Consider the following 243,793-nt stretch of genomic DNA (forward strand, 5'->3'; position numbering starts at 1 on the left):
AAAACAGTTGTCTTTGGAGTAAAATATAGATGAAGGTCTGCTGACATTTGAATGAAAAGTGACTGGATAAAAGCAACATATACAAATACTTGGGTGTCTGACTTGAAAATCGAGGGAGCCACTTACTGCATTTGAACTCAGTTCAACAGAGGACCACCTCTTTACTTTTTGCCTGCCTAACTTTTCAGTGAGGGACTAACAACCCTGCCAATCCCCGAAGTGGCAACATCAAAGCTTATCCCAACTGCTGTATACGGCACGAAGTGGTACAACAGGGGGTGGTGATGGACGGAGCATCTGAACCAATCAAACACTAACACCCAGTCAACAGATCTGGGTTTAATCCATCACCGTTCTTTAGCCCACTCTGCCACCCCAGTTCAGACATGGCCATATGCAAATCAGTCTGACCCTGTGCCTCATGGGAACAGTCCAGCCCAAACTACCAAGCCATGCCTTCCCTGGACCGGAAACAAGCTTCCGAGGACCGGTTTCTGGCATTTCAGCCGTCTTCAGCCCGGCTTGCTTGAATCCAGTGGCAAAGTGAGCAAGGGACTCACGTCTGAGTATACCCTGCCAACTTATGGCGATCAAAGTGGTACAACAGGGGGTGGTGATGGACGGAGCATCTGAACCAATCAAACACTCACACCCAGTCAACAGATCTGGGTTTAATCCATCACCGTTCTTTACCCCACTCTGCCACCCCAATTCAGACATTTTCTCAGACGTCTGTCCATCAACTGTTGTTTTTGCATTTGTCACCCCGAGTGGGAAGGGTATGCTCAGACGTGAGTCCCGTGCTCTCCACACCACTGGAGTCAAGCTATCCTGGCTGATGACGGCTGATAGCCAGAAACCGGTCCTAGGATGCTTGATTCCGGTCCAGGGAAGACATGGCTTGGCAGTTCGGGCTGGACTGTTCCCATGAGGCACAGGGTCAAGGCTGATTTGCATATGGCCATGTCTGAACTGGGGTGGTGTGGAGTGCAAAAAAACGATGGATTTAGGCCCAGACCTCTGTACTGGGGTGAATGTATGACATTGTTCTGCATTCTGTCCATCAACTGTTGTTTTTGCATTTGTCACCCCAAGTGGGAAGGGTATGCTCAGACGTGAGTCCCGTGCTCTCCACACCACTGGAGTCAAGCTATCCTGGCTGATGACGGCTGATAGCCAGAAACCGGTCCTAGGATGCTTGATTCCGGTCCAGGGAAGACATGGCTTGGCAGTTCGGGCTGGACTGTTCCCATGAGGCACAGGGTCAAGGCTGATTTGCATATGGCCATGTCTGAACTGGGGTGGTGTGGAGTGCAAGAAAACGATGGATTTAGGCCAAGATCTCTGTACTGGGGTGAATGTATGACATTGTTCTGCATTCTGTCCATCAACTGTTGTTTTTGCATTTGTCACCCCGAGTGGGAAGGGTATGCTCGGACGTGAGTCCCGTGCTCTCCACACCACTGGAGTCAAGCTATCCTGGCTGATGACGGCTGATAGCCAGAAACCGGTCCTAGAATGCTTGATTCCGGTCCAGGGAAGACATGGCTTGGCAGTTCGGGCTGGACTGTTCCCATGAGGCACAGGGTCAAGGCTGATTTGCATATGGCCATGTCTGAACTGGGGTGGTGTGGAGTGCAAAAAAACGATGGATTTAGGCCCAGACCTCTGTACTGGGGTGAATGTATGACATTGTTCTGCATTCTGTCCATCAACTGTTGTTTTTGCATTTGTCACCCCAAGTGGGAAGGGTATGCTCAGACGTGAGTCCCGTGCTCTCCACACCACTGGAGTCAAGCTATCCTGGCTGATGACGGCTGATAGCCAGAAACCGGTCCTAGGATGCTTGATTCCGGTCCAGGGAAGACATGGCTTGGCAGTTCGGGCTGGACTGTTCCCATGAGGCACAGGGTCAAGGCTGATTTGCATATGGCCATGTCTGAACTGGGGTGGTGTGGAGTGCAAGAAAACGATGGATTTAGGCCAAGATCTCTGTACTGGGGTGAATGTATGACATTGTTCTGCATTCTGTCCATCAACTGTTGTTTTTGCATTTGTCACCCCGAGTGGGAAGGGTATGCTCGGACGTGAGTCCCGTGCTCTCCACACCACTGGAGTCAAGCTATCCTGGCTGATGACGGCTGATAGCCAGAAACCGGTCCTAGAATGCTTGATTCCGGTCCAGGGAAGACATGGCTTGGCAGTTCGGGCTGGACTGTTCCCATGAGGCACAGGGTCAAGGCTGATTTGCATATGGCCATGTCTGAACTGGCGTGGTGTGGAGTGCAAAAAAACGATGGATTTAGGCCCAGATCTCTGTACTGGGGTGAATGTATGACATTGTTCTGCATTCTGTCCATCAACTGTTGTTTTTGTATACGGCACGAAGGCATTTCACAATAAATTTGGGCCTTTTCTAAACATCATTAAAAATTAAATATTACACAGGCACTTTTCTAAGTTCCCTCAACACTTGTCAGAGGCACTGATAAGATTAGAACTTGACTTAATGGCTCAACAAATGGTCTGGAAATCAACATTTATAAACTACATGTACATATTAAAACATGCCCATAGCTCAACGCTGAAATACCCTAACTGGGAGGAAACTTTATCAGGTCTAGAGACCAAGAAGAACACATGGCTCAAACTTAACTGGGAGCAAATGCCCTGTGGGATCAAGATCTCCTGTGTGCCCTTTTAAGAAACTAGTGAACAAACTGGTTAAGCAATATCTTTAGCAGTCAACAAATCAAATTTTAGCAAAAGAATCCAAGCATGGCTTGTAATAAACATTCACAAAGCACTCCGACCAAATAATTACCTGGCAAAAACATTTAGGGTCATATATATGACTTGCTTTGAGTTGCTCGTTCACCATGCAGTGTGGTGCAGGAGCGACGCAAACCTTAATTCATATTTTTATAAGTCACACAAAGCCACTTTGCATGGCTTTGACTATCTCCAAAAATATGGAGTAACACACCGCAGCACAAATTGCTTCATTGAGTTACTCTGCCCTGCAAAGGCATTCCATGAGTGTTGCATGTGTGTTCCAAAGCAGTTCCCATGGTTTTGACGCATTCCCAGATTCACAAGACCATGTAAACATGGGAATGCACCCAAAAGATAGGCCTCCCAAGAGGAGGTGTAAAAAGGAGAAATGTGTTTATTTCTACTCGTTTTTTGGTTGAGCTTGTGCAGTGCATGTGCTGCTCTGCCAGGCATGCTGTATTCAGGAAGGGACTTGAAGCTCCGCCCATATTTTTCTTGGCTTGTCTCATGGTTCACTGTAAACAGTGGCTGTTCATTGGTCAATAGGCTTAGTGGTCCCTCCTTAGTATTGCCTGGTCTCATTTCGTAACCTCCCATGGTGACACCCCCTGTTATGTGTGTTGTTACTCAGTTGGCTTAAATTACAGCCGCTGAGCACTATCTTCTCAAATAGCTTTGTCCTGCCTGCAGCACATTTGCAATGTAATAGGTCTCACATTTGCGAGAGTTTAAGCTATTGGCATTGTAAATGACAATGCGTTTTACTTATCTGTGTTAAAAACAACACATAAATGAAAGGCATTGCCGTTTACAATACCAATAGCTCAAACTCTTGTAAATGCGAGACCTATTGCATTGTAAATGCATGTTTCTTCAGCACACACAGAAAGAGGAAAAACCCTCTCAGGATTATTATTGTGGAGGAAGGTGCCCCTTACTGCACAAAAACAATCCTGCCTCCAACACAGGCACCCTTGCACCTGCGTTGGCGCTAGACTGCCAAAACAATTCAAAGTAAAAAAGTGTCTACAAGGGATTTCACTTGTACTATATACTAACAAATATAGTACAAGTGAAATCCCTTGAAGACACTTTTTACTTTGAATTGTTTATTGCCCAAGCCTACAAGGGTACATTGGGTTTTCCATTTTTTGTAAACGAAGACTGCCAAAACGGCGCCTGCGCAAGAGAAAAAGACCATAAGGCGCGTATTGGATAAATGCAGCACATTCCTGTACTTTCCCAGTGACACAGGACAGTGCAGCAAGGTGACTAAAGTCGTAAATATGGCCCTTAAAGTCTATTTAAAAAACAGACTCGTGCAGTTTCACTTTGGGTTTCTGCCACAGCTGGACTTTATGCCGAAATGGATGGAAAAACCACCCACGCAGGAATGCCAGCTCGGTAATAAACCAAAGGAGTCTCTGGCACACCTGCCGAGCACTTGCACGAGCTTGCTTAACGAGCGCAGACTGCGGCCACGAAACTTTTTTCCCCAGTTCGGCATCCGTACATGTCGTCATGCTATCATCGTTTGCTTGCTGAGAGCCCACCTGCACGCATGACTCGCCTCATTAAATATATCACGCAAGGAGGCAGCTGGCTCGACCCCTGACTTTTTGGTATGCCACGGGGAAAACTAAAGAACTGCTCTGCTCACAAGTAAAAGAGTAGAAGTGCGTTTCGACCCGCTATCCTGTCATTCCCTCTTTCTAATACCATCTTGTGGAAGTTAGCTTCTTTTATGTGCATGACAAAGGATTTTAATCCACTGCTACTTTTTCTAGACTATTTGTGTTATGCGAAATGGTTTTAATTAACCGAAATGAACTAATTACTTATGAACTAAATTGCTTACACGTTTGAATCCCGGCCTCGGAAAAGTCAAAATCGTGTGACTCTGGACAAATCCCTTAACCTAAATATGTGTAAAATGTACTTGCGTATTCGCTCCGTTGATTCGCAGCTAGGCTCGTGCTATATTTGTGCCCTCATGTAACGGAACTGGTGCTATGTACAGCGTGCTGATACCCGATACCGGGTCAAGTTCGCGCTATATAAAACTCCGTAAAAAAAAATAAGAAAAAAAATAAAAAATAAAAAATATATATATATATATATATATATATATATATATATATATATATATATATATGTATGTGTATATATATATATATATATATATATATATGTATGTGTATATATATATATATATATATATATATATACAGATATACCAGTAGATACATATATCTATTAAAAATGTGAATCTAGCTGTGAAGCAATCAAGCACTGTTGATTACAAACATTTTCTCCTGTTTTTGATGGTGGAAAATTGTATGCATGGAATGAGTTCCTCGATTGCTCATTATCTTTTGCAGAGAGGTCCACCCAGAAACGCTTACAAACCACCCCCAGTCTCAACGTGTTGGATTTGGAAATGCAACGAAACTGGCAACATTTCTGAATTCACAAATGCACTTATGTGGGCAAAATTTCGCCAATCCGTATTCTGTGATTCAGAATTGGGAATATACTCTACGCGTATTTTGCACCGAAATTCACTCTCTAAACATGCACTGGGAAAATAAACAGCGGCAAAATCATACAAGTCAGTCAAGACATTCTGATGTAAAAGTGCACCTGCCCAGTTCAGCACTGCAGCCACACGTTCGAGCTTCATGAACCGATGTTACACCGCGAGTGCATTACAGATTCACAGTTCAGAACCCTGGCATTGCCTCTGCAGTCACGCTGTAATCACGGCTTCTGTTTCGCTTCCTTCTAATAACCTGTGTGACTTTGGGCGGCGCTTTATTCTCTCTAGTTCAATAACACACTCTCCACTCCCAGAAGCCCCTGGGAGGCGCGCTCTCTGTTCTGTCCCTTAATGTATTCACGTCTCTATCAGAAACGGAAGCAGGTCAGAGCGGGGCACTCTTTGCCGAGCGTTTCATACACATCGGTATTGGAAAGCCTGCGTTCAGCAGAATAAACATATAGCGTGGCATCTACGGCGATGCTAAATAATGCATAGATCAGAATTCAGCAGAGCATCTACGGGGGATTTAAAGCATAGATATTCAATGAACAGTGATGGTGCGGCGTGCATACATTAAAAAAGTGCAGCGTGGAGCGAAATATGGAATATCGACTGCAAATCATAGCCAAGAATAGAGCATCATGTTCCACGGGGAACAGAAGTGCACCTTCTAGGACCTTGACATATGAGCACATATGATCCGAGCAAATACCAAAATGCATGGACTACACAAGAACCGTGCGATCAGACAAACCCTTACAACTAGTTGTAGAGTGTTCAAGGCCTAATGCAGGTGAGGCTGAGCTGTGTACATACATTCATACTCACTGCACTACTAAACATCAACACAGAATAGTAGTGTACTCCTAAGTGTACCTGCAGAGGACTGCATTAGGCCTGTATATATTGCACGGTGCATCTACAAAGGCCTGTACTCTACATACTCTGAACTCTTCAATACAGCATGTGTATGTATATATCGTAAAACATAAAGGCGAATGGTGGAAAGCTTCGATTGATTTCAGCCATTGGTAATTGCTCTGAGCCATATTCCAATCCATCTAGGGTGACCATATTTTGAAAACAAAAAAACTGTGTGTTTCGCAACAATAGAAGGACTACACTTTTACATCAACCCGGGTGTACAGAATGACAGCGCTCATCAACATAGAAACGCAGACACCTTGGTAATATGGGAACAAAATGCAACTTTTAAACCCAGTTTCAAATATGGCGATTCATTTGCTTTCTGATAAGAGCTACTGACAAGTCCTGCCTTAGAACAAATAGAAATGTGCCTTTCAAAACCAGGAGTGTCCCGGCATATCCTGGGCATCTGGTCACCATAAATACATCATATTTTTTTTAGCACTGTACCAATACAAAAAGAGACACATTCCAGCCCCCAGCACACGCTCCATTCAATGTAACATTACGTAAAATGATGTACAAAATCACAATCTGTATTATAGTGATCTTTTTACTTGGCCTGCCAGTCTTTTCTTTCTATTTTAGCCAATTCGTGTTTCATCATTTAGGGGGCGTACCCCACCCCATGACTTGCTCAGGTAAAAAAAAAACAGAAAACAATCTCAATTGTATTTCTACATATTCATGCACCATCTTTTTCATATATCCAACCCGGTAATATCAGTGTCTAGATTCATATCTTTTGAAATTCTGATTGGTAACAATCCGTGAAAAACCCATGCACAAGAAACACATTCATTTCTTTAAATGTTCTTATATAGCAACATATATATATATATATATATATATATATATATATATATATATATATATATATATATATATATATATATATCTTCTCCAAGTGCTCGGAGAGCATGCAGTAGGGGTGTGTCTATGAGAAGCGCTTTCCTCATGGGGCATCTGATGAGAAGCACAAGGGGTTCGAAACGCGTAAGGCCGGAGATTTAAGCAACGGAGTGGGAAACTGCAAGTCTGGGAAACGAAGAGGTTTAGTAAACCAACTTACAGTGGAGTGCGGCTTCGAATCCGAGCACTTGGAGAAGATTTAAATATCACGGCGGCTTCGGCCGTGGGAGCGACGCACCGCCTGTGGAGCAACTAAAGGTCTGGGAGAGAGGCACCATCCTCTTGAAATCGCCGCTGAAGGTAGTAAAAAACAGCAGACTTGCAGGGGTTCACTCTGGACCCAATGTGGGGGAAAAACAATCTTGTATGTAACATGGAGGAAAGATACCAAATGGGTGGTGAACAGCATTAAAAAACTACACACCCCAGCATGCACTAACAATTTGAAAAAACGGACTGGGGTTCGAAGGCACACCGGAGGCCAATGACAATTAATAAAAGCATGCAGTAGGGGTGTGTCTATGAGAAGCGCTTTCCTCATGGGGCCTCTGATGAGAAGCACAAGGGCTTCGAAACACGTAAGGCCGGAGATTTAGGCAACGGAGTGGGAAACTGCAAGTCTGGGAAACGAAGAGGTTTAGTAAACCAACCTACAGTGGAGTGCGGCTACGAATCCGAGCACTTGGAGAAGATTTAAATATCACGGCGGCTTCGGCCGTGGGAGCGACGCACCGCCTGTGGAGCAACTAAAGGTCTGGGAGAGAGGCAACATCCTCTTGAAATCAGCGCTGAAGGTAGTAAAAAACAGCAGACTTGCAGGGGTTCACTCTGGACCCAATGTGGGGGAATAACAATCTTGTATGTAACATGGAGGATAGATACCAAATGGGTGGTGAAAAGCCTTAAAAAACTACACACCCCAGCATGCACTAACAATTTGAAAAAACGGACTGGGGTTCGAAGGCACACCGGAGGCCAATGACAATTAATAAAAGCATGCAGTAGGGGTGTGTCTATGAGAAGCGCTTTCCTCATGGGGCCTCTGATGAGAAGCACAAGGACTTCGAAACGCGTAAGACCGGAGATTTAAGCAACGGAGTGGGAAACTGCAAGTCTGGGAAACAAAGAGGTTTAGTAAACCAACCTACAGTGGAGTGCAGCTTCGAATCCGAGCACTTGGAGAAGATTTAAATATCACGGCGGCTTCGGCCATGGGAGCGACGCACCGCCTGTGGAGCAACTAAAGGTCTGGGAGAGAGGCAACATTCTCTTGAAATCGGCGCTGAAGGTAGTAAAAAACAGCAAACTTGCAGGGGTTCACTCTGGACCCAAAATGGGGGAAAAACAATCCTGTATGTAACATGGAGGAAAGATAGCAAATGGGTGGTGAAAAGCATTAAAAAACTACACACCCCAGCATGCACTAACAATTTGAAAAAACGGACTGGGGTTCGAAGGCACACCGGAGGCCAATGAAAATTAATAAAAGCATGCAGTAGGGGTGTGTCTATGAGAAGCGCTTTCCTCATCGGGCCTCTGATGAGAAGCACAAGGGCTTCGAAACGCGTAAGGCCGGAGATTTAAGCAACGGAGTGGGAAACTGCAAGTCTGGGAAACGAAGAGGTTTAGTAAACCAACCTACAGTGGAGTGCGGCTTTGAATCCGAGCACTTGGAGAAGATTTAAATATCACGGCGGCTTCGGCCGTGGGAGCGACGCACCGCCTGTGGAGCAACTAAAGGTCTGGGAGAGAGGCAACATCCTCTTGAAATCGGCGCTGAAGGTAGTAAAAAACAGCTGACTTGCAGGGGTTCACTCTGGACCCAATGTGGGGGAAAAACAATCTTGTGTGTAACATGGAGGAAAGATACCAAATGGGTGGTGAAAAGCATTAAAAAACTACACACCCCAGCATGCACTAACAATTTGAAAAAACGGACTGGGGTTCGAAGGCACACCGGAGGCCAATGACAATTAATAAAAGCATGCAGTAGGGGTGTGTCTATGAGAAGCGCTTTCCTCATGGGGCCTCTGATGAGAAGCACAAGGGCTTCGAAACACGTAAGGCCGGAGATTTAGGCAACGGAGTGGGAAACTGCAAGTCTGGGAAACGAAGAGGTTTAGTAAACCAACCTACAGTGGAGTGCGGCTACGAATCCGAGCACTTGGAGAAGATTTAAATATCACGGCGGCTTCGGCCGTGGGAGCGACGCACCGCCTGTGGAGCAACTAAAGGTCTGGGAGAGAGGCAACATCCTCTTGAAATCAGGGCTGAAGGTAGTAAAAAACAGCAGACTTGCAGGGGTTCACTCTGGACCCAATGTGGGGGAATAACAATCTTGTATGTAACATGGAGGATAGATACCAAATGGGTGGTGAAAAGCCTTAAAAAACTACACACCCCAGCATGCACTAACAATTTGAAAAAACGGACTGGGGTTCGAAGGCACACCGGAGGCCAATGACAATTAATAAAAGCATGCAGTAGGGGTGTGTCTATGAGAAGCGCTTTCCTCATGGGGCCTCTGATGAGAAGCACAAGGGCTTCGAAACACGTAAGGCCGGAGATTTAGGCAACGGAGTGGGAAACTGCAAGTCTGGGAAACGAAGAGGTTTAGTAAACCAACCTACAGTGGAGTGCGGCTACGAATCCGAGCACTTGGAGAAGATTTAAATATCACGGCGGCTTCGGCCGTGGGAGCGACGCACCGCCTGTGGAGCAACTAAAGGTCTGGGAGAGAGGCAACATCCTCTTGAAATCAGCGCTGAAGGTAGTAAAAAACAGCAGACTTGCAGGGGTTCACTCTGGACCCAATGTGGGGGAATAACAATCTTGTATGTAACATGGAGGATAGATACCAAATGGGTGGTGAAAAGCCTTAAAAAACTACACACCCCAGCATGCACTAACAATTTGAAAAAACGGACTGGGGTTCGACGGCACACCGGAGGCCAATGACAATTAATAAAAGCATGCAGTAGGGGTGTGTCTATGAGAAGCGCTTTCCTCATGGGGCCTCTGATGAGAAGCACAAGGACTTCGAAACGCGTAAGGCCGGAGATTTAAGCAACGGAGTGGGAAACTGCAAGTCTGGGAAACAAAGAGGTTTAGTAAACCAACCTACAGTGGAGTGCAGCTTCGAATCCGAGCACTTGGAGAAGATTTAAATATCACGGCGGCTTCGGCCATGGGAGCGACGCACCGCCTGTGGAGCAACTAAAGGTCTGGGAGAGAGGCAACATTCTCTTGAAATCGGCGCTGAAGGTAGTAAAAAACAGCAAACTTGCAGGGGTTCACTCTGGACCCAAAATGGGGGAAAAACAATCCTGTATGTAACATGGAGGAAAGATAGCAAATGGGTGGTGAAAAGCATTAAAAAACTACACACCCCAGCATGCACTAACAATTTGAAAAAACGGACTGGGGTTCGAAGGCACACCGGAGGCCAATGAAAATTAATAAAAGCATGCAGTAGGGGTGTGTCTATGAGAAGCGCTTTCCTCATCGGGCCTCTGATGAGAAGCACAAGGGCTTCGAAACGCGTAAGGCCGGAGATTTAAGCAACGGAGTGGGAAACTGCAAGTCTGGGAAACGAAGAGGTTTAGTAAACCAACCTACAGTGGAGTGCGGCTTTGAATCCGAGCACTTGGAGAAGATTTAAATATCACGGCGGCTTCGGCCGTGGGAGCGACGCACCGCCTGTGGAGCAACTAAAGGTCTGGGAGAGAGGCAACATCCTCTTGAAATCGGCGCTGAAGGTAGTAAAAAACAGCTGACTTGCAGGGGTTCACTCTGGACCCAATGTGGGGGAAAAACAATCTTGTGTGTAACATGGAGGAAAGATACCAAATGGGTGGTGAAAAGCATTAAAAAACTACACACCCCAGCATGCACTAACAATTTGAAAAAACGGACTGGGGTTCGAAGGCACACCGGAGGCCAATGACAATTAATAAAAGCATGCAGTAGGGGTGTGTCTATGAGAAGCGCTTTCCTCATGGGGCCTCTGATGAGAAGCACAAGGGCTTCGAAACACGTAAGGCCGGAGATTTAAGCAACGGAGTGGGAAACTGCAAGTCTGGGAAACGAAGAGGTTTAGTAAACCAACCTACAGTGGAGTGCGGCTTCGAATCCGAGCACTTGGAGAAGATTTAAATTTCACGGCGGCTTCGGCCGTGGGAGCGACGCACCGCCTGTGGAGCAACTAAAGGTCTGGGAGAGAGGCAACATCCTCTTGAAATCGGCGCTGACGGTAGTAAAAAACAGCAGACTTGCAGGGGTTCACTCTGGACCCAATGTGGGGGAAAAACAATCTTGTATGTAACATGGAGGAAAGATACCAAATGGGTGGTGAAAAGCATTAAAAAACTACACACCCCAGCATGCACTAACAATTTGAAAAAACGGACTGGGGTTCGAAAGCACACCGGAGGCCAATGACAATTAATAAAAGCATGCAGTAGGGGTGTGTCTATGAGAAGCGCTTTCCTCATGGGGCCTCTGATGAGAAGCACAAGGGCTTCGAAACGCGTAAGGCCGGAGATTTAAGCAACGGAGTGGGAAACTGCAAGTCTGGGAAACGAAGAGGTTTAGTAAACCAACCTACAGTGGAGTGCAGCTTCGAATCCGAGCACTTGGAGAAGATTTAAATATCACGGCGGCTTCGGCCGTGGGAGCGACGCACCGCCTGTGGAGCAACTAAAGGTCTGGGAGAGAGGCAACATCCTCTTGAAATCGGCGCAGAAGGTAGTAAAAAACAGCAGACTTGCAGGGGTTCACTCTGGACCCAATGTGGGGGAAAAACAATCTTGTATGTAACATGGAGGAAAGATACCAAATGGGTGGTGAAAAGCATTACAAAACTACACACCCCAGCATGCACTAACAATTTGAAAAAACGGACTGGGGTTCGAAGGCACACCGGAGGCCAATGACAATTAATAAAAGCATGCAGTAGGGGTGTGTCTATGAGAAGCGCTTTCCTCATGGGGCCTCTGATGAGAAGCACAAGGGCTTCGAAACGCGTAAGGCCGGAGATTTAAGCAACGGAGTGGGAAACTGCAAGTCTGGGAAACGAAGAGGTTTAGTAAACCAACCTACAGTGGAGTGCGGCTTCGAATCCGAGCACTTGGAGAAGATATATATATATATATTTTTTTTTTCATATCATGAACATAAAAGTTCTAAGGTTCTATTGACACACCAATTACTGTGTGCTGCCATTCTTGATGTCATTAGATCGTGATTAATGCCAATCCTCAACCAATGTGAGTCTGTCATAGTGCTCCTCAACATCTCACTCTACCACCAGTTTCCAAGACCATATAAATGAGGTGCCTGTACGAAACAGTGTAAGTCCTACGCTTGCGCCTGCAATGAGAACAGAAACTATCATGAGCAACTAAACATCTCAAGAGGTAGTTTACGGTAGTTCCTATATTCCCAATAGGCTCTGCGCATTGGAATAATATATCCTATAGATCAACTAGGTCTCTATCGAATATACTAAACTTAATTGTGTGTGTGCCAGCTAACTCAGCGGTCACTAGAAACTTTCTCGAATTCACATGAAGGGATTCGTTTATGACAACCGCATAAACACGACAACTTTGTTTCCCAAGAATAAGAATATATCTCTCAGAGTCGTTGAAACAATAGATAAGTATTTTACTCAGTCAATCGTGCATGCTTCGTTTCAACAGAGTTGCAGAGAAATAGAGAGACGGGCGTTTTCAATAAAAAGGGTTTATTAAACAGTCTTCTTTCTCATGCAAGAGAAGTGAACTGCTACAATCGTTATGCAGAATGCAAAGTATAATGCGTACAGCGTAAACAGTAATATGAAATAATACTGTAAGAGCATTGTATGGTTCTAAGCCATATAAAAATACATACATAAATAACATAGACTAAAATACTCAACTGGTGCTTGTAAAATACGGCTACCCCAATGTACCTAACCTAAGTCTAGTACGAGGGAAGAAGTAAGTGTTGTTTAGCATAGGTTTAGTTTTGCCAAGAATCTACCAAAGGTTTCTTCAGGTTGTAATCAGCTCCATATCTTGTTAGAATGAAGGAGGTCTGGTATCTCTGTCTCGGGGACTCGATTTCCCAAACACTGGAGCTCGATTCTTGGCAGGAGAAAGGCAGCTTCCTGAGCAGTGCGTCAGCTGGAGAGTCGGCTTCCTTTGGCACTTGCAGTAGCGAGCTGCGTCAGCCAAGTAGGTCTTCTAACTGCTCCGAACCACCCTATCTTGCTGTAGCAAGTGAAGGTATATTTATACCTTGAAGGTGTTTAGGAATGCCATAGTTTGACGTAAAGTTGGGCATATGAACGTCATAAATGAACCCCTGGGGAATAGTTGTTCATTGTAAAGTAACTGAGTTCTTGGAGAAATCAGTATTCAAGCAAGGAGAATTCCCTTCTGCTTAAGAGTCTGGTTTTCCAAGAAATCGTTGTGACGTTTGGTGAACGGATGGAAGTAGCCATGCCTGTATTTGGTTAGCATGGCCTATGCCTAAATAAGGGCTTGATTTCTATGCCTATATAAGGGCAACGAGAACTGTACCTATATAAGGGCATGAATCGGGAAAATGCAATCAGAGCCTAAAATGCCACGCAACACCCACTCCACTTTCTTATGTATGGCAGTACTAAGTTCTAAACAGGTTAAAACATATCTAAACATGATGTGTTAAAGCATATAGTTTGACATTTGAAAATGCTATCCGAATGAATCATGTAAATACATTTATAAGATAAATGCAGAAGAAAAAAGTCGAGACCATTTCACGGCAGATTATTTAAACTGTTTGAATGTGGACAAGGTCAAATATTGTCTCTGGAAGTTTTCAAAGAATTCTAGTACTCTTAGAATAGTTCTACTTTAAGCAGATTACTTTGTGCCAAAAAATGAAAAAATACAAATTTAGAAAAACAAAAGTTCAATCATAGAAAAAAAGAAAAAGTCTCAAAGTTAGAACTTTGTTTTGAAAAAATGAAGGTCGATTTCAGAGTTTCTCAGAACACTGTGTGCCAAATTCAAAAGTCAGTGTTATTGTTCGGAGAAAACATCAAATCTTCTAAGTCTGTAAAGAATTTGTCTACCATTATAGGTGATAGTTGGATTACCTCGTTAAGAAGATCAATCGCACATAGATGTGAAGCATCGCCGTCAGCGTTGTTCGCATTAGCAATGTTCGAATTAGAAAGTACCAGTGTGCCTGTTTCCTCTCGTACCTCACCGTCAGCATGTTGCGTCTGTGAGATTTCAATGAATGCAGTCATCAGAATTGGTAGCCGCTGGGGACAACACAGTGCATGGGCCGTTACTGGTTCACGCAAAGTATCAACATCCGTTGCCATGACTGATGGGAGTGTGAGACAGATGTCTAACATGCATTCTTGTCTGCATAGCAGGCATCGTAGAACAGGTAAGATACAATCTTGCCAAATTGGTCTGAATGATAGAAACCATGTGGTATTCAATTCTCTTAAACAAGTTAATCCCAAAATTTGGACGATGCGCTCATGACACTACATCGCCAGTAGAGTGGTCTCCACGGTGATCTGGGTTTCGGCTGTGGATTGGCTTGCCATATCAAAGCAGTAGGAGCAAAAATGGTATCCCTACAGCGAGTTCCAAAATGAGAGGCAATCCACCAAACATAGACTGCAGGAAGTTTGGAAATATTCCTAGGACTGCTTCAAAAGGTGCTAACAGTCCCGAAAAAATGGTCTTAAATACATGTACAATACCACTCGTATCAGACATGTATAAGATACGACTTAACATTTCTGAGAAATGTATAGGGCAATTTGTAGTTAATAGGGTGTGTATCTCTGCAGAAGTCCTTGTGACTTGCAGATCATAGGTCTCTTTGGCCGAGGTCAGTGGCACAGTTTTATGTAAAATGGCTTTCATTCTGCTTAAAGTATCAATTTGTGTAAAAGAGATGTTCAGTGAAGGACATAATGGCGACTCCCGTCTGTCTTGGTTTCTGGAAACAATACTTGCATACAGCAAGTGACCCTGGCTGACATAGGTACGAGATAGGGTAAACCTGGCAACATGCCACAGCAGCTGTGATCGTTCAACATAATGTAACTTCCATTTTAAAGTTGTCCAAAAAGTGGATCAATCACTGCAGCCGGTGAACCATGCAGGTGGCAGGATAAGTTGTTAGAGGAACCATCGCAGGCCCCATGTAAATTAATACCCTAACAAAGGAGAGAACCGCTTAGTGCGTTTTCACAATTGTTATCACTAAGAAACGCTTCTTTCCCCCCACTCCAACATCTGGTAATTCCCAGTATGTCTTGATGTATTCTTTACCCAACCTTTCATATGTGCCTGCTGGTATATGTTTTAAGCAATACTGAAAATGGAAAATTGTAACAGGCAGAGTGATTGTTCCGTGTAATATCCATTCAATGGCTGGCTTTTCAGCTACCGTAAATGGCAACCTTTCCAGTTTTTCAATGCTCAGCACCGTATAGTCTGCTCCCCTCTGTGCCAGTTTGATCTGTTTATCAGTGAGATTGAATTCTGAAAACAGTGACGTAGAATTGATTAAACGCCAAAGCACATACCCTGAATGAAGGTTTTGTAATGTCCAGCCTAATAGCATGATAGAACGTAATTGTGACTGACCCTGTTGCAGCATGACCAAATCCTGTTCCATTATGTCTATGGCAGAGGATACTATGCTGTCCAAAGAATATATCTTGGATGACAGAGTCGTTAACCCATTGTCAACTACAGAGAGAGATTTCTCTAAGTTAATACAATCAATTTCCTGTATTCTTTCTGCAGTCTCTGCTTGCGTAATCTTCCATGCTTCATTATACAATGCATAGATACCGGCATATATAAAACGTTTATGTTGCGGTTTAGTAGGTCCTTGTAAGAAGTCCCTCAGATCAGCTCCATCTTTAAGTAAAGATAAGTCTTATTTTACATCCTTTAGTGTAGATTTGTGTAGCCACTCAAGGCAAAGTTTCCCTACACTGTATGTTGTTACTATTCCTGGATGCTGTCTCTGAACATATCTTGGGTCAGGCCTGGTGAATGTGAACCCTTGTGTCTTATTCAGGAATCTATCTTGACAGTTGTTTGTGTCTGTGGGCCAGATTAACCATTTTTTCCATCTGTTCTGTTGTGAAGCAAAATAGTATGTACGTCAACCTCCCCCTCTGAAGTGTTACTACTATCAGGTGTAGGTGTAGATGGTTTGTTTAACTCTTTGATCTTGGCTAACCCAAGACAAGATGTCTGTTGGACAGTGTCATTCAAAAACATTCTCTGCTCTGGGATGATGCAGGCTCTAAATAAAGCTTCTAATCTCTGCACTTGCCAGTCTTTTGTGCCCCAGACAGTTTTTGTCTCAATGTTGTCTTTCCAAAAGTTGTAACCTAACAAAGACAGCTGAGCATAAAAGGCCGCAGAATACATTTGCTTGGTATTTGTCAACATACTTTTCATTCCTGTCCTATTAACTTTTTTAAGTAAAATGATTCTGGATTTGAAACATTAAAACCTGAAAAGTATGGAAATTTGCCATAAAATGTTTTTGAGCTACCGTTTGGTGTCGTTGTACAATGTTCCCATTGGTTATATTTCAGTACATTTCTAGGATTTGCAGATTTGTGCATGAAATGATGACCGTAGTGATTATAACAATACATTTGTTCATAATCTGACGAACCTTCTAAGTATTCATGATTTGTAAACTTTGCAGACATTTTTAAGTCTGACATCATATTATTAACAGTCTCAAAGTCCCAATCATTAGAAACGGTACTAGATGATACAAAGTCATTCAAGGATATCTTGAACTGGTGTGGAATCATCAACAGCTCCGCCGGACCAAAAATGTCATAATCAGTTCTGTCCTAAGCTATACCACCAGGTATAGGAACAGCTGTGATGTTCACTGATGACAAGTCTCTTTGTTCACAATGTTAATGTTAATGTTAATTGCATTTGTAAAACGCAGCTGCTACCCGAAGGTGTCTTGGCGCTGAAGTAAAGTCCTACCGAAGATTTGTGAAAATGTGTGTATTACCAGCTAGTTGGTAAAGAGCCAGGTTTTTAACGCTTTCCTAAAGGCCATAGCATTGGTCAAGATGAGATGATTTGTGTGGCTTGAGGAGTAAGTTGATGTTCTTACTTGCTGTGTCCTTTTTAACATATCTTCCATTTATCAGCATTCCCAAAGTTATTGCAAGAGTCAACCAAAGTAGAAGAAAAGGTACAACCAACACAATCCAAAATTAAATCCATGGTGAAACCAGATAAGTCTTTTCCAGGTGATGAAAAAGGTCTGTAGCTTGTTCTTTAAAAGCTCTTTTTACTGGCGTTGTTTCAGGCTCCCTGGGATCCTCGGAAAACGTATCAAGGTTAATGAAATAGCCAGAGGCAGTTCTGTCAATTGTAGGGATTGCATCAGCATTCGTTAAAATCGCTGGTACCACTTGATCACTTGTTATATTTGTATAGTTGGATGCTATATTGTTGTAGACAGGTGTTTCTTGACGTACTGTTATTTGGGTTTCAAGAGGTACAAGTTCCATAGCTTTGTTGCATAGTCCTTCTTTTCGCACTGCAGATTCTTCAACGGTGATGAGTCTCTCAGTTTGAACCTCTTGGATAGTAGTCAGATAAGGGCGTCTGCTACTTGGTCGGAGTCCACTTGGCCTACTGCTTATGATCGGCCACATGATGTGGTTTGACCAGGTCGATGGACACAAACCTGTTCTCCTTTTTACCAGCAAGGGGTGGCAGTAATACTATTCTTGATCCGTGGATGGCTAGGACAGGTACTGGTTGTCTGTAAGAAGGCCCAAATTCCTTCTTGTCCACGATCTTTTCTCTGACTAGATCCCCAATCTTTGGAATCCAGACAGGCCTTGCTGGGATGGTTGGTTTCTCTTCAGTGGTTGTTGCCTTCAGGAACATGTTACTTTGTTTCATTCTTATTTCATTTAAGTCCTGTAAAACAGCAAAACGATCTTTGATATCAAAGGGTTTTTGTTCTACCACTGAAGTCTGACAATCATGATCCGAAATGATCATTCTTGTTCCAAAAAGGACTTCATATGGAGTGATACCCCCTAGAGAACTTCTTGGCAGATTGTTAAGACTACGTTGGACACTTATTAGATGTTTGACCCACGTGTCACCCGAGCCTAATACCCTAGCTGTTATAGATTGCTTTTTGTCCCGTTTTCTTCTCTCCACTACCGAATTTTCATTAGGATGAAATGGACTAGAGTACCGCAATGCAACACCCAATTTTGCCATGGCCTCCTTGTAAGCTCGAGAGCTAAACGCTGGACCCTGGTCAGAGTGTAGCGTGCCCACTGCGTATGTGCAGATAAAGACTCCCAAATCTTTTATAACAGTTTGAGTGTCAGCTGAGCGCTGAGGCCACATCCAAATGAATCTTGTCCTAATATTTGGGAGACCACATTTGTCCACAGGGACGTCTGCGTGTAGATAGTCTAATGCTGTCTAACAATGGTGTCTGTACTGGGCTGGCTATACTGTAGTCAGGTATCTGGTGGCGTTCTCTGCTGCGATCTCTGTTTCAGTCATGGCAGTTAGTTGCAAATGTGTGAATGTGACCATTCATCCCTAGCCACCAGTACATCTCATTTAATTCTAGCATAGATTTAGAGATCCCCTGATGTATCAGACCCTCTCCTAAACGTGCTTCGTGTATCTAAGCTACTCTATGTTTCCTGTTTGGAATTACTCTATCCCCCACTCCAGGGATTCGAGCAAAAGGAACGGAGATTGCATCAATTATATATGAGTATTTGAGTGGGTAGCCTTTTCGTAATGTTTTCACTGTCTTTGCTTGAAGCATTGACGGCTTGCATTATTTTGCGTTCTTTTTGAACGAATGAATGCAGCTACGGAAGCCATTTGCACAGCTGCGTTCGCGGGTTCATCAGCCAATGAATTCCCTTCAACATGAACGCCATCACGTTGATGACTAAGTGTATGTATCACGTGAGCCTTTTGTAGTTCTTGTCGTAACTGAACTACTTGTTCCCAAAGCAACTTATGCTTGATTGTGTCACCTTTTGCATCTTTGTAAACATTTTGAATCCAGTTCTGCAAGAATTTATTGAAAGATTGAACACAATAATACGAATCGCACACTATGAGTGTGGGGAATTCGCGATCTGTATTTTCAAGCGCCATCTTGAATGCTTGTAATTCAGCTCGCTGAGCTGTACAATCTCCTAGAAATTGCGTTTTAGTGACCATTGGTCGGAATTTATCATCGCGCCAGTGACCTTTAACGATTACGCACGCAGCACTATAAGATTGTTTACCCCCGTAGCGGGTTGGGTCTGATCAGTATAAATTATACATTCAAATTTTTCTAGAGGCAAAATATCAGTAGGCAGAGGACATTCTTGTTCATATTGTAGAAATGCTTGTGTTTTCAAATAAGGGTCAAAAACGTATTCAACGTCTGTTGCAGCAAGAGAATTAACCCATTGTATCCATCTCGGATATAAAGCTTTAGCATTCAGAATGCTCGCTTTTGTTACTGCCTCTAAGGCAGGTACAGGAGTTATGACCATAATGCGTTTCCCCTGTGCGAGGGCTCTCTCTTTTGCTACTGCAGTTTGAACCACTGTCAGAATTTTTTCTGTTGAAGTGAATTTCATTACTGCTTGTGTGTACAAGTGTGATTTGTAAGCTATTGGAACTTTTTCTCCTTCATTAAAGGTTAAGTATGTGAATCCGCATTGTCCTGGAATGATTCGGATCACTAAGTTGCGTACCTTTACGCGTGTTTGTAACTGTTTTGTTGCTAACATGTCTGTTTGCAATGAAAGCAAAATTTCTGTGTGTTTTTGTGTCCAATTAACTGTTTTGAAATCAGGTTTGATTAATTCATAGAGAGGTTTAACCCTTTCTGCGTAATTTAGAATGTAAGTTCTTCCGAAATTTAGGAAACCTATTATCGACTGTAAGTTTTTCAGCGTTTTTGGAGGATGGAGCAGCGCACATTTCCCTAGAAAGTTTGCTGCCATGCTTTTGCCTTCACTTGCTAATTCATATCCTAGGAAAAGGATGTTTAAATGGGCAATTCTTGATTTTTTTAAATTGAACTTGTACCCTTCTGAGGCGAATCCAAGTAAGATGGTGTTCACCCTGCTCAAGTGCCTATCCAAGTCATCGTCTGTTAGATAGATTTCATCCACATATGATAATGCTTCATCATCATAGGTTTGTAGTAACGCTGTTACTCTAGCTGAAAATAACCCAGGACTGGTTTTGAATCCTGTGGGAGACGACAGAAGTGACGCTGTGTCCCTATAATTGAGAAAGCGGTCAAATACCTACTTTCAGGTGCAATGTTTTGACCGAAGGAACCATTAGAAATATCTAATGTGGTTTTATACTTTTTACGCACAATGTTATTCATTAGTGCTGCACTGTGTGCATTTTGTACTGCAAATGTTTTGCAACAAGAGTTTAGATGTCTGTAATCCAAAACTAGACAATATGTATTGTCTGGTTTGGAGACAGGAAACAAAGGATTGTTCATTGATGAGGTGCATGTTTCAATCACCCCCTGGTATTCAAGTTGATCTAATATCTCCCTGAACAGTTTTTTAGCTTCTTGCTTAACTGGGTACTGCCTTTGTGCAGTTGGTTGATTTTGTAACTGGATTTTATGTTGAGGAGAATCCTTATCCCATCCTACATGATTTTTATATAATGCAGGAGCCTGGGCCACTGGCCATTTTCTGTCATAAGTATATTTTAAATGAATTGGAATGTGGTTGGAGAAAGCTGGCATAATGATTTCTTCGCTACGTGGGCACTTCCTGACAAATTCAGGTGGCCAGTCTTGTTCAGCTAGAAGAATGTCATAACCCTTAGAAAGTCGCTCCCAAAAGAGTGCTCTTATTTTTCTTGTTATGTCGCCCTCCATCCGGAGTGTTACTTCATCTAACTTATGTGAGACACTAACCCTGGTAGCTGCAGTTCCAACTTGAATGAATTCATTCAAGTCCACTGTCTCCAAATGATCCTTCAAGTTCTTGCAAGCTTTGGTGACTTCTGCTGCGCTGACCAACATCGTTTTACAAAAGGGGGTGGTGATGGACGGAGCATCTGAACCAATCAAACACACACACCCAGTCAACAGATCTGGGTTTAATCCATCACCGTTCTTTAGCCCACTCTGCCACCCCAGTTCAGCCATGGCCATATGCAAATCAGTCTGACCCTGTGCCTCATGGGAACAGTCCAGCCCGAACTGCCAAGCCATGCCTTCCTGGGACCGGAAACAAGCTTCCAAGGACCGGTTTCTGGCATTTCAGCAGTCTTCAGCCCGGCTTGCTTGAATCCAGTGGCAAAGTGAGCAAGGGACTCACGTCTGAGCATACCCTGCCAACTTATGGCGAACGAAGTGGTACAAAAGGGGGTGGTGATGGACGGAGCATCTGTACCAATCAAACACTCACACCCAGTCAACAGATCTGGGTTTAATCCATCACCGTTCTTTAGCCCACTCTGCCACCCCAGTTCAGACATGGCCATATGCAAATCAGTCTGACCCTGCGCCTCATGGGAACAGTCCAGCCCGAATTGCCAAGCCATGCCTTTCCTGGACCGGAAACAAGCTTCGAGGACCGGTTTCTGGCATATCAGCCGTCTTCAGCCCGGCTTTCTTGAATCCAGTGGCAAAGTGAGCAAGGGACTCACGTCTGAGCATACCCTGCCAACTTATGGCGTACAAAGTGGTACAAAATGGGGTGGTGATGGACGGAGCATCTGAACCAATAAAACACTCACTCCCAGTCAACAGATCTAAGTTTAATCCAACATCGTTTGAGCCCAATCCCCGTTCTTGAGTTGTGTCCTCAAGATCCTCGGCATGTCTGATTTTTAGACCTGCTACTTTCTTTTTGGTGAATTGAGTTTTCTTATTTTTCTGAACGTGTTGATTGTCTTTGAACTTCACGCGATCTTCCTTGTGTTCTGACCGTCCTCTTCTTTTGGATTTCTGTGAGGAAGTCTGAAAGGTACGAGAAGAACGTGTATCAGTATCTTGATATCTATCAAGTTTTCTTAAATGTTCCCTATTCCTGAGGTTATACCTCCTTTCAGAGGGCTCCTTTTGAGGAGACCTACCTCGGGATTGAGAACGCTTCTCTTTAGAAGTTTGTTTATTGTTCTCCCACTTCTTTTTAGGAGGAGTGGGAGTGTTTTTAATAAAGACCTTTAACTGTGTAATTCTACTAAATTCTATATATTACTTATTAATTCATCATCTGACATTGCTTCAATGTCAGGGTCAAGTCTGTAGTTGGCTAAAGCTAGCCATGTTGTTCCTGGTCTACCTAGTGGACCGAGCCCGGTAATGTAATTCATGTGTTTTAGGGCGCCTTTAAACCAGAGCGCATGCTCCTGGTATGTTAGTGGAATTTCTATATCCTCGAAAGGAATGTATTCCTCTGGTGGTTCATCTTTGTAGAAGTGAAACATTTTTGTTCTTGGATCTGCTTCAGGGAAGATTATCCATGAATAGAATACCTCTGTCTTATGATATTCATGTGCCTCTATCACAAAAACTACCCTACCACCTCTTGCTGATAGGCCATTTCGTATGAGTTTTACAGTAATGGCTTTCCTTACATTGTCAGGAATGCTTATAGTATCCTCGTCAGTCTCTTGGAGACCTGTAAAGTTGAAAGTTTCTACGGCGTTGTCGCCTGTAGCTCCACTGGCCTCGATATTATTATCGAAGGACATTTTGCTGACTGAAAGTTTGCAAAGCAAGTTTCAAGGAAACAAAGATAAGGTGCACAATATTTTGGAACACTGTATCCTTCAACGTTGAAAAAAACAAAAACGAATTCATAGGATTTTCGTCCTACTCAGCTATGGCGGATATTATCCCTTTACCAACTCCAGACGTCTATTGGAGTATTACGGAAAAAGGGGTCTCTGAGAAAAGCACGACTGAGTTACTTTAGTATCTAGCGTTAAATTAGTGCCTTACCAAATGTTGGGCGCCATGTAGTGTAGTTCCTATATTCCCAATAGGCTCTGCGCATTGGAAAAATATATCCTATAGATTTGACGTAGGACTTAGGTCAACTAGATCTCTATCAAATATACTAAACTTAATTGTCTGTTTGCCAGCTAACTCAAAGGGCACTAGAAGCTTTCTCGAATACACAAGAAGGGATTTGTTTCTGACAACCGAATAAACATGACAACTTTGTTTCCAAAGAAAAGAAAATCTCTCTCAGAGTCGTGGAAACAATAGATAAGTATTTTACTCAATAGTGCATGCTTCGTTTCAACAGAGTTGCAGAGAAATACAGAGATGGGCGTTTTCAATAAAAAGGGCTTATTGAACAGTCTTCTTTCTCATGCAAGAGTAGTGAACTGCTACAATTGTTATGCAGAATGCAAAGTATAATGCGTACAGTGTAAACAGTAATATGAAATAATAATGGAAGAGCATTGTATCTTTTCTAAGCCATAGAAAATAAATACATAAATAACATAGACTAAAATACTCAACTGTGCTTCTAAAATACGTTGACCCAAATGTACCTAGCCTAAGTCTAGTACGAGGGAAGAAGTGTTGTTTAGCATAGGTTTAGTTTTGCCAAGAATCTACCAAAGGTTTCTCTAGGTTCTAATCAGCTCCATATCTTGTTAGAATGAAGCAGGTCTGGTATCTCTGTCTCGGGGACTCGATTTCCCAACACCCCGCAAGGGGATCCGGAAACACTGGAGCTTGATTCTCGGCAGGAGAAAGGCAGCTTCCTGATCAGTGCGTCAGCTGGAGAGTCGGCTTCCTTCGGCACTTGCTGTAGAGAGCTGCGTTGGGCAAGTAGGTATTCGAACAGCTCCGAACCACAGTATCTTGCTATAGCAAGTGAAGGTATATTTATACCTTGAAGGTGTTTAGGAATGCCATAGTTTGACATAAAGTCAGGCATATGAACGTAATAAATGAACCCCTGGGGATTAGTTGTTCATTGTAAAGTTACTGAGTTCTTGGAGAAATCAATATTCAAGCAAGGGAAAGTCCGAAACCGGTCATAGGATGCTTGTTTCCAGTCCAGGGAGGACCTGGCTTGGCAGTTCGGGATGGACTGTTCCCATGGGGCACAGGGTCAAGACTAATTTGCATATGACTGGAATGGCATGGTGAGCAAAAAAACGATGGATCTAGGCCCAGATCGCTGTACTGGGGTGAATGTATGACATTGTTCTGTAGTCTGTCCATCAACTGTTGTTTTTGCATTTGTCACCCTGAGTGGGACGGGTATGCTCAGACTTGAGCCCCGTGCTCTCGATGCCACTGGAATCAAGCTATCCTGTCTGATGAGAGCTGAAAGCCCGAAACTGGTCCAAGGATGCTTGTTTCCAGTCCAGGGAGGACCTGGCTTGGCAGTTCGGGCTGGACTGTTCCCATAGGGCACAGGGACAAGACTGATTCGCATATGGCTGGGTTCAAACTGGAATGCCATGGTTAGCAAAAAAACGATGGATTTAGGCCCAGATCGCTGCACTGGGGTGGATGTAGGACATTGTTCTGCATTCTGTCCATCAACTGTTGTTTTTGCATTTGTCACCCTGAGTGGGACGGGGATGCTCAGACCTGAGTCCCATGCTCTCCATGCCACTGGAATCAAGCTATCCTGGCTGATGAGGGATAAAAGACAGAACCCGGTCCTAGGATTCTTGTTTCCAGTCCGGGGAGTACCTGGCTTGGCAGTTCAGGCTGTACTGCTCCCATGGCGCACAGGGTCAAGACTGATTTGCATATGGCTGGGTTCAAACTGGAATGGCATGGTGAGCAAAAAAAGATGGATTTAGGCCTAGATCTCTGTACTGGGGTGGATGTATGACATTGTTCTGCATTCTGTCCATCAACTGTTGTTTTTGCATTTGTCACCCTGAGTGGGACGGGTATGCTCAGACATGAGTCCCGCGCTCTCCATGCCACTGGAATCAAGCTGAAAGCCCAAACCGGTCCTAGGGTGCTTGTTTCCAGTCCAGGGAGGACCTGGCTTGGCAGTTCGGGCTGGACTGTTCCCATAGGGCACAGGGTCAAGACTGATTTGCATATGGCTGGGTTCAAACTGGAATGGCATGGTGAGCAAAACAACAATGGATTTAGGACCAGATCTCTGTACTGGGGTGAATGTATGACATTGTTCTGCAGTCTGTCCATCAACTGTTGTTTTTGCATTTGTCACCCTGAGTGGGACGGGTATGCTCAGACATGAGTCTCCTGCTCTCCATGCCACTGGAATCAAGCTATCCTGGCTCATGAGGGCTGAAAGCCCGAAACCAGTCCTAGGATGCTTGTTTCCAGTCCAGGGAGGACCTGGCTTGGTAGTTCTGGCTGGACTGTTGCCATGGGGCACAGGGTCAAGACTGATTTGCATATGGCTGGATTCAAACTGGAATGGCATGGTGAGCAAAAAAACAATGGAGTTAGGCCCAGATCTCTGTACTGGGGTGAAAGTATGACATTGTTCTGCATTCTGTCCATCAACTGTTGTTTTTGCATTTGTCACCCTGAGTGGGACGGGTATGCTCAGACGTGAGTCCCGTGCTCTCCATGCCACTGGAATCAAGCTATCCTAGCTGATAAGGACTGAAAGCCCGAAACCGGTCCTAGGATGCTTGTTTTCAGTCCAGGGAGGACCTGGCTTGGCAGTTCGGACAGGACTGTTCCCATGGGGCACAGGGTCAAGACTGATTTGCATATGGTTGGATTCAAACTGGAAGGGCATGGTGAGCAAAAAACCGATGGATCTAGGCCCAGATCGCTGTACTGGGGTGAATGTATGACATTGTTCTGCAGTCTGTCCATCAACGGTTGTTTTTGCATTTGTCACCCTGAGTGGGACGGGTATGCTCAGACGTGAGCCCCGTGCTCTCCATGCCACTGGAATCAAGCTATCCTGTCTGATGAGAGCTGAAAGCCCGAAACTGGTCCAAGGATGCTTGTTTCCAGTCCAGGGAGGACCTGGCTTGGCAGTTCGGGCTGGACTGTTCCCATGGGGCACAGGGTCAAGATTGATTTGCATGTGGCTGGGTTCTAACTGGAATGGCATGGTGAGCAAAAAAACGATGGATTTAGGCCCAGATCTCTGTACTGGGGTGAATGTATGACATTGTTCTGCATTCTGTCCATCAACTGTTGTTTTTGCATTTGTCACCCTAAGTGGGACGGGGATGCTCAGACGTGAGTCCCGTGCTCTCTATGCCACTGGAATCAAGCTATCCTGGTTGATGAGGGCTGAAAGCCCAAACCGGTCCTAGGGTGCTTGTTTCCAGTCCAGGGAGGACCTGGCTTGGCAGTTCGGGCTGGCCTGCTCCCATAGGGCACAGGGTCAAGACTGATTCGCATATGGCTGGGTTCAAACCGGAATGCCATGGTTAGCAAAAAAACGATGGATTTAGGCCCAGATTGCTGCACTGGGGTGAATGTATGACATTGTTCTGCATTCTGTCCATCAACTGTTGTTTTTGCATTTGTCACCCTGAGTGGGACGGGTATGCTCAGACGTGAGTCCCTTGCTCTCCATGCCACTCGAATCAGGCTATCCTGGCTGATGAGGGATAAAAGACAGAACCCGGTCCTAGGATTCTTGTTTCCAGTCCGGGGAGTACCTGGCTTGGCAGTTCGGGCTGGACTGTTCCCATGGGGCAGAGGGTCAAGACTGATTTGCATATGGCTGGATTCAAACTGGAATGGCATGGTGAGCAAAAAATCGATGGATTTAGGCCCAGATCTCTGTACTGGGGTGAATGTATGACATTTTTCTGCATTCTGTCCATCAACTGTTGTTTTTGAATACTACTAACAGCAAAATCTTTCCCTTGTAAACATAGCAACGCAGTACCTCCCAAGGTGGTGGGTCTGTAGAATGGCTCAAGCCAGAAAATCCAGCAGGACCGAATGGAAAATGTGGCCAACCTGTCTCACTTGGATATCAAGCCAGTAGTGCTTTGTGAACATATGGAGTGATGCCAACAACACATCCTAACAGCTTTCCAGAACAGGCACGCTGCGTGCTAATGCAGTGGAAGTAGCCTTAGCTCTGGTCAAATAAGCTCTCAGACCCAACAGGGACTGTGTGTTGGCTAACTAAAAGTAGATTTTTATGTGGAGGTCTATCCATCTTGATATGACCCTTTTCGAACTGTCTTAACATTCTTTACCCCAGCAAACCCCACAGAGAGCGGATCGTTCTTCCTATGGTCTTTTGAATGATAGATTTAAAAGCTCAAAGCTCTTTTGGAGTCCAAGCAATGGAACATCTCCCCCTCTTTCAAGGGGTGGGGTGGAGCAAAAAATGCTTCAAGGGTAATGGATTGTCTGACATAAGAGGTCATCACAACCTTTGGGGGCAAAAATGCCACCGTAGTCCACAACACCAGTTTGTCTGGGGAAAAGGTGGTATACTGTGGATGAACAGACAACTTCTATCACACTCACACAAGAAACTGAGGTTATCGCTATGAGGAACAGTGCTTTGAGAGTCAAAGATGCACCTGTGCATCAGCTCAAATGGGATACACATCAAGAAAGTGAGAGCCAAATGTAGGAGCCACTACGGCATCACAAAAGTTTGGTTGGAAAGATATGGACAAGGCCTTTAAGAAAACACACCACAACAGGTGATTTGATTAGGGTCGGTTTTCCTGGTAAACACAAAAAGACCAAAAGGGCCAGCAAATTACCTTTAATGGTGCTCACAGCAAGTGCTTGCTCAGTTAAAGTCAGTACCAAAATCACATCCAACAACTTTGCCTGTAAAGGATATAAATGGCAGGAATTACACCAGGCCACAAACTTATCCAAGCATCCACCATAAAAAAGGTTTTGTATATGGATGCCTGGCTGCTAGTTTGGCATGCACTTCGGGAAGGAGATCAAAGGCAGTCAATTGTTGCTGCTCAATCTTAACGCATAGAGATGTGTGTTGTGCAGGCCCTAGCGCAGTACCCTGTCTGTTGCTGCAACAGCAGCTCCTTCGGAATCAACAGTCTGATCAGAAGACAGATGGTCGCGCTCAGCAGTTCCTGGTATCAATTTCTCCTGGTTAAAGACGGAACCACTAAATGACTTGGGCCCAGTCATTTGTGATCTTCATCAGAACTCAGGGTAGGAGAGGTACCCCCAGGAAGGCATACATGAGGCTTCTGCTCCACTCCAGGTGAAATGCATCCCAGAGAGTCTTCTTGTGGACTCCAGCATGCAGAACTGATGAAGCTGTTCATTCTCAGCAGTGGTGAACAACTCCAGCCAGGGCACTCCCGAATGCTGGAAGATGCCCCTTCCCAACCTCCATATGTAGCTGCCATTTGCGATCCACTAGGCATTGCTGTCTGAGTTTGCCTACCGTGGCATCAAAGAATCACAGCAGGTGGTTCACAATGAGAGAGATGTACTATTGACTCAGCGAGTTCCAAGACACAGAGCCTTCTGACACAGGAACAGGACCAACCTCCACCCTGTTTGATGCAGTACCACATTGTGGTGGTGTCTGAGAGACTTGGAGCTAGCTTCTCTTTGATGAATGCTAGGAGCACCTTCAACTCCAAGCTAATGGTCCACAACTGCAACGGGTTGATGTGGAGTCAAATCTCTGCCAGAGACCAGAGTCCTATGATCTCCACCTTTCCCAGATGATCTCCCCAACCCAAAAATGATGCATCTTTCACCACCGTCAGCTCTGGGAAGGGGCCCTGCAACTGGCTTAACTGTGGGGGATCAGCCACCACTGCAGATCCTTTGTAGTCTCCTTTGAAACCTGAATGGATTTTGACAGTTCCCTTTGGTGCTGAGCCCACTGAGACGTCAGATTCCACTGCAAAGTCTGCATGGGCCCCTTGTGTAATCAACAAACAGGATGCAAGAGGCAAAGAATTCTGAAAGTCACTTTCACTGACACCAAGGATGGAAGTTGAAACATTTGTAGCCTGAATGCCGTAGACTCATTGAACCTGAGGGAAGGCTCGAAACTGCACCATATCTAGGATGGGTTAGATGAATGGGCGCTTCAATGAAGGAGTCAGGTGTGACACATTGATTGAGAACGCCGAAGATGTTCAGAGGCTGCCATTGACTGGAGGTGGTCTAAGGCTGGATGTGGTGAACCTGCCTTCGATAGTCAGTTGTCTACGTAAGGGAGGAAGGGTATCCACAGCTTCTGAGGGTGCGCTACAATCACAGCCATCCCTTTCGTGAACACTCGAAGGGCACTGTTGTGGCCAAAGGGTAACACAGAGACCTGAAAATGCTCTTTGCCCACCTTGAACCACAGGCAATGCCTGTGGGACTGAAGGACGGGAATGTGAAAATAGGCATCCTGCAGGTCCAGCACCACCATCCAGCCTTCTGGGTCTAAGGCAGATAGAACCTGAGCCAATGTGAGCATCCTGGTGTTGTCCTTTTTTAGGAAGCAATTGAGAGGGTGAAGGACTGAAATAGAATGACGGCCTCCATACCTCTTCAGTACCAGGAAATAACAGGAACATCAATCCCTATTTCTGATGTCCGGACCCTCTTTTGTCCAAAAGAGCTTCGACCTTTTGCCACAAAATGGGTAAATGGTCCTTGAAAAACCATCTTGATGTACATAAAATATTTGGTGGGGATAAAGGAATGGTAGGCATAATGTTGCTGGCATATTTGAAGCACCATTTGTCAGATCCTTTGGGGGACTGTCAGCAAGACCTCGCTGACCATATCCCACAATAATTCTGAGTGCCGTTCCAGGAGGCATTTGGCATTTACTGAGCAGACAGTGAAGACAGCAGAGAAGACCGTCTTTTCCCCTAATGCCTCCAGGCATTTAGATTACATATCGGGAGACATAGTAGAGAAGGAGTTGTTTTTTTTTACCCAGTTTTACATAGTGCACTCGATCCAAAGGTATTAGAGTGCTTTATAAGAGCACTAGTTGCATTACACAAGGCCACATTCATTTTTTTAGGCACAAGGAGATTACATGATTTGCCCAGAATCACAGGATGTTGAGTTGACGCTGAGGCTCGAACCTGGTTCCCCAGATCCAACGTCAGAGGCACTGGCCATCACGCCTCATCCTCAGTTAGGATTGAGCCTACTTGTGGATGCCTTGACCACCAAGCTTTCAGGCATAGGGTGGTGCATGAGGAAAGGATGATCAGTAGGGGCAGATCTCTCTATTATGGCAACCTATCTGTTAACTGGCGGGCAACAACAAACTTTGGCCCAAGTGCCTACCAGGGTGTCCATCAGGGCTTCATTGAAAGGGAAAAGTAGTTCTGTGGAAGTCTAACAAGGTTGCAGGACTTCTGTCAGAACTAGGAGTGGGCGCAACTCACGTAATTTGCTGAAGTGTAAAAATGCTAAATCACAGCAACATTATGTGAGATTAGGCAGAATTATGTGAAGAGTGTACCCAGCATTTAGCTCTGTTTTCTTGTCACCCAATGCACCTCTGTGTTAAAAATGGACTAGAAGATGCATTTTGCACTAAGAAAATGGAGCTAAATGCAACAGAACATGAACTACAGATGCCACTTTCACTTAATTTTTCCTGTGCTCCTGCCATTGGATTTTTGTGCGAAATTACTCAATTATGTGAACAGGTGTAATCACGAAACCGGTCCTAGGATGTTTGTTTCCAGTCCAGGGAGGACCTGGCTTGGCAGTTCGGGCTGGACTGTACCCATAGGGCACAGGGTCAAGACTGATTTGCATATGGCTGGATTCAAACTGGAATGGCATGGTGAGCAAAAAAACGATGGATTTAGGCCCAGATCTCTGTACTGGGGTGAATGTATGACATTTTTCTGCATTCTGTCCATCAACTGTTGTTTTTGCATACTACTAACAGCAAAATCTTCCCCTTGTAAACATAGCAACGCAGTACCTCCCAAAGTGGTGGGTCTGTAGAATGGGCCAAGCCAGCAAATCCAGCAGGGCCGAATGGAATATGTGGCCAACCTGCTCACTTGGATATCAAGTCAGTTGTGCTTTGTGAACGTATGGAGTGATGCCAACAACACATCCTGACAGCTTTCCAGAACAGGCACGCTGCCTGCTAATGCAGTGGAAGTAGCCTTAGCTCTAGTCAAATAAGCTCTCAGACCCAACAAGGACTGTGTGTTGGCTAACTAAAAGTAGATTGTCTGACATAGGAGGGAATCACAACCTTTGGGGGGGAAAATGCCACCGTAGTCCACAACACCAGTTTGTCTGCGGAAAAGGTGGTGTACTGTGGATGAACAGACAACTTGTATCACACTCACACAAGAAACTGAGGTTATCGCTATGAGGAACAGTGCTTTGAGAGTCAAAGATGCACATGTGCATCAGCTCAAATGGGATACACATCAAGAAAGTAAGAACCAAATGAAGGAGCCACTACGGCATCAAAAAAGTTTTGTTGGAAATATGTGGACAAGGCCTTCAAGAAAACACACCACAACAGGTGATTTGATTAGGGTCGGTTTTCCTGGTAAACACAAAAAGACCAAAAGGAACAGCAAATTACCTTTAATGGTGCTCACAGCAAGTCCTTGCTCAGTTAAAGTCAGTACCAAAATCACATCCAACAACTTTGCCTGTAAATGATATATATGGCAGGAATTACACCAGGCCACAAACTTATCCAAGCATCCACCATAAAAAAGGTTTTGTATATGGATGCCTGGCTGCTAGTTTGGCATGCACTTCGGGAAGGAGATCAAAGGCAGTCAATTGTTGCTGCTCAATCTTAACGCATAGAGATATGTGTTGTGAAGGCCCTAGCGCAGTACCCTGTCTGTTGCTGCAACAGCAGCTCCTTCGGAATCAACAGTCTGATCAGAAGACAGATGGTCATGCTCAGCAGTTCCTGGTATCATTTTCTCCTGGTCCAAGACAGAGCCACTAAATGACTTGGGCCCAGTCATTTGTGATCTTCATCAGAACTCAGGGTAGGAGAGGTACCCTCAGGAAGGCATACATGAGGCTTCTGCTCCACTCCAGGTGAAATGCATCCCAGAGAGTCTTCTTGTGGACTCCAGCATGCAGAACTGATGAAGCTGTTCATTCTCAGCAGTGGTGAACAACTCCAGCCAGGGCACTCCTGAATGCTGGAAGATGCCCCTTCCCAACCTCCATATGTAGCTGCCATTTGCGATCCACTAGGCATTGCTGTCTGAGCTTGCCTACCGTGGCATCAAAGAATCACAGCAGGTGGTTCACAATGAGAGAGATGTACTATTGACTCAGCGAGTTCCAAGACACAGAGCCTTCTGACACAGGAACCAGGACCAAACTCCACCCTGTTTGATGCAGTACCACATGGTGGTGGTGTCTGAGAGACTTGGAGCTAGCTTCTCTTTGATGAATGCTAGGAGCACCTTCAACTCCAAGCTAATGGTCCACAACTGCAACAGGTTGATGTGGAGTCGAATCTCTGCCAGAGACCAGAGTCCTATGATCTACACCTTTCCCAGATGATCTCCCTAATCCAAAAATGGTGCATCTTTCACCACCGTCAGCTCTGGGAAGGGGGCCTGCAACTGGCTTAACTGTGGGGGATCAGCCACCACTGCAGATTTTTTGTAGTCTCCTTTGAAACTTGAATGGATTTTGACAGTTCCCTTTGGTGCTGAGCCCACTGAGACTTCAGATTCCACTGCAAAGTCTGCATGGGGGCCACTTGTGTAATCAACAAACAGGATGCAAGAGGCAAAGAATTCTGAAAGTCACTTTCACTAACACCAAGGATGGAAGTTGAAACATTCATAGCCTGAATGCCGTAGACTCATTGAACCTGAGGGAAGGCTCGAAACTGCACCATATCTAGGATGGGTTAGATGAATGGGAGCTTCAACAAAGGAGTCAGGTGTGACACATTGATTGAGAACCCCAAAGATGTTCAGAGGCTTCCATTGACTGGAGGTGGTCTAAGACTGGATGTGGTGAGCCTGCCTTCGATAGTCAGTTGTCTATGTAAGGGAGGAAGGGTATCCACAGCTTCTGAGAGTGCGCTACAATCACAGCCATCCCTTTCGTGAACACTGTCTTTAACATGGCAGCCAAAATTGCCCTCAAATGCGCCTGGAACTGAAGCTCCGTATCCACCCTGCTCTCCAGGCTACAGAAGGGATTTCTGCAGCACCACACTCCGGAATAGAGAGCGTGCTCCAGCGCCGGAATTTGGTTGGAGGTGCATGGGCATAATATCAACGCCCTAACTTGTGTAGCTGGCCCTAAAATTGGAATTGTTGGTTGCAAACACCGGTGAGCAAGATAGCGACTCCCCCCGAACTGTCTGGTTGCGGATCACCCTAAAATTTAATTTGTGACTTTGCCAGCGGCTGGTTGCTGAACCTTTACAAGCACCCTTACAAGCAGGCATCAGGCCGGACAGGGCACTCCTATAAGACTTGGAGAATCATTTGACCATTTTGCGGCTGTTCTCGGCAGTTTTATCCCTGGTCCCCGACCCATCATCTTGTCCATTCCCTCGTCTTTTTACCCTTTTTCCTCTTTTACCCCTTGAGGATCCTCAAATGTTTCTTCCCCTCTCGGTTTTGCCTTTTCTCCATACCCTCGAATCCCTCCCACCCTCCCTTGGTGTTGTGACTACTTCCCCCCTCCTACCCCACTTAATGGAACTCTGCCTGAGGAAAAATCTACTATGTGTGTATATTTATATATATAGGGATAACTCTAATCACTAGTATAGGCAGTAGACCTTTGTACCATCTACCTTTCCCAGGTGACTCTTAGAGTATATCCATCCATATCCCTTCCCTATGTATATAGAGATAACTCTAATCACTAGTATATGCAGTAGACCTTTGTACCCTACTATTCCTATGTGACTCAGAGTATATCCAGTCATATCCCTTCCCTATGTATATAGAGATAACTCTAATCACTAGTATATGCAGTAGACCGCTGTACTCTCCACCATTCCTTTGTGACTCTTAGAGTATATCCATGTGTATCCCTTCCCTATGTATATAGAGATAACTCTTATCACTAGTATATGCAGTAGACCTTTGTACTATCTACCATTCCTATGTGACTCTTAGAGTATATCCATTTGTACCTCCTCCTTATGTGACTTTACATCTTGTACATTTGCAATTTTTTTCTGTTTGTATCCTTTATGTAACGCATGTAATCTAAAGTCCTTATGTTTCTCAACTGGTTCTTATGTAAAGCGCTCTGACACCTTCGGGTAAAGTTTGCGCTATATAAAATCAAATAAATAAATAAATAAATAAACATTGAGGCCAAAGGGGAACACAGAGACCTGAAAATGCTCTTTGCCCACCTTGAACCACAGGCAATGCCTGCGGGACTGCAGGACGGGAATGTGAAAATAGGCATCCTGCAGGTCCAGCACCACCATCCAGCCTTCTGGGTCTAAGGCAGATAGAACCTGAGCCAATGTGAGCATCCTGATGTTGTCCTTTTTTAGGAAGCAATTGAGAGGGTGAAGGACTGAAATAGAATGACGGCCTCCATACCTCTTCAGTACCAGGAAATAACAGGAACATCAATCCCTATTGCTGCTGTCCGGACCCTCTTTTGCCCAAAAGAGCTTCGACCTTTTGCCACAAAATGGGTAAATGGTCTTTGAAGAGCCATCTTGATGTACATAAAATATTTGGTGGGTCTAAAGGAATGGTAGGCATAATGTTGCTGGCATATTTGAAGCACCATTTGTCAGATCCTTTGGGGGACTGTCAGCAAGACCTCGCTGACCATATCCCACAATAATTCTGAGTGCCGTTCCAGGAGGCATTTGGCATTTACTGAGCAGACAGTGAAGACAGCAGAGAAGACCGTCCTTTTCCCTAATGCCTCCAGGCATTTAGATTACATATCGGGAGACATAGTAGAGAATGAGGTCGTTTTTTTTACCCAGTTTTACATAGTGCACTCGATCCAAATCTATTAGAGTGCTTTACAAGAGCACTAGTTACATTACATAAGGCCACATTCATTTTTTTAGGCACTAGGAGATTACATGATTTGCCCAGAATCACAGGATATTGAGTTGACGCTGAGGCTCGAACCTGGTTCCCCAGATCCAAAATCAGAGGCGCTGGCCATCACGCCACATCCTCAGTTAGGGTTGAGCCTACTTGTGGATGCCTTGACCATCAAGCTTTCAGGCATAGGGTGGTGCATGAGGAATGGATGATCAATAGGGGCAGATCTCTCTCCTATGGCAACCTATCTGTTAACTGGCGGGCAACAACAAAGTTTGGCCCAGGTGCCTACCAGGGTGTCCGTCAGGGCTTTATTGAAAGGGAAAAGTAGTTCTGTGGAAGTCTACCCAGATTGCAGGACTTCTGTCAGAACTAGGAGTGGGCGCAACTCACGTAATTTGCTGAAGTGTAAAAATGCTAAATCACAGCAACATTATGTGAGATTAGGCAGAATTATGTGAAGAGTGTACCCAGCATTTAGCTCTGTTTTCTTGTCCCCCAATGCACCTCTGTGTTAAAAATGGACTAGAGGATGCATTTTGCAGTAAGAAAATGGACCTAAATGCAACAGAACATAAACTACAGCTGCCACCTTCACTTAATTTGTCCTGTGCTCCTGCCATTGGATTTTTGTGCGAAATTACTCAATTATGTGAACAGGTGTTATCACGAAACCGGTCCTAGGATGTTTGTTTCCAGTCCAGGGAGGACCTGACTTGGCAGTTCGGGCTGGACTGTACCCATAGGGCACAGGGTCAAGACTGATTTGCATATGGCTGGATTCAAACTGGAATGGCATGTTGAGCAAAAAAAACGATGGATTTAGGCCCAGATCTCTGTACTGGGGTGAATGTATGACATTTTTTTGCATTCTGTCCATCAACTGTTGTTTGTGCATACTACTAACAGCAAAATCTTCCCCTTGTAAACATAGCAACGCAGTACCTCCCAAAGTGGTGGGTCTGTAGAATGGCTCAAGCCAGAAAATTCAGCAGGACCGAATGGAAAATGTGGCCAACCTGTCTCACTTGGATATCAAGCCAGTTGTGCTTTGTGAACGTAATGAGTGATGCCAACAACTTATCCTGACAGCTTTCCAGAACAGGCGTGCTAATGCAGTGGAAGTAGCCTTAGCTATGGTCAAATAGGCTCTCAGACCCAACAGGGACTGTGTGTTGGCTAAATAAAAGTACATTTTTATGTGGAGGTCTATCCATCTTGATATGACCCTTTTCGGGACTGTCTTAACATTCTTTACCCCAGCAAAGCCCACAGAGAGCTGATCGTTCTTCCTATGGTCTTTGGAATGATAGATTTAAAAGCTCAAAGCTCTTTTGGGGTCCAAGCAATGGAACATCTCCTTCTCTTTCAAGGGGTGGGGTGGAGCAAAAAGTGCTACAAGGGTAATGGATTGTCTGACATAAGAGGGCATCACAACTTTTATGGGGGGAAATGCCACCGTAGTCCACAACACCAGTTTGTCTGGGGAAAAGGTGGTGTACTGTGGATGAACAGACAACTTGTATCACACTCACACAAGAAACTGAGGTTATCGCTATGAGGAACAGTGCTTTGAGAGTCAAAGATGCACCTGTGCATCAGCTCAAATGGGATACACATCAAGAAAGTGAGAGCCAAATGAAGGAGCCACTGCGGCATCACAAAAGTTTGGTTGGAAATATATGGACAAGGCCTTTAAGAAAACACATCACAACAGGTGATTTGATTTGGGTTGGTTTTCCTGGTAAACACAAAAAGACCAAAAGGGCCAGCAAATGACCTTTAATGGTGCTCACAGCAAGTTTTCCTGTCACCCAATGCACCTCTGTGTTAAAAATGGACTAGAGGATGCATTTTGTACTAGGAAAATGGAGCTAAATGCAACAGAACATGAACTACAGCTGCCACTTTCACTTAATTTTTCCTGTGCTCCTGCCATTGGATTTTTGAGCGAAATTACTCAATTATGTGAACGGGTGTAATCACGAAATTTTCACTAATTTCGTGTCAAAAAAGAAACACCAAGTTACCTAAATTGCTCAGATTACTCATGCGTAATGAGCATTTTGCTTGGGCCTAGTCAGGACAATAGTCTTTACTTTAACAGACAGGAAATGTAGTTCTAGAACTTCAGTAGTCCATCTGCTCACCAGAGCTAAAGGAGACAATCCTCAGAGGATTGGTTTTGGGGAAGAGTTCAATCCAGTATCTGGGGAAGTGCCTAGCCAACTGCCATCTGATGGCTCTTGAAAGATGTATCCCATTATTATGATGATAATCATCCCTATAATATCCCACATCAGTGTCAATGCACAAGGAACTGCCAATGATTCTGGAGCCAAATTTGAAGGCTGGTTGGACTTTGGCACTGGAATTGTGTGGCACGTAGTGGAGTCGAGAGGCACAGATGGTGTTAAGCATGGACTAGCAGATGGTAGCCTATCTAGAGGCATCCTTGGATGCATGGGGCCCAACGTTGCTCCATGGGAATAGCAAGAGAGCCAAAGGAGCGCAACATAAGACTCAGCCAGTTTCGGCATCGCCGATGGACCCAGAAATTTGAGTTGTATCGGTAGGAACTGTGGAATTGGTTCTTCTGTAAGAGATCAAGACCTGGAGGAACCTTGACTTCCTTGGAACTTCTCCTGGCAAGAGTGGTGGGATGTGGGAGAGTCACACTTTGACTTCTTCTGCTTTTTTCTTTAGTTTTACTTACCTGCCAACTTGGTGTGTGAAAACTTAAAGGACCTTTCGTGGGATTGGCCTAAAGAACGGGAAGGGGCGCGTCCTTGACTTCGAATGGGATGGGACTAGCCCTTACGTGCCCTCCTAAGGTGTTCTGTGAGGTAGAGCTTGGCTTCCTGGTCAGGAATTGCCTTGGAATTCATTAGGGAGCAGCCCCTACCTCGTGTGAAAATCCCTAGGAACAAGAGATATACCTGGTGGGATCTGTCACACACATCTGCTTGTGACAGAACCTACAAGGCTTAAATCCTGCAAAAAGTTGAGGGTGTGAGTCCTGGATCCACGTCTGAAGGCATGGGAAGAAAGGAACAGATTTGAGCCTGCCGGGTGGCATATATATGTAGGTCTGTCGTCACTTCCAGGGTGGGACAAAGTCAATATAAAGTCACATGATGCCACCTTCTGGGGTACAGGAGCAATGCTGAAAAAAATCCCTGCATCCAGTCTGACACTTGGTGGGGTATTCTCACAAAATGAAGAAACTGCAGTTAGAAGTATCCATCAGAAATCACAATATGCGAGGTGCATCTACAAACTAATGTCCTTTTCTGTAAGGAGCAGCTTATCTAAGTATAGAGACCTGTTCTGTAGTTGCAAAAACTGGGACAATATTGTCATAGCTGCAGATATGATGCTAAGCTTCTAAATAATTGACAGTGTCAGTGTACCTTGCAGAGGCATGTACTCTATTTCGGAGTATGAGATGTGAATCTGCATTAGCATGTTAATTGCTCATAAATAGTAGACTACATCTACAATGGAATGTACCCATCTGTATATATAAATAAATACCACCATTTGCATATGCTGGGTGGAGGTGGGTTCTATGCTGGTAAAGACTAACCCTTACAGGTAAATGAGTGAACCCTACTTGTAAATACTGCACTAGGTTGGCAGAGAAATGTGCTGTTCTTCTAAATACTGGATTTTGTGTTTGCGGAAGGACGTGCTGGACTTAAAAATAGTACACTGTATTTACAGAAGAATGTGCAAGAATTATAGCTAAATTACTACATTTGAAAAGAAATTAGCTGTACTTGTTAATACTAGGGGTGTGATAAATTTGCTTAATAAGATTTCGTATAATTACGAAAAATGAGGGTAGAATCACACAAAATACCAATTTGTCATTCTGTGTTATAGTTTAGAGAGAAATGCACCCTCACATCAATTGTTGATGTAAGGACTCATGTGAAAAAGAGGACCGCAAACAACAGCCACTCAAGTTTGTTATTTCTGTGTGTTTGCTGTAAATTTGTACTGCAAATTATATTGAATTGTAGTTTTTGCAGGAAATGTTTGACCACAAATGACATTGTAGTATCCTGCATTTGTGAATGTAATCATGCAAAGTGGCATATTATCACGAATTTTGCTTAAGGCAGAATACAAACTTCCTGAAACTACGCAAATTATACTGGGATTATTTAAGTCTAGCACCTCGGGATATTGTCACAAGGTGAGGAATCTGCGCTTTGAAGTATCCATCAGAAATCAAAATACATGATGTGCATCTACGGACACATGTCGTTTACTGTATAGACAGTGTATCTAAATTGAGAGGCCTGGACTGCAATTGCAAATACTGGGCAAATACTGTAAGAACTCCAGATATAACGCTGTCCTTCTAAATAATTGCCAATGTAGCTGTCGAGACATGCACTCTATTCTATTCTACTCTACATGTATATCTGCATTGGCATGTAAATTACTCATAAGAAGTGGACTGTATAACTACAATTGATTATACTCTCCTGTACTTATAAATAACGGTATTTGCATATGCAGGGTGGGGCTAGGTTCTATACTGATTAACACTATACTTTGTCTGCAAATGAGTGAACTGTACCTGTAAATACTGTACTGTATGGCAGAGAAATATTCCTGATCCCGGCCGAATTGATGAAAAAGGCCTGCTTCTTTGTTTTGTTTTTTGAAACGTATTCTGCAGTTTGCTGGTGTCCTTGCTGCTGGTATGCTGAGATCCACCAGAGATGGCAAGCTTGTCTGCAAGATAAGAGGGTTTCTGGTCCCGATGGCTTTGAAAATAATGCAACTGGTTTTGAAGATGGGACTTGGCATTGAATGAGAGTTGGGGTTTGAAGCAGTCAATGATCATGTATTTGAGACAGATTTGTTCTGTTTATTTCTGTTGTTCTTGCCACATAACAGGAAGTCTGTCTTTCTTTGGGCTGAGGTTCAGGCAAATCAGCGGCGCAACAAAGGCCGCTGCAGCCCCCGCAGTGAAGGATTTAGTGCCGGTGGTGCCCGGTGAGAAAATGTTTATTGGCGCCCCTCCACCCGTGGTGGAGGTTGTAACCACCCCCACCACGGATTCCCTAACCACCACCTTTTAACAGTGCCCCTCAAGTCTCCATAACCACTCTCTTTCAGGTGCATTTAATTAGTTATATAGTGCCACTCATACCAGTATAGGGTGTCACAGCACTTTGCCTCACACACACGCAATACATTGAGACATACAATCATACATATGTAAATCAGAGTATAGGAAATGTTACATAACCCAAGGACTACACAGTGTAGGAGTGACATGCCGTCCATACTGGAATGCAGGACAGTTTAAGAGTGCTTGGTCTGGAGAAGCGCAAACTCAGAATTGAAAAATGACACCATAGCTGTGGAATCCCTTTAATAATAAGAATCAATTTCTACCCAAATGAACCCTTTTTACAACATGAATCTATGCTCTAATTTATACTTTGCAGTGTGCAAGTAGTTCCTTGGTGGGAGTTAATAATTCACCATTCTATATTAGGATATGAACTTATAAATTGAAAGTAACAAAAGGATGTCTCAGAAAAGCAGTAACTCACTGACCTATCTACGTTATATACACTTTATGAACTGCATGGTACACATTTTTTGCAGCAGACATTTTAATCCTCTGTGCTATTTTATGATCAGTCAAAACATCAGCCAGACAAAACTCCGATCTCTCTCCAGGAAGAATATAATCACCAGAGTTATCTTGACATTTTAATTGCTGCCTGGAAATTGCTAGAGGCAGAGAATGTGGTAGCAGGTGCTTTTAAAACTGAAATAAGCTGTCAAACACAACACCCCCTGAAGTCAGCACCCGGAGCGGTGGCACCTGCTGCACCACCCTAGAGTATGCCCTGGGTCCCCGAATGACCGGAGACATTATGGAACCCTTGGGGGCACCACAGGTGATAGGGATCTTTTGGGGCCTGGATTTGCTCACGTGAACAAACTGGAGGCGGTTTGAAAGATAGAAGGAGAACTGGTAAATCCCATTCGAGACTCCAAGATGTGTAGGAGAGTGGGATGGTCGGCAGTGTCAAAGGCAACAGAGATGTCCAGCAATATCAGGAGGCAGAGGTTATCATCATTTATAGGCAGGAAGGCATCATCTACAGTGTGCGAGGTGGTTTCTGGGCTGCAGTGTGATCTGAAACCAGACTGCTAGCCATGATGGAAATGGTTATATTTCATGTGATCTAGAACACAGACATATTTTTTAAAGATCTTGCCCATGAATGCTAGTGAGTAAAGGAGCCAACAGTTGACAAAGTCATCAACGACTAGTGTAGGTTTCTTTAGGTGTGGGAAGATCTGGCGGGTCTTGAGAGCTTCTAGGAAGATGCCTGGGTGAGAGTGGCATTGACAATGGTGAGTAGGGGGTAATCGAGCATCACCAGATTGAGCTTTGAAAATGGACAAAGATAAGACTTCATCTTCATAACAACTGGATTTGAGGGAGTTGAGTATGTCAGTGAGATCTATGAAAGATGGGGGCTTTGAAGGCTGACCATTGCAGGATTCTATGGGAAGGGATGGGTATAGGAGTTGAAGCAGGCTTGGTGTTGCCAATGTGCTGTTGGATGTTCAGTCTTTATTCACCGAAGAAGAGGTTGATGACATTGCACTTTTCTGGGGACTGAGAAATAAGAGGATTTGGCACAGGGCTGATGCAGTGCTTGATTGTCTTGAAACACAGTATGCGGTTGGTGGCTTCATTAATGAAATTGGTACCATACTTTGCTTTTATTGATGTGTTGAGCTGTCTGCTTGTTGCATGGAAGGACTTCAGTTTCATGAGGTCATCATTTCTGTTTTGCTTTAATTTTCATTTGTGTCTGCAGATGGACCATTTATTGTCAGCAAGGTCTTTAGAGTACCAGGCTGCTGAAAGTGTTGTCTTGCAGTTCTGCGTTTTAATTGTGATGTGGATGTTCACATCTTTTTCTAAAAGGTGTTAAAGCTGTTAAGAAGGGAGCTGGAGATTTGGAGATAATAGGGTAAGAGATGAGTTTAAGCATTAAGCTGTCTATGGAGCAGTCTTTGAAGGAAATAAAGGTTTGATATTCTCTTTTGGGTTAACCTTAGTTTGTTGGTAGCATAATCAGCAGGGAGATAGTAATGGCAAAGTGTTCGGAATGTGCTTGTAAAACATTACATTGCCTCAAGAGTAATACAATGCACTGGTAAATCCTGAACTATATGTCAGCTGTGGAAAGGTATGTACTTGTAAATACTGGACTTCTCTACAGCAGGGCATGTGCGGTAGTATAGCTGTAAACATGTCACTGTGTTTGCAGAGGAATGTGCTAAATTTGAGAGCACTGGACTATCTGTCTCAAGTGGAATGTACTGTACTTATAAATACAGTTGCAATTAACAAAGATCACTGGGGTCCTTGGGTAAGTACATGTACAAGAAACACTGGTCCCACAGTTGAAAACAATACAATCATTAAAGAGAAGCCCAAAACAAGGAGAACGAGGGCTGAAAGAAAGAATAATAAACATAGTTCAGAAAGGACCGGGTTACATTGTGAGGTGTAAATCTTTAATATTGGGGGCCATCTTTTCTAACCTTTCACGCAACGCAGTGTAGCAAGGCAACTTGCTGTGCTGCGTTGCGTGAAAGGGAGAGAGCAGAAATGCACCATATCTACTAAGGTATCTAGCACTTCTGCTCTCTCATAGCACCGGGGCACTTCAGGCACCCTTGCATCATAGTGCAAGAGCGCCTGCATTCCAAGGAGAATTGTTTTTGTACAGGAAGGAATACCTTCCTGCACAAAACCAATCTCTTGAGACATTTTCCTCTTTCTATGTGTTCAGCAGATTGCAGCACACAGAGGAAATAACAAGCAGAAAAATAGATTTTCTCCTCGTTATGCCATCCTGTGGGAGGTGTAGAGATTTCACACAATATCAGGTTTACAAACATATGTAAATCTGTGATTGCGTGAAATCCATGGGGGGATGTATGGGAACACCCATGTTCCACCCATGGAACACCTCCCAGAATAAAAGCAAGCCACTGCACTGCGTTGCATTGTTTTTTTTACGGAGCCACGCAAGGCGGCGCAAATAGTCCCTTGCGTGGCTTTGTAAATTTCTACTAGCATTTTGCGTAATGGATGCTATTCAAAAGGGGTGCAACCATGACGTAAAATGTTAGTAAATATGGCACAGAGTATATATTCACAGAGCTAAGATTGAAAGCTTCTAAGGGAAAGAAAGGCAGCTGTCCCTAAAAACAGAGAACAGTTTTAAAAATATAGCCGCTAGGGGAGAAGTGCAGAGAAAAAGCTCTACCTGAATCTTGGTAAGCCAAATGAACAGAAAATAATATTGTAACTGTGATGTCTGTCCCACTGGAGTATGGCTGAAAAAGACAATTATGAAAAGGAGGGAAAAGATCTTCAAGTACCCTCACTTTTGAGAAACTTGTCAGAAAAGAAATTCACGACCTTCAACAAAGAAAGCTCTTCACACCAGTCAGCATTTCCCTAGATGAATGTAAGACTATATGATCTCAAAAACAATTTATCTCGATCATCAAACAAGCTGACAAAGGGGAGGATACAGTATTACATTATAGAGATACCTACAAGTTGGAGGTACATCGCCAATTTTCTAATAAGGGTCATTTTGTAAGGCTAAATAAGGAACCCTGCAGTGATATGCAGGCGAAACTTCGTTAACTCACGACAGTTGTTAAAGAAGAGGAGTTCCGCAGCCAAAATGAATTTCTTTTCCTAAATATAAAGAATTCTTGTACCCCGGTGATTTTCACTTTGTCCTAAGTGCACAAAACCCATCAAATTCCCTGGGCAAGCCAATTGTATCCAGGCATGGATGCCCTGAGTGTTCAGCCACTTATAGATATGTAGAGCCTCCTGGCAGAGGACCCACAACCCAACATCACCCTGTTTATTGCAGTACAATATGGTGGCTGTGTTGTCTGTGAGAACGTGCACCAATTCCCCCTTTATGGACAGGAGGAATGCCTTCAACGCTAAGCGAATAACTTGCAACTCCAGCAAGTTGATGTGGAGGCGAGTCTCCGCCATACACCAGAGTTCCCTGATCTCCTCTGCTCCAAAAGGTTCCCTTTGTGCTGAGTCCACAGGGACTTCAGAACCCACTACATAGCCTGGGTGTGCCATACAGTGTGGTCCACAAGCAGGATACTAGAAGCCAAGAAGCCTTAGAGCCCATCTCACCGAAAACCATGTCAAGGGATCATAGCCCAAATGTCCTGAACTCGTTGAGGTGGAAGAAAGGCCTGGAAAAGCACTGTATCTAGGATGGCTGCGATGTTGCGGAATGGTGTGAAAGAATCAGATGTTACTCCAGCATTTTGATGGACAAACCCAACCTAATGTCAATGGGTCGTCCGTCATCTAGAGATGATATACGACTCTTTGTGGTGAACTGTCCTTCTTTAAACAATCATCATGGTAGTGGAAGACGGGTATTCCCAGCCTCCACAGATGAGCTGCAACCATCACCTTTGTGAACACCTGAGGTGCATTGGCCAAAGGGAAGCAGTTAAAACTGAAAGCGATCCTGGTCTACCTGAAACTGCAGGTAAGTCTGTGGGATTGTTGGACGGGATGTGAAAATAAGTATCCTGCAAATCCAGTGCCACTCTCCAATCTTTTGGATTCAGGGCAGACAGAACTTGGGCCATGGTGAGCATCTTGAACTTTTCCTTTCGGAGGAAAAAGTTCAGAGGGTGAATATAGAGTATGAAGCAAAGGCCTCCGCCATTCTTCAGCGTCAGGAAATAACAGCCAGTCCTGATCTCTGATGCCGTCATCCTCTTTAAGCAAAAGACGCACAAGTGATGGACGGAATGCGGAAAATATACAAACATTCACCCCCAGTCAACAGATCTGAGTTAAATTCATCGTTCTTTTGCTCACTGCGCCACTCCAGTTTAGATCCAGCCATATGCAAATCAGTCTTGACCCCGTTTCTCATGGGAACAGTCCATCCCGAACTGTCAAGACAAGTCCTCCCTGGACCGTAAACCAGCATCCTAGGACAGGTTTCGTGGTTTCACCCCTCATCAGCCAGGCTAGCTTGACGCCAGTGGCACAGTACGCCCTCTTTATGTACAGGTGGACTTCCAGAAGATGATGTGTTACGGGTGGCACAGCTGGTGGAGAGACAAGTAGGGAAGGGAGTACATAATTTGAAGCACCCGTTGGTTGGATGTGATGCTCCTCTACCTCTGGAGGTGAAAGGTGATGCACCCTCATACGGAGTAATTGTGTACTGCCGAGATGGCCAAACGTGGTTTTGTGGCAGCTGTAGCAGGGGGGTGGTGCTTGGGTAGATTGTTGTCCTTTGGGGTCTGGATGCTGTCGGCTCGATTTCCTGCCTCTACCTCGAAAGGATTGAGAGACCAATTGTTGCAGGGGTGCATCCTCTCCTGAAGCCTCGAAATGGATGAGTTAATTGGGGGTACTGCCAAATGGGTGGAGCTTCGCCCATAGATCAGGTAGTAGCCTTCATCTTTTTAAACCTCTCTAAAGACCAAGTCTGCTTTTGCTCCAAAGAGCCTACAGCCATCAAAGGGCATGTCAAGTAGAGTTTGCTGGACGTCATTTGAGAAGCCAGGGCAGCATATCCAGGCTTGGTGCCTAGGCTTCATAATAGTCAGGCTGCCCTACCCATACAGGTGGTAGTGCCCAGGTCTAGAGTATGGAGGGCATCTTGACCAGCCCGTAAAAATGCTTGTTAGGTTGGCCGAATGCCCTTAGGGATAGATGGCAAGTTGTCTGCCACTCTATCTCACAATGCATGCAAGTACCTTTACAGGAGGTAGCCAGTGTAGACTGACCAAAGGGCAAGACTGTTAGAGGAAAACATGCGTTTGGCAAATGTTTCAATGCATTTTGATTCTCGGCGAGGCGGTTGGAAAAGCATTAAGTACATGATCCTGTTCTGGATGTCGGCACTACCAAGCTTTCCAGGAAATCTGGGTCTTGGGGACAGGTTTATGTTGCTTCGCTATGTCTGTTGACTGCCAGGCATGATCCTGGTTTTGTCCAGGTACCCATCAGCTAATCAGAGAGAGAGCCTCATTAAAAGGTAGAAAGGGGTTCTCAGCTCGTTTATCCTGAGTTAAGGACCTCTACGGGAGCTATGTTTTTACTTCTGTAATGTGAGAGCTGAGGTTTAAAACGTATGTTGCTCTCCTATTTACGGTTGAAAATGAGGCAGACTCCTCTCTAACCACTGCAGGATTAGGAAAAGGCCACTGTCCAGATGGGTACCAAAAATCTGGTCCATGACCAAACTCAGGTTACAGAGCTGCTGTGGCCACGCTTATGGCCTGGGATAATCAGAATGCATCAGGAGTAGGGTTTAAATTGGTTCTGAAGTAGAGGAATGTATCTGCATCCTAGAGGTATCTTGGGCATCATGCAATTCAGAACAGTGGAGGTGGAGGTAAAAGGGTGAGCCGTTTTTGAACTTCTTTTGTTTTTTGTATTTTTTTTTTACTTAATTGAACCTCGTGATTTCGAAGACAATTGACCACAAGACCCGCCTTGGAAGCGTACGGACATCTGTGCCCTCTGCTTCGACTGGGACCAGATCTTATTTTACTTCCTTTAGAGTTCCCATTAGAATGTTTGGCTTTGCAGTTGAGGAGGGCCTTACACTTCATCTTTGCACAGCACTTACACAATGGTAGCTGTGCTTGGATCTGAGACACCAGACGCACGCAGACATTGAGGGTGTCTGCCAAAGACATCTGATGAGGACAGTCCCTGCGTGGTCTAAAACCAGTGGTTTTAAAAGGGGATATTCCTTGCACATTGAGAAATAATTTGAAGGAAAGGAATTCTGTTAAAGCGGCCAGGGTAGTTCCAGATATGCATCGGAAGGCATAGAACAAAAGGAACTGATGTCCGACGCAGAGGTGCTTCAGATATAGTGGTCCAACATCACATCTTGTGCGGGATGGATCTGACACGCAGGGTCACCATATCACCTACTGAAATGCGAGGGAATCGCTATTTAAACACTTCGAGATCCAGTCTGGTACGGGGGGATATTTACAAGGTGAGGAATCTGAGGTTAGAAGTCTCTATCAGGATTGTAAATACTACACTGTCAGCAGAGGAACCAAAGTATCAATTAGCTGCAAGGGTTAGTGCATAAATAAGCAGTTCACAGTACTTTTCAGTATCCCCCCACAAACAAGAATAAACTAAACAGTGTCTCTGCGAGGCATGCACAGAGAAGTGAGAGATAACCCTCTGAAGTGATTTTTTCATAGCTCACTATGCCACACAGGGATGTATTCACACAGAAAAATGTACACATGTAGCATTACTCAAATGTAAATCTACCCCTGCACCTAGCTTTAAAATCTACACATTCTCGCTATTGGAAAATTTTAAATGTAAACTTACATGTTTCCACGTTCTCATTCCAGTGGGTGGAGCCATCAAAGACTGAATTTAAGAGTGTAAAGTTACCACTAATATTATTTCACATGTAGGCCGAGATCTCCGGCAGGAGGACAAACATTTGACTGTGGCTAAGTGTAGGGAAAAATAATAACGTTCATGATTTTTTTTTAAAATACTAATATTTTTATGTAAAATAAAAAATGGACATTCATTTAAAATAATCGCTATTATTCCAGAACTAATGAAATAAAATGTTACTGAACATTCACTCCGCAAACTACAGGTTTATCAAATAATTACATGAATAAAATATATTAATTTAACAGACATTTTTAAATCAAAATGCAAAAAACACCCAGCCAACATTTTAATATTTAATTAATATTTGGCCAATTGAATTAAAAGTTACGTTTTTTGTATTCATTTAAAATTGTACATTTGAATTACGTTTCAAACTTTCTTTTTTAAAGATTAACTAAATTATTACTTTTGAAATCATAAAATATTTAACTGTTAATTTAATCTAACTTTTAACTCTAAAACAATTCCATATACATAATTAGTTTAAAACCTGAAATGATTTAATATTATTTATTATGGGGCGTTTTTTTAAGTCCAGGTCTCTAATATTTTCTACAGGAGTGGGTTGCATTACCACCCAATGGTCATGTGTGGTGTAAGACTTACTCCAAAGCTGGGCTGGAGTAGATTTACTACACTTTTGTGATGTTTAGGGCTAAACTAACTTTGAAAGTGTAGTTTGAGAATAGCAATGGTCTCACTCTTTTGAGTGGATGACTAGAATATCCTGCTTAAAAGCCCTCCTTATCCCTACCTAAACCTTTATTTATTCCTCCCCAAATTGCTCCCACATAGTAGTAAGTATTAACCATTTTCTAGCCACTCCTTCCCCTTCACAGTTACACCTAAATCCTAGGCTTACATGTGTGGAGATCGCTTCCATTTTGGCAGAGACCTCCTCAAAGAAAAGATAGGGAAGGCAGAAGAACGTAAGTAGTACTGCTTTAGTACTACTTTATGTATTATAAAATTCACTTTATAAACAGGCCAGACTATGTTCAGAGGTCACAGACAACAAGTGCAAGTGAAGACAATCCAGAGTATGGATTGGCCTTTTCTGCTGATGATCATTGCAGAGATATGAACACGTCAGCGGAGGTATGCGCTATGCATGTGAATATGGAATAATGTGATATTTGTTGTATAAATACAGGCTGAGCATGCATAACTGAGTAACTACAGCTAATAACTGAACATACTATGAGAGAGCAATTTATAAAGTTAGGATTTCTTTTGGAAACAACTTGTCGAGGTACCATCAATTTCCAGCTGTAGTAGCACTGTGACAAACAGTAAGTGCCGGATTAGCATAGGCTTTAGTGAAATCCCACAAACAATGATGTTAGCGAGTTGCAAAATCAGAAGCTTTGAAACATATGTATTATTATTATTATTATACAAATTATAGAGCGCTTGGTTACTCCAACGGAGTGTCCCCGCGCTAGAACACCAGTTAGTCCCCAACAGCTGGACCAGAACCACCCCACCCCACCCCACCCTACAGCCAGAGCCCCCTAGGAACAGCTACTAAAGACCTATTTCCGGCCACCAGGGGGATAGTGGAATAGCCACGTCTTAAGTTTTTTCCGAAACAGAGTCTCCGACGGGCACGTCCTTAAGTCAGCAGGGAGGTCATTCCAGGTCTTTGCCACAAGAGAGCCGAAGGAACTCCCACCAGCCCGTACCTTCCGAACCTTAGGCACAATCATCATTGCCGTGCCCAATGACCTTAGGCAACGCACAGGTCTATGGGAGGTAAGTATTGGGTGCAAAAAGCTAGGACCTTTCTTATTGAACATCCTGTGGCTGAAACACAGGGCCTTAAAGGTGACTCTGGCCTGTATGGGAAGCCAATGTAATTTCCTCACGCCCTCCCCCCCCCGGAAGCCCGTCTGGGAATGTTCAGAATTAGGCGAGCTGCAGCATTCTGAACCTTCTGCAGGATGTTCAGATTTTTTTGGGTCACCCCTAGGTACAAGATGTTGCAGTAGTCTAGACAGGACGTAACAAGGGCCTGTATAATGGTACGTCTCGCATCTAATGGGAGAAGATCCAGGATTTTTTGCAGCATCCTACGAATGCCAAAACAGGCATAGATGTATATGTGGCAATGTATCGATTTAAAATCGCCAAATTCTGTCTTAACCCCAAACCCGGACGCCCTACAATTTCAACCTTGGCTGATTTAGGTGAGAATTTTTCTACATTCTTCGAGGACAAAATATTTGAATATCCAAGCTGGCTTTCTACATCTATCAGAACAGGCCTGTAGTGGCAATCGGAACTTCAATTGCAGCCATACCTGCTTGCTCCTTAAATAAGGTTGCTCCTATTTCTATAGAAGAAATTCAGCAGCCCTTTCCACAGTGCAAATCATGGTCACCTAGTGACCGGTGTCCCGCTGCCATGCTTCTTAACTCTTCAGAGGCCATAGTCCCACTTCTCCACCAGCCTTAACAACTCGCAGGAGTAGTACCATCTTGTTGGAAAAGGGCCAAAGTGATCCCCCTTATGAAGAAATAGACAGCCAATCCATCAGTCCTCTCAAATTATCAACATCTCTCCACTCCCCTCAGCCTCCAAATTGCCAAAAAGGTTTGTTAATATCTAGCTATCAGCTTGCTAGAAAGACAACAATCTCCTTCACTACACTCAGTCGGGATTTCACCTCTGTCTCAGCATGGAGATGACTCATTTATAGGTTATTGAGGTAATTAAGAGTGCTTAGGACGAAGGTAAGGGCACTGCCCTGATCCTGCTGGGGCTGTCGGCGGCATTCAAAACTGTGTCTCACTCTATTCGGCAACAGCGCCTGACGGAGATATGTATTAGAGGCACCACATGCAGATGGCTAAAGTAATTCTTGGAAAAGCAAGAACTCTGGGTTGCCCCTTATGTTTCAACCAGCAAGCAGTTTGCTTTTGGAGTCTAGCAGGACTCTTTGTTGAGCACTAAATTATTTAACATGCTTAGCTAAACTGTCTTAGGGTTTTGAAACCATTTCATATGCCAATAAAACCCAATTACTTCTCATGTTTGACCCTACATCTACAGACCAACCTACTACTCTTACATCCCGTCTGAATGATGCTCTGCTTTGGCTGCATGAGAAACACCTGCAATGCAATGTCATTAAAACAGAGATTCTTCTTTTTGAGCTAGCGAGAGAGCACTGGCTAAATAACTGCTGGCCTAATGACCTCATTGCAAAGAACTTACAATAATGGCTAAGAAACTAGGGGTTACGTTAGAAGATAAACTCTGTTTCCAGCCCTAGATACAGTCTATAGTTGGGACCGGTTTTACCGCGTTCCCTTCTAAGAGAAGGTTTCTTGATCTCCACCAGTATGCAAGATGTAAGGTGTTGTCCAAGCATAGATAAAGCTCCAGGTTAGACTACTCGAACATTCTGTACTTTGGTCTTCCAGAAATATGGATTACTAAACTCCAAGTGGTACAAAATGCTGCCGCCCATTTGATCTTGAACATACCCAAGCGTGATACAATTTCATATGATCTCCGTGATCTGCACTGGCTCTTGATTAAGGAAAAGATCCTATTTACGGCCTTCGTCAAGCGTGGTCGAGCATGGTCTTAAGTATCTTATTGATAGGGTGGTGCCTTACCAGCCGCCTAGAACTCTGAAGTCTGCATCTGCCATATTAGTCAATGTTCCCAGGTGCAATTGGGTTAGACAGGGAGGACGTTCCTTTACGGTCCTTGCAATGCCTCTGGTTGTATCAGCCACGGCACAGATCTATCTGTCCGGTAGAAAGCAGTAAAAAAAATTGTCTCCTCTCTTTCGAATGACAGGAAAGCTCATTCCCTTGAGCCCAAGCAAAGTCGAATCAATCTTTTACCATTCTTGGTCAATTAAATGAGTCCAGTTGAATTTGGAAACAAGAAAAAATGTACCTTTATGGTGACTGTTGGAAATACAAGCACTAGGAAAGCCAATAGGACTGGCATTGGATCCCAGCCATTGGACTTTGGCAATGCTGGTTTTGTTTTGGCATGGGCTTTCCACAACATTGTTGGGGGAAGCTGCTGGGACATTGTAAATCACCAATGGCAAAAATATTGCCTATTTCAAAAAGTGTACACTGCTATAGTAGCCCCTTGTAATGAAGGGAACTACATTGTGCGTGCATGTGCTCCTTGTAAAAGGGAAACACTTCGTTTCTCAGCAGTGAATTTAGCCATTGACAGTAGTGGCGTGGCCCACTGCACCATGCTGTTTGTGTATGCTGTAGTGAGTTGAAGAAAAATATCTCTGACACAAAAACAAGGGATGAAGAAGGCTGGCTGAAAGCTCCTAAAAGTAAGCATATTATATGTATAATTTTAGTAAAATCAAACTGTTTGGACAGCTCTAGACCTAAACAAGCATTGGCAAAGCCAACAGGTCTCGCCTATGCGGGATATAGTAGCTTTAACATGGCCTAAAGTAAAAAATAAAAAATAAAACACTATGACGCTGCTGACTAAGCCATGTTACACAACAGCGTGCACTGCTTTGCAATACGTTAAAAAAAAGCAAGAGGGGTAGAAGCAACATGAGGAGGGAGCAGCAATAACAGACATTGGAAGAAGATGAGGTATGGGGAAAGCAAAATGAGGGAGTTGTGGGGGAGGAGAGAGGGAGTAGATGAGGGAGGGTTGAGTGGAAGAAGAAATAGTGCTTCAATCACAGCACGAACAGTGGACGGGTACTCATTTAGTTGAATCAATCTGTGCTTGATCCGTGCTCCACAAAAAGGAACGGAAGTGATTCATGGCCTGCCCTGGCCAATAAGAGTGACACTGAAGCCAACAGATGGTAAATAATGGGCTGGCTCCAAACCCCTTATTGTAAACAATAGTGTCTTGAAAGTGAGGGCGCCTTTGCTGTTGCAGGCTCAACCTAAAAAGGAGGAGTGCAGCATGAGGAAGCTAACGATTTATACTAACAGTTTTTTCAGCACTCTTTTTTTAACAAAGCACCATTCTCATATGAAGAGAGTAGTACTTGCAGAATGCATCCAAGGTGAACCGGTAGACGTTCTGCATATACATTTGTTTGGTGAATGCCACAACCACCAGATTCAGCCTGGTGGAATATCCTTGGCCATTGAAAGCAAGGGATTTCCCCCTGCAAGAAATAACATCAGCATATACAGGAGATATTCCACCAGATGGTTATCGCACAGCTATGTCTGCTATCATATGTGACAAATGCTATAAAATGTGAGAAACAGCTGACCAAAAAATACCAACATCCATGACTGTCACACAAAGAACATAAAAGTATATTTGGTATTGATGTATTGTAACACCGCCGCAGCTCAGGAAACGTTCAGCAAAAATACTTGATACAAGACAATGTTCTCTTATATGCAACAAGACCACGGTTTACGGTTAACAGGTTACTCCAGATTTTCAAGCTTTTCGAAGGGTACTGAGGATACCAGATCAACTTTGATAAATCCCCCCTATATATGTTATTGGATGGGCCACCCCCAGAGCTGACTGCAGACTCCGAACTCCAGATTAAAGATAGTTTTAAGTACCTGGGTATACAGATAGAAAAAAACGGAATCAGCGTTCTTGACAGGGAATCTAAGGCCACAGCTGGAACGCTTGAAGAGAGATGTTGCCCACTGGAGGACACTACCGATCTCACTGATGGGAAGAGCGGTCCTTTTCAAAATGATGTCTTTACCGCGCATATTGTATATTATAAAAAACACTCCATGTCTGGTCCCAGACAAATTTATCAGGGATGTCGACAGTGACCTGCGAATGTTGCTGTGGGACAGGGGGGGGGGGTGGGGGGAGGGGTTGGGGGGGTGCATGGGTTGCACGGGCCAAATTACAGAAGGGATTGTACGAGGGAGACTTAGCTATACCAGATCTTCAAAAGTACTACTGGGCATAGCACCTATTGGTCATTAATGACTGGGCATTAACAGATAGGATCTAGACCTGATGGCTGTCTGGGGCCATTGTTTGGCCGGGAGACGCAGAGCAATATGCCCCAGCATACCCAGATTGTGTTGACAGTATGGGCCAAAGCTAATCGATTACTGGGTTGGGTCAACCGGGTAACGGAGCAGAGTCCTCTGTGGACCAGCGGAATGCTTAGGGCGGTGGGTAATCTGCAATGCTTCTCGAAGTGGAAACTAATAGATATTCTGCGAATAGGAGATGTGTGGAACCGATAGACAGTGAAATCGTTCTCATACATACAGATAGAATTCCAACTGGTACCTACAGAACATTATCGATATTTACAATTGAAACACGCGTTGGGTAGGCACCTCAAAGAATGGGATCAGATTCCCGAATATAGTCCACTAGAGGACAGGTTACTGTTGGACCCATTCCAGAGAAGGCACTGTCTTACACATACAAGAAAATCACCAGATCTACTTATCAAGTTGCGGGAGGCATGGGAATCCGAGATGGGATTGATGGAGGACGACGACTGGGCAGAGGCGGTACAGAGTCCCTGGGAGGTGGCGATTCGGGAAAGATTTAGACTAATCCAATTGTATTGTATTGTAATTGCATTTATATAGCGCTTACTACCCCAGACAAGTTGAGGATATTACATAGGTCCTACCACACAACATACTTATGTTCAAGCTGGGGAGAATTTTAACAGAGGAATGTCAGAGGGTGTGCACCCAGAGAGGCACATTCTTCCATATCCTATGGGATTGCCCGATGACACAAAAATATTGGAGGAAAGTAGTTAGGATTATGTCGGAAGTGATAGATCAGGTCGTCCCCCTGGACGCTAGGTGGCATGTATTATGCGTTACTGGGGAACAAAACTGGCCCAAGTACCCAAAAATCTAGCTACAGATGGCAGCAATGGTTGCTAAGAGGAACATTGCAGGAGCATGGGGGGCAACCCAGCCACCATAGGTGTCCCAATGGAAGAGAGCTATGGAGTGGTGTTGCGCCGCAGAGAAGACGATTTACAAGAGCCAGGGTTGCCATAGTGAAGTGGGAGAAAGTTTGGCGAGGGTGGGAAGAATACAGGGGGTATGGGGATGCATAACATAGCTCGTGGGGAGGGGCGGGGAGAGGTATACAATATATAGAAGGATCAGACTTGTCTGATGACTGTTGTAATATGTTTATGAGTTGCAGCCTGTGACAACCGCTGAGAAACGTGTAACTCAACCTCTAATTCTGTAACTGTATATGGATGCTGACACTTGTTTAAATGAAAAGAAATTTAAAACCAAATACTGGATATATATATATATATATCCCCATTTAAGAAAAACTCCAGTAAACACTTTCAAGACAAAAGAAGGGTGAGTTGAGAGTCCACAATGCCTTTGTGGAAAATTGTCTTCCGGGGGGACGTGGCTAGCGGCCAAGAGAAATGGCCGACGCTTAGAGGAGCTCCGGGGACCGGGACCCTCTCCCAATTATCCTGCAACTAATCCGATAGTTAAACTCTGCCAGCAAAGCGCTAGACATGGTCCGGGAGTGAAGCGCTACCCGCCGATGAAACTCCGGCGCCGGGGCATGCCATAAGTCAGGCAGACGGATCGCGGCGTAGAGGGGCCTCCTGGACAATCTGAAGCCGCGGACTCAGTTGGAGAGGACTGCCGCGTTCGGAGGCGGGCCTGCTGACCTGAGGAAGGTACCGCCACGGGGTGCTGCGGCCATGGACCGGGGAAGGTACGGAGTGCATTCTCGCCCTTCGCAGCGGTGTGCGGCACCCCCCCCACCCCCCGCATAGACATCGCAGAGAACGCGGGTGGAGCGTGTGGCGGCGGAACGGAGAGGGCCGCCGCCCCTGTATGAGGCCGCCATTTTGACACTCTAAACGGCCTGAATCCGCACACACCAAAGCAGAGGTCGGCGGCCCCTGGTTCACGGCGCTACTGTTGGCACCAACATCTGTTTACCTGCACGGCCCCTGACACCGGTTGGTGCAACTCCCAGCTCTCCTTATAGACTGTCATATAGATCCTGGATCCCAATCAAGGGGTGAAGCACTGAAACGTAGGACATTTTCTGGGGGCAGCTCCAAGTACTGCCTGGCACACCAGCTGCGGCCAGAATCTCAGACTGACAGAGGGTGCGGCACACACTATTCGATAGGTAGCAGTGATGGAGCGAGATTTAGAAATGTTTTTCATTTCAACTCGTGAAGTCACATTTCCATTAATTATGCTAACATTTTGTGCTGTGTGTGTATTAATTCAACCTAGTTTAAAGTTACATTTTCACAGAACACGCGGGAAACTAACATGTGTGCTCATAAATGTGCATTATGTTGCATTCTCATGTATGTGGAAAATAATAAATTAATCTTGTCTATTGTCATGTCATAACTAATTGCGGCTGTTTTTTAAAAAAAAAGTGGCATGTGCTTATTTTGCTTTTCTTGTCTATGTGGTGTCACTCTATTCTCTACAGGTGCATAAAGAATCCTGTTGGATTAAATGAAGAATGGTAGATATAAAATGCTGCTTTATTTGTTGGCTTCTGCTAGGTAATTTAGACTAATGGGTTAATCATTAGCAATGGAGGGTGGCAACAGAGCAAACTGTATTTCTTTCATTAATTACTCTTTTGTGTTTGTTTAAATAATAGTTTTACAAATGAAGCTTAGAGATGGCTGCAGAAAAATAGTACACTTTCAAAAGTGACGCAAACAAAAGTGGCGCAGAAAATTGACGCTTTCTGAAAAGAGGCCTGGTGATGAAAATATCACAAGAGAAAATAATTCTGAAAAGGATGGAAAAAGCCTCTGAACTTTTATTTTGAAAGGTTTTGGAAAGAACTGCTAAAAGTGACTGTGGAGAAATTTGCTAACGTGCCACGGGAGCTCTGAACGGACAGGCTCAAGGTTGGAAGGAAGAGACGTGACAGATTTTTGCATTGCTTGAACTTCTTTCGCTACAAAATGTAGCAGCCTGAGGAAGTGCTGCCAAGACTTCTTGCATGAACAATGAACAAGTGGATAAGCCCGGACATGGGGAAGGAAATGTCATAATTTACTGTGGCATGAGGTGGCTCAGCCAATGGAGAGCTCGAATTCATCTGATGGAATGTGAAAAATAGTTAGCTAAGCTAAATTTAGGGTATAAAAATGGGCTCAGACAACAGACATTTGGCTTGCGCTCGAGATTCCTGAGGGACGTGTAATGCTGATGGACAACATATGTAAGGAAAGGAGTTTTTATTATATGCTTTATTTCTAGGTGATGAGGGTAGAGACAGAGAGATAGTTAGGATTTGGAAATGCTTAATTTTACTTATTTCTGCTAATGAATAATATATCTTGAATTTTGCTCTCTTTATTAATTCTGAATAAACTTCTCTTTATGACATTTTCTAATGCTTACTTAATAAAATTCCAAAACCTGAGTTTTTCTAGTTATGTTTAAATAAACTTTCTAAATGACAAGCTGGTCTTGATTATTGTGGATAGTTTAAAACAACATATTTAGATCTTATCGCCTCATGATTCAGTCGCTCTGTTGTTGATATGGGCCTAGTGTTGTAGTGTAAGTTTGGTGGTAGTAGATAGAGTCATTTATGCAAAATTTTGGTGAGAGCGCTGGATCAGCAGCATATCCAGGTCCAACCTGTGTCCCTGGTGCTAGAGGTGTTGCGGGCCATCTCTAGAGAGGAGGAAACGCGGCCGCGCCTTTCTTGCGCTGCGTCAACAATTCTGCCCCCTGGTCGTCTTTTACTCCCTCTTACCCCACCGGACGGCTACAAACATCGACAAAATGGGTGGTAGAGGGCCACGTACTAACCAGCAGAGTAAGCTGGACCAATACGCTTATACAAAGGATTTTCCGCCGCTCCCAGACAAAACTGACCACCCAAAGAAAAACGCAGGTGTTTCTGAGGGGCCTAAAGTCACACTAGAAGACATTATGAAGGCCCTAAATAGTGTGCAGACAACGATGGGCTCGATATCCTCCGATGTCACTTTCCTACGTGCAGACTTCCACAAAATGTCAGCGAGGGTGTCGGATGTTGAACAAACAACTACAGCTCTTACTGCAGATTCTGCTATCCTGACTCAGAAAGTCAGGCGCTTGGAGGAAGAAAATAAGAAGATGGCAGCGCAGCTTGATGATCAAGAAGGATGTTCCCGCCGCAATAACGTCCGAATTACTGGAATTCCGGAGTCGAAAGGCGGCCTCGCAATGGACCTATATGTGGAAGAGTTGATCAAATCGCACCTGCAGCCGAAGGGTCTTTCTGCCAACTTCTCGGTGGAACGTGCGCATAGGGTGCCGGGTGGTCGTCCGAAAGTGGGTGCGCCTCCACGTCCGGTGCTAGCCCGTATTTTTAACTTCAGAGACAGAGATGCTATACTACAAACAGCGAGGGTGGCACCGCCAGTCAGGATCCAGAACTCGCTCATCTCATTCTTTCCAGACTACACAGCAGCAGTGACGGCACGGCGCAGAAGTTTCTTGGAAGTAAAGAAGGCGCTTCGGACCAGTGGACTGCCATACTCCATGTTATTTTCGGCTAAATTGCGAGTTGTGGCTGATGGAAAGACGTGGTTCTTTGAATCGCCGGAGGCGGCCCACGACTGGTTGGAGGGCTGGAGGGTGGTAGGCGGTACTGGCAAATCGCATAAAAATAGACAACCTCGTAGCAGACATCAGAGCCCAGAGAAGAGTGTCCATACCCAAGCCACCGACAACCACGCCCGAGAAGAACAGGAAGACGCGGTGAGCTGAACTCACGGACCCATTGAATTGTGATGTAATACTGTTAAAGAACCTATGGCTGACACTGTTTACGAAAGTGGAGAGCTGATGTCCCCCCCTGGACCTACCTCTCCCAAGCGTGCAAGTACTGTTTATGGGGTTTGGTTTCAAGCGCTCTGCTCAGTTGGGGTGGCGGGCAGTTCTGGGTCCGCGGGGCAGGGAGGCAGGGTGGGACCCGGGGAGGGGTGAATCGTTCTTGCAGTTTTTTTTCTATGCATAGTTTGTTTGGTATGCACACACTGGCACTACTATTGTAACACGGTCAATGAGGAGATATTTTTGCTCTGTCTTCAACGATGGCATCTGGAGACACTGTACAGAGACCTGACCCCTCGAGAGGAACTGCCACTGTAAGGCCCACTCTATCACTGCTAACATGGAATGTAAGAGGTCTAGGAGACAGAATTAAGCGAGGGATAGTTCTGCAAAGCATTAAGAGATCAGGTGCAGCGGTGATACTACTGCAGGAAACACATCTCACGGGTACGGCCAGTAGAGCAATGGATAGAGGAGGTTATAAAATGATTGTCCACTCCGAATTTACATCTGGCTCACGTGGGGTGGGTATACTACTGAAAAAGCAGTTTCCACTGATAGTGCTTGCTACTAACATAGATGCCCAGGGGAGATTTGCAGCGATCAGTACGCAGTGGGAGGGTCGTCCCATCACTATTGTTTCTGTCTATGTACCCCCGGCACTGCATTCGGTGGCTCTCCCAGAGCTCAGTGCCTTTCTACTCCATCTTCCCGAGGGGGAACTCCTCATAGGTGGAGACTTTAATGCAACACTAAATGACACCATGGACAGATTCCCGAGGCGGATGGGAGCTTCTGGTGGGTCCCGCCTACAGGGCTTTCTGGAAGCAGTAGGTCTATTAGATTTATGGAGACAAAGTCACCCTACGGAACGCCAATACACGTACCATTCCGGCGCTCACAATAGCCTCAGTAGAATAGACTATTTTCTAAGCTCCCCGGGATGCCTTCAGAATATTGACGCCATAGAGATCAGACCTCGAGGCATATCAGACCACTCCCCTCTCCGACTACAATACACATATCACCAGCACACACGCCACAGGTTGTATCCAATTCGCCCTGGCTATCTACATATACCTCATATTAAAAAAGAGCTTAAGATGGGGGTTCGTCAATACTTTACCGAAAACGTAGGTACAGTGGCATCTTCAGTCACTCTTTGGGAGGCCTTTAAGACAGTGCTGCGGGGGAAGAGACATTTCCTCTATTGCCACCCATAAAAAGGAAGCTCAGGCAGAACCAGACAGATTGGAGTCTGCTCTCTACACGGCAGAAGACTCCCACGCACAAAACCCTACCCCTGACTCAGCGGCTGAGCTAAGCGCCGGCAGCTCCAACATAAGGAATGTCTCACCACACTATCTACGCATCAAATACAACACTCGCGTCATAAGATATATGAAGTGGGTGACAAGGCAGGGAAGTTACTAGCCTTGCTAGATAAAAAAGAAAAAAGTGACAGATGGATAACACGGTTGGCCACTGAGACTGGAGCAGTGGAGACTGACCCACAGATGATAGTAGATATGCTGGCGCACCACTTTCAAACGGTCTACTCTTCTGATTCAGACATCTCCGAAGACGAAGCACTGACATATATTCAAGATCTAAGTATGCCTAAACTAACATCGGAAGCAACAGCCGAATTGGAAACTGATCTGACATTAGATGAATTAACAGGAGCATTGGGGGCTTTACAATCGGGCAAAGCCGTAGGCCCAAACGGAATCTCAGTGGAACTATACAAGAGTACAGCTGAACACCTAGCACCTCACATGCTAAATATGTTTCATGATAGTTTAGAACGGGGTGAACTGCCACTAGATCAACGCACAAACACAATCGTGGCAATATTAAAACCCGGTAAACCTGCGGAGCAGTGCTCCTCCTATCGACCCATCTCCCTAATGAATGTAGAAGCTAAAATCCTGGCGAAGTTGTTGGCTAGACGACTTACGCCGCATCTCACAACACTCATACATCCTGACCAGTCCGGCTTCATGCCAGGCAGGAACACGGCGATGAATTTAAGGAGGCTGCATGGGGTACTGGCGAGGGCAGAATTCTTGGAAGAACCGGCAGTGATACTCTCCCTTGACGCCCATATGGCGTTTGATATGGTCAAGTGGCCATTCTTATTTGCGGTGTTGAAGCACTTAGGCTTTGGTCCTAAATTTATTTCATGGGTAAGGCTGTTATACGCCAAACCAATGGCGCATGTGACAGCAAACGGTCACATTTCGTGCGACTTCCCCTTGGCCCGTGGCACCCGACAAGGTTGCCCACTATCGCCGTTGCTTTTTGCTTTAGTCCTGGAACCTCTGGCGGCATGGCTCCGATAGGAACCTATGATCAAAGGCATTAAATGGACGGATGACTGGGAAGACCGCGTGTCACTATACGCGGATGACCTACTGCTTTATTTAACCAACCCAAGGCGATCTATACAGTCCCTACTAGATGTATGTAGACAGTACGGAGTGGCCTCAGGATACACCATCAATTGGTCAAAATCCATACTTTATGTGCTGCATGGCCCTCCGCCCCCCCTCCCTGATGACTGCCCGCTTAAGGTAGCAGACAGCTCATTTAAATATTTGGGGATCTATGTTACGGCCGATGCCACGCTATTCTACACTAAAAACGTACAGCCCCCACTAAACAGGCTTAAAAGGGATGTGCGACACTGGGAAACGCTTCCGCTAACATTGCTAGGAAAAGCAACACTGTTTAAAATGATGGCACTGCCTCGCTTTCTTTATGTTCTCGAAAACACACCATACCAGGTACAACTGCACTATTTCAAGGCTATTAATGCGCAGGTCTCTAATCTATTATGGGGTAACAAACCACCGCGAATAGCGCAGGCCAAGCTGGTGAAGGGGTGGTATGACTGTGGAATAGCACTCCCGATATACAGCTCTACTATTGGGCAGCACAACTTAAGGTAATCACCTACTGGCTACATATCCCACACTCAGATCCTGCATATAAAGCAGACAGAACACAACTTGGCAATACCACCATGCTCTCCCCACTTTATGATAAAAAACTATCCTTAACAATGTTTGGCCCGCTACGACTCACACTGACGTTGTGGCACGCTGCACAGGCAAAACTAGGGTGGAGGGGGGTTTTGACACAACTCACTCCACTATGGGACAACAAAAAACTGGGACGACTCAGAAACAGTAAGGGATTTGTCCACTGGGATGAAATAGGAATATCAACGGTGGGTGACCTGTGGCGGGGAGGGGAGGTGATATCGTTTGACTGTCTCCAACAGTTGTACGAGATGGCACCCTCTGAACACTACAGATATATACAGGTCAGACATGCCCTCATGTCAGCGATTCCCCCTGGTTCGGATGTCCTGGAGGCATCGCCCTTAGAAGATAGACTGTTAACGGAATTTATGCACAGGAAGGCTACGTCTTTCACATATCGAAAACTAGTAAATAATTTACCCGATCCCACAGGCCCGCTTAAAACCAAATGGGTACGAGACGTAGGGGACATGGATGACTCTGCGTGGCAGGAGGCATTGGCGCCTTAGGCTCGTACAATTAAAAATCCTGCATCGCTCATACTACACTAGAACAGTTCTACATAAGATGCATCGAATAGACCACTCCTTTTGTCTTCGGCGATGCGGAAATGAAGGAACGTTTTACCATACAATGTGGGAATGGCCCAAACTACTGCCATACTGGATCCAGGTGATGCGTACTATGTCACAGTTACAAGGAGTTTCATTAATGCCTGAGCCACGTAGATGTTTGCTAAATGTGTGGGAACCCAATGATCTAACACGCCATGGACAGGCTTGGGTTACATTTGGGATCATGATTGCCAAGAGAAACATAGCACAGAAATGGGGCGCAGCGGTGTTACCCTCCCTATCAGTTTGGAGTAATAACATGAATGAGGCCTTGATAGCTGAACATGCAGTGTTTGCTAATAGGGGATGCCCCCGGAAATGGTCTAAGATCTGGGATGCCTGGATTGATTATAGAGGAGGAATCTGTGATCCACCTGCACCCAATGACACTGATGGCTCGGATGGAAGTGAGGCTTGAGGAGGGGTGGAGATGGGGGGGACCGACAGGGAAGTGTAAGACAGTCGAGGGGACAGATTCAAAATGTGTAATTGAAGAACTGTATTGTACTACTGTTACAAGTGCTATTACCATACCGTGTATACATGTGCTACGACTTACCACTGTTATGAAAACTATAAAAATGTATAAAAAATAAAAAAATTGTCTTCAAGTTGGCTTATGCACCGAAACAATGTGGTGGTGACCAGGAATACATTTTCTTTTACAGTAATCTTATGGTGCAAGATGCCACTGGTGTGAATGGCTTGCACATCAGTCAGGCAATAGGTTTGAGGTGCTACTCGGGTGCAAGTTTTCTCAAATAAACATTTGAGAACCTTATTAGGAGTCCCCGGGCAGACAATGTTACTGGGCCCAGATTTTAACATTCAGGGCCTTTAACTAATGGTGTCTTGGGGGTTTACCTTATTATTGAGACCACAACTGAACACCAAGTACACCCCATTAGCACTTAACCCTCAGGATAGAAAGTCTAACATGTCCAAGGCTTTCTCAGGAAGGTGGTGAAAGGTAGAAACTCAAAACTCAGTGAAACATATACTAGTATTTAATAAATTAAAGTTTGCACAATGTGTGTGCATTTAATAATAAGCACTTAACTAATAGACAATGTAATACTAAACACATTGGGGTCTACTCCCAAACTTCCTTTGATAGTACATTCAGTAGTACTACAATAGTGCAACAAATGTACCACAAAATACTATTCACAAATTGACGTGCGTTGGTCTCTGCTATCTTTTATGTGCAGCGATCTCCACACAAATAGGTATATGTTTTTGCAATAAATGTGGGAAGGATGGGAGGATGGTTGGAAAATGGGAAATATTTACAACTACAGGGGAACAGTTTTGAGAGGAGTAAGAAGGAGTAAAGAGGGGTAAAAGGAGGTATAGGTGAGAGACATGCACCCATCCATAAAGACTAAGCCCCTTCATAATAGCAAACTTCCCTTCTATTGTTACAACAGGCACAAAAATGCCCAAACACTGGTAAATGTGCTGCAGTGCAGAGCTGGAGTAAGTAGAGCATCACCCATGGCCACTCTCAGGTACTGCAACATCCTCCCATAGAAAATAATAAAGGAAGGGATTTAAAATAAAATCCCATTGAAAATGTTGTTAAAATAAATTATTTATTGAAGCTTTTTATCAGTATATATGCAAAATGATTTTAATGTAAAAAATAAAATATATGCTGTAAACATTTTATTTTAAAACAATTTAAAGACCATGTTTAATCAAAACATAAATGTAACTATTATTTATTTGAAAATATTTACATTTATTTAATACATAGCTTTCAGTAAGTCTTAATATATAATAAATAAATATCAACATTTAATTCAACATCTAAACTATTTAAATAAAATCTATTTACATTAACATTTAACTTACAAATATTTAAAATGCTTTTTTTAAACTATAAAACATTATTCTATACTTTACCACTGGGAGATCTTACACCCTATTATGGAGGTCTTCGTCAAGTGTGCAGAAGTAAAATATGGTTGTAAAGTCACTAGTAGAAATGTTATAGTCATACATGACGTTTTTACTGACTCCGTCCCCGGTTTCAGGGGGTGGAGACATGCAAGTTTACCCTTTTTTTAATTTTTTTTTAAAGATTTTTATTTAGGCACAAAGCAGGGTTAACATATACAAAACAATGTTCATCCTTGTCTGCAATCGCATAGAGGTCAGGGGATAGCAAATTAAGGTAACATATCCAGATATCTCTAATTCAGACCCGCACCCACAACCCAGCCCTCCCCGCCATAATATAAAGGGTTCATCACAAGGCAAAAGTATCTGCATCAAGTTCTGGTGGTTCGCAAATGTCTCCTCTGAACTTATTCCAGGCCCCCAGACCTTTTCCCACTTTTGCTGGCATCCACGGTGTATAAAGACCGCCCTTTCCGCCACCATTGCCTCGTCCATATCTAAGTTTACATTTTTGAGTAACTTTACACTCTGAAATGGGGACTAGCCAAAAGTAGTAAAGTTACTCAAACGTTTATGATGTACTCAAGTGTAAATTTACCTTTGTAAATAAGAACCATAAAATTCAGAGGGCAAACAAGTGGCATACAATGGTCAGGACAACAACTGCTGTGTGCAGGGGCAGCTAGTTTTAACTGTGACTACTCTTCAATTATGAGGTCTTGTAGTGAAACAAAGTCAATGCAGGGTATGATAAACTGTCCTTCTGGGAAGCTATGGGTATGGGTCCCTTGAGGCCATTCTGGGCTGTTGCATGCCCCTCTCCATTGTTAGTCCTGGTTAGGTTCTTGATAGCAGAGAAACAAAGTTCCCAACAATTTCTATGACTCCATGAAATAACAATTGTGCACTGTACCTTGCTGTTCTGTTTGCAGTGGGTCGGTCTGCTTCTGCTGGCTGAGTGCAGGGGCTGCGTAACTACAGGCAGTCTATGGTTTGCACACCCCTGTAGGAGCAGACGCACTTACTCAGCCCTCACCTGGCTAATGCTGCTGGTATCTCTGGCCTAGTTGGCAGCCGCGCTCTCTAGTACAGTAGGCAAGGGGGCACGCACACCGAAGAGATGGAGGCGACGCAACACTGGCATTACCAAGAAGTAGGTAGATCTTTACTATAGTTCTTCCTCGAGCCAAAACAAAGTGAAGGGCCCACCACATGTTGGTGAGCCAGCAAAGGAGGATGGAGCCCACAATTTGTGGTGTGCAATCTGATAATAGCACCAACACTCTCTAAGCTCTTTGGTTTCTTGTTAATGCGAGCGCCGAAGCCCGCTCTCAATCCTTTGAGCACCATGCAGTCACAGGCGCTTCATCTTGTTAACGGAATACTTTGGGATGTGGCTGCAATCTGTAGGAGTGCCATCCTGTTGTAGATACTTCATCCTCTATTGTGGGGTGCACAGGGTCTTAAGGCCTCACCATACTCCCTTCAGTGCAGATCCTTCCCTGCAGTGAGCAGTGTGTCACTCCTCCTGCCACAGCTCCTTGTTGAGTTTCCTTCATGCAAAGGCATCTCCAGTTCCATTTCCGAGCAGTCATTCAGCTTCTTGACTCAAAGCAGCCCCAGGGCAGCTCCTCCTGGCAGATTGCAAAGCTTCCATGTTCCTGTCCCGGAACCTAGTGAAAGGGAGTAGGCAGTCAGTGATGTCAACCCTGGAGCAAAAAACAGTTTCTGCTTTGCCAATTGGTGTGGGTCCCCGGATTATGATTGAGAAATCTAGGAAAACCGACTGGTAGTTTCTTCACCATACTTAAGTTTGCAGTCTATATATCCGACAAGTGCACTCATGCAGTTCCTGGCTTTTGCGTGCCGTGCTCGGGATGGTCCAGCCACAGTCTTTGTCCCACCATGGAAACAGGTAGGTGAGATGAGTTGTGAGTCTTCTGTCATCAGAGACCCAAACTGCTTTTGTTGTATCTGCTGAGGTGCAAAGGTCACACAATTGATGGACGGAATGCAGATCAAATCAAAACATTCACCCCCATTCAAGAGATCTAGGTTAAATCCATCATTCTTTTGCTCACCATGCCACCCCAGTTTAGACTGGCCATATGCAAATCAGTCTTGACCCTGTGTCTCATGGGAACCGTCCAGCCCGAACTGGAAACAAGCATTCTGGGACCGGTTTCTGGGTAACACCCTTCATCAACCAGGCTAGCTTGAATCTAGTGGCAAAGTGAGCAAGGGAAAAAACGATGGATTTAGGCCCAAATCTCTGTACTGGGGTGAATGTATGACATTGGTCTGCATTCTGTCCATCAATTGTTCTTTTTGCATTTGTCATCCCAAGTGGGACGGGTATGCCCAGATGTGGGTCCCATGCTCTCCATGCCACTGGAGTCAAGCTATCCTGGCTGATGAGGGCTGAAAGCCCGAAACCGGTCCTAGGATGCTTGTTTCTAGACCAGGGAGGACTGGCCTGGCAGTTCGGGCTGGACTGTTCCCATTGGGCGCAGAGTCCAGACTGATTTGCATATGGCTGGGACCAAACTGGAATGGCATAATGAGCAGAAAAACAATGGATTTAGGCCCAGATCTCTGTACTGGGGTGAATGTATGACATTGTTCTGCATTCTGTCCATCAATTGTTCTTTTTGCGAGGTGAAAATCAGAAGCCCAACATAGTCGCACCACGGGGAACTCAAATCAGGGGTGCATGCTCTCCATAGCCACAAAAGAGAACGTTCCATCTCAACATGAGGGAGCAAATGCAACCATCCACTCCGTTCCAGGGCTGGTAAATAAGTCTTACAAATACACATTTGATTGAATTGATTTACTGATCGAGATAAGCCCCTGTGAATGGCTCAGTAGCAAAATGTCAACTGATTTTGCATTGGGACCTAGTGGTCGATTTAATGGAAGACAAGATCGCACGAAGAGTGCCGGACAGACCTAGACAGGAGAAGTCTACATCCACAGGAACTGGGTGGCCAAGTTCAACAACCGTAGAGAGGTAAGGAAAAACCTCCCTCATAAATGGATAGAAGGAACTGCATTAAAGGGATGGTTTACCTGAGGAGGTAGACCCTTGGAATTGGGAAAGCTTAGAGAGAGAGAGAGATTTAAGCAGAATTTCCCAAAAGCTAGAGATTGAGGCGGATCCTTCAAAACAGATTTGATGCACCAGCCTCCCTAGAAGATCTCCTTACGAGGTCGTCCTTCTTGTAGGAGGGGGGGGCATCGACCTTTTGCTTTAAAGTTTAATCGCTGATATTGTTGTAGCACTTCATTAAGTCCAAAGGATAGTGTCTTGTACTTGAAGTTCTTGTCCCTGACAATGAGCTGAATGTCCTGTGATCTGGATGGATCACTGCATAAAAGTATGTATCCTACAGGTCAACGTGGGATACCTAGCAGTTGTTTGAAACCATTGTTAAGATGTAGGGCAGAGACAGCATCTTCAACTTGAGAAGGAGGATGAATCGATTTAAAACACCTAAATCTCTTATCAGAACTACAATAACATTAAAACATAACTTACGCAGCGTCATACTAGAGATTCACTACTTCTAGGCACTGTAAAGAACAATATTATTGTAACCAAACTTATTGGCATGCAATGTAGCTGCCTCGAGTTGGCGAAACATTGATTTGTATGCACAGCGTTCAGCTGTCCACATTTAACCCACTGACCCATCTTGCCATCTCATGGGTGGAATCGAATTTTCTTCTTAATCAGAAGTGGGCGTTAGAATCCTGCCCCTTCGCAAACGGCAATATAAGTTTCACGGCCCCTAATATGAGGAACAACGCCACCTATGAATGGAGCCAGAGGTGATCTCAAAGTTGTTGTCTATGGAAATTGTAGAGCATAGCCATTAGTGACCCCTTGAAGCATTCAGCTATCGTTGGAGAACTGGGTCAGTGCTGGTAGGGGAGAGAAAACCTCAACACCCCTCGGGATACTGTTCATCCACTGAACTGCAGCAAAGGGGCTGTCAGGTTCTCAGTGAAGTAACTGAGACTTATTGGCCTCATTTTGAAGTCTGTGGGGTGGCTTAGTGTTCTGGACTTTGAGATCAAGGCACAGAATATGAAAAGCGGACATTGCATTTCTTATACTTAAATGCATTTTTATACATTGTGAACAAGACCTTATTGGCTAATTTTTTCTCCAAATCGTTGTATTGGTTTTACAACAAAGAATGTGTTCACACACATCATTCTAAGCATGTCATTCTTGGTGCAAACCGTCTCATGCTAGATATATGTACACAACAAGTAACAGTTATTAGGTTTTCACTTATAAGTTCGTGGACTAGGACATCCATGTACCTCAAACCATGCATGTTTATGAGAGCAGCCTCTTGATTTATATATGCATTCTTCTGCCTTGACACAGTAGTCCATGCTGTTAGTCAAAATCCTCACGGGGAAGGGGTGGAGGTGGTCAGCCCTCCACTGCCAGGCTATGTCCCTGTTGGCAAAAAAGAAGCCAGTGGTCAACAGCAGCCTAGTGCATCTTCCACCCGCACTTGCCCACCCCCCACTCCACTCATCAGCCTCAACAGCAGCATTTTAGGCTCTGGTTTGACAGGACATTCCACCACCTCGGATAGTATACTGCATATCTTGGACCAATAGCTCTGTATCACCAGATATTCCCAGACAGTATGGAAAAAGGTCCCCAGTGACATCCTGCACCTGAGGCAATGTGGGTCAAGGTCCTGTTTCATTTCAATCACTCGTGATGGGCTGTAGTATACCAAATGGAGGTACATGAGCTGAATCAGCTGCAGTCGCAGAGACTGGTAGGACTTGGGGGACCATACAGGCCTCCACCCAGTCTTTCTCCTCCAAAGTGCACACACCCACCTCCCAACGTTCCCTTTATGCTGTCATGGGGCTTGGGTGCTGTTCAAAACGTTTTGTATATCTCTAAATTCCCTTTCTGCCCTGGGGGGGACATTGTGACATGGGATTCTATAGGATTGCAGACTGGGACTGCCTGTAGGGTGTCACAGTGATGTTTGAGGACAAATAGTCCTTGCAGGTAGTGGTAACATTGTGACCTATGCATTTCGTACGTGTCTTTGAGGTACTAAATTGTGGGGATTGAGTTGCCCTCCAATATATCACCAAGTTAGAAGATTTCTATGTAATCCCACGTCTGGAATCCATGCAAGGTAGCTGCGTGTTTTAGCTATGTGCCATCATTAAGACAATTCTTCAGCGGAGCAGAGGATCCAGGAGGAAATAAGATTTGAATTGATTAAATCCATTCATGACACCCGTTGACTGTCATCGAGATTAAGCCTTGAATTGTGGAATTGTCTTAATAATGATGACGTTTAGATTGTAGACACCTCTGTTGTCCCTCTCTGTTCTTCTTGGAGCTACCTTGTCCACGCCTTTCATTAACTTAAACTTTACATCCAACAGTGCCGTAATATAGGTTGCCCCTTCCATTGGTACTGAAGAAGACCCCGCAGAAGGGACTGAACAACCTCGTCCACATTGGGTCGAAACGTTGACTTTTTACATGCTAATGCGACCTGTACAATTTGTATCTGTGTCTAGTTGTGGATAAGCTAATCTTTGAATTACTCTTCCACACTCGGTTGGCCTCATTATTAATTTTTGATGTACTTTGTTAGACAGGTCATGTCTTTTAACATTGTAAATATTGTATAGTATGTTTATATGTCCATTTCTCACTATTCTTTCACTTCACGTGCACACCCATGAGCACTTTATGTCACCTTATCACTATGGAGCAATCTTTGCTAAGTTGTGTACTATAATTGGAATGATACATGTTTACCTAACTTTGCATCGATAATTAAGTTCAACCTGGTCATTTAGAGTTATTGTGTTGGGGGTTTTGTAATACAGCTGGCATGACAATCCGTTATTTTTCCCTACTCTTGCAAAAGATATGTTAAACTATGATAACTACATAGAACTGTTCGTGTGAATATATAACTAATTGGCTTTTTCATACTTGGAGAATACACATCCAAATTTTTTTATAGATAGTTACACATGGTATTTGTTTTTGGATTATATAACAACAGACCTTTTCCCATATACATAAAATGACTCCGTTGTTCCATACGAGTGCATCCTTGGACATTTAATACAATCAAATGCCTTCAATGTGGGTAATGCGTTAACATGGATTATTTATTATTGGTGGCATGAATATATGTTCGATTGTGGTATATATCTTGTGATAGTATATTGTAATAACCACTCCATCATCACGTGTTTGCTTGTCTTTAATTCAATAAAACTAAAGAAATAACTAAATGGATGTGTGTTGGAGATCTGAGCAGGTCAATGCACATTAATTGAACCCATACATTAGAACATGTATTCTAATAACCATGGAACCAGAAAAAAAACATGAGCACTGCCCGATTACGGAGTCTAACAGCATCAAATAAAATGTAATCTTTCTTTTCTCGTGATGCCACTTAATGTAATGATTACAGTGAACTGACTACGTACTATTTGCATAAATGACGGTTTTGTCAACTACTCCATGTCAGAATAAAATTGCTTCTGGGCCACACCTCGTTTTCATTGTGTGACTCTTCGATAATGTGGACTGCGCTGCCTGTAACCCACAATCTGGGTGCACTCCCATTACCTTGATAAACAGCTCATGTGCCACTTTTGCATCATTGGTGTGGTCTAGTGTTTCAGCTAGCGTCCTTGGCGTAGTGACCAGGATATGTGCACTTTTACCCCAGATGCGGAGCAGCTGATAACGTTTGCGTACTCGTGTGTTTCTTACTGATTCAGTAACTCTCCAGGTTATCCAGGTAATGCGGACTTGGGCACTTTACAGCTGATTCTCTTGGACACGAGACGGCCTTAGCACGGATTCGATTTGTCAATATGCTTGTCAACGTATTCGCTGGAAATTTCCACATGTCCATTTAAATGACCAAATTGAGTTTATGAGAACCATAATTATTACTGACAGCCACATGTTGTGTTATTTACAATACTATGAAACTCCCATTCAAACTTTTGGGTATACTCGTGCCTTATAAGCAACGGCCAGATTGGAGTTAGAACCGGTGCACAGGTTGCAATAACTGCGTAGAAGTTCCAAGTATACAACCCTGATGAAGTCATGGGGTACTTCCTCAGTGACGAAACACGTGTTGGGTGGCTAAAGAAATCAAGAGAAGAGGCCTATGGGCCAAAAACAATTAAAAAAAAAGAAGAATACAAGAATGTTTACAAAAGAAACAACTTTGATCGTTTTTCTACGATACTGGATATATAGGCATTCACTGAAACATTGCGTGTGCTAGTCTCGTTGGTCTATGTCCGATCCTTGTGGTATCGGGTACGCGGAAGTAGAGTGATTAACTTCCTACTCTGTATGCACCGGTAGCTGATACATATGCAAATCAATACATATAGTGTGGCAAACTACAAGCGCCATATACCCATAAAAATCACCCACTAAATGCTGCTTCCTTGAGTGATACGAGGACATGCGTCTTGCGGTAACCAGTTTAATGCAGTTTGTGATTTCTAAAATGTATTCCTTTTAGAGCTTGACAAACTATGTGTCCGCAGAGCTCGTGGTATTAGTTGGCTGCTTTAGTGAAGTCATATCTTATCTTTTCTATAATTCATCACTACAAGCATCATTCAATTCCACGTATTTCATTTTTGAAAATACTTTCAGCCCCTCATCTGTAGGCCTTTGTGATTTAGGTGAACATTGTGTGGTGTCCTCTGTAATCTATGGGGTACTTTTTTTTTCTGGGACACTTATGTTCATTTCATTTTTATTTTTCCGCAATATACACACTATATGTGAGCCTGTATTACTTAACGAGATGCGAAAGAGCTTTGAACTTTTAGAGCTTGTATCATGAGTGAAATAGAAGGAAAAAACAGATATAGAAGGCAGGGTAGAGTAGCTGTGAAGTCTGGCAGCTCAAGGAGGAGTGCATATGTGCCCTGTGAGGAGAGAAAGGGGTGCAGACCAGGGAGTCTGTCATTGTGGACCTTAAAGAACAATAGAGGTAAGATGTGTGTCCACGTGCTGCACAGCAAGGTAGAAAAGAAAGGAGTATGCTGCTTCTGCTCTGCGTTTCATCGTTTTTAGGTCGAGGACCGGACCGAAGGCTGCGCTAGTGCAGTCTCCGGGAGGAGATTTAATGTTTTGGAGTATGGGGGCTTGAACCCTCCTCTCTCTCCTCCATTGGCTGGCTTCCTAAACAGAGGCCAGCCATTGGAGGAGAGGGAAGTCACTCCAATAAAGCCCCGTCTCTTTCGGATTCGGGGGCGTGTTTTTGGCGTTCTTTCGCCCCGTGACGTCATCCGTCACTCAGAACGCCAAAACACGCCCCAGATTCCGAAATTTGCGGAGCTTTGCGGCCGACATTTTTTTTTTCTGGTTTTCAGCCTCTGGCTCAAGCAGGATCAAACGAGGACGTCTCCCTGCAGGGCGCTGCCAGGATGCCGAGGCAGGGAGCAGGCACACTCGGTGAGTACTGACGCCACTCATCTCACTGACGTACTCAGATTCCTCCCACCCCTCTAATATACAATTAATAGTCTGCTCTGCTTTCTACAAGAGGGAGGGGGAGGTGGGGGGGTCGGGTGGAAAGCACGTCTCAAAAGGTGGTTAGCCTGACATAAAAACATAAAAAGCTTTCGAAAACAAATCAATTGACTAAATAATCTCCTAGTGAGGAGGCCGTGCCGTTCTGCTAGTCAGTCGCGCGTTATCATTTTCCAGTTACGTTTTCCCACTTTTGTCATGTCTAGAGAAGCCGACCATCTCTCACAGAGCGGCCCCGCTTGTTCAGAACGAAAAAGCGGCCACTGTTGTGATTTTGCTGTCACAGATTGAGATTTTCAAACACCATCGAATGAGGGAGGAACAGATTCTAGGCGCATGCGCCTTATCAGCCGGTAAAGCAGCTGAGTGGGTAAAAGTCGCACCCGCAAAATCGAATGTGGTGTGAGAGCGGCTGGTTAATTCAAGCACCTGCTGTTTGTAGTGCCACGAAGTCCCAAGACTGGGGAAAAGGTGCGCTATTGGAGAAACGACATTAGGAGTATCAGTGGCTTTATCGTGCTTCTCCTTCCGAAGCACCGGGCCCAGAGCCCACAGGCCGGGCCCGTGAGTCAGCAGATGGTTTTCCCCTTCCTCTGAAGATGCCCCGGAGGTGAGTCAGGCAGGTGCGATGAACGGCACAGTTCACAGGGATGTTTATCGGCTCAGATATGGTGCCAGGGATCGGGATGGAGAAATATCCGCCCGGGCATACCAAAAAGATTACAAGACCCCACGCACAGACATACCAGATTCGCTTCTACGGCATCCGGCAGGGACCACGCGAAAGTCTGCTAAAGCCATCCGACCTCGCCATATTTGGCTAATCTGTGAAATCTGCTTGGCGAGAGGATGTGTTGGCCCTTTAGGACCTTTAAGTGCCACTCTGCGGACATTTTGGACAGTGCAGGTTTTTAGGTTTTGCCTTCGAGAGCAAGTGTGTTCTCACTTGCTAGAGATATTGTATTTAAGAAGGAACCTGCAAACCCCTGGTTGTTTATCATTCTTGGCTTCATTGTTCGTCTTCTTTAGTGCCTTCTAACTGGCCAGGTTGTGCAGGCTTCAATTCTTCTTATTTTGGCTGGAGCATGGCCCAAGAACTGAAGGCTTCAGTTTAATTGCTGTCCTTCCATTGCTCATATTTTTATTTATTTTATGTGTCTTGGTCCCTTCCCACCCCTGTGTCCTTATTGATTCTTTCCCCTCCGACCCCCTTGTCCGTTTTACTTCTCCCCCTTCCACCTATTTGTCTGTGCTGCTTCTGCCCCACACACACCCTTCTTCCCATAGTCCATTGTAGTACCGTGCAATTATAAGATTGTTACATTTTGGGCACAAGCGGTTCCTAGAGGCAGCTCGTGACATTATGATGATATACAGAATATAGTTTTTTACCACCTTAGGTAGTTGGCTACCCGTCGTTCACTCGTGTAGACGTTGCTCTGCTGCTGGGGACACTTTGTTGAATAAATATTTGTATTTAAGTTCTACTGACTCACCTCCTCTGTGTGTGGCTCTGTCTGTGTGTGTGTGTGTGGCTCGGTCTGTGTGTGTGTGTGTCTCGGTCTGTGTGTGTGTGTGGCTCGGTCTGTGTGTGCGTGGCTCTGACTGTGTGTGTGTGTGTGTGGCTCTGACTGTGTGTGTGTGTGGCTCTGACTGTGTGTGTGTGTGGCTCTGTGTGTGTGTGTGTGGCTCTGTGTGTGGCTGTGTGTGTGGCTATGTGTGTGGCTATGTGTGTGTGGCTCTGTGTGTGTGTGTCTGTCTGTCTGTGTGGCTGTGTGTGTGTGTGGCTCTGTCTGTGTGTGTGGCTGTCTGTGTGTGTGTGGCTCTGTCTGTGTGTGTGTGGCTGTGTGTGTCTCTGTGTGTGTGTCTGTGTGTGTGTGTGTCTCTGTGTGTGTGTGTGTCTCTGTGTGGCTCTGTGTGTGTGTGTGGCTCTGTGTATGTGTGTGGCTCTGTGTATGTGTGTGGCTCTGTGTATGTGTGTGGCTCTGTGTATGTGTGTGGCTCTGTGTATGTGTGTGGCTCTGTGTATGTGTGTGGCTCTGTGTGTGTGGATAGCTTTTTTTGTAGGTGGCTCTATGTGTGGGTGGCTCTGTCTGTGTGAGGGTGGCTCTGTGTAGGTGGTTCTGTGTGTGTGGGTGGCTCTATGTGAATGATCCACCATCCACCACCACCAGCAACAGGTTGCCCGAAGAAGCTGGAACAAGATCACAGCCGACCAGCTCGCCGCTTCCCTGAGCCAGCACCCTCCGGCCAGCTCAGCGAACCCCAGCCAGGCCGCCGACAACCTCTCCAAGTGGATCAGCAACTGCGCGGACGAACTCGCCCCACTGAAGACCCCGCCCAGCAGACCCGGCAGCAAGAAGGCCCCATGGTTCACCGACGAACTCAAGAGCTCCAAGAAGAACTGCCGAGCCCTCGAGAAAACCTGGAGAAAGGAACCCACGCCGCACAACAGGACCAACCTCAAGCTCGCCACCCGGAAACATCACCAATTGATCCGCACCGCCAAGAAAACTGCTTTCAAGAACCGACTGGACAACAACGCACACAACTGCAAGGAACTCTTCAACATCGTGAAAGAGCTCTCCAACCCCAACGCCGGAGACAACGACATCACCCCATCGCAAGACCTCTGCAACTCCCTCGCCTCCTACTTCCACAACAAGATCGCGGACATACACAACAGCTTCAGCACTCAACCGACGCACGCCACGACCGAACCGCCGCCCCCCACCACCACCACTCTCCGCGCCTGGACTCCGATCAGCACCGAAGACACCGTCCGCACGATGAACTCCATCCACTCCGGATCTCCGACCGACCCCTGCCCTCACCACGTCTTCAACAAAGCCGACGCTGTCATCGCACCCCACCTGCGGGACATCATCAACACCTCATTCGACACCGCCACCTTCCCCGAGAGCTGGAAACACGCCGAACTCAGCGCTCTACTCAAGAAACCTACAGCAGACCCCACCGAACTCAAGAATTACCGCCCCATCTCTCTACTCCCGTTTCCAGCCAAAGTCATCGAAAAGACGGTCAACAAACAGCTGGCCGCCTTCCTCGAGACGAATGGATCCCTCGACCCATCGCAGTCTGGATTCCGTGCCAACCACAGCACCGAGACCGCCCTCATCGCCGCCACTGACGACATTCGAGCCCTGATGGACAACGGAGAAACAGTGGCCCTCATCCTCCTAGACCTCTCCGCGGCTTTCGACACGGTCTGCCACCGCACCCTAGTGCAGCGCCTCAGCAACGTCGGAATCCAGGAGAAGGCACTGGAATGGATCGTCTCCTTCCTCGACGGAAGAACACAAAGAGTCCGCCTACCACCGTACAAGTCAGAGGCCACCGAAGTCATCTGCGGCGTCCCTCAAGGATCCTCGCTGAGCCCGACTCTCTTCAACGTCTACATGAGCCGCCTCGCGGCCATCGCACGCCAACACAACCTCAACATAATCTCCTACGCCGACGACACCCAGCTGATCCTCTCCCTGACCAACGACCCCGCCGCCGCCAGAGCCAACCTGCACGAAGGGATGAAAGAGGTTGCCGAGTGGATGACGACGAGCCGCCTGAAACTGAACTCAGAGAAGACAGAGGTCCTCATCCTGGGCTCCTCGCCCTCCGCCTGGGACGACTCCTGGTGGCCCCCCGCCCTGGGCACCGCACCCAAACCGACGGACCACGCACGCAACCTGGGTTTCATCCTGGACTCCTCCCTCTCCATGACCAGGCAAGTCAACGCCGTCTCCTCGGCGTGCTTCAACACCCTGCGCATGCTTCGGAAGATCTTCTGGTGGATCCCCACAGAGACCAGGAAAACCGTCACCCAGGCCCTCGTCACCAGCCGACTGGACTACGGCAACGCACTCTACGCCGGAACCACCGCCAAGACCCAGAAGAGACTCCAGCGCATCCAGAACGCCTCAGCCAGACTCATCCTCGACATCCCACGACACAGCCACATCTCCGGACACCTTAGAGACCTGCACTGGCTCCCGGTCAACAAGAGAATCACCTTCCGCCTCCTTACCCACGCACACAAAGCTCTCCACGATTAAGGCCCGAGCTACCTCAACAACCGCATCAACTTCTACACTCCCAAACGCCACCTCCGATCTGCCAGCCACGCCCTCGCCGCCGTCCCACGCATCCGCAGAGCCACCACAGGAGGAAGGTCCTTCTCCTACATGGCCGCCAAGACCTGGAACTCCCTCCCGGCCGACCTGCGCCTGACCCAAGACCACCTCTCCTTCAGGAAGAAGCTCAAGACCTGGCTGTTCGAGCAGTAGCGGCACCCCCCCCCCCCCCCACCCCCAAGCGCCTTGAGACCCTACGGGTAGGTAGTGCGCTCTATAAATGTCTTTGATTGATTGATTGAATGACTGTGTGGGTGGCTCTGTATGTGTGTGTGTGGCTCTGTGTGGGTGTAAATGCAATAGGTCATGCATATGCGAACGATTAAGCTATTGGCATTGTAAATGACAATGCCATTTATTGAACGATTAAGCTATTGGCAATGTAAATGACAATGCTATTTATTTATGATTTAAAAAAATAAAAATAAAAAAATGTCATGAGCAATGCCAATAGCTCTACCTTTAATAATGCCGAGACCATTGCATTGTAAATGCTTGTTAAGGCATGGTGCTGAAGAGAAAAGCCGCTAGCCTGTTTACACTCAGGATTAAAGCAGAAAGAAGATGCTGCTTCCCTGTGATTGAGCAAATATCAATGTGGGTACCATCTGCAGTACCAACAGATGCAAAGTGTGCCACCCTGAAGTGGTTTATGAGATGTCCACTCATTTGAAAGGTGCTGCTGTATTTTTTTCTGAAACGTTTGCCTAAAGTAAGGCTGAGAACACAAACATCTGGCTGTCACCAGTCCGGTTTTAAAATGAACTGTACGGTGCCTGACTGGGAAGCCATGCTCTGGATTTTTCTTAGTGCTTGTTGGTAAACTGTGTCATACATTAGCAGCACTGGAAATCTGTGGCATGTATGAGGAAAAGAGGGCAGACTTATTTGTGGAAAAAGCTGGTATTGATCAAAATCTGATGCCGGTCTGGTAGGCCAGTCACAATGTGTCATAAGGAAAAGTGAATTGCTATATACAGACCGGATAGAGGGTCTGGATAACGTTACCGTGCTAGGAACTGGCATGTGTTGCAAGTTTGTTACCAACAGCACTGTATCACGGTGCAACAAAGGGACTATAAATTAAACTTCTAATTTTTTTTAGGTAGAATTGGAGAAGATAGTACTAGAATGTATATGTATATCATTTCCTTGAAACCAATGTTACCAAGTGTAAGGACTTCATCCTTAATAATGTGCATGCCAGTCAGACTACGTGCTAGCCATTCATAGTAATATTTGCAATTTAATAATTGACATTTACATTTGCTATTTGTGGTTCGAACGGTGCATGGAGTTTTGGTTAATGTACATATGACTTTCTACAGTTAAAAGGCGTAAAGACTTTTTCATGCATACACGCTGCTGAACTGAGCAAGGATGTTTCATACATCCACAGTGTAATATGCTGTTAATTGCAGTGCTTTGTGAGTGTTTGAAGCTATTTTCAGTAATAGTACCTAGGTGTTACGCAATGAAACCGATTATGTACTTGCTGGAGGCGAATACTTCAACCACGACTGCACTTTTTCATAGTTTGACAGCAAATGTGGAAAGTGCCGTTGGCATGCAGAGTGTGGTGTATTTTTAGGTGCATAGTTTGATAATTAATCGTAGAATTGTAGTAAGTGGAAGGAAGGAGGAGTGCAGCAGTGTGCTGAATTAGGGAGGAGACTGCATTTCTGTTTGTATTGTTGAGTTAAAGGGAGGGGTGGTATCTGTATTATTCTGCCTTTGATGTCGATTCTTAGATTAGCCCCTTGCATTTATGTCTGTGTGCCAATTGCGTCATCTGGAGAACCGCTGACACGGTAGTGACTGGCCACGCAGTGGGCAGAGTTGGTGATGGTCAGGACTGGTGGGCCCTTATTAGATCTCTCCCTATCCATTTACTATTAGAAGTGTTCCCTCTATCAAATAAAGAGCCTACAGAGAACCTGCAGCATGCATATTCTTATATGGCTTGCAGCACAGTGTAAACTACATTATTTCTATCACGGTTGTATTAGATCACAGTATTAAAGTCTTAAAGTAACACCAAGCGACTTCTTTGCTGCAGAGACTACACATTGGGCATGACCATCACTGCAGTGACATCAACATGGAAGTGGCTCTTACTACAGTTAGATCACAGAGTGATGCCCTAACTCCTACTCCACAGTGAGAGTTCTCTACGTCCTTCCATACCGCAGATGCATCAATCACTCCATGACTTGGAAGTTACCACAAAGTAGACATAGGGAAAAAAAGGTTTCATAAAAATATAACTCTATAGTCTACAGGAACCATTAATGTATTTTTTTTATTTTAGGAACACTTGTCAGTTTTTTTTATTATGGAAGACATATCTGTACAAACAGCAGATCACAAAAATTACATATATTGGCTGATCACGGGGGTTACTCTGAGGAAGAATTCACCCTGCCTAAGATTAAGGGTTCAATGTTGCCTTAGCCAGAGTACCAACAGTACAGCCTAAAGCCACAGCATAGGTTTGTGAAGGCCCGTGCGGGCAGCAGCAAAAAGAAGAGCTGGCGCAAGCATGCTTTTTGGTATCTTAAGGAGAGCTGCTATAAGAACAAGTTACTTATCTTTGTTAAAGCTCTTTCTGTTGAATTATCTATCTAACCACAGATTCCATTCCTTAGAATATCTCCCAGGTAACAGACTGGATCCAGAGATTTTTTTGGAACAGTGCTCCCATGCACCCTAGCTAGCGTCATAGGTTTGCATTGGCTCAACGTGGAGGAAATAGAGATAGTAACAAACTCTGATCTTTCCAAGCCCAGTAGCCTCGCGATAGCAACCTTGGAGAGCAGCACGGTCACTTACTGTAGCAGAATGGACAGATGATCCTCTGAAATTATTTGTGGTGTGAGAGGGTAGTGGGTGGGAAGGAGTGACAAGGCAGGACATGGCTTTATGAACAATTTGTAAGACCAGTCTGTCGGACATGATGGATCGTCACCCCAGTAGGAAAAGGTGAACTCCGTCTCCCACTGGTTGGGCATGCGCCACCAAGGGCAAACTACAGCGATTTATTGGCTGTTGTAGCAGAAGAAGAATTGGAAGACTAGAACACTGGTGCCCTTGCTACCCATCATCCTGCCTGCCAGACCCAAGTCCGTGATCTCAAAAGGACAGGGTTGTCTGTTGCATCACTGGCTGGGAAGTCTCTGTTTATTTGCCAGCCCTTTGGAACCCGGTCTGAACTATCTGAACTGAAGCAGAAACTGTGTGGTAGGGGCCAACAGTTCCAAGCAAAGTGCTGTAGCTCTACGGTCTTTAAAGCCTTCCAACATGAATTTTGCATTTTTTACTAGAGATGTGATACTTATCAAAGGGCCTGTCCATTAGGGAGGCATGTACATTGCTAGAGGACCCAGTGGACCTCATCCATGTATGCTAATGAAGGGCAACACTGGTACCAACCGCCCTACTGAAGCAATCCACGTGGATAACGTACTTGGTGCCCTGCCCATCATGTATTGTCTAGGACAAACAGACCTAAAGATTTATCAAGACCACTTGCAAGATCTCACTGGCCATGTCCCAAACGGCATTTGTGTAGCGGTCCAACAGGCAGACTCGTGGAAGAAAACATTTGTTTGCCAAAAGTATCAATCCACTTAGATTTTCTATTCCCAGGAGTGGTTTGAAATTCACTTGGATTCATTGTACTGGTCTAAGCTTGCATAATAAGGCTCTTTGCAATGGTGAAAAAAAAAACATGTCTCTAGGTGTCAGTCTATCACATTAGGCCACCAGCCTATTCACAGGTGGGCAAGTACATTGTTTAGACCAAGTAGCCATCAAAGTATCTGCGAGGTCACCAGTAAATGAAAGTAGAGACTTAGATGTTGCTGGCCAAGTGGCATAATTTCTGTCAGAACGTTTGTTTTAGTCTCAACGGAGAGATGCTGTAATCCTAGTACCTCTGCTGTCCTCCAAACAACCACTACAAATAAGGCACTCTCTTCCATTGGTGGCCCATGTGGCGAGTCAAGCAAGAGATATCCAGCCCAATCGCATTCTGTAAAACAAGGTCTGCATCTCCAGTATAATGAGGGGTGGAGGGCATGTCCTTCACCATTATCAACAAACTGGGGTGCACACTGTTCTGGCACAGGGTCTGATTTAAAACCAATAGGGATAATGAAGTGCCTGCTGACAGGTGTGATGTGGTAGAGGCACATATGAATAGAGCTTATGTAATTTTGCAGGGCAGCATGAGTCGATCACAAGCTGAAGTTAGTTTTGTGTGTGACATGGGCATCGACACCTGATCATCTTCTGGTGTCAGTGGTGTTGGCACCAGTGTTGGGGTGGCAAGAACTGGCTTGGGGCAGAGTGGAAGCCTGTACCAGAGTCAATAAGGAAGGGTGCTTTAACAGATCCCAAGGGGACATACTGCTGATAAATCAGTAACCCAACTTGAGGCCCCGGTTGTTCCATGGGGCCCAAAGGCACCCCAGAGGGAGCAAGAAACACACTGAAAATTGGCAGCATGACCTCTATGGAGTCCTTGATTTGCTGCAGGGTGCATGATGGGCCAGGAAATGTGAGGCACATCTAGACAAATTGAGGAATTAGTTCCATGGCTGGTGAAATTGAAAGATTTTGACTTCCATCATGAAAGTCTTGGGTCTTCTCTTTGGAGTTACAGTGGCTGAATGGAGGCGAGTTCTACTTTGCATTCTTATGCTTGTATTTGGACTTATTGGAGGGCTTTGTGCGCAAAGTTAAACAGTCGCAGGAGAGGTCCCAGGACAGACACCAGGTCCAGAGTATTGACATGGAAAGGAAGGGGGATATACGTGAAGTCAACAACTAGTTCTTTTGTTCGCTGACATACAACTTCACCTCCAGGTCTCGTCTGCATTAGTGCATGTATACAACTTCAATTCATATCCCAAACCCAGATATCAGACACACCTCATGGGAGTCCATTACCTACATCTGCATCCTTCGTCATGGCCAGGGCTTGAAACTTGCTCTTTTCAAGGGGGATATCATATCCTAGCACACTGTAAAAACCATTTTGGAAGCTGACAAAAAACTGATAAATTAGGTAGCAGAGCTCTTAATTCAGCGTCGGAGGCATGGAAAAGCCAGTCAGCACACAGTAGTGGAGCTTATATGCAGCTCCACTACATCACTTCGAAGGTGGCATGGAGCCAACAAGGAGCTGCACAATACCACCTTGCGGTGCACAATAGCACTGTATGAAAAACAAAAATCAGGATCTAGTTTGACGTCTGGGGATATTCCAAAGTGAAGAATCTGCCTGTAGAAGTACCCATCAGAAAATGTCCTCATGAATAACTGTGCATGCCGTATCTGGCTACATTCAAAACTACTAAGTCACATGTAGCTAACAAAAATTCCCAAGCAAGTAGTGTAAAATACAAAGATGTATCCTGAATATAAAGTGCATGCACCTTTTAGTCATAAAACAAATCTACGGAAAACATAATATTAGACCCAAATGAATAGCGAGCAAAATATGTTCAGGTTCATTTTCAATAGTTTAGGAGGAAGGGAAGGGGTAAAAAGAAAAGTGCTGTGGAAGAAGGGAAACAGAGAGGTTTACAATAGCTAGTCATGAGGCACTTTGCTTCTCTTGCGATGGCATAGGTAGAGTGGCATGCATAGAGAATGTAAAGTACATGCCACTTTCTGGGTTAACAAGTGACTCCATGTTGTCAGGCACACCCAGTTCACATTTCTGCTCTTTCCTTTTTTGAAACCATTGCAATCTGGTTCTTTTATTCAAAAGGTTGAACTAAAGTGAAACAAGACTAGAACTCCCATCAAGTGCTTGGGTGCTAAATGGCAGTCACCTTGGCGCTTTAGCATACTTATGTTAAGACCTACCAGACAACGCTGCAGTCCCAAAATACAAAGTTTCTTTCACCCAGAAGGATGATGTTAGATGTGTTTCCTCCTTCACTGCACCCTGGCATTCAAGTATTCTGCAGATCCAAAGCTGGAAAGAATCACTTAATTGAACTTGTATTTCCTTCAAAACTGGTCCGTTGAGTGATAGAGGTGAGTGGAGAGCTGGATCCTCACCCTAATAGTTCAGTCCTACATACCTGCTTGGTCACCAAACATAAAGTCAACAGAAAATTAAAGCTTGAGCAACATGACTGTCATTGGTCAAGTATCCCTCAGGGACTTTCGTGGATCATGCGGCCACAGCGTCACCCGGTTTTGAGTAGCAGGTACCCTTTCTCCAACGTCAGACAAGAATAATTTCCTGATTGCTAAAATCTGAAGCAGGGTTATGCGCTTAGTACGCAATCGTTCTGTGTGACAAGCTGCAAGCACTACTACCATTAACAGACGCAAACGTATGAAAGCTTACAGCCAAAGCCCTTTTAAACAAAAAAATGTATACGCAAAACCACACACTACTGATCCCATATGATTAGTCATGCTATAAAGGTCAAGAATTCTTATAAATACTTCATTATAGAACAATAGTCCAATCACAGCAGCTGTCGGTAACAGGCACATGTCCAGCAGAGGCAGTCTAGTGGCCTAGTCAGGAATAACGGATCATTTGTGGAGAAGTGTGGCTCACTGGTTAGAGGCGGCAGACCCTGAAGCAGAGCTCAGGCCCGGGACCAGGGTTCAAGACCCGACGCGGCAGGATCTTGGGCTCAGTGTCAACGGACTCCATAATTCTCGCCTAGGTGCCTACTCTAATCATGGGTCCCACTCTGCAACTCTGGGCAATAGCTTGCTTAATCTCCACAACGGCCCCAACAACGCTGGGATGCTTGGCTTCACCTTGGGGGTGCCCAGGAGTGGGCACTTCACAGGGAAAGCCAGGATGGGTTCCACAGCGGTATGCGTACCAGCGCTTTGAGACCCCCCCTGGGGGTGATATGTGCTCTATACAAATACAAAATTATTATTATTTCTGCAAGGCAGAAGCTTCTAGCTCTTGGTATCTTAGCCACGTCATACAGAGCAACACTGGGAGTCACCCATGTCAATGGCTGGTGGACCCGAGGTGCAAATGTCAGGATACAGAATTATGTTTAACCATAATATTTTTAATGCCAAGACCAACCTTAGACTGCTATAACAAACCATACACCTCGCCCTGCAATTATATATCCACGAATCTGTCACCCATCTCAGTTTTTGTACCGTGTATCCCTTCCTCCTAAATCCCACTCTTTTAGTTCTCGCCAACTCGGAAAAAGTGCAACTTTTATAACCAGTTGGCTAAGTCGTTTGCTTCAACAACTAAACAGGTCCTACCTCTACGGCCAGGCAAAGGTCACCTAAGTGAAACAAGAGTCCAAACCAGGAGCAATGAGCTACCACAGTGTCACAAGGGATGGGTGCCGCCACCACCAGTCCTGAAGCACTGGACACCATGTTGACTATGTACCGTATGCACACGAGCCACAAAGATGACTCATTAGGCACATTGGTCCCGCTGTTCACCATGCCCAGAAGACCTAGGCATGCTTCCAAGTGTATACCTTAGTCCATCCCAGGCTGTGGATTTCGCCATAAATGAAACCAAAAAACAGCCTCAATCAAAAGACTGAAGAGATCTCATACAAAATATCAAAGGAGTGGAAGCATGAAGGGCGCACAGGGCTCGTTTCTCCAAGCAGGTCTTCAGCAACTACTAGCTTTTAGAGAATTTGCCTGCCCGGCGAGCCCGCTCATAGGGCACGCGCAGGATACCGGGGGTCTCCTCCATCACCCGTACCAGTAGATCATCAATGTAATCTTCCAGCTCCCTGATGTGTGTGTCTTTCTTTTTCAGGAGTTCCTTGTGCTTGAGCAGCTCCTTCACCACCTCCTCGTGTGTCAGGCTGCTATAGGCAGAAGCCGCTTCACTGTTGAACTGGTCCTGTAAAAAAGGAGCAAAATACTTTCAGCAATTATAATTACGCAGGGTTATCTCTACTTTTATTTAATGGTGCAGAACAAAGAAGGGGTGTCGTCTGGAAGAGTTAGTAATTATCAATAGAACACAAGAGATCAAATCAGCTTGATGGAGAGGTCAGTAACAGAAAGGTAACAGCCTTATAGGAGTCAAATTTGTTCTCACAGTGTTCACAAAGAGGGTGACTGACCATTTCTAAAAGGCGTTACAGCACTGAGGCAGCTATAGCAAGTCACCAACTACCCACCATGGAGAACCTACATTTTAGAGTGCTTTGTCTGGGCGGGTCTGCAGATATTGGTGTTTTTCCGGGAGCGAACACTGAGCTTTGATTTTCAGATGCTCTACATACTGGTCATTGTGCGTGATAAGGACTAATGTCAGAATCCTCACCATAGGGAGGGAATTATGCACCTTCCTGGTCTTGTTCTTCTACTCCCCTGATACACACTGTTTAGGGGTGAAAAAAGCTATAAAATGGGGCATCTATTAGTGGAGCATATAGAGAGGAGGAGCCGACCTTTCCACGTCCTATAGCAACATACAACTATGTCTGTGACTCAATCTTGCCAGAGCATTAACATTGATCCAACAACATCCCTTTTCGCTATGGTGTAGAGAAAAGTGATCAATATAAAGTAAATGGATATTTAGGATGCAATGGGATACAAGCCAATCTGATTCCTACACTGCAGATCATTTCAGCTGGGCAATCACAATCCAATTATTTTGATTTTCCACCCGATGTGGGCGTTGTTATAGGAGTCCTTCTAGATAAGGAAATGAATATGTGGGAAGAAGTATCCATTAGAAGAGCACATTACCGACTTTTAGTTAACACTTTTTCTTTAAATACCCCTTGTCTACACGATTGAAGTGTCTGACTGGATTAGTGTGACTGAACACTGGTGCCACTATGGTACCAACCACAGGTTCACGACTCCTGGAACTGATGTTGCTGCTCTAAAATCGTGCAGCCCGTGCCTGTGACATCAATTGCGCCTCATCTGCCTCACCCACAAAGGTCCTTATGAAAACATGCCATTTTCTAGAGATCCCCATTAAGATAATTACCAAATCATTCCTTCATCAAATGTGAGGGCAATAACGAATCTCCATAAGACTAGAGTTTTAATCAGAAACAGCATTACTGAGTAAGCTTAGAATTCTGCCCAAAACATGTTGCAATGCAGCTTGCACAAAAAATCCTCACTCCTGGAAGTCAAGGCAACAATTCTTGGTAAATGTATGAACTCATGGCCAGACTGCTGCCCAACAGAAGGTTAGGACAGGCACACCTCGAGTGCGCGAAATAAATCCCATAAATATTTCACATAAAGCATTAATACCTTCAGATAGTTCCTTGTAAGTCAATGCATAGCTGACGTGTTCCAGAGCCAACACGTTTGGAGATTGTCTCCTTCCTTTTCACGTTTTCAGTTTAAATAAAACATTAAAAAACGTGTTATGTTGTTGGCATTTCTATGACGTAACACCTGCAAACACTGTGTGCAAAGTGTGTAACGCTCTCCTGGGGTGCTTCAGTATGCAATTCTCAGGCTGAAGTCTGAGTCATCCTGTGATTATATGTTCTGGGTATGGTGGACTTTTCCATCTATGATTGCGTGGCTGTTAAATGTTCAATGAGCTATTGGTCCCCAATTTTGGGGTCTAAGCGGTCTTCTGGATGCCATTTACCAGTTATTCTTACATCTCATGGGGAATTAACATGCTCTTTGTCCAATAATTAGGGATAGTCTAATAGTCTAGGCCTGGAGTTGGTGGCTGTGTGGTTGTTTCTGCCTCATGTGTCTTGGTGGCAAGTGCTGTTGGGTGCAATGTGATAGCCTGCTTTATGGCTTATCAGCAGTGTAGTCAATGAACGTGGGTTGTGTGTCTAACCTTCCATTCTGCTGGGTGGGGTGGCAACCCTGTATTTCTTTCTATGATTAACATAAAACTATGAAGTTGTTTTTGGGTCAAGTTGATGTAGGAAAGAGTACCATGGCCATAGTCCACCTTTATCAGGCAGAAAATGTGTACACTGATACTTTAGTTAAAACTGGTAGTTGTTTAATCCTCCTTTCTAAGAGAATTGCGGTAAAAAATACCTGCAATGTGAGTAGGCACAATCGACAAGAGAGTAGACGATCATAAGGAGACCCCATTAAATAGGTGGGACGTTGATTAGGAACCCTTTAAGACAGTGACAACAATCAGTAACTGAAAATGATCCCTGTTCTGGGGAAGGAAAGATTGCAGAAATATTTCTTTATGATACCCACATTTCACTAATTGATCTAGCCACCTGGAGGATTGCATCCCAGTCTCGATAATTAAATATTTTTGGGATAATCGTTCGAGGCGGGGGCACTGAAGTTCTATGTGCTCTTTCAATTGAAACACATTTTGAAGGTCTTTTTGGTAGGAGCTTGTTCACAATGAAATAAATCTTCCAGGAGAGATCAACACTGGGGCCCTCCAGCCCCTCTGGGATCCCCACTGCTTGAATTATTTCTCCTCGCTCTCCCTTCTTGATCTTCTTCTAGTCTTGCTGCCATATGTGTGGCCTGCTGTGTCAGTGTGAGTACCTGAGACTCTAGGCATTTTGTTGTGGCTTGCAGCTGGGTGATGTTATTTTCGGTCGTGGAAACGATCACTGAGCTTGGAAAGGTCCGCTCTGATTAACGTAACATATACATATTGAATCTATTTTTGGCTCCAGCGCGCTCTTCACATCCCTTATCGCCACCATTATGGCAGTTAGGGAGGGCTCTGCCTCTCCCTCTGGAACTTTGGAAGGCCTGGGGACAGCATATGTGTCCATTTTGTTTGGTTGAGGGGGCCCCACTCCCTCTGGTTTCACCATCCTTTCTTATCCTGATCTCTAGATCTGGACAAGGCACTTCCAACCCCATGCATGCAGGAAGGGAGATGGAGACAACAGATAAGCCTTTGTTCGTGGACCATGTCGAGCCCAACACAGGGGAGCAGATATGCAGATTCTCCCTACAGCACTGCTGATTGTCGTCTTTTTTAAGATTTCCCAGCCAACCAGGCCTCCGTGGCACATCCTGCCTCTTGGAAAATGTTTCACAACGGGCCTACCTCCCTCCAGGACCCAGGCTGCTTGGGGAGGGGAATGCGGCGATCCTGGGAACGCGGAGGGAGGGATACCACCTGCTAAGTACAGCTTGATCTCCGCCATTGCAAAAACACTGAGACAGCCGGCCCGTCTCATCTCGATCTATACTCTCCTTCGTTGTGTTGTGCCAAGTCCACTCCTGCGGTCCTCCTCTGCTGCCCGGAACTTCACTGCACACACCCTCCTGCCATGGCCCCTCTCACCTCCAGCCTGCGGCCTCTCTGCGTGGGTGGGGGGCAATGGCTGCTACCACTGCAGGCCTGGCCCGGCTTCCCAACCAGCCAACCACTCATGTCTCTTGAATAGGGCCGGTTGGAAAGGAGAGCACAATGGCTGTTCCTCGGCCGGCTACCAGTCTCGCCCCGCAGGTCTCGGCCTCCACTTCCGACCTTCTGAGCACGGCCCTGCTCTCTGCCACAACCCAAGCCCATCAGCGGCTTCAAATCTCAAGCCGCCCCAGGCCGTCCCCGGCTCCTCAAGCCTGATAGGTGTGAACCTCTTGCAGACACCCCTCACACGCCATCCAGTCTCTGCAGATAGCAGCTCCAGGCAGCCCTCTTTTCGCCAGTATTTGCGTTCCGATATTCCAGGCTCGTAGGGCCCAGGCACCGCACCGCCAACAACTCTGGTTCCTTGGACGCACTGTGTGGTCCACAACACCAAAATGGGGCCTCTGGGTGGGGGAGGAAAACGGCTCCCACACCCCTGCTCTTCATCTGCCAGTTACTGTCATCCCTCAGGACTCCAATTACTGACGGATTACAGGGCTCCGTCTGGAGCTCCACTAAGATGCAGCCATCTTAGTCTGCGGTCAAACCACGCCCTACTTAATTATTTTGTACACTGTAGAGAATTGAATCTGGGAAAATTAAAATCATTGTTGATCTTTTGGCAGTTTTAAGTCTTTCACTGGTTGGTGAAATGGTTGCCTCATAAGAATCTTGTCCAATACATACTAACACATATCCAAAAAGACACACATTGGGTAAAACCCTTTGATACATCATCCCCCTTTTCTAACAAGTCAATATTGATAGCAGGTCACTTGCCAAACACCCCAGGCTTCAAACATTCAATGCAAGTTGTAGCGACAAGTACCTATTTATAGAGGGCTGTAACCATGCACATTAGATAGTGATGAAAACACGACAGAAGGCTTTACATATGCCAACAAAATTCATAGCTACAAGATATCCCATTGTTATGAGTGAAACCTTCCACTAATACTGGCTTTTTACCCACCTGTTCTTTACTGCTGCATTTATTGAGCCCACATTTACAGTGTTAACAGCAACATTTTGAGTACTGAAAAGTATGTCATGTTAATTGCAAGGTCAGGCCTGACTTAAAGTGAGACAATTGCCATGGGGACATTTGGCAGCTATAAATACCTACACAACAACAGCAGAACCACCTTATTGTAGTCAAAGAGTTCAGAAAAGCACTGGCAAGCATGCCTAAAAAGCATCAAGTTTCATGTGACTTCAGGTGCAGGGCTACAAATAAATCTGGTATAATTCAACGTTTTAAAGATTTCACAAGGTACCATGCTATTGGCAGGGTTGATCAACCCTACAATATCATAATATTCTGTAAGGAGTAGGTGATTGACACCTAACAAGGTCCAGAAATGTGTTTATTAAACATTTGAGTATACACACTAACTTTTTTAATCCATTATAGTCTTGTAAACCAGACAGAGGCCCGACACAGTGGGTAAGGTAATGAGATGTGAGAGGGTAATGAGATGTGAGTGAGTACAATACATAAACTTTCAATGCTTAAAACCGTCTAACTTAAGTCCCTTAGACACACTGCCAAAGGGAAGATACTAAATACCCTTCTTTACCTCTTCTTGAAATTAAATATGTGCTGTATAACAATCACTCAAAAAAACATGTTTGGCAAACACTGGGAAAAACACAGTTTTTGTACATGTTGAGAGTTCGAAAGCTGAATAAACACTGACCGTCACGGACATCAAATCAATTGGAAAACACTCAGAAAACACCACTAAAACCCACAAAACAAACACTGAAAACAGGACAGCATACTCATGTTGCAAAGCTCTGGCTCCAGGTCAAAAAGCCCTGGGTGATACCCAGGCCAGCCCCGGTTACAATGTATTCATCACACACTTAAAGAGTTGTGGAAAAGTGAACCGCACATAATCAGGAAGGAGGGAGGAGCAGTGTTTCAAAATCTGCCATTTCTCACAATGGGTTTGTTCCTTTTGCTAGCAGAAAAGAAACGTTGGCTGTCCATAGTGCCCGATTCCTCCACGTAAACCCTTTTGTTCAATGACATACATGCGCTTTGAATCCCCTCTGGAAGAGTGGTCAAGAAGACACTGTGAGGATGAGGCAGAGGGTTTTTGAAGCACCTAACAGTAGGTATGCAGTAAGGAAGTTGGGATAACCAGAAGCCTATTGGTGTTTCGGTATTCCGGTCTATATAGCCCAAGGAAGTAATGTGCTTTCTATGTTGTTGTTAAAATTAGGTACACAAGAGCCTCACTGAAGCGAAAATATGGCTTCATCAGCTGGCTCTATGTGAACAATTGCTGTGAACAGATAAGATTTAATTTGTGTCCAGTAAGCTGTAGATCCAGTGCATATAATGCCCTCCTAATAACCCATGAACAGAAACCCTAGCTGGCTAATGGAAGTGCAGTCAGAATAAGAACGCCTACAGGTGAAGTTTCTATGCCATGTGCGTTTTGTCAGTCTGTTCGCTCTTTGCATACCTGAATTAAGGTAGAAGTAGCTCCTTATCAATACATGCCTCAGGAAATGTAAGAAGGACAAAACGATATGACTAAAGCATGCACATGTCTCTGGGTAGGCACCTTTTTGGGTGAAAGGTCATCACCAAAAAAGAACAATAGTTACTTACCTGTAATCTGTGGTTTTCCAGTATTGGTGTCTTTCATAGATTCACATGCCTGAATCATTCCCCGTCGTCGGAGTGGGAGTCCCATGGTACATAAAAAAGCAATAATATGCCATAAATATGTAGTAATACTAATAGAAAAAGAACCAGGAAGTAAAGCAGCCAATGCTACAGTAGGCAAAAAACTTCCACATCTATGACTCTCATAGTCATTATGTATAGTCCAAACTACAGCCAATCAGGCGCCAGCACCCACCAGAATGTTCTCCCCAGAGGCTCAGGCTCTCAGATTTTCTCGCAAGGAGTGAAGGTAAACCATAATAGCCTAAAAAGCCTCTGAGGGGAGGTGTGCGGGTTGCATGTGAATCTATGAAAGACACCAATACTGGAGAACCACAGATTACAGGTAAGTAACTATTGTTCTTCTCCAGTATTAGGGGTGTCTTTCATAGATTCACATGCCTGAATCAGAGTAGCGAGCAGTACATATCCTTGCTGAACAGACGCCCATAACGTCAAGCTTGTCAGTTAGTAATGCAAATAACAATGCAAAGTGAAAATACACATATAGTATAAAGCATAACATAATGCAATCATGGAAATATGTGAAAACATAACATAAGAAGCGTCTGACAGCAGAAAACAAGGAGGTGGGAAACAGAGGCTCACCTTAATGAAACAGATTCCGTAGAACAGCTCGACCCACAGAAGTATCAGCCTCGCTGATTGACTCTAGACAGTAATGTCTGGTAAAGGTATGGCGACTAGCCCAAGTAGCCGCTTTGCAGATCTGCGGAAGAGGAACTCCAGCAAATAAGGCCGTAGATGAGGAGACCGCTCTTGTAGAGTGCGCTCGGGGCGCAGATGGTAAAGGTCTCCCAGCCTGTGCATGGCAAAAGGCAATGGCAGCAGATATCCATCTTGCAATAGTCTGTTTTGAAACTGCCTGCCCCTTACGAATCGCACCGTAGGTAATGAACAACTGGTCAGAAGTGCGTACAGTAGACGTTCTTTGTAGATAGAATTTAAGACATCTTTTAATGTCAAGCGAGTGTAAAGCTCTTTCCGCAGGTGTTTGCGGGTCTGGAAAGAACGACTTAAGAACAATAGGTTCGTTCAGATGGAAATCCGAAGGTACTTTCAGAATGTATTTAGGATTTGTGCGAAGTATCACAGAATCACTTGTGAATTGCAGGAAAGGATGATGCACAGTGAAAGCTTGGATATCACTAACCCTCCTGGCGGATGTTAAGGCTAAGAGCAGTGATACTTTCCACGAAAGATACTTCAAGTCGGCTTTATGGATGGGCTCGAATGGGTGACGCATGAGTTGACCTAGGACCACATTCAGATGCCACGAAGGAGGCGACGGCGTACAGGAGGGAACATTCTAAAGAGGCCTCTAAAGAACTGTTGGATAATTCTTGCTGAGTACAGAGAATTGGACCCATCCTGTCGATATCTGGATATTGCAGCCAGAAACACCTTTAAAGTAGCATGAGACAGACCTGTTCGTGCTAACTGCAAGAAAAAAGGAAGAATTTCCTCAGGTTTTGCTAAAAAGGGGTGAACCCCTGCTGAACGGCACCAGATACAGAAGCGCTTCCATTTCAGACTGTACGTCTTGATGGTAGCGGGCGCTCTAGCCTTGGCCAACACCTCTTTACAGTCTTCCGGGATGTTCAGGTGTGCGAACTCACGGTGTTCAGGAGCCAGGCCGCTAATCTCAGCGATGCTGGGTCCGGAGGGAAGACTTGACCTTCCTGAATGCTGAGCAAGTTCGGGATTGGATGCAACTGAATTGGCTTGCTCTCTGACAGTAGGAGGAGCTCTGTAAACCAATACTGGCGCGGCCATCTGGGCGCAATCAGGATGAGTCGGCAAGGTTCCTTCTTCATCTTCCGCAGAACCTTGGGGACTAGTGGAATCGGTGGGAAAGCGTACGCAAACGTCAGAGACCAATTGATGGAGAACGCATTCCCCAGAGAATTCTTGTGGGGGTGCCAGCTTGCGAAGCTCTGGCATTTGCTGTTGGTATTTGTCGCAAATAGATCTAGGTCTGGCCAACCCCAATGATGAAATATGTGTTCCACTGTCTCCTGGTGAAGCTCCCATTCGTGGGTGGTGATCGTTGTTCTGCTGAGTGCGTCCGCTAGGACGTTTTCTGTCCCCGGAACATGCACTGCTTGCAAATGTACATTGTGGTGAAGAGCCCATGTCCATAAATCCTGCGCCTCTTGAGACAGGAGAAGAGATCGAGTTCCCCCCTGCTTGTTGACGTAGTGCATGCTTGTTGTGTTGTCTGTTCGTATCAACACATTGGTGTCCTGAATGATGGCACAAAACGCCTTGAGTGCAAGAAAAATGGCTCTCAGTTCTAAACGGTTAATGTGCCACAGTTTCTGTTGCGCAGTCCATTTGCCGCTGATCGTGAGGCCTTGTAGATGAGCCCCCCAGCCCTCGAGGGATGCATCTGTAGTGATGGTTAGACTTGGTGCTTCTTGAAGGAATGTACAACCCTGACTCAGATGACACCTCTGTGTCCACCAAAGAAGAGACTTCTTCATGAGTGGCGTGATTTGAATGAGGTCCTTGAAAGTGCCCGAAACCTGCTGCCACTGCAAGGTTAGTTCCTCCTGAAGCGGCCTCATTTGAAGCCGGCAATTTGGAAGTAATGGAATACAAGCCGATGCCATCCCTAGAAAAGACTTGTACAGTCGGACTGAAACTGACTTCTTTGCATGAGATCTTGTGCTAGCCGACTTATTTTCCTTTGTCTCTCCTTGGAGACGAAAGCTCGGAGTTTGTGAGTGTCCAAAATCGCTCCTAAGAATGCTCTTATTTGAGACGATTGCAATTGGGATTTGCTGAAATTGATTGTCAGGCCTAGAGATTGAAACAGGTGCAGACACTGTTGAAGGTGACGTTGAACGGTTTCGTGAGAACTGGCCTTTATAAGGCAGTCGTCCAGATATGGGAAAATTTGTATTCCCTCCAGCCGGAGGTGCGCAGCCACTGGAGCTAACACTTTTGTAAATACTCTTGGAGCTGACCGCAGTCCAAAAGGAAGGACCTTGAACTGGTAGTCCCTGCCAGCCACCCTGAAGCGAAGGAATTTCCTGTGGCGAGGTAGGATGGGGATGTGGAAATATGCATCCTGGAGATCTAAAGTGACCATGCAATCTCCTGCTGCTAGAAGATGCAATATTTCCTGAAGAGATAACATCCGGAACGTTAATTTCCTTAGATATTTGTTTAAAGCGCGAAGATCGAGTATCGGGCGCCACTCCCCGTTCTTCTTCCTTATCAGGAAGAACCTGGAGTAAAATCCTAATCCTCTCATCCTCTGAGGAACGCTCTCGATCGCTCCTTTTTGTATCATCATTTTGATTTGGGTAAGCAGCTCCTTCAGGTGAGCTGGAGGCGGTCCTTTTGGCGGTACATTTGGAGGGAATTTTTCGAATTCTAGGGCATGGCCCCTGGCCACAATATCCAGGACCCATTTGTCTGTTGTTATAGACTGCCAGTTGGAGTAAAATTTCAATATTCTTCCGCCAAGTCTTTTGTGAGGGTGGAAAGATGGTGGTGGCAGGTGAAAAGTTTCATTGTCGCTTGTCTTTGCCGCGGTAATTAGTCTTACCCCTGTTTGGGGTGTATTGTGATCTTTTCTGCCCATAAGACTGGTAGCGCTGTGTCTGATAGCGCTGGTTACCTTGTCGGTATGTGGATTGTTGTTGGTATCCACCTCTATTGAAGGACGTTCCACGTCCTCTCGCTTCTCGAAAGGGCGGCTTGTGGAATTGTAGAGTGCCCAAGGTTCTGGCTGTTTCAGTATCCTTTTTAATTGTCTGTAAAGCTTCCTCCACTTTGGGGCCGAATAAATATTCGCCATCAAATGGCATGTCTAAAACTCTGTTTTGGACCTCTTGCCTGAAAGAAGTGGAACGTAACCATCCCTGTCTACGCAGGACAGCAGCTCCTGCTAATTGACGAAATCCTGTAGATGCGACATCTACAGCTGAATCAATAATCTCTTCAGAGATCCTTTGACCTTCTTGAAGAATTTGGAGTGCTTCAGCCTTGGATTGCTCAGGGAGGAGATCGATAAATGGTGCGATGTCAGACCACATTTGGCGGTCGTACCGACCTAAGATGGCCAATGCATTGGCAGCACGAACAGTTGTTGCAGCCATGGTGGAAACGCGTTTTCCAATTGAGTCTAGGCGTCTGCCATCCCTATCCGGCGGCGCCGTAACTGCAGAGAACGGATTTCTGGCTCTCTTCTGAGCAGCCTGGACAATTACGGAGTCAAGTTTTGCCTGTCCTATTAGACATGCAGGCGTTTTTTGGGGAGCTTTATACTTTTTATCAATGCGTGGCAAGACCGGAGGAATGGAAGCCGGCGTTGACATCACCTTAATACCTTCCTTCCAGATGAAATCCACGATGGGTATTGTTTTTATTTGTCGTCTGGGCTGATCCTTGAAATCGTATAAGAAACATTCTTGTTGCGTTTGTTCCATCTTTATATGAAAGCGTTCGGTTGCACGCTCCATCAATAAGTGAAAACTCGCTACATCCACCGGAGGGGAGGCCGACGCAGTCTGAGGAGATGTTGAAGGAGATTGTACTCGATAGTCATCCCACTCCGATAAATCATCCACTTCTCCTTCTTCCCTTTGGTCTTCATCTTCCGAAGATTGCGGATCTCCTTCATGAGTAGGTAGTGGGTGTGAAGGCGGACACACCGGTGGGAGCACGGTTGGAGGTGCTTCCGAAGTTGGAGTTGCCGGTCCAGAACCTGCTGATTCTGATGGTGGAAACCTCCTATAGTAATCGTCCAGCATAAATTGTAAGTTGGATAGCAAAGCCATAGGCACTTGAGCAACAGGGTTGCTCACTGGTGTCGATACATTAACAGGAGATTGAGAATCATCACATTCCTCCTCTTGAAGTTTAATATGCAACTCCGATGGACTAGTAGCTTGTCCAAAAGTATTCTGGACCATCTCATCCTCACTTTCAGTGTCCAAAAGTTGGTCTGGCACTTCAGAGGACACCTTTTGAGGTGAAATACAAAGGGGTGAAAGCTGCATTGCTGTTTCACGTATTTGCCCCGACGCTTGTCGTGGTGTTAAAAACACCATCGACGGAGACCAAACCTGTAGTGCCGTGCATGATGACAACTGCGGCGTCGTCGGAGGATTCCCTTCCAATGGTTTTGTCGTCGACGGGACACCTCTCGTCGACGGGACACTCTTCGGCGACGGGACACTCTTCGGCGACGGGACACTCTTCGGCGACGGGACACTCTTCGGGGACGGGACACTCTTCGGCGACGGGACACTCTTCGGCGACGGGACACTCTTCGGCGACGGGACACTCTTCGGCGACGGGACACTCTTCGGCGACGGGACACCCTTCGTCGACGGGACACCCTTCGTCGACGGGACACCCTTCGTCGACGGGACACCCTTCGTCGACGGGACACCCTTCGTCGACGGGACACCCTTCGTCGACGGGACACCCTTCGTCGACGGGACACCCTTCGTCGACGGGACACTCTTCGTCGACGGGACACTCTTCGTCGACGGTGTTATTTTCGTCGACGGCGTGGAGCCCGACGAGGAGCTCGCCGACGGAGTCTTTTTTGTCGGCGGTAAAGCCTTTAGAGGCGTCGACGACGAGGCGTCGACGACGGACGTCGACGATACAGGCCTCACAGAAACAAATACCATAGTTGGAGACGCCGTCGACGATGACATAACCATACCAGGTTTAGGAGAGGAAAATGTTACCGTCGATGTCACTGTAGTCGTCGTTCTCGTCGACGAGGAAGCTGAAGAGGACATCACAGTAGGTGGAGATGAGGTCTGTGGTAAAATACTCTCAGATGAATGGGGAAACTTGAGGATTGTCCCCTTTTTAGAAACAGAAGTGCTTTCCGTGCCCTTGGTTGTGGGACAGTCTTGGATGTTGAAGGCTTATCTAGTCCCTTAGCAGGTGGTTGTTTTTTAGTCAGCTTAGCCTTAGGAGAAGACATTCCTTCAGGCGCAGGCCTCTTCCTAGAGGCTGAAGTAGAACCAGAGGTAATGCTGCCTACCTCAGAAGCAGGATTAGAAGAATCCTTTAGCCTTTTCAACCACAGAAGTAAACAACCCTCTCTATCCCTGAGAGTCTTTTGAGGCATTGTTCTGCAGATCTTACAGTCAGAGGCCTGGTGATCTGGGTACAGACAATAGATACACTTTTTATGTGGATCCTTTTCAAAAAGCCAAAGCTTACCACAGCAATCACAGGCTCTAAAGAGAGATTTCTTAGAAGACATCCTTAAAAGTAGAAACAAATGAAGTTAGAAGTAAGAAACTGAGCAGAGCTCAGGGAGACTCCCTTTCACACAACGTGCGGTAGAAAATCTGAGAGCCTGAGCCTCTGGGGAGAACATTCTGGTGGGTGCTGGCGCCTGATTGGCGGTAGTTTGGACTATACATAATGACTATGAGAGTCATAGATGTGGAAGTTTTTTGCCTACTGTAGCATTGGCTGCTTTACTTCCTGGTTCTTTTTCTATTAGTATTACTACATATGTATGGCATATTATTGCTTTTTTATGTACCGTGGGACTCCCACTCCGACGACGGGGAATGATTCAGGCATGTGAATCTATGAAAGACACCCCTAATACTGGAGAAGTTAGCTTATACTCTTCTTTTGTTAGTCTTCAAAATGAGGTCAGTAAAATAAGTCACAAGAATGGTAGAAGCTACCTCCCACAGGCAATGCACCCAAACACCGATAACACCACAGTCTGCGTCATTCCCTGCACTGATTACGGCATTATTGGAGGTCAAACCTGCACTGAGCCCAAAGCCAAAATAGACTCGTCTTTCCTGGCCGATCGGACATTCCAAGTAACTGCCCCTCCTTTCTCCTCCCGCACACACCCACTATGCTGCAGTGTTCCTCAGGGGTCAGCTTTGAGCCCTACCTTATTTAATGTCTACGTGAGACCACTAGCGCCGATAGCCAAACCCTGCGGCATCTCCCTGGGGTCATATGCAGATGACACCCAGTTGGTCATCTCTTTTTCCAACAATCCCAGCTAGGATGCGGCAAAAATCAAAGAAGATTTAATGGCCACCTCGAAGTGGCTGACTGCGAATTATTTTCAATTGAATTCAGCCAAATCAGAGATCCTTCTGGTTGGCAAGGACTCCCATCTCTGGGACAATGAATGGTGCACTCCTGAGCTAGGAGTGCCTCCAGGATCCAAACCTGTGGTAAAGAACTGGGCATTATGATGGATAAAGAACTCACCCTGGAGGTGCATGCCAAATCTGTGGCCGGGAAATGCTTTCGACTGCTGTGAGGTCTAAAGCGCATACTTGTTTTTTCTTTTTTATCTCAAACGAGTCAGCTGATCATCCAAGTTCTACCCTGGCCAGATTGGACTATTGTAACGTGTTACTTCTGGGTTCCAATAAATCCGTGATCAAAAGACTGCAGCGTGTCCAGAACACTGCAGCCCGCGCTTTCTTTGCCCTCCCTAAACACTGTCATGTTTCCAATCTCCTACGCCGCCTACACTGGCTACCCCTTTAACAAAGAGTTTGTTACAAAGCATTATGTATCACACATAAGATTCTCACATGCATCAGCCCAGGAATCCTGAGTGACCTATGCTCCTTTTATGTACCCACACAAGCGCTACACTCGGCAGACCTGCTCCTTGCCAGAATCCCATGAATACGGAGGGTTAGATCGGGTGGTCGTTCTTTTAACAGGTTGGCTCCTGCCATATGGAACTCACTCTCTCTACATATTCATAGCAACCCTGATCACCAGACCTTTGGAAGGCTGGTGAAGACCTGGCTCTTTTCCCACTGCTAATTTTTCTGCCCTTCCTCCTCACTCTGTGTTCCGCTTCAGCGCTGGGACGCCTCGATGCTGGGGTAGCCATGCGCTATGCAAGTATTTTAATATAACATAACTTTAAACATGAAGGGCCCAGACTTGAGGATACAGTGGGCGTCACAATTACTATAGGGAAAAGCACCATTTGAAAAGTCTCAGTGACAATGGCAACACCACATACAGAGGCTAACACTCACTGTGATCAAACATTTGTAACATGGCCTCCTGGAAGGTCATTTACCAGCAGAGGATGAAGAGAAGTAAGCCAGTGGTTTTGCATGCAACTTCTCGAAGACTGGAACCATCTCTGAAGCGGACTGTGTTGGGTTAATTGGGGTATAACAACAATGCCAATGGAGCAGCCCTTCAGATTAAGATCAGGATTTACAAAGGGGGCGGAGAAATAATGGTGGCAATTGTAATAAAGTGTGGAGAGATTCATCCTTAGATGGAGAACACTTTCGTAATGTGATCATTTAACTGTGGAAAGCACCCTGATTTGAACAGAGTCTGCTTACAAGAAAGTACCAAAACAGTTTAAGCTTCCCTTTCTCTCGTGGAATTAGCATCCCCCTTTCCTCAAAGATCACAAAATCCCAAGTCATTCCAAAGACCTCGACATTTGCCTACATTACACACATGGCTAGAAGCAGGTGGTCACCAGAACTAGCTTGCTAAAGATCAACAACAAAAACAATATGTTTCATGTGGAAATGTTTTAAAAAGAACATTTTAAAAAAAAACAATCTTTGTTACACAGAAAAGGGAATTTATGCCACCACTTCACTTTATTTGTTTCTGTAGCCACAAGACCACTTTTGGCACAAAAAAAACAACTCGTGCAGATCTGCAGATATTGCTAAAATGGCGCTAGCAATAGAGAATTTGCAAGAAGAGCGATCCGCTTTATTTAAAACATTTCACTACCCTAACCATCATAACTCTGGCATCCCCTAGCCCAAGCATGTCCAAACTAGAGTGCTTAGGATTTCACATCCGCCCAGGTTACCAGGTTGTAGTTTTTCTTTGACAAATTGGTGTCTTTGTTACCGGATTTTCTCAATAACTGTGGCATGGCAAAAATAACCACCAGCTCACTAATAACCCTTACTCTCCTTATCTACTCCTTTCAGAGACCAGACTTTTGTCGGTTGGTAGTAAAAAGGACAAAAGAGAGTATGATCAGCTCATCAATTCTTTGCCAAAAGCACCCCTCTCTAGTTTGCATGTACCTCCTCCAACTGTGCAACTTGTAGCTTTCCCAGTATGAGCTTTGTTTAAAATGTCTGAATTTGAATTGAAGGGGGAGATCCGATCAATATAATCTTCACAGCCCATCAACAGTTTCAATTCAATGTTGGTCATCGCCTTGCTGTACCTTTAGCAAAGGCCTGCTACTGGTTTCTTTTCCCGCGTCCTGCTTGATGGGCTCCACTGGCAATTCATTAAGGTACTTCCAGATTCTCAGGAGGTCACCAACTACAAAACTTTGTTTAAACTCGGCCAACCACGGAAGGCAAATCACATCTATATGGATGCAGGCATTGGAGGTCCGCTACAATATGCCCCAGAAAACTATGCTTAATGCAGGTCTCATTTTACATTGGAACTTACCCTGCCAGGGGATGTGGAAGTGCTGTGCAATGTATTGGAGATGAAGAAATAGAATGCTTTCTTGCCTCTGTGGTTAAGTCTTTAGTTGGCTTGAACCTTCCAACCACCTTTTCAGAATGGTACTCTGGGAATCAGAGATGCCAGAATGAAATTTACTCTCTTCAAAAGTCTTCATAATTGGTGCTGGTCACCACAAAACCTCATGACAGCAGGTTAACTACACCCACAATAAGGAGCTTCAGAGGGAAACTACCAATCAGGTCGCCCTCAACTCACAAGCAACAACAAACAAAATAGACCTGATTGCGAAGGACATAATCCAATAAGTATTGTAGAGCTGATGGTGGGAGCCTACTTCCTCAACCCAACTGCTCGTTTTACTCAGTTACCAGTCTTGACGAGTCCTAAATGTCCGAAAAGATTGTCTTTTTTATATAAAATCACAGGTTTCTCAGTCAACCCCATATCAATGTACCCCCTAATAAAAGGTGTATACAAACAAAAAATGTGTGAAGGTTAGAAAGTTCCTCACGTAAGCTTCGCCAAAGGAGCTGCTGGTATGTTCTCACCAGTGTGCCCACGTTTCTCATCATCGGTAACTTTCTCATCAGTGCAGAAAGAGCAAAGAAGTATCCAGTGTAAAAATTAGAGGTCCTGGGACGAGACAGAGCTCAGTGGGCATATGTACATATACTTACGGCAACGGATGGTGCTGGTGGAGGACATTTGAAGGACACCCCCCTACATGGTGGGAAGCTGGTACGACTGTCGTGGGCTACCACCTGTCACCCCTCGTCTTAAGTTTGAAGTCCAGTTAGGTGAACCATGACCTCCATCCCTGACAAAATTGCCGCAACAGAAGACAGGCAATGAAACATGTTGGCCCATCTTAAAGTGGTCTGTAGCATGCAGTTTGTTTTTAAATTTTGAGTAGGCTCACAACCTCGAATAAAATCGGAACCTTGTGCAAGCGAGTCTTAACTCAATTTTAGTTGGAGAAATGTGTTATTCTCTTTCACATAACTGGGTCTTCTTTGATATACACATATTATTTTTCACCTCTAATTTTTACACTGGACACTTCTTTGCTTTTTCTGCACTGGTGAGAAAGTTACCTATGATGAGAATCGTGGGCAGACTGGTGAGAACCTACCAGCAACTCCTCTGGTGAAGCTTACATGAGAAACTCTCACCCTCACACATGTTTTGTTTGTATACACCTTTTATTAGGGGGTACATTGATATGGGGTTGACTGAGAAACGTGGTTTTATATATAAAGACAATCTTTTCAGACATTTAGGACTGGTCAAGACTGGTAATTGAGTAAAACCAGCAGGTGGGTTGAGAAAGTAGTCCCCCACCACCAGCCCTACAATAAATATATGATTATGTCCTTCACAATAAGGTGTACTTTGTTTGTTGTAGCAGGTTTACTACACCAATCTATCAGTTGGAGGTGCCACAGAAGGATTGTAATATACTACACATTTTATTCTGATGTCCAATTTTGAAGTAATACTGGTCTGCCATAACTTCCTCTCTAAACGGGGCTATACATATGTCCATTCCCTTAACTCCTTCACCGCGCGGCAAATTCATCCACGGTGCGAGAGGGGGCGGGGCTGGGCGTGGCACTCAAGTACCCAGGACGGCTCCTGGCCGTCATAAATCATGGTGGGCGTGTGCTCATGACGTCCCAATTCTGCCCACTGAATAATTCTCCAGCACAGGCGGGGAATTAACCACGCATTAGCAGAGTGGCAACGCTCGGACGGCTTCCGGCCATCATGAGCACACGCCTACTGTGAATCATGACGGCCAGGAGCCGTCCTGAGCATGGAAAAGGTTAACAGAAACATGTGTTCTATTACATTTCACTGATCTCCCAAATCTAACAAACCATATGAGACGATTGGTCGCTATTGCACTCCCTGTATCAAAAATGATTATATTAAGACATTGGAGTGCACCACAGTGTTCTACAAATGATGAATGGCTTATTGAAATGTATAAAATTGCAACATATGAAAAACGAATTTACAGACTGCAGGACAATGTTGGAATTTTCATCTAAATTTGGAAAACTTTTCTAGCTAATGCATATTCTATTTTTGGTAATATTTAAGATTTGTCCTTCTAATTAGGAAATACAATAAGGGAGTCCCTTCCTTTTTTGTCTCCTTATTAATTTATCATCATCATTATTTACATTCATGCTGTTGCTGTTGTCATTAGTACTGTTGATGCTTTAATCATTAACACTGGTATTTTAATTAAGACTATTGGAAATTGTTGAGTTAATAGGCATATCCGCACTTGAAATGTTATATTTGTGGATTTGTATATTATCTCTACTTTCTTTCAACTATAATATATGGTTAACTACATATTGTATACTATCTACATCATCTACTCCCTTGTCCACCTTTCCTATTTCTTTCTTTTCCAGGTTTTACGAGGATCTCAGATATTGTATCTTTTGATATCAGTATTATGATTTTTGTGTTTATAAATCTGATACGTTAACATTTCATAGTAATTTATTCTGTAGCCATAATTTAATGTATTGTTTAATTCTCTTTTTTTATGTATTGTTTATATAGTAATGAATGAAAGTGGAACTAGAGGGCCTCTAGTTCCATCCCTTTAGGGCACACATATATTGTCTTTCTTGGGAAAGGAAGACTTCCACTCTTTCGTTTCTTAGTTCATAGGTAATATTTTAATTAGCATTTCGTTTCTACATCATTATGTTATCCTTTTCATGTAGTAATAAGCAAATTAACTTCAGGCCATTTAATCAGGGAAGAACTTGCACAGGAGACTACAAGCCGGTCTAAAGAGCAAAATATAAGACAGTTACTATACCTATCCAAAAGGAAAATTAACCAACAACTTCATGCGAGCACTCTTATAAGATACCATCGCAATCAACGAATACCACGAGGCTTAAGAATTGCACTCAAACCATCTCTCTGCAAACATTCCCAAAAATTTCAGGAACGTTGGTTCGAAATTTTGAATAAATGTTCGCTGGACTTGATCCTACTAATAATTCAAGAACTATCTACAATCTTAGAGGACTTAAGCACAGAAATCCAAGAAATATCAACTGACCTATCCAAAATGATGACAGAAGACGAATTAAAAACAACACTGGAAGACATAAAAAACCAAATAGAAAGACACTCTAGAGAGATTAACGAACGAAAAATACGGAAATTCAAGAGGGACACCCTTGATTATAAACTGGGTGAAGTCTACACTTGGGCAGAAATCTATGCCCAAAAAAGAAGGAACCGTCCATATAACTCAAATACTGACACTTCATCAACGGATAGTGACACGAGCCACAAGCCACGCACGACACAACCGACCCGGAAAACACAAGACGATTCGTCAGCTCAACAACCCACCACCAGCGCAACAATGGACACCAATCCTTTTTTAGACCAGGGCCAAGCCCAAAAAGGAGACCCCGGAGAGGGAAAAGAAAAAGAAAAAGAGAGAGACCCACCAAATACACGGAGCACAACAGGTACTCTCAAAGACAAGGAGAAAGAGAAGAAAACCAGAAAGAACCAGACGTAGAACAACTAGCCATAAACATAAGTGATTACCACTTCAATACATATGAATTAAAACTATTACAAAAGGGAACATCCTTTGTACCCACCACGACCACCAACAACTTAGAGCTAGATGTGAGCTTTTTCAAACTAATGCGCAAGTTACGTCTAAGACACTTTTTTGACAATGTATTGCCCGAACGACCACAACAAGAAAAAGACCAACTCCTAGGATTACGACCATCAAGCACTTTTCAAGCTCCAATAAGTCACAAAACGCTCGACCTGTTTGAAAACATTGTCAAACAAGACCTTAATAACATCAAACATACCAAACCCAAAAAGAGAAACATAACTCAGAAAGACCTAGATACCCTCAAAAAATTCGCAGGTAACGACAAGATCATATTCACCAAAGCTGATAAAGGAGGAGCCATAGTAATCATGAACAAGACCATGTATGATACTAAAGTGATGGAACACATCAGCGATACTAATACATACAGCAAATTGGATGGCAATCCCACACTGGAATACTCTAAAACATTGAAAATAATTGTTGAGAGAGCCCACAAACAAGGCACAATCACAGACAGGACAAAAAATTACTTGATAACGTCCAACCCTAAAAGCCCTACCCTACGCATGGTACCAAAAATACATAAAAACACGATGGATCCACCCATGAGACCCATAGTATCCACCATAGGGAGTTTACACGAACCAATCGGACAGCTAATCGATAAGTATTTACAACCCACAGTACAAGCCATGCAAACTTATGTTAAGGATACTACTCAATTCTTGCTAAAACTACAACAAGTGAACATGGAATCCACAACAAAAAATAATTCTATGCACGGCAGACGTATGTAGCCTCTACACGAGCATACCCCATGACATGGGGATAGAAGCCATGGAAGCAGCACTCATGCACACAGAATTAGATCAGGATTTTCAGACCTTTCTAATGGAACTCATGTATTTTACATTGTATCAAAGCTACTTTAAATCCAACGGAACATGGTATCAACAACTCACCGGAATGGCTATGGGCAATTCTGCGGCCCCCGTGTACGCCAACATTTTTATGCAGTGGTACGAGAACAAACACATACTAACCAAAAAAGAGTGGACGGACAATTTGAAAATGATTGTAAGGTACATTGATGATCTATTCATCATTTGGACGAACACAGAGGAAAGACTACAATCTAAACTAACAGAATTCAATGAAATAGATCAACGAATCCAACTAACATGGGACATATCAGCCATGACGGTTAATTTTCTGGACGTCAAAGTATCGATAACACCACAGGGATTCTCCACGGATCTATATGTGAAACCCACTGACAGAAACAATATGTTACTTCATTCAAGTTTCCATGAACCCAACCTAATAAGAAATTTACCTTTTTCACAAATGGCTAGAGTGAAGAGAATCACCTCCGAGGAAGATACTCTTAACATCAGACTCAGAGAAACCACAAACAAATTTATCAAAAGAGGGTACCCACAAGTATTGATTGAACAAGCAAAAACTAAGATCGACAAACTCAGCAGAACAAAGCTTCTAACGCCAAAAGTCAAACCAGAACAAACACGCACGGTTGTGGTTTCAAAATGTTCAACTTCAAGCAAAAATTACAAAAAGGTCATTTTGAAACATTGGCCCATATTGAATATGGAACCGGACTTTAAAGAAGCATTTAACCAACCACCCATATTCGCATTTACCAGAGCAAAGAACTTAGGCGAAATCTTACAGAATAAACCTATTAAAACCATTGTGTACTCTGGAACCAAACCTTGCCTCAATTGCGGTAGCTGCAATTTGCATAATCAGAGGGAACACAATCAATCACCCAACACAAGGTTACCCAATTAAACTCAAAGTTAATGCAACATGTGACACCAGCAATTTGATTTACGGAATAAGATGCCCATGTGGAAAGATGTACGTGGGCAAGACAGAACGTCGCATCAAAGTGCGACTAACAGAGCAGAAATCGAACATCAGATTGAAGAACATGAAATCAGCACTGTCAGCACATTTTGTGGATGAACATCATAACATTTCCCAAATAAAGTTTGTCGTATTGGAAACTGTCCCAAAAATTGAGGGGAGAGACAATACAAAATATCTCCTGAGAAGAGAGAACGCATGGATACAGAAACTGTCCTCACAGAAGCCGATAGGCTTAAACGAAAGAATTGAATTGTCATGTTACCTGTAAATTAATTTGCTCCATTGACTGTATCTTGTTAACACTGTGCACGTTTACATAACCATAGACACACATTTTGCTCGATTCTCCACCTCACGCCATAGCACCACGAGATAGCTCTACGCATAGAGTAACTCATCACGACAATCCACGCAGTTCAGGGTTCGAACCTCACAAGATATTTCATATATCGTTTTTTTTTATATTTTTTCACATTTTATCACCTCATTGTAGTTAGACACTCGCGTTTAATCTTCTTTGTTTATTATACCATATAGCTGTAGGTTTATTGTTTTTATTATCCTATCGGACTAGTAATGCTCTAACAATCACGATCTTGGTCGTAACAGCGAGCAACAACCATAGTCTGTTGACCAGGTCTATGGTCACATGACCGGAACTTTTCTCAAACAGGGAAACGCGACCAGAGCTTGTCCCTGCGCCGCCTTTACTGAAGACTGTCAGCAAAATCCGAGCACGCCGAACAGACAAGTAAGGTTAGTTTGATAGAACCGCTAGAGGAATAAGGTAGTGAGCGCTTTATCTTAACGCTCGCTATACACGTGCTGACATTTTGTTTTCTTCACAGATGTAGAATAATACTCAAGGAAAGGCTTGTAAGTGAAACATCGATTTTTTACGTTTTTTATGCTCAATCCGTTTCTTCACAACCCGCTCTAAAACACTATTAGAACCTCACGGATATGTTTTGGCATGATTACACGTTAGGCACTTAGAACCCGATACCACTGAATTTATCACATTTTAACATGAATAGACAATGTGTATTATGATTTACTGTGACTATCATGCAAAATTGTAATGATTATCATATTATGATTACAGTGTCGATTCCCTGATGAAGGGCACGTAATACCTGCCCGAAATGCATTGGAATTTTTTGAAATCACATGGCCTGAAGTTAATTTGATTATTACTACATGAAAAGGATAACATAATGATGTAGAAACGAAATGCTAATTAAAATATTACCTATGAACTAAGAAACGAAAGAGTGGAAGTCTTCCTTTCCCAAGAAAGACAATATATGTGTGCCCTACAGGGATGGAACTAGAGGCCCTCTAGTTCCACTTTCATTCATTGTTCTAAAACGCTGTTGGACCCTCGGCGTTACCTTTGAGGAGCACCAAAAAGTCAAATCTTATTCTATACCGGTATTACAACTAAATCAGCTGTGCATCCATCCTAATCATTTAACATTGTTTATATAGTAGACATGTGCTTCTCAATAGATACATACAAAAAATGGAGAATGGTACTCTGGGGTATGGCTAACAAGTGTCTGAACAAGCCCAAAATATTCAACCCACATCAATCAATCAATCAATCAATCATAACATTTTTAAAGTGCACTACTTACCCATGAGGGTCTCAAGGCGCTGGGGGGTGGGGGTGGGGGGAATGCTCCTTCTGCTCGAACAGCCAGGTTTTGAGGAGTCTTTTGAAGGTCAGCAGGTCTTGGGTCTGCCGTAAGAGGATGGGGAGGGTGTGCCAGGTTTTGGCTGCGAGGTGTGAGAACGATCTGCCGCCAGAGGTCGCTCTTCAGATGCGGGGGACAGTTGGCATGGGCGAGGTCGGGGGAGCGGAGCTGGCCGTTCGGGGTGTAGAAGCGGAGTCATCTGTTAAGGTATGCTGGTCCAGTGTTGTGGAGTGCCTTGTGTGCGTGAGTGAGTAGCTTGAAGGTGATCCTCTTGTTGACAGGGAGCCAGTGAAGGTCTATCAGGTGGGGTGTGATGTGGCTGCGGCGGGGAATGTCGAGGATCAGGCATGCAGAGGAGTTTTGAATGCGTTTAAGTCGTTTCAGGAGCTTGTTTAAGGTTCCTGCGTAGAGGGCGTTTCCGTAGTCCATCCTGCTACTGAGGTGGGCCTGGGTGACCGTTCTTCTTGTTTCAGTGGGGATCCACCTGTAGATCTTGCGAAGCATGCGGAGGATGTTGAAGCAGGAAGACGAGATGTCATTGACCTGTTTAGTCATGGAGAGAGAGTCAAGGATGAACCCCAGGTTGCGTGCGTGGCCGGTGGGTGTTGGAGCTGTTCCCAGTGTGGTCGGCCACCAGGAGTTGTCCCAGGTTGAGGGGGTGGAGCGGAGGATGAGGACCTCCTTCTTGTTCGAGTTTAGCTTCAGTCGGCTTTTCTTCATCCATTCGGCGACGGCTTTCATTCCTTCGTGGAGGTTAGTTTTGGCGATGAGGGAGAGGACCAGCTGGGTGTTGGCGGCGTAGGAGATGATGTTGAGGTTGTGCTGTCGGGCGACGTGGGCGAGTGGTGCCATGTAGATGTAGAACAATGTTGGGCTGAGGGATGAGCCCTGGGGTACGCCGCAGATGATCTCGGTGGCTTCGGAGCGGAAAGGGGAGGCGGATGCTCTGGGTTCTGCCTGAGAGGAAGGAGGTAGTCCAGTCCAGAGACTAGTCTCGGATCTCAGTGTCATGGAGGCGTGTGCATAAGGTGCAGTGGCAGATGGTGTCAAAGGCGGCTGACAGGTCTAGGAGGATGAGGGCCGTGGTTTCTCTGTTGTCCAGCAGGGCCCTGATGTCATCGGTGGCGGCGATGAGGGCGGTTTTGGTGCTGTGGTTGCTTCGGAACCCGGACTGGGACGGTCCAGGGTGCTGTTCTCCTCGAGGTATCGGGTCAGTTGTCTGTTGACGGTCTCAACTCGATGACCTTCGCCGGGAACAGGAGTAGAGAGATAGGCTGGAAGTTCTTGAGGTCTTTGGGGTCAGCATTGGGTTTCTTGAGTAAGGCGTTGATCTCTGCGTGCTTCCAACTCTCCGGGAAGGTCGCTGTCTCGAAGGAGATGTTGATGGCTTTCCGGAGGTGGGGTGCAATGGTGGTGCTGGCCATGTTGAAGATGTGGTGTGGGCATGGGTCTGACGGAGATCCGGAGTGGATGGTGTTCATGATTTTGATGGTGTCGTCGGCGTTGATGTTGGTCCAGGAGGGCAGGGGGTTGGTGTGGATGGTGGCTGTAGGGCCAGTGGTCTCAGTGGTTTTCGGGGTGGTCGTGGCGTTAAAGCGGTCGTGGATGTCTGCGATCTTGCGATGAAAGAAGGTGGCGAGGGAATCGCAGATGGCTTGCGAGGGTGGGATGTCGGTGTTGGATCTGGGGTTGGAGAGTTCCTTCACGATGTTGAAGAGCTCTTTGCTGTCGTGTGCATGGTCGTCTAGGTGGTCTTTGAAGGAGGCCCTTTTGGCGGCTCTGATGTAGTGATGGTGTCTGCGGGAGGCGTTATTGTGGGCTGTGTAGCTGTCTGGTGTCTGTTCCTGGTGCCATTTCTTGTTCAGCTTTCGGCATGTTTGCTTGGAGGCCTGGAGGTCCTCGGTGAACCAGCTGGCTTTCTTGCTTGTGTGTCTGTTGGAGGGTTTCTTGAATGGGGCAAGGGTGTCAGCGTAGTCGTTGATCCACTGTCTGAGGTTGCGGGCAGCGGTGTCTGGGTCGGTGGGGTCCACAGGTGGGTTTCGGGCGAGGGCGGTGGTTAGCTGGTTTTCGGTGACTTTGCTCCAGCACGGCGGGGGATCTGCAGGGTGCGGTGGTGCGTGGTGGGTTTCCAGAAGGTGAAGTGGATGCAGCGATGGTCGGTCCAGTGGAATTCTGTGGTATGGTTGAAGGCGATGTGGGAGCTTGCGGAGAAGATGGGTCAAGCGTGTGGCCGGCAGAGTGTGTGGGTGTTGTGACGATTTGCCTGAGTCCGAGGTTGGTAAGGTTGTCAATGAGGGTGGTGGAGTTGGTGTCGCTGTTGTTCTCGAGGTGGAAGTTCAGGTCCCCGAGGAGGATGTAGTCCGTGGAGGCGAGGGCATCTGTACTGACAAGGTCGGCAATGGAGTCGCTGAACTGTGCTCGTGGACCGGGGGCTCTATAGACGAGGGTTCCTCTGAGGGTGGTGTTGGGGTTAGTGTGGATCTGGATGTGCAGGTGCTCGGAGGTGCGGAAGGTGTCGTCGGTGTTGGTCGAGATTCTAAGTGTGTTCCTGTGGACAATGGTGATACCTCCTCCTACTCCGTTGGTGTGGTCCCTGCGGGTGATCTTGTATCCATCCGGGATGGCTATGGCGATGTCGGGTGCCGAGGAGGGTTCAGCCAGGTCTCTGTCAGGAAGGCCACATCCGGGGAGGTGGAGTCGAGTAAGTCCCAGAGTTCGATGGCGTGTTTGCGGGCAGAGCGGGTGTTGAGAAGAATGCATCTGAGGTGGTTGCGTTCTTTCCCAGTGGGTGGATCTGCGGGTCGGAAGCTGGTGAAGCTGCAGTTCCAGCAGGAGAAGGGTCCTTGGGTGTGCTTCGGGGTGGCCAGGAAGCAGGTGTGTGATCGTCCGGTGTTGGGTGCTTGGAGGGTGATGGCATTGTAGCAGTGTCGGGGTCGTGGCGAATGCGGGGGCCTGGCTCTGGGCACCGTCCAGGTGCGGCCGGGCACAGACAGGCTTGCCTTCGGCGCGCCAGTGGCACAAACGTGCAGCAGTCGCCATAAGAAGGGGAGGGGGGCGGAAGTGGATGCAGGGAGGCGGGAGTGTCTGGGTCGGAGTGCGGGCCGCAGGGCTGCAGCGGCGGGAAAACGGGCGGAAAAACACAAATGAGGGTACAAGGCAGCAACGTAGCAAAGAAATACAGTAAGCACAAAAGAACGCAGCAATACGGGCGAATTACAGTACACAGAATCCCAAAATAAAAAATAGTCACCAACAGAAGGGGGAGCACTGGGGGTTTAGCAGGAGGCAGAGGCAGCCAGGCGGCCCTGGCGCGCAGTGCCGGGTAGCTGGATTGAACCCTGCACGGGGATGGGCTCAAACCTGGCGGCAGAGTGGCGGAGCTGCTGGAGAGTGCTGGCCTTGGCCCTGAGGTCATATTGTGCTTAGGCCACCTTTCTAATCTGGAAAACACTCTCTTTTGCAACAGACCCTCCCCCAAAGCCCCTCTACCAGATGAATCTCAGTATTTCACCGGCTGCTTCCTGGAGTACAGTTTTATCCCGTCTACCTTTTTCATATGCCTTTTGAAGTTTCTGGAGAACTTCCATCATAAAGGTTTTACTGACAATTCCTAGACTATTTTCGTTGAGAAAGATTTGTAAATAAGCTTTAATTTAAACTAGAACGTAACTTTAATTTGAATTGTGAATAGGAAGTTGACTTAATCCAGATGTTAAATTGCTTCATGTTTTTCAGTGTCTGGACCAGATAAGTAGACCATGGGTTCTGGGCTTGCAGATTTTGTGAATTCTAATTAGATATATGAATATAAAAGAAAAGCCAGCAGATAGGGAGTAAGTAGTAGGTAACACAAGTCCCGACAACAGCCACTGACTAAAGAGGCTTGAAGGTTTGCCTGCCACGTTGGTGTGTATACACCCCTGACTGGCTGGGTGTCTGCGACTGCGATTTCTCCAGCCTCCAATCAAATGCTTGGAGTAGCAGATGGAACATATTATGGGAGCTTGCGTGGTTAACACTCTTCGATAGTCAGTTGTTGCAGGTCTTGATCACACAGAACCTAGGCTGCAGTGCTTAGCGATCGCTCATTGCCGCATACCAGAGTAAAACATTGAGGGAACATTGCTCATCAGTAATAAGTGAAGAAGGCAGGCTTGCGCCATGGTTTTATTTTTTAATGTCCTAGTCCTCCTTCCACTCTTCCATTATGTAAAATGTGACTTTACGATCAGTCTTGCAGATGGGAAATGAAATTGGTAATTGCATGCTCGGAGCCCTCTCTGAATAAGAGGCTATTATTAACCCTAGTTAAGGTCCAATGTGGGATGCCTGAGATGTGTATTACTTTGGATGAGTGGATTACTCACCCTTATGCTACTCCTTTCTTGGCATGAAACAAAAAAAACACGCATCCCCTCCCCTCTTGGCATCGCTAGCTCGTCCTGAGAGTATCTGGAAAAATCCTCTGGGGACAGTGGTGCTGGGAGAGAGTCACACGCACACCTGGGCACGGGGCCTGACCTGTAGGGAGCTCTCGCGATAACCATTATGGGCCAGTCAGCCTCGAGGCAGAGGGACAGCGCACAGGTGAAAGGCAGGGAGAGGCCAGATACGCAGCATGGCTGAAGCAGGGGGTACCTCACCTATACCCTGATAGGGCGGGAGGGCGCAATCATCCCAGCAGACAAGAGGGCATTCAGAAGTCAGGGAGAGAGTGGGCAGGGTGAATAGGATTCGGTGAGCCACGGCGCTGCAGTTGATAACCGGGAGAGGCTCTTAAAGAAGCCGGGTGAGCAATGGGTCCGGATGGTTTACCTGCTCCAATATCTAACCAGGTGGAATTGAGACGTGGTGGAGTGGGGGGTAACAAGGAGGCCAACGACCCTTCAGGCTCGATCGCTTGATAAGTGGGAGGCCAAGCACAACAGGACACGCACACGTGCTATCGACTGGCCACGGTCACTGAGCTCCAAGTTCTCCTTGACTTATTTTCCACTAAACGCTTATCACGACATTATTATTTTAAATGGCCTTAAGTGCAGGAGGATGAAAAGAAGCTGCAAATCCCAGCGCGCCTGCATACTGAAAGCAATCGCCTCAAGCACCCATTCCACTGGACTAAACGCAGTTTATCGGGGGAGGGAGGGGGTCCAAACCCGCCAAGAACCCCTTAAGTTGGGGGTGCGGTATAGCAAGGAAACTACCTGCTTCAGAACTGACACCTGCGTTCTGATGCTGGCAGGCCACTTGCGATCCTGGGCATGTATGTTACATGCTCATGCTAACATCTTTTTTTAGCATGAGAAACAGGCGGCGACAGCATGATAACCAAGTGCTTACATTTTCTTCATTCCAGGAGGCTCCAGGTGATTCCACCAAATTAGAGGGTCACTGCATTTACCTTATTAAATTAAAAATCCTACTGAGACCATAGGGGAGATCCGGTGCCCCAACTAATTACTTCGAGCTTTTAATGCAGTACTTAGCAGAGGGAGGGGTGGTAATGTGTGACAAGTTTTAACTTCTCTTCCAGAGATGGGCTAGCAATATTAAAAAAAGACAGGCCCAAGGTGGGAAGAATACAGGACACATACTTCCAAGACCTACTCTGTATCTGAAGATCACGTCACCAAAGACATCCGGTTGCTGAAGGGTGCATACATGTGTTTGTGTGAGAGGCTGCCTGCCCTTTCAAAAGGAAAGAATATAAGTGGGTGGACACGTCAAGCCCTAAAACTAGAATCTTTGGGATCGATCAGACAATAACTGGCCACGTAATGAGTATCAAACCCTCAGTTTCGAGGTTCAGGCCACCGATCCCCTTTACAGTTAAGCTAGTACGAGTCTCGTGAGAGGAATGGTATACGTCATTGCTGCACTGGGGTCAGTGTTTCAAGTGACACACGAGCGGAGCATGGAGCAAAATTCATTCCAACCGCAAGCTCCAGGAGAGGTCTGAGGCAGATGGTGGGCCCTGCTGTTGCTGTTGCCCAAGTGATGTCTGAAGTGACAAATCTCACCTGCAAGAAGTACAGCAAATGTATGAAATCCGGCACAGCACCTCACACAAGGTGGTGCCTTGGGGAGCTAGGGAAGTAGATTTGCGCATGGGAAGTAGCACGGCTGCTACATAACCCCCCCATAACATTCACACATATAAATAAAATGCATGGAATAAAAATATGTAGTTACGAACATTTACACTGAATTCGTGCCAAAAGCATATTTCTAAATATCCCGGATAGCTGAGTAACAAAGGTGCAAAGAAAACACACACAGGCCAGAGATAACTGGAATCACGTACTCCCGCGCTCACCTGCAGGCAACGCAGCCAGGTCATTGGTAATTGCATGGTGGGGGGGGGAATAGGGGGGGGGGGGAATAGTGGGGGTCATGGAGATAAAACCGTAGACTGCAACGTGCTTGAAGGGTGCGGTTGCCCACGTAGCCTAGAACCGCCTGGTACAGACTGGCACAGGAGGCTCCGCGCGACGACTGGCTTTGGCACGCGCAGCTCACTGGTGCGCTAATGAGCAGCACCGGCGCGGGGAATATTATGCCGGCTCCTCTCACATCTTACGCCTCCCCGTCTTTTATCTTCTACCCCAGCTCTTTAATTAGGCTGCCAACGGATCACCGTGCCCTTTCAACTGGCTGCTGCTCCGGCCCGCGCGCCCAGACAGGTGTTGGCACCAGAACAGCAAGGCGAGAGAGGCCTAATTGGTAAATGCTAAAACCAAAGAGAAAAAAACAGAAGGGAAACGGGCTGTGTGAAAGTGTGGGAACAACCTCTGCACCTCACGTGGAGGGCTCAATTAAAACAGCGACCCTGCTGTCAGACGTGCCCATCTCGGAGGCACGGCTGGCATGAAAGCTGGTCTTGGAGGCAAACTCGGAGTCCTATGCGATGAAATAACCGAAACCACGTTCACATGGATCGTGTACGTCGGAGGCATGGTCCTCAAGAAAACAGAACTACAAGGTCCAGCCCTCAGTAAAGCCCAACCCTGAAGACGCCTAATCGAGGTCCGTTTTGCTCGGAAGCCTACCTACCCACCCCTAAAGCTCAGAGCATCCACGGAGCTGAGACGTCACTAGGAAGACTGCCCCACAGAATATCTAGCAGGAAGGCTGCATAGAAGGCCTCACTCACTGCACTGACAGGCGATAAATTATTTCTAGAGGTTTGTATCTGGCATCACGTCCTGAGGGAAACAACAAGAAGGCCTAATGCCAAGAGCCAGCTGCCAGAAAGAGCAAGGTCTGAGACTGGCTCTCAGTAAGACCTAAGTCAAAGACACAGCTGCCAGTAGGACTTACCTCAGTGGTCTGGCTCAGGATAGGGTCTGCCTTGGAGGACAGCCTCAGAAGAGTGATCAACTCAGAACACAGCAGCGAGAAGGAAGGTTTTACATAGATTACCAGACCCCACAGCAGCTTTCTCCACTGATCATACAAGGTGATTGGTTAGGATTTCCCTGGTTTCCATATAAGCTGGCCCACGTTGATCAGTGATTTTTGAGAAGACTCATTCTAAACAACAAGCTACTTAACTTCAGTAACACCTTATCTAGTAGAGACTAGCCGCAGATTCCTTATTTTAGAATAGTCCCCAGGCATCAGACTAGATCCAGAAACTTTTTGAGCAGTCCCCTTGCGTGCCGGTAGGTGGCATTGTTTGGATCTGCGTGGCATCGTCCGCAACGGAAGAAAAGTGTGCGGTGCCTACATAGGTGCCAACACAGCGCGCTGACCTCAGTTCATGATGGTTTGTCAACACCAGAAGCACTGAGACACATTGAGGTGGAATGACCAGTGTGCCAAAGATCTCTGATGTGAGAAATACAGTTAGCAGAATGAGTAGGAAGGGTGGGTCGGTAAGGAATCTGCAGCTAATTAGTCTCTACCACATAAGGCATTACCGAAGGTAAGTAACTTGCTCATGTGACAGGGACTAATAGTTGCAGATTCCTTACCTTAGAATAGATACCAAAACAATCTCTCCACAGAGATGGGTCTGCGGACTTACACTAAAAAGTACTGGAGGACCAAATGGGCGAAATGCCCATCCCACCGGACCGGACCGTCTAAGAAGTAATGTCTGGCAAACATTTTTTTTTTTTAAACATGTTTTTATTGTTGCATCAGCAAGCATAAAAAAAAAAAGGAAAGATTCATCCGCTGACGTGGCGTCAACATTCAGCCGCGGTCAGCAAGTCACGCAACTTTTTTTTTTTTTTGCAATAAACCTGGTCAATACGGCATTTCATCCACTGTACATCACATACCGTTCAAGTAAATATTCAGGTTAGGACACAAAGACCACACTCCGTAGTAATGTCTGGCAAACATGTGCAGCTATGCCCACATAGCTGCTTGATAGATGTCCAAAACTGGGCCTCCTCGAGATAGTGCGATGGTCGCAGCTTTAGCTCTGGTGGAATAAGCTCTCATGCCCTCATGGGGTTGTTTCTTGACCATTGTGTAGCATATTTGATGCAGAGGACAATTCATCTGGAAATGGTTCTCTTACGGACTACCTTTCATTTCTTCACACCCACAAATCCATCAAAGAGTTGATTGTTCCCTCAGAAGTCTTTTGCTTGATCGACGTAGAAAGAGAATGCTCCTTTTTGGATCCAAGCGGATTAACTCTCTCCACTACCTTGGTATGAGGAGGTGGGGTGAAGAAATTATGAAGTGATGTTCTGCCCTATGTTAAAAGGTGTGACCATCTTTGGCAAGGAGGCGGCACAGGTCTTAAGGGCCAGCTTATCTGGGAAAAAGGTTGTGTACAGGGGAACGGAAAGCGCCTGTAATTTGCTAACTCTTACAGCAGATGTTATAACCACAAGGAAGACTGTTGTGATGGTAAGCAGTCTCAGTGGGCAGCTGTGGAAAGGCTTAAATGGCGAACACATTAAAAAGGTGAGAACTAAATTCAGCTCCCATTGCAGTATGATGGAAGGTGTAGGGGGAAACATGCTGGAAACCTTTCAGGAAAAAAAGAGTCAAAACAGGTGACTTGAACAGGGAGAGATGATCTGGCAACCAGAGGAAGGCCAAAATGGCAGAACGGTTCCCTTTATCTGTGCCCAAGGTAAGGCATTGCTGGGCAAGCAATAAGGTAAACAGAAGGACTTTAGACAAGGGTGTAGACAGAGGAGCAACAGATTTGGCAACACATCAAGCCACAAATTTGTCCCATCGGCAGGCGTAAATCATTTTAGAAGAGGGATGCCTGGCTGCCAGGATGGCATCACACATTTGGGGAGGGAGGTCAAATATTCTCAACTGTCGCAGCTCAATCTCCACGCATGTAGATGGAGTGTGTGCTGGTTCGGGTGTAGGACCCTGCACAGTTGCTGCAACAGGAGATCTTCCTGAAGGGGCAACCTGATCAGCGGACAGATGCTAATGCTCAGGAGTTCAGGATACCAGACTTTCCTTGCCCAATCTAGAGCCTCTAAGGTGACTTGGGCCTCGTTGTTCATGATCTTCTTGAGAACTCTGGGCAGGAGGGGTATCAGCGGAAAGGTGTACAGGAGTCCTGAGCTCCACATGAGACAAAATGTGTCTCTGAGCGAGAGTCACCCTGGGAACTCGAGTCAGTAGAATTGCTGACAGTGTGCATTCTGAGCGATAGCAAATAGATCTAATGAAGGTTCTCCCCAGATAGCAAATAGATCTAATGAAGGTTCTCCCCAGTTTTTGAAGAGACCTAATGCCACCTCTGGATAGAGATGCCATTCGTGATCCGTGGGGCATAGGTGTCTGAGTTCGTCAGTTCTGGTGTTCAGAGACTCCACCAGATGTTGAACCACCAGGAAAATGCCCTGAAGTTCTAGCCAAGTCCAGAGAAGTAGGTCCTCTTGGCATAGGGACTAAGACCCCACCTATCCCAGTCTGTTGCCATATCACATGGCGGTGGTGTTGTCTGTGAACGCCAAAGCCAGCCTAACCTTGATGGAAGGAAGAAAAGCTTTCAACACCAGGCGAATCGGCCTCAGTTCCAACTGGTCGATGAGCTGAAATTCTGCCAGAGACAAGAGTTCTCTGATCTCCACCTATTCCAGATGGCTGCCCCAACCCAGATGTGATGCGTCTGTCACTAATGTGAGTTCTGGAAGAGGAAGGAAGAGGCGTTTGCCGCTGACCCAATCACAGTCCGTGACCTACCACTGCAGACCTTTTGCAGTTCTCTCTGTTATCTGGACCAGGTCGCAGAGGTTCCCCTGATGCTGTGCCCACTGGGACTTTAGCATCCACTGCAGAGCCCACATATGCCAAAGAACATGATTTACCAGCAGGAGGCTATGAGACCAAACAGGCTCAGAGTCAGTATCACTGCAATCCATGATAGAGGCTGAAACATAAGAATCACAGTCCCAATATCCTGGACTTGCTGTTCTGGAGGATAATCCTGAAACTGCACTAGATCCGGATTAGCTCAGATGAAAGGGAGCATTTGAGAAAGTGTGACCTTGACACCTTGATAGTGAACCCCAGCAAATGCAGGTGGTCTGCTGTAGTCTGGATGTGGGAGACAAATTCCTGGTGCAATCCAGCCTTCAGCAGCCAGCCTCGAAGAAGGGGAAGACTAGAACCCCTGACCTGAGCAGATGTGCTGCAATCACCACCATCACCTTGATAAACACCTGAGGGCCACTGGTAAGGCCAAAGAAGAGCACAGCAAACTGATAATTTTCCTGGTAGGCAGGCATGATGGGGATATGGAAATAGGTGTCCTGCAATTCCAGCGCTACCGTCCAGTCTCCAGGATCTAGGACAGACAGTACCGGAGCCAAAGTGAGCATCTTGAATTTTGGTCTAGGAGAGAGGCCTCCATTATTTTTTAGCACCAGAAAGTTGGGGGAATACCAACCACAATCTACTTCTGATATAGGAACCCTCTTAGTGGCTCTTTTAGCCGGAAGAGCCAGTACTTCTGGTCATAAGAGGAAAAGGTGGTCCTCCGTCAGCCAACTGGGGGGGGGGGGGGGGGGGGGGGGGGGGCGGCGGTGAAAAAGGTGGCAGGATCTGTTGGGAAGGTAGAGCATCGCCCCTCTGGACAATCTGAAGCACCCATTTGTGCAAAGTGATCTCCCACCATTGGGGCAGCTGGTGCCAAATCCTGCCACCAACCAGGTGCCCATAATGGTATGAGCACAAATAAACAATGGCACTCAAAGGTATCATTTCACACAACAATAATAATGTATTTGGGCAAATAGCCCTCAGCAATAAATGCTATCTTTCCCTAGTTAAAATTCAGACTACCATACTAACTGTATTCATTTTTATCAAAGGGCTCTCGGGGCGGAGTGCTGTGTGAGAAAGGCTGGATCTCTAGGAGTGGAATGATGGCGGCGGGAGATAGTCCTGTGCACAGGAGTGCCTGTGCATGGCTTGACCCAGGCCACAAACAGGACATCAGTGAGGTCTTCATCTGGGAGTAGGGGTTCTGAGGGGGGGGACCCTGGGTTAAAGCACCTCTGTCAAGACATTGGTCTTCACTTCAACTGTCGGCAGCTGAAGGTCCGGGACCTCAGCCTCTCTCCGGTCCATCATTGCAAAGGAAGCCACGGTGGGGGGAGGGAGGATGCCAGTATCTGGTGAGATGTCCACCACTGGCATCGGCTAAGTAGTCATACCAGGTAACGTCGGCCATGGACTCTGCACGGGGAATGGAATATCTATAGGGATCCAAAGAACCCTTCCTTCTTTGGTGTTTCTCAGACAGTCCTTCAGGGAAGTAGGGCTCCATCTCCAATTCAGGCTCAGTGGGTCTGGTCAGCGCCGGAACCGATGTCAGGCCAAGCCGGCCCGGCTCCATATCAGAGCTTAGACTCATGATGGATTTGGCACGATTGATGGAGGTCGGCATGCTGGAATCAGCACCACTGGAACGGTCCCAACAGGAGGTCGCGTAGTCGGGGTCACGCCAGTCCAGATCCATCAACAGATCTTAACGGCCTGACTGGCACCAAGGACAACCTATCGGTGGAACCCCTGTCAGAGTCCCTCCTGAATCCATGGGGCCTGAAGATGCTCCAGAGGGATTTGATCGCCCCAACTCTCCAAGTTGGGTGGGGTCACTCTGGCTCCAGGAAACTTGAGGAAGCACAGAACAGACCCAGTGTCAGGCACAGGCTCCACAAAGACAACCTGGGAGTGGAGCCTGGACTTCTGGCGTCGTTCCCGAGCCTCATCCGACAAATGCGACTGGCACGGAGAAGTCGGCAAATGCTTTGACTTCTTCCTGTAGGACTTATCTGAAGAAGTCCGGGATCGCGACTATGATCGATACAAGCGACTCAGAGCAGTCCCGGAACCTCCTTTGCAAACAGGAATTAGAGTGGTACAAAGTCGCGTGATGAGCTATCAGAAGCTTCATGGCCTACTTGCGGATGACCTTCGTGCAGGGCGTGGAGTCATGGTCCCGTTACAGGAACCATAGACACACCAAAAGATTGTCTGTCACAGACATTTGCCCATGACAGGCACCACAAGGCTTGAAACCAGTCAGTTTTTTGGAGACATAGTACAAAACAGGTGGAAATAAGCAAACTGTTAAAATTCAACAAAACGATTGAAAAGTTCAGTCAAAAACTGACTGAGGCGAGCTCATCCAGATCCACACTGATGATGTGGAAAAGGAACTGAGGTCAACACACTGGGGTGGAGCCTATATAGGCACTGTACATGCCACTTTCAGTGTGGACAACGCCACGTGGAGCCAAACAACGCCCCCTACTCGCCTGTTAGGGGACTGCTCAAAAAAGTTCCGGATCCAGTCTGATGCCTGGGGTATATTTAGGGTAAGGAATCTGTGGATAGAAGTCTCTATCAGATTAACCTTTTTCAACTTTCACTCTAGGGCAGGATAAAAGGAAAAAAAATACCACATAGGTCATCATTGCACATGGCTTCTTAAGTCCAATGGGGCAGGTAACTAGAGTTATAGACTCTGCAGACCTTGTGTCCTTCACTCAGAGATCCCACCTGCTTACAACAGATGGCATTTCCAGGTGAAATACTGTGGGAAAATTAGGATTAGAGCAAGGGGAACTGAATCCGGAATTATTGATTCTAGGAGTAATTCCTAATTTCTAAGGAGATTCTCATGGTCCCACTTACAGTACTTAGTAACTCCACTCTACCCCCCCACCCCCCAACAACACCCGCCAACCCAGAGTTGTCAAAGTAGTGTTTACTCCAGCAGATGCATTGCTCAGTCGAATTCCAGAGCACTCAACCTGAGTGATGCTGTTAAGGCCTTCTGCCAACTGGGTTCAGACTAGTGGCAAGCGAAGATCAGACAATACCGACAACTAGATTCTGCCATTAGACAGCGCTAAGAACTCAGACTCCACACTTCCCCCAATGATCAATTAAAGAGAGTAAAAGTCGAGATCGTGCTTTCACAGAAGAATCTTACTTAAGAAAATCCAGCCCCATGTTCAATTCTGGCCTACCCTCGTTGAAGGCCAAACTGCCGAATCAGGAATGCCTTAGGCAGCGCTGCCGCTAGATGTATGAATGTCATGTATATTTTAGACTTTGTGATTCAAGATGCGATGAGAAAATATGCCTTGCAACATTCATTAACTGAATACTGGTAGTGTCTCAGATTCACGCTCCAAGATCGCAATCAAAATGAAGGTTACAGAATCTGTTCAGGACTCGAGATGAGTTTTGAAGTGAAGGATGCCATTTTGAAATGTTTGGTGGATTTGCAGGCAGTATAGCAAAGCGCACTGATAACAAGCAGATGAATGCCATCATAATTGTTCATCAGGTCATGTGGTCTAGTTTTTTTATGGTCGTAAAACTATGGACACTCAACCCAGAACATCATCTAGTGACTGAATGAATTAACCTTTTTGCTAGAAGACGCTTGATAATGTTTTGGCCTGAATTCATTAAAAAATTCCTAGAAATACCAAAATTCCATGCCATAGCTCACAAACCAGCAAAGGATGTATCAGAGTTCCAACATCAGCACGGGTAGACGCTACCTGAAAACTCAGACAAATAACACATTCCTGGCTTTGGCCCTAAACAGAAGTCTTCTGAAAGGTCACAACGCCATCCACAGAAAACCAGCAAAACAATTGGGAAGCTATCTGCTTCCAAAAGTATAAAATATTTCCATAGGTAAAGGAGGCTCAAGCTCGGTCAGCAGTGCTGTTACTAAGGGCAGAGAAACTTTACAGCTTCAGAGAACAGAAAGTAAGCCAATCTAAAAGGCTGGCCTCAAGCATCATAACTGGTAACACATCATTATATTCTGATAATGCAATAATTGTGTTCTCATGCATCAATTAGTCAGCTTCCGAAGTTCCTTTACTACTTTTTTATAAATTAAAATTCATACAAAACTGCTTTCCATCTTCTGAATACAAATTATGCTCTCAAATTTCAGCGTTCATGCTGGATAAATAAAGCCAAGTACCCAAATGTGACGACTGGCATTTTCTGAAAATTACTTCATTTTGTTCTCCAAATTCCAGATTTTTACATAGCTTTTAACTTTCCTCAAGATCTCAAATGTACTCCTTCCCACGCAGATAGTGTACTACAAGTATGAACACTGCACGCCAGAGACGGCCACAATTTGTAAAGACGGAGATTCATTATGCCTTTACCATAACACCAGGCACACCCACATTGTGCCAGCCTAGGAATTGGAAGAGTTTTGCCAAGCAAGGCAACTATTCTTTTGGCAGGACTACCACAACGCATGGTATTTATTTATTTATTTTGTGACAGTTGTTTACTCTTCAGCACTGAGGAGTGACCATGGCACTTCTCGATGAGTACTTGTCCCTGTCCTATATGAAACAGTGAATGAAGTTGTAGATAGACATGAAGGCAGCAATTTCAGTTCTGATCTTTGGCCAGGGTAAACTGTGCCATGTCTCCTCTTGGCTGGTACGGCCATCATTGTTCTGGAGATGCCCACCATGAGCGAGGCATTGCCACCGCTGTGACAAATAAGAATGTCCCTCATAGGTTAAGGGATGGCCAGCTCTGCACCTGCACAGACTACTACTGTACCAGTGATCACCAGAATAAGCAAATAATTTACACGATTTTGCTAATAACGCACACAATATTTCAAGTTTTGCTTTTATGCTAGTTTCTTTCACTGTTATGCTTGTTCTGGTCACCATTACCACAGGAAAACAAAAATGTGGTGGATGGAATGCTCAAATGAATCCCAGCCACAGGTAATTACTTGAGGCCTTATGTCAATCCATATGCTTTTGTTGCCCACTATGCCACTCCAGTCACAGACCAACTAAATGCAAATCAGTCTTGGTCGTGCTCCTTTGGAAAAAATCCAGCCTCAAATACCAGCCAGGTCCCCTCCAGATAGGAACACAAGTTGTGGTCCAAGTGAGGGCCAGAGGAAGAGTTTAATCCAAGCATTCATTCCATCACCTTGTTGTTTGTTATCCTTGCCTCAGGAAGTGCCATCATGTGGCACTTAGTTGAGAGGGGTCGTCAGTGAGGGTACACACACATATATATGTGCTCATATAACATCAGCAACTGAGGCAAACACCCTCCAACATATACTGTGAATCATACACACCCACACTTGCAAACACAAATAAGTACCTTCAACAACCACAGATGTGCCTATCTATTTCCATTACTGGCTTGGTCAATTTACAGTGACTGTGACGTGGGATAAACCTCCAAAGAGGAAAGATGGCAGTGGGTTTGAACTTTCGTGTGCTCAAAGAGGCAGTTTACATCAGCATGGTTCTTACTGTAAACACTAGGATATCTAATGGGGGCAACCCTGTATTCCTAATAACCTGTCTAATTTAAGCAGTTAAGTCAACAATCGCTCCTTTGAAGATATAGGTCTGTGACTTTCTCAAGTTAAATATGCGCAAGTGTCAAAAATGTATAAAACAAGCAAATAGATTTTGTAGACATGGTGCTCCAGAAAATAAGTGCACTCGAGTTGTCATGAAGTTACTAGGGAGACCTAAAACAACTCATTGCAACAAAGTTATAAGCTGCAGTACCCAAAGTTAGCTGGGACAAAGTTCTCTTTAAGCAGTAATGTCCGTTACAATATTTTTGTAAATGCTTCTCCAAAACTAGGAATTTGGTCGACACTCACAAATTCAAAACATGGCCATAGAAGTCTCCGAGTTTCTCATGATGAATTTCTTCTTTTGGGTATACGTATGTTGATCTATTCAGTGGTTATATGAGATTATGAATGACTTCGAAAGAACCATTTATTGCATAGTGTAACCAGAAAGGCACTTTCCTGCAATCCGTGCTGTTTCTCACTGCAATAACATTTTCTGAACGAGTGCATAGTTTAGCTTGGCCAATCAATCAAAATGTCCCCTCTAAAGAAGGAGCAACACTGCGATTGGCTAGACTGCAAAGGCACAGAAAGAGATATGTGACCTCTGAGCAGTCCATATATCTCACCCACCCATATTTAGAAGAACCTGCATGTGATTTAGGCTACTTGGTTTATCGCACAAATGATGTAGCAAAGACGAGTCAATACACTCCGAGGGCGTTGGAGCTATGCAAAATGTCCAACTGAAATGGACAGGAGGTGGTGTTGACAGCACCAGTCCCTCTAATGCCTCTTGGGCCAAGTGTGGCCGCGGCTTCTCCTGAAAATCGATGGGGCTCCTCTACAAAGCCATCGCGGAGGAACTTTCACAGCAGTTAGGCATGGAAAAAGAGCAAAGCAAAAAAAGTTACACATAACATTTGTCACCATTAGTAACTGGTATAAGATGGTGCAGACACTTCGTATTCTAGATTTTTGTTAAACTGATTTTCCCAACAATAAATCACCCTTTCTAAAGTTAATTTATCCTAGAAGTGAATGGGAATCCTCACTTTCAAGCCATTCACTCATTTTACTTGTGCCCATCTTTCAGATTCCTTAGGTGCAGGGTTATATGCGATCAGAGGCAAACATTTTGAATGTGCTTTGTCACAGGTGAGTGTTTAAGTCATTCATTAGCCACCCAGATTTTTAACAAGAAAGAAAAAATGCAGACTATTTGTCTTTTCTGCACCGGAGACGTTACTTCATGCTTTGCTTGAGCCTCCGTCAGACATGCAACTGATATAGCACGGGGACAAGAACAACGCATAACCTCGAATTCGTTCTCTCTCAATCTCACTGTCCTTTTTCCCTATTCACCCTGCCCCTGTACATCGTTCTCTCCCACTCGGTCGCTGTCTCCCCATCTCTAGTTCAATGTTCCATCACTTAGATAGAACAGGTATAGTAGATACAGCAGTATATTCTTTTATCACAAGTTAATGATATGAACTGCTATAGACATCAAAGTAATTCTTTGCGTGACTGGTATAGCAGCTAAGTATGAAGGTTGTTTCTCGTTGGCTGACATTGCAAGTCCACCTTTCACTCAGTATTCAGTTTTCCTATTCGCACTTTCAAGATTTGCACACCATTGAGAATATCGGAAGGAAATTAAGTTAAAAATGCATACTTTACATAATCAATTTCTTAAACCCACTAGCTGGTCAGATGTGAGCTAATACTAAAAGGCCCAATGAAGTGAAAATTTGAAGAAAACTGGCCGGTAAACACCATAGAAACCTTAATGGAATTCAGAAATACAGTCTGAGAACACCCACTGCTCTTATGTTTACCTGTGATTATCCTACATATAAAAGGGAGCACCGTAAACAAGATTTATGCACTTTTTAAAAAAAAAATTAAAAACATAATTTATGTCAACTAAATGTACTTACAAAATAGAATGTTTTTAGACGGGAGTGAGACTGAATACCTACCACCCGACTAATCTTTTTAAAAGTCATATTTTTTTTAAGGAATCAGTCCTAAAGAAGAACAGTGTAAGGTCTGTGATCTCTTTTGTTTGTTAAAATAAGTAAAGGTCATACGTGGTTGGAACTCTTTCTGTTTCTGCATAGCCTATTTCTTAGCACAACAAACACAGCCCATTGGATAGCAATGCAATAGTTTCATTCATTAGGCGATAAAGTAGTAACACACTACTTGGCAACAACGTAAAAAGAATGTCTCAGAGCCTCCGCAAGTCTAAACGTGTCTGAACGAGTCCACCTTCTGCACGTTTTCATAGGGTTCAAGGAATAATGAAGATTTTTATTCTATCCTCTGTATTGATGAGCTCAAACATTTGCTGCTCGTGATTACCGCTGATAGGGGTAGAGGTTAAGAGGGAAATTACTAGTAGGAGTAAACCCTACATAGACCCTGCTACCTACTTTGTCCTTCTGGCCTTGCAGCTGCCGCTGTAGGGTACGTTGTCGCTCACTCGACATAGCCGTGCCCAGATCCTCAGTGCTGGAAGGTTTGGAGTGAAATCTGCAGGGAAAGAACAAAAGAAAACATTTCAGCCACTGGTCACAAAAGGGACACGTGGATAGGGCATTTACACTTAGAAAGACAGTTTGACGCAGAGCTTGGATATGCTCATTACATATATACAAATAGCTTGCACACATGCCTTCCTGCTTTAAAACTGGAATTTCTACTTAGGGCATTGGTTGAGTTTAGGCTGGCCAGTCAATAATGTTTAAACCTTTTTTCCAAATGAGGTTTATTTTTTGCCTGAGTGGCTTCTGACAACATGGCAGCCCCAGAGGGATAAAACGGGGAGCCCAGCTTTGGAGGGGCAGCCCCTCTGATGCTCCTTGCAATTTTTCCAGAAGGCGGAGTCGGTAGCAACTGCTTTAGGCAAACCAGCACTACCCACAATGTAACTGAGTCAGGAAAGGAAAGAGATGGGATGATGGGACAGCTATTCATTTTTCGTAAATCTGTCCCCTTATTGTCTCCCCCTTAATAAGACTTAGGCCTCGATTACAAGTGCCTTGGTATCCATGTGCAATTTATTGCACCTGTTAAATACCAAAAATTTGGGATTTGGAATTTAAATAGCACCCATTACAAGCTCTACCCCTTGAAATGGGAAATAGAATGCAGCTTTTGGGGGTTTACACCAAAGCAATAAAATGTAAAATGTCCTGAGATTTAATGGCCCTTTCCACCTATTAACTCCTACGCCACGGCGGCTATTCCGCCGCAGCGCTAAGGGGGCGGGGCGGCCGCGCGGCGGCCGCATGCTGGTGACGGAACCGCTCCGTCACCAGCCTCGGTTGAGCTATGCTGATGACGGAGCGGTTCCGTCATGGCCCACCCCGCTCAATAGAACGCTCAGCGCAGGCGCGGAATCCACGCCGCGCAGGCGTGCCGAGCGGGCCATGACGGAACCGCTCAGTCATCAGCACAGCGCCACCGCAGCTGATGACGGAGCGGTTCCGTCATCAGCATCGAAGGAGTTAAAGACCGGCTAACTTAATTTGCCGATAGCCACCTGGAGAAAACTCCAAGAAGTGCCGAAAACTCCAAACCCATGGCAATTGCAACACCCAAGCAAAAAGGTGTTTGAATGGGTGGCCCATTTTACCGAGGCTCTCGGAATGCAAGTCCTGTCTGTACTTTCACACTACGATTACTTCTTTGCAACTCTCACGGGTCTTCCTACAACTTCGTGATCTTGCACAAACACTCCTCCACCCCCAATTGTATTAACTGGAATCAGAGGAATAAGGAACGTTGATCACATGTTTAGGGAGGAAGGAGGGGGGGGGTGTGTGTGTGTATGTATATATATATATATATATATATATATATATATATATATATATATATATATATATATATATATATTCATATTCATTCGGGTTTAATGGCAGACGCCACTGAGCTGTCCTCTGTTTTCCCGGTGCTTGGAGCACTGCACTTCATGATCAATGGAAATAAGCTCAGCCAATTAAAATATAACATTGGGTTTCTTTGCCACGTGCTCTGCATTGTTGGCCTCTGTACCATTGTTATCTCCTGGGTCTTCTGACTCATTAACTGGATTATAATTCCAATATCAGACACATGAAAGCATTCCATGGCACATAATAAAGATACTTGGCGCTAGAAATCAAAACTGGGCATGTAAGTGTGTGTCTTAGCAAATGATAGTTATTCCTAGCTTTTCATGGCATAACCTGGCCTGGGGAACAGCATGTGGGTCAACTCTTAGTACAACCTGTAAAGTGCACATAACTGGAGCAATGTAACACTAACATGGCAATTTGGAAACTGGAATGGCAGTTTCCCAGAGCAACAATGTGTGCTTCGCTAGAGCAACATGAAACTGGCTATGGCAATGTGGAAACAGAATGGAAACTTTCAGGGGCAATGAAGAAACTGCTATGGCAATATTTGCTAAACTGTGTGAGAAGTTGGCCTGGCATATGCTGTCCACTATTCTAGTGGGCACCTTGCACCAGTCCAAACGACCTTTATTGATGGTAGGTTTAAAGACAACCTATATAGAAAGCTATCCTAGTGGTAGTTGTGGAGAGCAGCCTTCAGGCTAAGTATCGAAGGAATGTAAAGCTACTTGTTTTTACCAGTCTATAATCTCATGAATGACCAAATGAAAGGAGAATCACACCAGGAATATATGTGTTTATTCTAAACACATCCCTCTAGTCTCTTCATGAGGTTAGAGGCAAAAGTACATTCAGTAAACTTATTCAGCACACAGTAAATTAGCACAATATACGTTGTGCCCTAGCAGAGTACCTTGACAAGCTATTACTTTGGGCGGGGCAAATACAAATAAATAACCCCAGAAGGCTTCAAGGAGGTATTTGCTAACCTAGATAGTTAATTACTTTGGGGGACCAAACATAAAATTCAGAGGGCATCAAGGTGGCATTTGATAACCTGGATAGACAACTACTTTGGGTTACCAAGTACAATTATTACATCAGAAGGCATAATCGGGGCAATTTGCCTTTTATATAGGCCTGGATGAAAATGTATACGTCAGGGTCCACTGGGAAGGGTCCTCAATCTTTCAAAATCCAACTACGACTTGTATATAGACTTGTACGGAACACACAGCTGTTTACTTACACTACACATGCATGCTCTCCGCAGGGGCCTTATCTACTCACCTTGGGTGGTTTCTTGGGGTTCCGGCAATTGTACGTCCTCTTGACATTGTCCTGACTCGAATCGTGGTCCTTATACCATTTTTTTAGTGTAGGCTTTGGTTCCCCCCCTGGGGCCCGCTGTGTATTAGTGCTATTTACTGTGATTTATTTGCTATAGTATTGTGTGCACTGTGTATATCTCCATGTGGGAGATACTGGAACGTACTAGAGAGAATTATATAATAAATACATATTTTTTATAAATACCTTGTGTGGTTCTCTTTCATTTATTCTATACTAGAAGATTGCATTCTGATAAAAACAAGCTGCTTTACACTGCTTCAAGACTAAGCCTGAAGGCTGCTCCTCACAGCTACCACTTGGATAGCTTTTTAAGGTTGTCTGAGACCTTTTAAATCACCATAAAGGTTGTCTGGACTGGTGCAAGGTGCCCACTTACATTAGTGGACATCGCAAACCAGGCCAGTCTCTCACACGAAAGATATAGCTAAAAATAAAAATGGTAATATCAGGAAAATCTACAGTAAAAACTGGCCCGCCTGGCAAGAAAACCGGCACACACAGTGATCTGTCTGACAATCCATTGGGCACTGCCTGAATACCCTATAGGCCAGCCCTACCCTGCATATACAGCCTGGCACAACAGAAAAACAGTCATATTTTAAGAGCGCGGTACAAACAAAGGTTTGCATGTCGCGTTGGTTGAGAATGCAAGTTCCATTCAGCATTGCAATTACAGTTACTAAGAAGTATCTGGCTTTTTTGATTGCACGAAGCAGCGTTTCCTACTTAAAATTACAATTTTCCCTAAAAAACAGGCTCGAAATGCTCGAAGCGATGAATGAACTTTGAGAAGTTTTGATGTTTGAAAGACGTATCCAATCTTACTCCAGATCGTGAACTCGCTCATTTTTGGAAAATTGAGGTCTAGCTTAATTGTAGGCTCCTCAGCTGCTAAGAAACCAAGTGCAGCAAGTTCACACATTGCATAAAATACACCATACATGAGACACCTAACCTCTGGAGTGAAGTACGAGAACGGTGATAAAGTGGCAGACTTCTGAATACAATGAAACAACTCGACTACTTCCGGAGGGAAAGAGTTCCAAATATACACCACAAAGGAATTATGAAGGACTGCGCCGGCTGTAACCGAGAAAGATGGTACCTGCTCCCAAAACGTGTTGCTGCAGACACCCACAGGCTTCCTTTTCGGCTGCTCCTCTTTAGAAGCAGGAGAAGCATTTAGGGTGAGTGGCGGGTTATCAGGACACCAACAGCCAGGGAATTAACACTTTCATTTACTGAAGGCTTGTCACTTTCTGCTTTTCATTCTAGCGCGCTGTTAAATGCAATTTATACAACTCTAAACCTTTGTCAAATCCTTAAAAAAACACGGGTTTCCTTCCTGGAGAAAGCTCATACTGATCACTTTAACTATTCCCATGTTTTCATTTTACCTTCCCGACCGGGACAAGATCTAGGGGTCAGTCCCAAGCAGAGGTTCTCGCACTGAGCCCCTCTTCACACCCCAGTAGATAGCACTCTTCCACGATGAGCTTTCGGCAGATCGTAGCCCCTGACCAGACCCAGGGTGGTCGACCTGGTAACATGGAGGGCCCAGTGCCCCCGTCGTCAAGCTGAGCTACAGCAGACCCTGTTGGAAACCCAGGAGCCAAGAACCCTTCCGCTGTGGACAGCCTGCCACTTTCTGCCATTCCAAAGGCACATCCGCGCGCCTCTGCGTGATGGAGTTCGCTAGAATAGCCCCTCCTGTAGAGAAGGGTCGAAGCTCCCCCTCAAAGGAAGCACAAGAGACCTGGCCAACAACCCTTCAGCCTGTGCACTGCACCCGTCTGCCAAGTGCCAGTCTGCAGACAGACCGAAGGTGTGTCCCATCCTGTGGCCGCTGCTGCCTACCGGGCTAATTACCCAGGCCCTCACTGCGGGTCAGACTAATTACCCATCGCCAGTGTCACGGACCCTCATTAATAACGCACCCGGCATCTTCCACAGAGCTTCCAACAACACCTTCAAATTAAAGATGCTTCCTCCCTTTCACACCTGTCAGAGCCTGCAAATTGGGAAAAGTGCACAAGCGGTCCCTCGGCCAATGGGTGGGCGTCATCTGACAGACGATGGCATGCTTTAATATCCTCGGGGGTCTTGATCCCACTGATCTTCCTTATTTCTTCCGCCTTTCAGACATCCTCTGTGGCTGTCCTTGTGGGAGATGCATAGAGATGCAAGGATGTGGGTACCAACAGAGCAGAAACTAAGCAACAACTGGTGCAAGGGCAGGAAGGCAGACTACATGGGCTAATGCGTGTTATGATCTTCGAGCCGCAAGTCTTGGGATGCAGGCTAGGACTGAGACTAGAGTGCATGGCGACAGTGAGCTGTAAAGGAAGCCACAACACAAGTGTTTGAGACAGAGGTGTGGGGTAGGAAGGAACAGTAATGTGAGGGGACTGGGGCCAGTCATGTCAAAGTGTGAGACTACATGGAAGTGCATGAGGTCAGTGGAGCAGAAGGGAGACCTCAAGCAGGTCGGTGAGAAAGGACACTTAGGCATCAGTAACGTACACAGAACAAGTACAGTTTCAAAGGCGTGAGACTCCATTCAAGTAAAGAGAGCCTGAGTTGGGATAACAAATCGGACTCTATCCACGTGCACAGGGCCATTGATGTAGAAGTATGAGACATTAAAGACTATGGGTCCAAATGGATGTGGTTGGAAAGGGCGAGTATATATGGAGGTGTGTGGGGCCAGAGAGATGGGGGAAGAGGGAGACTACATTACAACATGGATCCAGAAGAAGGTGGTGAGACTGTGTTCACACAGCAAACGGTCCATAAAGGAGTAGGGCGTAATGAAAAGTGTAAGATGAGGGTTGTATCACATTTTAAATGAAGCAGAGCCATTGTGTTGTGCTAACAAATCCGACTTTGTTAATGTTCTTGCTGTCAATTATTTGAGAGCACGCCAGGCTGCAGTGAAGTGCTGGGAGCCAGTGGTGTGTGTGAAATTCTTTAAGTGTTGTTGACGTGGGAACAGAGGAGGTCAAGCTATTGTGGAAGCATATACGTAGTCATCAATGGTGGAGCAGGTGCACTGTGGGCCACGGATGTGAGGTGCCCACTGCACCCCAATTATAGCGGTCTCTATTTCCAAACAATAGATACCCAAATCCCTTGCCTGCGCTGGGTCTAAGGCACCTTTGCTATGTCACTGTATACAAAGATGATTTCAGTCCCTATCTTGTAGCAGGTCATGCGCCTAGAGACCTGCCTCTACTGTGCACAATGTGTCCTTTTCATGTTCTCTCACTGCAGCAGCAATCAATTCGAAAGCAATGTCTTAGGCCTAAAATAGTAAAAACTCACCCAAACCTGGAAGACATAGCCCCGGTGATCTTGAAGTTGGTCGCAAAAGGGTTTGTAGAGTCGTACTCTGCACTGCTGGACCGGTTGTCGCCAGGTGATTTGCTGCTGCTGGAACCGTCCGACCCACCATTGCTGAGTTTATGCTCCAACCTCTTGCCCTCTTTCTTTCCAGTCACACGGTCACTCACACGGTCGAAGAGACTGGCTTTCTCCTTCTTCTTGAGCTCCTTCTTGGCCTCGCCAGGTCTGGAGAACCAGCCAGCAGTTCCAACGTCCCCGTCCCACGCCTCGGGGCCATCTTCGAAAGGATTCCGCTGCCTTGGCAGTGTGGCAAACTTCTGGGGCAAAGCAGTGCTGCCATTGGTGAAAGGATCACTGTGGGATGATGTGGCAGATCCAGGCTCCTCGGAGGAGCCTTCAGACACACTGATTTTAGATGTGTCGGCACTCAATGTCCTTCGGTGAGGAGATTTCAGACTTCCTGCAGAGTAAAGTGGTTATTAGTATGGCATTCAGTCATGTTGTGTAGTGTAATGCGGAGTATAGCACGCACAAGTTAAAGTGAATCAGTTTTGGCATGGTAGAAATTATACAATTAGACTAGATTTATTTATTTACGGAGTATTAGATAGCGCAAACTTGACACTTCAGGGTTTAAGGGCGCTGTACATATAGTAAAAAGATCATACATACAGGAGAAAAAGTAAGAAGGCATATGTAGGAAGTAATAAAAATACAGATATAAATACAATACACCAAACGTCCTGGTAGTTATTTAACAGTTTTTGTAGCACCATTGTGCTTGTTCAAAATAAAAAAATAAAATAAAATAAAAACACAAGTTAATTTAAAAGTAAGCTGCAACAGCTTCATTATTCAATTGGAATGAAATATTATCTTAGGCTCTGGAACGCTAATAGTAAACAACCGATCCACCCTGTTGTTTTATCCCGATGTCACAAAAAGGACTTCCTGTGGCGTTGCCCTGCAGCTAAAGTGTGTGACAGGCAGTCGTTCGTGTTCGGTTATTTTTCTTCAACCAGCTAAGTACGGAAGTAGAGGGCCACACAGGCACTCACCCAAGAAAGCGTTATCAAGAGCAAGGAAGGTCGACCTCCTTTCAATAAAAGTGCTCCTTATAGCACCGTTCACATTTGAATTTTTCAGTTTTTTTTTTCCATCTTCTCTAATAATGTATTCGAAAGTTTGGAATGATGTATGCTGAAGAGGCGATGGTGCACAGGTGTTTCTGAAGCACAGTGGTCTGCATTATTGCATGGATCCTTGAGCCTTGCATAGTTTCTGGTACAGTGGAGAGTAAAAATAAGAGTGAGAACAAGAGTGAGTGAGTGAACAAATGAGCATGTAGGCCAAAGGTAATGAATGCAAGAAGGGTTACGTAAAATTAAAACCCGCCACCTGCCTGTAGCCCTCCTCCGTAGGGGAGCAGCTTTGTGGGTGGAGTGGGGGTTGTGATGTTACACCCACCCAATACATTTAGTTTCAGATGAATAGTTGGGTACAGGTACCTTCAGTCTGGTATGGTGAGGTGTCTGCCGAATTTCAGCTGGGATTTTTGCATGCGCACACTGACAAAAACACACACACTAATCTCGGTTTTGAAAGTCCTAAAAAATGCTGACTAATATTGAGTTTCTTTCACTTGGTACCCCAACCAATCCGCTTTCCTCTTTCTTTCCACTGTCCCTTAAGCCCCTCTCATGCACCTTGCTTGTCCTATAACGTCCTTTAAACATGATATGCCTGCAGGATTGTTTTATAATGTTTTTGTTGGGACATCTGAAACTCACCCCCACCCCCAATATTACCGACCAAGCTACGCCCCTGCTCCCCTGGCCAAACTTATTTCTTTAATCAATAGTCTGGAGCCCCTTGAACGTGATGCTGAAGGTGGCTGTCTAGTATTTACTTGCATAGCACCAGGTCTGCGAGTGGGAGAGCGAGTAAACTCTTTTGAATAGACAACACTGCTCACCATCTCTCGGTACTAGACCAGCTGGATACTAAGAAGGAAAAGATAATATCTATTGGCATCGTTTCTAGAGGTCTCAAAACTCTAGAAGTGACCCATCAACTTATGCTACAGAGATTAGGGGGAGGATGCTTCTGCAAGAAGTCGTGGGATGTGACATCTTCTGCCAGAGACAGGGCATGAGTGGCACATTTTTTTAAAAGATTAAAGTGGTCTTTACCAATAGTGTGCTCACACAGTGACGCAATTGACTAAATCTGAGGTGCACTGTGTAGGTGAAGGAGGTTTGGAGTCTAGCTGGGCTTTGAGTTTCACCACTCCCCATGCAAATTAGCGCCACAGGTTAAAAGGGATGGCATTTATTAATGAGCTAAAAATAGATTCCACGTGGCCCACTCACGCTGGTCTCTCATAGGAGTTAGTTTGCAAGTATTCCAGACTGTGGCGTGCAGCAGGGCAGGGACAAAGTCATGGGTCAGACCAGTTTTGGTATCAATTTGCTGGCCGCTTGATGTTTCTGATGCAAGCCTTCATAATTAAGACATCTCCTAGGGTTTTTTCTAACCATTGCTTTGTACCAGCTGAAAAGAGTGCACTGAGCATCCACGATATGTCCCTCTGGGCTGGTCACCCCCTCGCACCTCGCACACTCCTCGTGAGTGAGCCCAGGCTGCCCCCCGTTCCCGCCAAGTGCCGCCGCCGCCGCTCGCAGCTGGGTCCTGTGACCCTGTGACTCCGCTGTTGGCGCTCGTGACCCTGTGTCTTCGCTGTTGGCGCTCGTGACCCTGTGACTCCGCTGTTGGCGCTCTTACCCCACCTGCGCCGCGTCTGTGTTTAAGTATCCGACTGTTTCTCTTCCCCCCGTGTGTTCTCTGCTCCCTTGCATTTTTAGTCCCCGTGTTGTTTCACTCGTTCCTCTGTAACTCCGTTGCTTTGACCCCCTGTGTAGCTTCTGCTCCCTGTTTTATTTTCTGTTTCCCCCGTTTTTGTATTATTGTACCCCTGTGACTTGGCCCCTGCCGCGCTTCCCGCCACCTCCCCGCTCCCCGCCGCTGCCCCCTGCGCCCCCGCCACTCCCCTCGTCAACCCTTCCCATTCGCCGCCCCGCTCCCGCCTCCCAGCTGCCCCTCCCTCCCACTGACTGGGCCATATAGGTCGAGGTGAGCAAGGTAGCGAGCAGTGACCACTGTCCCTCTGGGCTGGTCACCCCCTCGCACCTCGCACACTCCTCGTGAGTGAGCCCAGGCTGCCCCCCGTTCCCGCCAAGTGCCGCCGCCGCCGCTCGCAGCTGGGTCCTGTGACCCTGTGACTCCGCTGTTGGCGCTCGTGACCCTGTGTCTCCGCTGTTGGCGCTCGTGACCCTGTGACTCCGCTGTTGGCGCTCGTGACCCTGTGACTCCGCTGTTGGCGCTCTTACCCCACCTGCGCCGCGTCTGTGTTTAAGTATCCGACTGTTTCTCTTCCCCTCGTGTGTTCTCTGCTCCCTTGCATTTTTAGTCCCCGTGTTGTTTCACTCGTTCCTCTGTAACTCCGTTGCTTTGACCCCCTGTGTAGCTTCTGCTCCCTGTTTTATTTTCTGTTTCCCCCGTTTTTGTATTATTGTACCCCTGTGACTTGGCCCCTGCCGCGCTTCCCGCCACCTCCCCGCTCCCCGCCGCTGCCCCCTGCGGCCCCGCCCCTCCCCTCGTCAGCCCTTCCCATTCGCCGCCCCGCTCCCGCCTCCCAGCTGCCCCTCCCTCCCACTGACTGGGCCATATAGGTCGAGGTGAGCAAGGTAGCGAGCAGTGACCACTGTCCCTCTGGGCTGGTCACCCCCTCGCACCCTCCTCGTGAGTGAGCCCAGGCTGCCCCCCGTTCCCGCCAAGTGCCGCCGCCGCCGCTCGCAGCTGGGTCCTGTGACTCCGCTGTTGGCGCTCGTGACCCTGTGTCTCCGCTGTTGGCGCTCGTGACCCTGTGACTCCGCTGTTGGCGCTCTTACCCCACCTGCGCCGCGTCTGTGTTTAAGTATCCGACTGTTTCTCTTCCGCCCCGTGTGTTCTCTGCTCCCTTGCATTTTTAGTCCCCGTGTTGTTTCACTCGTTCCTCTGTAACTCCGTTGCTTTGACCCCCTGTGTAGCTTCTGCTCCCTGTTTTATTTTCTGTTTCCCCCGTTTTTGTATTATTGTACCCCTGTGACTTGGCCCCTGCCGCGCTTCCCGCCACCTCCCCGCCGCTGCCCCCTGCGGCCCCGCCCCTCCCCTCGTCAGCCCTTCCCATTCGCCGCCCCGCTCCCGCCTCCCAGCTGCCCCTCCCTCGCTCCGCCCCCCCACTCTCCACATATGGAAGAGCGGTCAACGCGCAGCGTGCACGCGCAGCGGGCGCGCCGATTGTGCGCCGAAGGCGCGCCAAAGGTAAGCCCGCCTGGACCGCGCCCAGTGCCAGGACCCCTGGCCCCCGCAGACCCCAGCCCACCCGCCGGACGTACGACGCCGCCACTCTCAACGCACTCAACGCCGGCCGAACCCCTGGATGCTACCGAGCCACCCCGAGACGCACCCACGGACCCTTCATCTGCCAGGCCTGCAAGTTCTCCTGCACCCGGACCTGCACTGCACCAGCACCCACCAAGCCGAACTCCAGCAGCAGCCACCTGAAGTGCATCCTGCTCAACACCCGCTCCGTCCACAGACACGCCGTCGAGCTCTGGAACCTGCTCGACACCACAGCCCCAGACGTCGCCTTCCTCACGGAAACCTGGATGAACGCCTCCTCAGCACCCGACATCGCCATCGCCATCCCGGACGGCTACAAGATCATCCGGAGAGACCGCGTCAACCAGACAGGAGGAGGCATCGCCATCATTCACAGGAACACCATCCGCATCACGACCAACACCGACGACACCATCGCACCCGCCCAACACCTGCACTTCCAGATCCACATCAACCCCAAGACCACCCTCAGAGGCACCCTCATCTACAGACCCCCGGGACCACGCACACAATTCAGCGAGGACATCGCCGACTTCATCAGCCCGCTCGCCCTCCCCTCAGCCGACTACATCCTCCTCGGGGACCTCAACTTCCACCTGGAGAACAACGACGACCGCAACACCACCACCGTGCTGGAAAACCTCGCAAACCTGGGACTCAAGCAACTGGTGACCACCCCCACCCACCTCGCCGGACACACACTCGACGCCGTCTTCTCATCCAGCAAAGACATCGCCTCCAGCCACGCCACAGGACTCCACTGGACGGACCACAGCTGCGTCCACTTCACCTTCAGAAGAACGACGACCCACCACCACCAGCAACAGGTTGCCCGAAGAAGCTGGAACAAGATCACAGCCGACCAGCTCGCCGCTTCCCTGAGTCAGCACCCTCCCGCCAGCTCAGCGAACCCCAGCCAGGCCGCCGACAACCTCACGAAGTGGATCAGCAACTGCGCGGACGAACTCGCCCCTCTGAGGACCCCGCCCAGCAGACCCGGCAGCAAGAAAGCCCCATGGTTCACCGACGAACTCAAGAGCTCCAAGAAGAACTGCCGAGCCCTCGAGAAAGTCTGGAGAAGGGAACCTACACCGGACAACATGACCACCCTCAAGCTTGCCACCCGGAAGCACCACCAACTGATCCGCGCCACCAAGAAAACTGCATTCAAGGACCGACTGGACAACAACGCACACAACTGCAAGGAACTCTTCAACATCGTGAAAGAGCTCTCCAACCCCAACGCCGGAAACAACGACATCACCCCATCGCAAGACCTCTGAAACTCCCTCGCCTCCTACTTCCACAACAAGATCGCGGACATACACAACAGCTTCAGCAGTCAACCATCGCACACAACGACCGCAGCAACGCCACCCACCACCACCCTCCGCGCCTGGACTCCGATCAGCACCGATGACACCGTCCGCATGATGAACTCCATCCACTCCGGATCTCCGACCGACCCCTGCCCTCACCACGTCTTCAACAAGGCCGACGCTGTCATCGCACCCCACCTGCGGGACATCATCAACACCTCCTTCGACACCGCCACCTTCCCGGAGAGCTGGAAGCACGCCGAACTCAGCGCTCTACTTAAGAAACCAACAGCGGACCCCACCGAACTCAAGAACTACCGCCCCATCTCGCTCCTCCCGTTTCCAGCCAAAGTCATCGAGAAGACAGTCAACAAACAGCTGGCCGCCTTCCTCGAGACGAATGGATCCCTCGACCCCTCACAGTCTGGCTTCCGAGCCAACCACAGCACCGAGACCGCCCTGATCGCTGCCACCGATGACATCCGAGCCCTGATGGACAACGGAGAAACAGCGGCCCTCATCCTCCTAGACCTCTCCGCGGCATTCGACACTGTCTGCCACCGCACCCTAGTGCAGCGCCTCAGCAACGTCGGAATTCAGGAGAAGGCACTGGAATGGATCGTCTCCTTCCTCGACGGAAGAACACAGAGAGTCCGCCTACCACGGTACAAGTCAGAGGCCACCGAAGTCATCTGCGGCGTCCCTCAAGGATCCTCGCTGAGCCCCACCCTCTTCAACGTCTACATGAGCCCCCTCGCGCCCATCGCACGCCAACACAACCTGAACATCATCTCCTACGCCGATGACACCCAGCTGATCCTCTCACTGACCAACGACCCCGCTGCTTCCAGAGCCAACCTTCACGAACGGATGAAAGATGTAGCCGAATGGATGACGACCAGCCGCCTGAAACTGAACTCACACAAGACGGAAGTCCTCATCCTGGGCTCCTCGCCCTCCGCCTGGGACGACTCCTGGTGGCCCCCCGCCCTGGGCACCGCACCCACACCGACAGACCACGCACGCAACCTGGGCTTCATCCTGGACTCCTCCCTCTCCATGACCAGACAAGTCAACGCCGTCTCCTCGTCATGCTTCAACATCCTGCGCATGCTACGAAAGATCTTCTGGTGAATCCCCACCGAGACCAGGAAGACGGTCACCCAGGCCCTCGTCACCAGCCGACTGGACTACGGCAACGCCCTCTATGCCGGAACCACCGCCAAGCTCCAGAAGAGACTCCAGCAGATCCAGAACGCCTCAGCCAGACTCATCCTCGACATCCCCCGACGCAGCCACATCTCCGGACATCTGAGAGACCTGCACTGGCTCCCCGTCAACAAGAGAATCACCTTCCGTCTCCTCACCCACGCACACAAAGCCCTACACTGTCGTGTATTTCTATAGGTTCTGAATCAGTCCCCCTATTCCTGACCCTATTCTGGTTAAACTAACTATCAAGTTAACTAACAGTCAGCCCATGAGGCAAGAAAACCCCCATGATGCAGATACCGTTATCTGACGCAGTCACACTACGGCACAGGAACGTGTTATCTGATTAGGTCATAACGCTTGAGATCTAATTAGACAAGCGACATTCCTCCAGCCCCTGATAAGGCATACGACGTTCTCATAACAAATCAAACCTATGACAACCTGGATAATCCGTGCGGCCATTGTTTTGATTTCACAGAGAACTTTAGTAAAGAATGTGCTAACGAGCAAGTCGTATGACATCTTTATTGACGTATCTATGTCCATCCTTACGTCAATCTCGGCACCTTTAAGGTATAAATATTGCCGACCTTGCCCTATGCAAACACACGCGTGGTGACAAGACGGAGCAGCCATACTTGCCGAAACCGAGAGCAGAAGCAGACCCCGCTGGCAGCAGCCCCGCCTTCCTGACGCGCTGAGAGACGCGCTGCTATCTCAAGCCGAGAGACCCAGCACCGGCGCTTTCGGGCAGCCCTCGCAGGCAGCCTGGAATATCGAGAGCAGAGAAAGAGATACTATTCCTCATCCATCCTAAATTCCAGGTACAGAACTGAATAACCCCTCACAGAGAATTCTTTAGTTATTCACTTGGCAAAAACAAACTTAACTTAAACTGTAACTTTCTATTCCCGCCCACGCATTAGACTTAGGTCAGGTACATGGGGTAGGCGTATTTAGAAACACCAGTTGAGTACGTTTAGTCAAATGTATATGTGTATGTAAATATATTTTAATCATTTTAAACATCATATGGCTCAGAAACCATATCAATGTTTTTACAGTATTATTTTATACTATTGCTTTTAATGTATGCACTTTACTTAACTATAAGTATTGCAATAATATCGATCCATTTCTCATGTATGAGAAAAGAGACTGATCAATAAATAACACCTTTTTATTGAACACGCCCGTCTCTTCCTTTTCTCTACATTCTGATGAGACTAAGAATGCACGTACTGACTGAGTAAAATAATTGCCTTGTGCTCACACGACTCTCGAGATTGACTCTTGATTAGGGGAGAGCAAAGTTGTCATGTTCTATGGTTGTCAGAAACTAAATCCCTTCTTGTCTAATCAGGGGAGTTAATTCCTTCCTTGAACATTCGAGAAAGTTTCTAGCGAACTCTGAGCTTAGCTGGCAAACCCAAAAATTAAGTCTAGTATCGACAGTAGTAGACCTAGTTAACGTCTGGCCTAGGCCTTTACTGCTGTAGGTACTATTCCAATGCGCAGAGCCTATTGGGAAAATAGGAGCTACACTACAACACAACCAAGGCCCGAGCTACCTCAACAACCGCATCAACTTCTACGCTCCCAAACGCCACCTCCGATCAGCCAGTCACGCCCTCGCCGCCGTCCCCCGCATCCGAAGATCGACAACAGGAGGAAGGTCCTTCTCCCACCTGGCCGCCAAGACCTGGAACTCCCTCCCGACCGACCTGCGCCTGACCCAAGACCACCTCTCCTTCAGGAAGAAGCTCAAGACCTGGCTGTTCGAGCAGTAGCAGCACCCCCCCCACCCCCAAGCGCCTTGAGACCCTCCGGGTAAGTAGTGCGCTATATAAATGTCCATGATTGATTGATTGATTGATTGATATGTACATGCATTTCAAAATACTGGCTCAATACATGAGCAAAAAGGCAACAATAATGAGCCAATGTGACAGTCGGACCAGGGTAGGTCGTTATATGAAAGTAGTCGTACTCACCGCTGTCCTCACCAGAGATGACAGAGTCTAGCTGCCGCTGGATGGGTAGACTCTGTCCAACACCTCCAGGCCTGGACCCTGGTGGGACCATCAGATCTGACATGGAATGAGCTGCAGATAGCCGCTGCGGGCCCAGGAGGAAAGGTTTCCGGGGCTTGGTCTTTGACTGGGGTTCAATAACCGGGTCAAGTGGGCCCACTAGGCTGGCATCAGGTGTGGAGCCACTGCGGCTGGGAAATATAGCGGAAGAGGTGTCCGAGAAGGTGCCATCAGGCTTACGGAACTTCATCTTATCCTTGAGCTTGGAAAAGGGTGAGCGGGACTTGTCCTTCATGGACAGGTCAAACATGCTGGCTGTCATGTTGTTCCTTACAAACTGGATGCTGGCCTTGATCTCGCCACGGTCCTTTGACTTCTTCCCCGGTTTCGACTCGAGTTTGAACCATCTAAAACAGAGGAGAAAATAAAGGTCATACGATCTAAAGTCAGTGTCCCAGCTGTACAAATTCAATGATACAGGTTCCCGTATTTCCGTTTTTAACTCCCATCTTATAATGGAACACAGGTGTTCGGAGCGGAAGTGATTTTTCCAGGTTCACCATTTTTTCTGTCAAGTGAGAAAGGTGGATTAAAAAGCAGGTATCAAGCTAGCACTAGGCCATATTTCTCCTGTAGAACGCAACTCTTCCACCAACTTTTTCTTGATTTAGGAACCTTAACAAGTACTAACGTTGTAGAGTTTTAGCTGCAACCCTTGAGTGAGGTCTACAGTGCCCCTTGGAGTAAACCCCCATGTACTATCCTCTAAATGGATCTTTAGTTTATCAACAATTGGGCATTATGAATAATAAAATGGATAGTTGATAACCCTGCTCTCTGAATACATGTCTGTAGGACTACGGTTCTCCAATACAGGACCAGTCCATGACCAGTGACTCTTCAACTTGCTGGAAGTATAATACCCTTAATATTGTAAGAATGGCATAGATGTGACTTTGGGCTGGCACATAAACCTCATCCTGTCCAATCAGAGTTCATCATATTGCCTAGGAAACTGCCTAAAAGAACATTGTCTTTCTCAATTGGCTAGTGGCCTAAACTAAAAGACTGATTGTATTTGATTGGGTAGCTCGACCGTAATTCAGGACACAGAATTAAATAATCCTGCCCCCTGAAGTCGGGACTTTGACTAGTAACACCTTCATTAACTGGGTTGGCATTAAAAGTGACTTCCTGCACGTGGGAAGTTGCTCCCTTCCCTCAGCTGGGAACAAGCTTGGTGAAGTTCTTCTAGACCCCAATTGAAGGGCTCGCCTACCTCAGTTGCTAGTCAATGGAAGCCTCCCCTATGAAAGTAAGATGGCAGCATACACCTTAAGGCAGTCTATCCTGAAACCATGACATGCATCAACGTAATGAATTGTAGCAAGCCATGGTGGATAGCTGACCAGAATGACTGAGGATGTTTTAAAGTGCAGGTGAATAGCTCTAATTAGTGACTCTGCCTGATGGGCATACTCCTCTTCACCACTACCTGTGTAGCTTAGCTGCCAAAAGCAAATCCCACACCTGTATGTGGTGAGCAAATGCGGATCCCGGCCCGAGTTCCACTCTCATCTGACCTCTGGAAGAAATTGTTACGGTCCAGCAATCAACAGCCCTACACCAAATGCAGATGTTCACAAGAATTAGGCACACTAATTTCCAACCTTCTAACGGCATGATTAATCTGCGATGCCACAGAAGCAGTAGGGAGCCTTTGGCACAGTAATAACTCGACTGCGAGGGATAAGAGCTGAAATACAGTCCTCAGACCTTCTAACAAGGACGACAAAGGTCTTAGCCCAGGACACGTGAAAGGAAGTACAAACCATTTCTATGGCTACTAGATATAAGGACATGGGCCATTGTTATTGTCTGGTGCAAATGATACTTTTGTGGTACAAGAGTAGAAAGACAGACAAAATGCAAAAAAGAAACCCTATTCCAACTCATGGGGACGGTGACATTGAATTATTCAGCTGCCCGAGCCCCATCTTTGACCATGAGGTCTGAGGTACAATAGCCTTGTTAACCACAACACCATAAAACCTTTAAAGAAATAACTACGACTTACTAAAATGTTCAAGGAGGAAATCATTATCCAACTGCTACTTCTTTAAAGTAACCGAGAGGCGATTATTCTTTTTGCCACCAGCTGTGCCATCCTGAAATGATGTAAAACTTTGTGGCTGACCTTCTGTAGTCCACCTGACATATAAACTCAGTGGAGGAATTGCATGTGCTTTTGTGATGCTGTGTTATCCTGTCAGTGCTACCTGAAGGTAAGAAGGGTTCATTTAAAACTTATGTTTGGGGGTATTTTATGGTCCCTGTAAATAAACGCAGCCTCAAGTACTTTATGGATGGACGGACGGGTGTCATTGCTTCCCCTCCATCTCTCATCTCATTGCGAGTAGTCGCGTATGCTTGTGACCGCTTGCGTTGCGAAACTGACCCTTCGCGTTGAGAAAGCTGCAGCTCAAGTAAAAATCTACTCCAGCTGCAGAAAGGAAGCAGGGCCCGCTTGCACTGTGCATGGTGCCATTCGTGATGATTGCACAGTGTGGTCATCACCTTGCACTAAAAATCACAGCGAACAGCATTTATCTAACTCACTCCGCCGCTAGCGGAGCTCCGCGTAGCGTGGCAGACTTGTTTTCCACCAGAACTCTGCAAACTCTGCCCAAGCTTATTGGTAATAACTAAGACTGTAAAACGGAGACAGTCCCATTGGAGAAGTTCCAAATCAAAGAGGCTAGGAGTACACGGTCTGTCAGAAGTGTTTACTCTTTTGCATTAGGATTTCTTGTGACAATGGAAGTGGTGGGCCACGCATAAAGGCGATTCTTCTTTTCAGCTTGTAAATGAATACAGTCGTGTCAGCTGCGCTGACCTTTAGCATTTTAAAGTTGTAGAAGAGTTCTGTGATTTAAGAAGGCTACGGTTTTGCTTACATAAAACACAGCTCATGTACAAAGCTACTGTTGTCCACAGGAGCACACCCATGGAGTCTTTTTCTTCGAATGCCTCTAAATGTGTAGATTCATTTATTTTATGTCATTTTAAGTCACTGAGCATAAAACCTTACTTCATCCTCTATCTTGCAATGTACATTTCCTCTTGCTTTAGAGCTGCCCGTGGGCTACTGCCAGTACAGTGAATGGAGTTTGACTCTTTGTTCCCTTAGGTCCTTACCCAGACTTAAAGAGCTTGTCTGGAATCACAATTGCATTTGTAAGCTAGCAACAGTGGGGAGATAAAGCTGGCAGCTGCCAATCAACTGAATCTCTAGTTACTGATTTGTGAAAAGGAGTTACAGGATAGTACGGTTTGCAGTTGTTTTTTATACTACAGGAAGTGTTCTTAAGGTGATACATGGAAAATTTTAAAAAAGTGATAGATAGAATGCTTGAATTAATCTCAGCCAATGGTAACTACTCTAGGCCTCATTCCAATTAATCGTTTATTTGCCCACTATGCCACCTCAGATTAGTAAGAGCCATAGGCAAATCAGCCTTAGTGCTGCTTTAACCCCTTCCCTGTGCCGCGAATTTCGACGCAGCGCGGGGGGCTACGGGGTGGGCGTGGCGCTCCTGTACTTATGACGGCTCCACGCCATCACGAGTCACGGGCGGCATGTGCTCATGACGGCGTGGAGCAGTCGTGACCCCGTTCACTCATTAATTCGCCCGCACAGGTGGGGAATTTGTGCCACTTGGGCGGAGCGGCAGCGGCATGACGCTACACGCCGCCCGTGACTCATGACGGCGTGGAGCCGTCATGAGCACCCAAAGGGTTGATAGGAACAATCCTGCCAAACTGCCAAGCCAGGTCCTCTTCGAATTGGAACAGAAGCAACGTTAGAATAGCTGTCATAACAAAATTGTGTTCAGTCCACAGAAAAGAGCCTCACTGATATGGCGAGTACCTCAAAAAGTATTCGGAGAAACCATTAATCTGGCAGAAAACATTAAAAGTTTGGGAGCAATCATAGACCAAGAACTTACAGAAATATTAAAACCGTAGTTTCTTTCAACAGTATACATTGTTGAGCCCTTTCTCTCTCCTTGACACTAATGACAGAGCCTCAGAAGTGAGAGCAGCCCCTAACTTGAGCCTTAATTTTCGTAATACTTTGCAAAGATCCTAAAATACTGAAATTAAGGCAACCATGGCAGCTATGAAATACTGACCATGTTCGCTAAGTCAGGAAGGAATTACATTGGCTTCCAGTCGCAAATATAACAGGCTTCAAAACAGCATGCTTGGCACATAAATACATTCATGACCTAGCTCCCCTCCAACCCGAAAGATAAAATTCAAATTTACACTTCACCAAGGGATGCAAGATGTGTGAACCAAGTGCATTTAGTCATTCCCTGAACAAAATTGGCCACCAAAGGAGGAATGAATAAGCATCCCTTGGCACATAGCCATTACATACAACAACCATCCTTCTGATCGAGCTCTGAATAGTTCCCTCTTTAAAAGTCTTCAAAGGGCATAATAAAGCGTGGCTGTTGAGGATCTTTTTGTATGCAGACCAGTCTTTAGGGATCCCATACTCTGCAAGTGTTTTCATGACATGTTTATTGCATACAATTTTTCGCATGACAAAACAAAAATTGCATCCACTTCTTCAGTCTAACTAAGCCCTACATTACAGGGTAATTCTATGTAAGTGGATGTGGAGGTGTGCCGAGTAAATGTACAAATTAAAGAAGTAGGCGATGTAGTGGATGCCATATTTGTGTAGGTGGCTATTGATCATATCTATATAGTGGCATTCAACCAGTGCTAATGACTTGCTGAACCAATTGACTGGGAGGTTCTCGTTCATGTTGTCCTGAGACCCATTAGCATGTGCAAGTGTTTTAGTTCAACAGACCTCCAATACACTATTGCATTTTTTGGGGACTGGTTTCATGTTGGGGATGCTTGACGACGCCTATGTACATGTTAAACATATTTTATATTGGGTGGTTGGTGGATGGGGTGTATCTGGTCATTTTGCTATGGGGAGTCTGTGAGCTGTTGTGGACAAGGCAGTAGATGTGCATTTTATGTTTAGGAAGATGCCGATAGGGGGCCTGGGAGAGTGTAGGTTACAGCGGTTCTTAACCTAGGTTCTACAACTGTAAAAGCACATACACATAAAAACAAAAACTGAAAAGATTAAAAAGCTGCGGAAACGTGAAAGATTTGAAAGTGAAAGATAAACATTTAGTTGCGATCCTTTGCTTGATTCGTTGGAGAAGAACAAGTACAGCAAGCAATATCTAGTATGGACAATTGGTTGAGTCAGGTTTATCACCATACACTGTAAAGGCATATTGAACACAACACATATGTGACTACTCAAGTAGGCACAGGAATTTATGTTGCACATGCATGGCTGGCAAACGAGAAATATTAAAAAGATTCGCTTTGTACAGTGCTTGCTTCCATACTCTTGCAGTTATAGAGTGCTATTAATAACAGGTTTCTTAATAGTCCATTCCACTGGAACTCTTCTTCATGTTGACCACAGAGATTGGATTAGCTGCACTGGTATCCAAAGTTTTTACCTACTGTTTACACACATAGCAGGCATTTTAACTAACCTAATTATATAAATACATTTATATTCTTCTTCAAATTTGCATAGCTGTGATACTCGTACTTGACATTTTTTTTTTAAATCAGAGAGAGAGAGAAAATCAATTTGTGTTTTTAAAGCAGACAGCACAACGGAGTCTTTGCAATGCGGATATCTGGAAAGTTTATGTAGTATCCTGCTCTGAATTCAGTTTCCTGAAATGCAAATGTCGCTGTAGGATTTAATTAATCAGCCTTGTCAAGCAGCAACGAGCACCTGCGTCGCATTAACTCAGTCTGTTATCAAATTTGGATTAAAATTTTCTGAATGGTTCGTCGGTCTTAGCGTAGAGCCCACCAAAAACGGCGGCAGACTAGTCATCATATACTGGGTGTCTGTCAGCCACCATTTTAGGTGGTATCAACACACACTCAAAGGCAGGAACCAGTGAAGGCTTTGCTGTTGGTTCGGTCCCCCTCTGCCACCATTTAAATGTGGAAGAGAGCAAATGGAACTTCAACATTTTTCAGGAAGTCTTGGTTACGCTTTCCGGAGTGAGAACTTTAACTTGAATGTGGCTTCTCCCACATCATTTAGAGAAGTGTTGCTACACACTTGTGCTTAGTGCATTGTTGTTTCTCTGGTCAGAGCTACCATAAAAAATTAACCAATTATATATTCAAAATATATATTTGACAGGTACTCCAGCCAGCTCTTGCCCCCGTCATACGTTTTGAAAGCCATATTTCTAGAATCAACTGCTGGCACACTGAGGAGTGTGATCATCACTCCTTAATATCATAAAGAGAGTTTCATCAAACCAATCCACAAAAAGTGGGGTCTTGCCATGGCTAGCCCGTCCAACTAGAGTCCAATGCCCAATGTTAATTTCTATGTAAGCTGATTCCTACTTTTGAGAAATATATAGCTTTCTCCAATTTCTCTGGCTTCTTTGGAAAAAAAAAAGCCGAACCATCAGACAGAAATGATTCAAGCTGGGCAGTGGAACTCCACCAGCACTAATATTCATCAACGATGACCTCAAAAACTCAGTTAATGTGAATGGAGTCGCTACTCTAAACACTACTAGCTCAAAAAGCTTTTCCCCTCACAATGCTGAGCCCTTTCTTTTTGCAAGAGGCGGTTTGTGTTTAAGCCTTTACTTTTTCCATCAAAACGTATCCAGGCCAAATTAGCGTCCTTTTTTCCCCCCCTTCACATTTTGGAAATTCTAAACGTACCTAGGGTATATGGATTCCAATGGAGGAAAACATTTGATATGAAGAATGTGTGTGTTTTTTGCCAGCCTTCAGGAACAGGAAGAAATGTAAAAAAATGTTTACCACATTTTTTCAACTTTCTAAATGGTAATCAAGTTTTCATATTTTGAAGTTTTTATCTACTTGCAGTATGTGGCGCAAAACTATGTGAAACTTATGGGTGAACCTGCAAAGCTATACATTACATGAAAAGTAAACAAAATTCTAAATTCATTAAAGGATCACTTGTTTAGATCATTCAAAGGTTGTTCCGAGAAACTTATCATTGAAATAAAAAAAACAAATGTACTATATTGGAGACAATAAAAAACGGGGACTGTAACTTTCTGCTTTGGTGGCCAGGTTACCAAAGTAACATACTGTTACACTGAAGCTTTCAGACGCAGGGATATACTGTATATATTGATCGTTCAAAAACATGCAGTACCAGAGCAATCGTCCCCTTATAAGGTAGGGGGCGGTGTGAAGAAGAAAGGAAGGGGGAAAGGAGAAAGTGAGATGGAAAAATACAAGAAGTTTGCTATTCTTGCACTTGTCTCGGCTCCCTACCGTGGGGGCATGCTGCACTCTGCCTCGATTTATTAGGTAAATGTAATGAATGAAAAAGGAGTACGATAGAAAGCTTTGCGTTTTTGTAAATGTGCCCAAGAATCTGGGTTTAGGAATACTGGGGTTATCCAAAAAACATATGATCCAAAGAAGCAGTTTCTAAAATGGGTTCTATCTTTAACACTGAGTTAAATTTGGAAGCCTAAAATGGACTGAAATTCAACAGATAATAACAAACATTCTATAGTCTCTGGTCCCATATTTCTCTTAATTAAAAAGGTGCCCCAATTGTGTGGGTGGGTTAATCAACCACAACAGGAAAGGCCTCCAAATTCAACAAAAAGGCATAAAGGGCCAGCTGTACGACCGTTCCATTTTGCAAGTTGCAAATTGCGACATTCTGAAACTCGTAATTTGCGACTCGCAAAATGGTATATACAACAGTGTCTGAGACACTGTTTGCGATTCTCAAATGGGTCGCAAGGGACCTGCCTCATTAATATTCACGAGGCAGGTTGCAATTGGCAACCCATTGGGAATGGCCTACAAACACAGGGATGGTGGCCTGCTGGGGACAGCAGCCCCCCTATGTCTGCATTTGCTTTTTAAATAAAGCAATTTTTTCCCCAAATGTAGCCCGTTCTCTTTAAAGAAAAAATGGGATGCATTCACAAAAAATAATGAAATGCTTTCTTTTCATTTTTTTAAGGGCTTTCTGTGGTCCATGGGTCACCGACTCGCAAAATAGGGTCTGTACATACTGCAGCCCTTTTTAGCGGTGCAAAACAGGCAGATTTTCCGTTTGCGACTGCTAAAAATGGTCACACATCTGGCCCTACGAGTTTTCCTTGGCATTTCACTCTTTGTGGCAATGTGGGATGCTGCGGTATTTGGAACCCCACATGGAATGGTAACAACTTCAAACATTTCTGAAAAATGGAAACCTGGAGTAATCCAGGTTGGTTTGACCTGTGTGTATCCCACCTCTTTTTCTTAACCAGAATGCCTTACAATCATCACATTTTGTCTAAAAAACTGTTTTTTCCCCAAGTTTCTGACAAGGAAAGTATGGAAATACGAAAGGATTAAAAAGTCCCACCACTCGGCACTCCCCATTTTCTCCTGATACAAACAGTATCCCACTTGCGAGGCTGGGCCAATCACTTGTGACAAGAAAGGTGCCAAAATGCAAGATGCAGACATTAAGATTTTTACTTGAAATTTCATTCTGGGGTTGGAGCAGCTGCGGTATTTTGTCCCTGGTTAAGTTGCCCCCCCCCCCCCCCTCCCCAGCTACATTCTCCCTTAGAGTATAAATCTCCGTAAACTTGGTAGAGAAATGTTGCACAACATCCTGAAGAATCTTTCACAATCTCTATGTTTTTTCGGCAATGTTGCAGCACATGCTGTAGAATATATAAAAGGATCTAGGTTCATGGCAGGTGGATGTTTCCCTAACAATAAAAGGTACAGCTGGTTTACACAATATTCTCGTGAGAAATGTAAGGTTGCACCATTTTTTAAACTACCCATGTGAATCTGGAGTCTACAGGTGTGCCCAGAGCCGTCCTTCAATATTTAACTTACGGCTTGGACAGAAGTCACCTAACTAGATCTCATATATTTTTCCTACTTAAACAAGCATTTGCAATGCAATAGGTCTCGCATTAGGAAAGTTTGAGCTATTGGTATTGTAAATGGCAAAGTTTTTATTTATGTTTCTTTTTTTTTAAATAGCTAAATTAATAGCTTCGTCATTTACAATGCCAATAGTTATAACTTTCGCAAATGTGATACCTATAGCATTTGTAATGCAATATGTTTTGTATTTATAAACCGCGAGAGGACAAAAAAAAGCTCCGGACCACCGCCTCCTCCCAGGCCTTCAAAAGGGACCTCAAAGTTCTCCTCCTCCAGAGATACCTCCAAAAGTAATTCACGTCCTCTTGCTATTTGTGAGGAAGACTTCCCACTACTGATAATTTCTACTTTCCATGACCATGGAAGTGCCTTCCCAGTGTATGCCTGTGATTGGAGGGTCTGCCTTTTTGCAGTATTTTCCATGTACTGGTGTTCGGTGCCCTTTTGTAACATGCACACACCACTCTGCCCTTGCAACACACGGCTGCTACCTCTCACATGTCTTTGCCTTTGATACTTGCACAAGTGCCACCTTGCCCATGTAATGCTTGTTCCTGAGCGTCTAGCACTTATTGCAGGACTATACCTGTAATTATACTCTGTTTTCTCTTATAACTGCACACTTGTCACTTTCATTTCCTCTTGTGCACTTTTGACTACCTCATGTATTTTGGTTGCTCACAATTTTTACTCAAGTATTTTGTTTGCTCACGATTGTCACTATTACCTTTACTACCCATGTATTCTGGTTGCTCACAATTTTTACTCAAGTATTTTGTTTGCTCACGATTGTCACTATTACCTTTACTACCTCATGTATTTTTGGCTGCTCATAGTTTTTACTACCTCATGTATTTTGTTTGCTCACAATTGTCACTATTACCTTATGTAAGTAACGTATGTTTTTGCAACCTGTTCTTTTGTAATGTTTCTCATTATGTTTCATTTCTGTTCCTAATGTGAAGCGCTCTGACGCCTTCGGGTAAAGTCCGCGCTATATAAAAATGCATAAATACATAAATAAATAAATACCGCCTTAGGGTAAAGTCCGCGCTATATAAAAATGCATAAATACATAAATAAATAAATACCGCCTTCGGGTAAAGTCCGCGCTATATAAAAATGCATAAATACATAAATAAATAAATACCGCCTTCGGGTGAAGGCCGCGCTATATCAAAATGCATAAATAAATAAATAAATACCGCAAATGAAACATCCTCGTCACTCTGCCGGCCTGCGACCAGGAAGTCAGGCAGGCCGGCGCGACAACCGGAAACAGGAAGTAGGAGGGCGGGAGCCTACCCCGCCTCCCACGGAAGAGCCGCGATTGTTTGGAGCACCGGAGCAGGCAGGAGCCTACCCTGCGCCCCGGTGCCGAAAGAGGGAAGAAGAGTCCTGCTGCCGGTCCCTGCAGCTGAGGAGAGCCGCCGCACGAAGGAAGCCGGTGAGTGGGTTGCTGAGCTGCGGGGGGGGGGGGGGGAGCATGTGTGCGCGCGCGTGCGGGGGGGGGGGCGGGCTGTGTATGTATGTGTGTGTGTGTGTGTGTGTGCGTGCGTGTGTGTGTATGTGTCTCGGAGTGCGTGTGTGTGACTGTGGGTGAGGGGGTGTGTGTGTGAGCGAGTGTGTCTGTCTGCGCGCGCATGTGTACGGCACGGGACGCGACGTGCGCGTTCGCGCACACGAATCCAGGAGAAAAAGCTCGTACACCCTCTTGTCCTCCTTCCCCCCAGACTGATCGCTATTGGTCTCCAGCTGGACAAATGCATCCTTGCGGATGCATTGCCAGCGAGACCCAAAAAGGACGGGGAAGGGAAAGGAGGAAGAGGGTATGGGGAGGGGGGGGAAGGAGAGAAAAAAAAGTGAGAATGCAAAGCAGTGCAAATGAGAGCAGGACACAGCTGTATTGCAATCAAAAAAGTATTAGGATTTGATAATGAATTAAAATTTGTATGTTGAACTACTGCAGCATCGCAGGGTTTCTTAACTGAGGAAAAGGCAACCTGCATGGGAAGAACATATACTGCAACGTGCAACCCACATATCAATAAGGCAAACTGAAAAACAATTATAATAACAATATTGAAAGAAGCAATAAAGGAAATCTGTACCAATTATGAGTGTATGACAGCAAACAGTTAGGGTCCAAACTCCCATGTGGTTTCACAATAGGATTAAAATTCACAAACAAAATTCACTTGACAGATGTGTTGGCACACACTTTATATTTAACCGAGAGAATGAGGGGGTTGGTTGGGGAGGCATGGAGTTTCATAAAGCCCCCATTCGCAAATTCAAAATGGCAGCGGACAAACTTGATTAGCCCACACAAGGAAGGGGAAAATGGTCAAATATTTATTGCCCCCAAGAGAAGTCGCCCTTATACCAGGGAGGCCAAACCCCAACCTAAAAAATATAGTTTAGTGGAGGATTACTGCTCATGGATCACAGCCCAGTAACAATCCCAGTGGCTATGATCAATAACAGGACTTCTTACCATAGAGGCACAACTGGAAAGGGGAGGCTCGCTCCCTTTTTAATGGTGCCCTGCTCTTACAAACCTTACCTGGTGGGGCACAAGATCACAGGGTTTAAATACAAACACTACAAAAGGCCACTGCCATTTTCCATTCCATGTGTGGGAGGGGGGCAATCTAGGGATCTGCCTCCCCTAGAGTAGGGAAAATGGCCAAATATGTATTTTTTTTTTTTTTTTTTTTTGGTCCTCATCTCACCTGACAAGCCTCTGCGGGTCTTATGAAGCCGCCTTCGTTACTGGTCGCCCCTACGGCTTACCGCACTCGCTTGGGTCATCCGACCAGTCCCATTGTTTTGTATGGGACCCTGGTGTAATCATAAGACCAATGATGTTACAATAATCTTAAGTCCTTGCCCCAGCTCACCAAGGGGTGCCAGATATTCAAGATTTTATCTTCCGCTCCATCGTACTCTAGTCGCGCCATAGCAAATGCAGCTTTGAGCCATTCCTCCCTTTGCGGGGGTAGGGCATCCTTCCACCTCTTACACACTTCCCTTCTTGCCAGCAGTATCAAATTCAGTAATAGGCCCCTATCTTTCTGCGAAAGGTTCTGGCTGAGTTGACCATCGTCTCCAAAAAATACCAGTTGTATATTGATCTCAATGTTGGTATTAAATATGCCCAGTAAGTTGTCCCCTACCTCAGCCCAGTATCTTGTGAGTGCTGGGCACTCATAGAAAATATGTAAGTCATTTGCTAAGGGTTCTGCGCATCTAGGGCATTTAGGAACGGGAAAAGGAGCAAACTTTGCAATTTTTGCCGGGGTGTAGTAGAGTCTATTAATAACAAAAAAGTGATTTTTCTTTAGGCAGGCAGGTTTAACTGATCTGTACAGGGTCTTCAGTGAGGGTTCATACAAAAAGTCTGCTGATGGTCCAAGTGGGGATCCTGTCCACACTGCTACAGAAGCGGGGGTCTTATGGTCTTCGGCATCTAGCAGACTGTTATACCAAATAGATATTTCCTTATTCAGTGGGCTTGTCTCTTGCAACAAGTCTTCAATCTCCCAGTTTCCGCTTATCTCCCGCTTTTCCGCCTCATACCATGATGTTAACTGTATGTATTTAAATCTTGAGAGCCCGGTGCCAATCTTAGCTCTCAGATAATCCCAGGGGAGTATCCCCCCACTGTCCAACAACTCAGACCAGATTTTGACACTGGCCCTCTTTATCGGCAGTGCCAAACCATCCTGCAAGCAGCCCGGGGTCCCTGGGCCGTCCCATATAGGGGCATAATCAGAATAGTATCCAATGCCCCATCCATGCCTGAGCCTACACCAAGTCTCCAAAGCTGTCCTTAGAACCTTCAGACGTACCCTCTTGAAGAACCTAGGGGATCCAAATTTATACAGAAATGCTTCACCGTTACCTCCCCCTTCTACCCGCACCATTTCACCTAATAGCCTCCCCCAAGCTGATTCCCCTGGCTTAACTAACAGCATTCGTATGCTTTTAAACTGGAACGCATCTGCATATAGTCTTACGTCTGGAAGCGCCAGCCCTCCTTTTTTTAATCTACGTCTAAGTTTTTTCCACGCTAGTCGAACCCCTTTATTGCCCCAAATGAAACTGTTGATCTTACTCTGTACTTTACTCAGGCTTTTACTTGAAAATGTCAAAGGAATTGAAGAAAAGAGGTATGACAGTTTAGGAAGGATGACCATCTTTACTAAGTTGGTTTTTCCATATATAGTCAGAGGTAGATTTTTCCATCTGCTGAATAAGCTGTCAATTTCCTTTACCACCCTTTTTAAATTTAACTCAGGGATCTTTTCAATTTCCTTCACTACATAGATCCCCAAGTATCTCATCTCTTCACTTTCTGTCCCTGTCCACTCCAAGTTCCAACACATCACCTCCGTCTTGGTTTTATTTACAAGAAACCCAGAAATTACTCCAAACTCGCGCATACGCTCTTCCACCCTTATAATAGCTGTATCCGGGTCGCTTGTATACAGAACCAGATCGTCAGCGTACAGAGCTATTTTTGAGCTATAATGTTCTGATCTGAATGGATAGATTGACTCATCCAATCTAATCGTCTGTGCCAACGGCTCCATATATAAATTAAACAAAAGGGGTGAAATCGGACACCCTTGCCTCGTTCCTCTCTGAATTTTAAAACTCGCGGTGAGGAACCCGTTCAAGAGTATTCGGGCAGAAGCACCCTGATAACAATTCTGCAGGGTCTGAATAAAAATAGGACCAAAACCCATAGCCCTCAGGACCTCCCATAGGTATGCCCAGCAGACCCTATCGAACGCCTTGGCCGCATCTATTGCGATAACGGCCAAGGGTTCTGTCTTCTTGATAGCCAAATCAATGTTGCCTATAAGAAGCTGTGTTTGTTCCTGTATATGTCTACCTGCGACAAACCCTTTCTGATCTGGATGTATTAACCCAGGTATCAGTTTGGCCAATCTCCCTGCTAAGATGCCCATAAAGATCTTATAATCAGCGTTCAGCAGGGAGATTGGGCGGTAAGAGTCTGCCTTTTTTGGGTCCTTACCCGGTTTCAATATCAGAACTATTATTGCTTCTTTCCAAGTATTAGGGACCTTTCCATCCAGACCATAAATTGAGTTAAAGGTGTTTTCCAAGGGTTTGACGAGCTCCTCTTTAAGATGTTTATATATTTCACTCGGGAGCGCGTCTGATCCTGCAGCCTTTTTATTCTTAGATTTATTTATCTGAGCTATGATCTCATCTGATGTAAAGGGAGCATCTAAGTTGTTTTTACCTTCTTCTGTGAGAGCCGGAAGTTGTTTGTTTCTGATAAATGACTGAATCACACCTGATCGGGGAGTCAGATCTTCCCTATACAGATCTGAGAACATGGAGAGAAGACATGTCTGTATGTCATCTATCTTATTTGAGATTTCCCCGCCGGCGTTTATTTTAAGTTCTTTTATGTCATTCCTTGTCCGGTCGGCTCTAGCTTTCCATGCTAATAAAGCACCGGCCCTCTCTCCATACTCATAATCATGCATCTTACCAATTTCCCACTGTGCTCTACATTTAGCTTCTAGTTTCCCTCTATATTCTGATCTTGCCTCTTCTAACTTTCCCAAGATTTGAGTAAGTTGTTCCTGATCCCCATTACTAGCCCCATCCCTGTCTCTCTCCAGGCCACCTATCCTCTCTTCGATACCCTTTAATACCCTGGCTTCAATCTTGTTCTTATAACAGATGACTCCATGGAGTTTCCCTCTGAGCCAGGCTTTATAGGCGTCCCAGACAACATCTGGGGTTGTTGAGTCGGAGTTCAACACAAAAAACTCAGAGGTTGAGGCCTGTACAGCGGCCAAATATGTATTGCCCCACTGTATAAAAACATCTCTGATGGTTTAGAGGTGTATTTTTGTTTTAAGGAGAGGCACCACTGGAAAGGGGAATCCCTCCCAACAGTCTGCAGGGGCTGCATCATCGAGTGCATCAATGACATCAGCGCGCCTCCACCATCACTGATGCGGAACAGCAGCAGCTGTCACAGAATACCGTCCACACCAGCCCCTTTGTGGTCAGAAATGTGAGAGGAGCACCAGAGGTTTCCCCGCACCTCCTCAGGAGGACAAGATATTCACACCCTCCACACTCAGGAGGTTGTGAGGAGGACATAAATGTCTCATCCCCCATACTGAAAGGGTTAAGTTGCTAAAGTCTAAGATTCATGATAGATCACAAATTGTCCGGTACCTCTGGTCATCTTTAACTTGCTGGGTGAGTGTCGAATAGGGCTCAACAATCCCCGACTTCTATTCAATGTGTACAGATCAGTTCTTTCCTAACTCATCAACTCCTTAAAGCTAACCTGCTACAACAATGCTGATGACAAGCCGATCAAATTAAAGCTGGAAAGACCATCAGAGGGCAAGACATCTGGACTGAGCGAATATCTACCGGCAGCTAAACAATGAATGTAAAAAAATTATTTTAAAATGAACTCCTTCAAAACAGAAATACTCACCTATGGATCATAGAAAGATTATAATGCTATGTCTGCTTGGTCTGTGAAGATGAGGCTACCACAAACCACATCACCTGCTGTGAAAAACATCCCTGTGATCATAGATTCCAACCTCTCACTGACTATATACAACATATGTTCCCTTACTTAAGGCCGCGCTCACAACATGCACAAGGCCCTAGTGATATTGAATCTTAAGACAATTATTTAGATATTAGCAATGAATACAGAAAGTTGCAGCCAGAAAAGTCCTGAAACGTAGCATACAGAACACATTATGCCTGTACTCTAAGCCAGTGGCTACTCCTCTGCTGAGGCAAAGGAACATCGGCCCACTCCTTTTTAGCAGTGGAAAAAAAGAAAAAAAAACGATAACATGCTGTTATTATCATTTTATTTTTCCTTACTGAGGCAGTTTTACAGGGTGGGGAAGGCTGGGGGGAGTGGTTCATGCACTTAAGTACCCATGACGATTTGGCTGGCTGTCTTGGGGCGGCCAAACAGTCATGCGCATGTTCTCCTCCGGGATGAATAGCACAGCCTGGGTGGAGAACATACACAGGCTCCTAATCCCAGTCTGAGTATCGAACCACAGCGTTCAGACCAATCACGATGCTGCGGTCATGCTGGTGACAGCAGCGTAGGGATTGGTTTATGGGAGCCTGTGTGCTTTCTGCTTCCAGAGAAGAGACGACGCCCGAGGAGAAGACAGCCGTGCAGAGGAGGTACGTGAAGGTTTTCTTTTTTTCTTTTACTTCTCCCCAAATCCTCACCCATCAACCCCTATTCAGTACCAGCCACCGCTGCTCTAAGCTCTACATTGGTTAAAAAGTTGCAAGAAAATTCTCCTCGATAGCCCTATGCACTGCACACTGGGCATTCCATGAAACATGACCATTCGACCTGCAATCTAAACTTAGACTGTACAGCCAAAGAACACACCCCAGATACAGAATGGGTCCACTCCTGATAACTCACACTTAAAAAAAACCTGCATAAGTCGAAGCTCCCTCACAATACTGCCAGGCAAGATGTGGAATATTTTTTCAAAAAGAATAAGAACCATACCAACCATCTAGAATTCAGAAAAGCAATTAAAACCTGTCTTTCCTAAAATGAGGACTTAGGTGACTTTCAGAGCACGCCATTCGCAGGTTTGTTCATGCATCATGCAAAGCTATCCCTTACTTACAATTTGATTTGTACAATGCTGCTACACTCTGCCGTGCTAAAGCCTGAAACACACTTTGCAGGCCACACACAACATTAACAGATAAGACATCACCCAACACCCTTCTCTCATGCATTCAATTCATATGGAGCAATTGCTTGCTTGACCAGCTGGAACGTGCGGTGGGTCCTTAGTTTGTATTAGGAAAGTGCTATAGAAATGCTTCAATACACTCTTAAATACTATAGCACAATTAACTCTTGGGAATAATAAAACTGCTTCCTTCAATTTTGATTGGTGTGCTTGAGAAAAAGAGAGACCATAGCTTATCACGGATAGGCCACCAGAGCACCATTTTATTTAAGTGCCTTCTCTTGTGTACTGAGCTCCGAAGGGTACACATAAAGGACTTCGACATGGAAATTAGGCCTACAAACCAATGCACCTTTCTGTGACCACAAGAAATGTTGCTTCCACCCAGCCTCTATGATGGCAATTAGGCGTGGGATCTTGGAGTTATCAGAGCGGAGCTTGTTCTGTTGCATCAACACTAGGACCGAATTGGGGTTGTATCTCAGAAAGCTGAGAGTTACCCATGGTAGAACTTTCACTCAGAACGAAAATTACCCACCTACTGCAGACATTCCTGAATGCTGAAGCAGCAGTGAAAGAGGACTCAGCCTTTCGGGAAACGGGGTGATTTATTAGATAGGTCACGTCCAGTGGAAACCCAGCTAAGAGGAAGTCCTTTGACTTCAGTACTTAGGGGCCCATTAGGATGGCAGGCGGATCGCCCCCACCGGGCCGGCGGTAGCCACCGCTGGCCCAGCAGGGGCGATCCTCCCGCCATCCATACCTAAAAGACCCCCCACCATATTAGGAAGACGGGGGGGGTCCGCGGCGGACGGAAAGATCGTCTGCCGCTTTTCCACCGGTCGACTCATCGACTGGGTGGAAAACATGTATAATATGGTGGCAGTGTCTGCAAGACACCGCCATTCATATTATGATGATTGCGGAGAGCAGCCCTTCCATGGTGTTGTTGCCGCCATAGAAAGGCATGCGGTTTCTGCATTTAGGGGCCCCCAGGGTGTTGGGGGTGCACATGGGGGTACCTATGATACCCCCTGCATTTGCATGCACAAGGTGGCAAGCACCGCGTGGTGCCTGTCACGTGTGCATGCAAATGCACGACATGCATTTCTTACATTGTGGCGGGTGCTGCTGACAGCACCGCCCGCCGCAATGCAAGAAATGCGGGATGCACCCGCCAGTGCGGCGGGGGCATCCTAATTAGAATGGCGGTCCCTTTAGCTGTTTAGCCGTTGCGGTGTCCGCCCACCATTGTAATAGACCCCTTAGTAACTCTAGGTCTGGTTGTACCTCGTGGCAATTTGTCGATTTCTGTTAAGAAAAACGTTAGTACATTAGTGGTTATCAAAAACAGCTCAAGCATTGTGTACAAACCCTGGCTGTACCAGCTTCTCAGCCCTCACTATTTGTTTAAGTAATCTGTGTCTGACATTGAGAGAAGGTTACTAGGGGAAGGTTACCTACCATGACAAGATTTCCTCTTGCTTTATATCTTACATATGTGGGTATCATTACATATGAAGCCTGAGCATGGGACTCCTATTCTAAAACATAGACATGTAAAACAACGTCAAATACAGGTGCATGCCTTAGGCTACAAAGTGTGTCAAGCATGGAATTGGACATGAATCTTTTAACACAGTGCCATAAACATAAGACCAAACCGCCTCAGAAGAATGAAGAAGGTGAAGCTGTCGAGAGCCTTCTAAATTACCCTCCAAAAAATAAAAATAAAATCCACTTGAGACCAATCTTTTATCTGGGCAAAGGTATTTTTGTGCAAGGAAAAATTACAAACTGAGGCTGGATATACTTAGTTTTGTAATATGAAAGACAAACTACAGGAATGTTATGCAAATAAATTAACTGTGTGTAGCTCACTTTGCGGCAATGATGCCTAACATTAATGTCAATGCCAGAGAAAAAAAATAGTAATTTTAGATCTGGGGCAGCGGTCTGTATGCTTACCAATAGAATGCGTTGTGGCTCCACCCAGAGAAGTATTACTCTTTCACCTAATGCTATTCGCCTACTGGTGTATTATCCCACCTACTAAGGAGTACTTACATTACTAATAGCATGATGGGCTTTATGCATCAACAGACATTTTTTAGTCAGGACTCAAAATGCAAACCAGACCTATTGGCTTTGCCATAGCTTGTTTTAGAAATCTATCTAGAACTCACTCATGGCCCTCTATTGTTCTCTTTATATTCAGAGGATTTTCTGTTGTGTATTAGCCACCCACAAGTCACTCTCTCCCCTCTTACACAAGAGATTGTTTGGTATGGTAATCTGTGAGTACTCTGGATTAATTGGCTAAATTAGAACTCTTCCCTTTGATAGGTTCTACTCAACAAGCACCTGCAGACTATCTTCTTAGGTACAGTACCAAGTCAAGTATCTCAGCATCCAACTCCATAGAAACAAGGACCAAATTATACAGCTTAATTATGGTCCTGCAATGGCGGATCTTGCTACTTAAGTGTACCGTTGGGTTAATTTGCCCCTCTCATTAGCTGGGTGTGTGGCTATCATTAACATGGCCATACTTCCCAGCTACTTATACCTTTTCTTAAATATTCCCATCCCCCTGCCACAGACCTTCTTCCATTCATTGGGCTGTCTTCCTTTGCCATGATTGGGGCTGGGAGTCGTCCTCATGTCGGCTGGATACTCTCACTTACGAACACAGGGGATTTGGGGTTCCTGATCTTTATCTAGATTATCTTACTGCTCAGTGCCATTATACCCATTGATGGTATCACCCAGATGCACTTGTTCCATATCTTAGACCAGAACAGGATCAGTTGGACGGACTTCTTCATTCATAGATACTGCCAAAAGACATCCCACTGGATGCCAACGATGTCCAGACCGTATCCACGACTACTTGGGCATGGAGCAGAATGCGACACATCCTGGGCAGTGGTCCATTCTACTATTCTGCTCTCCATCATGGTAATCAGTGACTCCGAATCACACTGGAAAAACGTGTGCAAAGCACACTCCACCAGCATAATTTATCCACCATGGGGGATATTTTTCCTGATGGTCATGTTATACAACAAGCTGCTGAGCCCCGCTTGCTGGCCATACCCTACATGGACCTCTTCATCTTCTGGAGACTCCATAATACTTTCCGATCACTTCTTCCCTCTTACCCATTGTCCCCTGAGGATATTCCATCATTAACACTTGTGATAGCTGTCACGGATGGTGACCATCTGACTGCTAGATTATACTATCTGTGTACTACTATGAAACCAGACACTACCACATGGGTGCGAGAGGACTGATGGACAGAACTCGGGATTTCTCTCACAGATAAGATCTAGACATATTGTTGTTTGAAGATTCAATCTATCCTGATTAACCATAGTAAACCATTACATTTTAAATTCCTCCACTGCAACTCTCTCTCTCTCTCCATCGGACATTACTAAACTCAACGACACTAGATATGATCATTGTCTTAAAGGTCATGCACCGGGGGCAGGTTTTGCACACTTAACTTGGACATGCCCAGTGATATCTGTATATTTGATTTCTATCTTTTCACATATTTCTGCCAAGATGGACATGGAACTCACACCGGACCATCTTCACCTTTTTAGGATACACCAAAGAAATAACACACCATGCGTCAACTCACCTTTTTACTTGCCAAACAAGAGATTGCACTCCAGTGGGGCAACAACAAACAACCCACTTCCTTGGAGTGGATCAAAAGCATGACCTACTGTGTTAGTGAAGATTATGCCTCTCTTCAGCCTCCCACGTCTCGCCCTACAGATATTTGGCTGCCTTTTCACGAATATCTCTGCACCCTTGAACAGGACATTACTGATTAGCACACATTTCCATTCGATATTCCCATTGACTTTCTGCTGCCCATATTCCAATTCTTTATAATGTATAATTCTGCATCATGTTGCCACATCAGCTTCATGTGATGATATTTCAAAACCGCTAATCTAAACTCATGATTTGCCTTGGTATTCTCGACACCCTGCTAATGTTGTTTGTTTGCTATAATCGAAAAATTAATACAAAAGAAAAACAATATATATCCAGAGTATTTCAGCAGGTAGCTTATTCAGTGGTATCCACCAACATAAATCCAAGACAGTTATGGCTTTAAGACATGCCTGCTGGATGTCTGTTAATGTGTGTTCACACTATATGGCAACTGGATTGTCATTGCAAACAAGCACCCCACACAACATTGTACCAGATAAACAGATGTGAATGTTTGTTACTCTTGAAAATTCAATTACCTTAATGAAGAAACTACTGCTTTTGAAAATAGTTAACAAATACATTAAGCATACGTGACTTATAAAACAATATGCACACAAAGAAGATTACTACTGCTATGTCAATGTTTTCTTTGCTATGTTTAACAGCTGTGTGGCTTTTGTGCATCATGGGTGAAAGTTTTAAAAAAAAGTGACTGTCACTGCACATTGTTTTGTTGTTTTAGCCATGCTGAACAGAATGGCTAAAAAACATGGATAAAACCAACAGATCTTGCAAAGGCCAATGTGTGTTACTTTATTCCAGAGGTTCACATATATTTTCCCTTTTTAGCTTATTTTGAATGCCCCGTAATCCCAAGGAACTCCTCAAACTGCAAAACCAGTGCTTCCAAAGGACACCCCTGGTGTTCCCTGACAGAGACAATACTAACCTAATCTCCCCACCATGGCATTCAAGGGGTACCTCTTGATTCCTTTGCCCAGGTCCTGACTTATGAACACATTTGTTTAGATTTCGAGGTGCAATAACTACTCCCATAGAAGAAATATACTGATCTCCATATGTAAATAAAATTCGGAGACATCAGTAAAACTGTCAAGTCAAGTCAGATAATTTATATAGCGCGCTACATACCCAGAGGGTCTCAAGGCGCTTGAAGAAGGGTGGGGATTTACTTGTCGAATATCCAGGTTTTAAGTTGCTTTCTGAATGCTAGGTGGTTCTGAGTGAGGCGAAGGTGAATGGGAAGTGAGTTCCAGGTTTTAGCCGCCAGGTAGGAGAAGGATCTTCCTCCCATGGTGGTTTTATTGATGCGAGGTACAGCGGCAAGGGCTTGGTTGGAAGAGCGTAGTTGGCGGGAGGGGGTGTAGAAGGAAAGTCGTGTGTTGAGGCATTCGGGTCCAAGTTCGTAAAGTGCTTTGTGTGCGTGGGTTAGGAGGCGGAATGTTATCCTCTTATTGACGGGGAGCCAGTGGAGGTTTTTCAGGTGATCAGAAATGTGGTCTTTACGCGGAATGTCTAGTATGAGTCTGGCTGATGCGTTCTGGATGCGTTGGAGTTTTTTCTGAAGTTTTGCGGTGGTACCGGCGTATAGGGTGTTTCCGTAGTCCAGGCGGCTTGTAACCAGTGCGTGGGTGACCGTTTTTCTAGTTTCGGTGGGGATCCAGCGAAATGTTTTTTTGAGCATGCGAAGAATGTTGAAGCAAGATGATGAAACGGCGTTGACTTGTCTGGTCATTGAGAGTGAGGAATCCAGGATGACGCCCAGGTTCCGTGCGTGATTCGTCGGGATAGGTGCTTTTCCAAGGGCCTCTGGCCACCAAGAGTCGTCCCAGGCGGAGGGGGAGGTACCTAAGATAAGGACTTCTGTTTTGTCTGAATTCAGTTTCAGACGGCTGTGTTTCATCCACTCGGCCATTTCTTTCATTCCTTCATGTAGGTTGGTTTTGGCGGTGTTGGGGTCTTTGGTGAGTGAGAGGATCAGTTGAGTGTCATCAGCGTAGGAGATGATGTTGAGGTTGTGTTGTCGTGCGATGGTCGCGAGGGGGCTCATGTATACGTTGAAGAGGGTGGGGCTGAGTGAAGATCCTTGTGGCACGCCGCAAATGACTTCAGTGGCCTCGGACTTGAATGGTGGCAGGCGGACTCTCTGAGTTCTTCCGGCAAGGAACGAGGTGATCCATTCCAGTGCTTTTCCTTGGATTCCGATGTTTCTGAGGCATTGTAACAGGGTGCTATGACAGACCGTGTCGAAGGCTGCTGAGAGGTCGAGGAGGATGAGGGCGACTGTGTCTCCATTGTCCAGTAGAGTTCGAATGTCGTCTGTTGCTGCGATGAGGGCGGTCTCTGTGCTGTGTTTGGCTCGGAAGCGGGACTGTGAGGAGTCCAGGGATTTGTTTGTTTCGAGGAAGGCGGCGAGCTGGCTGTTGACGGCTTTCTCGATGATTTTGGCCAGGAATGGAAGGAGCGAGATGGGTCGGTAGTTTTTGAGTTCGGTGGGGTCAGCTGTGGGTTTTTTCAGAAGTGCGCTGAGTTCGGCGTGTTTCCAGCTTTCAGGGAAGGTGGGGGAGTTGAGGGAGCAGTTGAGGACGTCTCGGAGGTGTGGTGCTTTGATGGAATCTGCTTTGTTGAAGATGTGGTGAGGGCATGGGTCTGTGGGGGATCCTGAGTGGATGGAGTTCATCAGGCGGATGGTGTCCTCAGTGGAGATTGGGTTCCAGTCATTAAGGATGTTCAGGGGGGGTGAAGGTACGGCAGAAGGTTGGGTGGGTTGGTCTCCGGGTTGGTTGTCGAAGCTGTTGTGGATGTCTGCGATTTTGTCGTGAAAGAACGAAGCTAGGGAGTCGCAAAGGGTTTGAGAGGGAGTGATGTCGTTGGAGTTGGCAGTGGGGTTGGTAAACTCTTTAACGATGTTGAATAATTCCTTGCTGTTGTGGGCGTTGTCTAGTCGGTCTTTGAATGCAGCTTTCTTGGCAGTCCGGATCAGTTGGTGGTGTATGCGGGTGGCGTTTTTGAAGGCGTCCCTGGTGCTGGCGTTTGGGTCCTTTTTCCAGGCCTTCTCAAGGGAGCGACAGAGTTTCTTGGATTTCTTAAGATCATCGTTGAACCAGGGGGCGTTTTTGCTGCCTAGTTTGATTTGACGTTTTTTCAAAAGGTGCTAGGTTGTCGGCGCTGTTGGTTAGCCATTGAGTGAGGTTAATGGCTGCTTGGTTGGGGTTCGAAGAGTGGTTAGGGGGGTATTGAAGAAGTGATGAGGAGATCTGGTCAATGGTGATTTTATTCCAGTTTCTTCGCAGAGTAGGTTGAGGATGGTTGTGGGTTGTGGTCTTTTTGTAGATAAAGTGAACGCAGCTGTGGTCCGTCCAATGGAGAGCTGTGGTGTGAGTGAAGGAGATATGTTTGCTGGAGGTGAAGATAGGGTCGAGTGTGTGACCTGCGTAGTGAGTGGGGGTATTGACAAGTTGTCTGAGTCCGAGCCGAGTGGACACTTATTTGTACTCATTTTTAATAAATGTGAATATTCACAACAATTTTCTATACTAAATTAGCAATAATGAACGTGAACATCAGAAAAAAAGCAGAAAGGAAACTGATGATCACTTTCAGTGCACAAACGTAAATCATTGGCTTGGCGTACATAGAGAGAAGGAGTGAAGAGGTTCTGTAAGTAGTAGGCTCACCCTCCTCTGTGAATCATGAAAAAACAAAGAGAGTCCACCCTTTTAAACAGAATGATAATAGCCTTCCTAGATCAGTTCTATGGTGACAAAAACTGCATGATTCCCAAAAAATGTATAGGAAAACGCAATGTTTTGTTAAATTAACTCTCACCCACCAAAAGGTCCCTTGGTGGCATGCTTCATCATCGGGTTCTTCCGCCCCACTGCGGGACGGGGCAGGCTGCGGCTGACGAAGATGTGGGAGCACTTATTAGTGAGGTAATGCTATTTGTAATGTGAGAGTGGAAGGGTCAGAGTGAATTTAGTGAGATTGAAAAACACCTGGACATGTGGAAACTAAAATGTAATACTCCCTTTTGCTGGTATAAGTAAAATGGGGAGTGGAGGATGTATGCTGTAATGGGCAACTTCCTCCCTAGTCTTCATGTTTCGAAGCCACCCCTCGGGCTTCTCATCAGAACCAAGAAAGTGATCCCTGCACCACTCTAAAATAGGAAACAACAATGTGGTCTGCCTCCTCAATGTTGCAGATTATTGTGCATATTAAAAACATGCACTTATACAATACCCAATTAGTATAGTCGTGTAAATTAATCTGGAAAGATAAAGAAACATGGTTAATTACAGCAGTATTCTAATTGCTAGACCACATCACCAAACTTGTGGAAGGTCTACTCAGTGATATATTTTTCACTTAGTGCCTGACAGCTCGAAATTCAAGTGGGTGCCGTGCTGCCCTTGAAGTGACGTTCAAAACAGTACTAGACACAACAATATATAACATAAAATACCCACTCTATAATGATCTGTACTTCTGGTATTTAAATCCATGTCTATAACTCTTCTGGACTCTGTTGTTTATATGCAGACGAATTATACTGCTTCCCTTGTGAGATACTCTATAAAACAAGGTACAAGGAAAATAGTAAAGCATAGTTAACATACACTTTAGTTACCAAACTAAAGCACCATGAGCTACTTTCACGGGAGGGGGGTGCACTTATGGGAGACAAGGTGCACACGAAATCAGAAATAAAGTTGTTGTTGAAAAACAATACCTTGTCATCTATATTGCTCGTTGTCTGGGGGGTGGGTGGGAATGGAGTTCAGCTATGCCGTCCTCCCGTTGTCAAAGCTGCTCTCACCCTAGCAATGCCTCCCAGTGGCTCAGATGAACAAGGAATGTGTGTCGAGAGCCAGTTTAAGTATTACCTGCCTTCCGCGTTTCGCACGTGTGTGAGAAAAAAGGCTGCAATGTAAAACTTCCCAAATTGGCCGCCTGTAATGGAACCTTCTCAACAATAGTCGCTGCGACTTCCGCGTGTGTGCTAGATCGCTAAGGATTATGGTCTAACTAAAAGGCTGCAATGCTAACCTTCCCAATATAGCCGCCAATAATGGAACCCTCTTACAAATAGTCTCAGCGCCTTCCGAGTGTGTACTAGACCGCCCTTAAGTCCTACCTCCTTTACCAGCTGTTACTTGTGATGACCAGTATAGTGCGCAGCTACACACATTTAGCCATTCGACTCGGTTAGTGGAAAAAAGATACAGAGTCACTCTGATGACTCGTGTATCACCTTCTCCCGTATTTACAGTTATTTACCCTATGCCTCCTACTGCCGTGCCCCTAGTTGTGCCAACAGGTGTGCCCTTGTAATATTGAGTAAATATATCAGCTTCTTGGTATGATAGATTAATCCACAATATTGTGACACTCCCAAGGCTAGCTTACAACACTAATCTGTCGGTAGAGTGGTAAAGTAACCATGTGATTCAATGGCTTTACTCATTCTGTCCCCGCTGTGGGCGCAACCCCCTTACTCTTCAGTGTGAGTATAAGAATCAGTACTGGGGATGTCCCAGCCGCCCTGATTGTGCCACAGTGTTATGAAACTAAGACCTAAGGCATATGAGTAAACTATAAATATTTTGTGTGGAAAGAGTGGTAGAATAATTTGCAACAAAAGTAGGGGTGGGAAATTCACGAGTTAATGTATCCCCATATTATTTGAGCTGTCCCCTACTATCAACAGAATCCTTTTTTAGGGTCTCGCCTAGGACTCAGAAGGGGAAGGAATCGAAAAGGAGTCCAGTCCATTGGGCAACGGGAGAAGAAGCAGCAGGGGTGTCAACCAGGAGCATGACAGGAGCATTGAGCAACCAACCAACAACCAGCAGAAAGACCACCTAGTGGTGAATCTGACTGACCAAGTTCTAACTCCAGCACAAACCAGTATTCTGGAAAAGGGTTTCCGCTTCATACCAACTGAGAAACTTGTTAAATTTAAACTTTGTAAAGAAGTCAATGAATTTATAAGGAAACTAAAACTCAGGGTTTTCTTCAGCAAAAAAGAACCACAGATCAGAGAAGATGATGACACAGGACTCAGAGTAAAATCAACCTTAACCCCCCTAATACCATGTTGCCCACAGAACTACTTGCATTTAAGAAAGCAGTCATGAAAGAAATAGAGGACATCAACCTGGACAACAACCATATTTTACACAATATGACAAGAGAACAGAAGCAAGCCATCAAGGAACTGGCTAACAACAGCAATCTAATTATTAAGCCAGCGGACACAGGGGGAGCTATCGCGATCCAGACTTCAGAGGCTTACGACCAGGAATGTCAACGACTATTACAAGTCTGGAGGAACTATGAGGTCTTGCTATGTGACCCCACTGAATCATTGAGAGTGCAGATCAACAACATGGTAGAGGAAGCCCTTGCACACGACTGGATCTCGACAAAGGAAGGGGGTGTTCCTCACCAACAAATCACCTAGAATCCCCTATTTTTATACGATCCCTAAAATTTACGAGGATTTTAACAAACCACTGGGTCATCCGATTGTATCGACATAAGATCAATATTGGAGCCAGTCAAGATTTGCAAATGCCTTCCTTCGCCCACTAGTACAAAATACCAACACATACCTAAACGATAAAAAAGACGTGTTGAGGCTCCTACAGGATATGGAGTTTGATCCCACGAAGGAATTATTGATGGGCTTCAATGTGGAAAGCCTCTACACAAGTCTCCCACATGACGAAACCGTATACATCAGAGGACGTCCTTTTCGGAATAGACTGGGAATACCAACCACCCCCCGCAACATTGTGATGGACTGCTGCAAGTTAGCACTCACCAGGATTTTCTTTCACTACAAAAACACATTGTACCTCCAAAAGCACAGGACCAGCATGGGCAGCACTTTCGCCCCCAGTATAGCCTGCCTATATGTCCATCATTTGGAAACACAGAAGATCCTTCACACAAACAACCCCTACCAACACCACATCAGGTAATGGAAGAGATATATAGATGACGTTTTGGTCGTCTGGAATGGTGACATAGAAGCTGCCAACAAATTCATGACCTGGCTGAACGACCAAAATGAGTACCTCAAATTTACCAGTACCATCTCAAACAGAGAACTTGTGTTTCTGGACTTGAACATATTCCCGAAGGGTGGTACTTTAAGAACCACAACACACTTCAAGACGACAGCAAAAAACTGCCTCCTCCTGTATGACAGCTTTCATCCGCGGCACTTACGGGAATATCTCCCATATGGAAAGTTCCTTCGACGGAGAAGGAACTGTTCTGATGTAAAACACTTTGAAGGAACAGGCGGAAGACCTAAGCAAGAAATTGGAAAAATGGAATTACTCAACTAAGGTAGTGGCCCAGTCACTCAAACCAGCCAGAAGCAATAGCAGGGACGCCCTTTTGGAACCTGCAATAGTGAAACCGAAAGAAGAAAGACCTATATGTATAGTTACATTCAACACTGGCTCCAATCAAGTCGCCAAAATAATTAACTAACATTAACGCATTCTCAATTGCGCCCACCTAAACCTATGTTTTCACACAGGAGAGAGAAAAGTTCGCAGGACATGGTGATCCACACATTTAGGTGCAGAATCATTTACCACTCTGCACCCAACAGTGAGGGGTCATCACCCATGCGGGCACTGTAGCGCGTGCCACCTGACTAAATGGAGCAAAGATATTACCTTCAACAACACAGAGCGGGAACAACGCCGCTTCGCAAACTGCAACAGAAAGAACGTAATCTATGTGACTACCTGTCCATGCGGAATGCCCTACATTGGGATGACAACACGCCCAGTAAGAACACGCATTTGTGAGCACAAGAGCAATATCAAATGTAAGAAAACTACTACAAAAATGGCATCACATTATCTGGAGGCAAATCACACCATACTTGACATACAGGGGACAGTTATAGAGCAGGTGAACAACGAGGTGACACTATTTGAAAGGAACAGTGCTCAGTGTTTCACTTAGGTACACATGTTAAAGGATTCAATGATGACATCCCATGGGGACAGCTCACTGCAGATGACAGCAACTTTATTTCAGATTTTGTGTGCTCTTTGTTTTTCAGTGTGTGACTACAAGCGCTCCGCCCCTCCCATGAAAATAGCTCATGGGGCTATAGTTTGGTAACTAAAGTGTAAGTTAACTATGCTTCACTATTTTTCCTGGCACCTTGTTTTTTAGAGTATCTCACAAGGCATTGCAGTATAATTCGCCCGTGTATGTATATATATATATATATATATATATATATATATATATATATATATATATATATATATAAACGTTATAAATAAATAAAAATATAAACAACAAAGTGTCCACAAGAGTTATAGACATGGATTTGAATACCAGAAATACGAATCATTACAGAGTGTGTGTTTTATGTTAAAAGTTGTTTTGTCTAGTACTGTTTTATACGTCACAATCAAGGGCAGCACGGCACCCACTTGAATTACGAGCTGTTGTGCACTAAGTGAAAAATATATCACTGGGTAGAGCTTCCACAAGTTTGGTGATGTACTCTTGCAATTAGAATACTGCTTTGATTAACCATGTTTTTTCTATCCTTCCAGATTAACTTACATGACTATACCAATTGAGTATTGTATAAGTGCATGTTTTTAATATGCAACATTGAGTAGGCAGACCACATTGTTGTTTCCTATTTTAGAGTGGTGCAGGGATCACTTTCTGGGTCCTGATGCGAAGCCAGGGGGGTGGTTTCGAAACATGTAGACTATGGAGGAAGTAGCCCATTACAGCATACATCCTCCACTCCCCATTTTACTAATACCAGATATAGGGAGTATTACATTTTAGTTTCCACCAAGCCAGGTATTTTTTTAACATCACTAAATTCTCTCTGACTCTTCCACTCTCCCATTACACATAGCATTGCCTCACTAATAAGTGTTCCCAAGTCTTCGTTGGTCGCAGCACGCCCCATCCCGCAGAAGGCGGGAAGAATCCAATGATGAAGCATGCCACCAAGGGACCTTTTGGTGGGTGAGGGTTATTTTAACAAAACATTGTGTTTTCCCAACCATTTTTTGGGAAACGTACAGTTCGACACCATAGAACTGATCTAGGAAGGATATTATCGTTCTTTTGAAAAAGGTGGACTCCCTTTGTTTTTTCATAAATATAATTTCTGCAGCCATGTTTTCTCACTCATGCAAACAATGCCTAAAGGATGTTTCATTTACAGGATTGAGGAGAGGAGAGGAGAGGAGAGGCGAGGAGAGGAGAGAGAGACCATGATGGTTAGCTTGCTGTGAAGAGGGGGGGGACTGAGGGCCGGTTACTGAAGTAGCAATGATGGATGACCACTCGGATAGGTCGGAATAGGCGTTTATTTCTTGTCTAAACAGTACTCAAAAAGAAACAAGGAGAAGAGTCCTCTATATTCAGGTCCGCTATCCGTTTGGCGAAGATAAGCAAAGGAAAGGAAACTGTCGGGGTCTTCGAATCCTTCCTGACTTCAGCAATTCAGTTTTCAGTCAGTCATGCGGCTTGGGATCTTCCAGTAACGCCATGTGAACAAGGAAAAGAAACAATCCCTGGATTACGGATACGTTCGGTGGCTACTAATCTGAAGGAGGGGGTAAAGGGGAGTGAAGGAGTCACCAGGGCCCTACACCAAGAACATGCTGTGTTCAAAATACGAGTTGTCGCGACTGGGTGAGCGTGTTCAGGGGTGAGGCTTACACACACACTCTCGTGGTCCTGTGACCTCCCTCAAGCCTCCCCTACCCTGTCCCACCCTGTGAGGAGAAGAGTCCCTTTAAACGGCCCCGTACCTTGTCCAGCCACACTTCTCCAGAAGTGCGGCAGGGCGGCTCGTGGTGTCGGTGGCCTCCAGGCGTACACGTTCTCCTGGCTTGCTCGTCTGCTTCTTCTCCCGGATTCTAGTCTCCTTCCTCTCCTTTGTTCTCCTCCCGAAGGTTGCTCGTCTCCGGCGTTTTCTCCAGTGTTCTTCCTCCGGCTTTCGCACCGCCCCCTCCGCCTCTGGTTGGTCAGACGCGCATGACGTCAGGAGGGTTGACTCCGCCTCCGCTGGTGACATCCATGCCGCATTAAAGGGGCCGTAAGCATCCTGAGGACGGGGCGGAAAGGTACAGTTGTTAAAGTCGCCGCCCCGTCCACCGACGTCACCAGAGGCCCCGTGACACATGCCTAAATAGTTTGCATTCTTCTAACTACTGAAGGCTGTCTCCTCCTTTCTTATGCTTCCAGTCTAGGGCACTTGTATACTCCCCTTGCTTACCCGAAACCATGCGGTTCCCATTGAAAGTCTGTTGGTAAAATACTTAATATTTGTGTTTAGCCTTTGCTTAGCAGCATTTACTTTACACAACTGTTGGGGAGACCTCCTTGTCAGTCGGTTCTGTGATTCACAGATACATTTTCCTTTGGCTAACAAACAATTTAAGACATTCACTGTCCCAGTGCTATACATTGAAATATAGAGGTGCAAGTACTCCCTATTCAGAGTACCTGTTTGCTCCTGAGAAGTGGTGGTACTCATCCATTGTAATGTATTGCAGCAGTGCTGAGAAGTGCAGGTACTCTCCAAGTCAAATTTAAGAAGTGGAGGTACTCAGTACCAGACAATACCTGCCCATTTAAAGCAATGCACTGTCCTGAGTGCCGATTTTCGCAGATACTTTATATTAATTTGGGAATGTCCATTGCGCTGCTTACTTGTATATTTATATTAGGAATCCTGCATACTTAACATCCTGACTTTTTAGTTTGCCCCTAATGTCATGCTAACCTAAGCATGTGCGCAGAGGCATAGGCTGGTCTATGACAGCATAAGGTTCTAGACTTGTCCTGCGACCTTTGAGGCACAGCAAGTGCCCTCTTAGTGGCTAGAGGGCTACTGTCCGTCTCTAGGGAGTACCGCATAAAGAGGTGGTGGCAGCAAATCGTGTTTTTAGAGACTGACCAAGTGACCCGACCTTTTTATTTTGCATATCAATTATTTTATTAGTAAAATTAGGAATTGAGCAATAACAGCAAATACAGTGACATGCAAGTACAGCTTATACCCATATAGAGATCTAAACGCTGATTATGATACATGCGCCAATAGCAAACAATACTTATATATAAATATTTAAGAGGGCTAAAAATGTGAAAAGAGGGGTAAGAGAATATGCTATAGAAGGAAGAAAGTAAAAAGAGGAAGGGAAGAATGACAGAGAAAAATAAGGAAGTGTTGAATAAGCAGATTTTCCCTAGTTATCCTCAAGCACTGCTTGGCGTTAGTTGCTCTTCACTCGGTAATTATCAATAAAGCGGCGGGCGCTGGTAACCGGAAAGCCAGAAACTGGTTTATTTCTCCAGATGAAAACACGTCAGATCGGACACGCAGAATGTCTTCTCGAGGTGCTCTAACTGCATCTCTGTGGCCTGGCCTTTTATACAGATTTGTAACGTTTTATTGCAGGGTAACATATTTCTGACATTTCTTTAATGCATTGTAAAACATCTTTGGAATCCCCGCTTCAGGCCCGTTCCCACACATATCCAGCAGTAAATGTCCCCCACCCTAGTCTCAGCAGGTCATTTCTATTGCGCAGCTGGGCATTCCGGCAGGAGCTGAAATATGCGCAATCAGTCGGATCTCATGGGGTCATGGCATTGATTAATTCCAGCCCCTTTGATGGGAGCCGAGATCTTACTGTACGGGGGCAATAAACTGTATCCGCAGGGGTTGGTTATGGCCTGGGATCGGATCGAACAGCTAGGTGCAGGGGGGGGGTTATCGAAGGGTCTGGTTCGTGCGTGTGGGATGAAAGGGCATGTGGGTTTGGCACGGGAAGTAGCTCCGGGGCAGGGTCGCGCTGAGGATGCTTTATGACTCTAGCATGTGTGCTTGGGGACTGCCAGCGGTGCGGGGGATGATAGCGAGGTCAGGGAGACATGTAGGTGATCGGCAATGTACGAAATGGCCACAGTATCTTAAAATGGCTGCTGCTTACGCGCTCGTAGAGGCCCAAGTTGGAGAAGATGGCGCTGGTAATGTTCACATCGTAATCTAATTTTTAACAGTGTGCCCTTGAACATATCCCAGCCAGCTTGTCAATTTCCATAATATTCTGTATCTCTCTGTCATGCAGTGCTTTCATATCTTCAAACTTAGTGTCCAAAGTCTTAGGGCAAACAGAGTTCATAAAAAGGGAGCATAAGGGCGGTATGCATTGTATTCCCAGGCAGCAACCACATGTTACGAAAACTGGCACCAATATTATCATCAACAGTTTCCAGCCCCAGTCATTCAAAATGTTCCAAAACCAGCTTCCAAGTGTCCAACCTTCTTGTTGGATCTCTGATGCCAGTCTGTGAAGGTGTTCGATTGCCTTGTAAACGGAAGGTGAGTTATCTGGGACGAAGGTGCAACAGCTGGCACCGATGATGCAGCATGCTCCTCCACGATCTGCTAGTACCACGTCTAAAACAAGACTGTTCTGTAAAGCCACCAGGCGGACCGCCTGCACCTCAGCTGTGTTAGTGAGGATGCCGGTTGTGATGTTCAAAGCTGTTTCTATTGCTTGGGTCAGATGTCGGCTGGCTCGACTGTTCGCCATCGGACCCCACAGAGGGATGAGTCCTTTTGCTGCATCGAGGAACTGTGATGCGGTGGAGTCTGCTTGCTCTGTGTCTTTGGAGCGCCTTTCCCTGTGATGGCCTGCCGGTGCTATGTACGTTGGAGGAAGAACAAAGGCGATGTAGCAGGTGCCCCCACAGCCTTTTGGGAGCCAGGTGTAGGCTTTCGTACCGCAGATGAAGCACATGTTTGGTGAGGCAACAAATGATGGGGGGTCAGCAGTGTTCAGAGTCCTTTTTATAGCGCAGGAGCTGTCGCCCACGATCTTCGTCCCATGGCTCTCGATGCAGACTAGGCCTGAGACATTTACCAAGGATAGGGCCACAGTCAGAGTTGCAGCAGTTCGCTTTCGTAGATATGAGAAGGTGGGTCTGGCTGGGTTGTTGAACACGCGCATTTCAATTTGTTCTTTTTTCAGGAATGTTCATTTGAAGGGTTGCATTTGAGGTCAGAGGGGAAAAAGGGAGCAGACGTTTTTCCAGTTTTGTTCAGCCAGAACTCGTCGTAGAACTGTTTGATCGTTCTTTCAGTAGTAATATTGGCTTTGTAGCTCTCTTGCAGGAGCATTAACCAGGCAAGGCAGGACCCATGAACAGAGAAGGGTAAAGGGATGAAGGAAATAGAATGTTCAGTTGCGTGCGGTAGCAGTCCACAGACCCAACAGTTCGTGGCATTGGCAGCAAGATTGTGCTGGTGCAGTAGTTGTACAAAAGAGTTGTTCCAGAATTCCTTGCGTCGTTCTCGGAGATGGGGTGACAGTGATACCAGATAATGTTCTGTCTTGGTGGTGGGCTGCATAGTGGGTGACATTGTCCTGTGAGCGGGGGCACTCTATTCCATGATCCAGACTGTGACCATTAGCAAGAGGCAGATGAGGGATGCAATGAAAAGTACGATTGTCTTTGAACTATGCAGTTTGGCAGTCTTGGAGTCCTTGCGGTGGGTCTTCCGTCGTCCGGGATCTTCAAGAGGCTCTGTGACTGGCAGGACCACATACTTCTGTCTAGCGTTTATCCGGGTAGCCTTTGTAGTGTTAGCTACCACTCTGAGACTTTTGACTCAGTTAGTGGTCCGCTTCGTCGGAGCACTCTCCTTTCGTCGCAAGTTGTACCCTTTTCTGGATGGCACAGTGGGATCGGGAAATTCTGCCAGTGCAAGTGTCTCTGTTTCTGGGTAACAACTCAGGGTTGGTCGATCTTTGGTCAGGAGCTCTTCTTGGGTGTCCACGTCTTCGTTTGTTGCCAGTGTTGGGGATATTTTCTTGCAGTGATGTGCATGCAGCCTATTTTTCTTTCCTTCCACTCGAAGTGCAGTTCGGGTGGTGATCAAGACTTGCCAGGGGCCCGTCCACCTGGGTTTCAGGCTCTTCGATCTCTGAAAGTTCCGGATCAAAACATATTCCCCAGGTTTGATGTCATGTCCGGGGCCCCTGGATGCGTCTGGTATGGTTTGCTGCACCTGTTGGTGGATAATAGTTAGTTCATTTGTTAGTTTGTGCAAGTAATCAGACATTAGTATGTCCGGGACATCGTGGATGGAAGTTGGTTTTGGCGTAGCCCAAATGTTCATAGGCCGGCCAAAGACAACCTCGTACGGAGTCAATTGGTGTCTGGTTGGGGTGGAGCGCATTGATAGCAATGCTAGTGGGAGGGCATCGGGCCATTTCAGTCCAGTGGTGGAAACTTACTTTGCTAGTTTTAACTTTAGTGTGGCATTGTGTCTCTCTACCACGCCTGCAGATTGTGGGTGAAAAACTGCGTGAAACTTTTGCTTTACCCCAACCCTTTCAATAGGTGTTGGATAACTTCGGCTACGAAGTGGGGGCCATTGTCGCTCCATAAAATTCTACTAAGGCCATAGCGGGGGAAAAACGCTTTCAACAACACTTTTGCAGTAGAGGTGGCGGTATTGTCACGAGTGGGGTATGCTTCCACCCATTTGCTGAATGCGCACACAATAACTAGAACGTATTTCAGACCATGGAACCTCTCTAACTGAATGTAATCCATTTGGAGGAACTCGAAGGGATGGTCAGGGACTCCAAACCCTCCCCGTGGTACTACTGTCCCTTTCCCTGGGTTGTGTTGCAAGCACACCATGCACTGTTGTACTAGGCGCTTTGGTGAGTCTGCTATCTTGTTGTTATGCCATACCCTAGTAATCAGTTCGGTCATGGGGGCGGATCCTATGTGTGCGGGTAAGTGTGCCATGGTCAATATGGGGATAAGATAAGCGTTAGGTAGCAGCCATTTGTATCTGTCTTTTGTCCTCCAGCAGCCTTAGTCGTCTTTTAGTCCCACCCGAGCCTATTCAGTGAGTTCATGCTGTGTACTTGTCAGTTGGATGTCTCTTATAGTGGTCCTAGCGTCTGTCCATTTCTCAGCTTGTGACCTGGTCACATACATTCGTGTTGTCGTTCTGTCTTCAGCTGTGGCTCGGGCAGTAACATCAGCTAGTGCATTTTCTTGCCCAATAATGTCCGTCACTTTCTTATGTGCTTGGCATTTAATTACCGCTAGCTGCTTGGGGAGGAGGACTGCTTCAGTTAAGGCAGAAACTAGATCTCCGTTTAGGATGGGTGTGCAGTGCGAGGTTAGGAATCCTCGTTCCCTCCACAGGAGCCCGAAATGGTGAACCACCCCGAAAGCATACTGGCTGTCCTTGTATATGTTTACTGTCTTTCCTGCTGTTAAGATGCATGCTCGTGTGAGGGCAATCAGTTCTGCCGCCTGTGCGGATCGTTGGGCAATTCGGGCTGTTTCAATAATGGTTCGGGCTGTGGTGACGGCATATGCAGCCGAGGTGGTACCATCGGGGAGTTGGATGCATGAGCCATCTACCCATAGTTCCCCATCAGGTTCTGGGAAAGCAGTGTCTCTGAGGTCTACCCTAATCTTCGTCTGTTCATCAGTGAGGGTCACACAGTCATGCAGGGGAGTCACGTTAGGGTCGTTTTCAGGCAGTGGCAATAATGTAGCTGGGTTCAGAGTGGTGCATCATTTCAGAGGTATGTGTGGTGCCAGTAGGGTCAACTCGTATCCTGTCAGTCGTGCACTAGTCCGGTTTTGGGTTTTGATCTGATTCAAGAGGGTGTCAACGGCATGGGGTACTAACACTAAGGGGTTGGAGAGTACTATCCCCTCACTCTGGCGTATTGAAACTACTGCAGCTGCTACAGTGCGTAGGCACACGGGTAATGCTCTGGCTACGGGGTCAAGGGTGGCTGAGAAATATGCGCAGGGGCGCTGCTTGTGACCAATCGATTGTGTCAGAGCAGACAATGCACATCCCTCTCTTTCATGTGTGTAGAGGGAGAATGGTTTGGAGTAGTCTGGGGTTCCTAAAACGGGTGCCGAACAAAGGGCGTCTCGTAATTCTTTGAACGCGGTCTGGCATTCGGGAGTCCAAGGGAGTGGAGAGGGAACGTCTTTGGCAAAAGGGAAAGTAGGGGTTTGACAATGAGACTAAAAGTTCAGCAACCACTGTCGACAGAATGAGGTGAGGCCTACCAGAGAGCGAACTTGCTTCTGGTTCTTAGGGACGGGAGTGTCTAAAATGGTCTGGATTCTGTCAGGTGTGAATTTCCTTCCTTCCTTTGATAAGAGGTGTCCTAGATATGTCACTTGGGGTTTACAAAACTGCAACTTCTTTCGGGAAACTTTGTGACCATTCTCTGCAAGAAAGTGTAGGAGCTGGATGGTGGCTGTGACTGCGAGCGGGGTGGTGTCTGCTGCTAGAAGGATGTCGTCTACATACTGTATCAACACCACCCCATCTGGTAACTGAACTCTGTCTAACTGTCTCTTGAGCGCCTGGCTATAGATGCTCGGGCTTTCGGTGCACCCCTGGGGTGCTTGACAAAATCTATACGAGCGGGATCTTAGGGTGAATTCGAAAAGATAGCGGCTGTCTTGGTGGATGGGTATGGAAAAGAAGGCGTTTTTTAGATCAATGACAGTGAACGTGGTGGCAGTGGACGGGATCAGGGTCAGGATGGTGGTGACGTCGGAGACTACAGGGTACTGTGGCAACACTATCCTGTTGATCTCTCATAGGTCGATAATGAAGCGGTATGCTTTCTCATCTCACTCTCCTTGTCTTTTGATGATCGGTAGAATTGGGCTGTTACAGACATTGCTTACTACTTCTTCTACCACTCCTGCGTCTACTAGCGACTGTATTATGTCCATCAGTGCTTTCTCGCCTTCTGGTGATATCTTGTACTGGGGTACTCTCGGTAAGGTTGCGTCTTGTCGTATTGTCACATGCACCGGGTCTATCATCATTCGTCCTACATCCGAGTCAGCTTTAGCCCATAAGTGCGTCGGCAAAGTATTTAGTAGGGACACGTTAGCTTTAGCAATGGGGTACATGTGTTGGGATGGGTGAGGTCTTAGCTGGTGGTGGTTGTCATATAAGATGACTCGGACTCTGTCAGGTGAGCATCTGATAGTCGCTCGAAAATGTTTCAGTAAATAGAGACCCATAATGGCGTCTGGGGTATTGGAGGAGAGGAGAAATGTTGTGTCAATGATATTGTCTTCAAGATCAAAAGGGATTGGTTAGGACAAGGGGTTAGTGGAGGGCGTACCATCAAATCCTATTGATGTCCCCAGTGAGCCAGACAAGGGTGCCCTTGGGATCAGTTGTTTGGATAATGCACTACGTGTTGCTCCCGTGTCTACCAGAAATGGAGACTTCGTGCCCAGAACCTTTGCGGTAACATAAGGGCCTTGCTGGTCAACATAGAGCTCGACTGGATCCCTCCCTTGCCCTTGGCAGTCCTATGCAAAGTCGTACGCGTTGTCGCAGTCAGATTGTTGGTACTGATTCTGTCGGGGAGGGTCAAATGTATTTGCCCTACCTGGCCTTTCTTCACTAGCGTCGTTTGAGTACCCTCTTCCGCGTCCTCTACCTCTTGGTCCGTTCGTTAATTCTCTCGCTCCTTTGTTCCTATTCATTTCTAACAGGACCGGGCACTGAGACTTCCAGTGTCCATATCCTTTACAAAATGCACACTGATCCTCCCCTAGGTCCCTATGTCCAGCGTAGGGTGCGGGTACATCGTTTCTGGGCGGTGGGGTCCTAGGGGTATTCTGTTGGTAACCTCCCTTGTATTGTTCCTTTCCTATATTCACCCCTTGTAGATGTGTTATCATCACTCGTTCTTTTAAATCTCTCTTTTTCCTTTCAGAAGCTCTATCGCTTTCGTTTTTCTGGTGTTCGTAATACTGGGCCATCTGAAGGATGGCCGCTGGTTTAGAGGCTGCCCAACTGCTCTCACTAGTCTGTAGTTTCTGTGATACCTCCGGCAACAGACCCTATACATAATTTTGTACAAACAAGTGATGTCCAGTCGCAGTGGTCATGTCTTGTCCACTATAATCGGAGAACACCGCTTCGAACCGGGAGAAGTATTCTGAGACGTCTTCTTGGGGTTTCTGGCGGCAAGCTGTTACTATGGACCAATCTATCTTTCTCTCAGGAATTAGGGTCTTTACTTTTTGTACAATTTTATCTGGGAGGTCTAGTATGGCTTTCAGGGATTTCTGTCCAGGGTTTCGTTGTTTGTCTAGTACATCGAGTTGCTCCCAGGTATGCCCGAACAGGTCGGTGTGGTTGATTTTCTGGATTTGCTTCCACACGTCAGCTGGCAGACATAGCCCAAAGAATACGTCGATGTTGGCAAGGGTCATGATTGTTGATCCTAAAGCGGTACCTAACTCCGTGTAGAACGCGGTGGGATTCTTTCGTAAGTCCGGCAAGGATTTGCGGAACGTCAGGATGTCCTGTCTATCCCAGGGCTGATACACCCAGTTGTAAACTACTCTTCCTTTAGCGTCCTGGTGATTAATATCATCGTGAGTTCCCTGTCCTCTAGGGGGAACCCAGTATGGGGCAGCATCCTTTATGGGCATCATGTTGTCTAATCTCTCTATCCGGGGTTTAGTTATTACAGGTGTGGCGCTTCTGACTATTCGCCCTTGTTCTATGAGGTGGCGGAAGACTTCTAGGGTATAGGAGAAGAGTTCTGCTACATCACATTCACTCTCGTCTCCACCTTTCTATATAGGGTCATGAGTCGGTCAGGTCCTATATTCTTGTATTTGTCTTCATAAGCTGTGAGGGTGTGGTAACAAAAACGCACGACGAAGTGTCGCTTGTGATTGCCAACGTAAGAGTTACACGTATCTGGTATATACTCTTCCGTTTCTTTCCTGTCTACTAGGGTCTTAACTATTTTCTCTATGCCGGCTCGCTCATTCTTGCTCAAACAGGGGATTCTCGCCGGTTCTTTTTCTTTTGCTTCGATTCTTTCTGAGGTGTCCTTTGACAAGGTATTTAGCACGAGAGGCTCGGTCGGCGCGGAGGCCGTGGGTACAGAGGCACTGGCGCTACCTTCAGTTATGTTCTGGGATTCTTGGTGTTGTACTAGAGGATGGGTAGGGGCATAAGGAGGGGGCATATAAATAATCGGTGGACCTAAGAGTAAATCATCGTTTATCTTTTGTTTCGATGGTAGCTCAGGGTAAAGCGCTGAGGGTGTTCAGACGGGGCATTGGCCTGAGATTTCTGATTCTCGTTCCTTTCTAGCTTTTTCTTTTTCCCTAATTTCTTCTTCTAACTTTTTACCAGCTAGGGAAGCTGATTTTCGTAGTTCCTTATCTATTCTCGCTTCGTCTTTCTTCTTCCGTTGCATCGTTTCTTTTCGCCACATGCCGAGACTATCAAGCATGGTTGGCGTAGTTTTCTTTTTGCAAAGGGCTATTTCTAGCGCTTCGATTTTATCGAAGTCAAAAGATCCCATCAGTGGCCACTGACTTTCTCGATGTTTCTTAGTGTGTTTATGCCATAGTTTACTATAAGCGACAGCGACTAGTCCATACATGTCCTTATTAGGGGTGCCCTCCGGTGGAGCCGGATGACAGACTTCTAATAAACGGTCCGGGTTGAACCAATTGCCAATCAGTGGGGAGAAGATAGGCATGACGTATAATCGGACAAGTGAAGATCTCAAACAATGGTGGACAAAGGTCCGCACTACCTATCCTTCACTATCTGCAAAGAGAGAGATAATATTTCTATTCTTCGTTGTTTGCAAACAGAGAATATCTCAAAGAGAACCAATATATCAAGTAGCAAACGAGGCTAAACGAACCAATCAATGCGTATTACTAGTATTTTCCGAACCAAACAATTCCAATATAATCAAGTAATCAATCGTCGTTCTTCAAGACCTTACCCGAACCGTATGGACAGTTTCTCGTCTTCCACTTCCAGCACCCGATCGTCCTCTATTCTCCGTTATTGCCGCAGCACTCCTGTGGTATCCCAGTCAGGACCGTAGATCACTCGAGAGAGGTCGGTTCGGACCCAGTGACGTTCGGATGATCGGCTGCCAGACGAGGGTCTCTTTCAGGCAGGTGCACTTTCCCGATCGTTGCAGTCGTTCACTCCGTCGTTAGGGCCTCTCTACCGGACCCACGTGTCGCTGATGAGCCCCGCGTTGGGACGCCAATTGTTGAATAAGCAGATTTTTCCTAGTTATCCTCAAGCACTGCTTGCCGTTAGTCGCCTCTAATTCACTCGGAAATTATCAAATAAAGAGGCGGGCGCTGGAAACTGGAAAGCAAGAAACGGGGTTTCCAGAGGAAAACACGTCAGATCGGACACGCAGAATGTCTTCTCGAGGTGCTCTAACTGTATCTCTGTGGCCTGGCCTTTTATACAGATTTGTAACGTTTTATTGCAGGGTAACACATTTCTGACATTTCTTTAATGCATTGTAAAACATCTTTGGAATCCCCGCTTCAGGCCCGTTCCCACACATATCCAGCAGTAAATGTCCCCCACCCCAGTCTCAGCAGGTGATTGCTATCGCGCAGCTGGGCATTCCGGCAGGAGCTGCAATATGCGCAATCAGTCAGATCTCATGAGGTCGTGGCATTGATTAATTCCGGCCCCTTTGATGGGAGCAGAGATCTTACGGTACGGGGGCACTAAAATGTATCCGCAGGGGTTTTTTATAGCCTGGAATCGGATCGAACAGCCAGGTGCAGGGGAGGGGGTTATCAAAGGGGCTTGTTCGTGCGTGAGGGATGAAAGGGCATGTGGGTTTTGCACGGGAAGTGGCTCCGGGGCAGGGTCGCGCTGAGGATGCTCTATGACTCTAGCATGTGTGCTTGGGGACTGCCAGCGTGCGGGGGATGATAGCGAGGTGAGGGAGACGTGTAGGTGATCGGCAATGTACGAAATGGCCACGGTATCTTAAAATGGCTGCCGCTTACGTGCTCGTAGAGGCCTAAGTTCGACAAGATGGCGCCGGTAATGTTCACATCGTAATCTAATTTTTAACAGAAGGAAAAATGTAAACTACAAAGCAGGGAAGAAAGAGAGGGGGAGTGGGTAGTAAATCCAATGATGGTAATGTGGAAGAAGCAAGAGTCTATGCAAACTATGGGGAAGGGGGTATCTTGCAAAAGGGGGACAATATAAGGAGAAAAGTATCTACTTTGTCCATTAAATTTTAAATGATCTTTTCATATGATGCAATCTTGTACATCTCTGCAAGTCACTCCTCATGTGACAGCAATTGTCGAGAACACCAATGTCCCAAAATACAGATTTTGGCAGCTGTAAGGGCAGTGACGAGCAATCGACAAGCATGGTGGGTCAATTCAGGAATGTACGATAAGTCATGGAAGAGAATTAGGGGGTCTGAAAGTGGCAAAGGCAAATCTATATATTCTCGGAGCGCAGGCTCTACTGACGTCAAGATGGAGTGTATGGTGGGACAGTCCAGCACAATATGGACAATATCACAGGACATATGACCACATTACCAACAGTCAGAATGAGGGAACAACCCTGCAGCCTGGAGCCATGCCGGGGTCCAGTGCCAGCTCATTAGGATCTTAAAAAGTCTGAGTTTCATCTGTGCCTCATGGACTCCTTGTTCTAGGGCCTCCAAAAGTTATGTCCAGTCTTCCTCATCATATTCCACCTGGAGATGAGCCTGCCAGGTCATTCAGAGGCTAGCCAACTGTGGCTGACAGTGAAGATGACAAATCAGGAGGTTATAAAATCCAGACATTGCACCTTTAAACTTACCCAAAGTGTTGAGGAAAGAGAGCACCGGGGAACAGGGAATAGTCCAGTGGTGGGGACTCAATTTGCTCAGCAGACAATGACGTCATTGTATATATCGCCACTGCTGGGTATGCGGTAAGCCAAATTCATTCCGTAGCATCTCCAAGAACTTGAGTTCACCATCAGCTATCAAGTGCTTAAGAGTCAGAATCCCAGCTCTGTGCCAAGGGCCCCAGTTAAGCATGGTCCCTCTTATGTAACTGCTTGCATTATTCCAGATGGGAGCTTTGTCATGAAGACAAGTGTCCACTGAAAAAAACTTGTGGACCCACATCCAAGCAGCATACATAGCTTTCAGCATGGGAATGGGGGTGTTGGCAGCGGCAAGGCCAGTAAGATAGAGGGCCTAAAATCCCAACGATGCCTCTTCAAGTGTGCGTTCGTTCATAACCCACAACCTGGGGGTGCATTTATGCCAATTGTGCCAACCATAGGGTTAAACAGTAATGTTCCACAGTGGGCAGGCCTAATCCCCCAGCTGTTCTGTGGGCAATCAGCTTCTGAATTGCCAGAGGAGGTCTTGCTGTGCCCCAGATGAAGGCCTTAATGGTCTTATCTATCCGACGGAGGGTTGAGAGTGGTATTAATTGGGTAAGCATGCCTAACACATACGTGATTTGAGGAAGAGTAACTATTTTCATTGCTTGAGTCCGTTCCCAGAGACAGAGATTTTGGTGGGACCACTTTGCAAAGTCTAGTCGCATTTGCTCCATTAAGTATCCACCACAATGTGTGACATACCCAGATCAGCCTCCAGAGTAATATGTGAGTGGTCTAAAAGTACACCCTCTAATTTTGAGGTCTTGCACACAACAGGAATTAAATGGTGGCCATCAGGAAAAAAATCCAACATTGATTGCATACCTTCGACTATTTATTTATTGAGTTTTATATAGCGCTAGCCTGCCCCGAGGGTATCGGAGCGCTTCACAACAGTTTTTGAGCAAGATTCATACAATAAAGCAGTATTCTACATATAGGTTCCGAAGTCCAAGTGTGCTGAGCAGCATTGAGGTAGTCCGCGAGTCCTGAGATAACCTCAGAGTGCACGTTGTCTTGGGGTTGAACCACTTAAGGGGCGGGGGAAGGAGAAGTTTGGGGTAAAATAGCAGGGAGGAGGTAAGTCTAGGACTTGGAAAATGTGTGCATTCTCGATCCGTCCGATGCAAATAATGCCATACGTTGCACAGGCCATGATCAGCCGCAGGATCTCCTAGGAGGACTCTGTCCGCATTATTAGATACATCAATTGGACCAGTGCAGTCTTGTTGCAGGAATTCTGCTCAGGAACACAGCTATGCTTGGAACCATAGAACATCAGCATGTAGGGACTGAGTCACCATGCCACATCAGTACCTATGTGCTCAAAACCAACTAGCTTCTAGTGCCTCACTTGCCCTCGTACCTCCCCAAAGAGACAAGTGATTTGGCACCCCATAACTCAACACTCTCGACCCTCTTAGGCATTGTGGTAGCAGGGCAACCCCTTTTGTTCTCACTCGTACTTGTCCACAATAAATAGAAAAGAGACACAAAGCTTACAATATTTATTTCAACTGTTGTGCTCTAATGTGCAACAATTGCGCCACAACGAGAAACAGATACAAGTCAATGTCATTAGCATAATTAGCCAACCATATACACAATGAAAAGGCCTGTCATATTAGCCGACAGATTTGCCTAAGAACGGTGATGGATTAAACCCAGATTAGTTGACTGGGGGTGAGTGTTTGTATTGTCAACGCTCCGTCCATCATCCCCTTTGGTTTTTCTTTGTTCGCCCTAAGTAGGCAGGGTATGCTCAGACGTGAGCCCCTTGTTCACTTTGCCACTGGATTCAAGCAAGCCCGGCTGAAGACGGCTGTAATGCCAGAAACCGGTCCAGGGAAACTTGATTCCGGTCCAGGGAAGACATGGCTTGGCAGTTCGGGCTGGACTGTTCCCATGAGGCACAGGGTCAGACTGATTTGCATATGGCCAAGTCTGAACTGGGGTGGCGGAGTGAGCTAAAGAACGGTGATGGATTAAACCCAGATCAGTTGACTGGGGGCGAGTGTTTGTATTGTCAACGCTCCGTCCATCATCCCCTTTGGTTTTTCTTTGTTCGTCTTAAGTTGGCAGGGTATACTCAGGCGTGAGTCCCTTGTTCACTTTGCCACTGGATTCAAGCAAGCCCGGTTGAAGACATTTTCCTAGTTTGCCACTTGGCCACTGGATTCAAGATAGCCTGGCTGATGAGGATTATGAATCCGAAACCGGTCCCAGGATTCTTGTTTCCGGTCCATGGAAGACATGGCTTGGCAGTTCGGGCTGGACTGTTCCCATGAGGCACAGGGTCAGACTGATTTGCATATGGCCAAGTCTGAACTGGGGTGGCGGAGTGAGCTAAAGAACGGTGATGGATTAAACCCAGATCAGTTGACTGGGGGTGAGTGTTTGTATTGTCAACGCTCCGTCCATCATCCCCTTTGGTTTGTCTTTAAACCCACTCTCTCTACAGACCCTAAGTGATTATAGATCTCTGGGTTTAGTGGTGGACCACATACCTTAGCATACACACATAGTGGCTTCACATCTCATCCAACGCAGCCCTCTTGTCTAAGGACCTATGCTCTGTCTGCAAGTCTCCGCTATGGATGATTTAGAACAACACATACCGGGTTATGTGACAAAATACATATGTTCAAAAACAGCAGCTGGGTTTCTCTATTATGGCAAGTGTCTGACCACAGAGAATAACAAGGAGCAATGTTGTCTTACACTGCCTAGGCTGTTCCAGCTTAATTCCAAGAAAAGAACAAAAACATGTGCTAACTATGTGAGTAAATACAATGTGGCACTAAAACAAGTATCATATCTGGTATCAAAGCAAACATGGCCTACAACGTGTATAGCTAGGCTAACATAGGGAAAATGACAATGGGCTATATAGGAAACACACAACAGTCTAAGGCTGCATCCCAGGCCAAATTCCAGTCTCCGCCTATTAGGATGTTGACTGTATCTATCTCCATCAATACTTGCGTGAGTTAAAGGAAGGAAGGCACACTTTGAACACGTGGGCGCATACACTGAACCTATGCATAAAACCTTATCATTAATCTTTGATTTGGCGAACACACAGCAACCCTCCTGATCAACCCAAGTCTTACGCAGTACCTGGGATAACATTTTCCCAATCAGGAAGGATATACCACATTTCCATGGGGTTGGTAAGTCATCAGCAGCTCTCAGAGGACAACAACTGTGTATATCTTTGCCCACTCAATCCCGCTGAAGCTTCTTAACTTCTATTTTGGTAATGTGCATCTTCTTTAGAAGAGGTATGTTGGCGTGTTTGAAGTGCTCACCTGTTGCTCATTTCATTTTTTCTTGCTGAAGGCGTCCTGGACTGCGAGCGCGAAGGACTCGCTCTTCCTGGTGCTGTTGTGCTTTGACTTGCTTTTAGCTCTCAGCCTTCACTCCTCGCGGAACCCGCTCCGCGGGTCCCGCATCGTCAGCGGTCTTTTGAACGGCGCTTCACAGCTTTGGCGCTTGAGCTTCTGAGGCGGTGGTAAAAGCAGGGCTGCGAGCGAGGGGAGGCGCAGGACTACCTGTCCCAGGAGCGCCTTACCCTCGGCATCTACACCAGCTGACCCGCTCTCCCTGCTGGCTCCTCCCCCACCTCAGCGCAGCTAAAGGCCAGCGAGTCAGTTCCTTTGGCGGATTGCTCACCTGTTGCTCATTTCATTTTTTCTTGCTGAAGGCGTCCTGGACTGCGAGCGCGAAGGACTCGCTCTTCCTGGTGCTGTTGTGCTTTTGACTTGCTTTTAGCTCTCAGCCTTCACTCCTTGCGGAACCCGCTCCGCGGGTCCCGCATCGTCAGCGGTCTTTTGAACGGCGCTTCACAGCTTTGGCGCTTGAGCTTCTGAGGCGGTGGTAAAAGCAGGGCTGCGAGCGAGGGGAGGCGCAGGACTACCTGTCCCAGGAGCGCCTTACCCTCGGCATCTACACCAGCTGACCCGCTCTCCCTGCTGGCTCCTCCCCCACCTCAGCGCAGCTAAAGGCCAGCGAGTCAGTTCCTTTGGCGGATTGCTCACCTGTTGCTCATTTCATTTTTTCTTGCTGAAGGCGTCCTGGACTGCGAGCGCGAAGGACTCGCTCTTCCTGGTGCTGTTGTGCTTTTGACTTGCTTTTAGCTCTCAGCCTTCACTCCTCGCGGAACCCGCTCCGCGGGTCCCGCATCGTCAGCGGTCTTTTGAACGGCGCTTCACAGCTTTGGCGCTTGAGCTTCTGAGGCGGTGGTAAAAGCAGGGCTGCGAGCGAGGGGAGGCGCAGGACTACCTGTCCCAGGAGCGCCTTACCCTCGGCATCTACACCAGCTGACCCGCTCTCCCTGCTGGCTCCTCCCCCACCTCAGCGCAGCTAAAGGCCAGCGAGTCAGTTCCTTTGGCGGATTGCTCACCTGTTGCTCATTTCATTTTTTCTTGCTGAAGGCGTCCTGGACTGCGAGCGCGAAGGACTCGCTCTTCCTGGTGCTGTTGTGCTTTTGACTTGCTTTTAGCTCTCAGCCTTCACTCCTCGCGGAACCCGCTCCGCGGGTCCCGCATCGTCAGCGGTCTTTTGAACGGCGCTTCACAGCTTTGGCGCTTGAGCTTCTGAGGCGGTGGTAAAAGCAGGGCTGCGAGCGAGGGGAGGCGCAGGACTACCTGTCCCAGGAGCGCCTTACCCTCGGCATCTACACCAGCTGACCCGCTCTCCCTGCTGGCTCCTCCCCCACCTCAGCACAGCTTTATATCTCCCACTCGGTACCGCAACGCGGGAGCGTGCCGGGAGAAGCCCGGGACAAGGGCGGGACCGTCTGAGGCCGTCAGAGGCTGAAGTAGGCTGGGCTGGGCCCCCTCCCTTAGTTTTTGTTAAATTTGTGTTTTGTTGTTCTATACACTGGTTTGTTGTATATTTTAGAGAACTTGATTAAATTTATCTTATTTTTTTCCCATGACGGCTAAAAAACTCCGTTCTGGCCGTGTTTTAGTAGGGAAATCCGGTTCTAAAACTAAATCTAACCCTTTACGTAACAAAATTACGTCTTCAATGCAACTTAAAGGCCAGTGTCAGCTTTTTAATTTATGGGATAAAGGGAAAGACAATTTGTTAGAGTCACAGACCCTAAGCGAGGCTCCAGATTTGAATGCTCCGGAGTCCGTTAATATGGTTATTAATGTGTCTTCTACCTTGAGTGTGGCTCCTAGTCCATCTTTCTTGATACCTTCTAGCCCCACTTTAATAAGGGGTTTGTCTTTGATGTCACATGAGTTGCAATTAAGTCCGAACGCTACTTCAGAATTATTGGGTAATAAGGCTTTGAAAACTGATAGTTCTGTTATTTTTCAAGCGCCTATTTTGGAAATTCCTAAAGTTATAGTGAACCCTAGTCCTTCGTTAGTTTTACCAGTTAATCCGCCCATTTTAGAAAGGGATTTTACTCTACCTGATATCGATTTAACAGCACACAAGGACAGGATGTTAGCCTGTCAGGGGAAATCTAGGAGTATCCCAAATTCAAATGAAATTATATCCATTTCAAGTGCGGGCCCATTAAGTAGTACACCGTCTAATAAATTAGATTTTTCCCTTGCTCAACTAAATTTTACCTCTTGCTCTGGTCCTATTTTGAATAATTTAGCTGAGGGGTCCCCAAGTAATGATGGGAAGTTAATCTCTAACTCATTATTTTCTTTGGAAACCATTTTATCCTCAATTTTGAGCCTACTTGAAAAATTTGTGGGAGGCTCTGAGTGTATGTTTGACACGGTAACTCAAATATTGCAAGTTCTTTTGCAAAATAAGAATGGAGCAGTGTCTGATTGCCAGCCAACGCTTGTTTCTTCGTTGGAGATCCCTAAAATAATTGCTCCAGGTATTCAAATTGCACGGGAGTCTGTTCAAACTCCTCTCTTTGTGGATAGTCAAAAAATAATGAACCCAGCAGTACTTCCAGCTGATCTTAAAACTGAGCTTAAAATTGTTAAAGCAGTTTCATCTGGGGCTAATTGTGTAGCTTCCAATTGTGATAAAATAGAGGAAGTTTCTATGTCCCCAGTCAATCATAAGCTGGAAACTCCCTCTCTCTTCCCTATATTTTCCGTACAATCAAAAAATGAGGAGATTTGTATAGTAAATACTGGAATAGCTGACAATTTGCTCCCTCCGAAACAAAAAAAGAACAGATTAAAAAAGAGAAAACTTATTCGAAGAATCTCTAAAAAAAGACAGAGAAAACTGCTATTTGATAAAAGTTTGGAACCGATTTCGGAAGTTCCCCCTCAGGCTGAGCATTCTTTTGTTTCTCAGGAAAATATGATTGTTCCCCCTAGGGTGGAACCTGCGTGTACAGGACCAGGTCTTACTTCTTCTACTAATCCCTTTCTTTTTAAGGCTATGTCTCCATCCTGTAATCCTTTCTCTTCCCATTTGAACCCTTCAGCAAGGTCTCTCCAAGATGTTTCTAAGGCACTTTCTCCTTCTGTTAATCCTTCTTCCTTCCCTCTTAATCCCTTAGCAAGGCCCTTCCAAGAAGTTCCTTTAATTGTATCCATACCTCCTAAAGAAAAAATACATGTGGATACTTTGTTTCTTGATTTTTTTCCCTTATTTGAAACAGACTTGATCCTAAATAGATCTGCCTTACTTACTTGTTTCAAAGAGATTGAGAGTTTAAAATTAGTTCAAACATCTGATTTGGATGTAGTATATCTTCTTAACTCTTTGATAGGGAGATCTACAAGGGTGAAATTTCAATCAAAAATAGTGTCTAATCTTATTTTACAGTGGGCGGAGGAATTGCAAATCAGAGGTATAGATGTTGTGCCTTTCTTTGGGGAAAAAAGAAATCAAAATGCGGTGGCCAATCTGTCATCTTCCCCTAGTATAGGTTTGCTTTCATCTGATTGTTCTAGTACTAGATCGGAGGATTTAAAAATATGCATATCTAGGAATGAAAGGCGAGTGTTATATAAAAACCCTCCTCTTAAACAAACTGTGAATGATGATCAGTCTAAGTGGAGTTGGTTACCTGGAGTTTTAGCAAGTACATCTGGTTCCTGTAACAAACTGCATTCACATTTTTAACAAAGAGTTGAAGCTTATGTCGTGGAATACTTCCGGCTTTAAAGACCATAAGGAGAAATTAGGCTTTTTAGATTCCAATGAGGCAGATATAATCTGTTTACAAGAAACATGGGTGGAAGGTAGATTAGCGCTTGAAAAGGATTATTTTGTGTTGGAAAACGGTGCAATTGCTTCTAGAAGAGGCCATGCAAAGGGAGGAATAGCATGTTTATTAACAAATAGAATAAAATGGAACTATTCACACTATCTCGATCCAGGGAAGTTGTTCCAGGCAGTAACCTTAAAAGATGTATTTGAGGATTCCCCGAATTCATCGTTGGTAGTAATAAACATCTATATTCCCCCAAATTGTTGCTATAATGATAGTTTAAAAACACTGTTCTCCTTTTTAACTAAAATTATGGATGCTTCTCCACCTCCTCATGTACTAATGTTTGGGGATTTGAATTGTAACATATCCAACTGTGGATTGGATGTATTCAGAAACATTCTCAGGGAGGAGTCTTTGAATATACCTCCGGCCCAGTTTCCAGTCAAAATTAAAACCAACAAAAGAGGTAAACTTGTCCTAGAAGGTCTACATAAAGTTGACTGTTTAATAGTAAATGGGAGGCTCCTTTCTGACATCCCAGCTGCTTTCACGCATAAGTCAAACATGGGAAAATCTATTATAGATTATGTTATGGCAGATTACGCCTTATTTTCCCGGTTGAAAAATATGAAGGTCATAGAGTCTAATCTTAGTGACCATAATGCGTTGATGCTTTTAGTCTCTGTCAGTCTTCCAAAAGTAGATTCTTGGAGTATGGATACGGACCTGGTGAATTTTGACTCCAATTCTGGGAAATGTTTCTGGAACTTCCGCACTTTTGAAAGTTTGGAGGCTCTGTTGAACCAAACGGTCAAGAGTTTATCTCTTTGGGAAGGGAGAGAGCTGTTAGGTTTTGCTAATTTTTTAGAATCGATAATTTCCATAGCGGAAAAGAAACCCTCTGTGAAAAAACTTTCTACAGTCCCTTGTCCTTTGCGGGCTTTAAACAGAGAAATAAATAAAGTAATAAGGGGGCAATATTTATCATTTTCCCAAGAAGCCAAGCAAAGGTTGTTAATTTTAAAAAGAAGAAGAGTTAGGCTTAAAGCCCGTTTAAAGCGTAATAAGGAAGACTCTCTCTGGATTCAACTGAGAGAAGCTTCGTATAATGGCCGAGCCAAGACTTTCTGGTCTTTAATTGGCAAGGGATGTGGGACCAGAGCCAGCGCCACCCCTATTGCCATTGAGGAACAGATTTGGGTCCAATATATTGAGAATTTGTACAGCAATAATAATTCTCAATTTTCTACTGTGGAATTTAATCATGTCTCCCATATATTTGATTGCCCATCGATAAAGGATATTGAATTTGCTATTAAGAACATGTGTTCCTCTGGTGCGATGGGTCCAGATAAAATCCCCATCTCTGTTTTAAAACACCAGAGTGAACTTTGGAGCAAAATTCTCTTTCCTGTATTTAAATTTTGCTTTTTGAATGGAATAGTCCCCCCCTCCTGGAAAGGAAGTATCATTGTTCCATTATATAAAAAAGGGGCAAGAGATCTTCCTCAAAATTATCGCCAAATCGCTTTGCTTGACGCCATTGGTAAAGTTTTCGCAAAATGTGTTCTTATTTTAATGAACCAATGGGTAACTGAGTTTAAAATCTTGCCTGTTGAACAAACAGGCTTTAGACAAAGTCACGGAACCTTAGACAACCTGACCGCTCTTCATGTTATTACGGAAAAATATGTGAAAGTCCGTGGTGGTCAGGTTTACGGCGCCTTTATCGACTTCTCCACCGCTTTTGACAAAGTGGATAGAATATTGCTTTGGAGAAAGTTATTTGATTTAGGTATGCCCCCTTTTCTTATTAAATTAATTCGTGCACTTTACTCAGATACCTGGTGTAGAGTTTTACTGGGAGGTGAACGTGGTTTATCTAAAATAATTTTCACTTCTAACGGGTTAAAGCAAGGTTGCCTGCTGGCTCCTTTGCTGTTTTCCCTTTATACAGTTAATTTACCTGCGGCCCTCTCAGCATGCGCTGGTATTGCCCCGTCTTTGGGTGGAGTTCCAATCGCATGCCTTATGTATGCAGATGATATCTTGATTTTGGATCTTACCCCGAAGGGCTTGAATAATCGTTTGCAAGCGCTGTCTGAATACGCCAAAAACCATTACCTATTGATAAATACGGCAAAAAGTAAAGTGATGTGTTTCTCTGGTAAAAAGAAACCTAAATTTCTTAATTTTCCTTGGAGGGTGGGGGACCAAAAATTAGAAATTGTGAAAGTTTATACCTTTTTGGGCAAAATTGTCACAAGTAATCTAAGTGACAAAGCACATTTGGATAATAATTCCCGGAAGGCTATTTCACAGGGAAAGAGCTTAGTATCATTATACAAAGCAACAGGGAGAAGGCATTTTTCTATTCTTCTTGATGTTTTTAGAGCAAAAGTCCCTGCTTCCCTATTATATGGCATAGAGTTAACAGATTTAAAGAAATGGAGTTTTTTAAACTGCGCAGAAGGGAAAATTCTGCGTAGTTTGTTATCTGTTAGCACAGCAAATTCTACTGTTTCCTTAAGACAGGAATTGGGATTACGCAGCAGTTGGGTACAAGGTTTGGCCAGTGTTATACGTTGGGTAGTAGGTATAGCAAAAAGTGAGTCCAATACCTTAAGAGAGCTTTTAAAAAATGAATTGCTGGGAAACTTTAATGACTACTCTTTACTTGTAAAAAACTTCAGATTCGCAGTGGTGCAATTGAAATTGGATGAAGAGACATTGTTTTCTTTATCATCTTATCAATTAAAAATTATCTTGAAATCTTCCACATGGGAACTGGGGTTTCGTCAGGATAGAGATTCCCGGTTGTTAAAAAAAGGTAGTACTCCTGTTATAGAGTCCTGTATTTTTCGGAAAGCTCAACCTTATATGTACTGGAACATCTCATGGCGTTCGTCGCTTAGTGTACTTATTAAGACAAAATCTGCTTCCGTTGAAAGATCTGTGTGCTAGATGGTATGGACATTCAGCACTTTGTGATCTTTGTCAGATGTATGACCAGGACTTAAATCATGTTATTTTTGTTTGTCCTGCCCTGATGCCTTTTAGGCGAAGATGGTTACGACCAATTTGCCTTCAACTCAACATTCTTTCAGCTTCATCATTGCAGGCGGCCTTGATTAACCCACCGAATGAAATGTTTTGTTTTAAACTATATGGTTTTTTTAAATGTTTTTTGGATCTGTATTAAGTTGTTCATATTATTTTTCTTTTATGGAGTGTTGGTAAGATAATTTTTATGTGCTTTGCTTGGTATGTATATTTTGATTCTTATGTGGACCTCCAAGGAGTTCCTTTATCATAATAAAAATAAACTGAAACTGAAGTGGAGATCCCTTTTTTACGCTTGACGTAATGTGTAAGACCACTGACATTCCAGGAAAGAATGCGCAAGGGTCTGTTCATTTTTATGGAGACCACATTATTCAAAGAGAGAGTCAGAGTGTCGGAAGTGAGTGGGGCCGTTAGTCAGATCCTGTTAGCAGTCTACGTTGTTGTTGAAAGGATAGACCAGAGCAGACAAGGAGAAGAGAAAGGAGGGCAGGGGGTAAGCAATAAAGAAAATGTGCAAGAGAAAAGATGGGAAAAGGTGGTTTAACCAAAACCAGAAGAGATGAAGGAAAAGGAGGGACGGAAGAAATAGGGTGGTGACAGGAAAGAAAAGAACAATTCACAAATAAACAATACTTTGTGAGCTAGATCAATTATATAATCAGTGTAATTGCTGCACTGTAGTCAACGGGTTTACACCTGAACAGCTGTCGCAAAAGGAAGGGTTCGGGTTTTATTGAAAAAGACAGGGTATGGGAGGATAGACCCTACCAAATGTTCAGGATGTTGGTAATGACAAAGATCAGATAGCGGGCGATATTGACACGGAAGAGAAAGAAAGCAAAACTTGTTCTTGTATCTAGTGCTGAGTGGAAGGGCAATTGATGGAAAATAGGACAAACTGTCTCGGTGCTAGGCGATACAATGCTCTATGTGAGTGTACATTAGAGGGGTAAAAGGTGTAATAAGGGGCAAAAGGAGTAAAAGATGGGGAAGTAGTGTGCAATGTTGTTTGTATTCTAATCCGTGAAAAGCGAAACCAAGTGGAGAATGACTTTGCATGTTATTCTATGGGAGGGGAGTATAAAATGGAAAGGTTTGTTTTTGCCAGACCAACAACGGGTAGACCCCGATATCAAACATTTAATAATGAACTACAATAAACAATGTATCAAAGACAAACAAGGAGAGAGGTGATCCCACCAGTGACAAACATGCAGTCTACTATACTCAGTCTGCATATTGGGGAAGTTCTCTGGGACCAGTATTACGTCCAATACTTCAGCCATCAGACTGCATGTGGATTTGGCTTAAATAGTAATCAGGACCGGTCTTGCCCTCTGTACTTGAATTTTTGAATTTTGAATTTGAACTTTTAAAATATTTCTTAAGCGCACTTATACCGGGACGGTTTCATGGCGCTGGACAGCAATGAATCAGTGGAGGCCAGAATGGGGACTAGGCTGCTATAGATCGGGAAAACAAGACAGTCTTGAGTAGTTTGCGGAATTCCAGGTAGGAAGATGAGGTCCTAAGTGCAAGAGGGAGCGAGTTCCAGAACGATGGAGCTTGCACCGCGAATCTGGCCCCCCCGGACTTCTGTTTCCTGAAACGGGGGACTGACAGGAGAGCATGGTGAGTGGAGCGGAGCTCTCTAGTCGGGAGGTAGGGTAAGATGGCTTCACAAAGGAACGCAGGGGCAGTCCCGGCCCTAGCCTGATACGTGATACAGCCCAGTTTAAAGAGGGCCCTCTCCCTCACCGGTAGCCAGTGCAGAGACTGCAACAGATGGGTCGCATGGTTGGATTTAGAGAGACCATAAATCAGGCGGGCCGCCTGGTTTTGTATCAATTGAAGCCGACGGATCAGGTAGGCCGGGGCGCCATTGTAGATCACATTCCCATAGTCAAGGCGCGATAGCACCATGGCCATGAGGATGAGCTTAAGTGCAGCGACAGAGAAGAATCGGGAGACCTTACGAATGGTGCGGAGGGAAAAAAAACAAGCCGACACCACTGAATTAATCTGTGTATGAAGAGTGAGTAGGGGATTGATGAAAATGCCCAGGGTTTTAACCTTGGGAACTGGAAGGGGAGGGGGGCCAAGAGAATGGGGCCAAAAGGCAGAGGACCAGGGACTGCAACCATCACCCGTCAGGACCAATTCGGTTTTGTCGGGGTTTAGTTTGAGGTGGTTGCAGTTCATCCACCCTTGGATGAAAAGCATGACCCTCTGGAAGTTCTGGGCAGAAGTGGGGGAGCAGGAAAGGTTAAAAATAAGTTGGAGGTCGTCGGCGTAATTGAACACCAAGACCTCCATCTGCTGTAAAGAAAAGATAAGGGGTGAAATGTATAAATTAAACAACAAGGGAGACAAGGAGGAACCCTGGGGGACGCCGCAGGTCACTCTCCGGGGTGGAGCAGCAAAGTCGGCCAGATGGACAGCCTGCTCCCTGTCCGTTAAAAAGGATCGGAGCCAGGTCAGGGCCATGCCCCCAATGCCTGCCACCTCGACACGGGTCAACAGAATGTCATGGTCCACCGTGTCGAAGGCGGCGGACAGATCCAACAGGACCAGGGCCTGGGGGAGGCCGGTGTCAATGCCTTCCCTCAGTATGTCCATCACCGATACAACTACCTTCTCGGTAGAGTGCAGCGGGCGAAAGCCCGCCTGACGGGGAGAAAGGCGGCCCGTCGATTCCACAAAGGAGCTCAGAGTCCTGGTGACATAAGCCTCTGAGACCTTCGCCAGGTAAGGGAGAAGGGAAATGGGACGGTAGTTAGCAGGCAGGGGGGGATCGGCGCCTGCCTTTTTCAAAATCGGAATGATAACTGCCGATTTGTGAGCATGGGGGACAGTGCCAGTTGTAAGAGAATGATTGATTAAAGTAAGTGGAGGGGAGCAGCAGTTGGAAAAGAACTCTTTCAGGGCAAATGCCGGACCAATGTCCTGAGGAGAACCCGATTTTACCTGGGCCAGTAAAGGAAGGAGAGTTTCTCGTGTCAAGGGGGGGAACTGAGTGAGGGGTGAGACAGAGGGGAGGGAGTGAGCATCAGGTGGTACCGGGAGTGATGAAGGAATATTGGCCTTGATAAGGGCTACCTTCTCAATAAAGAAGGAGTTAAGGGAGTTGCAGAGAGTTTGGGATGGGGGGGATTTTAGAAGTCACCCTGTCGGAGGCAGCGAGCTCATGGACTGTGGCGAATATTTCCTTGGATTGATTTTCCGCTGCCAGGATTCTGCCAGAGAAGTACTCAGCTTTAGCTTTTAGTATGTCCCTTTTGTATTCGTTGAGTACTGAGCAGTAGCTTGCTTTAAGAAAGGGGCAGTAGGAGCGTCGCCGTGCTCGTTCGGCTCTGCGTGTCACTAGCTTTTTATCTCTGAGGGAGGGGGTGAACCATCTGTTGGCCGCATGGGCGCGTTTGATAGCCACTCTCTTGAGGGGGACGGTGGTGTTGCACGCTTTTAACAGCCAGGTGTTGATGGCTGTGAGCTGAGTGGAAAGGGGTAGGTCACTGAGCTCGGGACTAGAAGCAGCAAGAGAAGAGCAGATTGCGGGGAGGTCAGCCTTATCCCACTTTCTGGCCCAGATGTTTCTGGGCGGGGGGGGGGGTTTGGGCGGTCGTCCGAGGGCTACTGCAAAAGAAATAAGAGAGTGGTCTGACCAGGAACAAGGCGAGATGGTGGGGGGGTTGATAGGGATGTTAAGGGTCCAGATTTGATCGAGTTGATGACCTTTGATATGTGTAGGCATACTAAGTTGGGAAAGAAAGTTAAAGCTGGTGAGCAGGGCCGTGAACTCCTTGGATCTAAGATCTTCAGCTGGGTCGTTCGGCCAGTAGTTCAAATCCCCAAGCACCAGGATTGCGGAATTGTTCACTACTAAAGTGGCCAAGAGGTCCTCAATAGAGGATAGAAAATCGGGAGTAGATTGAGGCGGCCGGTAGATGAGTACGCAAGTCAGAGGAACTCCGAAAGAGGAGGAACGGACTACTAGACAGTCCACGGCGGGGATGGGAGGGGAGGGTAGTATCTGAAAATGAAAATCCGTACGGGTAATCAAGGCAACACCTCCCCCAGTCTTTCCCCCAGGGCGGTCCATTCTGATGGCCGAATAAGCGGGGGGGCAGCATGGATAAGAGGCTCGGAAGGGAGTCATCCCTAAACCATGTTTCCGTAAGGAATAGCAGGTCTGGCTGGCGGGAGTCAAGCAGATGGAATAGCTCAAGTTGAGGCCCAACCGCAGACCTAGTGTTAAGGAGGATCGCTGTGGTGGTAGGCAGGGAGGTACCCGGAATGCAAGGGTATACGGGATCGTGCTTAGGTGACAAACAGATGGGGGGTGAAGACACCTCGAACGACTGTTGCAATAGCTCACTGGGCCGTGAAGGTACGGTAGAAGAATGACATAAGTCAAGAGAGACAATGCGCTCTCGCACTATAGGAGGGGGGGGCGTGGATGCCAGAGAGAGAAAATGGTCGCAGAGGTGTATGTGATAGATGAATGAGCATAGTGACCGGTCCCGGGTCCCGGCCAGCCGCGGACGGGCGCAGACGGGCTTAACTCTGGCGCGACTCCGGCGCGCCTACGACGCACCCGCTGCGCTCGTCCGCTGCGCTGACGCATAATGGTTGTTTAAATAGCAATGTGACTAGGGGGGTGTGGCTAGGATGGAACAGGCCAACAACCCAACCCAAGATGGCGCCCGCAGTCGCCGGGGGTCACCGTTAAGCGGTCAGCCCTCGGCGGATTGCTGGCATCAGGCAGGTTGTGAAGGTAAGTGTGGCGGCTAGTAGTCAGCAGGGCCGCTAGGGGAGATTAAAAGCGTTGTCACTGCTCGTAGTCAGCAGGACGGGTAAAGGCAGAAATAAAGATAAAATTGCTCGTTATCAGCGATAGAGACCAGGGATTCAGATAAAATAGTAGCGCTCCAGCAGATGCGCGCGAGCCCTCTGCCACCGGGCTGCGAGCTATCGCTGGTGAAGAGGGAGGGAGGATCCTAAATAGCTATGTGACTAGGGGGGTGTGGCTAGGATGGAACAGGACAACAACCCAACCCAAGATGGCGCCCGCAGTCGCCGGGGGTCACCGTTAAGCGGTCAGCCCTCGGCAGATTGCTGGCATCAGGCAGGTTGTGAAGGTAAGTGTGGCGGCTAGTAGTCAGCAGGGCCGCTAGGGGAGATTAAAAGCGTTGTCACTGCTCGTAGTCAGCAGGACGGGTAAAGGCAGAAATAAAGATAAAATTGCTCGTTATCAGCGATAGAGACCAGGGATTCAGATAAAATAGTAGCGCTCCAGCAGATGCGCGCGAGCCCTCTGCCACCGGGCTGCGAGCTATCGCTGGTGAAGAGGGAGGGAGGATCCTAAATAGCAATGTGACTAGGGGGGTGTGGCTAGGATGGAACAGGCCAACAACCCAACCCAAGATGGCGCCCGCAGTCGCCGGGGGTCACCGTTAAGCGGTCAGCCCTCGGCGGATTGCTGGCATCAGGCAGGTTGTGAAGGTAAGTGTGGCGGCTAGTAGTCAGCAGGGCCGCTAGGGGAGATTAAAAGCGTGGTCACTGCTCGTAGTCAGCAGGACGGTACTTTGTGTGTTCCTTCATATCTTCTCCTTTTTACCTGTGTCTGTTGAGAGTGTGGCCAACATCATGCCTCACCTGGGAAAAATTAAGCCATTAGGTGGATGCCCAGAACCTTGCGCTGGCATCTTGTGGATATGTCAAGTGCACATGTAGCGTGTAGTATATGTGCCGTAGTAGGGCTGTGTGTGAATGAGCAGATTACTGCTTCAGAGAGGCCGATGGCAGCCAGGTGCAGAAACCTCAAACTTCATTGTGCCTGTGTGGTGGGTGATCCTGTCTAAGGACAGGATGGCATTTCTGGTTTCCAGCAGTGTTTAAATGGCTCCCCCTCAGCCACCTCTCCCCTCCTGTTTGGAGTCCACACCGTGAGACAAACCAAATTTGTGAATTTGTAAAGTTTCTCAACTTTGCTTGTGTGTTTAATTCTCCACCTAGGAGGAGAGTTTTGCAGAAGACTTTTATGGTGAATCATTTTCAAAGGTAAATTACCCTTCATAAAGAATGTTTCGTGGAGCATTTCTCCAGCAAAAACTTACATTTTCTGGATTTTTCAGCCACGTTTTGTTTTGTAACTTTGCCAAAGTTACCCACTCCTAATCCCTAGGGGCTAGATTCAGGAATGTTTTACAATAACCTTAACTTTAAATAGTGGTTAATACTTCGAACAACCATTGCATGGATTTGAACTGGTCCAGTAAACTGCAAAATGCAAAACAGTTAATAGTGTAAAATGTAAAAAGAATGTACTTAAAAAAAAAGTGTGCCATCACCGTACGAAGAGTAAGAAGAACGTTTAAGTACAGGTGGTTAGTTGCAGTATAACTCGTAGAAACTGAATCCTCTGTTATCACTGTGCACTTCAGTAGCAAGGCCTCTTGTGCAGTACTGTGCCTTTTTGTGGAGGTCACATCCCGATCTAGATCTACTTTCAGAAGGGGAGCTCTATAGTTCCATCTCTGGTACTAAAATATACAGCTGGGGGACTGAGTCTACATCTGGAGTTTAATTTATGATGCCGCTGGGAGAGTATTGACATTTCACGGTTAGAGGATATCCGAACAAAAGACCCATTTGTTGGACTCATTAGTTAGAGAGTACTTTTGTGCCGAATGTTAGTTACATAGTGAAAATAAAGGTTCTAGGTATTTATAAAGTATGTTATCTATATTTGTTTAGCATGTATGATCCATGCCAATGGCCTTCTGGCAATACAGGCTTTGTGGATTGAGTGTTTCCATAATAGCTATTGGCGGTCAGAATTGTTAACGGACACCGGCCTCTGGCACGTATTGGTGGTGAATTGCCTAACTGATGTTGGATTCATGAAGATCATGGTCAGACATTGCGGACAGTGGATGTTGCGTTTATATGGTATGGTATTTTGATGGTGTTTTATGTGTCAACAGTTTGGGTGTGTGTGCAACTGCAAACGCACATTTGGTGTACACCCTGGAGTTTTGCCCATTCAGTATAACATGTTATGGATTTCGCAAACACATCAGTCCCTGGTTTTGGTTTGGTGTTATCGTGGTGAAAGTAGGTAGCAGAAAGGGATGCTTCATGGATACTGTGATAAGATGTTTTGTATCTTCACGATTTGTAAAGCACCTGTATGACCCATTTGCAGCTTGTTGGTCTTGTATGTAGTAACATGTCATTGTTTATATAATCATGGCTAGACTTAGAAGATTGAAAGTTGAAGGAGTCCATTGCTTACACGAAAACCTTTGGTTTACATGTGAAATGAAGATGCAAGTACACCCACTGTTCTGTAGGTAACGGTGTTATTTGAGAGAGCAAAGGTTGAGCTGCTTTGTTTAGTTCTGTTTGGTTTCTTGCTTTGCATCTGTGCACTGCAAGCAGGATTTTGCCTGCGTTCGGTTTTTGCGGATCTTCTGCCTGTACAACGATTTAAGGAATATGCTATGCAACACGATGAAGCATCATTTTAAATCTGGTTAGGTTTTTAGTTTAATTATCAGTGATGTATTGTCTAGCTTTAGTCCACCTCAAAAGTAAATATTTGTTATGCAGTGAAAGGCCTTCCTGTGTTCATGAAAAAACGGTTGAATTAGACATTTTTGTTCCGCCTCCACTCCCTTGAATTTTTGGAGTTATTTCAGAATAACTTAATTTGAGGATCAGTACTAATTACAACCTCCTATCGAATCTCATAAAATCATGATATGATAAACGTTCATACAAGCTCGCCATTTCAAAGCACATCTGCCCGTCACATCTGGTTTTTATGCGCTTATAACCACAGATGTCCCTTTCAGCTAGGAAGAACGCTCGATTTATGGCTTACCTACGTGAGAGTTTCTTTCCAAGTCTGCAGTCAAAGAGCTATTTTATAGCTGGGCTGTCAGCAGAATGATTGCTAATAACCGTGGTCGGGGAGATGGATCCACTGGCCAATAAACTAAACAGCATTTGTACAGAGAGAGTTTTTGGGATCCACCGCCTGCCACTCCAAGGAAGACCGAAGATAAACCCACTGGTTGGTCCGTAACTAACAAGCAACTGTAAAACAGTCATCTGCGTTTTTAATAGTGTTGCTAAATCAGTTGTCGTCAGTAAGTAGTACCAGCTCACTATTTGCTTATTTTATGATCTCAGATGGACCGAAAGGGAGAGTCTGCATGTATGGAATTCAAACCTGCAACTGCAAATGACATACAGGTCTCAGTGCGATGTAAGAGAGGAGGATCTGTGTGAGGAGTCTAGAAGCTCTCCTGCCTGCTGCACGAGGGAAGGAGTGAACTGAAGCAAAAAGCCCCAAACCGGTCCAGAAGCCCCAGCATGCCATAAGAAGACTAAGCCTGGAGACTGCAACTTTTGCAAGTAGAAGTGGCGGTCCACAGCCAACGTGGTGGGCCGCTGTTATAGCATACCAGTGCTGCTGAACCTTGGTGCTGCTGCATCAGCCTGCACCAAAAGTCAGGCTTGTAATGAGCGCCCTGCTCAAAGCAGTATCTGCAGTGATCTACAGTCCACCCCAAGAGGTGCAAAGCCACCCACGCCAGCCACACAGCCCTGACGCCTGCCAATCACCAAAAGGCAACTGTGATGCTTAACTATACATGGACAAAAGTAAGAATGAGACACAGTGGCAAATCCCCCATGACCGCCTGAGACTTTTTGGTACAAAACCTGCTAAAAAATTGAAATGAGTTGCACACTTCACTTGCGAGAACTTTTGCAGGAGGGTAGACGGTTACTCAGGAAGGAAAGGGAAGTGTAGCGCCTCCTGGTTAAAGCGCAACGTATGACAACCTTGTATGATATATTGGATTATGTATTATTTAGTTCTACCCTGAGATTTATAAGTAGTGTCTGGTTCATAAAGATAAGCACTGGGCAGGTCACACCAATATAAAATATATGTTGTTTGATTGTTGAGTTATGTGTACCTCCCAACTGCTCGATCTCGCTACTATAGGTTTAAAGCACAGAAAGGTTTGTACTTGGCCCAGCTTTAAGTGCAATGGCAGGACAGCCTCGGTCTCCGCTGGCAAACAACTTCATCCCCTATGGCTGAGGCCCATTTGGCCCTGTGGCTACCAAACAGGATTTGAAAGCTGCTGCTACTTGGGAGGCAGTAAAAGGATTGAACCAAAGGGCCAGGGTTTCAGCAGCTTTGCTATAAGTTACCAATATTGGTTATGTTATTTAAAATACATTGAATCTGCAACTCTTGTATACAACAAGCAGCTCATTTCCGAATGACATTCTGTGACAGCACTAATACCGTGATAAGAAAGAAATCTCTTGATAGTACCGTTGAGATCTGCCTTCACTAAACGTGCAGGCAAAGCAAACACAAAGTAAGAAGAGCGGAATACCAACTATATAAACAGTGAAAACAAAGATGGCTCTAATTCCAAATTCCTTTTTTTCTGAACTTTCGTTTTCTGACAATTCACAGTCATTATTGTAAGTCCATTTATTTAGTGCAGTGCTAAAGAGATCAGAACATGAAAGGGCAGATGACAAACAATCCATCGTCAATACATCACTGGGCATTTTAAACCACAAAGCAGGCTTTTGAAGTGACTAACATTAAACTAAACGATTTGTTTAAACAAACCACACGATGATTATCGGTGTGTTTGTTTTTCTTTTTGTTTAATTTTCCTGTTCAGACACTCAACATTGTTTCAGTTCAATTACAACTACATTATGTTCCAAGAAGGAAACGAAAATACCAGCAAGATAATAGACTGCACTGTCTCAGGTGAGTGAGCAACTACTGCACAATCACGAGCCAACTGCCCTCTATTTGTCCTCTTACGGTATTTTTCAAGGCCCCTCTGTTTCGTGGTTGTCTGAAAATTCGTTCCGTTTTTCCTGCTTTTTTATATCCAAAACAACTCTGCGAAAATATTAGAAATAAAAAATATGCAATTTTGCGGCTGCATTTTGTTGGAAACTAATGCACCTCCTACTTTTAGCATTAGCACATTACGTTTCCTCCAAAAACATCTGTAGCACAGATTGCAATATTTTATTTTCTGAAACCTCTTTTTAGTTAAATCTACCTACCGTATTTCCATGACTGTGAGTTATAAGGAATACAATAACCAATTCGTCCTCACAATTCTATATTCTGTAGTCCATTTCCATATTCGGTGGTAACTTTCAATATTCTTATTACGGACAGTTGGGAGTATATTTTCCTAAATACTGTACCCCATAGCTTAAATAACAAGCATTGACAAAACCAGTAGGTTTGGCTTTGGCAAGCTAGTGCATTGGCCACATTTTCACATGTTTATTTCAAACGTATGCCGTAAAAAATACTAACAGAAAAATACGCTTAAACATGGTGGCCAAATGTGTACAATAAAAAAAAAAAGTTTACATTGAAAAATTAACCACTGCTTATAAAAATTTTAAAGAACGGTATGGTGCTTCCTATAAGGCAGATGTACTTGGAGTACAGTTATATAAACCTTTTTTATTTTGTTTCAATGCACATCACAGGAAATATGATTCAGAAAACCATAAAGGAAATGTATTACTGGCTTTAAATCACTTTAACTCCATATTTTAAACACACAAGGATCACAAAGATTCTTTTTTTATAGGATAAAGAATGAAAAAAGCATTGGGAAGGTAAAGTTTCGCCCCATCAGCACTAATAAAGAGTGCATTTTTTTGGGGATGGGTGTCCACAAGTGAGCTGACAAAATGGCAGTGCAAGAGATCCAATGGCTGACGTGTGCGACTCAGGCAGCTTGCTGTATTGGGTGGAAAAAAAATGTGAATGACAGTTGAAGCAGACAAATGGATGAAGACAGCTGACCAAAAGAGCTCCTCTACATACTAATATATGTATGCACTTTTTATTTATTAACTTTGTTGACGAGATGAGGCGGCCACCAGAAAGTTAAATCTGTAGTTGTTCCCTCTACGTCGGTAGGCCCAGGTTAAAGCAATCAATACACATTACTATATAATCTGATAAAATAAAACCTTGGACTCCATTATTATAGTGTTTCCTTTCGCATACTCCTTTTCTTGACTTCTAAATTAACTTCCTCTACAATCCCTGGTCACACACTGGAGGTGACGTCTTCACCCTCGTCTGACACAACTAACCTCATTAAAATATGCTACACACTAGTCAATTAAGGAAAATGACAGGCATGTCCATGACAAGAAAACATTGTAAATATTCAAAAGAGAATCATAAAGGCATGTAATGAACAGGCAATGTAGCCAGAGCCCCTGGCATCATGCTGCTGGAGAGACCCAAATTATGTGGCAGTATTGACTAAATTATGCAGCAAGAAAAGGCTAATTTTGTGGAGTAATGCAGCACATTTTGTGATAGTATTATTTTATCATTTTTGTACCCATATTAACACTGCCTTAGCACAGGTTTTACCTCATTAGTATAACTTTAACACCCAAAAACAGCAATAAGCGAATGAACAATGACTATTTAATCTTTGTGAAGGGCCATCAGCTGCGCAGCAACACATGTCGGTGCTTTTTAGGAACTTTTGATCTGTTACAGATAGAAACAGCACGTATGTTGTTAAAATCTGCAAATTATGCAGCATATAATGGCAATTCGGCACATCCAGTTCTATGCAAAAACGTTGAGGCTGCCGAATCACATAATTCCATTGGCCATGAATGTAGCTCAGTGGGGTAATGCATACAATGCACAGCTGACCAAAAGGTCAGAGTTTACAAACCATTGGGTCTGCTCGGCCTTTTATCGTTCTAAATATGCTATAAAACGAATTCCACCAAGTTTTTTTTTTTTTAAGGAGGAAATTAAATTCTTTATTGTATAGTTGATAAAAACCATTACAAAATATAAAATACCACAGTGTTTAAAAAGCAAAACGTTAACACTACTATATAAAAAATAAAAATTGCAAAATCAGATATCATTCAAGCTTGATGATAAAGTTGTCAAGGGCCCTGGCTCAGCCACATTGATAAGGAGTACATGTTACAAGTTCAAGTCTTTGCCAATAGCCCTCGCTTTTTCTCGAAATTGGCAATAAAATTGACTGTTCTGCAGATGAATTGTGGATCCACTGAGCATAGGATTTGTACAATCGCAGACCGACAGGTGCGTATTCCATGTTCCTTGAACTTGGCTTTTAGCCAACACCGACGATCTTGGTTCACAGCTGGACAAATGCAAATCAAATGGATGAAGTCTTGTTTTCCTGCGCCACATAAATCGCATTCCTTACTTTCTTGAGGCCTCCATTTCGGTTGATCTGCACTTGTTGGAAGGTTGCCCAACCTTAAATTAAGGTATTTACGCTTAATAAATGGCGAGAAAGCAAGGTCTAGATAGGCTGCTGATACAGGCTTTTTGTATGATTTAATAGTCATCCAGGCGTGGGTTCGATGACTAAAGGTTAACTGGTCGTTAAGGAGCGAGTGCCTGTTGGCAGTCTTCTTTACTACCCGTTTAAATGATGGAACTGGAAGCTTAGATTCCCAGAGAGTTGCCAACTCAGTCGTTTCTAGCGGGAGTCTTAAGTACTTGGCATACTGGGAGTTAGGACTCTTTTGGATTGCTTCCCACATGGCGTGGTAGACCTCCCTTTCCGGATTCCTCCAGACTTCATACCAAAATTTGACGGTCTCATACTTTTTCAGGAGCACTTGGGATTGCAAACCGAATTCAAGTCTTACTTGTGCCGGTGATGTGTTGTTTGGTAAGACGAATACACGCTTATAGACTTTAGTTTGTATTTTGTCAATGAGTATTGCACTTTTACCATGATGTAATACACTCCCATATGCTATTGTAGGCAGTAGCTTAGCTTTCATTACAGTTAGCAGGCGGTGACCAGAGGGCCTTTGAGTTTGGTCGCTAGGTTGCTGAAAGCATGCAATAGAGCGGTGCCCTTCTTTTCAATGCCGTTAAAGTGTGCAGAGAAATTAAGGAGCTTGTCTAGTTGTATCCCCCGATACTTATAGCTATCCACCACTTCCAATTTAACGTTGTCTATTAGGAAGGTTGGTGGTGCTTTGTGGCGTCGAGTTATAACCATAATCTTGGTTTTCTTGCTATTCATTTCTAGCAAATTCTGTTTAGTGTATCTGGTCAATTCTTGCAGTAGACGTTGTAAGCCTATTCTCGTCTGACTTAATAGCACCACATCGTCGGCGTAGGATAGATGTGTTATACGGAGATTGCCTAGCCGGGGAGGATGAGCATTGGTCTGGTCAAGGCTTACTGTCAGGTCTGCCATAAATAAATTAAAGAGGTGAGGGGCCAGCATACAGCCTTGTTTTAGTCCATCAAAGGTGCTGATCTTCCGGGTTAACCGCTGCCCATTGTCAATCTTTACCTGCATCCAAGTGTTGGTATACAGGTCGATGATTGGCGTTAGGATTGAGTCCGGCAGGCCCTGCTGCTTCAATTTAGTCCAAAGTAATTGCCGGCTGACACGGTCAAAGGCCGCCTTAAAGTCCACGAAACAGGTGTAGAGTTCCTGATGGTTTTGTAGACTTTTTTCAGCAATCAGGCACAGTGCCATAGTATTTGCCATAGTGCCCATGCCGAGACGAAACCCCGTCTGGTTTAACGGGATTTTGTTGTTCGTATCAGACCATTGAGCTAGATCAGCTAACACCAGGGATGCATAGTATTTTGCTTCAGCATCGGTGAGGGCTATCAGGCGATAATTGTTTGGGTCTTTGCGATCTCCGCCTTTATAGATTGGATTAATGATAGCTCCCCTCCAGCTATTTGGGACTCGACCTGTGTTGCTTATTGATCGAAACAGGAGGTTGAATTTACTGGCCCAGTACTGGGGGTCCTCTTTGTAAATTGCCTGCGAGATGCCGTTCAGTCCTGGTGCACTGTCTTGCCTGCTTTTCTTGATTATTTGTAATATGAGAAGCTCATCACCTGGCCACAACGGTTGACCCATACCTTCTTGATGGTTGATCGAGTTGTTTGACCAGACAAAAGTAATACCTTCCTGGTCCACTATTCTGGATGTTTCACTTGCGGTTCTTGCAGTTGTTGTTAGGTGTGTCGATGGCTTTATTGAAAACGTGTCGACTATATGTTGGGCCCATGCAGTTTCAGGAATGCAGGTCATACTTATTGGTTGTGCTGTTCTGTTCATGGAATTTACTTGTGACCAGAAAGCCCTGGAATCCGATTTTTTACGTTGTGCAACAGTTTAGTACAGAAGTCATTTGCTTGATTTTTTTTTTCCGTCCAAATCAATTTCTTATAATGTTTCCTTGTTGTCCGGACTTCTTGCCAGATACTGGGATTTATCCTGTGGCCATGTGCTCGTCTTGTGAGTTTTTGCAAATGTCTCCTCAAGGAGAGTGTAGTTTTGGTGAATTTGGTGTTGCTCTTGGAAAGGATCTTCTTTTTAGAGTTGATACTAGTCCTGGGTAGCTTTTCCAAAAAGTCAGACCAAATTTCTGAGCACAGGTCATTCTCATGAGTAATCGTTTGGAATAGCATCTTGGCGTCCTGCGCTATTTGAGGAAGTGAGTCGCTCGTCCACCTTAGTCGCATCAGGTTGATAGTTCAAGTGTTACCTGCTATCATAGGTGCTTGTAGGTACCTGGTTGCAGTCAGCGTCATCTCAATGTGTTGCATTGAGTGGTCACTGTCTAGAGAACAGATTATTTGGAAGTTTTTTATTAGACTTAGCAAGGGTAGTGTTACTATTGTATAATCCAGGATAGAGCTTGCATTGTGGCCTGTATAGGTGATGGCGGGGGTTTATCCTGGTTAGCTCTTCCATTTATTACCCGTAATCCGAGGTGTTCAAGGTCCCACATCAACTGCCTACCCTCTTGGTCAGTCTTCTTGACCGGTGGAATCTCCTGGGGTACAACATCCCACATTCCACCGAGTTGACTAAAAAAAGCATATGCTCTAAACATGAAGAAACTGGATTTAGTGTTAAAAATGCTAACGTTGAAAGATAAAGATGTGGAAAATTCTCTATGTAGCCTGAACACATACTGAAATAACACGAACTAAGGAAAACAAAGAAAATACTACACGTTCGTGAATTTCAGATCTTTATTGTTAAGTGGGCACTACAGTGAGAAAGTCGCTGCTTGGATGGTGCTCTCTCTCGCTCTCAAACTAGCATCAGCTTGGTGAATGAGAGGTACTGCAACGTACTTGATATCCAGCTGCTTTATCAGTCACAGCTTGCATTCCCACAGCTAGACGACGGATTTCTGCCAGATCTTGTTTCCCAAGGAAGCTCAAAACAAAAAGAAGAAAAATTTCCCTGAGTCAAGGACTGTAGAATTAGAAATGGTCACCCCATACTTATCACCCAAGAAGATTCTCAAAAAAAAGGTTACGAATAGGAAAATTAAGGTTTTTTAATTTCGAAAGGTTTGAAAATATCACATTTGTTTAGAGTCCCTTGAAAATCAGCAGCCATCTGTCTTTATTAGGTATCACAACAGAGAGCTTTGTGGCGGTTTGCTGTCTAAGAACCTTTGTGTACAATACCGATACTTAGAGTGGGCTTGGGTCAGCCCCCTGCTTACCATTGATTAGTTTTCTTGTCAATCTCATTTGCTTGCATTTCATTTTAGGACTTTCCTTCCACTTGGGTTTGACTCTACCCTACACCACAGCTTATTAACCATCCCTTTGAATGGATGGCTTGAATGTTTCCATGTCCTCACATCAGGGAACTACTTGTTTTACTTTTTCGTTAGGAACTCTGTGGGAATGCAGTGGTTCAAACCCTCTTCCCAGCATGATACTTCGCCCCAACATCCCCATGCCCCAGACTATCTTGCTGTCCCACCCAAGTTTGTCCGAACCTTCAGTCTGCCCTCTTCCTGTCCTGGGCCACTGCTTTCAAAACAAGATGTTTTCAAGCACTTTTTATATTTTTACAAATTGCTGCTCCAACATTGGCATTAGTTATTCTTGGAATAGTAAACTAAAAAGAAAAAAAAAGTAGCCACAGCAGCATAATGATGCATACGTGCATAGTGGCAAATGCATGCCTATAGCTCATCACGCTGGGGCCACTGTAGCAACATGATGCATATGTGTGCATGAATATTGATGGACACGTGTGTATACATCATCACTGCAGACCATTTCATTTTTTTTTACATTTTGCAGATGAAGAAGAGAATTCAGCTAAAATCACTGGCAAAGCCAAAAGGTGAGACCCATTTGTTTTGACAATGCTCGTATCTGATGAATGGCTATTAGGGTTTCCTCTAAACATAAGTGTTTTGCATGCGCTGAGTTTTTATAATTTTGGCTCTGCACAACTGGCTATTTTTTCAAAATGATTGACACTTCCACTGGCTCTGTTCCACTTCATCCGCAATTCAAAGATTTTTTGCCAATGTTTTCTGATATTTGACTTGTAGATAGGCACACATACAAACTCAAATGAAAAAAATAGTGGCACACAAGTTGTTAGGTGACTACGCAGCTACGCCACAACTGGCAGTATTAGTGGACGGGTGCGTAAGCCTAAAGGTGGTAGACAACAAAAAGGTGTCAACGCAGAGAGACTGCATGAACCCTGACCAACTGTTTAAGTTCCAGCAGCCCGAAGTGCAAGAGAACAAAGTGGAATCTATCCGGTATCTGTCAAAGAATGCTACCTTCAGGCGCAAGCTACAAGCATCACCGGCAAGCTCTTGAACAAGCGGTTATCCCAGTGATCCTTAAGTACAGGTCCCCTATCATCCAGGCGCATGGTGTCTGTACATAAGAAGACTTTAACAGACAATGATTGGATCATTGTGTACACATACTCCCTATGAATAAATGGCCCTATGAGTTCAGAGGCACTGATGAGATTACATCACAACTGATTTACAACCGAGATGGCCCAGAGCCAACTCTACATTTCAAAGCTTCCCTGGTGTTCTCTCATGGACCCCCAGAACATCTACCTCTCTATTGATGTCAGTGACACATTTCATCACCATGGAAATGTTGACCACACGTAATCAGTACTATCAGGGGATTCTGACATTATCCTTACTCTCCCAATGAGGGATGACAGAAGGCTGGATTTTTTGATGACCAGGTCAGATGGTGCTGAGCAACTGGAGGATTAATGTTTCCCCTTCACAATTAGTCTAGAACCAACAGTAACTGAGATACAAGTGTCTGCCTCTCAGTGAAGTAGCAGTGCACCCAGCGTGGACTTGGGTTTACACTGATCCGAATTTCAAACATCGGGCAGTAAAGGAGATGCTCAAGGAGGTTTCCTCAAAGGGCAGGCTAGAAGGACAGAAGCATGCGTAATGCAGAGGATTCCTTTGAGACGAGAGGCAAGTGGTCCCTCTTACGACGGAAAGACAATGGTGCTTAGTGTCCCTTCCCCAATGTATTGCACAATATGATCCTTACTCTGCTTGGCTATTTCTGGAGAATGTTGTGATTGAGTTTTTAGTTTTTACTCCCCCGCCTCACAAATAATGATGTGGTTGGCAGTAGTATCTTTTACCTGCCAGAAACCCATGCTTTACAATGAGTATTATTTAACTCAGAGAAAGTTGTTCTGATGCTTTGCAGTAGCATTAAGGCATCATCCCTGAGGCCATGATGTAGCTACAAGTCTGCTTTGAAATTGAACTGAGAAGTGTAGCACAGTGCTCACTTGTGAATCTACCTAATGCACAGTATGTCAAAGAGCTTTGATATGTGTAAAAGAAATTATATTGTCAAAGAGTAACTTCACTCACAATTTACCTTTAGAGTTTCAAGTTGTACATGTGACAGCAAAACAGTATTGGGTAATCCATTGTTCCTTGATTTGTACATCTAGTACTAATGTCTCTATATCATCAATGAATTGTAGCAGCTATTTGTCGCACAAGTGTTCGGGTGCAGCGGTCATTTTAAGTTCAGATTGTGCAAAAGAAACGATCAGAAGAAAAGAAGCGTATCAGAATCGATGCACCTACAGCTATGTTATACTGCCGTTAACTCTCATTAATGGCCTGATCTCTTTAAAACCAGAAGTGGCTTAAACAGTATACACAAACCACATATGTATACACAGTCTGTAGTGTCTGCCTAACTTCAAAGAGGTGACAATCAGAACACGGTCACCATAGGTTATGTTGCAGGTCGTAGCAGAAGCCTTTGTTGAATACATGACTCAAAGGATTTTTGTTAGTGCAAATAAAGTCAAAGCTGGGCTTCAATGGGGCACCCTCCCCTCTCTGCAGACTTTGCTGTAGGAAGTGACTGGTTCTGGCGAGATTTGCAAGGTGCGCGAGTGAAAGGATTATGGGCCACATGTACTAAAGGACTGAATCGCAAGTTCGGTCCGTTAAGAAATGCTATATTGCCGTTCCATATGTACAAAGGCAGATAGGGAATCGCAAAATGTTATTTCTACCCAGTATAAACCACATTTTGCAATTTCCTGAATAGAGAATTGCAAATAGGGATTTATGATTTACGCTTTCCTAAGCACATGTACAAAGCTTTTCTTAAATGCTAAATGGGCATTTAGAAAATTCTATTACCATCAACCCTAAGTCGATAACCATGTGCAATTTTAAAAAAATTGCAGCCAAAATGCACATTTTAAGTGCCATGTAGCACGTTTATGCCCTCATGCCATTTGTGCACTTTACATGTGCAGCACTTGTTTTTAGGGTGCATCAAGGGGGGCCCTCAGGCCCATAGGCACCCTTGGTTTTGCATTTCCTAATTTGCGATTTCCTATTGGAAATCACAAATTTGGAAATGCAAAACCATTCAGTCCTATGGGCCATTAAGCCCGTAGGAACGAATGGTTAAGTATTTCCAAGTAGCGACTTCCTAACAGAATCGCTATTTTAGTACATTCCATTTTGCATTTCCTAAGTAGCAATTTCTTAGGATTCGCTATTTAGGAAATGCAAAAACTGAATTACGCACATATGGCCCAAAGTCACCAAAGCAAAGACCACACCAATCCCCAGTACAACTGTGCCAATTTTAGAAAGGATTTGGCCTAGTGGCGAAGGTTTGTGAATCAAGGGCACTGAGACCACCGACTGCTATATAGACAGGGCGTCTTGCCATGACCAGGAAAGAAGCAGTAGAAGCAGGTTGCCTTCTTTCTTCAATATGATATGTATTACCTGCTTCAGTCAGGCAAGAGCATCTCCGACATTCAGTCCCAATTCAATCGCACCTCAAATACTGGCACTCAGATAATTTCCCAATGGACCACTATCCACCACCAGAACATGAAAACAAATAACCACCAACGACTCCACCCATCGGATATTCAAGTCAGGAACAGCTTGTAACTTGTCTGCCTGCAGCTGGAGACACCAAAATTCCCAGAGGTCGCAGACGGAGGAGGATAGTAATGGAAACGCCACAATGGCTCAAAATATAAGGGTTTTGTTTGGCATTCCCACCCCCTACAAGTACCAATACAGCAGACCCTGGTAATTTAGAGTTGCAGAAATACCAGCCTACTACAAATATACCCCCGAGAAACAGAGAATCACATATGGCCCATGCGTTTCCATATACTTTCCCTAAGTCATCATTGGGGAAAGGTTTTCATCTGCGGTTTTCGTCTGCTTTGATTAGGTTAAATGTCCCCATAAATTTTTTTAGAAGCAGTGATATTCATGTGATAATTGGAATTTCCAATGCGCTAGGTAATTCCCTTTTTTCGCCACATCAGGAATTTATTATAGGTCACTCGTTTTGAGCGCCTTGGTAGAGGCGAGGCAAGCATTGGTATAAACTTGCACTAGCATACTCTTGATCCGAGCATTACTGAATTCAACACCATATTTACAAGTCACTTAAGGCAACGCTTGGTATCCCATGCTTCCCACTTGGTCCCCTTATTGGATTCCCCACTTATTACAGGTAGCGGGCATTGTACAAGATGGTTAGCTCTAGTTATACTCAGTTTGGGTATCCTGGCTTGTAGTACCGACAGAAAAGCAGACATAAAGTCTCAACATAAGTGTGGCAGAGATTAGCAATACTTAATTTTAGGAAATCTAGAATTACTTAAATGTTAATGTTAGTTTTTATTTTAAATAAAAAAGGGTTAACAGTCAGAATTACCTAATTTCGTTTAATATACTTTAATTGAAATGAATTATGTGTTGGTGTTTATTATTTAATTTAAACTAATCTAAATTAATTAAGTATAAAGTATAGGATATTAAACATATATAGTCTATCTAGTATAAAACAGTTACGTGTGAGGGTAAATAAATAGATGTGTTTTAGTTCATTATGGTTAGGTTTGACATTTGAGTTAGGGTGAAGTTATTTTAAAAAGACTGCAATACTTATGGGTAATAATTTAACATATTTAAAATTAAATCTCTTAAGTGCAGCTCTTCGACACGAGATTGTCGCATTTCATTACATTTCCTGCAATGTATAAATGTCTCGTCTACAGACACAACACTCATTGCCCATTATAGTATGTATTGTTTCATGATATCATGATTTTATTAATATTATTAACAGGTCACGAATGCCAAAGGGCAATGGAGCCCTTATCTCATCATATTAAACTGTGTAGCTTAAAACTCCACTGTTGGTAAATACAGTAATGGACAGTTTTGTATATAAATCAAATAAACAGAGGAAAAACAATAAAAGGGAGGAGGTATCTGTATTCAGGAAAGACACGGAGCAGGTAGGCTGGCTTTTCTGAATTCATGCGTGTCGACATTCCTTAAGAAATTAGTACAATGTTGCTTCCGGTGAAGGCGGCTGCAGCCACATTGGTCTGCAGAAGACGAATCAGTGGACACATGCTATACTGCGCCTGTGCAAGATGCGGTTGGCGACAATCCCTTTAAAGGTACATGTTACTCTCGGTCTGCATGGGTTTCAGTCCTTGCTGTTGGGAGTCATCCCTCTGCGGTGTTTACCGGTTGCCAAGTCAGGTCTGGAGGTATTCCAGAGTGCAGCCAGTCAGTGGCAGCTTGGTTTGTTTGCCAACAGGCTGGATAAAACAGGTCGGCGGAACTTGTTTGCATACAACCTCGCCAAACAGGCCCTACCTGTCGCACCTGATGGAACAATAGCTCCGCTGTACACGGGACCCATTGTGTATACTTGGATACAAATAACCACTGTGGGTTCAGCATGTGCTGCTGAGAACAGCGTGAGGGCCTGCAAGTGGAACGATCTAATTCCGGAACAGATGACTCATCCTTTCAACTCAATAAAATAGGTACCGCGGAGTTGGGTGACAACAATACTAGCTATTTATATTATTAAGCAGGACATGCGGCTCCAAAGTGCAATCATAGCAGGGCCCCTCGGACATTTACCTGGTAGCCAGCAGGCTAGTGGGCTGCTTTCAGATTTGAATTGATTGCCAAGACCTAACAATGTTCTATCACCCCATTCTAATCACGACTCATGCATTTTGGGGCTGGTTTAAACATTTTTGCTAGAGCTAATTTTGGTTTAAAGTCAATGCCGCGAATTTCTTGATGAAATCGAGTTTATCCAAGTCTGTTGGCCACAATTCATGAGTAAAGATTGGATCTGATCCAAAGGGGGGCCAGACACCCTCTTTCATTTCCACAAGCGACTAAGAAAAGTCTGGGGTCTACCAATCTGTAGGCTTTAAAGCCTACAAGATCAGAATCCAGCACCATATTACCTATGAAGGTGAAAAGATACTCCTTTATTAACCAATGTGACTCTCATCCCATTCGAAGACCTGAAGCAAGAAAAGCGGCTGTGGAAACAGTTGTATACCTCTACAATTTCTTTGCATAGTTTGCATTTGGCGATCTTGCTACCATAGTAGTTTTGAAACGAGCCAATAGTTTGTACGCTTGGTTCTACCATCCTGTTTTATGAGCACTGGTGCAATTGTATGGTGTTTTCAGTAGGTGCCATTTATAAAACACCAAGATACATATATGTTTGTGGTGTTCACAAAGTATGGCATATGTTACAAAACTAGTTCTAAATGTGATAGGGGAAAACAACGTAAAGGAATGACGGTTTCCAGTTTTAGGCAAAGCTTCACTTGATCAGAGTGCATTGTTGAGCAAGTCAGACCTACCAAGCAAGTAAGGCTGGTTAACTGTTGATTAGAAAGCAGAAGTTCATCATGAAAAATTGCCAGGTTTCTAATCACTGGACTCCAAGTACTGGGGTTCTATGGTTGGGACGGAAATTTTTAGTTTAGGAAGCAATCATTACCTATTGATTTTCTTAGCCCACTCCTAAAAATACATTCACCACAATGCATGAGAGTAGGAGGCAACCATTACCTACTGAGTTGTGTTGCCTAACTCACTCGATTTTATGTCAATGCTAAAAGGAATGTGTCTCTAGCCACCAAATATCATTTTTTTCATTAGTATTGGCTGTGGTAGTTCAACTTTTACTAGGGGTTTCACATATCTCCTTCATGTGAGGGAAATTGAGCTCCTTCGTTACTTTACAACCATTTTGGGAATTGACCCAAAAACACAAGATAAGTATTTGTTTGCCCTAGAAAACAGAGGAATAAAGCTTGCATTGGTTTTCACCAACATGTCCCCAACAGCACTGAATTATTTGTTGACTTCTTTACCTAGAAGCCATCGCCAACCATGCTTAAGCAGCCACACAACACTGCCAGGTCCTACTAACATTCCTCAAATAAAAAAACCAAATAAGAATATTGGAAATCCCATTGTAAGCATCTCAAACATTCCCCAGTCGCCCTATTCTCCATCCTTCTCAATTTTACATTCATTATAGCCAGGTCTGAGGGAACTGATAAAGTAATATAAGCAGCAAATAAGATCAAACTGTCTAGTCTTGCAGTGGAGCCATGTCCAGCACCTTACATCAACCAATCCTCGATAGTACTTGCTTCAGATATTGAAAACCTAATCAATGCAGGAAACGGTGTATGCCCTCCAATGTGTAAAAACTGTGACTATGTAAAAACTATACTTAAAGGGCTACATTCGCTCATGGCACACTATAGTAGAGAAACGAAAATTATGTTGTTTGCAGTAATCAAGAAAAAGGATACAGGCGAAAACCCTCCAGCTGTACACCATTATTTTCCAAAGTGGAATCTGAAATCTGCCAAAGCACAGGCCTTTTACCAAAGGATGTTCAAATCGTAAATAAGCCTGGGCATAGTTCGCGAAGTAGCGCTACGCGAAGTGCACTACGTGAACTACGCGTAGCACTATGCGAACTGCGCGGTTTGCGATGACTGCACAGTGCCGGATGCTTGTCTGCACTGTGCAATCATTGAAAGCGGCATCGTGCACAGTGCGAGCTGTCTTTTACTGCCGCTCGAGTAGATTTTTACTCGAGCAGCAGCTTTCTCAACGTGGACTAGTAGTTTCTCATCGCGAGCGGTCGCGAGCATACGCGTCCACTCGCAATGAGAAACCGGACGTCCCCGCATTGAGAATCTCGCCGGGAGGTTTATTTTCCACACTCCCGATGGGTAACTTGATGTTGCTGATCGCGAACGAGGAAAAAGTCTCGCCGGGATGTCATTTTGCTTGCTCGCGATCGCCAACTTGACGTTGAAGACCGCGAGCAACCAAAAAATGACCGCTACGCGTGTTTGCACTCTGCTACGTGAAATACGCGAAGTAGCGCAAACTTCGCAAACTATGCGAGCGTAGCATTGTGCTTTGCTCAGGGTTAATCGTAAAGACATGCGGGCAGACCCAGCTGAGCACAGGGCCACAGGTTGTGAAATGTTACGAAGTCATCAAGCAGAGCGCTGGGAACCTCGGAAAAGGGAACTTTCCAAACAAGTCTATAAGGGAACTTGAACTACAAGATGCAAGCTCTCAGTTGTACTATGTTACTTATATTAAAAATGCTAATAAACATATTTTTTTTAAAAAGAAGAAGATGCAAGCTCTCAGTAACGTGCAATGGCTAAGCTCCTAAGGTTCACGGTCCCAGCACAAATTATATCACCACTAGCCTAAATACTAAATAAAACCTCCAAACAGTGGCATAGCCACGTCTACTCGAAAATCCAGATTGATAATACAGAGGTTAGTTCTCCATCCACATCAATATTCACTAAATGCAGTGCTAACCCTGTTCACAACTGTTGCACGTCAAAGCAGTCTGAAGTAATCGGAAGGTAACAAGATACTAGCGAACAGATCTAGAATAAAAATAAAAAACATATTTTTCCATTAAAATGGCAGTACAGAGAAAGTGCTTTGTGTTGCAATGCTTAACAAAATCAGAGCTCAGGAACGGGGAGGGCACATTTAGAGATATTGAGTTTATAGAGGGATCTATGGGGTAGAGAAGGATTTTGGTACATTGTATTCATAGAGAGAACAAAAAGGAAGGAGGGATTTGGGGGCATTGAGTTTATACAGAGAACAAATGGGCACGGAGGGACTTTGGGACATTGAGTTTATGGAGGTATCATAGAGGGATTTTGAGGGGCAGCTGCTCAGATGGGTGATTTAGCTCTGCAGACCATCTGACAGTGTAATACTTGGGTCACCCGTGGCCCCCATGTTTGAAGCGCGTGAGCTCCAGAGGTGCAAGGTCACTACACTTAAGGATCGAACATTGGAGCACGTCTTTTCAGGTTTGAAAACATTTACTGCAGATACAAAGTAAAGCGCTCCTGTGACTGGAGATGGAAATGTGACATAAAAGAGGAACGCAAGTATGAGATTCTTCAACGCGGCCACTCCTACTTAAGCACTCCGACAAACTGTCTTGGCCAACCTGCTCCATGCGGGTGATCCTTAACTCTACATTCCACATTGGGACTTAGTTATTGTTTTGATTTATGCTCAAGTGAGCCATTCATTGCTTACCTCGTCCAAATTTTTTGTGGTATATCCTAGAGAGATCCAGTTCTTACTGGTTACTGTCTGGGTTAGACTGCGAGTTCTATGCTTTAGATCATTTAAGTCTTATTTTGCCACTTATCTGGAGAGTGCGTTAATGTTGCTGTATGCAAATGCATTGCTAATTAAATGTTTCAGTCATCTACTGACTCACATACCTTCACTCTGCCACCAAACAGCAGTGGCACATTTCTGTAGACACTGTTCTCTACTTCGGCAGGACTCATTCAGGCTGATTTGGTGCTAAGGGTGTATAAATCTAAGGTCCAAGGGCGTCAAAACCTAGATCCACTCTGCCACTTACTAAGGGCTGACGAAAGACACTAACAGTGAGAGACAAAACCAATGCCTTTTACTGACCACAAATATATTTATTGTGACAGGAGGAGGCGTCACTTTCGAAAAAACTTCTGTGTATTTTGAAAACCTATTTGTAAAAAGGACAGATAAATGTGTATTGGGGTGAAATAAGGGAGAGGGAATAAAGGAGAAGGTTTGTGGCTAGAAAGAGCTGGCCCCAACACTCATATCACAACGACTAGCGGAGCGCCAATGTATAATGGGTACCCAACTTTAGTCATCTGGCTGGAGAGGAAAGTGGAAGTGGAACAGGTAAAGCCGGCGCAGAAGAAAAGAGGACACTAGCGACAAGGATAGGCAAGACAGCAACAAAGTAGGTAGTGAGTAGCACCAACGAAAGGGGGGCAGTATCTGTGAAAAGAATCAAGTCCTGGTGGAGAGAGAAAAGTTAGGGTAGCCCGGTGATGAGTAAAATAGAGTTGGAATCCAGTGAATGTGGGGGAGGGGGGTTTCAAGGGCTAGAAGAATTCCAGGAGCTTACAACATGGACACCTCACCCTCTCTGACAATGCTCAACATGTGCCTTTGCTTTATCTTTATATTTATCCGTGGAGTCCACAAGCTGAGAAGGAAGACAGTGTTAGTTAAAGCTAGAGGCAGGTAGGTTAAGTCACCTTCATTTCTAAAGGAGGTCTAACTTCTGAGATAGTTCAAGAAAGAGTGGTTCTCACATTGCTGAGGACAATATAATATCACAGGCCTTCATAGGTGACTGCTCCATGGAAGTCTCATTTCTCTTGGGCCAATGAGGGGGGTGTGGGGGGCTATGCGGTGCAGACTCAATACCTTTTCACTCTAAGAAATCAGGATCTTGGACTTCAAGGAGACAGTGGGCCAATGAAGGAGTGCATTTTGTGTCTGGGGAACTTTGAGGAAAAATATTGCCGGCGTGCCTAAAGAAGCATTATAGCATATTAAAGTGGGAGCAAGTGAGTACCTAGGGAAGAGAGTGGAGTGCTTACAGGCAGCAGCAGTTAAAGGAAAATGAAAATGCTCGAACGTTTCAGAGCAGCAGCACTTACTCAGTTTTCTTTCTTTGCTTGTCCTCGAAGATGTCATTGAGGCTGATGGCCGCCTGCCCTAGGAACTTGTCAAGGCCCACCAGTGAGCGATGCATGACAATGAGATGTAAATCATACCGCTCTGGAGTGCCCGGAACCAGCAGCCCTGGAAGCTCGAAGGACGCCTCCTCCTTCCATATAGGGCTCAGGCTCTTCTCAGCCACTGAGGTTGAGTACTTCTCCTTGCCCAGCTGAATAATGGTGTAGGCATCATTGGTGGCTCCCTTACCCTTGGCTGGAAGATTGCGGGACTCCAGGACCGTCACCTGCACGTGGGTGGGGAACCACTTCTGGGTCTGCTCCGCTAAAGACATGGTGGAGCGTCCTATTGGGCCAACAATGAAAGCTGTCCCAAGTTAAATCAATTCTCAATGGAATCAGCCAGAAAGCTGCTGTAGACCCTTACAGTTAGGCAACATTCGGGTGGTCATCCACCTTTAAACCCACAGCCTGGCAAGCAACTTTAGGGTAACCAACAGTGCGTAAATGTCACGGGCAGCCCATAATTTCGGCCGTCTGTCCGTTGTCCGTGAAGGTTTCTTTAACGGAAGCCATTTGTCCGTAATTTTACCTGCTGTTGGGTTACCAATTGTTGGGCCAATCATGTGCCTTTCTATCACCAACCTTTCCTCCAATCGTTGCTATGGAGAAGAAACAAAGCGATCTAGGATTGGCTTGAAAGCCATCAGCCAATCCTAGAGCTTGTTAGTACACTGCAGCAGTGTTCTTATTGGCCTGATGCGTCAGGGCCAATGATAACAGCTACGGTACTACCGGACATGCAGAGCAAGTTTTGAGCCTTTAGTTTTTGCATTTTTGAATCACCCGTTTGCCGCGGACTAGCCGTTTCACAGCAAACACCTACTCATTCCGATTTGGTGATCGGTAAGTTTAGTTGCTGCTTTTTTTGCCTCATGAAGCGTGATGTGCGTTTATTTTCAGTGTATGCTCACTATGCCTCACTCGTTCCGGTTACCAGAGACTGAGGCATAGTCTTCTGAAGGGGAATCAATCACGGTGTTTGTGAAATCTACACAAGGAAACGTATGTGTTCGAGATGAATCTCCGTGCGGCATTCAAGGTTGTGTCCAGTGGTGAAAAACTTGTTTTGGGGCTGTCTGACTAGAGAATTTTTCGTGGAAAATAAAACCTGAAAACTTTATTTTATCTTAAGTGAACGGCACCGATTACCACTCATTTTCACTACTCCACCGCCTAGCTGCATGTTGTAAAGTCCCAGGTGCAGATCACTTTATAAATATACATCCCTTCTACAGAGATAAAACTGCCCCTCGTGGTATAAATATTTAAAAGGAGATGTACATTTGGAGCAAAGTGAATAAAAGACACAGGTCCATCCTGCAGCTGAAATGGACTCATTCCTTGCCACAATGTTAATATTAACTCGGACATGCTTCCTGGCTCACGTACACTTATTAGATATATGTGCATGTATTCCCTGGAGAGATTCCCATGGGAGAGATGAGACGTTCGTCCACTATCTTTACAAGACCTTCGTTAATGGGTTGTTCTCAATTATGTAACCTGTAAAGCAGTAATATGTGTGATTACGACAACACCATTTTATAGGCTGTCCTTAAAAGATCTACTCCCTAAAGAACGAGAACCAGCCCCCTCAACATTTTTAGTAAATTCCTCCTATTCATATGTCTTATTATTTAAATGCTAAGAGGCTGATAACGCAGAGGTTTTATCCAATCTGTTTGAGCACTGAGTATGGAAACAAGCATTTGCAATGCAATCTGTCTCGCCTTTGGGACCTTATAAGTATTTAGTGATGCAGCATATTATCGCACAGTAGTGCACTGTAGATTTCTGTGGCTGTAAAGGTATCACTGTGTAAGCGCTCTGACAAAGAATCGGATGTAGCCCCCTCTAAAATTTTATACCAGGTAGTTTAGTGGCTAATATAAAGTAAACTTGCACACCCATGGGGAGAGTAAATAAAGTGCAGAGGAGCTGTTGCCAATGTTAAGAAGAGCCAGCTTTAAAGGGGCACTTTTTGCATGTCAAAAAGTAAAGAAAACTGGAGCTGACATCATCAAACAAGAAGCTTTATGCATGCCTGTTGTTGATGATCTTTAGAGAAGCAGGGCTGTACTAACTAAGCGGTTTAACATGACTTCAGTGGAGTTCAGCCTGTGGTGAAATCCAGCAGCCCAAATTAAATACTTGAACAGATTGTGTGTAGGCCACCGTGCTTGTGTGCCCCAGTACCGATCTACATGCTTTTACTGAAAGCTTGCAGAAAGCCTTGTAAGCTCTGATTACAATAATTTCTGTAATTCTTCGTATGCGCATCTCCCCCGCCCCTACCCTCCCAAATTAAAGTAAAGTTTGGATTTAGTGAAGCTGACAATCGACAAGTAGCGATATCTGATGGCAGCTGCACCCTGATGGCAATTTAATGAAGCATTTCGGCTGGTTAATATGTAGGGAAAAGCTATAAATATATCACTGTGTAAGCGCTTCGTCATGATCACAAATGGCAAGCTATGTCACATTTTCATAATTTATTCCTGGCAACAACTTGATGAGTTTGACATATAAATGACAGCACCTTAAGAGTGCATAGCTTTTGAAAGCAATCACTCCATTCATTTCTTAGTTGCAATTTAAGGCATTGTAGATGGTACAGCTGTTCCCTATTCCAACAAGCATCTCTTCCCATTCCACAGCAGGTTATGTAAGCAATTTTTGTGTAAACAGAGGCTCAAGAATTGCCTCAAACATTCAACAATCAACTACATAACAGGAATAAGTGGATTATAAATTATCAGAGCACCTGGTTGCCTTGAGGTTGGCTACAATCTCTCTAAATCTACATACATGGATACACACACTTATCAATGCACTGTATAATAGACAAAATGAAAAATATATAAAAAAAATAGGTAAATATATACCTACAATTGGATAATTTTCTAATGCGCCCCTCCAAGTTCCCTCTTCGGTCCAATGCATTCAAAAGGAAGTCGATGCAGAGCGCGTGCCTCAGTGTCAGTACATCTTTAAAAGGGGGTGTTCATGGCTGTTTGTCAGTGTAAATGTCAGCGCTCTCAAGGCTTCTGATCTTTTAGTCCTGTACTTCTATTTCTGGCCTGTTCTGATTTTTATACGCGCGCGCGCACACATCCTTTAAGTGGGCCTGGTCTTGCCGGTGTTCAGCACCAGCAGTTCTAAAAAGAAGGTGATGAGACTGGACCCTTCACTGTCTTTCATGTGAGTTTCAAGGAGAGTTGTTCTTTTATAGTGTTATCATTTCAAAATGGGAGCATTTTCAATATGCTATACTACGAAGCCATGGCTATTGCTTATTCATGTTGTGCAACTAAAACCCATTGACAAAGCCAATAGTACTGGCTTGTTGTAAGGGTAGTGTTAATTGCTGAATTGTATACCTGGATGTAATGACAGAAGTTCCATATTGCCAGTCGGATGGCAACCTGAGAAGCTAAGCATAGATTTTCAGCCTAGGTGCTTTTAAGCCGGACCCTTAATTACGTTGGTTACTCCACTTTGCGAGACCCCCCAGTTTTTCCATCCAACTTAAAGCCCTGTGTGTGTGTGTGTGTGTGTGTAAATATATATTTTGCTATGTTATCTATGTAAATGCGTGCCTATGGCAGGATCGCCAGCCTGAGCCCCCGCCCTACTCCCACTCTGTCTCCTCTGAGCATGCAGCCGGCCTTCTCCTGCGCTGCTTGGAAGAGGCCGATACATTATTTCCAACTTTGGATGTGCCTGTAAAAATTCTGGAAACATGAGCAGAACTTTCAACAGGGCTTTGGTTTGTAGGAGGACTTGACCTTTTGTTCTAAAAACCGAGGAGTACTTAACATGAAGAAAAGCTTCGGGACAGTACTCTGAAATCCGCGACAATCCCGGGAAATCCGGGACGTCTGGTCACCCTACCACAAACAACGTCCATACCACCACCACGTCCCTCTTCAAGCGTGTCCTTCCTTACCACTCATACTGAAGCCCTTTGTAATAGCAAATGTAACTTAAAAAATACGAACTTGCACTTGGTTTCATCGCTACCAGGTTACATTTATAAAGCACCTTGTGCCTAAGTGAAGCATCGGGACGCTTTAAAATGTAGGTCTCGTGCGATAGGGATAAGTACAAGGAAAGCAGGGAGCTCACCAGGTAAGAATCAAATGGATGTTTGTGTAAGGAGACTTTCAGCAGCTTTCTTCATTAAGATGCTTCATAACGAAATAATATGAACGCGGATAAACATCCAGAGAGGATGTGTCCCTGTAAAGGTAACTGGTGCCTGTGTAAAGCACTCCAAAATACAACTGCCCAGAATCGTAGAATGTTGTTGGGTCAATGCAGAGACTCGATTGCGAGGATGTGACGTAATGGCCAGAGCCGCTAACTATGGCGATGGGGAACCAGGTTCAAGTTTCGGCATCGGCCCAACATTCTGCTATTCTGGGAAAATCCCTTCATCTCCCTGTGCCTACCATAAACAAATGCGTTCTCATGTAAAGCAGTCCATTACCTTCTGTTGAGTTACCGCTATGAAAAAAATAAGGGTTAACCGATCTTTTCTCGCTCCCCCAGGTTGGTATAAATTGTGGCGGATATCACCCCCTGGCAGTGTCCCCACGAACCCGAAGAATCTCGAACCATAGACCATTCGCTCATGGGGCTATATGTAAAACACCTTTTTTGAAAGTATGAATCAAAACAGCCAATTAGCCTATGCTTGGGCCATCGGGTAACTAAAAACACAGTACCTTTTGTGAATAATTGTAGAAGTTATTTATACAATAAACATGCCCTTCGACTATTGACTCACTTTTGGCCAGTAGAGACCTCCAAGATCCTGCTGTACCTCTGTCCGCCCTAGTACTTCCGGGTCGTATCGAGGCCAATCCCAGGGCTGAAAATTTTCTTGGAGTGGGCACAACTCGAAATGTAGACGATGACCTAGGATTGGAGAATTTTTGGCACCCCAACCAATCTTAATGCGCTGTGTAAAATTCCGATTTGCTTATTAGCTGTGTCGTCCACGCGTGCCTCTGAGGTGCATAGACAGTATCTGTCTGACCCATCTTACTATATAGCTGACAGGTGGGCTTCTGAGTGGATGTGTTCCCAGTTTTAAGTTAGCCTCTGTTTCTGCCAGAAGCCTAGGCTGACCGTAAAATCTTAATCGGCTGGCATAATTTTCGCAGTCAGCTTATTAAACAAGTGGTGTGTGCGAGCGCTGGAAACCAAACACCCTCCTATCCAGATCACTTCCTGTTTTTCCTTGTGGAGTGGGAGACTTTGGGCGCATGAGCCAGATGTAAGGCAGCGCGCGCATGTTAGTGTGCAATACTTTAAAAACAAGCATCTGCAATGCAATAGAACTCTCATTTACGTGAGTCCTATTGCATTAGAAACGGGGGTGCGGGCGGGCTAAAAGGCATGAATGGGAGGGGAGGCAGAGAAATCAGACTGCGGGAGGGGGGACACAGGAAAGAAAATAGTGTTTCGAGTAAAGGGGCCAGTAGCCCTGAAGGATACAAATGACTGACATGGCTGTCATGGGGCCCGACTAACAAACTTAAAAACAATCGGAAGGCAGCATTTATAACCTAAGCCAATGAAGATGGTCCGGAGAGAAATTGCACATGCCCAGGATCAGACAATGTTTGCAGAACCCGGGCAGGTTTCATAAATACAGGAGACAGTATTCATTTAAGAATATTTTAAGATATTGGCACCATTAAAGTGAAATTTTTAAATGTCCCTGTAGGCAAGTCCGCCTCTGACTCCTTATTCCACATTTGTTTAAGTTAGTTTAAACATTTCAGTTTTACAAATGCTTTGCTTCTCCTATGCCTCAGTCTCCGGTGACCAGATCAGCCTAAAATCGGCTGACTCTCCGGTCCCAGTACTATGTTTAGGCCTAACTATGTTGCGTGATAGTAGCATGCACAAGTTGTGTCATCGCATCCAAAAATAACTCCACATACTGAGTGCCACAATTTCATCTTACCTGCAACCAAGCTTCTGAAGAACCGGGTTTTCTTAGAACCCAGCGGTGCCAGGGACACACCCGAAGTCTTCGGATTCTCCTGTCTTGGAATACAGAGACACGGAATACTTCTGGATGGCGTCAAAGATCAAATTTATTAGCTGCAGCTAGTAACAGTAAACCAAGCAATACAACACGGTGTACAACTCAGGAAACTGCTCAATTTTCGTAGAGCAAGACATCTCTTTTTATACACCATATTCTCATTATAAATGTACACCCACTGCGCAAAATTCTGACCAATAGGACACATTTTCTAACTGAGTATCACAATAACAAAAACCCAATTTACAGTAACCCAACCCAAAAGTTAATTATTAGGACTGTCCCAAATTCAATTTCCACAAGCCGGACAAACCCATAATTGAAAGCACTACCCATGTAATGAAAAGTCGTAAGGAAAGAAACAATTCAGATGTTGAGTAGGATAAGATATGTGCAAGAAACTAAAAGTTAACGATATCCTGAACATTGATTGGCAATTTTAGACAAGAATCAAACTTAAGGGAAATTGGTTTTGCGAGGTCAGTTTCAGGTGAAGAGGTCAGTTTCTCTGCAATTCACTCACAAGTCAGAAAAGGGCCTGTTAATGCATACATGAACAATGAGGCCCATGCAACTTTGTTTGTTCGGTTACCTCCACGGCCTACGTGAGGGCAACACAAAAATGGTGTCTTGAACAACTCAAACAAAATGGAGTCTGGTTCGAAATCACGGTATCTCAGACCCTCCTTTTGCCATTACGTAGGCAATAACCTAAACTCACGTCAATCGGAATCCAGGTCTATATCTATTCTCATCAGGTCGTCAAGGTGTTGCTGTAACATCATCTTATTATCCTTCACTTCTCTCGGGACTGGTCTTCTCACACAGATCGTAGCACAAAGACTACAAATGGCGGGACCACACTGGATGCATAAGCAACACGAGAAAAGGATTGCTAAAGCCATACCAAGAAACATCAGAATCTTCCATCCCCATTTGGATAGCAGTTCCCAAAACCATTCCATCAATGACCAGTTCCCTTCGTCTACATGTATAGACTCAGCGAACTTATGTAACCTCAAGATGGCTTTGTACACTGTCGAGGCGTTATCTGGTATGAAAACGCAGCAACTAGACCCGATCAATTTACATACCCCACCTCTATCTGCAAGTATAGTATCTAAAACAAAGCGGTTCTGTAATGTCATAAGGCGATCCGCTTGAAGCTCAGCTGTAATATTGCTAAGGGCACCTGCAGTCTCATTTATAGTGGCCTCGACCACTCTCGTAAGCTGACTAATATTTCTACCATTAGCCATAGGACCCCAAAAGGGCAGAAAACCCTTAATGAAGTCCCCAAGTCCTTGTGCGACAGTATCTTTCGCATCGATAACACCTCTACCATATCTTGCCTTATGGTAATTGAAAGCAGCTGTATACGTAGGGGGAAGCAAAAATGCCACATAACATGTGCCTGAGAAATCAGGAGGCAACCATGTATATGCTCTGTTGTGACAAACAAAATACGTGCCTTTAGCTGGCACGAACGGTGGAGATTTCTGGGATGTATAGACATAGGTGTGAACACACACACTCTTACCAAGCTGAGCTCTCGGATTCTGACCATTACCTTGCAGACAAAAATGACCTTGGTGGGGTACAATCCAAATAGGAGGAGACCTTTTCTGTCAGACTAATGCTATATCTTGTCTTGTTCCAACCATCATATGCTTGTACCTCATCTTTAGGGATAGCATTATACGCATAAATATCTCTGATCATATCTACTATTCCCTGTATCAAGGCATTATTACTTGCATTATCTTTGACGGAACGTACAGGAGATGCTTCATTCGCATAGATAAACATTGCTTGGAGTGCCCATACTGACCCATTAGGCGAAAAGGGTAAAACCAAATATGGCATTCCCTTATCTATCGTATGTGGCATAAGACCACAAACCCAGCAGTTCGTAGTATTTACGACTAACTGATGCTGATGCAACATCTGTATAAACGAATTGTTAACAAATTCTGATCTTCTTGTCTGCTCATGTTCAGGCAACGTATGAAATTCATGTGGAGAAACAGTAGAGAAAGAAAGAGTAGGTTGGGACGTAGATACAAGCGTCTGTTGTATAACATAGACAATCCAACCCACACATGCTAACGTAATATTCAAAAGCATTAGAAAACACAGTATCAAAAAACATTTGCTACGAATCAGTATACACTTTTATTTTAGGATCAACTCTCTTAACACCCTTATCAGACCCAAAAGACTCCATCCTCTAACGTGCTGCTCACGGCTATTACCTTCTTCACTTAAGTGTGCGCCAAGATCGCACTAACGACCCTGAACCACAGACCTTATGTCAATACGCGGCTCACCCCTTAAGGCTGTACCGCGACCCTGCAGCTGAGTCCGGATGGTGACTCGAAAAAGAAAAAAGTCTCTTGATCTGACAAGGTGCAATTCACTAAATTAAAAAATTCAATCTTTATTTGTCCATTTACGTGTCCTTTTCGATCTCAGATTGTAGCGCTCTCTGCCAGGCACAGTTTGGTCCTTAAAAAGTATTTCTGGATTCATGGTGTCAAGTTTCAAATGTGAAGGCACAGCAGCTTGCAGAACGTCATCATCCTCGCGTTCTGACTGAGTCCATGTCAAATGTGCATCACTAAAAGGTACAAATCTAGGAATCCTTTCACATTCAGAATCGGCTATTCCATCCTTCACCCACTTATCATACGTTAGGGGGCAAAGGAACTTTTTTAGTATGGGTGTCATGCACCCAATTTTTTTTACCAGCTACTCTAACAGCAGTTCTAGTTACTAACAGAACCAAATAGGGACCAGTCCATCGCGGCTCCAAATTCTTAGTTCGCTGGAAGTTTTTCGTTAGCACGTATTGTCCAGGTTGAATCGTATGGCCTGGATCTGCAGTAGAAGTCGGGTAACTGTCATAGACCTGTTGGTCGAGAACACGTAATTTAGCAGTCAAGTCATGTAAGTAATCCACCAAAATAGGGTACTCACTCTCGCTGTACTTCTTAGGACGAGGCACACCCCAAACATTCGCTAGACGACCGCACATACGAAATAGTTTTTGAAGTCCCACACGAGAATGCACTGTCGTCCTTGTTGACAAAAGAGCCAACGGCAAGGCATCCGGCCATGTAAGACCAGTGCTCAGTTGTATCTTAGCTAATTTCAGCTTCAAAGTGCCGTTATAGCATTCGACAAGTCCAGCAGACTGGGGGTGATTCGCAGCATGGAATTTCTGTTTTATTCCCAAACCAGCACATACTTTCTTCATGATTTGACCCACAAATTCACTCCCATTGTCGCTCCATACAATTCTCGGCAAACCATACCTAGGGAAGTACTCTTTAAGCAAAACCTTGGCTGTAGACAAGGCAGTATTATGCTTTAGTGGGTAGGCCTCTATCCATCTGGAAAAGGCACAAACAACCACAAGGACATACTTCAAATTGTTGCATCTCTCCATGTGAATGTAATCTAGCTGTATCACTTCAAACGGATAAGTTGGAGGGGCAAAATGACCAGCTGGAGTTGGAGTTCCCTTTCCAGGATTGTACTTCAAACAAATCATACAATGTTTCACCACATTCTCAGCAAATTTCGGAATTCCAGCATTCTGCCATACTGGAGCCAACAACTTGCATATTCCCTTCGAGCTAATGTGAGCCATTCCATGAGCCATAGTAACCACTGGGAGCACATACGCATCAGGCAACAACCATCGCTGGTGTTCTGACAACTCAACCCAACAACCCGTCGAATCCAACATACCCGTACTTTCTCTCCACGTACTCACTTCCTTTTCCGTAGCTTCAGCCTGAATTGACTTCACACTTTCTATTGTGTCTTCACACATTCCACCAGCCATAACCCATCTTGCAGGGCCTGCAACATACATACGGCTCATCATGTCTTTCGCCGTTTCCTTCGCAACTTCAAACGCATTCTCTCGACCTACATCATCCACAACTTTCTTATGCGCACTACACTTCACAATTGCAATCTGCTTTGGGAGAGTAAGTGATTCCAGAAGTTCATTCACTAACTGCCCATGCTGAATTTTCGCACCATGAGAAGTAAGGAATCCTCTTTCTCTCCACAAACGTCCAAAACTATGGGCAACACCAAATGCATACTGGCTATCAGTATAGACATTCACTCGCTTTCCCTCTGACAACACACACGCTCTAGTCCACGCAATCAACTCTGCTGCTTGCGCAGAATTATGTGCTATACGTGCTGTCTCAACAACTGTATGTAAAGTTGTGACGGCATATGCTGCAGTCGTTTCACCATTCGGAAGCTTGAAACACGAACCAACTACCCATAGGGTACCATCAACATTCGTAAGAGGCGTATCTTTCAAATAAACTCTAGCCTTTGTTTCCTCCTCTGTCCGGAGAACACAATCATGCTGTTCTGAGCATCTGTCTCCACAGAAATCGGCAACAACGTAGCTGGATTCAACACATTGCACCTTTTTAATATGTCACACAAAAAGGGGGGACCTAGGAGCTGATAAAGGTCCAGTGTCCATGCTCCTAATTCATACGTATATACCAATGAAAGGACACAGTTCCTAAAGTGGGGTGCAAAAAGTCACCCATACTAAAGGGTGCAAAAAAAGTCACCCATACATCTAGAAAAGCAATTTATACAAAAAGAAGGAAAGAGAAATCTTAGGTAGGGGGTACCCACTGGTGAGGGGAAGGAAACCTTTGTCCTCTATTGCCCTCACACACCCCAAGGGGTGTCATGCTTCATCATCGGGCAATTGCTCCTCGTAGGGCCGGCGCTGCAATTCCCTACGGGCCCCCGAAGGGACACTTTGTCGGAGATCTTTTATAGGACTGCCGGATGGTGCATGGGGGTGTGCGGGGAGTGGGTACAATGAGGGTAAGAAGGTAAAGAAAGTGCGTGCAAAAATGATACATAAGATAAACAAGCATTGGAAATGCAATAGGTCTCGCACCATTAGAGTTAGTGCTTTTAGAATTGTTTATGGGTTTTTTTTGTAAATGTTTAGCATTTTTGTTTCCTGTAGCCAATGCTAAAGAATTACAAATAAAAAAAGCCATAAACATTTCTTAAAGCTGTAACTGAAATGGTCTGAGACCTATTGCACTGTGTGAGGGTGAGGGGTTGAGGGGTGAGTGAGGGTGAGGGGTTGAGGGTGAGTGAGGGTGAGTGAGGGTGAGGGGTTGAGTGTGAGTGAGGGTGAGTGAGGGTGAGGGAGGGTGAGGGTGAGTGAGGGTGAGGGTGAGGGTGAGTGAGGGTGAGGGTGAGGGTGGGTAAGGGTGAGTGAGGGTGAGTGGTTGAGGGTGAGTGGTTGAGGGTGAGTGGTTGAGGGTGAGTGGTTGAGGGTGAGTGGTTGAGGGTGAGTGGTTGAGGGTGAGTGGTTGAGGGTGAGTGGTTGAGGGTGAGTGAGGGTGAGGGGTTGAGGGTGAGTGAGGGTGAGTGAGGGTGAGGGGTTGAGGGTGAGTGAGGGTGAGGGGGTGAGTGAGGGTGAGGGGTTGAGGGTGAGTGAGGGTGAGGGGTTGAGGGTGAGTGAGGGTGAGGGGTTGAGGGTGAGGGGTTGAGGGAGGGTGAGGGTGAGGGAGGGTGAGTGAGGGTGAGGGTGAGTGAGGGTGAGGGAGGGTGAGGGTGAGTGAGGGTGAGGGGTTGAGGTTGAGGGTGAGGTGTTGAGGGTGAGTGAGGTGGTGAGGGAGAGTGAGGGTGAGGGGTTGAGGGTGAGTGAGGGTGGAGGGTGAGGGGGTGAGGGGGTGAGGGTGAGGGGTTGAGGGTGAGTGAGGGTGAGGGGTTGAGGGTGAGTGAGGATGAGTGAGGGGTTGAGGGTGAGGGGTTGAGGGTGAGTGAGGGTGAGGGTGAGGGATTGAGGGTTGAGGGTGAGTGAGGGTGAGTGAGTGTGAGTGGTTGAGGGGGAGTGAGGGTGAGGGTGAGTGAGGATGAGGTGTTGAGGGTGGGTGAGGGTGAGTGAGTGAGGGTGAGGAGTTGAGGGTGAGTGAGGGTGAGGGTTTGAGGGTGAGGGGTTGAGGGTGGGTGAGGGTGACTGAGGGTGAGGGGTTGAGGGTGAGTGAGGATGAGTGAGGGGTTGAGGGTGAGTGAGGGTGAGGGGTTTAAGGTGAGTGAGGGTGAGTGAGGGTGAGGGTGAGTGAGGGTGAGGGGTTTAAGGTGAGTGAGGGTGAGGGTGAGTGAGGGTGGGGGGTTGAGGGTGAGTGAGGGTGAGTGAGGGTGGGTGAGGGTGAGTGAGGGTGAGTGAGGGTGAGGGGTTGAGGGTGAGTGGTTGATGGTGAGTGAGGGAGAGGGGTTGAGGGTGAGGGGTTGAGGGTGAGTGAGGGGTTGAGGGTGAGTGAGGGTGAGGGTGAGTGAGGGTGAGGGTGGGTGAGGGTGAGGGGTTGAGGGTGAGGGGTTGAGGGGTTGAGGGTGAGGGGTTGAGGGTGAGTGAGGGTGAGGGTGAGGGGTTGAGGGTGAGTGAGGGTGAGGGTGAGTGAGGGTGAGGGGGTGAGGGTGAGTGAGGGAGGGTGAGGGGTTGAGGGGGAGGGGTCGAGGGGGAGGGGTCGAGGGTGAGTGAGGTTGAGGGTGAGGGGTTGAGGGTGAGGGGTTGAGGGTGAGTGAGGATGAGTGAGGGGTTGAGGGTGAGTGAGGGTGAGGGGTTTAAGGTGAGTGAGGGTGAGGGTGAGTGAGGGTGAGGGGTTTAAGGTGAGTGAGGGTGAGGGTGAGTGAGGGTGGGGGGTTGAGGGTGAGTGAGGGTGAGTGAGGGTGGGTGAGGGTGACTGAGGGTGAGGGTGAGTGAGGGTGAGGGGTTGAGGGTGAGTGGTTGATGGTGAGTGAGGGTGAGGGGTTGAGGGTGAGTGAGGGTGAGTGAGGGTGAGGGTGAGTGAGGGTGAGGGTGAGTGAGGGTGAGGGGTTGAGGTTGAGGGGTTGAGGGTGAGTGAGGGTGAGGGGTTGAGGGTGAGTGAGGGTGAGGGTGAGTGAGGGTGAGGGGGTGAGGGTGAGTGAGGGAGGGTGAGGGGTCGAGGGTGAGGGGTCGAGGGTGAGGGGTTGAGGGTGAGGGGTTGAGGGTGAGGGGTTGAGGGTGAGTGAGGGGTTGAGGGTGAGGGGTTGAGGGTGAGTGAGGATGAGTGAGAGTGAGGGTGAGTGAGGGGTTGAGGGTGAGGGGTTGAGGGTGAGTGAGGGTGAGGTGTTGAGGGTGAGTGAGGGTGAGGGTGAGTGAGGGTGAGGGGTTGAGGGTGTGTGTGTGTGACAGTAACTTGTGTGTGTGAGGGCAGTGTGTGTCAATGCAACGGGGCTCATGTTATCGACCTCAGAAGCATTAAAAGTGTGTCTTGGAACGTCTGAGGGCAGCTCGTGTTACAAGCTTGCTTTGAAGATGGTCATGCAGTGCTGGGAGTGGAGCAGATGGTCCTGTTTATGACCTGCAGAGCGCGTGTGAAGTGGGCGCGGATGAAGTGACTGGGGGGTGAGGGGTGTGCAGCCTGGTGTGCTGAAGCCTGGCAGCAGAGGCGGCGCGCGCCAGCAGAGGCGGCGCCTCACACAAATTGGCTAAGTGGCTAAGTGGCTGGTGGCAAATGGACGCACATCAAAGGAGCCGCGAAAGTAGCATGCAAGCAGAGGAACCAGAGACTCATCTGATATCAATATTGTTCTCCTTCTGGGAGTGAGAAACTCCAGCTTTTAGAATGGTTTCATCACTCATCAAAAACACAATTCTACAACCAGAGACACTATCATTTCCCATTCTGCGTACAGATCTTCCCATGTGTAGGAGTGGTCCCAGTCACCGGATAAGTCCCAGCTGCGGCATTTTTTGCATAGCCATCTTTTTATTTGCGTACCTAATAATGTTTGATCTATACACCAATGCTATCGGACTCCATTCTGCCCCGCTCTATCATGGGCCGATTGCAGGATGCCCGATAGCTTCTTGCGACCTTTGGCGCCCCTAGACCACCTTCGCTCAGTAGTAAATACAATTATTTATATTGGAATTGAGTAATGTCTTTTCTGACTTGCGTTTCATTTCATGCATCACAGCCTCCCTACAATGTAACTACGAAAGGTTGGTATGGCAGGAAAGCTGCCACTTTAACAAGTGTCTGCTTGCAAAATGTGATTACCGCAGCCAGGTCTAATAGTTTGAAGCACACACTTCCAGCAGAAACAAGGAGAAGGGGGACTTACGGAAGGGCAATGCACCCCATAGGTCAGAAACAAATACCCCAAACATGGCAGTACACACACCACAGGGCAGGAAGAAGGGGCACCGACAGGGCAACACACAGGGCAGGGAGCAGGGATCCCGACAGGACAGCGCACAACACAGGGCAGGGAGAATGGGCAGCGCACACTACAGGGCGGGAGAAAAGGGTCGGAGATAGCGAGGGAGAGTCGGAGAAACCGAGGGAGAGTCGGAGAAACCGAAGGAGGGTCGGAGAAAGCGAAGGAGGGTCGGGGAAACCGATGGAGAGTCGGAGAAACCGAGGGAGGGTCGGAGAAACCGAGAAAGGGTAGGAAAAACCGAGAGAGGGTCGGAGATAGCGAGAGAGGGTCGGAGATAGCGAGAGAGGGTCGGAGATAGCGAGAGAGGGTCGGAGATAGCGAGAGAGGGTCGGAGATAGCGAGAGAGGGTCGGAGACAGCGAGAGAGGGTCGGAGAAACCAAGGGAGGGTCGAAGAAACCGAGGGACGGTCGGAGATAACGAGATAGGGTCGGAGAAAGCCAGAGAGGGTCGGAGATAGCGAGATAGGGCCCGTTCATCTCGTCGTTGATGCCTTTCCTTCCTGCTACTTGCAGTTTGATTTTTCCATTACAAATGCAGAAGTGTCACAATGCAAGTAAAGACCATGACACAACAAGCCTTGGCAGGACCAGCTTGGCTGTACAGAGAACTAATTTCACATATTTGAGTCTAACATATAGAGGGGGGTGGATCACGATTACAAAATAAAACAAGCCTTTCACCGTAACACGGCTGGCAGGGGAGGGGGCGGAGAGGGGAGAGGTGCGACACGGCAGTAGGAGGAGGAGGGGGGAGGAGAGTAGGGGAGGCACGGCCTAGCGGCAGGCAGGCAGGGGAGGAGAGGAGGAGGGGGGAGGAGAGTAGGGGAGGCACGGCCTAGCGGCCGTGCAATCAAGTAGTGAGGGGGCGGAGCTGGGGGAGGCTGTGAGAGAGAGTAGGCAAGGCAGGCGGCTGGGGGCATGTGCACGCGCTTTTAAGCTCAATGCACATGCGCATTGAGCTTAAAAGTCACGGGCACTGCAAGGAATCGCCACGATTCCTTGCAAGTTAGATAAAGTCTGGATGAGCCCCTATAGTCTCGCTTGCTCGATGCGCATGCGCATCGACAGGCGAGACCTAAAAAGGGGTCAACATGCAGCGACATTGTAACTGTTGTACCCTAGGCAGTCCGAAGACCGCAAAAATAAAGTAAAATATTGCCCCAAAGGCACACTATGCCCGGGTGACAAAAGGTCATAGGTCGACATGTTTCGCGCTTGTCTCGCCCATATAGGGTCGTTTGCGCTTCTTCAGGACCAAAGTAATTCAAGTAAGTGAAGTGCACGTGAATAATGTCAGTAAATAAAATACCCTCTGTCTCAATCACGGTGGAACAGCAATCTGTTTACCCTCAATGTGGCAACGGCTGTATGGTGGATACCACTCGTGATTAATACCTAGAAAAGAAAAAACAAGATAAACCACAAAATTGGACACCAGTGCTACTTGATGCCACAAGATATGCCACAGCTATGTGCATATTGGTTAAGTAACAAGAAAATAAAGAATAACCAGGCACACGAGCCCTGCCCATCGTATTAATCAAGACCCCTCCTTTATTAGCGTTCTGCTCTATTGCTGACAGCCAAATCCTGCCTACTAAGATTCCTACCATGGTTCTTAGGCTGGTAACGCACAAGTTAAGTAATGCCCGGAATGTGCTTACCTAGCCCTGCTGAGACAGGTCATCAAGGTGCAAGCGAGATGTTAGCCCGCCGATGGCCGGGGGGTTAATACACGGGCTGCCACCGTCGCGTATCCCCCTTCATTGTGTGTGCCGGTAATTGAACTGCCGGAAAGAATCTAGGTAAAATAGAAGGGGACTGGGCGGCGTCCTTTCGACCTATGACCTTTTGTCACCCGGGCATAGTGTGCCTTTGGGGCAATATTTTACTTTATTTTTGCGGTCTTCGGACTGCCTAGGGTACAACAGTTACAATGTTGCTGCATGTTGACCCCTTTTTTATCTTATGTATCATTTTTGCACGCACTTTCTTTACCTTCTTACCCTCATTGTACCCACTCCCCGCACACCCCCATGCACCATCCGGCAGTCCTATAAAAGATCTCCGACAAAGTGTCCCTTCGGGGGCCCGTAGGGAATTGCAGCGCCGGCCCTACGAGGAGCAATTGCCCGATGATGAAGCATGACACCCCTTGGGGTGTGTGAGGGCAATAGAGGACAAAGGTTTCCTTCCCCTCACCAGTGGGTACCCCCTACCTAAGATTTCTCTTTCCTTCTTTTTGTATAAATTGCTTTTCTAGATGTATGGGTGACTTTTTTTGCACCCTTTAGTATGGGTGACTTTTTGCACCCCACTTTAGGAACTGTGTCCTTTCATTGGTATATACCTTTTTAATATGCACATGGCTAGCCAAAAGAGTCAGCTCATAACCTGACAGACGTGCACTAGTAAGGTGCTGAGTCTTAGTCCTATTCAATAAGGTATCCACTGCATGTGGGACCATCACAATCAACGTATTGTCCAATACCAAACCAGCAGACTGTCGGATAGAAACAGCCGCTGCCGCTGTAGCTCTCAAACAGCTCGGCAACGCTTTAGCTACCGGATCTAACGTAGCTGAAAAATACGCACATGGGCGTTGCTTGTCTCCAAAGTGTTGAGTCAACACTGACAATGCACAACCTTCTCTTTCGTGAACGTACAACGTGAAAGGTTTACTGTAGTCAGGAGTACCCAACACCGGAGCAGAACACAATGCATCACGTAATTCAGAAAAACTTTTCTGACAATCATCAGACCAAGGGAGAGGATACGGAGTATCTTTAAGAGTCAATGCCAACAGAGGTTTCGCTAGCAAGGAAAAGTTGGGGATCCATTGCCTACAATACGAGGTGATACCTAAGAAAGCACGCACTTCTCTCTGTGTGGATGGCACACTCATTTGCGCAATCGCTTGAATTCGTTCTGAAGAACCGGGTTTTCTTAGAACCCAGTGGCGCCAGGGACACGCCCAAAGTCTTCGGGTTTTCCTGTCTTGGCAAACAGAGACACGGAATACTTCTAGGTGGCGTCCGAGATCAAATTTATTAGCTGCAGCTAGTAACAGTAAACCAAGCAATACAACACGGTGTACAACTCAGGAAACTGCTCAATTTTCATAGAGCAAGACATCACCTTTTATACACCATATTCTCATTACAAATGTACACCCACTGCGCAAAATTCTGACCAATGGGACACATTTTCTAACTGAGTATCACATTAACAAAAAACCCAATTTACAGTAACCCAACTCAAAAGTTAATTATTAGGACTGTCCCAAATTCAATTTCCACAAGCCGGACAAACCCATAATTGAAAGCACTACCCATGTAATGAAAAGTCGTAAGGAAAGAAACAATTCAGATGCCGATTAGGATAAGATATGTGCAAGTAAACTAAAAGTTAACAATATCCTGAACATTGATTGATTGGCAATTTTAGACAAGAATCAAACTTAAGGGAAATTGGTTTTGCGAGGTCCGTTTCAGGTGAAGAGGTCAGCGTCCTGCAGTTCACTCACAAGTCAGAAAAGGGCCTGTTAATGCATACATAAACAATGAGGCCCATGCAACTTTGTTCGTTCGTTTACCTCCACGGCCTACGTGAGGGCAACACAAAAATGGCGTCACGAACAACTAAAAAAAAATGGAGTCTGGTTCGAAATCACGGAAACTCACTTCCAGTCAGAAGTATCCAAAGTAAGTAATTGCTATCCAAAGTAAGTAATTACTTGCTTCATCATAATGTGACATGGGTTTTATGTAATTCTTTTACACTCTTCTTGCTTTGTCACACTCTAAGACTCCCAAACTGAATAGGCGAGCCATCTAACAATTTTCTGTTACTTTCTTTAAATGTGCAGCAGTGTTTACCAAGTCAGGTTGCCTATACCGCGCTTTTCTCACTCTGTTTATATTAAGAGCAAGTCATAATTGCTTTTGGGTTACCAGCCGACACTAGTTTAAATTTGCAGTTCTAAGCCCCATTGTGGCCATTGTTTTCTTCACCAATGGAGATTTTCTTTGCGTGCTTATACCTTTTTGTGTCTTTTTTTTTTTTTTTTTTTTTTTTTTTTTTTTTTTTTTTTTTTTTTACATTTTAGGTCATATCTGCAGAGGTGACTCTGGTGTACCATGCTGTTAAGCATCACATCTCCTACCGCTCCCTGGATTGTGGCATCAAGCTAAGCAAAGTAATGTATCCCGACTCATCCAAAGCGATGGAAGCATCTTGTGGCCCCACAAAGGCCTCGAACATCACTCTAAATGTGCGTGCACCTCTATCGTTGCAGCGAGCACAAGAAGACCTAAAAGATGGATATTTTTCTGTTTGCAGTGACGCCTCAAACAAAGGTAACATTAAAATCTATCCACTTTAGTTGCTACACTTTAATTTCACCTCCGGTGTGGCCTACACTCTGCTGGATTTCTACGAGGATGCAGCAGAGACTGCTACAGCTACTGCACAGCAGATCACAACAAAATTAAATAACCATGGTTTGAAAATGGAGCACGTCGCGGCATACTGTGGGGACAACGCAAGTGATGACTATGGACAACATCATTCTGTTCCAGCATTTGAAGGGAGCAAATGGAGACCTTCTGCCTGCAAACTGTTCTGCCCATATCCTGCATAACTGTGCTAAACAAGCTATTAATGGACTTTCAATGGATGTAGAATCCTTTGTTCTAAAAGTCTACAGCCATTTCTCTTCTTCTACAAAGCGGACCGCGTGGTTGAAAGGGTTTTTCACTTTTGTGGTCCTAGAGTGGCAGCCTTTGTTTCGGCATGTCCCAACACGGTGGCTCACATTGTTCCCAGTCACTGCGCAACTGTTGAAGTGCTGGGCGGCATTAAAATCCTATTTCCTTTCCATTGGGCCAGAAAAAACACCCAGAGCAATATGAGATTTTCTAGGACTTGAAAGTGGGGAGGCCGCTATGTCACTTATTTTGACTTGTTCTTATGTTTGTTGTCTATTTACTCACATACTATTGCACAACTTAATTTGTAGTGTCAGTAATTATTGTCCTGAATTTTGACCCACCGCCCTGAATTTTTGTCCTGAATTTTTACACTCCCTGCCCTGAATTCACACCCATGCCAGTTGGTCACTCTACAAGCAACTAAAATCGCAGTCCCCCCGTGTACTTAGGTTCACCCTCACAATCAACCACACATCTGTTAGTCAGCCATCACTAGACACCCAACAGTTTATAAGCTGTCCTGTCAACTCTTACCCCACCAGTCACCGCACTACACGGTCTAAACACTGCTATCCAGTCAGCCTATATACCGCCAATCACCCCACTACCTGCTGATCAGCTTATCATGTTACTATAAACCTCAATCGTGCAGAAGCCATGGAAATCGGGTTGTCTTTATTTCATGAACAGATTCCGGTCAAATCTATCAAACTGTCACTACATATCTTATTTGGTTACCCCAAAGAACTAGGGAAGGCAAAGATTAAAATGTTAGCGACAAGGGTTTTATTGACACTTGAGACGGCAGTAGGGTGGTGTTTTGAAGAAAGACAAATATACGTCATTGGCAGGAACACCAATCTCTCTTTTTGGAGTGTGGCGCCCTCCTTGGCGCAGAGCCACCCGCTAAAAGCAGCATTTGCCTGTACTATAGATGGCAACACTACATTCCGAATCCAGAATTACGGCTTTAAAGTTAATCGCCTTGACTATGGGAAGGTGGGGTGACCCGCAGCTTTATTCAGTGTCCCACAGGGTTAGCTCGCAAAACAAACGGCTAGAGTCAATTCAGGTCACTGAGCAAGATTCCTAAAGTGCACTCACTCACCCAGGATCGCCGTGAGACCGGGCAGGCATACAAGGTAGCATATGCTTGACATCAGGGGACTCCCAAGCAAAACAGGACAAGCACGGATGGTTTGGTCCTTCCGTCCTCGGGCGTCACCATCCCCACTAGATGGGACGCTCTGCCCCTGTGCTGCAAGCGGTCCCCTCTCACACCCCTTTCAAGCTCTAGGACTTCACCTGGGCACTCCGCCCACATCTATGATCTATCCCCGGCATCTATCTGTCTTCCAACTCACACCTCTGTCCTTGGGCTGTAACCAAAGATAAAACCAAAGTATTCATGCCTGGTCCCACCACGTCTGTTCCTGTTGTCTCCACCCTCATTTCCTTTCGACCCTGTGCTGTCACAGGCCCCCACCGTAATCCTATTGTTCCTATTCGTCTCTACCTCTATGTGTCTTATCGTCTGCCCCACCCTCCCCTTGAGTCCAGATCCACCCCTTTGTCTCGAGGACACCAGTTTGACCCCACTGTTCGAACACAGGAAAACCCCCACTAGACCCCTCTCTGCACCACCAACCGCCTCTGTCACCGGCCACTGAGCTGTCAGCTGACGTACTGTCACTATCTGCAAGCAGCCTGGATGCCTGCACTAGTTGTAAACCTGTCGTTGATTGGTTGGTCGTCCAGGCTGTCCCTGCTTCCTATTGGTTTGAATCCCAGCCCACTTGGCCTTCATCCTCGAGCTCCCTCTTGGTGGAGGTCGGTTCTCCCTCGTGATTGGGTGCCTCGGCGCCGCTGGCAACCGCAGTACAGTGAGATTAAACCGGCATTCCAGTCTTGTGCCAGCACAGCAAGGGCAGCCTGTGTTTCACGTTCAGGAATTCCACTGGCGGATCCAGTGGTACCTCCTTACTGTAGAATTCCGAGAATTGTGCAAACATTTGACAGGAATGCAACGGCAGCCTGTGCACAAAGGAAATAGAAATACGAAGAATGTTATTAAATAATTCTGATTTGCATGGATTAGTTTCAATTGCAAAAGCTAGATTGAAGTGGCCATAAGATAACCGTGCAGCGCTGTAGTAAACACCACAATTAAATAAATACATTGTAGACGAGTGCTTTTTTTTGGGCTTCGACCATGAGAAGGTGTAGTGTAGTTCCTATAGTCCCAATAGGCTCTGCGCATTGGAATAATATCTTCAGTAGTGTAGACGTAGGACTAAGGTTAACTAGGTCTCTACTGACTATATTAGACTTAAGTGTTTGCCAGCTAGCTGAGAGTTCACTAGAAACTTTCTCGAATAAGCGAGGAGGAGTTTAACCTCCCTGGATAGACAAGAAGGGATTTAGTTTCTGACAACCATAAAACATGACAACTTTGCTCTCCCTGAATAAGAGTATATCTCTAGAGTCGTGTGAAAACAAGACAGCTATTTCACTCAGTCAAAGGTGTGTACTTAGTTTCACCAGATTGCAGAGAAAAAGAGAGACGGGCGTTTTCAATAAAAGGTGTTATTTATTGAGCAGTCTCTTTCCTCATACAAGAGAAATGAATTGCTACAATTGCAATACTTAAAGTGCATACAGTAAAAGCAGGATTATGAAATAATACTGTAAAAGCATTGATATGGTTTCTTAGCCATATGATACTTTAAAATGGATAAAATAGATACATACATATATACATTGACTAATCGTACTCAACTGGTGCTTCTAACTACGCCTACCCCGTTGTACCTGACCTAAGCCTAATACGTGGGAAGGAGTAAGTAAGTAGCAGTTTAAGTTAAGTTTGTTTTGCCAAGAATCTGACTCAAGAATTCTCCGTAAGGGTTTAGTCAGTTCAGTACCTGGGTATTAGAAGGCAGGAGGGCTGGTATCTCTCTCTCAGGACTCGGTATCCCAGTCACCCGCAAGGGTAAGCTGGAAACGCCGGAGACTGGATTTCTCGGCAAGAGAAAATAAGCGTCTTTCTCAGCGCGTCAAAAGGGAGGGGCAGCGTCCGTGGGCTCTCGCATCAGCTGGGCTCTTCGGAAGTAGATAGCTGCTCTGCTCCAGGATTACCACCGTGTGTTTGCTTAAGGCAACGTTGGTATATTTATACCTGAAAGGTGCCGGGTTTGACGTAAGGCTGGACATAAGACGTCAATAAAGATGTCACTAAGAACTGGTCGTTCTTACAGTGCTTTACAGGAGTTCTCGGACGAAATCAAAACAAAGCAGCGGGGATTTCCCAGGTTGCTGGAGGCTTGGATTTGTTTAAGAACTCGGTGTGCTTTCTAGGGGGCTGGAGGAATAGGCTTGCTTAATGTGACAGCATGCGCTATGACTGAATTATGAAAAGAGTTTCTATGCCGTTGTGGGGATATTATTGATTTATAACCGGACAAGGGCAAAGAATAGGAATATCGATTCAGGTACCTAATAAACACACTACAAAGGAAATTACACTTGCCTAAGTAATTTGTACGTTACTTTTGTTTTCCTTTGCTTCACTTCATTATGTGGCAAATAACACTTTCAAGACTGGTCCCTCTTCTATCCCCCCCATTATCATTTTCACTCCAAATAACAGACACATGTCCACCGCTCAAATGTCACTAAACTAATCCACCACTGCGGCCCCCGGGGGAAGTGAGGTCGGAAGACCAGTCTTCCCCTGGGGAGTTCGCACGAGAGGGACAGGGTGTTAGGTAGTGTAGGGGGTGGGGTTAGGATAGTGTTTAAAAGGGGACAGGGGAGGAAGTTCTTCCTCTTCCTTTCCCCAGCGCCTCAGTGATTATATTAAGGAAGTTTGACCACCCTCCCACCCTACAAGTTTCTAGGAGTGGGGAAGGGGTGTCTGTTTGTGTATCTTAGAAGCTTTCCAGTTTAGGACGGGTTGAAAGGGGTGTCTTTGCAGTTCTTGGGAGGGGTGGGGAGTCCATGACGGGCATAATCACCCTTCCGGGGAGGCGGATGCAGGTGCAGGATGGGTGTGTGGCAGGCAGGAGTGGGATGGCTAGATGCTGGAGGAAGTTTGAAAGAGAAGTTTGGAAGTGAATGGTACAAGTGAAGAGGTCGTGATGTGAAGTGGGAGTGAGTAATTGGAGTACGAGAGTGGATGATGGTTAGAAGACATGAGGTTGCGGATTGTTAACTGTTTATGAGTGTTATGTTAAAATTGGTTGTCAACCCTGTCTTAATAAATGGCCTTTTACGCTAAACTAACAGCGTGGAGTGGTTATTGCGCGATAATCCTTTTAGTGTTCCGGAGTAGCGTGCTACTTGCCGAAAGGCGCTTCGACGCATTGTCAGGGGTAGAAGGCGCTATATAAATATAATTACAAGACAGTACAATACAATAACTGTCAGAGCTCCCGACTTTATAACGGAGGAACTGGGTTCCACACTCTGCGTTGGCTCAACATCCTTTGAGTGGGCAAATCACCTAATGTCCCTGTGCCTGCAAAAAATTTATGTGTCCTTGTGTAATTTAACTGTTGCTCATCTAAAGCGCTCCAATACCTTTGGGTCAAGTTCGCACTATATAAAACAAAAAAAATGTGACTCTTGTAATGTTGTCAGCCAGTAAATGACAGCTGCAGTTCCCAGGAGCTGTCCACATTATTTGGCAATATAATACACTGAAGTCTTCAATGAGTTTATAAAAAG

At 45.4% G+C, this 243,793-nt stretch overlaps 1 protein-coding gene and 1 long non-coding RNA gene across 2 annotated transcripts; one reads left to right on the plus strand and one right to left on the minus strand.

Moving 5' to 3' along the window:
• Positions 1-79,099: 79,099 nt before the first annotated feature.
• RAB11FIP2 (RAB11 family interacting protein 2) lies at positions 79,100-220,570 on the minus strand. Its single transcript, XM_078643905.1, has 5 exons — positions 219,944-220,570; positions 140,966-141,411; positions 131,974-132,454; positions 125,827-125,926; positions 79,100-84,701 (listed from the first exon to the last, which is right to left on the minus strand). Exons 1-5 carry the CDS (start codon positions 220,294-220,296, stop codon positions 84,474-84,476), a joined length of 1,608 nt encoding a protein of 535 aa, XP_078500031.1. The 5' UTR covers positions 220,297-220,570; the 3' UTR covers positions 79,100-84,473.
• Positions 220,571-220,739: 169 nt separating this feature from the next.
• LOC144755214 (uncharacterized) lies at positions 220,740-243,345 on the plus strand. Its single transcript, XR_013594855.1, has 2 exons — positions 220,740-220,867; positions 238,462-243,345. It is a non-coding gene; the product is annotated as an uncharacterized LOC144755214 (long non-coding RNA).
• The last annotated feature ends 448 nt before the right edge of the window (positions 243,346-243,793 follow it).

The sequence above is a fragment of the Lissotriton helveticus genome, chromosome 5_1 (genome assembly GCF_964261635.1).
Source record: "Lissotriton helveticus chromosome 5_1, aLisHel1.1, whole genome shotgun sequence".
NCBI lineage: Eukaryota > Metazoa > Chordata > Amphibia > Caudata > Salamandridae > Lissotriton > Lissotriton helveticus.

What these genes read in the sequence shown, in the direction of transcription:
- RAB11FIP2 (XM_078643905.1), bottom strand. Translation starts at nt 220,296, where the DNA reads ATGTCTTTAGCGGAGCAGACCCAGAAGTGGTTCCCCACCCACGTGCAG. An exon ending in AAGCAAAGAAAGAAAACTGA is followed by an intron (nt 141,412 to 219,943) that starts GTAAGTGCTGCT and finishes CCTCTGTTTTAG; the next exon opens with ATGGTTCAAACTCGAGTCGA. An exon ending in TGCAAGGCCAGAAGGACAAA is followed by an intron (nt 84,702 to 125,826) that starts GTAGGTAGCAGG and finishes CCTTTTTTACAG; the next exon opens with GACCAGTTCAACAGTGAAGC.